The 288,358-nt window shown below is 41.0% G+C and overlaps 1 protein-coding gene across 13 annotated transcripts; it reads left to right on the top strand.

Annotated features, from left to right (window-relative positions):
• Positions 1-96,209: 96,209 nt before the first annotated feature.
• LOC148026632 (Leucine-rich repeat (LRR) family protein) lies at positions 96,210-235,323 on the top strand. Of its 13 annotated transcripts, none has more exons than XR_015692858.1 (10): positions 96,211-96,755; positions 96,868-96,937; positions 112,090-112,136; positions 137,373-137,481; positions 137,736-137,821; positions 137,942-138,032; positions 138,719-138,804; positions 156,810-157,017; positions 179,680-179,766; positions 188,282-188,660. XR_015692858.1 is itself a non-coding variant. In XM_087691086.1 (9 exons), exons 1-9 carry the CDS (start codon positions 96,657-96,659, stop codon positions 177,971-177,973), a joined length of 873 nt encoding a protein of 290 aa, XP_087547212.1. In that variant the 5' UTR covers positions 96,210-96,656; the 3' UTR covers positions 177,974-178,464. The 13 variants fall into 13 exon arrangements, 9 of the variants coding, with proteins under 9 accessions (XP_087547212.1, XP_087547215.1, XP_087547219.1 ...); XR_015692857.1 differs by lacking the exon at positions 188,282-188,660 and adding an exon at positions 184,510-188,271; XR_015692859.1 differs by lacking the exon at positions 188,282-188,660 and adding an exon at positions 181,061-182,085.
• Positions 235,324-288,358: the final 53,035 nt, after the last annotated feature.

Genomic DNA, 288,358 nt, shown 5'->3' with positions numbered 1-288,358 from the left:
GAATTTAGTCTTCACCTTCCAACCTCCATAGCTCTCTTGCTATGCTCTAGATCCAACATTTTCACATGGTATCAGAGCTCAGTTGAACATGGCATTGTCAAGAAATATGGATCTAGAGCTAGTTGGCTATGGTGGACACAAATCATAGAACTGATACATGATGGAGAGAAGAGATTGTAACTCAAGAAGTGAATTAGGTTCCAAGATAGATTAGCTTGGATTCATAAACACAATCTTGAGTGACTCAAACTGAAAGTACAATTGCATTGAAATGAGTGTCAAGTACATGCTTATATAGCTTTTCAGTAGTACCACTATTCCTCAACGTGCTTATGGGATTTTGGACATCTCTTCCTAGAGCTTCTAGAGCATGCATCTTTATCATATCTCTCATACAAAGCCACTTATGGTCAAGCCTTTATATCAAACATCATTTGCTATTCTCAACACCCCCCTCAAATGATGAGTTCCTACACTTGCTGGCATTTGCCCCCCCTACATCCGAACATGGACCAAGAGACTAGCTCTTTGGCAACCTTAGTCATGTCAAGATTGAATCTTTACATTTTCGGTAGGGTTTGTTACATCCACTATGGGAAGAAAGATCCACTAAGGGAAAATTTCTTTGTTTTCAGCAACGGAAATAATTCTTTAACTTTTTCTTGTTTGGCAACTTTGGTAATATCCTCAATCTGCTCGGTGTCTTTGATCTTCTTGGACTCCTTCCTGGTCTTCATGCTCTTTTTCTTTATTGTGATCCTTTTCCCTTTTGTTGATGTGTGGTACTTCTCTTTTGACACAAATTTTGGGATACATGGACTTGGAATACATAGTTTTTGGGATATTGGTTTTGACTTGCTGAAGGAAATGGCATTGAATTTTCTCTTGACATTGAATTTTTGTGTAAGGCGCAAGAAAAAATTTCCAATTTGGGAAGGTCTTACCGCAAGAATACTCGAGCACTGTCTAGTCCCTTTTTATAAGGATATTAAGTAAGGCACACAATACTAATGTCTAAAGGCAAGTTGATGAAGTAGAATGAAAGAGATTAGAAGCAACGTGAAAGGGGATATTTTAGTAGAGGCTTATTTAAACCTTAGTAATAAGGATTTTAAAAATAAATAAATAAATAAATGATGAAAACAACATATCTTAGTTCATGGAGAATGCTTACTCATTACATGCTCATCCTATCAAAGTACTTGGCCTCAATTTCAAATAGACAATTGTGCAAATCCTTGGGTGAAGAAAAGAAGGGGCTGTGGTCAACATCAATGGTGAAGACATCATTGATGCCATGCTCTTTTGCAAGGCTTGCTTGTCGAGAGAGGGATATAGTATCATTGAATTGACATCTAATAAATGATTTCCACACACTCTCAAAACCCTCCTCAGTGTGCTTCCACTTGGGTGCAAGTTGAGAAGGAACTGGATTGGGCTGCATTAGCAAAGAAGCCAAAACAACATCCTCTGAGGGGGATCTACCATGAATCTTGTCTTTGCAAGAAGCTCCAATGAAAATGAAGGATGTGGGCTCTTTGTCTTCTTTGTTGCTATAGAAGAACTCTAGAGTAAAACCAGAAAGGATCTTGGAGAAAGAAAGAGAGACTAGAAGGTAATATTCCAGTGACAACATACATAAGGGCAATTAATTTTCCTAGGAATTGACCAGCGGCAAGGCTGATGGAGATGCCGCCCAACATATGGCCAATCAAGATCACCACGGAAGGGTCCTTCCCCTTGTTCGAGAGGAGAGAATGAAGGAAATCAAGGAGCAGCTAGCTGTATTCATCAAAGGAGGAGACCGTGTTGGGATCCACAGGGTGAATGCCAGAGGTTATGAGGTCGATGGGGGTAGTGTGGTGGCCACTCACGCACAGGAGGTCAACCATGGACAAACACAAAATAAGCTTTCCGAGGGTTGTTGTCTCGGGGTAGTCTTTCCTCAGTTTCTTATTGTGTCTCTTCTTCCTGTCTCGCATCCATGGGATTGGAATGGACCTATGATATGGATATGGCAGAGGGCATTAGGGTAGGTTCAAATCCCACTATCCATTTACATTAGAATATGGCTAACTAATGATGCTAGAACTAGCTTGCCAAACTAGCTTGCCATGACTCTGATACCATGTCAAGAAACATAGATCTAGAGCTAGTTGGCTATGGTGGCCACAAATCATATAACTGATACATGATGGAGAGAAGAGATTGTAACTCAAGTAAATAAGGTTCCAAGATAGATTAGCTTGGACTCATAAACACAATCTTGAGACTCAAACTAAAAGTACAATTTCATTGAAACGAGTGTCAATTACATGCTTATATAGCTTTTGGGTAGTACCACTATTCCTCACTGTGCTTATGGGATTTTGAACATCTCTTCCTAGAGCTTCTAGAGCATGCATCTTTATCATATCTCTCATACAAATCCACTTATGGGCAAGTCTCGATATCAAGCATCATTTGCTATTCTCAACAGGCGTAACTCTCCTCTCTGCTCTCTCAGTCCCTCTTAACCTCATGTCGGCTCAAATCCATCTCATGGTTCCATTTCTCACTTCCATCTCCACTTGACCTTGTGGTAGCCATAGCCAAAATAGCACCTATCTAACCTTGAGCTTCTGGATCTCTCAACCCAAATCATAGCTCTTCAAGCTCTCTTCTGGATATCTCTCCCTTGACTCCCTGGGTAACTTTCTATCACTTCAAACACTAAGATTGCTCTGGCTATAGCTTAGCATTGATGAAATTTGAGCTCGCTGTGCTAAGATTTTTCTTGTTGATGTTTGTACGACCTGATCCTCCTGCACGTAGTGCGATACTCGCCGTTACCATAGGGAAACTAAAGATCAATCTCTAAGTTTTCTCTAGCTCAAAGGGTTTCCTAAATGATCTCCTGTATGAGCTGAAATCTGAGAAAAACCAATCACGTACAGAAACCCTAAATGTGGACTCCATAGCCACTCAAGCTTCAAGCTTATCTTTCCTACATTTTCTCACTCTTGCCACTTGAACCAAGTTCCTACCAGTGAGATCTGTAATTTCTAGCAAAGACTCACACTAAATCAGTAAGAAAGAAGAAGATCAAGCATCAACATCCAACATTGAGCTCCAAGATAGTATCCTTTTAATACTCATGTTGTGGGTGACTTGTCCATGCTTTCCTTGTGAAGTAGATCTGAGATTCCCATGTTCAACTAAGTCCTAGGTTTCCCATGGGGAGACTAGATGGTGATGTGCGTGGATATGAATTTCAGTCGAATACTAAGAGGACTCCTCCAAGTCTATTAGAGGAGGCACTTCACACCGAAAATTGATGGGTTGGTTGAAAATTTGACTCAACAGCCTAGTTTACAAGATCCACATGGAGTAGGATATAAATTTATAGCTGAAATTTTACAAAAGATGAAACTGGTGATACAAGCTTTCTTTTGCCTGTAAAAAGAGCTTGTTTCTTACAGATGTTGGCAAGGCATGGGAAAGCCTTTGCATTTCAGCCAGATGAAATTTGATGTGTTGATCCAACCATAGTTGCATCTATGGTGATCTTTACAATATCTCATGTGCCTTGGAATTTAAAGCCTATTCCAGTGCCTCAGGCATATTTGCCTAAGCTACTGGAGCTTTTGAACGAGAAGATAAGAATGTGGATTTTGGACCCTCTTCAACTCCATATTCGAATCGATGGTTTACTGTTCCAAAGAAGAATGGTTCTTTGAGGTTTATATAGGATTTACAACCAGTTAATAAGGTCACCATAAGGAATGTTGGATCAGGCCCGATAGTGGATGAATTTCTAGAAGCATTTGCATGCAAGGCAATTTACTCTATGGGTGATTTATATTCAGGATATGATTAGTTCCAACTTGCAGTTTGGAAAGCTAAGATATCGCTACCATGAAGACACCACTTGGATTGGTTAGGATGTGTACGCTTCCACAAGGAGCAACAATTCAATGGTGCATATGATGAATGTTATGCATAAAGTTTTGAGGGAGTATATTCCTCAATTAACCTTACCCTTTCTTGATGATGTGCCGATCAAAGGATGTGATATATATGAGAATAATGAAGAGTTGAATGAGAATGGATGTAGAATATTTATTTCTAATTATATCATTGATTATGACATGATTTTGAGCCATCTTGAAGAAGTACATTTGACTCTGTTAGGAGAAAAGTTGGTTTTTGGAGTGGAGAAAGTATTAGTTGATGGGCACATATGTGGACCACATGGAAGAAAGCCCTCACCAGTAAATATTGATGCCATAAGCAGGATGCATAAGACATATTTGAATGTATATGAGGTAAGAAGATTTTTGGGTGTATGTGTCTTTTACTTGATATGGATTCCGCATTTTGCTCATGTAGCTGAAAGTTTATATCAGCTCTTGAGAAAAGGGCAAAAGTTTTGGTGGGGTAAATAGCATACGAAGGCAATTCAAAAGTTAAAGAGCTTATTAATTTCAGCCCCAACACTAAAGAGAGAAAATTATGAGAATGAGTAGCCTATCATTCTCATCGTGGATACAAGCCCAATCGGCATAGGTTGGGCCGTGGGTCAAGATGATGCTGATGGAAATAGGTATGCCATTCAGTTTGGAGCAAAGGTCCTCAATGAGTGGCAATGGCAGTATTCTCAAGTCGAAAGAGAGCTTTGGGGTGTATGACAGCACTTAAGTGTGATAGGGAGTATTTTATGGGAGCTCATGTACTGGTAGAGACTGATTATCTACCTCTATTGGGCATGATAGTAAATTGCTCAACTCCCAATATTGCCATGTTACGGTGGATTGCATATATAAAGTCACTTAACCTTGATTTTTAGCATATTGCAAGTAGAGAAAACCTTGTGTGGCTAATATGCTTTCATAAGAAAGGTTTGAAGATGAAGAGGAGCTGATAGAAGATGAAGAGGACGATGTGACAAGTGCTAAAAATGACTTTATGACTGTAGGGAATGAGTATGCAGCTACAGATACAGATCTAAAAACAGCAAGTACGACTATCATTGATGTAGATACACCTGTCATAACAGCAAATACAGCATGTACAACTATTGTAACAAAGAAAAGAACTTACAGCCATGGAGAAGAGCATCATCAGTGTTATACTTCAGCAAGAACACAATTTTTGGAAGAGTTGTATGAGGATGATTGGCTAAAAATAGCCCAATATCTCAGTCTCATGACAAAGAGGGCTAAGTGGTCTGAATCAAGAATTTTCATGCATGAGTTAATTCACTCCTTTAGACTTTCTCCTTCTCAATTGTAGGAGTCTTTGAAATCATTCTGTTTTTGAAAATTCAGGGAAGGTTGCATGTGTTGTATTGTATATGCATAGATGATTTTGTAAAATATTACACGGCGCAACGAACAGAATCTGAGAAAGAGATAGAGAGTACACAACAGATAAGAGGAGAATCAGTAAATTCTTTAACTCCAAACAACTAATACAAAGATGGCTCTGTCCACCCGTGCGCTTCCACTGTGTGAAGCTTAGATGGCGATCTAGACAGAAGATAGGTGAAGAGTTTAAGGCTAGCTGGAACAACAACTCTAACTGGGTGAAAGATGAGTGTAAGATGGCTGCGAAGAGGTTTAGCTTTTATAGCCCGCGAAGGTCGTTAGGTCGGCGTGCTGACCGACCTACCATATGAGCCTCCACTAGTCGGCCAGGGAATATTCCCTTTACCATCGGGCCGGGGGCGCTGCCCCTAGACCCCCGCTAGGGGGGCCGCTGGCCCCCCTGGGACCCCCCAACCAGGGGCCGCTTCCGCGGCCCCCGGACCCCACAATAGGGGCCCCTTTTAACTCCCTTACACCGCAACTCGATGCAATGCGCCTCGAGTTGCTACCAGCTTAACCACTCTGTCTAACCCAAAGATTAGACCCACAATGGTCACCTTTTTACCACCCGATCACATAGACCTCATCTGATATACAAGTCAGGACTCCACCAATGTCCGGGCTCACACTTGGCTTATCCTCATAATGGGGGCCTTACAACTTTGAGCACCATGGATCATTGGTAGCACCTAATGAGGGTGGGGCATTGATCATATCTAACAGATTTTTCTCAAAGAGTGTGTAAATCACATGTGAACTCAAAGTTTTGATCTTCATGGTTCATGGTGCAGATACAATTGTTTTTTAATGCACTTTTCATAATAGATATGTTAGCAATGGATTTTTTGCATCCAAAAAGACAAATACTAATATCATTTCACTTTAGGAGTCTATCCTCTACTCTATTTCTTCTGATCTTAGATTCCACTGCTACAAACATTTTAATGGGAACATAAAATGGATACAATATAAGTAAATTTCACTTCTATCTAAGAGAAGATCTTGAGAAAAGTAAGTAAGTACCTATTAAGGTCTTTCAAAATGTATTGAGTATTGGTGGATCCAAAAACAAAGCACGAAGATCACTATGAAAACATAATCCAAAAGAGAATGCTACTCGGAGAACTTTTGCGGTGATATCTATTTTAGAATTCATAGAGAACTACTCCTTCAAGGAGCCAAATGAGATCTAATTAATGCATTGGAGCACTAATTGGGTCATTATTTTTGGCATGATTACTTATTTCTACATCGACTCTGGTGCAATAAAAAAGACCATGCACTTTTTCATCAAATGATAAATAAGATGACACCTTATTTGTGCAACATATGTTTCTCTTACATGCTCAATGGTTGAGAGAGCAAGGGTTCAACTTTATGGAACACTCAATTTGGTTAGATGGTGTAGCTACACAATTCAAAGGAAAGTGATCATTTTACTTTTCTACTAGACATTGGGGTCATTGGCATGGGAATGACTCCAATTCTTTGTTTTAATTAGAACATGGAAATGGAAAACATGATGGGGTGCAATTATCAAAAGGGCTCTAATTCGTAACTAGCTAAAGAAAAATAGTGTTTTCTTGACTTATGTTGGTGAAGTTGTGGCTTTCTTGAGAACACACATTTTCTCATGCTTTTGTTTGCAAGAGTAACAAATGGAGAAGGTGCAAGAGAAAATCGTATGTAGAGATGTGGCTACACTACACTTTGGATCCAGTTGTTGCTAAGAATTTTCGAGAAGGTGCAAGATCTAAAGTGCCATGTATGTAGGTCATTATGATTCCTAAAGTAATTCTCTCTCATCTGGCAAAAATTTTGACATCCCTTTTGAAGAGAACAATGAGGAGGTTGCTAACTTCTATATTCTAAAGTGTATTGTAGCTAAGGACATTACCAACTAAGGCAAGAATTTATGCATGGGCAACATGATAAATGCCCATAATTTTATGGTGATAGGTCATTGATATAAATCTCTATAAGCAAACTTGTATGAGCTGTGGGATATTAAGCAGGTAGCTTTCATATATTCCCACTTGATAAGGGTAATAAGGTGGGACCTATAATGGTTAATGGCATAGCCAACATTTGCATTATCCAATGAAGATCATGTGACTATATACAATAGCATGCCCTTTGAATTATAAGTAAACTTTGTGTTTTTAAAATCATAACACAAAATACAATAGCCTAGTATGTGAGTTTTCAAGATTAAGAACGTCATTTGTCTTGTTTATCTTAATCAAAATTCACTATCACGTTTTACTTCAAAGTGATGGAGCACTTTAAAGTGATGCATCACCACATTAAAATGAGACACAACATTTAGTAAACCATATCTTTGTAAAACTCTCTCTCAACTTTAAAGCTTAAAACTTACAAGAGACTTTGCAACATTTTGTTTAATAACTAATGGTGTTGCATTATCTAAGGTTTATGCTAGACCACTAAAAGTGGTTTTGCTCCATCAAAAGTGGTCCTAAATAACCGAAAAATGGTTCTATACCATTCATTGGACCAGATGTTTGTAACACTTGCTCTTAACTTTACTCTATGTAGTTTAACCATTAATGGTGTTGCACCATCCATGATTTGTGTTGGACCATTGAAAATTGGTTCTACCATTACTAAAAATGTGTGTTGAATCACTAAAAAGTAGTTCTACATTGTTCAATTGATCACATCTTTACAAAATTTACCAACTTTAAAGTCTAAAACTAATTCTTAACTTTGCAATATCTAGTTTTATAACTTATGGTGCTGAACCACCTAAGATTTGTATTAGACCATTTAAAAGTTGTTCTTCACCACTAAAAAGTGGTTCTGAGACATTGAAAAGTGGTCCTACATCATTGAAAAGTGCTCAAAAGTGGTATACTAATACAACTTTTCAATGCTACAACACTATTTAGAATTAATGTCACACTACTACAAGGTGGTGTTATATCACTTCAAAGTGGTAGAAAACATTAATTGTTTTTAAAGTGACATCATGCCACTCAAATGTGGTGCATAACCACTCAAAAGAGATTCTATATCTTAATAATTCAAATAATATGGAATAGTATAGAAATGCATAAAGGTTTAAGGGTGTATATATTTACAAAGAAGTATATTACATGCTATCCATAGGTTAATACATTTCAGGCTATCTAGAAGGAGTCTAAGGGTGCATATATTTACAGAGAAGTATATTACATGCTATCCATAAGTCTATACATTTTAGGCTATCTAGAAAGGGTCTAAGGGTGTATATATTTATAGAGAAGTATATTATAGACTATCTATAGGTCAGTATATTTAAAGCTATCTAGATGCCATACTACATTTTAGGCTATCCAAAGGGCATAGTACAATTCATTTAATGTCTTGTGATAGTAGAAAGTGACGGTAAACCAAAGTAGAAAAATGATCATTGGGTTATTGAGGTGGCTATTGTTTCTATATTGCAAGGAGTATGGGGCTATTACTCAACTGCAAAACCTTGGCAAGAGTATGTGGATGAAGTAGAATGGGTCCTACTCCTCGTCCATGGGGATCAAAAGTGGGAGGGGCTATGCAATTGTCCTAGTCATTGTAGAGGTTTTTATAACAATAGTATGCAACTAGTATTGTATTATGGATACTAGCTCTCCAGACCTAAAAATGAGGCTTTAAAAACGCTAGCTTATCTTCAATTTCCTTCAAAGCGTTGGGTATCACCTTAGCATGACTTCATGGGTCAATGTTTTACACTAACTAGGAGCTCCAAATCATCACATCATTGATTTGCCTCAGGTCCCACAAAAATTCTAGAATATCCTACATGTGATAAACCTAAGCCTACTTTATTAGTCTTGCAAATTTAATGCGGTTTGAGATAGGAGGTTTAGGGTGTGCAATTTCCCCTATTTGTTTATATTTTCTTGAAAAATATCTTTTGATTAGGAGCCCATTTAGATCAAGAATGATACTTTTTTTGACCTTGCAAATGATGGAAATCACATATTGCCATCCTAGCTAGCTCGGTGAAACCTCCTTGATAATAGAATGGGCAATATCTGAATCTTCCTTCACTTCATTTGGCCACATTTGGTGACTATCATCAACTAGGTCTTCTACCACGACTTCAAATTCCTTCATCTCTATTGTCTATTCTAGCTCTATCACATACAAATTATGTTTGTACAAGGCCTTTAAAAACATTTAAAAAATCAACTTGTACTATAAACCACTAAATTGCATTATTCATTGAATTGAGCCATATTCAAGATGCAAATGTATTGTAAAAAAATGTTTAGACTTATACCTTTTAGACAATTGTTATCCAAGGTATTTACTTCATGCACTTCAATGTGAATGACTATTCACATACACATACCTCCCCATGTGTCTTCAAAAACTAGAAGAAAGAAAAAAGTAAAGTTAAAATGTATACATTGACCATAAGAATCTCAAGTGAACCTTCACTTTCTAATGTCGTTTATGTAGCCAAACTGTCAACCATTCTATGACTACACAATCATCATCGCAAAGAGGTTTGGGATCTTTTGCAACTTGGCTCAACCCATATTTTGATTCGAAGTCTTCCTTTGTAAAACAAAATGTGACTTGAATTGGTAACATTAATCGTGGTGCTAACTAGCTCTCTTCAAAAAAATGTATATAAATCAAGTAAGTATTTAATTAGGCATAACATGTTCAAAATCTTTTTTAAAAACTTTCTTTTTTGTGTAACATTTCATTTATGCTTGAACGATGAACCATTTCAAATTGGTGTTCAACCACTTTTTACCTTCACCAACACTTGAATGTGGTATGCAGCTACTAAATATAGAGTGCTAGAGAAACACTTTTGAAGTGCTAGAGCACGACTTTTCAAGTAGTCAAGAACTTTACTAAGCTTTGAAGTGCCTCATCACATTGTAACAATGATTATAAACCATTTTGGAATGGTTCTCCACCACTTTTAAGTGGTCAAGCAAAATTATAAAGCATTCAATTGGTGTAGGGCCAATACGAAGTGATATTGCACTACTAGCAAGTGGTATTGGAAGTATAAACTAGAATATCACCACTTTATTATAGTATTGTAGTGGTCATATGTTTATTTTAAATGGATTTACTCCAATTTTATTGATATATCACTACTAAAAAGTGTAATCTATAATTAGAAAGTAATTTGGATAACTGAAGTTGAGTGAAACACCAATTTATTTCGAAATGGTAGTGGTCGTACACCACTTTCGACTATTGAACATCAACTTTTTATTGGTGTTTTACCAAAAAATATGAAAATTCATTGCTTAAAAATGGCCTTGGATGACTTTCAACTAGAGAAGCACAACTTTTTCACATTATAATAGAGGCTACACAATAAATGTAAATGGTTTTACCGCACTTCATATTGGTGATCACCACAAAAAGTTGAATTGCACAACTAGGGAGGAGTATCACTGCTTGAAAGTGGTGTCAAAAGCCATTTCCATTTCACCAATCTCCAATCAAGATTGAAGGGATTCTCTAACCCATCTCAAATTTCTCAATCCTCTAGTATCCCATCATTAGCTAGTCCCTATGCTAGACACACCTTTATCCTTCTCTTTTCTAATCAAAGTTTCCATAGTGGAAGTTTGATATGCAGAGAGAGTGCGTGTGCTCCACCAATGAGGAGAAGGCTTCCATGATGAAATGCTTATTTTGAAAATCATTTTTATACTTTTGGAAAATAAATTTATCATTTTTAATATTTTTATTTTTATTAAAATGAGTAAAGTAATTGTCACTTTCCAACAATAAAGCGAAGTGATTGGAATTTTCCAATAGTAATGTTTTGCCATCATATTTCTACTGTTTCTCTTACCAAGGGGAAAAAAGGTGGCAAAAATTGTTCATTCCCTCTCTCTTTCCTCCACTTTGTATCCTTTGGAGTTTTTGTTTGTTTTCTCTCTAGTCAATCACACCTTTTTGCCCTCCATCTTCCTACTCCACAGAGGCATCTTCTCGATGCAGAAGACCTAGTGTTTTCATCATGTCAATAGTCACTTTCAATATGCTCAATGAGTAGGATAGATGGGTTTCCTTGACCATAACAAAGGGGAGTTGGATAATCATGTAGCAAAGAAAGCGAAAGACATCTTCGATAGCTAAATCATTTTTATTATATTGGAAGGGCAGGGTAAGAGATTTTACGCTTGGTGACTTCAAGAAGATAATCAAAGAAGTTTGTATGCAACATATTTTCATGCATAAGGAGCATCACAACATTGACATTGGAGTACTTGATTGTCCTAATGATGAGGAGTTGACAGACTCCATTCTTCTTGCCCTCCAATAAAAAGTTTTCATTTTTTGTTTTCTAAGCATCTCAATCCTTGATCTCACTAGTATATTAGCTTAAGAATCTTTTTTCATGCCCCTTGCTTTTGATAGCTATGCAATATCAACACTACCATCAAATATCTAGGGATTTGTATATTGTTTTGTGACCTGCTATTATTAGGTCCCCTACAAGATCATGATGTCTCATGGATGTACACTTTGAAGAAGGCAAGTTACATGTTAATCAATGATGTGCGAGTTATTTTTATTTTGTACCATCAATAGTAAGTGATTGATTAAATAGCATTGCTTGTTTGTGCATATCTAGTTCCCTTTATCTTTATTTTGGTGATTTATATTATTTGATGATTGAATAGGTCTCACTAGAGTTTGATATTGTACAACATGCATCAAAACATTTGTTATTTTACAAATACTACTAGTAGGGATACCACAGAAGAGCCCAAAAATAAGTATCCACATCTCTCCTTTGAGATTTAGCTCCTACTATTTGAAAGTATTGTCCCTAAACTAACTTCACCTGTGTCTCTAGGGCTGGATGCAAACTTATGGCCTACATGGAGGGTGCTTTTTTGTAGCAACCCTTTTGTGTAACCTGATTACAAAGATTGTACACATCCTAGAATAGGGCCCTCAAGATGTTAGTGTTGTGGATGGAGGACATGCCTCAATGAGTTTCTCCTTATTATGAAGGTTATATAAAATCTTCCAAATATGAGTGGTTTTTATGATACAAGCTTGTTTGCCAGTTACATTCAATTTTTGCATCTACAATTGTTAAGCAATGTAGGGAGGAGTTGTTATGGAGAGATGAGAGAAAGAGAGAGAATGAAAAGGAGGCACGAGTAGGAACAAGAGTAGATAGGGGCTCTATAAGGGGCAAAAGATGCCATACGAGGTCATGAGTCTTCCATGGAAGACATTTGCCAATGGACTGAATTGAGAGAAACTATAGAGAGTGGGCCAAAATTGGTGGAGAGGGGACTATAGAGATTGGAAGTTCTTTGGCATGATACGAAAGAGTCATGTCAAACCTCCTAGGGCCCCCCAACGACAACCTCACCTCCCATCCCAACAACAACCCAGAGGATAACCTTGCCAACCTTGTGGGTTGAGCCAGTTCTCTAATATTTGGCCCTTACCCTTGAGGAGACCCTTGAACCTCGTCCTTAAGGCTACTACATTGTAATTTTTTTATGCTTGTTCATCACTTTGTAAATTGAATGGAAATGTAAAAAAGAGAAAATAAAAAAGGTGTTCATATATATTGTTAAACTTTTTGTTTAAATTTATTTGATGGTATGGTCTTTCTTGAGTACAAAAGCCTCTTGAAATGTTTTCTTTTCTTTTGTGGGAAATGCATGTGTCTACAATTGTGAAAAAGCTCATTCATTTTGATATAGTTGGGTTGATGGAAGTGGATATCGTATGCAGTGAACCCCATAAGTGTGACCACCAAGCAAAGTAGGCCTCCCCAGACCAAAGGGTCCCCACTTTCCTAGTGTTGACCCTCATATGCACTAAATGCCATATGAATCACCATTAAGTGAGAGAGGCACCTCTTAAGGGTGACGGCCCCCATATTGTTTGTGGTCATGACACTCAAAGTGTGGGCTGCTCAAATTTGGTGCCATTCTCAACAATGATAGCTAGCTCTAATGTGATTTGATCATGGCCCAAAATAGACCAGTATACACTAATATGAGAGATTATTCAAATGAGGCACAAGGAACTTGCATTTATGAACCTATTTATCATGTAGAGAAAGTATTCATATGACACAAAAAGATACTATGGGACTGTCAAATTTGACACTCGAAAGTACCAAGACTACCAATAATGGTACCAAAAACTACTAATTTTGGTATCCTAGGATAGAGAAAACCACCAATAAAGATAGTCCTAGACAGAAGTAAGGAATGATTCTAGAATATAAAATAAGTATTGAGAGTTAGGGAATGTTCTATCCAAATGGTAATTTTGATGCTTAAACTTCAGCCTACTCTACTTTATATCTATACAACTTCTGTTCTATTTTTGTGTTCTCAGTCTCTACCTCTATCTATCTCTGTCACTATTATTGTGGTAGTTGTATCTCTTTATAGGAGTGATGCTAGCTTCATTTTGTGATAGCTACATATAAATGGACTTCTTAGGTGATGATGATATGTATCTTTCTTTCACAACCCAAGCCCTAATTTTATGTGTATCTCCTTGAATCTTGCAAGTAGGCACCTGTTGTCTTGTAACTATGCAATCATCAAAGGTACCTCCATCGAGCTCCTAATGGCAATGTAGATGCACAAAAAATTTTGTTACCTCTTTACACGTGAAGCTATTTTATTTTCTTATTCGGACTTGGTACACATTGAGAGAGTAGTAAGAGATAATGTGATGCAAATAATTCCTTTGATCATGTGAATGTAAAGCAAGATAAACAATGTAAATAGCAATGCACCTTTTTATCATCAACAAAAAAGTTAAACAAAGTAGAAAGTTGGGTGTCTTCATTGTGCAAGTCTGTCCTTAATTGCTGTTAACCCCAAGTCAAGAAGACGAAAAAATGAATGAAAAAGCAAAAAAAGGATGGAAAAAGTGCAAAGACACGCAGGCAGCCTCTAAAGCTAAGCTGTGGCCAAAAGTGTAATTTTAAATGAAAGGCGCCCAAAAAAACTCCAAAAACTCGTGTAAAAGAGCGCCACGCTCCCTCCTGTGCCAATTATAAAATATTAGACAAGCGTACACTAGAGACATAAGGCTAGAAGATGAAATAGAGAAAGGACCTTGCCTCAACGGCCGATCATGTAAAAAAGGGATGGGTGCCCATGGGATTTTGAGGCTTGTATATAAAGTTCAAAAAGTGAATGGAAGCTCATTCTTGGGTGTGTGGCTACAAGAGTTCTCTTCTTCTTCTCTTCTTATCTTCTCCTTGCTTGTGTGTGCTCTTGAGAGAGGGAGTGTGAGAGTGTGACAGAGTGAGTGTGTGGGAGTGAGGGATCAAGAGGGTGAAGCTCTTCACCATCTCCTCTCCTCTTCTTCTCTTCTCTTCTCTTTTATTTTCTCGCACGTGCGGCTATGGTGGATGGAGCTTGGAGATGGAGGACGCTTGAGGATGCTTGAGCTAGCATCTAGGATCGTGGAGCTACCAGTGTGTGTGCAAGAGGCAATTCATATCGGCATCAAGGTAAGCTCACTACACTCATAGGATTGACGACGCGTCGGCTAGGTGAGAGATAGCCATGAGAGCTCGCTTAAAATGCTTGAAACAACAAGTGGTCCGTGGGTCTTGGAGGTTGAGCGTGAGCTCCCTCTACATTTTTGGTTCCGTTGGGCCGAGACCAACAGATTCAAGCTTGAGCACTTGCACGCCTCATATCGAGCATCAAAGGAAGGGATTCATCCCCAAAACCGAGCTTGAGATAGGTAGGAAGTTTGGGTGTTTTGATCTTCAAAACAAGTAAGTATTTTGGGTTAGTTAGTTAGTTTGATGATTGGAAAACATGGAGAAATCATTTCAATTTGCTGCTTTCGATACTTGTTGCATTTAGCGTAGGATAGGATTAGGAAATCGAATCGGGAAAGGGTAGGGTTAACCGTTGCAAAATAGGGCATAAATCATGCAAAAAATGGCAAAAAGCTTGCTTTAGATGCTTAATGTCGGCAAGTGAATGATTGGGAGCATCAAAACCTTACCCGGGAAGGGGTTTAAGAGCCAAGAGGCCAAGGGAGAGCTCATTTGCAACCATTGAGTGAGACACACACAGAGAGAGAGAGAGAGAGAGAGCCCACAAAGATTTGATTCGATCTTGTCATCGGAGAGCCTACCGCTCACCTCAGGTATACCAATCACTTCCCTTGGCACCCTAGTTAGGATCTGAAAGTTTGTGCTTGGAGTGATTGTCTAAATCGTGAGATTTGATCGAAATCATCGTCGCACTGCATTCATCGTGCTGCGTTTGGCCCATCCGAGTGGTCGTTTTTAGCCTGAGTCCGAGAACCGGCCCTTGGCCCTTGCCATTCGAACGACTCGGCCCGAAAACCCTAATCAACCCTCGGCCCATGTGTCTTGGCCCATCCGAGTGATGGCACTTGGCCCCATTGACCAACTCGGCTCTCAGACCACTGCGATTCAACCCTTGTCCCGTCTGAGCAACCCCATCCAAACGATAAGATTCGGCCCTCGGACCAGTGTGATTCGGCCCTCAGCCCATGTGTCTCGATCCGTTCGAATCACCCACTCATCCCCAACAATTCGGACCAGTTGGGCCGAGTGTGAAGTTGTCTCAAATTTTTAGAAATTTACTAGAGCTCAACAGTGCAAACTGTCACAAGTCCTCCTAATGCTCAAAACTTGATTTTGGCGCACGAAATATACAAAATCGTAAGGCGCAGCCGCTTAGCAGCTTGAGTAGGCTGTTGCGAGACCTAGAGACCTAGAGGCAACACACTGATTGGACCAAAAAACGAGCAAGGCAACGTAACAGAAAAACCCTAAACCCCGTCAAGATGGCAAAGAATTGATCGACAAAGCCTATCAGGCCCAAAACGGAGCAAGAGTGCATAAGAAGCCTAGAGATTGTTTGCTGCACTCACCTTGAATTTCCACACTTGAAGTAGACTTAAGGAAAACTGAAAGCTTGATTGAGCACAAGTGCCCTGGAAAGAACACACACACTGAGTGGAGATAAATTGAGGATTGTATTTAATAAGTCAAGGAACTCACTCAGATAAACCACTCAAGGAACCCACCAATAGGAGAGAACCCAAAGATGCAGATAAACCATTAACATGCGAAGTAGGACCAAGCAAGCGGCCCCAACAAAGTGGATTTGACAAACCTACTCAACTTCATCGATAGCTTGGTGGAGCACGAGAAATCGACTATGGCAGAAGAAAGCTTAGACTGCAGGTCTAGCGAGGAACTCGACTTAGGCATCTTCCTAGAGGCTATTCAACAGCTCGTCAGTAGCTACGATGCACACGCCTAGTATGAGCACCGTGGCAAGACAACATTTATGCTATCATTGCAGACTTGGAAGAAGAGAGAAAGCTAGCCCACAAGGCATTGTAAAGCATAGTCAAATACAATAGAGACCAGTAGGCTAGTAGCCAAAGGCAAAGCACAAAGTTGCGTGAGGTGCAAGGGGTACTTAGCCGGTAGAAATCGAATGGATCATGAGAGAGCCCTAGAAGGAGACTTAACGCTGAGTGAACTTCTCATGAAGTGAAAAGGGAAGTGCCAAGGTAGGGGAATACCCACATCCAAAGCGCCAACTAGAGGCCATAGAGAAAGTGAAGGATTGGGTGAAAGAGGCCCAAGAGAACTTAAGGGACGCTGAGCCCATCCTAAAGGACGAGATCGATGATCTCCCCAGCATAAGCACACCAATCTCACCCCCTCAACCAAAGTCAAGAGATGTGATGACACCACAAGCAGCACCGCTTAGGCCAAGCCTTGATGCTGCAAGCTTGCAAATCAGTCACGGCCATTGGCCAAAACAATCCGATTTAGGAGAGAGATGAGCAACCAATGAACTCCTTACCACGCTAGTGACCACCCCTGTGACATTATGCCTGGGAGACCTGCTTAAGCAGCATCCCACCCTATGGCAAGACCTAAAGCAGTGGGTTGAGCGGTTACGAGAACAAGCTACCGATCTACATGACTATGATGCAGAAACACAAATACCAAGTCTAACACTGCACTCTGTGCCCTTGCACATTAATGCTTTCTAGGAAGGCATCGAGATACATGCAGTATTACTGGTCCTAGCCCTAGGTGACATGACGAGAAAGGGGATCGTAGACACGGGAGCTAGGGTTAGTGTACTGAGCCACATAGTACTTCAGACTTGGGGAAACCCACCTGTCGAGACCGCTCGGTTTAATGTCACATTAGCAAATGCCATGAGAGTGAAGCCATTCGGGGTACTTAAAAACTGGCCAGTGAAAATCGCAAGTGTCCAATTCTCTATCGACTTTATAGTCATGAAGGGAGTGGACTAGGATATCCTATTAGGCCAACCCTAGATTTGCAATGCCAGAGTTATCGAAGATTGGGGTAACGACTTGATCTTCCTAGGCAACAGAATGGAAGCTGTGAGGGTAGAGATGGACACTTGAAAGACCTCACTAGTCGACTAGGATGCCATCTGCGCGATGCTCAAAGGTAACGCTCTTATGGGCCGTTGACCAAGTATATACCATGCTCAGATGGTGAGCGAGATTGGATGCATGTCCTTACTACAATCGACCTACCGTTCTCAGATCATGAGGCATATGAGCAAGCCATCAAGATGATGGGCAAGTCTAACGGCACGCCCTTCGTACCAGTTTGCATGATGGCAGGAACCCTTCGTGAGACCTAAGCCCGTCACCTTCCAAGTGCCAAACAACAAAAGAGAACTCCAGGAGATTCTGGAATGCTTAACGGACAAGCTAGCTGAAAATCCAATAGCAAACTTCAAACCACTCCAGGATCTCTTAGACAAATCCAAGTGGTAATGGACCAAGGTGCATGACTTAAACCTCATGTACAACTGGGCTCTAGTCCCTGATCAATGACAAGAGATATACCAAGCCCTAGGAGACAATGAGCAGTCTAATGCAGAGGACTCTAATGACGAATACGAAGACTGTCAATCCTTTAGTGACGAAAGTGAGGGTGAGATAGATACCGTAGAATACGACACTGAGGGACACGAAATAGAACAAATACATGCAGAATCCAAGCCACATAAAAAGAGTGTCTTCAGGATAGAGAAAGGGGTCATGCGCATGGATTGTGATCGTGCCTAGTTAGAACACGTAGGAGCCATAGACTTTGAGCAAGCTGGCCTAGCCCAACGGGAATGACACCAGTGCTTAGGACAAAATCACCATCTGAACTGTGACCACCAGGGGAGATCACCTCTTCTAGCAAAGAAGGGAAGTTCGACTCTAAGTTGGAGGTAAGTTCGAATAGAGAACTAGAAATACCTAGACCGCCCAAGACCCAATGCACCAAGGGTGACCTACCCGTCCACTTAAGGCATAGACGATTGAAGCGGGAAAGGGCGAAACAATACAGGGACACACAAACAGACAAACAACAAAAATCATGGGACCTCCCTAAAAGATTTACAAAATTCAAGAAAGGAGATAGGGTAGTGATCCTGTTGGGTGCTAAACGACAAGTGCAAAAGAGCGAATCAATCAAGGGACCAGCCAAGGTCAAGGAGGTGAACCTAGCCTAGGAAGGGGAGACACCCCGACCAGCCTTCATTCCCAATGACGTGACTGAGGAAGAAGAAATTAGTCTTGTCACTCTCTTGCGAGAGTACGTAGACGTATTTGCTTGGTCTTTGGAAGAGCTCAAAGGGGTAGATTCGAGTGTAGTGACTCATAATATACCCATGACACCAGAGGCAGTGCCGGTGAAGTAGCGACCATACCCTATGAATCCAAAACACGCTCATGCTGTCAAGGAAGAGATTGATAAGCTAATGAGAGCGGGATTCATTTACGAAATTGAGCACACGGACTGGGTATCACCCATAGTCATCGTGATGAAGAAAAACAAAAAAATCAGAGTGTGCATCAATTACAAGAAGGTGAACGCTGCTACTAAGAGGGACAATTACCCATTGCCATACACCGAGCATATGCTTGAAAGAGTGGCGGGCAAGGAGGCCTACAGTTTTTTAGATGGCTTCTCAGGATACAATTAGGTGCAAGTGCATCCTGCCCACACGCATAAGACTGCCTTCGCCACTGAGTGGGGCGTCTTTGCTTATATAGTCATGCCTGTCAAGTTGACTAATGCCCCTACCACTTTCCAATGCCTCATGTGCACCATATTTAAAAACATGCTTCGCAAAGAGTTAGAAGTCTTTGTCGATGATCTCTGCGTTCACTCGACCTGGATGGAGCACTTGGACAAACTCCAAGCAGTCTTTAAGCGGTGTCGCCTATATTGTCTCTCCTTGAACCCCTTAAAATGCCAGTTTTGGATGAAGCATGGATGCATCCTAGGCCATGTGGCATCAAAGAAGGGCATTGCCACTGAGATACCAATGCTTCTTAGGCCATATGGGATACTATCGGCGGTTTGTGTTGAATTACTCATTGATGGGCATACCTTTATACAAGTTGCTGATCTTCTTTGAATGGACTAAAGCATGCCAATGAGCATATGAAGAGTTGAAGAAGGCTCTAACCACAGCACCAATTCTACGAGCCCCAGATTGGACCATTACATTCCATGTGCACATTGCTCCTTCTAACTTTGCTGTGGGGGAAATATCGTGCCAGCCTAGCGAACACAACCTAGACTATCCAGTGAGCTTTGCTAGTAGACAATTCACTAAGATGGAAATGAACTACTCGACAAATAGAAATAGAGGGCTTGGCCATGGTGTTTGTTGTGAAGAAGTTCCGTCATTATCTATTGGCTACACCCTTTACCTTTTTCGTGGACCATCAAGCCTTGCTATATCTAGTAAATAAACCTTGCACTATAGGACACATAGCTTGGTGGCTCCTGCTTTTGAAGTTTGACTTCTCCGTGTGGTTATAAGGAAGGGAAAATAGCACTACATGGCTGGCCATATGTCAGGCATCCCCACAGGAGAAGCCGATGGAGAAGGCATTACCGATGAATTGCGAGACGCCCATCTCTTTAACCTTTCCAGCGAGAGAGATTTATTCAAGGCTGATCTAATGCCATATTGGGCAGATGACATAGTCCAAGTGCTTGAGCATGGACTAGCTAAGTGACCGATAGACAAGGCAAGACTTAGGAAACTCATTCTCCAGATCCAACCCTACCAGTTGATAGCAAGCCAGCTGTATCGCCTAGGGAAAGATGGATTGCTACGCAGATGCATGTGCGAGCATGAGATGCACGACGTGCTCTCAGAGGCACACAACAGAATTGTTGGTGGACACTTTAGCAGAGACACGACGGCCCGCAATGTACTGCAGTCTCAACTATGGAAGCCTTGTGGGCTTACCACACAGCTTATAAAATGGCTTTCAGCCAAACCCCCTTTAGGTTGACCTAAAGAACCGAAGAAATTCTCCCTGTAGAATTCTTTGTGCCTAGCATGAGAATAGCACTTCAGGAACGATGGGAAGGAAAGGAGTCATGGATGCAACGCCTAGTTGAACTCGAACGCCTCTCAGAGACTCGCCGTCTAGCCACTCATGCGCTCATATGTGAGAAGGCACGACGCAAGAGCTGGTTTGACAAGCATGTCAGGCAGCACGACTTCGAACAGGGTGACTTAGTGCTCCTATACTTAATTAAGGGGCATAAGCAAAAAATGAAGTTTAGAGGTCTTGGACCTTTCAAAGTTCGTGCAATCAGCCGAACGGGCAACGTCGAGCTCGAGACTGTAGACAGCAAGGAATAGGCTGCTTCAATGGCAGTCATGTCAAGAAGTACTATCCTCCCATGCATCCTTTGCATGAGTCACCAATGTTGGAACCGCCTGTCAAAGTACGAGTAGCCACAATCATTGAAATCACTATAGCCCACATGGCCAAAGGCACCACTCGTACATTGCCCTCAAGCTTGATCACCCCAAGTCCCATAGAACCTCAAAACCATAAGCCGCAGTGCTTTCCAGACCCACATCCATCAAGCTCATCCACACACATGCCCAAGAGAGTCGAACAAGCCTATCGGCCCAAACGACAAACATCATCACATGAGTCATCACCCGCTAGAGCCAATCCAACTACCCTGATCCATTCTGAAGACAGTAGTCCATCGGACGTTGCTGCTACTTCCCTAGCCCTAATCCAAGAGGTCCAACCACAATCTCAAGAACACCCGCAACCGCAACTATTTATTGTCAAAGGCTCTAATGCTATCAAACCCAAACCACCAACACGTCTTAAACCCTCCTATCAGTGAAAATCATTTTTGACACTAGCCTCAAATCTAGTCGAAGATACGGGAGATGATGTGGTTGATTGCATTAGATGACTAGATGCCACTTTCAGAGAGCTAGCTCTGAGCTATAACCGCTTGGACTTAGGCCTGTTGCCTGAACCCTTTGCAACTGAAGTTCGTACTATGCCTTGTTCTTGGGAGACGTTTGAACTTGCCTTCGCAAAAGCAGCTAACTCCGCTGCTAAATTGCTCAACAACGAGATCTCCAAAGAGCAAGCCCTTAAGCAGTGACTCATCATGTCATATGATCAACGAACCACTTCTGCCATCCCCACTGACCAAGAAATTGCAAAATTATCAAAACTTGCTAATACTGAATCCTCATTCTTGAGGCACTGGTACACTCTTAGGTTGCAATGGGAAGTTAAAGGGTGCCAAGTCATGACAAACACTAAGCAGCGCCATGCAATCAAAACAGTGGAGTACAACCCCACTTAGGTCGCGTCAACCTCGTATAGAGTGTTAACCACTCTTCATGGCCGACCCATGGAAGAGCACATCAAAGGACACCCTTACCTCGATTGCCTATTGATTGAGGAAGAGTTACATATTGCTAGCCACGTCGCTTCAAGTGACTTTCTAATAGATGTTCTCACTTACATCACACAGGTGGGCAGTCGACCTCTTGATCTAGACCGCGAAGCTCAGTTAGAGTACAACCCCGATTTCTAAACTTGGTTCCTATGTCAATAACTCCTAGACCCATTGTAGAATGCCCTTGACCTCCTAACCTTCAATCCTAGGAAGGATTCTTCTCGAGCTGGAAGAGGAGGGGGGTGAGGTGAATCAAATTAAAACCAAGGAAAATCAAGCAAAATGCATAAACACGTAAACAACAAGCGAGGTAGGAAAAATGGCACGAGAACTTTGAAATAAAGGGCAAAAAGTTAAAGTCTGAAGGGAAGATTCAACATTGGATTGGGTTTGAATGCTTTCATTCAATAAACATATAGAGTCTTTCTTTTCCAGTAAATTATGACTTTTTCAACAAATTATTATTTTGAAAGCACTAATGGAAACTTGGGATCATGATAGGAACAAAAGGTGTCGCAACAAGACCGCGCCCACCGACTTCCGTTCACAGAGGAGGAAAGAACTCAATACCACATCACCCTTAAAAACCGTGCCTACAACTAGCTCAAGTTTCGAACCATTCATAACATAGAGGGTGTGGTGGCCAAGGAGGAAGCGACCAAGAGAGTCATCAAGTAGTGCAACCTCACTAAGTACCTTGAGAAATTTGTGCAAGAGCCTGACCACACAAAGTGTGTGGAGTTTCTCAAGACATACGACCCTGATCAGGAGTGCGGCACCATGGATGGTGGGAAGGGGAGAAAATTCTAAACAGGTGTAAGTTCACTTAAACCCAGCCTTGGTGGAGAAGGCATTGGGATTGAAGCCAAAGATAGAGAAAAAGCATTAGAGGGATGTTTATGCCATGTTGAAAATGAAAAGGGAGGATGTGCTAACTAATGACAGCATCAGCATCCAGGACATTCCTGATGCAGAAGCCAAACTACAAGTGAAGCTAGTGCACACACTCTTCTCCAGCCAGTGCTACAACTCCTTAATGCATCGAATCAGCGTGCCTGTGCTAGAGAATGTAGCAGCTCACACCTTGGATGAAGTCGACTGGAATGGATATGTATGCAAAACCATTGACCAGGCGGCTAAAGCACTATCTTTAGGAAGTACACCAGCACATGTGGGGAGTCCCCAGCTTCCAAGGCCATGGAAAGAAAGAAGGCCTCGTCCAAGGCCTCATTCATTGGCTATGGAAGCATTTTGACTGCGCTCATCCAGGAGGCAGTGAAGGAGACACAAGGTGTAGAAGAAGGAGAAGGAGAAACATCTGGCAGGTCACCCCCTCACCAGGACCAAGAGAGGTCCAATGACAGGACCGAGAATGATGAGGAAGGGCAGGAACAAGAAGAATAATCGAGCAAAAAGCAAGCCAAGAAACCCAAGAAGAAGATGGCACAAAAGAAAAAGAAGCAGGATGAAGGCTGCAAGAAGGAGAAAGAGGATTTGGAGATGGCAAAAAGAGAATCCTCAAGGAGGCCGAGGAGAGGGAGAAGAAGAAGAAACAGGAAGAAGAAAAGGCAATGGAAGAATTCAACAAGGCTAAAAAGGTGTTAAAACAGGAGGCCGAGGAGAGGAAAAGGAAAGAAAAGGAAGAAAAAGAGAAATTGGAGGAAGAATGCAGGAAAATTGAAGAAGAAAGGCAAAGAAGAGCTGTTGAGGAAGAAGAGAAACTGAGAAGGAAGGAGGAGGAGAACTTGGCCAAAGCTACACGCTGGTCAATTGAGCAGCAGAGCAGAGCCAATGATCTCGGAGCCTTGAGCCCATTGAGGGAAGAAGGGCCTAGTTCCAGCACGCAGGTACCAGAAATCACACTGCTCACTGTCCTTGAAGGCAAAGGCAAGGCCCTTATCCACCCTATCCCTACCCTCATGGTGCCTTCCACTGAACCAACCACCCTCACCCCTAGCATCCCCACCAGCACAAATGTCTCCAACTTCATGGCATGGATGTAGTATTTTATTAATAAAGAAATGGCCCAAGGAAAGAGCACGAAGACCATGGCCACGGGGCAAAAGAGACCAACCACAGATGCTGAGTAGTTGAGACAAGTTGAGCTCTCCCAACTGGAGAAGGCTAAGGAGGAAAAGAAGATAGATGTGGTTGAGTTGGTGGCATCGGTAGGTACATTCCAACTCAAAAAGACCCGCATAATAGCCATACAGCAAAGAGGGATCTCTGATCTCAAACAGGAATTGAAGGCCAAGGAGGGCATGGAGGAGAGCTATAAGCAGCGGGGCTGGAGGATGAAATTCAGGAATTGGTGCAGATGTAGAGAGAGTATAAGCTCCTCTTGATGCAACATGGGGAATTGGAGGCAAAAACTGTCGACATCGAGCAAATGATGGAGGAATTGAATGCCAAAGAAGAAGAGAGAAAGCAGGAGATGAAGCACCAGCAAAAGGAGATCGGATCGGTCAGCAAAACTTGGGAAAGAAAGAGCAAGAGAACATGAGCAGGGAACTAAAAGACCAAGAGCAGAAGCTCATAACCCTGGTACAGAAGCAAGGAGAGAGCATGGAAGAGATGAACAAGAGAGCAGAGGAATGGACAGTGTAGAACGAAAAAAGAGTGAAGACACTAGCACGACGCCTCGCTTCGGTAGTGAAAGAAAAGATCCTCGCAAAGAGAAAAGTAGAAGCCGCCCAGACAGCCTTCAATGCCCAGCAAAAGGCCTTCATTAACACATTGATGGACACCACCCCCCCAGAAGAAGGAGAGTCATTGGAGGTGGTACCAAAAAAACTCAATATCGCACGTAGAGCTCTGCACGCAGGGTTGCAGATGCCACCCCAACCTACGGATGTTAGGCTGAGCCTAGAAGAGCAACGAAAGTACCTACTACTACTAGCCGACCTAACCCCCCAGGAAATTGACGCAATGGGCTTTGAAGGAGCACAACAAGAGATTGACAGGGGAAGGAGGCTGAGCTTGAATTTGATATGGGGAGATTTAGAGAAGAGGTGATCCCACAACCCCCCTCGCCGCAATCCCAAGAGCAACAACAGGTTGATCCATCTACGGAGAGACAAGCCGCGCTCAGGGAAAGACGGAGAAAGTTAGTCAAAGAAACCATGAAGCAACTAAGGGCCAAGCTAGTTGTGTAGCCGTCCGCACCCCTCCCACCGTGCCCTAATGACATTCCCACTGGATTCCATGCAAAGCTAGTAGTTTGGGAGTGGAAGGAAAGAGAAAAACACCCATTCACCTTCATCTTCCTCATGTCCAACAGCCTGTGGAGGGTCTTACCGCTCAAGGTGATGGAGGAGGTGATTGCGATTGGTAGTAGCCGACTAGGGCAGAAGTGGCTGGAGGAAAGGGAGAAGACCCCCACTCTTTGGGAAAATGAAGAAGCTGAGTTTTGGCAAAACAAAGTGTTTGAAGTACCACATACCATACAAGGATATAACTGCCAACCCCTATGGAGGAGGCAGGTGTGCGACATCCGCATGCTTGCCTGGATGGCGTTTTGCAACACCCTGCCCTACGAGAGGAACAACCCCACATTCATGGCATACCCTCGTAGGGTAGGTGTGGATTTTGATGCCACCCTCCATGGGTGTTATAATTTTCCTATCATCTACAACTCTAATGTTGTCTCCTTCGAACATGCCCTCCTCTTCAACTCGAAAAGCTTGGATGACTCCATGATGCATTTCCTCATGGATTTCTCTTCATGCCTCGATCCAGCTTTCGTAACTACATGTAATTATCTTAGGTTACTTAAATTATTACTTAAACAGGACTCGACGACACAAGAATGTGGCCTGCCTCCCCTCTTCTTTGACCATAATGCCATCGATAGCTGTGCCATGGCGCGTCTGATGATGAGGGCTAGCCTCCTCCCCTCTTTTTGCCTAGCTCTCCTGGAAGACATGAACGAGAGCTAGTTCACTAGATATAATCATCCTTTCCTCTCCACCACCTCCCTCCACATCCACATGAATCTGAAAGGATACATGCAAAGCTATAATTTTTGCGCAAATCCATCTGACCCCCTTCTCCGCCTAATTCAAATAATGAGAATTAGGCACTGGCTATCATTCTACTAGTGTAATACTATTATTTAAAAAAAAAAAGAGAAGAAATAAAGAAAAAGAAAAGCATGAAAGGAAGAAGAACATTACACACGGAATGGACAAAACAACTCACTTGTAGAAGCACTTAGCACCACATAAAGCACGATCACTGCACCTAGGGGTCCTCAAGTTAGGTGTGCCCAGTGGCTTTGGTCGACTGGCTCCGCTCCTAACCCCCTAGCTCTTTTTGCTCCCCCATGTGAGGTGTCCGCTAGTCCCAATCCATGGCACACCTTTTAGTAGTCCATCAGTAGGTTTTCCCATAAATGATGCCGCCCGGTGCTCCCTTGGAACATCACGGGGTTGTCACTTAGGCCCTACCGAGTCTACTTCACAACGGAAGAGTTCTGGCCCAACCCACTAAGATCGACCTGAAGACTTGGGTTCCTAAAATTGGATGGGTCTCCTAGCAGCCAGCTAGCGTCAGTAATTTCAAGTTCCACTTTTTAGAGGATTACTCCATCTAAAGTGGACTTGCCATTGCACTTGGTTCAAAGAGAATGGGAGACGGAGGGGAGTGCGGTACGTCAACCCTCCTGCCCATAAGGCAAAATTCCATTCCGGTCCCCTAAAACAATGCAAGTCGGTTCTACCTAATGACTACTTGGTCAATTTATCGTCTTCCTATTTCTATATCCGATGTAGAAAAGCTCCCAGCTAACCGGGACCACCCTACCATTGGACAGACCCGTCGGGGGTTACGCCCACCCGCTTTCCTCTGATGATGGGTCATCTTTAGTTTTTTAATTACCTACAACACATTTATTGGAACATATACAACTAGTTTCCTTAATTAGTCCATTTAGTCACATGTTCCTTCACATAATTTATCTCACTAACACGCATACAATTCGAACAGTAAAGCAAACTTATTTATTATATTGGAATTTTATTACAATTTCCATCATTCTGTCCCAGCGGAAGATACACAAAATTCCATAAGGACATTCTGTCCACCAAGATTCCACCCTCATAACTAGTATTTAGGGTTCTAGGATCCCATTCTGGGTCACGAAGGGGCTCGTCAGATTCTTGGAACAATGCAAGATTTACAGCCAGGGCCCCCTCTGGCACCCACAATTCCTACTGCCCGAGACTATCCCTACTAACAGACCTTTCGCCTACAGAGCCGGTCCAAGCCTCTCGTAGCGATAATCATGACCTCCTTGGAGTAGGGTCTCACCACTAGCTTGGGGGTAGCCTAGCGTGATCCTTCCTTTTATTCTGTTTGACAATAATTTCAATCAAAAATCTAGATTCTAGCAAACACAAACAGTCCTTTCAAATATGTATCAAATAATGCAATGACAATCATCCCATCATTTAAATCACAGTTTCACATAGCCAAGGTAGACCTTATCCTAAGGTAACCTTTCATTCTAATGAGGATTCTTCTCCCTATAAATAAATGTTGGGTACACCTCTTATAACATGTTAAGCAAGGCATGAGTTTTCCATTTGGATTCACTTATCCAACATAAGCAAAATCCCTTAAGGAAATATATTGTGTCAATAACTCAACGAGATGATTTATAGGATTCCTAAATAGATAATCACTTTCTATAACCTTCACTAATCAATTCTTAACCTCGTCGCATTTGATCATAACTATATTGAATGCGCATAAAGACATATGTACAATAAACTTTGGCAATTAATTCTATCCTGATTCTATGCCTTAGTATCTCAACTATTCTAGCTACAAATCATAGTGATTAATCGTTTTATGCTTGTACTAATATGTCTTTCTAGATGAGTTATCAGTTTAATGTGTAAGTAAAGAATATGGAAGCTAATAATATCTTATGTAATTATCTTATATTAAAAATTGATAATCTAGTAATGAATAACCTGGTTTGGCGGCATGACGACATTAGGAACTTCATCTTTACTCGCACTCGCATTAGCCACACCTGATGTTCCATTTGTAGTGGCAACTCCCGCAACCTCGGGCACTCCCGTATCATTGGCAATACCCGTTGCTTGACCGGTTGCGTTGATCTCCATGGTTTTTCCACTTCATCGCTTTGGAGCCATCGTCCACGAGTGGTTTGAGAGATAGGGAAGGTGGGATAGATTTTAGATGAGAGAGGGTAAGAGAATATGACTTAGTTAAAGATCGAGACAAGGGATTTGAGCTAACTCTCTTCCTCTTTCTCTCTCTCTCTCTCTCTCTCTCTCTCTCTCTCTCTCTCTCTCTCTCTCTCTCTCTCTCTCTCTCTCTCTCTCTCTCTCTCTCTTCTCGCAGCCTCTTGAAGGAGTATTCTTCTTTCTCTCTTCTTTTCTCTCGCAGCCTCTCGGGGTCTCCTTATGTCCCTCTAAGTGCCCCCCATGCCTCTTATTTATAGTGAATTGGAGAAGAGGGCTTGTGGTTGAGAAGTGGAGCTCTTTGTGGAGGGGGATCTTGGAAAGATCAGTGATCTAATGCTCAAATCATAAATCTGATGGTTCCATTGGGTCCAAAAGAGGGGTAAAACTCCAAGACACTTGATTAGAAAGCTCTCAGTTCACTCCTTCTTCTTTTCTCTATTCAGTGCTGTCTACTACCTGTAAACTGCGATCGCGGCGCGCGCGATTTTGCCTATCACTTTTCTTTATTTTTATTTTTATAAAATCTTCAAACTAACTAACATATCACTTGTTTTTTCTTTTAAATGACATCTAGTTCTAGAAATCTCCATATCTCTTTTTTTTTTAAATTAAGATAATCTCTAAAATATCTAAAATATTCTAGTCTTGTCCAAAAATCTAATATTTTTTAGACCATCCAAACTATACACATTATCCTAGTGATTAATATAACTCATAAGTTTCGTTCACGTTGTAATTTACATGAAGGGTGGCCACGGTCCTTGCTAATTCGAAAAAAATATCGAATTTACGACTCTTGATTTTTCAAAATAAAATATTTTAAATTAAATAAAATTTATTAATGTTAGTTAGTTTTTACCTTAGTTAGTCTTTAGTTAGTAATCTTACTAACTTATTAATTAACTAACTAACTTTTCAACTACCCAACTAACTTTTATTGTGTGGAAATATTACATCCTTCTCCCCTTAGAAAAATCGAGATGTCCTCATCTCGAGAGAAACTATGGGTATTGTTGATGAAGAGCATCCTCATTTATCCATAAAGCATCTTCTTCGAGATAATCCTTCCATTGGCCAAGGTATTCTCTAAGGGTTTTACTCCTCAATTTTCTCTCCCTTACATCAATTACTCTGTCAAGTTGTAGCTCAAGGACTCCTTGGCTAGGCATTACAACTTGTTCATAATCAAGGATATGGTTAGGATTAGCTACGTATGCTTTCAATAAGCTGACATGAAATACATTGTGGATTTTTATATTCTCAGGGAGTTGTATCTTGTAAGCGCTTAGTCCTAGGCACTTGAGAATATTATAGGGTCCACAATATCTTGGACTTAGCTTCTTAAACTCTCCTAAAGACAAAGAACTCTTCTTTGGATGGACGAGGATGAAGACCATGTCTCCCTCTTTGAAGATTCATTCTTGCCTTTTTAGATCAGCATACGCCTTTTGTCGATCCTTGGCAGCTTGAATATCCTGTCTAATGATCTTGATTTGATCATCCATTTCTTCTAACATTTTTCTCAAGGCTTCTACCCTTAGAGTAGGATCGGAAAAATTCAGTGGCATACGACAATCTTGACCATATAGTGCCTGAAATGGAGTCATCTGAATACTTCGATGATAGGAGGCATTATAAATTCCACTAAGGATAGATACTAAATCCACCTTTTAGGTTCCTTGCTGCAATATGCACGCAGAATATCCTCAATTACTTGATTAACTCATTATGTCTGCCCATCAGTTTGTGGATGATAAGCAGTACTGAAACAAAGTTGGGTTCCAATGGCTTCAAATCAACTCTTCCAAAAGTGTGATGTGAAAACAGAATCACGATCACTGATGATCCTTTTAGGTAACCCATGTAACCTAAAAATCTCTTTTACAAAAATTCTAGCAATATCTGAAGCTTTGTAATTGGTTTTTGTTGGGAGAAGATGAGCGACTTTTGTTAGCATGCCTACTATTACCATTATTGAGTTATATCCTCCTTGTACAGAAGGTAACCCAACTACAAAGTCCATGCTAATAAATTTCCATTTCATCTGGGGAATGTCAAGTGGCTGGAGTTTTCCTGGTAACTTGACACATTCAGATTTTACCCTTTGGCAATTTAGACATTCAGTGACATACTTAAGTACATCACCCTTGAGTTTTTGCCAGTAATAACTTTTCCTGACAGCATTAAGAGTTTTTGCATATCCTGGGTGTCCTGAAAAAGGAGAATCATGTGTTTCCCAAAGTATCCTTCTCTTGAGAATCTGACTTGAAGGAATGCATAGTCTCATTCTGAAATAAACAAGTCCTTCATCTTCATTTATAGAGAATTCATGATACTTAGTCTTGAGTTTGGGATCTTGTTCCTTATTCTGAACTTCCCAAAACAATTGTTGATAGTCTGGGTCCTTATTTGCTTCATCCTTAGTCAACTCAATGATAGGATTAGTTGGCATCGATACCATTGTAGCCAGAGTTTCTGACCTAGATGGTTCTTCAGTGATAAGAGCATTAAGGAAGGCTTTACGGCTAAGGGCATCTGCTTTTACTACATTTTCTTTACCGGATCTGAACTTAATTTCAAAGTCATATTCCTGTAGAACCTCGATCCAACGTCGTTGCCTCATATTAAGATCAGGCTGAGTAAAAATCCACTTAAGACTTTTATGATCTGTGGCTAAGGAAAACTTATTTCCAAGCAAGTAATGTCTGCATAATTTGAGAGCATGAATCACAGCTAATAACTCCAGGTCATGAGTAGCATATTTCTGCTCATGGATTTTCAATTTTCTTGAAGAGTAAGCTATAGGATGTCCTTCCTGCATTAGTACACATCCCAATGCAAGAGAGCTAGCATCTGTGACAACTTCAAATTCCTTGCTTAAGTCAGGTAGCCTTAAGATAGGAGCAGTTACCAGACTATGCTTTAGTTGCTCAAAGCTAGACTGTTCGATTGGCGTCCAATTAATGGCAACTTGCTTCTTAAGTAAATTTGTAAGAGGTGCTGCAATTTGAGAATAGTTTCTAATGAATACCCTATGCCATCCTGTTAGACCTAGAAAACTTCTCACTTCCTTGATAGTGGTTGGGGGTGGCCAATCTTGAACATCCTTGACCTTGGCAGGATTTACTGATATACCCTCAACAGACACTATGAATCCCAAGTATTCAATCTTTCTTTTGAAGAATCCACGCTTCTTCTTCTTGGCATACAACTTGTGTGTTCTCATTGTCTCTAGGACAATGCGAAGATGTGGTTCATGATCCTCTTCCTCCTTGGAATAAGTTAGGATGTCATCGAAGAATACAAGGACAAAGTCATCAAGATGGGGTCTAAAAATGTCCTGCATTAACATGTTGAAGGTAGCTGGAGCATTTGTCAATCCAAATGACATCACGATGAATTCGAAATGGCCGTATCTTGTGTTGAAGGCGGTCTTTGGAATATCTTCATTCTTGACTCTAATTTGATAATATCCTGATCGAAGATCAATCTTAGAAAAGATCTTTGCTCCTTGTAGATGATCAAGAAGCTCATCAATCCTTGGGATTGGGTACTTATTCTTTACTGTCACCTGGTTTAGCCCTCAGTAGTCGATACAAAGACGGAGAGTTCCATCTTTCTTCTTTTGGAATAATACTGGGGCTCCCCATGGTGAACTACTTGGCCGGATATACCCTTGTTCTAGCAGTTGCTTGAGTTGCTCTTTTAGTTCGATGGCTTCAGGAATAGACATTTTGTAAGGTCTTTTTGCCACTGGAGCGGCTCCTGGAACAAGTTTGATCTCATGATCAACTTCTCTTTCCGGAGGTAACTCAGTTAGCTCTTCAGGAAATATGTCAGCGTACTCTTTAACCAGGATGGTTCTTCTTCTGCATGACCATCTTGATTTGTCTTGTTAAGCTTGATCAAGTAAACATGTAATCCTTTCTTCAAGCCTTTCACAATTCGAGAAGATTTTGCCAATTGAACTTTAGGTTTCCCTGTTTCACCTTGTGTAGTTGCTATTTTCCCATTCAAATCCTGAAATGTGACTTGACCTTTTCCACAATGGATATGAGCATCATTGGGAATCAGCCAATCCATTCCTAGTAAACATTTATAGGCTCCTAGGTTCATTACTCTGAACCTCATACTTGAAAGGTTTTCTCCTAAGTTAAACTTTACCTTGGCAGTTTGCTGTGTAGAAAGTACTTCCTTTCCATTTGCTAATTCCACAAGTAGCTTTGATGCATTTACAGTATCTATACCTATCTTCTTAGCACACTTGGGTGAAATAAATGAGTGTGTACTTCCACAGTCAATCAAAACTTTAAATGATTTACCTTGGTGACTAGCCGGTGTCTGTATTACCGAATATTGACGATTTGGTCCTTTCTTGTGGAATGCAGCATGAACAGTTGCTCTTTCAATATCTTCTTCCATAGTAGGGTCTTCCTCCTTATTAGTCTCTTTTAGGGTAATATTTGATGTTCTCCCTCTTGCCATAGCTACATGACCACGACCTTGGGCAGCTCTGCCTTGACCTTGAAATTGGCCTTGGTGATGGTTTCTACCAAGCTTTGGACAATCTCTCCTGAAATGTCCTGTCTCATTACAGTGGAAGCACCTAAGACCATCCCTGTTTCCCTGGGTAGGAATAAAATTTCCAACTGCGTTGGATTTTGCCTTCTTCTTTTGTCCTTGGGTTCTTTTTGCTTGACCTTTGAATCCTCCTTTGTTCTGGTTATTGTAGCTCCAGAACTTATTGTTATTAGGCTTTGATTGTACTTCCCGCACAATAGGAGCAGCTTGAATCAAAGCATCCTGGAGGTCTATGGGGTGCATTGATTCTAAACGAATGTTCAGAGGATAATTTAGCCCATTGCAAAACTTGGACACTTGTTGAACAGTATCCATGGGGGGTGCATATTTAAGAAGAGAAACAAACTTGGAGTAGTATGCTTCCAAGGTCAGTCCCATTTGCTTCAAATTGAAGAACTCGTTCATCTTTTGGGTGCGATAAGCTGGAGGTAAATACCTTCCTCTTACAGCTTCTTTCAGCAAGTCCCAAGTAATGGTATTTTCAGGGACACCTTGATCTTGGCACCACTGCTTCCACTAAAGTCGAGCTTCGCTAATTAATTTTAGCTTAGCTATCATGGCTTGGTTGGCTGGGATAGTTCCAGCAGCAGTAAAATAATCTTCCATCGATTCGATCCAAATTTTTGCATTAGCTTCCACATTTTTGCATTTCCCATTAAACTCTAGAGGTTTGACTTGCTTCAAAAGATTCCTTTTCTCTTGAGCTTCGTTGGGAATTGTTGTGGGTGCGAGATTCTGGGAAAGTTTTAGCAATTCGTAAGTTAAATTTTACAACTCTATGTAGCGTCAATAATAGAGTTCAGTACTCAAAATATCTCCCTCTTAGTTTACTGAAACAACTCTCAAATCAACTCTCTTCCCATGCTAGAGTTAAATTGCAATTTCAGAGGTTTTAAGACAAAAATAAATCAAATAGGATTGCATTATTTCTTTGATTGATAAAGTATCAATCAATCTTTTATTACAACAGATGTACAAGGTAATCAGATGGAAGGAAATACATTATTCAGATGGCTCGCATGCCCATCTTATTTTCTCTCAAGAAAGGATTCCCTACTACAATCTAAGTATGACACTCTGATACATCCTTTATGAAGTAACTTGGATTCAGAGAGTAAATATCTAGGAATCTATATTTTTTAGGGAGTTCAGGAAATCCATCTTTTTTGTAGTTGCGGCGGCTAGAGCAACCTATGACTTTTATTCTGTCAGCCGGAAGGATCTTCATAACTTCCCCATAGATATATTGGTTTAGTTTGATCTTCTTGCCTCTAGTATACAGGGTTGAGTTTACAGTGGCCTCATGAAATAGATAGATCTTAACAACTTTAAGATCTTCCATCCATTTTACCCTTTTCAGATTATTTTGAAGATAAGCTAGACGGCTTGCATCAATATAGCAATATCCTCCACTAATCATCCACCGTCTTTCACGATATAGAGGCGACGGGTTGTACAACTGATCTAGTACTCGCATCATCTGAATTCTCCAGGAAAAACTGGATGAATGCATAGCTGACATAAACATTACTTGAAAGATCAAGAATCGCTTCCAAGATTCGTTACTCTGCTATAATTCAAAAAATATACGTTAATAAAGAGAAGAAAACATGTCCTAGGCTATGCTTAGAAAAAAATAATATTTTTCTTAAGCTTACGTCGTAATCTATACTAACGTGCGCTCTGATACCAACTATGAGGTGTCTGCTAGTCCCAATCCACGGCACACCTTTTAGTAGTCCATAAATGATGCCGCCCGGTGCTCCCTTGGAACATCACGGGGTTGTCACAGTCCATAATGTAATGTGGACTTCACATATCTCAATATGCGTCTGATTGCATCCAAATGTGGCTTTCTAGGTACTTGCATTATCTTAATCACCTTAAGTGAGATGGAGGCATCGAGGCATCAAGCCTAAATCAAAGAAAAAATGTTGAGAAATATGCAATCACACCCATGTGACAGCCTCTTTGTATAGAGCAATAGGGCAAGACTCAAACAACTTACTAGAGAGGGTGCCTGAAATACAGGCTGTTTGAATCCCATAATGTGGGAGCTTTCGCTCAACCGCCAAGACCCTCGGACCGCTTATTCCTTCAAGTGTTCCAAGCCGAGCACTAATGGCTACCTCTCACATAGCTGACGTACCATCCATATCTACGGGTGTAGTGAGCTTACCTCCGTGTCGTTCAAGTTACCTCCTCTCCTGCGCACTCCAGTAGCTTCACGATCCAAGTGCAAGCTTCAAGCAAGCTCCATCCTCAAGCTCCACGCTCCAAGCTCCATCGCCACGAGCAAGACAAGAGAAGAGAAGAGAAGAGAAGAAGAGAGGAGAAGATGGAGAGCTTCTCCACCCCACGGTCCCTTACCCTCACACACTCACTCCCTCACACTCTCACACTCCCTCTCTCAAGCACAAGCTCAAGCAAGCAAGAACAAGAAGAAGAAGAAGAGGAGGAGAACCACTTTTTGCCACACACAAGAATGAGCTTCTCATTCACTTTTCAACTTTATATACAAAACCATAAATCCCTTTTGGGTGGTCATCCCCTTTTCCCCTTTTTTACATGGCCGTCCATAGCCTAGGCCCTTTTTCCCGTTGTCCTTCTCTCTTCCTAGCTTTCTTTCCACCGCCCGGCACTCTTTTACAAGATTTCAGGGTGCGCCTTTATATTTTAAAATGCGCCTTTCCCCTTTTGCATTTCCCTTGGACTTTTAAGGTTGCCCTTGCACTTTTGGCCTTTTCTCCTCTTCTTTCTTCAGTCGGGCTACCTTTTTTCCACCTTTGACCTACATTTTTTTTTATTTCCTTTTGCTTTCTTCGTGTTGGGGTTAACACATAAGCACAGTGGAGAAAAAGGGAACCATCATGATCCTATAAAGTGATGTACCTTCTTATCATTCAATGATGAACACAACTGTACTTTTTCCTTTCAGTCATAGTCATTGTCATACTCAAGATTGCGTTTATGAGTCCAAGATTCAACCTTGGATCCCAATTCACTTGAGTAACAGTTGGTCTCTTAAATCTATGTCATCATGAACATTACCTTTGTGTTCCATCTGCCATAACCATGCTCTAGATCTGACATTTTCACATGGTATCAGAGCTCAGCTGAGCATGATCAGCTCCTCACTTTGCTTCTCCGGCTCCCTTTCACTTTTTCCCAGCTTATTATCAGCTCAAGACTTCATTTCCTACTCTAGCTTCATCTTCACCTTCATTGGAGCTTTCATGGCTGCCATGGACATGTCAAAAGATGCGAGATCTAGAGCATGGCTATGGCAGATGGAAGATGAAGATTAAGCTCATGATGACATAGACTGAAGAGACCAGCTGTTACTCAAGTGAATTAGGTTCCAAGATGAAAGCTTGGACTCATAAACACTATGAGACTGATAATAACCAAGACACTAACTAAGATGGAAAAGCATCATGATATTGTATTTATCATATGTATTTATCATATGTGAAAAAGTGGTAGTCAAGTCCATCATTCCCTGCAGGTAAGACAAGCACATCTTCTATGTGCTTGAAATGAGCAACAAGAGTAACGTTACTCTTCATTGGAAGTAGCAATATAAAATTCTTCATGCTTGGCACTCTCATTAGTGAGGATCAACTTAAAAAGGCTAAGAGTAACTAGCAATAAGCTTATCTTGAGTGTGTCAAAGGACACAAGACAGTAGTGTGAAGGCACACTTTGTATGTAGTATCAAGAGATACTATGATGATTGTTGCTTGCACTCTTCTTGATCTTGAGTGCTTCTATCCTTCCAAATCCAAATCTTCTCTTGAATTTGAGCTTGCTAAACCTTCAGATCTGAATGTTAAAGATTGAGCTAAGAGAATGTAGTGGAAAATGAGCTTGAGATTGTAGCAATGAAGAACTTGCTGTTAATGTCATCTCCAAATCTTCCAAAGTATTCACAAATTTCCCTCCTTGATGAGAAATCCTTGTTGGAATCTTCAAATCTGAGTAAGAAAATGAAGGAGAGATGAAGCTTTTGAGCTTTAGCTATGGAGTTTGCATTAGGGTTTCTGGGGGCAGCCTAGTTTTTCAGCTTGTGCAGCTTGTGGATGTAACCATTTTGCACAATACTTGATGTAAAGGAAGCTTGGGTGATGAGCTTCCATTGCCTTATGGATGTCGGGTAAATCACAACACGGAGAGGCAACGCGAACTGTACGATCAGCCTATGGCACAAAATGGGCAGTGACCTCCAATTTTTGCAATGCTAGAGCTAGGATTTAGCAGTGTCGGGCTTTGATGTGGCAGAGAGCTACGCTAGGAGTAGAGGAAAGTTTCTCTAGAATGAAGTGTGGGGAAATATGTTAAATGATGTGGATCTAGGACATGACACAAGCTATGGTGGATCAAAGATGTAAACCAAGTTCATAATGACATGGACAAGTAGAGACAAACTATTACACAAGTGAATTGGGTTCCAAGATAGATTAGCTTGGACTCATAAACACAATCTTGTGTAGAATCGACAATAACAGACACTTAACTGAAAGTACAAGGCATCATGATATTGTGTTCATTTCATAGTCAAGTACAATGCTTTATAGGCTTTGAGTTGTTCCACTCTCCTCACTGTGCATATGGGATTCAGGACAGCTCCTCTTGGAGCATACATCATTTGTCTGTTTCTCAACAAAATATGGGCTGTAGGAGTAAATCAAGAAGCTCCAAGTGAGCTAGGTACTGTCTGACTATGGTAGACAAGAGGACACAGTGAGGATGATGGGACCTAAAATGGGCCAGCACTGGCTATGGCACTAGCCGGACCTGATGCACATAGCAGACAACCCAACCACACGGCCTTGTGGGCCAGGAGCATCTAAGCCTCACTCTACACTAATCGATTCTGCGTTTGTATTGAGTCATAATCCAATGTTCACCATCTCTTGTCCTCAAAGGGAGACCCCATAACATATAGGCATCGTGCCTTGTAACACAAACATAAGGAAGCTCCTCTCAGCTGATTGCCGCGGCTCCACTATGACTCTTCTACACCTCAGGGATTGGCCCCAAGATGCATCGCTTCAACATAAAGTACACACAATACAAGCTCCACTCTTTCATCTTGAACGTATTCCAAAAGATACCATGTGTCCTTACCAAATAATTCCCAAAAAACTCTATCGACTAGCCTACGGATTAGGTGGTCCCTCACACTCTCAAGTGTAGGTCATCATAACGGAAAATAGGTGCTATGCATCTAGTTCTTCATATTTTGATATCATGGTTGATATGCACATGCAACAATGGATGACCCTAATGTGCTCAAACATAATTTGCAATCAAAAACATGTCGTGCACAACCAGGCTTTCCAATGCTCATTCACTAACTCATTGTTGCGATGTAAGGATAGCACCGAGACAACGCTTATGCTACTATCCTCTTAATTAAAATACAATGAACCCTATATCATGCTATACATAAGCAAAATCAGCAATAATCAGCAACCAAATCGCATCATTCAAACACCCCACCCCCTACGTTTAGGTAGTGCTTCCGTTGCATAGGTGTAAGGGTTCATTTTGTCATGTTTTGATATAAAAAATCGATAAACCACAAACTTTGATAAAGAGATAGGGAAAACTGAGGCTAAACCTCATGCTCCGCCACCACCATACATTCACAAACACTCATTATATTTTTTCTAATTTTTATGAATCATATTTCTATTTTCCCTTATTTGTTAGCATTTATTTGTCAATAATCATGAATATTTTTTTATTTTTCCATATACCATTCATTTCAGCACACTAAATTTCAATTTTCTTTTCCATTTTCCCCCATAGGAACACATTTCACCCACCCGAAACGACAAAACCATCATTTTACCCTTAAAAACCGCATTTCGGGCTTTGCAGGATTTAAATAATGCATGTAAATCATTATGAAATCAAAATTTTATGATGGAAATCAATTGAACATAATGCAGTCGGCACTCAAACCAATTTTTATCGCATAAGAACATCATTTCCTTCATAAAATGCAAAAAAGAACTCCATTTTCTTCATAAAAAATAGTAATACTGTGTTTCTATGAAACTCGAGGTGCATTAAATGACTGCGTGATTAGTGGACGGAGCCTTCATTTCTCTCAGTTCCATGCTGCACATCAATCTTCAACATCTCCATTAATTTCCATCATCATTTGCTCCAATCTCCTTCTCGATTCCTCCTTCAAGATAGTGCACATGAACAACCAATAGAGGGGAGAGAGAGGGAGGATAGAGAAAGACTAGATCTGGTTCTCTTCATCCAAGTAGCCATTGCTCGCAGGAGAGACAGTGATGGAGAGTGTGTAAAAGATGTAGATTAGGGATGTTATCTATTGGGGGGTTGCTTTGAAGCTCCCATTGTCCCCCTCTCCCTAATCGTCGCCTACATGTCCATGGTGTCTCCATCTTTTTTTTCTGTTCAAAAAAATGTCCCCCCCCCCCCCCCCCCCAGTGAAATTTTCAGGTGCCCCAAGGGGAGCCCTGAAGGGTCACACCCTTTCTTATCTTTTAAGTCCTTTTAGACTTGTCCCTGTTTTGGTCTTTGGCTCCGAGCATCCCCATTCTCGCGTCCTGCATCAGATTTGACTTCTGAAAAATTTTGGGCATCCGTCTTGAGGTCCCCTATTGCATGGCATCTCCCAAGCTCCAATTCGGTAGTCGAAAAAATTATGAAAAATCCGCAACCGCCAGCTGGTGGGTCTTTAAAACCTTTTTGGAACTCGTCAACTGCTTGTTGCTTAAAATCGTCCCAAATGCCTATGCCGCCTTCGATGAAGTTTATTTTTCCCTTGAAATTCAGAAATTTTGGCAAATGTTGTGCACTTCTTAGAGTCAAAAATCAACTCTTAGAGGATGAAGTTGGAAATGGAGTCATACACCAATCCTGAGTTGTCTAGAGATGAAGAGGAGCTGAAAGAGTAGAGAGGAGACCTGAGGCATGCTAAGCCATACTCAGTTGTGCTCTGATACCATGCCAAAAGATGCAAGATCTAGAGCATGGCTATGGTGGATGGAAAATGAAGATTAAGCTCTTGATGACATAGACTAAAGAGACCAACTGTTCAGGTGAATTAGGTTCCAAGATGAAATCTTGGACTCATAAACACAATCTTGAGTATGAGACTGACAATGACCAAGACACTAACTGAGATGGAAAAGCATCATGATATTGTATTCATCATATGTGAAAAAGTGGTAGTCAAGTACAATGCTTTATAGTTGTTGGATGGGTAGCAGTTTCCCTCTTTGTGCTTATGGGATTCCTGCAGCCTGCATGTCTTCAGACTAAACTGCCTCATATAAAGAGGCTACATTAGGTGTGATTGCAAATATCTCAACAGGATAGTAGTACCCTATCTGCTACAACACCTAGATCTCTCTCCACAGTCAATATCTACACATGATTTCTTCTAGAAATATTTCCCTCTACTCAAGGTGCGCCATCATATCACATTACGGATTGACATTATTGATCTCACAAAGCACAGCATTGTGCTTTTTCCTATTCGTTGTTTGTTTTTACACCGCCTGCACTTTGTACATAGATTCTCTCCTTGTGTGGCGCAATTCAGTGTGCAAGATTAGGGATTTGGAAGGCTTGCACATGAGCTTCCTCATGACGAAATTTCAGCCCAAATTCTTTAATGTAGCTGCTGAAATCAAGAAAAAACCAGTCACCTCTTGTAAACCCTAAAGGGCAGCCATGGTTTTTTGAGCTCAAGCTCATCTCTCACTTTAGTTTCTCTCTCCTGCCACTCAAACTAACCTAGTGCTACTCTGATTCATTGATCTACTCAATGCCACACATCAAGGAAAGAAAGATCCTTGGAGATTTTTGGGAGACCCTGAAGACGGAAGTTTTGGAAGACCATCAAGCTCTCTTTCCACTACATCTTTTTCACTCTCCCTAAGCTGAATCCCAGCTTAGTTTCCAGCAAGCATTCAATTTATTTACCAGTAAGGAGGGGACAAAGTTACAAGACTAGCATCAAATGATCATCTTCAAGTTCAACATCAAGTTCAAGCATAGTATCTACATAGTGAGATGTTTTCACACTGCCATTGTTTGTGTCTTTTAACACACTAGATTTCAACTCTATTGCTAAAAAATTTTAGAATTTCAAGATGATTCTCAATGGAAATTATGAAGATCCTAATGTGGAACTCATTCATGAGAAGTAACATGATTATTGTTACTCATTTATACTACACTAGAAAAATGTCTATTCTACTTGCAAGAACACATGAAGCTGCCTAGAGGGGAAAATGGACATGAAGAATAATGCAAGCAAAGTCAATGAAGAAGAAGACAAAAAATACCATAAAAAAGATTACCAAGAAAAAGAAGATCATGAAGACAAAAAGAGCATCAAAGAAAGAAAAGTGAACTACATCAAAAAAGTAAACGAATAAAAGTTCTGCTATGCCTACCATGACATATTTGATGATGAAAACCACATGGACGTGTTGGTCCTTGACTCTACTTTTCACCAAAACTTTTTATTGTATGTGCTTGCCATTAATGCTCCTGTCATATGCCTTGTGAAACTCCTCATGTAGCCTATGCATAAAAAACCTCTATACACTTAGTGAGGCCTTGTAACAACCCATGGATGTTAGCCATGTTTTTTGGTACCCACACTTAGCCTTTTCTGCGACAGCCTCTAGTGTTTACCATGTTTGTGGCATACCCACACTTAGCAAGGTTCTACTCATGATAGCCTCTGTACACTTAGTGATTTATTTCACAGTCGTGATTGAGGAGGGGTGTTGAGAAATATGCAATCACACCCATGTGATAGCCTCTTTGTATGGAGAAATAGGGCAAGACTCAAACAACTTACTAGAGAGGATGCCTGAAATACATCATGTTTGCACATTGGAGAAAAAGGGAACCATCATGAGCCTATAAAGTGATGTACCTTCTTATCATTCAATGTTTGAATCCCGTAAGCATAGTGGAGATAAAAGGGAACCATCATGAGCCTATAAAGTGATGTACCTTTGTTGTTGAGATATTTGCAATCACACCTACTTTAGTCCCTTTGTGAGGAGCAGTGAGGGCTCAGGACCAAAATCCCATATGCACAGTAGGAGAAAGTACCACCACTCAAATCCTATAAAGCATTGTACTTGCACTCTTTGTCTAATGTAATGATAGTACTATTTTCTTTCCAGTAAAGTGTCATGTCACTATCAATACACAAGATTGTGTTTATGAGTCCAAGTCTCAATCTTGGAACCTAATTCACTTGTGTAACAATTTGTCCTAGTCAAGGTCAATGTCTTCATGAGTTTCTTTTTCCTCTTTCAACCTCCATAGCTTCCGCATCTTCCATGCTCTCTAGATCCCGCATATTTCACATGGTATCAGAGCTCAGCTGAGCATGGCCCAACTCTCTTTTCACTCCTCTCAGCTCCTTTCCATCTTTTCTCAGCTCAGTTTGAGTACTGGACCCTATCTCCAACTTCATTTTCATTTCTACCTTCAATGAAGCTTCCATGGCAGCCATAGCCAGCAATACCCTGTCAACTTGAAGCTTTCATATCTCTCTCCACAGGCCAAATATTTCTGAACTTCCTTTTGGAGAAGTGTTTCTCTACTTCTAGAGCTCCTCCTTGGCACCTCAATCATTGATATTGGGCAACTATAGCTTCAGCATTGCCTCTTTTCAGAGTGACTGCTATAACTGTGTCTGTGGGGACAGCACCTACCTACCTCTGTTGGAGCAGCCATATCTCATCAACCAAGCCATATCTCTTCAAGATTTCTTCTAGAGAGTTGTTCTTCAGGTCAAGGCACAAATTGTTGGTAAAAAATCAAGGAGATGGATGCACACCATGCATGGCATTTGCATTTTTCCAAATTTGGGCGCAGTTTTGACAGCGACCACTTTGAAGGCTTAGATCTCTCAACTCGGACAAAACGAGTATAAATTTGGGCACAGTTTTGATAGTGACCACTTTTGAAGGCTTAGATCTCTCAACTCGGACAAAACGAGTACAAACCCTCATACGAGGAGTTAGATCCATTAGTCCGGGTCCTCTATCTCAAAGTGTTTGAGAAGATTCAACTTGTGGAGCTCGTGGGAGCTCATTTACTAGTCTCGCTGGTCCCTGTTTTGACAAGACAGCCATAGCCAAACTTCACCAAGCTAAAAGATCTCATCATTTTCTCTCTTCTACCACCACTGGAACAACCCACTACCACTCAGACCTGAAGGTCCTAGTATCAAATCAAGAAGGGGAAGATCTGGATCTAAAAGGACTTGAAGGATTTTGCAGGTTTGAAAGATTCAGGGAAGAAACATAGTGTCTATTGACACTTATTTTTAGTGATCTAAACACTTATGTCTCTTGACAAATCTCAATCAACTCTTCTGCGGCTTAAATTTGATAAGTCTGAAGCTGATTTACTACTGGTCCCTCAAGTCAAACATGGGCAAAAATTCTCCAACTGCCCGTTTCAAAGAAGTCGGGTTTCATACCTGGCAGACCCGCCGCATTAAACTGATCCTAATGAAGAAGGGCCTCTAGGCCATTACCACTGGAAAAGAAAAGAAGCCTCGTCATGCAGATCTTGCTATCACTTGGCAAAAGAACAATGATAAGGCTCAGGCCATTATCAAACTGGAGCTAGATGATAGTTATATCCACCATGTGGATAACTGTGAGACTTCACAGGATACATAGAAGAGACTTGACACTTTGTCCACTGCATAGTCTAAATCATCAAAGTATGGTCTCCTGATTGAGTTTTTCAAGCTTGAAATGAAGTCCAGCACCACGCAACTAAATTACATGGAAGGACTTCTAACCCAACTTGCAAGAATCAACATTAAAATGAAAGAAGATGTTTGCATCAGTGTTCTACTTAAGAGTTTTCCTCCTGAATATAATAATGTATCAACAACTCTAATTAATATGCCAAACCCTGAACTTGTTGATATCCAAGCATCACTGTTAGAAGAGGAAAAGAAGCTAAAAACTAAGGAAGAACCGAGTACCTCTAGAGCTGAGCATGCATTATATGTTGGCAACAGGTTCAAAGGCAAGAAGGATCAACTCTTTTGTGATTTCTGCAAAAGGATCGGACACACTAAGAAGTTTTCCCACGCTAGGAAGAGGTCCCAAAAGGCAGATCTAGTTGCAGTTAAAGAAGAAGAAGAAAACGGAGAAAAGGAAGAATAAGAAGAAGACCACCATGAGAAGGACAAACCTCATCAGTCCTTCTATTCAAACAGAATTTTTTAGCCTTGTATTGCCTAGCCCAAATGTCTTTATCATAAGCTTGTAAACTCCTCATGTAGCCTTGCACTACAGCCTCTGTAAGGCCCCTGCTACAGTCTCTGGATGACCATCATGTTTGTGGTACCCACACTTAACCTTTTCTGCGACAGCCTCTGGTGTTTTGCCATGCTTATGGTGTTCCCACACTTTGTAGTTGTTGCTTTCACCAAAGCCTCTACACACTTTGTACTTTTGGTTGTGATTAAGGAGGGGTGTTGAGATATTTGCAATCACACCTACTTTAGTCCCTTTGTGAGGACCAGTGAGGGCTCAGGACCAGAATCCCATATGCATAGTAGGAGAAAGTACCACCACTCAAATCCTATAAAGCATTGTACTTGCACTCTTTTTCTAATGCAATGATATTACTCTTTTCTTTCCAATAAAGTGTCATGTCACTGTCAATACACAAGATTGTGTTTATGAGTCCAAGTCTCAATCTTGGAACCTAATTAACTTGTGTAACAATTTGTCCTAGTCAAGGTCAATGTCTTCATGAGTTTCTTTTTCCTCTTTCATGTCAAGAATCGCGTGGTGGGGGGACTTTCTTGAGTTGTTGCGCCAAACACACACTGTATACACAAGAGGAAGCTCACTCAAGAACACAAGAAGAGAGACGGAGGCTAAAACATTTTCTTGCTAGTTTCTTCTTCTTCTTCCACACACTATACAATGTACACAAAGTATAGATAAGATACAACATAAAGGAAAGTGACCTACTAAGTCAAACAGTGCATAACTGACTACACTAATTGACTGGCGCTATGTTTTGCCAGCTGTAGATAGGCGTAACAAACTAAATATAATAAGTGATAAGTCAGTGGTCATGTGAGTATCATAATGACCACCAACATGCTAAGTATAGGTGTGCAAACCCATCTAGCTAGGCGGTCCATCATCAATGTATGCACATGTTGAGCTTGCCATCTCAATACTCCCCCTCAAGCTCAACTCTATCTCTACAACTCCAATCCAATCTCCATCTCCATCTAAGCTTCCAAATGTCCAAGAGGTGGGACATGACGCCATCTGTAACTCTCGACCCAAGGATATCCCTGAGCAACCTAATGTGACTAGATCACTAGATCAACTCATGCTCAATCTACACAGATGATGCTCAAAGGGCAACAAAAGACACACCACTTCCGATCGCCCTAGGGACTTAACACCGCAATCCACCAAGGGTAGCCAGCCCACTAAACTAGCTACTACTACTTCCAATCTGGGATCACAGCAGTCACAGCCCTTGGCCGTGACAATGCCCCTTGTGGAACGTGTCCTTAGTAGTTTACCTTTGGAGGAGGTATCGCAACCAACTTTGTTAATAACTCCAGCACTTCCAAAGAGCCTAAAGCTTGGGCTGGAGGAGTTAAACACATGGGAATTGGCTGAAGAGCTAGACTCCCCCAAAAAGGAGACAGTTGTACCCACCCAACCTGGCAAGGCTATTCCACATGCCACGACTAGGTCCCATGAGGACACACTAGAGAAGGAAAATGCTGAGGCCCAACCAAGCACATCAACGATCGACTTAGCCCAAGGTCCTGAGCTGTTAGATGCACCTGCACTGACCAAGAAATAAAGGAGAAAATAGCAAAAATAACAGCAGTTGCAGGTGGTTGTGGACCCCAAGAACATTAGGACGAAGAGTGCTGAAGAGCTGATGAATAAAGCATCGAGTCCATCCACCAATGAGCCCACTGATGCCTCTCCTAATAGCGGTGAAACCTCAGACACATCCGTGTGCTCCGACAAATCGAAGCAGTCGTCACCATCAATGGCTGCTTGCAACGCTCTATCCACTAACAATAGAACTCGCATTGACAAATCAAAAGTGGATACAACACTGTCACGACGGGGCAACAAATTCACACCAGTCACACCCAAAGAGAACCATGATGTAATAACGAAGCCTCAAGAGAAACATGGAAAACCCAAGAGCAAGAGCAATCCTAGCGTTGACTAATCCTGCCCATATAGGCCTGAACCCCCAGCTATGCTAAAGCCTAGGCAAACTCCTAGAACCTTGCATGAGATGGCAACCGAGCAAGCCCTCGTTGAACATAGAAGTGTCGCAGAATGCTTAATTGAGTTGGATGCTAAGCTCAAGGTGTTCGCACGAGTTTACATCCTTGCGAACATGGGCACAATCCTCAAGAAGCAGCTTGGAGATTACTTGCCCTTCCCTTTATCTTGGGAGGAGCAAGGACACCTTGATGAGCACTATAGCAGGATCCTACACGAACGCTTGTGACTCATCTCGGGCGAGGAAGCTGACGAACTGCGCTTAACCGTCATGTTCAATGAAGTGCTCTATCAATCGAATCTCGTAGACATAGAGCAACTAAAGCGACTGTCAGCAAGCCAAAGTCGATTTAAGCAGTGTTGGTGCGGGCCGCATTGCAATGGCCGAACTAGGAGCTCAGATCATGACAATCTCTGAGGAGCGATTGGCCAAATGGCGATCCCAATGGGACCCAACCTATGTGGCACCAACTTCCCTTCAAGTGCTGACTACCATTCGGGGCAAGGACTTGGCTGGACCAAGCCAAGAAAACCCTCTGTTTGATAAAGTTCTTGCTGACGAGGAGTTACATGTCGCCAGTAGACTCAGACAAGGGTCCATGCTACTCAATGTGGCGAAATATTTATCAGTATTGAGTAAGCTACCATGTGTGCTAGATGCGTGTTTCCACACTTCAGTACAATCCCGAGTTCTACCATTGGTTTCTATCCTAGTGAAGTGACAAGGGTTCGAACAAATGTATGTACACATATATATACAATGATTTTCGTGACACCTTGTATAGACATTATCAACACACACAAGCCATAACAAGTCAAGCACAGACAAATCGAGGTTGCCAAGCTATGCTAGGCCGGTTCCATGTTCACCAAATCATGCCCGCCTTCGGGCAAAGAGCATGTGCTCCGCATTACCACCATGGTAGCTTTGTTCAAAGGACGTAGGCAAGGCACAGTCTCTCTCTCTCTCTCTCTCTCTCTCTCTCTCTCTCTCTCTCTCTCTCTCTCTCTCTCTCTCTCTCTCTCTCTCTCTCTCTCTCTCTCTCTCTCTCTCTCTCTCTCTCTCTGTGTCCATGATCCCCTCCTCGGCCTATCCTTAAAAGAAGGAGCCTTCCAAATGCAAAACCACTAGCCGATGTAACTCAGCGGGAGCCAAGACCTGCTAATGGCGGGAGGCTGAGTCAACATCATCACGAGGGCCACCCCGCTACAATGAGCACAGCACGTCCCACTCCGCCTCTTCTAAGTCATATGCATTTGATAACCCACACAATAATTCCGCCATGCGAACGGTCTTATTCCGTAGCAAGGCCTAACCCTTGGTTTGCATATTGCAAGTCCCCCTACAAGAGAAACATGGAAAGCCTAGGGCAGCTAGCTTGCAAAGACGCTCTCCGCAGGCGACGGGAACATGCGGCACATGCCCCTCCACCGGTGCGCTACGTGCCCACCCTCAAAAGGTATGTGAAGAAGCGAGGCCCTAAGCAACACCGTTCAAGACAAAGGCCGAAGAATCCCCGGGCTAAGAAAGTCAAGACTCAAAGGAACGTGCAGCATGTGGCAACGCCAGTTGCATAGACCCCCAACGCACGCTCGGACACCAAGTGCTCATGAAGTGACAAGGCAGCCTGGAATAGGGAAGAATTTAATGAATTGTTTAAAGACATTGTGGAAACGGTAGCTGCCCAGGACTACACCATTCATGTCCCAGCCGACATGTTCCCTGCCCAGCCTCACGGGATCCCCGCACTAGTACCACCCCGGTCGCCTAGCCAACCAGACTCACCCCGCCTCGTACCTATCGACTAAACCCCTATGATGTACAAGTAGTTCGACAAATCAACGTGCCACAACTTTTTGTTTTTGATGATTAAAGGGGCAAGATCCCCACTTGTACACATTTCTGTTACCTCTCATTAATGTATGCGACCTTAACAAGCAATGAAATAGGCATCCCAATAGACATTATAGAATCCTTAAAAAATGATGTCTTAACATGATTGCATTTGATCGATGTACTTAACGCAAGCGAGCATATACTCTCACGAAGTGACAAGTGGATGCAGGATGACACAGTTCTTCGTGCAAACGTGTCCAACGGCCAGGCCACCGCAAGACCACCAACCGCACACGAACCGCAACACAGCAACGATGCAGAACGCGAAAAATCACCCTTGCGAGTACCCACATCGCATGCACCAAAGCATGGTCATGGGCTACACTCTCTTCTTGGGCCAAGTGCTACAGTGAGCTCATGACGAGTGTCCCCGTAATCGCAGCAGTATCGCAACAATGGCTCCCCTAACAACGAGGCTTGGGCACAATCATAATTGTCATATCCATTTCCTGAGCCTTCTAGGCTTGACATTTTCCAGCCAAAAAGGCTCATACCCTCAGCATATTGCAGTGGTTGTACTTTGGCATTTTTTAAAAAAAACAGAGAAATAAGAAGCACCCACGATCACAGCATCGTGCCTAGGGGTCCTTAAGTTAGGTGTGTGCAATGACCTTGGTCGGCTGGCTCTGTCCCTAGTCCCCTAACCCCCTAGCATCACCCACAATAGTTCAAGGCAAATCAAGGGCAGGACATACCGAAGGAGCTTGTCTCGCCTATGGTTAGACCTGTCACCCTGACCCACTTGCACAGTCCCCTCTGGCACTCTGCTTTAATACCATTACGATCAATGATGGTAAGCACTGCACGATTAGCCATGAAAAGTACACCGTCCTCAACAAGGCAAGTCCAATAGCTTCCAGCTACCGAAAGTGTAGTGTCCCTGTATTCTATTATGCTACATCGTGCAGTCACAAGGCAAAGGATGTCTCATACACCTTCATGAGAACTTCTCGACATGGACAACTTTGCTTCATCCACACATTGTTACAAGAAACTAGCCCGCGGCCTTCTAACTATGTAACATCTAAGTATGCACACACACTCACATAATATCTGCACCAAAGTCTATACAAAGTTTGGGTCCTCAAGTGCGGGACAATAGTCTAGGCTTGCTTAGAGTTCGACCTGTCTCCCAAACTAATCCAAATATGTCTTGTGTACGCTACGAAAACTAGCACTACCCCTTAGGGAGAGACCATCTAAGAGGATTTTCAATTGCAGGTATTAAAGACTCCAATGAAAGCGTCGTCAGCTCTACATCAACACTCAACCCTAAACTCTTGTCCTTTGCTTCATCATGCAAACCACCCGCCCATCATCACAAGCAGGATCCACCATGAGCATCCCACGCTCACCAAACCCCGTGCCAGCCAGGAGGGGCCATTCCCAACAATGAGTAACCCTATTTCCATCTACAACAATCATATCACCAGCCAATTAGAACAGCACAGTGCCACCTACGCCCTTCCTTCGCACCAACATAAGAGCTCCTCCAAGGCAACTCACAACAACCCTTCCACACATGTCTTCGGTGCAAGCTCCGCATGCTACCTTTGACGCAGAGTGCCATGGGACTGGCACTCGTCTAGGAGGGGGGTAATGTTAACCCCAACATGAAGAAAGCAAAAGGGAATAAAAAAGACGCAGGGCAAAGGTGGAAAAAAGGTAGCTCGACTGAAGAAAGAAGAGGAGAAAATGCCAAAAGCACAAGGGCAACCTTAAAAAGTCCAGGGCAACTGCAAAAGGGGAAAGGTGCATTTTAAAATACCAAGGCGCACCTTGAAATTTTGTAGAAGAGTGCCATGTCAAGATTGTGGGAGAGAAGGAAGGAGTCTCACTTGAAGCTTTCTTGCTTGCACAATGGGGGAATACACACAAGGGTGGAGGCTAAAAACAGTTTTCCTCTTCTTAGTTGTGTAAGCCAAAAAAACTCTAGTACAAAGAAATAGAAGAACCCTATATATGGGTCTCAAACCAAACTCAACTAACTAAGGTGGCATACTAACTGAGCCATGAACTAGAGTAGATAAGGATAGCTATCATGTAGCTATTATTCATGGGCGGTGTACCAACCGCGTCTGCAAACTGACAAGTCGGTGACATAAATACACAACGGTCACCCTGGCGTATCACGAGTGGAGCTCGATATCTCAACACTCCCCCTCGAGCTCAATCCCAATTCCTGCACACCAAGCAGGTCTCTGAACTTGCGCATCTTCTCTGCACCCAATGCCTTCGTGAATATGTCAGCTACCTAATCCTCTGTGCTGACATAAACTAGATCAATAAGACCTAGTAAACCCTCTCTCGCACATAGTGATAATGCACCTCAATGTGTTTTGTTCTAGCATGATGGACTGGGTTATTTGCCAAGTGTATACTACTCATGTTGTCACAATAAATGACAACTCGCCCATCTGTAGACTGATGCATATCATAAAGTAGCTTATGCAACTAAGCTACCTCACATGCAGCCATTGCTGCACCCCTGTACTCAGCCTCTATGCTCGACAAGGCAACTGTAGGTTGTTTCTTGCTGCTCCAAGTGATTGCAACACTCCCAAAAGAGAACACATATCCACTGGTAGATCGTCTATCAGAAATACTACCAGCCCAATCAGCATCAGTGTATCCATGCAACTGTATCTGAACCCCAGTCTCATAAAATAGTCCATACTGCAATGTGAACTTCACATACCTGAGTATGCGTCTAGCCGCATCCAAATGTGGTTTCCTTGGAGCCTGCATAAACTGACTTACCAATCCAACAGCATAGCTCAAATCTGGCCTGGTAATAGTCATATAAATCAAACTTCCTAATATGCGTCTGTACATAGTAGGGTCTTCTAGAAGCTCACCTGCATCTGTGCTCAGCTTCACATTCTCCTCCAAAGGAACTGAAATAGGCTTACAGCCTATCATCCCATATTTGGACAGCATGTCCAATCCATACTGCCTCTGCAAGAGCTGTATCCCACTTGGTGATCTAATCACCTCAATACCCAAGAAATAACGCAGCTCTCCCAAATCCTTCATCTCAAACTTCTGCTTCAATAGCATTTTCACATGAAGGATATCTTCATCACTGTCACCTGTCATAATCAAATCATCAACATAAATGACAAGTAGCATAATACCTTTCTCTGTTTTTCTCACATAATGTGAGAAATCTACCTTGGAAATCTGAAAGCCAATAGTGATAAGATACTGTCCTATCTTGTCAGACCATGCTCTAGGTGCTTGCTTCAAGCTATACAAGGCTTTCTTCAACCTACAAACAAACTCAGGATGAACAGCATGCACATAACCTGGTGGCTGCTCCATATAGACCCCTTCTTGCAAATCACCATGCAAGAAGGCATTCTTTACATCCATCTGATGTAAAGACCATCCCTTTGATGCAGCCATAGCAATGACTGCTCTTACGGTTGCCATCCTTGCAACCGGACTGAATGTTTCTTCATAGTCAATGCCATATGTTTGTGCATACCCCTTGACTACTAATCTTGCCTTGTATCTGTTCACAGAACCATCTGCATTGTGCTTAACCTTATAAACCCACTTATAGCCAATTGCATTTTTACCTTTAGGCAAAGGTACCAATTTCCATGTAGCATTTGCTTCCAAGGCATCCATTTCTTCATCCATGGCTTTCTCCCATTTTTCTTTTCCCATGGCTTGCTCAAAAGAAGTGGGTTCTGGTTCTTGTATCACTTTGACCATATATGCATAGTGAATGGCTGTAAATCCATCATATTTCAACCTATCCACAGGATACCTAGCTCTTGTAGACCTGCGCAAAGTAGGTTCACTCCCAGGTGCTCTCGAAACATCCCTGGTCTTCCTTACTCCAGGTGTAACAATAGAAGGAATACCCAACTCATCATCAATGCTCTGTTCTGAGCCACTGGATTCACCATCCACATAAGAGTGACTTGCATTCACATCAAACATGGGCTGATCAACCTTCTCTTTTCCTTTTCGTGATACCTGCATACCACTATCTGCATTGCTTTGAGAAGATTCTCCTGATCTCAATCTGCCTGTCCATGGCGAAGAATGTGAACCACTGCTAGAGGACGCTCCAGGTCCACTAATATTTTGTGACTGCTCATGTGAATTCTGTGCAGCATTACCATTTTGTGCATTTCCATCATCAATCACATTTACTGGTTTATACCAGCTACTCATCTCATCAAAAACAACATCTTTGCTCACTGTAAACTTACGAGTAGAAGGGTTATAGCATCTATATCCTTTTTGCTGCAGAGAGTAACCAATAAAGATGCACTTCTCAGCTTTTGGATCTAACTTGGATCTCAACTCATCTGGCACATGTACATAGGCAATGCAACCAAAAATTTTCAAATGACAAAATATCCGGTTTCCTACCAGTATACCTCTCCTCTAGAGTCATTCCATGTATTGCTGCAGTGGGATCCTGTTCATTATGTAGACTGCTATAGCAACTGCTTCAGCCCAATAAATATCTGGCAAGTCTTTTTCATTGAGCATGGCACGAGATACCTCTCCAATATGCCTGTTTTTCCTTTCTGCAATTCCATTTTGTTGTGGGGTATGACTGCATGAATATTGCTGCTTTATGCCATGCTCCTACAAGAACTTTGCAAACTCATTTGAGAGGTACTCTCCCCCTCCATCTGACCTTAGGCATTTTATCTACAGGCCTGTTTCTTTTTTCAGCCATAGCTTTAAGAGTTTTGAAATGCCCAAAAACTTCACTTTTCTTTTTCATTAAATACACCCAAACTTTTCTGGTATAGTCATCAATAAAAGTGACAAAATAATGACAGCCTCCAAGAGATGCAGCTTTAGTAGTCCACACATTAGAGTGGATTAATTCCAATGGCTTCTCACTCTCTTTAACATGTCTAGGAAATGGTTTCCTTGCCTGTTTTCCAAACTGACAGGATTCACATACCTTATGCATTTCTGCAACCTTGAATTTTGGCAATCCTGCAACAATATTTTGGGCCTGCATTGATTTAAGTCGCTGTACATTAACATGACCAATGCGTTTATGCCATATATCAATATCTGCAACTACACCGGTCCCATGTGCAAACATTGCTGCACTCAATTCAGACATGTCTGCATCCAATGTAAACATTCTGCCCTTCTTCTTTCCTTTTGCTATCAAGCGACCTTTATTTTTCATATCCTCAACAAAGCATCCATGAGGATTAAATCTGACCTGCAAGTCCTGCTCAACCATTTGACTAACAAAAACCAGATTCTTGGTGATATTTGGGACATAAAATACATCGGACAGGTATTTCTTTTTCCCATCCTGCATAGACAAAGGAATTTTTCCAATCTGCACAATAGGATGTGCAGTATCATCACCAGTCTCCACAAATCCTGGTTTTTCCATTTTCCTTGCTTCCTCCATCCATTCTGCATGACCTGTCATGTGGTTTGATGCACCTGAGTCAACATACCATACATCATTGCTTTCTTCTACACTTGTCACAAAATTGTTCATGTGCTGCACCATAAACAAATGCTCATTTCTGTCATCACCCTGTCTACTAGAAGATGCATAATTCCCTTGTTGCAGTTTTCCATTCATGATGTCATTCTGCTTTTTATAGCAGTCTTTAGCCATATGACCCATTTTACCACAGTAGTAGCATTCAACATTACTGTTTGCATTTTGGCCTCTTTGCCATCCACCACGACCTCTTTGGCTCCCCCTGCCTCTAGAGTTACCACGTCCTCCTCCATAAGACTGGTTTTCTTGAGTTTGCTCCATATTCTGATTTCTACCACGGCCTCCAAATCGGCCTCCTCTACCTCTGCCTCTACCTCTTCCAACATTTGAGTAGAAGACAGCTTCTTTTGAAGTTCATCCTGAAGAAGATGCACCACCATTTCTCTGCTCCTCAGAAATTAGAAGAGCAATCAACTCCTCAAAATCAGGAAATCTTTCACGGACAGAAATGGATGTTGGAAGCAAGTGCATCTGCAATCTTCTTCACCTTCATGTGGTAGTCATTGATGCTCATATTTTCTCTTTGCACATTATGCAACTCTTGCTTGAGTTGCATTTTCCTGGCTTGCGAATTTGTGCTATACATTTTTAACAAAGTATACCATGCCTCCTTTGGCGTACTTGCATCTTGAATATGCACAATCATAGAGTCTGAAATGCTGATAGACAGCCAGTACATAACTTTCCTGGCTCTCTCATGCCATGCTTTAAATGCCTGCATTTGCTGTTGATTGGAAACATCAGGAAGAACTGGTTCTTCTTCATTTCCTGCAACAAATTCCCAATATCCTTTTCCCATAAGGAAATTCGTCATTCTAAACTTCCATGCTTGGAAGTTGTTCTTGTCAAGCTTTTCAGTGACAATCTGTGAGAGAGAATCAGACGCCATTACAGAACACTGCAAAAAATTCTGTCACTGCAAAGAACACAGCTTCAGCCTCACAAAGGCAAATCTGCAAAACTGACGAAAGTGGTATTTAACCACACAGTCACTTCCTAGTGACGATTTTGCATCAACAGGCAACAGGGATGATTCTGTAACTCCCAATGTCTCTGCGCACAAGCATACGATGCAATTTCTACAGTAACTTTTCACCGACCTGTAGAACAGTGGCGGCACAGCATAAAACTGGGCCTTTTCCTGAGTGTGTGCAGAAAACTTCCGCCTCCAAAACAGGCCCCGAAATGGCCTCAAATAAAAAAAACAAGGTCGCCAAGGGCTAAAGCCCTTACCCGCAGCATATACTGCCCTCTTGCTTCACCGTGAAGGGCGTCTCAACCTGAGACAATGCACTCCTGCACTTTCCGGCTGTGCTACCTGCAGAGATCTGCTCCCAAAACAGAAAATGAAAGCAACACTGCTCCTCTTACTAGAACACCGCGAGCTTGGCTTGCTTTCTTGAGCTCCTTACCACGAACAAGGCTCTGATACCATATCAAGATTGTGGGAGAGAAGGAAGGAGTCTCACTGAAAGCTTTCTTGCTTGCACAATGGGGGAATACACACAAGGGTGGAGGCTGAAAACAGTTTTCCTCTTCTTAGTTGTGTAAGCCAAAAAAACTCTAGTACAAAGAAATAGAAGAACCCTATATATGGGTCTCAAACCAAACTCAACTAACTAAGGTGGCATACTAACTGAGCCACGAACTAGAGTAGATAAGGATAGCTATCATGTAGCTATTATTCATGGGCGGTGTACCAACCGTGTCTGCAACTGACAAGTCGGTGACATAAATACACAACGGTCACCCTGGTGTATCACGAGTGGAGCTCGATATCTCAACATGCCAGGCAGTGGAAAACCCGGAAAGCTAAAACAGAAGACAAAGACAAAGGCCAAGGCAAAGAGAAACGGAAGACAAAGGTGCACAAGGAAAAGTGCAAGTCAAAACTATTGTAAAATAGTGCAAGCGCATCATGGTTTAATTCAAGGAGCGCCGGCCGTGCAATTTGTAAATATAGACGGGCGGTGGAAAGGAAGCTAGGAAGATAGAAGAACAATAGGAAAAAGGGCCTAGGCTACGGTCGGCCATGTAAAAAAGGGAAAAAGGGGATGACCGCCCAAAAGGGATTTAGGGTTTTGTATATAAAGTTGAAAAGTGAAGGAGAAGCTCATTCTTGTGTGTGGCAAAAAGTGGCTCTCCTCTTCTTCTTCTTCTTCTTTATATTCTTCTTCTTCCTTGATTGAGCTTATGCTTGAGAGAGGGAGTGTGAGAGTGTGAAGGAGTGAGTGTGTGAGGGTGAGGGACCGGGGAGGAGAAGCTCTCCATCTTCTCCTCTCTTCTTCTCTTCTCTTCTCTTCTCTTGCCTTGCTCGCGGCCATGGAGCTTGGAGCGTAGAGCTTGAGGATGGAGCTTGCTTGAGGCTTGCACTTGGATCGTGGAGCTACTGGAGTGCGCGGGAGAGGATGTAACTCGAACGGCATGGAGGTAAGCTCACTATACCCGTAGATATGGATGGCGCGTCGACTATGTGAGAGGTAGCCATTAGTGCTCGGCTTGGAACGCTTGAAGCAATAAGCGGTCCGTGGGTCTTGGCAGTTGAGCGAAAGCTCCCACACTAAGGCATTTGTTAGGGGTTTTAACACTGTACAAGACATAAGTTATATAGGTCACTTACCTTGATCGATAATCCAACCCTGAATTGGATTGGTGGAAGTCATAGTTATCAGACGGAACTCAAAACATTTTAGCTTTAATCCTTATGATTAATTTCTTGTACTAGATCTTAGCCAAGCCATGAAGCAAACAAGAAATTGTTCTCATATATCAAACATGTTATAGGTCAAATGTGTAAATACTTGATAAGATAAGTGCGAGGTGATCCCAAGTAACTATACTTCGACAAGCCTTGCATTGAGCTAGAATCTAGGTTTTTATTAGTATTTGGGATCTTGGGCTAAGTACTCTTAAAGTATCCAAACTTTAAATTAGGACTTTCTATTTGTGATTCTTAATGTTATATTATTTTGGCAATTATGTTATTTGTAAACCTTAACTAAGCCTTAGCCTAGCACTTGTATGCATAATCTTTTGATGTCGTTCTTTTACAACTATGCCATTCATAATCCTTGACTAACTCTTCCTTGTAGTTGCTCTATTAGCAAATAAGTCGTATGCAATTAGGTTAGGTTAAAAAAGAACAAACAAAATGCCAAAAATCATAAAAATAGGAATAAATTCAAGCTACCCTTTACATGAGTTCATGTGCATATCAAAGTGTTATAACCTATGACTCATGAATAGAGAAGATGGCAAATAGTACCTGGATATTTGGATATGAATTATCCATACTCGACATTGTAATTGTATTAGCAATAGCGTCCTGGCCAGTGGTTACATTGTTAGATGCGAGATTACCATTGGTACGTGTCTCCCTCTGTTTTTGGAGGCCATACCTTTGGCTTATGAATCTCTCTCTCCCCCTCTGTCTCTCATCGGAGAGATAGTGTGTCAAGGTGACTCTTGTTTATTGCGATGGGTGTTAAATTTGCAGGAAGATGGGGAGAAGAGCAACATGTGTGGTCACCCTCTAAGGAGGGGAAGAGGAATGGGATCCTTCAAAGACACACACACACACACACACACACTCTCTCTCTCTCTCTCTCTCTCTCTCTCTCTCTCTCTCTCTCTCTCTCTCTCTCTCTCTCTCTCTCTCTCTCTCTCTCTCTCTCTCTCTCTCTCTCTCTCTCTCTCTCTCTCTCTCTCTCTCTCTCTCTCTCTCTCTCTCTCTCTCTCTCTCTCTCTCTCTCTCATTTTGGATAGCTTGACCTCATCAGTTGTATCACAGTATGTCTCATAGGCCAGTTTTGGTCTTTAGAAGACGTTAATATAACTTTCTTTCTTTCTTTCTTTCTCTCTCTCTCTCTCTCTCTTCTTCTTCTCCTCTCTCTCCCTCTTCTTCTTCTTCTTCACTTCTTCTTCTCCTCTCTCTCTCCCTCTTCTTCTTCTCCTCTCTCTCTCCCTCTCTCTTTTTTTCCCTCTCTCTCCCTCTTCTTCTTCTCCTATCTCTCTCCCTCTCTCTTTCTCTCTCTCTCCCTTCCTTTCCCTCTCTCTTCCTGGGCAGCAAAAGGGGGGGGAGAATAAGGCAGCCTCACCCTAGATGCTTAAGGCAGGGGGGGAATGCATGGTGGCAGCGGAGTCTAGGCCTCCCAGCTGCCACGCGACTGTCTGTTATATCCAAAGGAGGGGTGGTATCATTGTCGCCAACATCATCTACCTCTTCATTGTCTTGTTCTTTGTAGACTCCTCTTTCCCCTCGCTGTCATCCTCTCGTCCTTCCCCCCCCCCCCCCCACCTATCGGTGCATCGATAGGGGGAGGGGATTTTTAAAACTTTTATGAAAAAGAGGGGCACTTAATTCAACGGGTAGGGACATTACATCCTCTCCCCCTTAGAGAACTCGAGATGTTCTCATCTCGGAAGAACTGAGGAGGACAAGCATTAATGGGTCTTAAGGTCTGTGGGTTAGGACCCATCATGCGTCCATTGCACTACTCTTAATGATTCAAGTAGTGCAACTCATATTATTGTAGTTAACCGTAGGTACAAGAGTAGGATTTATTCCCAATATAGGTTGTATTACATGTTGATAGAATTTCTAGGATTTTCTAATCATCCTGAAGAGGCATAGTAGGCTCTAGGTCTTCGTCTTCATCTGACTCCTCTATGTATCCATAGACCACACTTATGTAGCCCCGTTTCCTTGGAGGTTCAATGTCTTTGGGACTTAGGTCGCCGCAGTCTGCTTGGACGTGTCCCAGTTCATTGCAATGGAAGCATTGACGGTAGGGACATCTCCTACGCATGTGCCCTTTCTCTCTGCACGTATGGCATCTCTTGCCTTGATCTCAAGAATCCTCTTTGTCACAGTTGTCCGAATTAATTTCTTGGACGATTGGCTTTGCTCAAAGTAACGCATCTTGCAAGTCCATTGGACGCATTGCTTCTAGACAGTGGTTCATAGGAGTGTTTAGGCTATGGCACAACTTGGATACTTGCTACACAATATCCATAGGTGGCACATATCTTAGTAGGGTCACAAACTTTGAGTAGTAAGCCTCTAAGGTTAATTCCAATTGCTTTAGCTTGAATAATTCATTCATCCTCAAAGACTGGTAGGTTAGCGAAAGGTATCATCCATGTACGGCATCTTTCAGCTGAGCCCAAGTGACAGCAGTTCCTAAAATACCTTGATCTTTGCACCATTGCTTCCATCATATTCGGGCTTGGCCAACTAACTTAAGTTTGCCTACCGTTGCTTGATTGGAGAAAGCGGTTCCTGAAGTAGAGAAATAATCATACATCAACTCAATCCATATCTCCACCTCTGCTGCAACGTCTATCCCTTCTCCATCAAACTCGACTACCTTTTTCTTGAGAAGGAATTTCTTCTCTTGCGTGTCAGCATTCGTGGGTGCAAAAGGTGCTTGGCAATCAAGCCATATGACTTAGATTATTTTGTTTAGGATATGCCTACCAACCATACATCAATCAATCACACATCATTATGAAGTGTGGCTCTAATACCAATTGTAACGTGCCGGCCTATCAGCCATCCAGGCACATTTTTAGCGATACATCAAGAGATGAGTCTAAGGGATGCCGCCCAACACTCCCATGGAATGTCACTGGGTTTGTTACCTACAATTTCCCGAGTCCGCCTCGCAACAACAAAACGTTCGCGGCCGAACCCACTAGGATTGACTTGAAATATGGGTTCCCAATGGTCAAAGTCTCTTGATAGCATTCTGACATCGGGTCCTAGACATCCTACTTTACGCAAAGATACCCAAGCCCAAGCTGACCCATGCCGTACTTGGTTCAAAGAGAGTGGGAAATGAGAGGGATGCACCGCTTAACCTCTTTGCCCATAGGGCATAGCCACATACCGGTCCCCTAAAATGGCATGACTCAAGGTTCTGGCCTAACACTTACTAAGGGTCAATAAAACTTTGTGAAAAGCCTCTGAGTACTCTAAGACCACCTTGTCATAGAATGGACCCATTTCTCCCACCTGCTTCCCTTGATAGCTTTAGTTTTCTAACTAGGTCCTATCACATTTATGGATGACATTGAAAATCAATTTCCTTAATTAGTCCTTTGTAGGAAACATGATTCGCTCGCATAATTTATGGCACAAACACGAAAACAAAGCAAGTACTTCTTTTAACAAACAAGTTCCTTAAATTATCTTCCGGTTAATCTTTGTCTCTTGCCCATACAGGAGAAATTATGTATCCCTTCTATCCAATATAAGTACCTGGTCCAAATCACATGACACCATAATTTCCATCCAATATCTAGAATAGGATCTTCCAACGCGGTAGACATTGGGCTCATGGCAGTCTACAACTCCATTCTAGACTAGGCAAAGGGTGTCCAGAGCTCCACTGACCCTAAGCAACCTAGGAGTGAGACACAACTTCCATGATTGGCCTTTTCACCACTCGACCTTTAGCTCGTGAATTGAGCAGTGCCCTCTCAAGTTGAAATGTGGCATGACCTTGGAGATGATCCACCTGCACAAAATATCCTTCCTTAATTAATCCAATTAAGAGTCAAGCACAATCAAGGCAATCAGCCTAATATCATCTTTCAAGAAAACATTCCTTTATTTCCCCATGGCAACTTCTCACTATAGACTCCTACCATGAATTTTCCAACAATCACAAGCACTTGGAATAATCATCCAAATCACATCCCACAATCAGTTTAATGCAAAAGCATTTTAGGACGTTATTCGATCAATCGATAAAAACAATGGTGACCTTTTCCAAACATTGCAGGAATAGTCGCAATAAACTCTCCATCGCATATTCACTCTCAGCTTAAGATAATGAAGTTGCTCTTTGTGTAATCAACCTGAATGGTAAAGCTTTTGTATAGACAATCCAAGTGAATGTTACACTGTGGCTCATCAATACATTATTTATAGGTATTTTCTCACAAGAAAGTTGAGCTTTAATCAATGTGTATTAACTTGATTTACCTTGCTTTAATTGTACTATTTTCTTTGCAATAACACAATCATTGGTTGAATTATATTTCATTCAATGTTTTTTCTACATTATTAATTAAGAAAACTTTACCATCTTGAGTTTAAAAACAACACTTCAAATATTTTATTACTTTATTATTTTCATAAAAAATATTTGCCAATCGAGTATAGGATATCTTTGGTTTAGAGAATAAATCGCCACACTTTCGAATGTCTAAAATACAAGTTTTGCCACATATTCTATAACATGAAAGTATCCATTGGCTCTTAAAATCATCTATGATTGCCAGTGATCACTTTGCTACTAAAGTTACAACCCACAGAATCCAATGAGCTAGTTTGTGGTGGCCGACCATGCATGGTGCAAGTGGGTTCAACACTGTGATTCTTGCCAAAGGTTGAGGTTGGGTCAACTTGAAGCCAAAGACTCCTTGCCATTCTAACCAATCTTACCTCTGGAACTCTTTTAGAAATGGGAATTGGACTTCATTGATCCCATCTCTTTGGCTACTACATACACAAGAAACAAGTATATCTCAATGACAACAATAAATTATTGTACCAAATGGGTAGAGCCATGGGCCCTACTAGACAACACTGCCAAGTTAGTAGGCAGATGTTTATTTAGGGGATACCTTAACCAAATATGACATTCAGATCGAATCGATCAATGATAGAGGTACACGATTTATCAATAAAGTCATCAAAAAGCTCACCTCCTTCTTTTTTATTGTACATAAAAAGTCTTCTTCTTATTATCTGCAAGCTAATGGCTTAGCTAAGTCCACCAACAAGGTCTTGTGTAAAATTTTAACCAAGTTGGAAGAACCAAAAAAAAAGATTGGGATACTAAGCTCCCCACAACACTATGGGCTTTCTAGACTTCCTTCAAGGTTGCTATTGACATGACTTCATACAAATTGGCATTCAGTCTAGAAGCCATTACACGGTTGGATTTTGCAATCCCAAGTTTTCAACTTGCGGTACACGATCACCTCATTCCAAAAAAACCACTTCCATTCTGGATGGCGGCCATCACCCAATTAGAAGAAGATCAGATCCACATCACCTACATTCTATTGGAAGGCCAAGCCCATCAAAAACACCAATTTGACCGACTGTCCAATAAACCATTATTCTAGAAGGGCCAACTCATCTTGGTCTTTAAAACTTAGACCAAGTAGGCTCAAGTTCTAATGGAAGCCTATCAATGGATTTTAGCTTTGTCACTATCATGTTGAAGGCCTTTAGTGCCAATTCCCAATCAAATCGGATCCCCTTACCCCTCCTTCACCCTCGAATTCTAGCATTCATTTTCCACTAATGGCCTTCAACAAATTGAATGGCTGTCAGAGATTACCCCTCTTGCTGACATGGCATTCATTTATGGAATGCACTCATTCATTGATACACCCAATGGTGTCATGGTATCTTGAAAAACCCATTCTAATCATGTCTAGTTATGGTCTATTTTACTAACATGGTAAGCACACATTGGCCACTATCATTTTGTATTAATCACAAGACATCTTTGGTTCCATCCTCAACAAGGAGTATCGACTGAGCAACCTTATCGATGACCACAAATGAAAACTCAATGCCCTAAGGTTCTTTCTCGAGGCCCTCTACATATAGAATAAGGCATTCAGTGTCTCTAAGAAGGTAACATCTCTCTTCTTCTCCCCTTCTCATACGTTGATGACTTGGGCCCAAGTCCTTCTAGACTTGCTCTTCATTGAGGCAAATTGCATGTCACATTGGCCATCCTCCATCAACACCATCAAGGTGATGTGTGGCCAGCACTTCACCTTACTATTTCCCCCATCTACCCTTATCAACCATGCCTACCCCCTTTCCTCACTAATGATGGTGAATGCTCCCCAATCTCATCCTAAGACAAAAAGCATGCAAAAACCCCCCTCCAACCCCACTGAGGATGCCATTATGGAGAGAACCGGAGATTGTCCTAAGAAAGGAGAAGCCCACTAGCACCACTCCCCAACAAGACCTGCCACCTCAAGAGGACCAATCTCCTTAGTCCCCCAAGAAATCCAAGTCTGTCATAGTCTCTCAAGTCAAAGGGCCACAAGAGACAATGGGAGGAGACCACTAATGACAACAAGCCCTCCGCTCTCACTTCTACCCTCACTAGTGTAGATTGCACCTCCTCTGTGGCCATGTCCCTCCCTACCAACTTCTCCTAACAACTCATGTTAATCCCACCCAAGTTTAATTGGGAGATGGCCCATCAGTCATTGAACTTCATCAATGGGTTCATGACTACGTAACATCACTAGCACCAAGACCTCATGGCCCATGTGGATCGCCTCAAGTTGGCCAATACTGCCCTCTCCAAGCAAATGCAACAGAGGGATGCAAGTCTTTGAGAGCATTGGCCAAAGGTTGGAGGCATGCCAGCATGTCTAGATGTCCTTTCTCGATGATATTAGGAGAAGAGCACAATGGTTGGAATAGAGAATGTATTCTTCCAAGCCCACGTGGTTGGAGTAGAGAACATGAACAGCATGACCTCACTCTCCCTAGAGGTCATTGAAGAACTCTAGCATGACTATGAAGCTGAGTGGCTAGATAGATGGGAGAAGCTCTAATGAGAACTTCGAACAAACTAGATGAGACAAACTCCAACTCCTAGACCACTCCCCTTGCTCTACCCCAAACCACCACAACTCTGCCCCACCCATCATAGCATTGTGATAGTGCTCTGCAACAAAATTCAAACTTATCGCTTGTGCATCTTAGACCAGACTACCCACACTTCAGATCCTTATAGATCAATCGTCTAGGAAACAAGCAATGACGACTAAGTGTCCCGTACCCACTAATAAAGGCAAACACGTTACAATGGAGAAACCCGAAAGACCCAAAGTGATGAGGATGCACACCACAACCCCCAACTTTGGACCACCTCAACTTCTTTATCGACACCAATTCTATTGATCCGAAGTGGCAGCTCATGGTGCAACACTGTCATGCATTAGAGCATCGAACTACCAAAGCCAAGAAGCAAATCAAAGTGTTTCAACAAGTAGTACTGGACCTGAACTCGGACTAGAAGGTGGAATACAACCTCCTTGGCATGAAATCCTAGAGGAATAGTGGGTCAAAGTTGCTTGAGAGATGAATAAGGATGGCATTCCTTGTGCAGGCTAAGATTGAGCAAACCCACACCCTGTCCCAAATAGTTGTCTCAGGGCAAAGCATCGACTCTAACCTAAGGCCAAAACCAAGAAGGAACTAAGCTCCGATTAGGGGAAGGGATTCCCAAATCCTGATAATCTAGGCAAGGATAAGGAATGTGGTGATCCTAATCCTGATGATCCACTCTCTGAATACCCCTTTGCTTCCACCTCCAACATACTAAAGTTAGCTAACACGACCCAACTCTAGGCAGACTTGACCCAATCCAAAGGTCTCTTCATAAAGTGTTGGCACCAAATCCATGCTCTCTTAAGTATCGAATCCATGCATAAACTGGAACTTGAAGGAGTCCTCATTTGGATTATGTTCAAATGGGACCACCTACAACAGCAATTCTAGCTTGGAGTAATCTACTTGGAGAAGCCGGTCCCTCTTGACTCACATGAACCTATGGCTATAGCAGCACCACCTCCAATACAACCCCCTCCCACCACTCTAGTGCCCACCATTGCTAGCCACCACCTCCAACACAACCCCCTCCCACCACTCTAGTGCCCACCATTGCTAGCCACCACCAAACCCTAACCCACCCCATGCCTTACTACCTCCCATTCCACCTTTGACCCTTCTCACCCCACCCCTTGCCTTGGACCAAATTCAGGATCACAATGCACTCAACATAAAGAATGTCGATGACATCCATGAGTGAATTTTGTGGATCCAAGTCCATTGTGCATGCCAGTGTTAAAGGCGGTGACAATTAGTGTCATTTACAGCTAAGAGCTGCCAATGGCACATTGATGAGTCGATGGGTGCAAGAGCAGTGGAGACTATCTGGCACAACACATGGAAAGAGGGAATATCATGACTCGCAGCGGGCTATATAAGGAAGGGAGTGAAATTAATCAATGGTTGCGAGCACACACATAGTCTCGGAGTTCAAGAGTCGAGGGCACTCATGCTTTGGTGCGAGTCTCCTCAACCAATCTCTCTTGATCAACATCATAGGTGCTCTCTATAAGCAAAGGCACTCTTGTATTGTCCACAATCCCTATCTCTGGCAGTAGTACTACCATTATCTTACATCTTGCAGTTGTCATGTGTTCATGATTCAACACTAGTCCTTACCACAGACTTGTATAGTTATCATTTTTTGTCTCTAATAGATGTAATGTTATCCAACAACATATTTTGAGTTGGTCTTTGAGTTCAATTGGGATTTGATCTCTTTGTTTTGGTTATGCCTCACTCTACAATCTAGAAGCTAACTATTGAGAGTGATATTAATGTCCACCTATGTCAATTTTGAGTATGTCCCTGTCCTCCATTCTATGGCATTAGTGCTCAAACACCGATTATAGTAGTTGAGAGCATGTAAGTCTAATATTGGTCTAATATTCAATTAAAGCATTATCACATGTACACATGCAACTAAGGATACATGGTATTGTTGAGCTCGCAAAAGACAATTCTCAAAATACTAAGCAAAAATTTAGTAATTTCTTTTCTATTGTATGTCCATATGAATGACTTGATATGATACTTCACTATTTCACTTATTGGTTCAAAAATATATATGACTTTGTCTACAAGAAATCCATGAGCGTATGTGCTTTTTATGCCCCTACACGAGAGAGAGAGAGAGAGAGAGAGAGAGAGAGAGAGAGAGAGAGAGAGAGAGAGAGAGAGAGAGAGAGAGAGAGAGTGTGTGTGTGTGTGTGTGTGTGTGTGTGTGTGTGTGTGTGTGTGTGTGTGTGTGTGTGTGTGTGTGTGTGTGTGTGTGTGTGTGTGTGTGTGTGTGTGTGTGTGTGTGTGTGTGTGTGTGTGTGTGTGTGTGTGTGTGTGTGTGTGTGTGTGTGTGTGTGTGTGTGTGTGTGTGTGTGTGTGTGTGTGTGTGTGTGTGTGTGTGTGTGTGTGTGTGTGTGTGTGTGTGTGTGTGTGTGTGTGTGTGTGTGTGTGTGTTTTCTATGGACATGTCTCACACACACCCACATAAACCCATGCACGTGTACGTGTGTGTGGAGAGAAAGAGTGAGTGAGTGAGAGATGCATGATGCATTTTAGCATTCCTCCCCATGGTTAGACTAGGCCTTTTTGTCATGAATGTGATGATTTATTGAAATGATTAGCTAGTTAGGTTTATTTGATATGGTTGAGGATAAGAGATAGGTGACTAAGAAAGCAAGAAAAGTTTAGTCTTCTTGAGATAACAAAGCCAAGTGGCATGATAAATTGCTTCAAATTTGGAGGTCTAAGCTTCCCTATCAAAGGAAAGTTTTTATATGGAGGCTTCTTATTGGGGGTCTACTATGATTAGCTAGTTAGGTTTATCTTTGAGATGGTTGAGGATAAGAGATAGGTGATTGAGAAATCAAGCAAAGTTTAGTCTTCTTAAGATAACAAAACCAAGTGGCATGATCAATTCCTTCAATTTTGGAGGCCTAAACTTTTCGATTAGAGGAAAGTTTTTATATGGAGGCTTCTTATTGGGGGGCTTAACCAATTCCTTCAATTGTGGAGGTCTAAGCTTCCCTATCAGAGGAAAGTTTTTATATGGAGGCTTCTTATTGCAGGTCTACCATACCACTTGGTTTTGTTATCTCAAGAAGACTAAACTTTGCTTGCTTTCTCAGTCACCTATCTCTTATCCTTAACCATCTCAGATAAACCTAACTAACTAATCATTTCAACAAATTATCGCATTCGTACACAAAAAGGCCTAGTCCAACCATGGGGAGGAATGTTAAAATGCATCATGCATCTCTCTCTCTCTCTCTCTCTCTCTCTCTCTCTCTCTCTCTCTCTCTCTCTCTCTCTCTCTCTCTCTCTCTCTCTTAAAAGTCATGTGTAGCATGCAACTTAATGGGCTACAGTGCTGCATGATACTCCATAGGCTACGACACGAGATGTGGGAGCACAAGCTTCCAAGGGCTTTGGAACAATGTGATTGATCACCTAACTACACTAGTGCATTGACAATCTACCTCTCAATAGTAGAAACTATGGCTCCAAAGAATTGTAGATGGGGATGAATTCAGATCCCAAGGTGGAGTTGTGGATGGGGAGCCCAATAATATCACCATGAGTTCCTCTCATAGTAAAATGATGATGATAATGATGAGAGAATATTAGAGCTAGTTGGATGATGGAGGTTGGGTTGATCTTTTGATTTTAACAATCTATGGAGATAGGATTCACATACCTACTAAACATTCCTCCTACTCTTTGATCTCATGATACCTAGATCAGAATGCAATGTAGAATTTTGTCTCATGATGGTCAAATTATATGGCAATGTCAAGTTTTTTTTTTTTTTTTTTTTGTAAATCTCCTAATTATGATGTCGCATGTCTACACCCCTATTGCAAGTTCAAGCAAGTCATCTAGATCACAAGCTTCATCTAGATCACTGGCTTTTTGAGCTCCTCTCCCCAAGTATCATCCATGTATAGAAAGGATATCCTCACAATCCACATCGGCAAGAGCTTTCTCTCTCTCTCTCTCTCTCTCTCTCTCTCTCTCTCTCTCTCTCTCTCTCTCTCTCTCTCTCTCTCTCTCTCTCTCTCTCTCTCTCTCTCTCTCTCTCTCTGTATCAATAGAACTTTAGTACATCAAAGTGTAAGTCCAATGAAGTAAGCTAGTGGAAGTGGAAACCAATCAACTCAAGGGAGGGGCAAAGGTATTCTTGAGGGGAAAATATTGATGAACAAGCATGGCTAGTGTTGGGGAGGAGACCAACCTAGCATAAGATTACATGAGAGTAGGCTTGGGGGACTGCATCAACCACACTAACCTAGCCAACACACTACATAACTAAGTCATTTTCTGCAAGCTTAAATTGGAATAATCTAATGTGGGGTCAAGGAAGGCGAGCACCATCAACCCCTTGTGCACGGTAAAGTCAAGGACCTTCCACCTCCTCTTGGAGCGGTACACAAGTACGTGTGGTGCTACCATCATGTAGTGCAAGAGCATGGTGCCTACACCATGACCATGTATTACCTCTATTGTGATGCTAGCCCAACCTTATACACCACCTCAACTTACCATGTGGTCAAGAAACTAGACAATCTTATTCAAAGTTGCAATGGATATGAAAGCTATGAGGCAGCCATGGGAGCGAAGTGAGTGAGAGAAATTCCAAAAGGAATTAAAGTGACCATTCGCATGCATGATGAGTAGCTTCTTAATGTACATGAGTATAGTTGTGTGTACTAGATCTAGAAAAGTAATATAAAAGGGATAGAATTGGATGGAGGAGTGATCTTAACCCTCAAGTACTTGCCAAGTAATATTTTTTACTTACTTGACATTTGAAAGGTATGCAAATGTGTTAGCCCCAATGACCTACTACACTTATTACAAATCTATTGAAACCACAACTTTTAGGTTTTGTTAAGTTTATTTAATTCCACCCACAAATGGTAAACCAATTGATTGATTTTGTGGGAGGTCGAATATTCAAAATCCACGATTGGGTAACTTCAAGGGGCCTCATGTGTGTGTGTGTGTGTGTGTGTGTGTGTGTGTGTGTGTGTGTGTGTGTGTGTGTGTGTGTGTGTGTGTGTGTGTGTGTGTGTGTGTGTGTGTGTGTGTGTGTGTGTGTGTGTGTGTGTGTGTGTGTGTGTGTGTGTGTGTGTGTGTGTGTGTGTGTGTGTGTGTGTGTGTGTGTGTGTGTGTGTGTGTGTGTGTGTGTGTGTGTGTGTGTGTGTGTGTGTGTGTGTGTGTGTGTGTGTGTGCGCGCATCTGCATTTGCACATGCATGTAAAAGACATAGTGCAATGGCTTACCTTGTCTTAACTACCTCTCCCACCTCCAAGCCATCCTATACTCTCACTTCATTCTTATAACGACATCTTCCAACTCATGTTGGCTATGTGGATTGTGATTTATAGTTTCTTTTAGTTAGTCTTCTTGCCTTGCTTCATTGATGTATTTGGGGCTAAGTTTTATTTCTTAAAATGAGTAGTTTCAAATATTGAAGTTAGAGATATTGTCCAAAGAAATATGTACCACATGATACCCATATCTTCCTATGAAGTGATGGAGGATCTCCAACCATATTTGGGGTAAGCCTCCTAATAAACTTGGAATTTGAGTGCTTTAACAATGAGTTAAGTGCACAATGCAAATTAAACTATTTTGCCATCTTTTCCTTGGATACATGCACACATACCTTTTAATGTATGTGTCTTTATCACCATATGTGCCATTCAATACATTAGTAGTAGAGGACATAGACATCTCAATAGTGTCTAAAAATTCCACTATCCATTTCTTTTTCTCTATCAATCATTGATGGTAATTATGTAAGCAAGTAGCTTGGTGATTGATGACCCGATTGTAATTTCATCACCTTAGCTCTACCTTGGTTTATGCAAGAGATTCTTCTTCAAGATTATCGAGACCGAAAATGCGGACACTGGCTCTAAGCATTGGTTGGGCCTCTCTATACTCAAAGAACACACACCCCCGGCCTCGTGGCCAAGACCGTCTAGGGGACACACTGCCCTAGCTTCTATCATAAAATTCGTGTTTGTTTTGGATCGCAATCAAACGATTAAACCTTCCCCACACTCCTTAGAGGGAGTCCCTACACATATATCAATGTAAAACACCTAGTAAGCACAAAGAGAAGGAGGCACCCCTCGACTGACTGTTATGGCCCCATTCCAACTCTCTTACACCTCAGGGATTGGCCCCTCGATGTGCCACTAATACAAATAGCATGTACGTCACAAAGTCCACTCTTTTTTTCACATGTTATAGGAGATAAGATATTGTCTCACTAAACAGTCCCCAAGGAAACTGATCGTCTAAACCTACAGCTTAGGTATCTCACATGCTCAATGTAGGTCATATGTATAAGAAAACAATTGCAATGCATCTTGGAGTGACACCCTGAGATATACACAATGCAACTGTGAATGAACCCTAGTACTCAAATATTTTATGATTTAGCAAATAGCATTGTGAAGTGCAAAGTCATCTCTTTTAATAAATTCAGCCTACACGCAATGCTGCATTGCTAAGGGCCAGCACACCGAGCCTTCTCATGCTGCTAGACCCTCTTAAACTTAAATCATAAACATCTTATATCCCAAGTACAAGCAAATAGATCATAACTTCAAATTTTATCATCAACTAATCAACATCAAAACCCCTCTTCCCCCCTATTGTTTAGGTTATGCATCGTTGATAGGTGTAGAAAGCACTTTTTTCATGTGTTTTTCTTGTAAAAGCGGTTAAAAACTATACTTTAACACAAAGGAAAGGCTAAACTAAGGCTTATCCCTCATTTCCAACCATGTCATACATCTACGAACATAAAGCATATTTTTTCTTAATTTTCTAGCGTAAAAACTATTTTTTCCATTTTTTCACTATTTTTCTTCATTTATTTAGATAAAAATTTTGATATATTTTTTTAATGAATTAGGACTAATCACAATCATTGAGAATTGATTTTATATTCATTTCTACTCCATATGAACCCCAAAATCACAACAAAATCCCCAAAATTTATTAGTTCTATGAAAATCACATAACTACAGGTTTTGCATGTTTTTATATCAATTGTTATATGACTAGATTTTCTATTTTTCTTCAAGATTTCTGATATATTTCAACATTATCAAACAAAGGCAACCATTTGCAAACAATTTTATCAAACATTTATCATAAAACAAATGAATCTATTACTTATGCATAGAAACCAATTTTAAAGACGTGTGTTTTGTGGTTGGGAGGCCATTGATGCTCTCTCTTAGTCATTGATTCCCTCTCACAGCCTGATCTACGATCTCCTTCACTCCAGCACCATCACTCCATCAAAAACGTCCATCAAACCCCACCCCCTTCTCTCATTGAATCACGCATGTGAACAGGCAACAAGAGGAGTGGTGAGAATAGCAAACGATGCTTGTATGTATGCCCGTTGAGGCTAGGTGTATACCTAAAATAGGCTGCCCATAAGAGGCTTTGTGGAAGATATGAGAAAATATGTATGCTCTAGAAGCTCTAGGGAGAGATGCCCTGAATCCCATAAGCACAGTGAGGAAGAGTGGTACTATCCAAAAGCTATATAAGCATGTACTTGACACTCATTTCAATGTAATGATACTTTCATTTTGTATCTTTCAAGATTATGTTTATGAGTCCAAGCTAATCTGTCTTGGAACCTAATTCACTTGAGTTACAATCCCTCACTCTAAAAATGTATCGTGTGTTTAACTTGTGTCCACCATAGCCAACTAGCTCGAGATTCGTGTTTCTCAACATGGTATCAGAGACATGGTTGAGCTAGTTAGCTAGTGTGTGTCCTTTCTCAATCTCCTTCTTTATCATCTCCTCTATCCCTCAAAGCCATCTACCATTCCATACGAGGTAAAGGAGCTCAAGAGGTCCAAGGTCATAGAGCTCAAGACATAAAGGCTGATCTGTAGACATTATAACGGGCCTCTATTCAATTGCTCCAGCATAAGTTTTGCTACTTCAGAAGACAGATCAGGCTTGCAGATGACTCATAAGGCCACTAGTAAGAGATAAGGGTTTAATTTAGTGTGCAAAGGGGCAGAGCCCTGGCCATTAACTCAGAAGGTAGGCGCACCTCACCTTCATCTTCATCAGCCCACAATCACAGTCGCAATCACTGCCGCTACCATAGCCATGGACCCTCAAACCTTCCTGCACTAGCTCGACTCCTGGTTGTCGACCATTCTGCATAACAACCTCAGCAAACTCAATGGCCTCCTGAGCCTCAATGGCCTCAACCACCTTGCCACCATCAACAGCATCAACCTTGACCCCCCCCCCCCCCCCCCGACACCCATCGCTATAACAAGCTCGCCCATGAGGAGGCCGCACTTGAGGCCAAGATCGTGCAGATCATCACCTCCAGCCAGGGCGACACCCTCAAGCCCAACTCCCGCAAGTCCATCACAGTTGGTGACATGCACATCTGTGTCGCATATCGTGATGACACCAACATAGGTTACTGCATATTGGATTCGCACAGCCATATCCTGATGTGGGGTGATGAGAAGGGCTACACGCCCTGGAGTACATCTATGGCAACTTCTTCCAGCCGTTGAATGAGAAGAAAGGGGACAAGGATGAAGGTCTTGGGCTCAACGGCATTATCGATGGCAACAACAAGAAGGAAGGGTTAATCGTACATAGTAGGAACACCAAGAAAGATGATTTTGCACCAAAACTCATGAGACTATAAGTCACAATGGGTGTTACAGATACATACTTGTTACCCTGTTCTTTATTATGTTTTGTTAGTTTAGTATTGCACATAGCTCTTGGAGTGACTGGTCTCTTCAATATAGTTGGGCTTTATTGCAAAGCACGGATGTGATGATGCATTGTGCTTGTGTGAATCGGTGGCAATCTATGCCAAATAAGACTAGAGTACAAGATAATGAAGAACAAGTCAAAGATGAAAAGCATAATACCAAGACCAACAAAGATCGAAGATTGGAATAGGAGACCAAGAAGATCGAGGACATCACCAAAAGAAGCAAAAGGAGCATGAAGAAAATACTTTCCTCTGCTACAACCAAACAAAATGTTTTTCCCATAGTGGATGTAAAAACCCATACCAAGTTGTAAAGTTTCAAGCCTTAAGTTGACTAGGCTGCCAAAGAGCTAGTCTCGTGGTCCATGTTTACATGCAAGGGTGGCAAAAGCCAACAAGGGTAGAGACTCATCATGAAGCTCTAGGGAGAGATGCCTTGAATCCCATATGCACAATGAGGAAGAGTAGCACTATTCAAAAGCTATATATGCATGTACTTGACACTCATTTCAATGTAATGGTACTTTCATTTTGCGTCACTCAAGATTGTGTTTATGAGTCTAAGCTAATCTATCTTGGAACCCAATTCACTTGAGTTACAATCCCTCACTCTGAAAATGTATCGTGTGTTTAACTTACGTCCACCATAGTCAACTAGCTTTAGATCCGTGTTTCTCAACAGAGAGGAGAGAGGAGAGAGAAATACTAAAAATCAAAATTTTCATTTCCTTCATGAAAATCAACATGCTTACACCCAAAACAAAGCCCTCAGAGAGTAGATTAAGAATGTGCAATCCATCCTTGATGAGAGCCATCATCATAGAGGCACAAAATCCCCAAAAAATGGGGCACAAAAAAAACTTTGCGCCCCCTCCCTCCTCACTACTGAATTTTTAGGTTTTCTTTCTTTAATCAAGCTTAAGGTTTTAAATTTAAAATATCTAGTTCATCTTCTCATGTTTACACTACAAACTGAAGTGGATTTTTGATTTCGAAGGGACAAACAAGCTTGGATTCAAGATCCATCTAGCCAAATGGCTTCGTGACATTAAAACCTATAAATCTAGAACCTATGGCACACTTTTGGACTCTCAAATCATGTAGTTGCTTCATAACACAAAACCGTACAGGGATTAAATAGGGGGTCAAACGAACTTCGATCGATTAACCGAGCCTTGTATTGGGTTCCTAGCATTGAACTCCAACTCATCAATCTGCAACCATTTCATTCTGCATGAAAATTTGGTCGTTCATGGCCTCTCGTGCTCTTTTCTGCTTCAAAATCTGTATTTAAAATCCTCTCTCATTGGCGACCACATGATAGGTTGACTCAGCCCACCGAATCCCATGATCTACACAAACAACGACCAAAAAAAGCATCAAGCTGCCACAAAATATACTCAATAAAGCACAAGAATAGCTCTCGCTCTTCCCCCTAACAAAATCAAGGCATGAGAATCCACAAGGGATAGGCCCACCATAATCTGACAGAAATCCAGAGCGAGTTTCTAACCAACTACTCTAACACGAACTGGCTAAAAAACATATCAAAGAGATCATCCTAGTGGTGGACTAAACTATCTACCTAACTTAGGACAACGGGACCAAGACCTCCTAGTAGAGGTGAGGACTCCTATAGCCTGGTCATCATATTTTTCTTGTAACACATTTGCCTCCCAAGGTTTCCATACAAGGTCACAATGACTACCCTCTATCATAGGTCTTTAATGTTTGACAATGTCCTAATAGGAAGTAGATGACTACTCAAATCTCCTCCAAATATACCTAACCAAACGCTAGGACTTCATGCCTTGATTGTTGGTCCCCACAAACAAAAAGAAAATAACCCCCACATACACATATAACACTATTAGCTTAAGAGGAAAACTCGGAAAGGCAACGACACCACTTGGAATGGCCACAAGAAGCTCCTCACAGCAAAGGCTCCCTCAATGCACTTCATCCAACCTATGTGATGCAATCACTAAAACAAAAAACCATTAAACATACCTGCACCAAACAGACGTATGGCCCTCGTGGCCTTACGAAATAAAACATTTGAACTTGACAGAGATGGCCCTCTTGGCTTTATGAAATAAAACATTTTACTACCATTCAGCATAGCGTATTGCTGAAACAATCCGACTAAGGATAAGGCCTCTTAGGCCCTACACTAAATGCATCAAGCTATTAGCTAACCCCCCTACATAAATATCAAGGGGTATCTGACAAATATGACAATATACAATCCTATGCATCCATGACAACATAGGAAGGTGCTCACGTGCTACCTAACTCATAACCTAAACTAACCATTGGCGATCGAAATATGACATGTTAGCAACAAGAAGACCCCAAAGTAGTCCAGGGCTAATGTTGGGAGGTAATTGTAAGGGCTTCCCTAGACCACAATTGAAAAAGACATATTCCACAAAAGCATAGTTAGCCAGGGAATCCACAAAGCAATTCCATTGTCGATGAACTAACTGGTAAGTCACTATCTCAAAGATATGCAACATATCCAAGGTTGCATGATGGTACATTCGTAAGATGGGATCTCACACACTATAGGTCCCATTTAGCTCATTGATTACTAATTGCGAGTCACCTTTAACTAATAATCGACGGATATCACCACATCCGGCTACAGCCACAGCCCCATGATCAAGGCCTTGTATTCTGCCATATTATTAGTAAAAGAGGGTCCTAAATAGACTCCCATCTTCATGACAACCCTATGCCGAGAATCTTTAATGACCACACCAACGCTCTCGTGTTTAGCGGGCCCTTTGGAAGATCCATCAAAATACAAAGTATAAACCCAGGCTTCATTGATAGGCCACACCATAATAATCAACTCACTCATGTGTATGATAATCAAAATCAAGCCGAGAGAGAGGATGTATAATAGACACAATCCCTCCTTTCTTGCTAAACTTGATAGGAATCCTAATCAAAAGTCATCGACAATGGTGGCAATAGACCTTAATTTTCCACATAAAGGATCCATCTTGCCACTCAATAACCTAATACCCTTTGCTTCACCAGATCACTCAACCTTGGTGGTAATGTTGCTCAAGATACAGATGCTCCAAATAGGGAATAATGTGTCCCATCTGCTTGTCTTAGTACCTACTGCACGTTAAAGCTAAATTCTGAAGGACTTGCATAAGCACCAAGCCCAACGTTAGCCCTTACACATAGTAAGGCTTCATCTTATTAAAGTAAACTTTAGTCTTAAACCCCCTACAAATCTGCTAGAAGGGCCATAGAGCCATTCTCTTCTAAATGTACAATCTTTTATGGTCCATCCCATTTAGGTTTTAATTTTCCTTGAAAGAGCTCCTAACGAGCATCATAGTACAACACTAACTGACCTTTCATAAATTTGTACTTCTTAGCCCAAAGATTATGAAGGGCTTTCATTCTCCTCTTTCCTACTTCTTGATATAATAAAGCCTCCAATCGAATCTCATCAAGATGTGCAAGAGAAGTATACCATTCTTGTAACTATTCCTCTCCCAACGAATGATGAAGGGCAAAATGCATAGTGGGGAGCTCTATTTCTAATGGCAAAACCCACTCCTCCCCATACACTAACTTGAACTAGGTGTGGCATGTGGCTCTCTTGAATGTCGTGTTGTAAGCCCATGCTACCACATACAATTTCTTGTCCTAGTTGTGCTTGCTTTCCGATACTACCTTGGATAAGATTCCAACAAGTTGTTTGTTTGTCCTCTTAACTTGACCATTTTCTTAAGGATTATACGGGGTAGTCTTGTTGTGCTTAAACTTCAAGGCTTCAGTCAGGGCCACTATAATCTTGTTCAAGAAGTGTGTCCCTCAATCACACATAATCTCCTTCTGTGGACCAAAATGACAAACAATTTCCTCCATAATGAAACTGGCCATCTCCTTAGCATTGCCCTTCACCATTGCTCGAGCTTTAAACCACTTTGTAAAGTAGTGTGTTGCTACAATAATATACCGCTTTCACGTAGTTGATGAAGGGTATATTGGTCCCACAAAATCAATACCCCATTTTTCAAAGGGTAATGTAACCAAAATGGGATTTGGAGGTTGCCTACGATTTTCCCTCGCATTGTGTCTTTGATAGATATCACAGTGCTTAACATAACTAAAATCATCTTGGAAAATCGATGGCCACCAATATCCAACATGGAGAGCTTTTTGGGTGCTAAGCTGACCAACAAAATGTCCCCCACATGCTGAATCATGGCACTCCTCAAGAATAAAAGGTCCCTCATTGGGTACTACACAATGACGATAGATATCATCTACTCCCCTCTGATACAAGACACCCGCTATAATCGAAAAGCATAATGCTTATTGCTTAATCTCTCTCTTTTCATACTTCAATAAAGTAGCCCCAAATCCTCTTGTAGATAAATAATGTGTTATAGCTGCATACTAGGAAGGGATGGAAGCTATATCAATTTTAAATAGACCTTCAATATCATTTCCCTCAGCCAAAATTTCCTTTGGCTCCTTAAAATCCACAAGACATTCCACAATACCCTATAACTTCGGTGGCTTGCTCCTAATCTAATAATCAAACTCCTACAAAGTGATTAACCACTTTGCAAATGATCAGACAGCGCTGCCTCAAATTGTTTAGCAACAATCTGAGTCCTTCCACCTTCGTAAAGAATACTACCTTCTCATACAGAATATAATGCCTAAATTTGTGTCGCAAAGACCATTCCAAGGCATAATTTCTCCATGTATATAAAGTTAACTTTAGATATCCCCAATTTCCTACTAGCAAAGGCAATTGGATGATACCATTTCTCCTTCCAAATTTGAGCTAAACAGTAGTTGATACTATGCATTGTGGCTACTAAAAATATATAGAAGACTTCACCTCTTCTCAGTGCTTTTAGGATTGGTGCTTTTGCTAATTTCTGCTTCACATCCTTAAAGGATACTTAATAGGCATCATTCCACTCAAACAAATAGTTAAAAGATAGAAGGTTCGCCAATGGCAACGCTCTTTCCAGTAGTGCATTGATGAATCTTCAATAACATTCTACTGATGACAGAAAGTTGTGCACCTCTTTTAGATGTATGCAATGGGCTCATAGAGACTATATATAACCTTTATCTTTTCAAGGTCTCGCAATACCAGCTATATTAACCACATGGCCAAGTAACAACCCATAGGGTACTCCAAACACGTACTTTCTAGGGTTAAGAGCAATGCACTTCTATCTACAACACTCAAAACATTTCCCCATAATAATCAGTTAATCGCTCCCTTACGGTGGCTACCCCCAGATCATCGATAAAGACTTTTAACTCCTCTAGGGAGATATCACCAAAGGTCTTATTAGTTTTTTGTTGCCAAGACCCAGGCGCATTGCATAGACCAAAGGCCATCACATGATATACAAAGGTACCAAAGATAGTCATAACTGTCATTTTCAATTTGTCTTCCTCCACAAGAGCCATCTAATTATATCCAATACAACAATCCATAAATGAATAGATTTCCATACCCACTAATTGATCTAAAATTTGATCAATGAATGGCAACTGACAGTAATCCTTAACCGTCTACTTATTAAGCTCTCTAAAATCTAGGCAAACCCGAATCTAATTATTCTTCTTCTTCTTGATAACAACTAGTGAACACCATTCTGTGTGTTGAATCGAAAATATTAGACCAGCCTTTCGTAGCTTTGCCAATTCTTCGAATATCATGTCCCTTAAGGCATATGCCTTACTTTCTATCGCATGGGGCGGCTATCTTGCTTCAAAGGAATCGTATGAATAGGCCAGGCTAGGAGGAATGCCTCTCAGCCTGCAGAATTCTTAAATCAAGGATACATAGTCTTTCCTTTCTTCCAAACTGAGCATGGCCCCTAATTTAATTGGCCATGAATCATTCATCGTACCAAAGTCAAGCTCAATTACATTCGCATCCCTTATCCTCTCTTGAGCATCCATTGGCTCATTCAAAGTCACTTGGTAGATATCTTCTATAGTGGACCCCTCATTGGATTCGTCACTTGATGACGTCTCACTAGCAGATGGAGCATCTAGCGTATCAAACTTTGACAAAGATAAAGAAACCTTCTCACTCTAAAGAGATTCAAGATAAGCATCTACTACTACACGTCTAGCACCTTGACCAAAGATCAATCACCCAGCATGTATATCAACCTAACAGTCTGCTTATAAGATCCATGGCCTAGCAATACTTGATAGCTAGGTCGCCCTACAAACCTAATGACCCTAAAGTCCAAAATGCATTCTACGTTGGCAACAGTCACATGGACTTTAGTAATGCAACCTTCGAGTTATCTCAAACTGTCACCAGTCATTCGAAGGATTCTGGAGATATCTTTTTTTATTTCTAATCCCAGTCGCTCCATCAATTTCGAACTCATAATTTTGATAGAGGATCCTGTGTCCACAATGGCATGGTCCACTAATATTCCATCAACATATGTTGCTACCCTCGTATAATGCCTTTCAGCATGCTTAAATCAATCATCTCCTACTCTCACTATTTCCAAGGGCTTAACGATATACCCAGTGCATAGAATCTTCTTAAATTCCTTGCACACTCCTAGAGACAACTTAATCAACTATAGAAGATTTACATCTAGCTCAACTTTGCAAAGAGAACTCACTAAATCAAATTCATGATAGCTAGCAAGAGCTCACTTTTCTCGCTAGACCATTCTCTCCTTTGGTCTTTAAACCAGTCTTGGTGTTTCTTTCTTGGCTTTTGCCTTCTTCTTTTGTGACTCTTTATCCTTCTTGGGGTCAGCTTTACCATCTATGTCCTTGAGAGGTCTGCCTTCCATATTGGGATTAAGGACTTGCATCCCCTTATCATCTCGCTTGGGGTTTCCCTCGACACGTTTTGCCTTGGCTTTAACCTCTTTACCCTTTTGACCTCTTGTATGTAATAACCCATACATTAGAAGCTTTAGTGCCATTGACACAAACAACTTCTATAAGGCTAACTTCACTGCCACTAAGTAGCTCCTCTACCATAGCTTTCCCTCTTTGTAATAATTTTTTCAATCCTTCATCTTGCTAGAGATTATTCCCTTGCACTCGATGATTAACTGGACTTCGCTGTTTACTTCCTTGCTGGAGAGAGCTAATCTTACTCCAACATGTACTAGCTAAATGGCCAGACTTCCCACATATGTCACATTTAACATTTGGACATTTCTTAGGGAAATATTGACCACCACACCACTTACAAATGAACCTTGAGAGGCGGTCCTCTTCAGGGCATCAGCTCCCTATCAAATTCTGCTGCTTCTTAAAGAAATTGACATCAATGGCTGTTTGTCTATATTGTTCACTAATCATATCAGTATAGTGCTTCATCATATCCTTAACTTTGCCAAGGACATTCGAGGCACTTGACTCATAGTTGCAATCATCTGCATGTCTTTTCATTGGCCTAACCACTTGATTAGGGATTGGTTGTTGATTCCCTAGAACACTGGTAGAATTTATCATTGGGCTTCCAATAGTTGGTGGAGCCATCTGACTAGTCATAGGCACACTCACACTAAGAGAAGCTGGCAATATGGGAACATTTGGAATTATGCTTCTTCTCCCATTAGGAGGGCTCATGGGCATCCCTTGGCCTCCATTCGTCAGCACTAAAGTATTTCCAAACCCTAAAATCAAATTCCATTTTGCCCTAGAGGTATTAGCTACTTGTAATCGTGATTCTACCTCTTCTTGTCGTGTAATAACCATATCAATGTCGGCAAGAGCAACTTGCTCAACTGCACTTGAATGTTAAAGTCGAGCCCATTCAAAAAATATGGAAACTGAGCAGTAGTTGGAATAAGAATATAGGTTTACAACTTACGGAATACCTCCTTCAGTTTCTTGGCATACCCACGGACATTCTTGTGATGTTCTTCACATGTAACATTGAGGACACATAGCCAATACTGATCTCCCCTTCAGGGGCAAACTCTCTTCGAAAGGCTGCAAAGAATAAGTCAATCATAGTTATGGTTCCAGCCTCTAGGCTGTGATACTCCTACACCTCAAGGATTGGCCCCTCAATGCATCGCTAACACAAATAATACGTACATCACAAACTCCACTCTTGTTTTCACACATTCCAAGAGATAAGATATTTCCTCACTAAACAATCCCCAACGAGACTGATCATCTAAATCTACAGCTTAGGTATCTCACATACTCAACGTAGGTCATATGTATAAGAAAACAATTGCAATACATCCAGGAATGACACCATGAGATATGCACAATGCAACTTTGAATGAACCCTAGTGCTCAAACATTTTATGATTTAACAAACAGCATTGTGAAGTACAAAGATATTTCTTTTAATGATCTTAGCCTACACGTAATGTTGCATTGCTAAGGGTCAGTACCGAGCCTTCTCGTGCTGCTAGACCCTCTTAAACTTAAATTATAAACGTCTTATATGCCATGCACAAGCAAATAGATCAGAATTGCAAATGTTCTCAGAAACTAATCAATATCAAAACCCCTCTTTCCCCCTACCGTTTAGGTTATGCATCGTTGATAGGTGTAGAGAGAGATTTTTTCATGTGTTTTTCTTGTAAAAACAGTAAAAAACTATACTTTAACACAAAGAAAAGGCTGAACTAAGGCTTATCCCTCATGCTCCAACCATCTCATATATCCACGAACATAAAGCATATTTTTCCTTAATTTTCTAACGTAAAAAACTAAAATTTTTCATTTTTCCACTATTTTTATCATTTATTTAGATAAAAATTCTAATATATTTTCGATTTATGGATTGCAATTGATCACAATAATTCAGAATTGATTTTATATTCATTTCTGCTCCATATGAATCCCAAAATCACAACAGAACCCCCAAAATTTATAATTTCTATGAAAATCGCATAATTGTGGATTTTGCATGTTTTGATATAAATTATTATACGACTAATTTTTTTGGTTTTCTTCAAGATTCCTGATAGAGTTCAACATTATCAAACAAAGGCAACTATTTTCAAAACAATTCCATCAAACATCTATCATGAAACAAATGAATCTATTACGTACATATAAAAACCTGGTTTTGGAGATGTGTGTTTCGTGGTTGGGAGGCCGCTGACGCTCTCTCACAGCCCGATCTACAATCTCCTTCACTCCAGCACCATCATTCCATAAAAAACGTCCATCAAACCCCACCCCCTTGTCTCATAGAATCACTCGTGTGAATAGGCAACAAGAGGAGAGAGGAGAGAGGAGAGAGGAGAGAGAATTACTAAATATCAAAATTTTCATTCCCTCCATGAAAATCAGCATGGTTACCCCAAAATGAAGCCCTCAAGGAGTAGATTAGGAATGTGCAGCTTGATGAGAGCCAGCATCAGAGAGGCACAAAATCCCAAAAAAATGGGGCGCAAAAAAATTTTGCACCCCCTCTCTCCTCACAACTGAATTTTTGGGTTTTCTTTCCTTTAATCAAGCTTAAGGCTTTAAATTTAAAATATCTAGTTCATCTTCTCATGTTCACACTACAAGCGAAGTGGAATTTTCACTTTTTGAGGGGCAAACGAGCTCGGATTCAAGATCCGTCTAGCCAGATGGCTTTGTGATGTTGAAATCTATAAACCTGGAATCCATGACACACTTTCCGGCTCTCAGATTATGTAGCTACTTCATAATGCGAAACCTTGTGGGGATTAAATGAGGGTTAAACAAACGTTGATCGACAAACCGAGACTTGCATTAGGTTCCTAGCATCGAACTCCATCTGGGAGAACTCAAGCTCATCAATCCACAATGAAAATTTGGTCTTATACAGTCTCCCGATCTCTTTTCCACTTTAAAACCTGTCTTTAAAATCCGCTCTCAAAGATTTGTATTGAAACATTTATTAAGACCTCGACCACTTGGTACTTATGATTTTGGCGCATATGAGTAAGTTATTCACCATACTACCCTCTTCCACTAAACAAATTAAAAAAGTAAAACTAACCCAAATGGTTATGCCCAAGTTTACTATTATAATTGATAGAAATAGTAGGCCTATTCCCTAGCCTATGTGGTAGCCCTACACTCATCCCAAACCTGCATCTCTCTCTCTCTCTCTCTCTCTCTCTCTCTCTCTCTCTCTCTCTCTCTCTCTCTCTCTCTCTCTCTCTCTCTCAATACACCATATGCCGAAGTGTGACAAAGGGTTTATAGTGTACCATAATTATACATAACACAAGCCATTGTTGAAAAATGCGAGTATTAAGGTGTGTAGTAGACCAACAGACTTAGATGGACTACACACCTAGCAACTTCCAGGAATGGGCTAATTCTATCATTAGTATGTTCAATAATGAAGCAATTCTAAATTGGAAGTATCAATGTTGTAGATAACAAGATAAGCAGTGCTCTACAATGTCAAAAAAGACTAGTAAGTCATCAATGTAGATAAGGACAAAAGGTAAGTCAGCAAAAGTAGAATTAGTCCATTCCTAGAAGTTGCTAGGGGCAATTTTGATTTTGAATGATAAGACTATCCATTGATAATGACCATATAGAGCACAAAAGGTGGTCTTCTATTGGTCCTATGGGGCTATAGGCAATCGCGAAAAGCCTCATTTTAGGTCCAAATTATTGAAAATATGGGCACCTTCAAGTCTCTTAAGAAGGATGCCTTTCAAGGGTAGTGGATGGCCATGTCCAAGCAGATACTTATTAACTTGTAATTGATCACAAACCACTTTTGTCCCATTTTTAATCACTGTGCTTATTAACATAAAAATCATGACAAGCCCACAGAGAGGATGTTGGTTCAATAAGGCCTTTGCATAGTAGCTCCTAGATTTCTTCTTTGGCATAATGCTAGGTATTTAGCCTTCATACCTAGATGGCATGCTTTGGTGGGAATAATGTCATCCTTCGTAGGGAGTGTGATAGAGAATTGGACACGTTTTTCTTTAAACAAGGTAAATAAGGTTGGATCATCATAATAGAATTGAGCTACCTTTTCTTTAAGTTGGGAGATATGTGTGCTGTATTTGGCCAATTCTCTTCTAACTTAGATTTGGAGATGATTAGGCACTTCTTCTTTTGCTTGTATCATGAAAACAAAGCAAACGATCTGTGGAAGGAGAGGAAGAGTGATTCCCTTGTTAGCATAGGTTAGATGGAGAACATCTATATAGAAAGTGAAGGGTGTCACGAAACACAGATCTAACACACGATACATTATCAGAGTAAGGAATTATAACTCAAGTGAATTAGGTTCCAAGATAGATTAGCTTGGACTCATAAACACAATCTTGAGTGACTCAAATTGATAGTGCCATTACACATTGAAATAAGTGTCAAGTACATGCCTTTATAGCTTGATGGATAGTACCACTTTTCTTATATGTGCTTATGGGATTTTTGACAACTCTTCCTAGAGATTCTAGAGCATGCATCTTGTCTATCTTCCATACAAAGCCACTTATGAGCAAGCCCCTTTTGGGCACACATTCAACCTTTATGGGCATACATCATTTGATTTCTCAACAAAGGGTACCACATGTCTAAGTATATCAGTGCCAATGATAATACCATGGTGTAGGTTGAGCATTAGTTGTATCTCAATAGGGAGTTTTATATCTAGAAGGTGAAGCCAATCCTTGACTTTGGTGGTGATAGTGATTTTGAAATGATTCAAGAGCTCTACTAGGAGAGAATCTCTTTTCTACCAACTTGCATGAGGGAATAATTCTCATGGGGCAACAATCATTGTAGAGCATGTATTAATAAGTGCATTGCAAATATCTTAAAGTATCTAGAATCTTTGAGCATCACATGCACAATTGGTATCAAACCATTGCTATTCAACCCATTAATTTTGAGAGAGAGAGAGAGAGAGAGAAGGGATTATTTGCCCTTTTCATTGATTTTTTGGCAGTTGCTAGTATTGACTCCTTTATGTGGGTTGTCTCTTGCAAAATTGAAGTATGTAGGGTATAAATATATTATTTTTACCACTTCAAATTTTGGTGTAATACAGTCACTAAGGATTGGAGAGTAATAATGACTTGCATGATTTCCAAGGTGATTTGATGGAGATCAATTTCGATAATCTAGAGTTGTCTATGACTTAGCATTATTGCAAAAGATTGTGGTTTAGTCATCTCATTTAGAACTAGGGAGAGGAATTGATTTCCTCTTCTAAGAGTATTCATTCTCAATGTTCCAAGACTACTTTGTGGTTTTGGCACATCATAGGGTGTTTGTAATAATTCTTCTTATATTCTTTCCCTTTTTTGCCTTCTATTTTGCACATGTTCGAAGAGGGATGAAGTATGGTCACTAGATGGTGTGTCTTATTCTTTTGATGATTGTGGGGGAAAACTAGAAGGTTTAGCATATCGGGGGTCAAATCTCTTCTTAGAGAATGGGGTTGATGCACCTCAATTAGTGAAGGAAGAGGAGAAACCATGACCTTGTACACCGAGGCAAGAGAAACAATGAGTATTGAGATTGTATTTATCAAGAGAAGAAGAAGAAGACTTGAGTTTCTAATTCAGAATCTAAATCATAAGAAGGATCCTTAGAGTGGCTGGCCTCTATTTTAGAAGAGTGAGAAAGAGACCTTTTAGATTTGTGAAGTGGATGAGCATTGAGTTTCTTTCAACCATGATGAGGGCATGAGTTGGCTAGATGGTGAGAGCTTCTACAAGTATACCATTTCAGTTACCCCTTTTTCTTGGGTCGAGTCTTTTTGTTGATTGGCTTCTTCTTATGGTGAGAATAATTGCATTTTTTATGGGCATAAGATTGTGGACAAGGGCAATGGATATATTTGTGGGAACCAAATTCTTATTGAAATTTTGGTTCATAATAACAAATGAAATTGAGGATTTGGTGATACCTTCTTTTGTTTATTGCAAACATCCACTTTTTCCATAATCTAACTAAGCTACCCAAAACTTTGTAACAAGTCATAACCTTCTTCACTCATCTTGTTTTGACCAATGTAGGTAGAGGATTAGAGAATGAATTCACAAAATGCTCTTTAAGTGTGGCATCGTGTGCTGCCTGGCATTCATACAATAGGTCTCTCATATAAAGTAGGTATTATTTGTATCTTTCTAAGATAAAAGAGTTAAGCCCTTTGGAATGCTTCTTTAGCTTAAGTTTTATAATCATATATGTTAACAATGAATTCCGTAAGGAGAAGTTCAAAGAAGGGGAAAATAGGAATAGCACTATTGGCAATTTTTTCTTTGAGATACAAGGAAATGCTTTCCTGCCAAAGTCAGAGCGTACCCCCAAACCCATGAGTGAGAGCATTAATGAGGCCAATTTTGCTCATATTAGGCTTATCAAGAAGCTTTTAAGAGGGATAGGCATACATCATGTGCATGATAGTTTTAATCTCTTTCTATAATTTGCTATTAAATTTCCAAATGGAAATATTTTCAACTTTGAAAAGATTGGGCAAGCTAGTTTCTTTGATACTAGAGGTTGAAGCTTCCTCTTTTACCCCATGTGCATTAAGGTACTTGGCTTCAATAGCCTCAACCTCAGTGAAGAAACTAGAATCGTATTCTTCTTGATCAAAGACATCAGTAATAGAGTGAGCATTTATATAAATAAATCTAGAAATTACTTGAGACTCATTACTATCCTATGAGGAGTCATCATCATATTCATCATTGAGAGGAGTAGTGTTAGCAGTATCATCTAGCTCAAATTCTTCATTTGAAGAGTCTAGATACCTTCCATAGATTCCCTTATAGTCATTAGTGAGTTCACAACAATTTTCTTCAATACCATCTAAATGCCATAGATTCTCCTCCATAAGGCAAAATTCAATGGCATGTTGGTGAAATCTATATCTTTCTAATAACGTGTCTTCATCACGGGCACTGCACATGGGAAATTTTTTATCATTTCATTGAAAGTCCTCCATTGACCAAGGATAGGTGGTAGTGTAGCAAGGGTATATTCATGGATGTCTAGTGGCTAAGTAGAATTGGAGGCAACATGTTCATTGATGGTTGTAGATACATTAATAGTGGATATAGCTTGGAGGTTGTCTTCCTCTTCTTCCTTATCCTCATCATCTTCCTTAGATTCCATTTCAAATTCCCAATACATGAGATCACTCATGGTAGGGGAAGAAGGAGTTAGAGGGTCTTCAATTGAAAGGGCATTGACTTTGTGGAGGTTAGGTAGGTGGAATTCCAACCCCTTATTAGTCTTAGTAGGGTCGGCTTTCTTACAAGAGGGAGTAGTGGTAGTGGAAAGTTGGGTGGACGACTTTGGAGCTTAGAGGATTCCATAGGTTTGAGAGAGGCTTCAATAGTGCGAAGACGAGTATTGAGAGAATGCATACTCCAATGAATTTGATCAACTTGTTCCCCAAGTTGGTGAAGGGGGAGATGTGTCCAATTTAATGCCTATTGCTTTGTAGTTTAATCACCATTGAGTGGGCAAAGGAATGGAGCAGATTTGTAGTGAGAGTCATTATGAGAGAAATCTTGAGGCTGGAAATCTTGAGCATTGACATTTCTAGTATTGCTACTTGTGGAAGTGATGAGTCTCTTGCCATGTATGTACATATCATTTTCATCCACGAACTCACAAGAACATACAAGCTTGAGAAAATTATGTTGGATAGGCAAAGCCGATTGTACTTGGAAGGTTTTTTGCTCCTTGCTGATGGGTTTAGGTAGTTTGACATTTGCCCAATTGATTTTGGTGGGGAGATATATTTGGGTATTCTCATCACTTTTCATAATAATTGTCCCTGGCCCTGGTCCTTCTTAGAGTTGATCCCTTCAATAATACAAGGAATGGCCATTGGAACCGGTATTGGATAGCAATATGTATAGATGATTGCTTCATCTCTAGCCCATTAGTCCAAACATTGAGGGTCAGAATATTTGCAAGATAAGGATCATTCTCATAAACGAGAAATTTTAGGCAAAGCTCAAAGAAAATGGGACCATTAGAAAGAGGAGACACATCAGCCCCAACAATCACATCTTGGAGTTCTTTGTGCCTTATATCTAGAACTGCTATAATAAAAGACATAAGGAAGCTTCGACACAAAAGAGGGACTATTCCAATTGCAAGGTATCCCAAATGGATGTAAGAGAAATCTTCATCTCATGAAGAGTGTTCAATGGAGATACACCCTATGATCTTCAATAAAATATGGTAGAAGCTTGAAATTTAAAAAGAGAGTGTTCCCCATAAAGTTCTGCACGCTTAACAAATGGTAATGCCCATTTGCATGAGTTTCATCTACTATCATGGTAGAATTAGTTAAAGATTGATATTTTTGGAATAAGTTCATAACCAGAGAAGATAATTTGATCTAGAATGATAGTGCCATAGCTATCAGTAGTAGATAGAAATTAAGGACTTACCGGGGATTTACGGGGGCTCACCACAAATGGCTTATCACCCTTTTCCTTGCTTCCCCTTATTACTGTGAGAGAGAGAGAGAGAGAGAGAGAGAGAGAGAGAGAGAGAGAGAGAGAGAGAGAGAGAGAGAGAGAGAGAGAGAGAGAGAGAGAGAGAGAGAGAGAGAGAGAGAGAGAGAGAGAGAGAGAGAGAGAGAGAGAGAGAGAGAGAGATTGAAGATCCTTGCTATATTAGGTACTTGACATCGACATTGCATATCCTTACTATATGAGGCATTGGATTATTGGCTCTAAAATACTTGGCAAATATTTGCATGAGGTGGATTGGCAAGATCTAGTTATCTGTTCTCACTTGTGGATCATGATACCTTAATCAAACTTTATGCAGTCTATGGTCAATAATTGGAATAAAGTTATTGCAAACTCCATGTGAAACTCTAGGAGTCCTATGTCTTCTTTGTTGATCAAGGTCAGATGGATGAGAGTAGTTAGAAGTTGGTCAACCTAGTGGCAATGGTCACCTTGAAATTCATATGGTCAAAGAGGAAACTTTGCTATTTTGGCCAAGGAACCAAAGAGAAACATGATGAATGTATAAGGCTCCTTAAGAAAGAGCTTCTAGTTGTCCTAGGACCCCTTCAATCTGAATTTTGGCTTTATAAATTTTTTTGTAGGAAATTTTGTACTTAGGCCCAAGACCTCATTACATCTTCAAATGCTATAATTATCATTTTTTACCAATACTAGCATTTTGTGTGCACACGGAAAACTAGGCCGCTTTGTGGCAACTTCTCTATCTCGAAGTGGCAACCGAAGTTATCGTGCTATCGCACGATAACTTCTCTCAATAGTCCATTTCTCATCTTTTTCTCTCCTCTTTTTTCTCTATGTTTCTACTTTTTTATTCACTCACTCTCACTCTCTCACTCTCTCTCTCTCACTCTCTCTCTCTCTCTCTCTCTCTCTCCAATTCCCTATGTCTAATTCTCTCTCTCTCTCTTTTATTCTCCCCCTCTCTCCTCTCTCTTTCCCTTCTCTCTCTCCTCTAATTTTCATTATCTCTCTCTTTAAATATTATATTTTCTCTCTCTATAATTCTCTCTCCATGTTCCCTCCCCTCTCTCTCTCTCTCTCTCTCTCTCTCTCTCTCTCTCTCCTTGTTCTTTATTCACTTTCTTTCCCTTCCTCAATCTCTCTTAAAGTATGTAAATTTATCTTTTCCCTATATATAATTATCTCTCTTTATGTTCATATTCACTCTCTCATTCCTCTCTCTGTCTCCTCTTTTATTCTCTCTTTGCCCCCTTTTCTTCTCCTTCCCTTTCTCCTTTTTTTGTAAAATTATCTCCCTCCCTCACTTTTAGATTTCATCCTCTCTCTCTCTCTCTCTCTCTCAAAATATTTCATTTTAAAAATACTTTTCTCTTTTCCCCCATCTCACTTCCTCTTTTTCTCTTTCTTATTTTTCATCATCATCTTCTTCTTCTTCTTCTCTCTCTCTCTCTCTCTCTCTCTCTCTCTCTCTCTCTCTCTCTCTCTCTCTCCCCCGCTTTTCTTCTCTCTCTTCCCTCTCTCTCCTTTCTTTTCCTTCTCTCCCTCTTTTCTTTTTTCATTTTTTCTCCTCATTCTCTCTTTATTTTTTTCTTTTCTCTTTTTTAAAAGTTTAAAATTTCTCTCTATAACTCTCTCTCTCTCTCTCTCTCTCTCTTAAAATTTCTCTTCTTTTCTTCTCCCCGCTTTTCTTCTCTCTATCTCTCACTCCCTTTTCTTCTCCCCCCTCTTTTCCTTTTTTCTTTTCCTCTCTCTTTCTCTCTTAGATTTTATATTTTTTCTCTCTATAATTGTCTTTCTCTATGTTCCCCCTCTCTCCCCTTCTTTTTGTATTGCTCTCTCTCTCTCTCTCTCTCTCTCTCTCTCTCTCTCTCTCTCTCTCTCTCTCTCTCTCTCTCTCTCTCTCTCTCTATCAAAAACTATAAAAACAATGTTTCATTAAAAAAAACTATTCTCTTTTCTCTTTCCTTCCCTCTCTCCGTCTTTTTCTCTTTCTTCTTCTTTTTATCCTCTCTCCTTCTCCTTCTTCTCCTTCTTCTTTTATCTCCCTCTGAAAGTGTGTAAAAAACCATGTCCAAAAAGTATTTATTTTAAAAAAAGTTTAATCTAACACGAGAGAGAGAGAGAGAGAGAGAGAGATTTCTTTAATTTAATCAAAGGAGAGGGAGGGAGAGAGAGAACCTAGGCCCTACACATGAGAGAGAGAGAGGAGGAAAGGGAGAGGAAGAAAAATGTTTAATTTAAAAAAGACTATTCTCTTTCCTCTTCCCCTCCCCCCTCTCTGTATTATTCTCTTTCTTATTCTTTTCTCTCTCTCTCTCTCTTAAATTAAATTTTTAATCATTTAATTAAAATAAAAGATTAAATTAAAGAGTTTAACCTCACACACACACACACACACACACAGAACCTAGGCCCTACACATGAGAGAGAGAGAGGGAGGGAGGAATCATATGTGAGAGAGAGGAGGGTGTTTTAATTTGAGAGAGAGAGAGAGAGGGGGGGGGGGGGGGGAAGGGAGGGGCTTTTAATTAAAAAGGGGAGGGGGAAGAGAAAATTAGAGATTACACGTGAGAGAAAGAGGAGGGAAGGGGGTTTTACTTAAAAGAGGGAAGTTTGGAAAAGATTGTGGGTTCGAGAAGCCCTTTGGAGGTTCAACCTACAACAAAAATAATATAGTAGTAAGATTTTTAAAAATATTTAATTAAAAAGAAAATTTAACTCACACACACACACATACATGCTTTCTCTCTCTCTCTCTCTCTCTCTCTTTATTTTTCTTTTCCTCTCTCTTGCTCTTTCAAGTTTTTCTCTCTCACTCTCTATTTCTCTCCCCCTATTTTCTCTCTCATTCAAATTATATATTTTCTCTCTCTCTCTAAGTAAAAAACTATATTAAAAATGTTTAATTTTAAAAAGGCTATTCTCTTTTCTCTTTCCCTTCCTCTCTCCATTTTTTTTCTCTTTCTTCTTCTTTTTTTAAATCATTCTTCTTCTTCTATCTCCCTCTCGAAGTGTGTGAAAAACTATCCAAAAAATGTTTAATTAAAAGAAAAGTTTAATCTAACAAAGAGAGAGAGAGAGAGAGAGAGAGAGAAGAGAATAGTCTTTTTTAAATTAAACCTTTTTTAATATAGTTTTTGACTTAGAGAGAGAGATAGAGAGAAAGCACATAAATTGAAAGAGAGAGAAAATGGGGGGGAGAAAGGGAAAGAGAGAAAATAAAAAAGTAGAGAGAGAGAGAGAGAGAGAGAGAGAGAGAGAGAGAGAGAGAGAAAGAGAGAGGGAATAGAGAGAAAGAGATTCATAGAAAGAGAAACTATAAAATTTAAGAGAGAGAAAGAGAGGAAAAGTAAAGAGGAAAGGAGGGGGGAGAAGAAAAGGGAGAGAGAGATAGAGAGAAGAAAAGCGGGGAGAGAAGAAAAGAAAAAGAGAGAATGAAGAGAGAGAATAAGAGAAAAAATGAAAAAAGAGGAGAGAGAGAAGAAAAAGAGAGGAGAGAGAGGGAAGAGAAGAAAAGCGGGACAGAAACAAAGAAGAAGAAGAAGAAGAAAGAGGAAAAGAGAAACTGAGATGGAAGAAAAGAGGAAAGAGAAAAGTCTTCTTTAAGTTTAAATATTTTTAGAGAGAGAGAGAGAGAGGATATGAAATTTAAAAGAGGGAAAGGGAGAGAAGAAAAAAATGAAAATTAGGAGAAGACGAGGAGAAGAAAAGGGGGTAAAGATAGAGAATAAAAGGAGAGAGAGAGAAGAAAAGAAGAGAGAGAATTATATATAGGAAAAAGATAAAATTTACATACTTTAAGAGAGATCAAATGGTGCACAGATCGGATGTTGTACGCTCGCGTAGTGAATGCTGGAAGGTCCCCAAGAACAATAGAACTCTACTTTTTTGCACAAATTACAAGGTAAAAAGCATGAACGACAAGAGTAAGAGACCAATTGGGTGCAATCTCCCCCCATGCCTTGTGTGAACGCTCCACAAAACATGTATTTTATGTATTATTCATCTTCAAGCTCAAATAATAGCCTAAATTACAAAATAGCAAGCTTTTAGCTTTTGAGTTTGCTTTAACACAAAATAGGAATAAAGCTAATGGACGGTGCCCAAAGAGTCTGGCACGCCCAATATAATGTCCAAATAGAAATAACATAGTCGTACGCCCATGCGCATACAAAATAATAATAAATATCCAACACCTCAATAAATAAGCGTGACAAAATATAGACGTGGCACCTATCAAAATATAATCCATAAATCGAATTCTCACTATCCTCCAATGCTTTCCTCCGCCACTGCTGCCATCTCTATACATCAACTGAAACATTCACAATCGTTAGTAAAATAATACAATTAAACCGACAAAAGTGAATACCTAGCAGTCTTCAGCTACAAAAATAAATCAACTGGTTAGAAATAAATCCTAACCTTAATTTATTACGAGTGCGCACTCTAAACTCATAAACATTTATTAATTTAATATGCATTTTGCGAAATCACCCGCTATGGAATCACCCATGTACACACTAAATTAATGAAACGCCCGAAAAGGACAGGCGTTCCCATCAACTTCTCGCACAAAGAATCCACTTTGTGTATGAGCCCCGGTTATCAAAGTTTACAGAATCCACCGTAAAGCCTCATAGAATCCACCGTGAAATATGCCTCCTGGCATCATCGAAGGGAGAGAGAGAGAGAGAGAGAGAGAGAGAGAGAGAGAGAGAGAGAGAGAGAGAGAATTATAGAGAGGAAATATAAAATTTAAAAAGAGAGAGAGAGTGAGAGAGAGAGAGAGAGAATATAAAAAAGAAGAGAGAATATAAACAGAGAGAGAATAATAGAGAGGAAAAAAAAAATTAAAAGAGAGAGAGAGAACGAAAAATTTTAAAAAGAGAATGAAGAGAGAGGGAAGAAGAAAAAAAATGAAAAAAGAGGAGACGGAGAGAGAAGGAAAAGAGAGGAGAGAGGATGTAGAATAAAAGTGGAGAAGAGAAAGAGAGAGAAAAAGAGAAAGAGAGGGAGAGAGAAGAAGAAAAGTAGGGAGAGATAAAAAGGAGAGAGAGTGAGAAATAGAGAAAGAACTAAGAGAGGAGAAAAAATAAACTAAAATAAAAGGCTCAAGAGAGAGAGAGAGAGAGAGAGAGAGAGAGAGAGAGAGAGAGAGAGAGAGAGCCCCTCTCTCTCTCTCTCACTCAAACTAAAACCCCCTTCCCTGTCTCACATATAATCTCTCTCTTTCTTTACCCCCTTCCCTTTTTAATTAAATTCCTTCCCCCTCCCCCCTCTCATGTGTAGAGCCTAGGTTCTCTCTTTGTCTCTCTCTCATAACTAGATTAAACTTTTTTTAAATTAAATATTTTTTGGATATAGTTTTTCACACACTTTGAGAGGGGGATAGAATAAGAAGAAGGAGGAGGAGGAGAACGATTAAAAAAAGGAAGAAGAAAGAGAAAAAGACAGAGAGGGAGGGAAAGAGAAAAGAAAATAGTCTTTTTTAAATTAAACATTTTTTGATACAGTTTTTGACAAAGAGAGAGAGAGAGAGAGAGATAAGAAATATATAATTTGAAATAGAGAGAAAATAGGGAGAGAGAAAGGAAAAGAGAAGAAAGAGAAAAAAATAGAAAGAGAAAATATAGAGAGTAAAAGAAAAAAACTTGAAAGAGCAAGAGAGAGAAAAAGAAAAATAGAGAGAGAGAGAGAGAGAGAGAGAGAGAGAGAGAGAGAGAGAGAGAGAAGTTTTAATTTAAACTTTCTTTTTAATTAAATATTTTTAAAATTTTGCTATTATATTATTTTGGTTGTAGGTTCAGAAAGCCTTGAACCTCTAAAGGGCTTCCTAAACCTACAACCTTTTCCAAACCTCCATCTTTTAAGTAAAACCCCCTCCACTCCTCTTTCTCTCATGTGTAATCTCTCATTTTCTCTTCTCCCTCCCCTTTTTAATTAAATTAAGCCCCTCCCTCTCTCATTATAGAGCCTAAGCTCTCTCTCTCTCTCTCTCTCTCTTTCTCTCTCTCCTCTATTTTTCATTTTCTCTCTTTAAATTTTATATTTCATGTCTATAATTCTCTCTCCATGTTCTCTCTCTCTCTCTCTCTCTCTCTCTGTGTGTGTCTCTCTCCCCCCTTCTTTTATTCTTTCACTTCCTTTTCTCCCCTCAATCGCTCTTAAAATATGTAAATTTTATATTTTTTTCTATATATAATTCTCTCTCTTTATATTTATATTCTCTCTCTTCTTCTCCTTTCTCTCTCTCTCTCTATCTCTTTCCCTCTCTCTCAAAAATGTTTAAATTTAAAAAAAATCTATTTCCTCATTTCTTCCATCTCACTTCCTCTTTTCCTCTTTCTTCTTCTTCTTGTCTCTCTCTCCCCACTTTTCTTCTCTCCCCCTCCTCTTTTTTCATTTTTTTCTTATTCTCTCTCTCTTTATTCTCTTTTTAAAAATTTTATTCTCTCTCTCTCTCTCTCTCTCTCTTGCTCTCTTTTAAATTTTATCTTTTCTCTCTACTATTCTCTCTCTCTCTATTTATATTCTCTCTTCTTCTTCTTCTTCTTCCTCTTCTTTTTCTTCTTTTTCTCTTTAAATTTTATATTTCATCTCTCTATAATTATCTCTCCATGTTCCCTGTCTATTTGTCTCTCTCTCCCCTTCTTATTCTTTCATTTTCTTTCCCCCCCTCAATCTCTCTTAAAGTATGTAAATTTTATATTTTCTCTATATATAATTCTCTCATTTCTTATCCTCTCTCTCTGTCTGCTCCCTTTTCTTCTCCTCCTAATTTTCCTTTTTTTTTCTCTCCCTCTTTTAAATTTCATATTCTCTCTCTCTCTCTCTTCTCCCCTCTCCCCTCTCTCCCTTGCCCTCTCTCTAAAAAAATATTTAAATAAAAAAACTTCTCTTTTCTCTTTTCTCCCATCTTACTTCCTCTTTTCCTCTTTCTTCTTCTTCTCTCTCTCTCTCTCTCTCTCTCTTTACCTTCTCTATGCCTCTCCTCTTTTTTCCTTTTTTCTCTTCTTTCTCTTTAATTTTTTTCTATTTCTTTTAAATTTTATATTTCCTCTCTACAATTCTCTCTCTTTTTAAATTCTCTCTTCTTTTCTTCTCTCCCCGCTTTTTCTCTCTCTATCTCTCTCTTGCTTTTCTTCTTCCTCCTCTTTTCTTTATATATATATATATATATATATATATATATATATATATCTCTCTCTCTCTCTCTATCTTAAATTTTATATTTTCTCTCTTTGTTCCCCCTCTCTCTTTCTCTCCCCTTCTTTCTGTTTTGCTGTCTTAGTATCTTTCTCTCGGTTTCTCTCTCTCTCTCTCTCTCGTTATTTTTTTTTTCTCTCGCTCTATTTTTCTATTTCCTCTCTTTCCCTTTATTTCCTCTCTCTTTCAAATTATATGTTTTCTCTTTGTCTCTCTCTCTCTCTTTAAGTAAAAAAATATATCACAAAAGGTTTAATTTAAAAAAACTATTATCTTTTCTCTTTTCCTCCCTCTGCTCGTCTTTTTCTATTTCTTTAAAAAAATATTTATTGTTCTTTTTCTTCTTTTATCTCCCTCTCAAAGTGTGTGAAAAACTATATCAAAAAATGTTTAATTAAAAGAAAAGTTTAATGTGAGAGAGAGAGAGAGAGAGAGAGAGAGAGAGAGAGAGAGAGAGCCTAAGCCCTACATATAAGAGAGAGATGGGGGAGGGGGAATGAATTTAATTAAAAAAGGAGTGAGGGAAAAGAAATAGAGAGATTATATGTGAGAGAGGGGAGGTAGTTTTAATGGGAGAGAGGGAGCCTAGGCTCTACAATGAGAGAGAGAGAGAGAGAGAGAGAGAGAGAGAGAGAAGGGGGGAGGGAAGAGCTTTTAATGAAAAAAAGGAGGGGGAAGAGAAAATGAGAGATTACATGTGAGAGAAAGGAGGAGGTGAGAGGGTTTCAATTAAAAAAAAGAGGTTTGAAAAAGATTGTAGGTTTGGGGCTTTTCCAACTTACAACCAAAATAATATAGTAGTAGTAAGATGTTATTTGCATTAAAAAAAAGATTCATCTTTTTATTTTAAAAACTTATCTTACTATTCGAACCTACAACCAAAATAATATAATAGTAATAAGATGTTACTATCATTAAGAAAAAGATTCATCTTTTATTTTAGAAAGTCATCTCACTATTGGTGTGGACTTCTAGAAAAAATAATGACACAAGGTATTGCCAATTTAGACGTGAACAGAGAGTTGTGCCGTACTAAAACCACAATCCAAGGTTTTGGACTCAAGTACTTGGAATACTCAACCCACGTTCAAACCCACTAGGCCAAATGGTCCATTTGAAAATTTACGGAGGATGGGGTGACAATAATTAGGATAGGGAAATGGAGACGATGTCTCAAAAGTGTGGGCTTACATCACGCATGGAGGGAGGGCCCATGGGGCAATGAAATTCTCTCAAATCTGGGGCCTGGGCTTTTGGTCTCTTACGGGATCCAAATTCCAATATCATCATTGCCTCTCGAGCAAATTTGGAAAATTGAACGTCGCACCGTCACATTAGTTTCGTTTTTCCCGTTTTTAAGGAATTCCACTTTCCACTTTCCACTTTCCACTTTCCCAGCAGGAAAGAGAGAGATTCAGACGAGAGAGAGAGAGAGAGAGACCGACAGCTCTGAGTCCTTATACATGAGCGAGAGAGAGACCGAGGGAGAGAGCGTGCGCGCGCTCTGGAAAAGCTCTCCCTTTCTCTCCCTTTTGCAGGCTGCAGCAGTTCGGACATTTTTGTGCTACGGCTCAGGTCTTTTTCGTGCTCGCGAGGAACAAAGATAGAGAGACGCAGACAGCAGCTCCCCCTTCGTGGAAGGGATCACCCACAGCAGAGAATTAAGGGAGCACGCAGAGCAGAGAATTTTTTGATACCGCGTCTCTCCCGCCTTCCATCAATGGCACGGCAAAGCCGTTGGCTCCCATGGTGAGCCAGCAAGTTATCCATCCGTCGCTCTGGGCGAAGTTAGATTATTCGCATCTCATCGACCGTTTGAAGACGCTGCAGCCCTGTCGCCATCGCCATGGGCTGCTGCATGAGCAAGCAGCAAATCGCACGTGCGAACAGAGCTTCCAAGTGGAAGACCACAGGCATTGTAGGCTTGCGGGACTCCAATCTCAAGGTGACGCTGAGAAAACAATTTCTCATCGCTCTATTAGTGTTATGGTTTGCACCACCATGGTCGGAGCTGATGATTTCAACATTCATCCTTCCATTTCTCTTGGATGTTGCAGTCTTTACCAAGTGAAGTGCTTGACCTGGGAAGAAGTGTACGGACTTTGGATGTGACGCATAATAAACTTGGTTAGTTTGCTGCATGATCAAATGCTCATCTGATTGGCATGCTGCTGCTCAAGGAGTCTATAAACTAAAAGAGGACTAGATGGTCAAAATATTGGTCATGGGGTGCTGCTTGGTCCACTGAATGCACCTGTTGCAATATCTAATGTAGGGATTTTTCTTTCTGTTGGTTATAGGAGGAATGCTCATTTTAGTAATGCCAATGCAGCAGCATTCTTTGGTAATGTGTATGGTCGTTTTACCTTTTCTTTTTGGGTAATGGCTCTTGAATCTTTAAGCTGAATTAGAAAAGACCTATAATCCTGAGAACAGGTCACAATGGATGTGAGCTGTCAGGGAAGTGCAATCAGAGTCCTCATGGAAAGGACAGGAACTGCATTCTCTCTGAAGAACGTCTGTGGAAACATAGGTATTCCAACTCAACATGTGTCAAAATCAGGTTTTTAGAACACAGTTTAGACAGTCAAACTCTATACGGGCCAAAGCAGGGCACAACATAAATGCAAAAGACAAAGTATGGCTATACATAAAAAGGATGGGGAAGATGCAATGCATAAGGCTGGGATGTTTTTATACACATCGGCATCTGTAATTGTTATAGCAGTTGTGCAACTTTGTGGGTGTATGAGCCAAACATGCAATGGCATAGAAGAGGAGAGTTGGGTTTTGTATTGTTGCTTGTGTATCTTGTACATTGCTGCTACTTGTGTGTTTCCCCACAATCAAGTCTTTGTTGAATGCTGGCTGCATTCTCATCACTAGGAATTTAGAAAACTATTGTCCCTATTTGCATAGCCTCTTAGGAGAGTAGTTTTGGCGTTGAGCCACAAATCCTAGCTTAGTATTTCATTAGAATTGGCATTCCCTTTTGTTTGGACCTCACTGCCCCTTCCTTCCTTCTTATTTACTGAGCCGTGGATCCTAGCTTAGTGGGTACCCTTTGAACTCCATTAGAATGAGCATTCCCTTTTGTCTGGACAGTTGGACCTTACGTTTAATATGAGAGAGAGAGAGAGAGAGAGAGAGAGAGAGAGAGAGAGAGAGAGAGAGAGAGCTCAAAACTAAACAAATGCCGTGGATCCTAGCTTAGTGGGTACCCTTTGAACTCCATTAGAATGAGCATTCCCTTTTGTCTGGACAGTTGGACCTTACGTTTAATATGAGAGAGAGAGAGAGAGAGAGAGAGAGAGAGAGAGAGAGAGAGAGAGAGAGAGCTCAAAACTAAACAAATGCAAAATGAAAGCTGGTATAACAACTGCATGTGTGATCTAGCCACTTCAGTGAGGGCATTGGAACTACAGAAGGACAAGAGAGTAACAATCTAAATGAGAAAGGATGAGAGAGAAGATGCTGGGTCAAATGATGATTGTGACAATTGAACGAATAGAAGGGGTAGAGATCTAGCCACTTCAGTGAGGGTAGGAGAAGAAAAATCTAAATGAGGAGATGAGAGAGAAGATGACGGTGGTTCAAATGATGATTGTGACAATGGAATTAGCAGAAGGGATAGAAAGATGATTGGATGGAATGATGATGTGAAAGATGTCTAGCCCTATGAATTGGGAGTGCATGTTGGAATTGGCCCACTTCTTACATATATTGTTGAGTGGGTCATAAAGTGGTTGGTTGGCTGTTGGAAATGTTAACAGTCATGTTTGTCATGCCTTGTCATCTCCTGTCTGTGAGCCTCAATTTGAGTTAGACGAGGATTTTAGGAGCTCTAATCTGTCTATCACTTGTTTTGACGGAGAAGGTAGCTTATTCTAGATCACTTAGTTTATTGGATATCAGTGCATTTTCTTCTCCAGTCGGGATTTTATATGCATTTCTTGGGGTAGTTTCTGCATGCTTCCGCTTGCCTCACCTGTCGAACATTGTGCACCCTTTTTAGGATTTTTTAAAGGCATTTTTAACAGCTCCTTCCTCTCTGTTGCAGGCTGAATAAACTAAGATATGTCTCGCCAGCATGTAAAGACGTTTTTCAGTCTTGCATGGGCATTTTTTACAAGCAGTAGCCTTTTCTAATGGTTTTTTCAGCATTATCTATAATTAAATATTAATTTTGTCTTTAAATACTAAAAATTAATCTAATAATTATTTTGGTGCTTTGAAAAATAGTTTAACTAGTCAATAATTGAAGTGACTAGGCAACTTCCATTCTTGAGTGTCTCTGCGCTATCTTTGACCATAAGATTAGTGTTAAGTATCATTAAACGCCACTTCTCTAGTGTCACCAATTGAGACTTATGGCCAAATGAATGACCTTGGCCAACAACTAGTACCAAATACCATGAAGTACCTGTGTGGCATAACTTATAGCAACTTTTGCCTTTGATATCTCATGATTTCCTTGGGTCTCAAGCTTGTAAATTTACTCTAATCCTAGTTACACGTCACATGTGAAACATTTACTTAACCATGTGATTAAAAATTAATCGACATGTTAAGTGCGGTTTCAATTATACATATCCTCATGACAACTACTTTTTGCAATCAAATGCAACCTTTTAGGAGCAAGCGACAACATTCATATCAACATTTTGGTCTTTCTGCATCCTTCATGAGGAGTCAATAGTATTTTCTCCCTTAGGCGGACCTTCTATATCGAGCTCTTTGTATCTTGTAGCTGATTCCTCTTGTCTTGGGGCTATCCATAGCCAAACACAACTTTTTGTGGATGTTTTGCAGATATATACGAAGATGTTTTATCCCCAGTTCTTGCTGACTCAAGGGATGAGGTCTCCATTCCTTCCTTTGAGAGATGGAGAGATTTTCATGCTAGTTCATGCGACAATCGGAGGTCACCTAGCCCGTTTGTACGAGATCTCTCTCGTTCTCTTTATGTTTCACAGAAGGCTTGTTCTGTTGGCCTTCATATGCCTTTTATGGCACCCTCTATATATGTGCATGTACTCTCTTCTTTGCCCAAAGAAGAATGGCTTGATGGTTTCAACTACTCGTTTTGGTCATGTAAGGTGGAGTGTATCCTTGATACTTTCGATTTTTGGGAGTTTGTTACCTACCCTATTCCCCATCCAATGGAGGATCCCACCATTGGATCATCGACGGATCGTGCGGTCTTATGTGATCAGCTCAACTTGAGATCTCGATCTTTCCTCTTTAGGAGCTTACAGGATTTGGTCCTAGTGGATGTGTATAGGTTGTGGAAGGAGCGGAAGTGTAGACAAAGCTTGCTTCTTTGTACCGTCAGAAGATATTTGCCCATTGGATTACTCTTTAGAAGAAATTTTGGATGCTTGCTATTGATGATTCTTCTTTCATAAAGGATTATATCAACAGGTTGGAGGATACGAGGGATGAGCTTGTGTCCCTTGGTAGGAGGATCTCTTCAAAGGATATGGCCATGATTCTTTTGACTCAGTTGCTATCTCCCCGGTTTGATGTTTTCTATACCAACCTTTTTACATTGAGGATCCGTAAGAAGCATCTATGGGAGGAGCTTGCCCCGCTTGTTTTGGAGCATGACGAGTGTGCCAAAGAGGTAGCTAGTGGATCCACCTCCACCAAAGCTTTTGTTCCAAGTTCGGGAGGGGGGACACTAAAGAAAGGGAGGTCAAAGGCTAAAAGCCAAGAGAGTTCTTTAGGTTTTGACTATGACTCGGAGAAACCTAAATGCCCATACTATGGGAAGGAGACACATCTAGAGGAGGAATGTTTGAAGAAGTACCCTCACCTTCGTTCGGGAGCAAAGGATGGAGCTAACGAATATGAGCCTTTTACCTCTATTCTAGTAGTTACCCATGAGTCAACGTTCCTTCATATTGTTGACTTGGAGGAGTCTTTTTCCATGGTTGCCTCATGTTCCGAGAGGCCTTAGCTGGTTGATAGTGGAGCTTTTAGTCATATGATTCTACGAGGTGATTTGTTGCAGGATCTATGACCTTTTAAGGGTTCAGTCATTGTTGGTGATTGTTTCGGTGCCTGTTTGTGGTGTTGGCTCTTTGTTTTTATTTCTTGATCGCGCATTGAGCTCCCATTCACAAGCTCTTTATGTTTTGGACTTGGCTTTCCACTTCTCTTAGTTTATGGCCTTACAAGGCTTGGTATCTGAGTTGTCTTCACCGAGTAGGCCGTTTGTATTGAGGATTCTTCTATAGGGGCTCTTATCGCAAGAGGTTGGCAGGAGAGCGGGCTTTACAGGCTCCATTCCCCTTCTCTTATGCAGGGTCCTCCGAGGCAGTTGTCTATTGCTACACCCGTTTCCACTTGTGCATCCTCTTTTCCACAGGCTCCTTCCCATCCCCCACCCTCTCCTTCGGTGGTTCCCTCGTACTCCCCGTCCCTTTTAGAGGGAACGATCTTGGTGATGCAACTGTGGATTTCGTGGTCCCTATTGTTTTAGAGGGGGCTTCCCAAGATTATGAGGAGCTTCTTCATTAGTAGTCTTCATCGACAGACTTTATGGACATTTGCATTTCTCTTGCCACTCCATGATCCGTTTCTCCCTTGGTCTTTTGCCACATCCAGCATCTGAGAGGGGGTGTTAGCAGTCATGTTTGCCATGCCTTGTCATCTCCTAGTTGTGAGCTTTAGTCTGAGTCAGACGAGAACTTTAGGAGCTCTGACTTGTCTATCACTTGTTTTGACGGAGAAGGTAGCTCATTCTAGATCACTCAATTTATTGCATTTGAGTGCATTTTCTCCTCCAGTCAGGATTTTATTTGCATTTCCCAGGGTAGTTTTTGCATTCTCAGCTTGTCTCACCTGCCGCCGGACATTGTGCACTCTTTTTGTATTTTTCTAAGCATTTTTGGCACTTTTACTAGCATTAAATGCTGGTTAGATATATTTTTGGCCCCAAATTTCAGATCGGCTAGTTTTTGGGATTTTTGGCTGTTTATAGCCATTTCCCACTTGGCAATCAGTTAGATTATTATCTTCCCTCCTTTCTTGGCAGGTGCACACTCCGACTCCGTCATTTTCCTCCGTCTTTGGTGGTGTTGTCATCATCAGCTTGATCTGTTGCCCTCATTGACACTGTGGACTACGTGCAAGGACTGATTAGTCCTTGTGTATTCAGCATTTGTTCCTTGTTCAGTACAGGTTTCTTTTCTTCTTCTCTTGCAGATTGTCTCTCTCTTCTTGTGTGTTCGAGTTTCTTCTTCCGTTGCACTCTCTCACAGGAAATGCACCGACCTGTCTGTTTGATCTGCTGAAATTTTTTTGCTATGTCTAGAAATGTGCCACCCAAGATTGCAGATCTCCACCTTGCCTAGATGGGCATAGAATGCCAAAGGTAAAGGGATGATTGATGCTTGGCAAGTTCAAAATGTCCATGGACAAGACCATTGTGTCAAAATAACATGTATGCTTTGATACCATGTCAAAATAAGTGACAGAGCAGAGAGACAACAAGGTTTGTGTGGAGTAACACAGTGTGTATCGCAAACATTCAGAGAGAAGAGAAACTCAAAAATACAAAAAAAATACGGTGATGATGCATTGAATTATGCTATGAGAAAAAAAGGTGATACAAAGTCTAGATGAATGGTGCCTAGCTCAACTTGCTCTTTGGTAAAGTAGAATTGAACCGCCACATGTTGTGTCTGAGAGGTGATAATAAGATTGCTTGCAAGGGCAATGGCACTTTGGTTGTCACAGTAGACAACTATAGGCGACCCACAAGGAAATTGTAGTGTGGCCAACAAGTTTCTCATATAGATGGCCCTTGTAGTAACATCGAAGAGAGCTCGATACTCTACCTTAGCCCTGGAAGCCACCATCGTCTCTTGCTTATGGCTAGCCGAAGAGATGGTTGCTATGCTAAAGGTGTAGAGAGAGGCGACATAGGATTATTAGGTGTCATGATCTCTTGCTTAGTCAGAATTAGTGTATCCTTGCAGGCATAAACCATGACCATAAGTTAGTCCATAATTATAGGTACATCTCGAATATCTTGACACACGAAGACAAGCAATCCAATGAGACATTCTAGATGCATTAAAATACTTTCTCTTTATGAGTTTGTAGGATTCCGTCCTTGCGCATGTTTGTAGGTTGAAGATTGCAATGGAAGTGTGGAAGAAGCTTGCGTCTTTGTATTAGCACAAGATGTTTGCCCATAAGATTTCCCTTGTCAAGAAGTTGTAGATGCTCAATCTTGATGACTCCTTTTCTATGGGGGAGCATATCACGAAGATAGAGGACATGAGGGGTGAGCTTGTCTCTCTTGGTCGGATGATATCCTTTGAAGATATGGCTATGATCCCTTTGACTCATTTGCCATCTTCTCGATTGGATGTCTTCTACACTAGCCTTATCACATGGAGGACCTGCGAGACACTCTTATGGGAGGAGCTTTCACCGCTTGTCTTGGAGCTTGAGGAGTGACTTAGAGAGGTTGGAGCCAATGGTTTCAGCTCCAGTAAGGCATTTATTGCAGGTACAAGTTGAGGGAAGAAAAAGAAGGCATGGGCCAAGGACAAGAAGTAGGAGACAAAAAGGATGAGAAGAAGAGGCAACTTGAGTGTCCACACTGCGGAAAGGGCACTCATCTTAAAGAGAAGTGTTGGCAAAAAGTATCCCCATTAAAGCCAAAGGAGAAGGATTTGAAGGATACAAAGGCCACCCTTGCTACGGTATAGTTTGTTATTGTGCATGTGTTTGTCGAGGAGGATACAAATCTTGCTACTTTTGCTGAGGAGAAGCCTTGGCTTGTGGATAGTGGTTCCTCTTTTCACATGACCTATAGACAAGATTGGCTTGAGGACATGAGTTCCAGAGGGGGTATTGTCACCATTGTGACAATTCTATTGTTTTGGTTTAGAGGGGTGGGGACTATTCTTTTACTACCAAACAAGCAATCTTCTTCGGCCAAAGTTCTCTATGTATTGGATTTAGGTTTTGACCTTTAGTTTGTTCATGGTCTTACACGGCTTGGTACTTGCGTGGGATAGAGACTAGGAACACCCGTTTCGGCACTTAGGAATGGATTAACGTGTTCTGGGAGGACTAAACCCATGTTGGTGGAACGTTCTAGCACGTTCCTTTCCCCGTTCCTTGGTTGTTCCTTGCTTGGAATGGCCGATTGAGCGCGGCATATATATATTTTAAATAAAAAAGTTAAAACGAACATTTTCCCTGTTGTTGCGCATTCTTCCTTTGATGCTTCTCTCACAATGCCCATGCAATGACAACTTGAATCAAGCCTTCCAATGCTCAAGAGTGATCAAGAATGAAGAAGAAGAAGAAGAAGAAGAGAAGGGCTGTTGCCCACAAATACCCTGTTCTTGCCTTGTTTGGACAGCCACAAATGCTGCTCTTTCTCCGCCATTGCATGAACACAAGTGCTACTTACTTGGCAAGAGATGAAGGTTCCTCCGCTCCTTTACTCCCAAGCTTGAGTTGCATGGTAAAAACTCCACTTTGTGTAGCACATACATGATGCAAATGCTTTAGATCTTCTTCTCCTAGCTTGCGCCCTTGTTTTGCGCCGAAAATTGCGTTGGTGCTCTTCATTTAAGTCTTCACTATCTCTTGACTAAGTCATGCATCACATAAGTCACATAAAGCATGCCTAAAGCATATACAATATTACATGGGCATAGACATAGTCAACTTCTTTAACTAAGTGGTTTCTCATCATAATGAACTTGTTACATATATGCTTTTGGATCAACCCCTTCACAGTCTCATGTAGTCAGGACATGAGGTTTACATCCAAGCTATGCTATTATCCAATAACATATATACCATGTCATATGAAGCAACCTTATGAAACTTAAGCTTTCCAAGCCTAGAAAACACCTTGTAACTTACTCTTGTGATTAGCCATCAAGAGCCTCATGAATGCAAATGATCAATTTATTTTACATCCTATACACAGAATTCCAAGACAATGTGAAGATCTTCGCCATCGGCCTTTTCCACGTGGCTGTCTAGCCTTTGTGACTGTTGCTACCACTCCATTTGCTACTCCAGCCCCTAGTGATTGCCCTTCTAGCTGTTACTTGGTGCTTGGCGCTTCTTCCATTGTTGTGTTTGGCCCTAGATAGCCATTGCAAGCCCTTGTAGACACCTCTTTTGCTGCATTTGTCAATTTCAGCAATCATCAGCATCCTCCTACATCTCCATTGTTGTCGCTAGGCATCCTACGGCTTCCGATGATGAGCTAGCATCCACTATGTGCCTTGCTGATGTGGTAGGATATTACTCACTGGCATGTTAGGTGACTGATATGAGGATATATCAGTGATTCTACAGTTGGACTACGCCCACATAGTCCATCCTTGGTTATAGCACATTCATTGTGCCACGTCTTCTTTCCTTAGTGGGTTCATACTTAGTGACTGTTAGTGGATATGTCAGTTCATGTATGACGTTGTGCATGCCAGAGAGGGTTGGGCACATTCTAGATATGTTAAGCATTTTATATTCGTCATTTTCATGGTGTTTAGGGCATCCATTGCTGGCTGACCTGACATCATTTATGGCATTGATTTGGCCTAAATATTGGGAACTTCTCCACCACAGTCTTTTGTATCATTTGTCATTCACCTCCCTAGGTTCTGATGGAGAGAGGGAGCCGGTGCTAGTGCCTTGACAGCCAGTGATTCACATTGGATTTATATTGTCTCATATCCTTGGTATATGGATTCCATTTTCCAAGTATCTTTTTGCTTCTGAGTTCTTTGTGTAGTGTTCTTTTCTTTTGTAGTGTTTCTCTTTCCTCTCTCTCTCTCTCTCTCTCTCTCATAGGCCAACTTGGCCTTTTGTAGACGTTAATATAACTTTTGTGTAGACGTTACTATATGCACCCATAAGCATGCTCGAACACTCTTCAGACGGTTGGTACGCAAAAAGAAGTAGGAATACCTGAGTAGACTAGAAACAGAAATGTATTCCATGTTCTTGGGGCAGGACAGCAAGAGAGCATGGAAAAAGATGCATGAGAGCCAGCCACCCCTACAAATTACTAGACCGGATGATTGGCATGGATATGCTTGCACACTCTATGATATCCCTGGCCAAGAGCCTATGCCACTCCCCTCAACCTCAAGACCAGCAAATTGCAGATTTTTCACAGAAAAAAAAGTGAGGAATGCCATATGGAAGCTGAAAAATGGAAGAGCCCAAGACCATGAGGGTTTAGTGGCTGAACACTTCACGCATGCCTGTGATATTCTGGCACCAACGCTGGCTCACATCTTTAATAGGGCAGTTTGTGAGGGATTTCCAACCTGTTGGTCGGACCATATTATTGTGCCGCTCTTTAAGAGTGGAGACCCCGCGCTACCTAGTAACTACCGAACTATCATGATTGGACACATGCTGGCCAAGACATATGGCTCTATCGTGGAACAAGCGTTGAGTGAATGGGCCGAGATGCATGGCCTGAGGTCAAAAGGCCAAGCTGGCTTCAGGAGGGGATATACAACTCTAGACCATATCTTTACGTTGAGGGCAATCATTGAAGAAGGCAAGGCATTCAAGAAAAAGATCTATTGCTGTTTTGTGGACTTTCGCAAGGCCTTTGACACAGTGCCACGTGCTAGACTCATGAAAAGAATGCAAAACATTGATGTGCCCGTAGAGATACAGTGGAGTATCTATGCCCTATATGAGACAGTGACAGGCAGAGTACGAACACTTGAGGGCATCTCAAATACAGTCAATAGCACCATTGGGGTGAAACAAGGCTGTCCACTTTCACCGACACTTTTTGGGCTGTATATAGATGAAATTTCAGAATATGTGGATAGGACGGGTGGGGCCGGAGCCAGCCTAGCTGGAGTGCTGATACCATTACTGCTTTATGCCGATGATATTGTACTTATATCTGACTCACCTGAGGGACTAAATAGACACTTGGATGCATTATCAGCTTTTTGCAGAGATAGAGATCTTAAGGTGAACCTTGGGAAAACTAAAGTTATGGTATTTAACACTTCAGCTGCTTGGGTGACAAGAGTTGAGCACCAGTTTACTTTTGACGGAGAGCCAGTGGAGATGGTTAGGCAGTATGTTTATTTGGGGGTCACATTGAAGGGACCACAGTTCTCTTGGAGAGAGACATCAGAGGCTCGTTTGGCAAAGGCATATGCAGCCTTAGGGGCATTGGAGAGGCAATGTGCTCACATACAATTTCATGAGCCGCGCACCAAACTGTGGCTTTTTGACACCTTGGTTACACCCACACTCCTATATGGGGCAGCTATTTGGGGTCCGAGTCTGTTTCACACGAGGAGACAGCCTTTGGGAGACCGGGATGGACCAGAGAAGGAATACTATGATGGATGGGAGCATATGGAAAGACCACTGGTCATGATGATCTCACGCATGATACGAGCGAAGAGCTCGACCCCACATGAGATTATCAGAGCTGAGTTGGGGGCATCACCCATGGTGGCTGAGGCCTTGGTTCAGGCAGTGAATTTCATACATAGACTATGGGAGCTCCCCCAAGATAGATACCCACGGCTAGCCCTGGCCTCTTCTAGACAACTAGCAGCAGACGGTGACAGACACTGTTGGTATGCTTAGATGAGTACATGGATGCGTCTACATGGTTTGCAGATTGACAGACTACCCCCCTTTGACTATAGCCTGGATTGCCCTACACTTGACCTAAGCCGATCAGAGCTAAACCATGTGATCAGAGCAGACATACTGAAGTTAGATACGGAGAAGACCTGGATCCGACCCCCCTCGCCCCATGGCTCGAGGATGGCACACTACCAGACCCACTTCCTCCAGGTATCTGAGGATGGTTTCATCACCCGACCCAATTACATGGACACACAGCTGCCTCATGGACTACGCACAGTTATTGGTCAGATCCGCACCTCATCCCACCACCTGAGGATTGAGACAGGCAGATGGGAGGGTATACAGACAGAAGAACGCATATGCCCACTATGCGACAGAGAGCCAGAGACAGAGGAACACTACATTTGCCGATGCACTGTATATTACGACATACGAGGTAGATACCATTGTCTGTTTCGAGAGGGTTTTGGACCCCTGAGACGGATCATGCAGTATGAGGATCAGAGATGCTTGGGATTTTTCCTCTTGGAGCTCCAGAGGCGCAGAGCAACAATTCTACGGAGTAGGAGGCCCCCACAGCTCGGCTCACATAGACAGAGAGCAGTCACTGACTTTTTCATGGATACACGACAGAGTATGGCAGATACCACTACTACTGCCACACAGCCTACAGGAGTACATCATCATTGGACCTCATCTTCTGTAGGTGTCCCTTTGGATAGAGCAGTGGCACTTAGCCGGTCTAGGCGCCCATGTCCACCCGGACGAAGGCCTAGACATCCACACCACAGACAAATTAAAGCCATCATTGAGCGCCACAGGAGACAGATGCCAAGACGCCTCAGCTATGCAGAGATACACCTCCCTAGAGAACAGACATATCATTGATGGAGAGTTTTCCTTTCTGTACTCTCACTTTTAGATCACTGACATGTTTCCCTTTTATGGGACACTATTTCATTTCCTTTTCAGTCTTATAGGCATGTTTTTCATCTTTTTTCTCGTTCTAGATGAGAAACACACCATCATTGTATGTACTGCTTTGGTCTCATAGGCCACATTGGCCTTTTAGAGACGTTAATATACTCTCTCTCTCTCTCTCTCTCTCGTGTTTAACAGCCTATTATACTAGTTTTCCATGCTTCCATCACTGCATCTACTTTTGAAATGGTATTAGATTTTAGGATCCTTGTTCTTGTTGCTGTTTTATGCCAATGTAGGTCTGCGTTTTTGACTTTTCGTCTACCACTTGGACCTGTTCTTGCTGCTGTGACTGATTTACAGCTTGGGTGACCATTCTTTACTCATTTTCAGCCTGTTTTTTACTGTTTCTTAGCATTTTGCAGTTTGCTGTGTGTGTCTACAGTTTTTTGGGGCTGTTCGAGGGCTGGGGAGTTGTTATTGACCCTTCCATATCAGCGTTTTGGTGTCTGCTGGCTGAGACAACCTGTTCTTTTGCACATTGATTGCATTTACTGCAGCTACTGTCTGCATTTTTCTGATCAGCCTTTGTGTTTTGTTTTTTTGCTTTTGTACAGGGCTGGGCGACAAGTTCCAGGCTGCTTTTTGGCAGTTTTGGTTTGTCTTTTCACTTTGTGATACACTACTCAACTTTAGAGGGGGTTCATGTGCATCTAGTTGTCATATTCTCATCACTACATTCCGGTTACTATTGGTCTTTTCTCTATGTGCTTTCTTTACTGCTTTGAACTCATGCAATCTTGTGAGTCTATATTTTTGGCATACTTTTCCCTCTAAAGATCCCTTGCCTTTCTTCCTCTTCTCTCTGTCTCCCTCATCATGGCTTTGGCATCTCCTTCTAATGGTCAGCATGTAGATATTCGTTACTCATCCACAAGTTTTATGTTGAAGACTAGTTGTGTTTAGATTTAGTTTTTTGTGAGGATGCTATCTCTTGGTGCTTCAGATGTTCTAGTTTCAAAGAGGGTTGACATATGGAAGAAGAAGAAGAAGTCTCAATGCTATTATTGTGGCAAGAAGAGACACTTGCAAAAGAAATGCGGGACATGGTTAGCTTTACAGAAGAAGGAGGCGCAGACGGTGACGAAGGGTGACGCCTCTCTCAATGAGTCTTCCTCATCTCTAGGTCTAGGTTTAGACTCTAGCTATGTGGCCTCGAGAATGGCTGCAAGGGCCTTCCTTCGAGGTTGCTAATGTAGGTGATGCAGTCATCCCTCATGACTATTTGTTGCTAGAGAGGGAGTGTGAGAGGTGTGAGATGGGGTAGGTGAACCTCATATATACAGGTATACAGGTGCACAGGTTCCAGAGATGGATTTCCGTGACGCATCAAATGAAGTTTGGCAAGTTCAAATCTTGGAGTTGGGATTGACATCTAGGTTCATGATGAGCTGGTTCTTTGATAGAGAGCTAGATTGGCTCCTAGTCTGAGCTCACATGAGGGGACACTTTAGTAGGTGGGGAATCCATGGTCACATGTGTTCAGAGGCATTTTGACAGGATAGTTTTGTATGGTACTGTGAGACATTGTTGATAGATATTGAGAGCTGCTTTGATTCTTCTCTCTTTTTAGGAGCTGGTAAGATCGACATTGACATCAAATTCTCTTTGAGGCATCTTGATATTGGGCTGGCCACTCCCTACATGGATATCCATGGTTCTCTGCTGGTGGTTATTGTTGTATGGACTTTGATGAGTTCTTATCATTGTATCATTATTATATTATACTAGATCACCCATGATTTGAGAGAGGGCCTTAGTGGATAAGTAAGTTCATGTGTAAGTTTGTGCATGCTAGAGAGGGTTGGACACAATTCTAAATATTTTAGGCATTTTATATTTGTCATTTTCATGGTGTTTAGGGCATTTATTGTTGGCCGACTTGACATAATTTTTGGCATTGATTTGGCCTATATACTGGGCACTCCTCCTCTACAATCTTTTGTATCATTTGTCATTCACCTCCTCAACGGGAAGATTTGGCACCTCGATGTTGTCTCTTCGCCACCTGGAGCAGTAGTACGTCCCAAGGGTTGGGTGATTTGTACACAAATTTCTTGATCCACATTGGATACTTAGCAAGATTTTTGTTTTCGAGGAAATTGGTGCTGGTGCCTTGATAACAAGTGACTCACGTTGGATTTGTACAGTCTCATCTCTTGGTATATAGATTCCATTTCCCAAGCTTCTCTTTGCTTTGGAGTTCTTCGTGCAGTGTTCTTTTCTTTTGCAGTGTTTCTCTTTCCTTTGTCTCTAATGTTAGCAGTCTACTATAGTGGTTTTCCATGCTTCCATCATTGCATTCACTTTTTGATAGTGACTATGTGTACCATAGAAACAGGGAACGGCCATTCCGGCCTGTAGGAACGGCCTAATGCGTTCCAAACCCTCCAAGGAGGTGAAACGGCCAGGGAACATGCCATTCCCAAGGCCGTTCCCTACCGTTCCTTGCCGTTCCCTGCCGTTTCTTGTTTGGAACGGCCGTTCCAGGCTTGTTGACTGAAAATTGACGTTTTTTCCCATTTTTTCTTTTTGATTGGGTCACAGTCCTCCTACCACATATTCACCCATCTTCATTGCCAAATGTGCACACACTAATCTCTCTCTCTCTCTCTTTTCCGTAAATAATCTCTCTCTCTCTCTCTCTCTCGTTGAAGATTCAAAGTGTCAAGACAACCCACAAGCTAATTAGGAGTCCATGCAAAGTTCAAATTTGATGCTTTATCAACTCTTGCAAATCAGAATCAAATTTCAGCCTATCCTCAATTCCAAGGTATTCATGCATTTATATTGTCTAATTTCAAGGGAAATTGGGATAATTGGGGCAATTCAAGGCAATTTGGAGCTATGGGGGTAATCGAGTCAATTTTGGGACATTTGGGTCAATTTCAAGCATTGAGGGGTATTGGGGCAACTAGAGGGACATTCTTTGGGGCAATTTGGGTCATGCAGGGCATATTTGGGGCACTTAAGACATGTGCCGTTCCCCCCGTTCCCGTTCCCCAACCTTGGACGTTCCCCCCGTTCCAGGGGGTCCCATTCCTGTTCCCGTTCCCCGTTCCAGGTAACTATGATGTGTACATACGTTGTGGTACTTTCATATTAGTCATTTATTATGTTGTAGACTTAGTTCTTTTGTGTGGAAGAAAGAAGAGGAGGAAGACAGTTTTCTTTCGCACATGACCATAACAGTCAAGTTGAATGCAGATTTGCTCTGCTTCATGTTTTCTCCTTTTCGATAAATCATATTTACATCATGCAACCCAGATGCTAAAGTTGAATATATATATTTGAGCCAGCTAAATAGATGTTTAACCATGGGTTTCAAGATAATATAATGTGCAATTTTAGTAAAGGTTTAACAGGAGTGGCTGCACATTATGATGGGCCTATGTTGTAGAATGACTCCCACCTTTATGTCTAGAAGAGATGCTTTTGTCTAAAGCACAAGTCTTACCTAGCCGTCCTACTGCTATTCATGAAACGGGACTCATTGTTGCATAAATATGCAGAGATTCTTGGATCATTTGAGCAATGTTACAATGTCTGCTGTTTTCTAGTATCAATCTGTTTGTAGATTGCAGTATAGATCTTATGGCTTCTTTTGCTTTGGCTACTAAATACATGCAATGATGAATGATTATACTTGTTTTCTTTTTGTGTAGTTGATCTTCCTGTGGATATTGGTGGGCTAGTTAATCTTCAACGACTAGTAAGTTTTCTACCCAATTTTGTTTTGAAGTCAAATACTTTGTTGGTTTTGGTAATTTTCTGGGGATTTTTAAATTTTCATTGAAATTCTACTTAATTGTCTTGTTGAGCATTCTAATACTATAACGTCCCTGGCTGCACCTTCACACAATTGTATCAGCCAAAAATGCGAATTACAACAAAGTTGTGGTAGAATTCTGTAGAAGCTAGACTGCACCATAAAAGCACTTAACCTACTCAAAGAACGAGTCTTCTAATTTTCACAAGAACTGCTGCTTTAATAGCAGAGTTGTATTATTGAAAAGTGAAGTCTGGTAAAACTACTTCAGGATTACATCATTATTGATATACATTTATCCAATATTTTGGTGTCCATACCGTTTGTTGGATTGAAGTTTTTTCCACCTTTGTTGTCTCTTTGCCCTATCCAATAAATGGTTATGATGGTTTGTTTGTAATGTCATGCGGGAGTACAATGAACATAGGATGGATTGGGGTGGGCAAATGAGAATTAGACTCAAAAGGCTTGGAAGCTTGGAACTAGGCTGGCAGATTGACAAGCTGGGCTGTGGTCACACTGGCAAAGTAGGCACCCACTTTAGAGCAAGGCACTGAATTTACTGGATATTCACTCAAGTCAGTAGGTGTCAGGCACTCAAGTCACCTTATATAAAGGTGAATGAATTGGTGGTTCTAGCTGCAGCCATCTTCGATTATAGATAGACAGCTCTAGGTTCAAGAGCCCAAGATGCAGTTTGCAATTGCTCAAGCCAAAACCATGCCAGTGTTAGGTTCCCTAGAGAGCAACTTCTAATGGTATGCGGCACTAGGAGGCTATAGCTATACATGATAGTCAAGGTGCTACAGAGTTTTCCCATGACTCTTAGAGTCTTATGGTTTGGTGCTTTGGTTTGTTGATTTTGTTGTTTGCAAGTTAAAGTTTGGTTCCCGTAAGGATGGGTTCTAATTACTATGTCCCTCATAGGTAGACCAATAGGGATAAAAAGTTTTGGCTAGAGGCATACTTTCTCCTCCTTATGGTTGGTTTGTTGATTTTGTTGTTTGCAAGTTAAAGTTTGGTTCCCTTAAGTATGGGTTCTTATTACTATCTCCCTCATAGGTACACCAATAGGGATAAAAGGTTTTGGCGAGATGCATGTTTGCCATTTTTTATGCACCTATAGGTTTTTCTAACGGAGCAAAGTGTTTTGCTGAAGCAATCAATGATACTCCAAACTTCATGTTGCGTCGTTCTCTTTGGGTGTCTAGAGTGGCCTAGTTCTAGAATCAACAGCCATGCTTTTCTACCACCTCTCTTGAATGGACAGAAATTGCAATAAGCTTTGAGGCTACCAATGGGCTACATTTCACTTTTTGAAAGTGAGACACACTTGTTCGTAGGTGTCAATCGGGGTTGTCTCCGTACATAGTATGGACTGATTCGTACGGTACGATCCATGTGGTACCATACCGTACGTATTTATACGATTTAGTACAAAAATATTAGCACTTTTTGGCCACTCTTCCCCAAGGCTATAACTTTCTTTCTTTCTTTCTTCTTTCTCTCTTCCCCAAGCCTTTCTCAAGCCTCTCACACCCTCTTTTTCTCTCAAAGCCTCTCTCTCTCTCTCTCTCTCTCTCTCAATCTTTTATCTCTCTTGTATGATCCTTCATGTATGATATATCCACTCCCATCTATGTATTGTACCGTATGTTCTCGTATGATTTAATATGAAAGAATTGGCCCTTTTTGGCCACTCTTCCCCAAGCCTACATATTTCTTTATTTCTTCTCTCTCTCTCTCTCTCTCTCTCAAGTCTCTGACACCCTCTTTTTCTCTCAAGCCTCTCTCTCTCTCTCTAGCCTCTCTCTTTCTCAACCTTCTCTCTCAAGGCTACTCCTATTTGTATGATCCTTCGTGTATGATGTATGCACGCTCATCTATGTACTTGTAACTTGTAGGTAATAGTAGTGCACGTTGAGCATGCGGCATGAGGTTTTGGCATGCTACCCTTAAATATTCATCTTATATACTCTCATAGTATTGCTATTTAGACTTTAAACATCTATTCTATTATCTTTAGTCCAAAATAATCAAGTTATTTTTTTTTTTGCATACTAATATCGTACCGTACCTTATAAAATCTTAAGGTACCATTTAGTACCGTATTTTATCGTAACGTACCTTTCGTACCTGACAACTCTGTTGTCAATGTTGTAAGCCTACATCTCTTTATGGTTTGCTTGTGGATTTGTTGTTTTTTGTTCAGGCATGGGTTCATGATACTATCTTTCTCAATGCTTTTAGGTGGGCCTAGAATTGGGCATAGATAGATTGTTGCCATCTATTGGGCTCCAGAAGTTTTTCTTAAAGAATTATAATGTTTTCTTGGAGCAACCAATGATAGTCCATGTTGCATCATTACTTTGGGTGTTTAGAGTAGCCTAGTTCCAAAATCAATGGGTATGCTTTCCCATTGCCTCAAGGAAGTTCAACATGGTTGTGAAGGAGCCTTGTAAAACAACATTGGCTACCAAGTTGTTAGTTATTTTTTTGTGTGATGTGGATGAGATGGCATTAGCTTCTTCAAAGTCAAAGTTGTGTCTTGTGGATAGTAGAGCGGCTAGTGACATGACTTATCACAAGAATTGGTGATTGACATTGCATGAGATGGGGAAGTCGTGCCATTGAAGGAAGTCTATAGTGTTGATTCATGTTGTGGACACCATTCCTTTCCTTCTATATCAAGGAGGTCATGCATTTGTTTTGGTTGAGGTTCTATATGTTTCAGCTTTGGGTTTAAACATTAAGTTTGTCCATGGTATTGCTCCCATACACACTAGGAGAGATGATACAGTTAGGATTAGACTACTAGAGATTGTCTTTGGACAAGTTTATAAGGCGATGGGCTATATCAGCTCACTGTCATTTATGGACTGATATCATAACTATGCAATCCTTGCTTCAACATTCTTTGCCATATATTGTTCCAACATTAGGAAAATAAAGCCTTGTGGTAGGTTAGATGCACTTGCATTTAGTTGAGGGTTTTTGGATTTTGGGGTGCAAGCACACCTCCTAGCACCTTATGCTAGTTGATTTTGATGCAAGTAGCTGAGCAAGTAATAGAGAGACCCTTGAAAAACACTACTCACAAAGCTATCATCTCCATTGAGCTTGTTTTGATTTGTGTGGCACCATGGCAGTTCAGGCTCTTTATCCCCTCATGAAGAAACACACGCACACCATATTGAGTTCCTATCATGGTCTAAGAGCTTTGAGTCTAGAAGGTGTGTGAGTATGCGAAGGAGGATATTCTGATGGGTATCAAGCAAGAGTGTGTTGTGAGTGGTGACTTGTTTGTAGAGAGCAAGAAACAACTTTGTATTCTTGTATCTTGTAAGCATTAAGTGGCTTATTCAAAATATATGAGGAGTGCCACCATAGTCCAAAGATCTATCATGCCAAATTGCTACACTAAGCGCTATCTTACAATAAGTAGCTTAATGCTTGTAATTGATAGGGTTAGATAATCTACATATGTGAATACCAAATCGTCTCATCTCATACATGAACACATGAACATGAATGAATATTGCTTCTCATACATGGGCATATGAAGGTTTGATTGATTTGGGAGTGGAGAAATCCACTTCTAACTAAGAAAATGTTGTGAGAATACAGTAAGGTTTACCGAGGAAACAGTGTATGAACATGACTAACATAATGAACTTAGACACCAACACAAATGAAGAATGAATGCTCAAATGCTAAATGCATACTGAACAAGTGAGGAAGAAACACAACTGTAGGATCAAGGGGTGGAGTCTGTTGAACAGTCACTCTTGTGGGAGTGGGCTGAGAAGAGGGTCCTTTGTGAATGGATCCCCAGTGCAGTAAACAACCAATCTTGCTACTGTTGCCGAGGGAGAAGACCAGGTAGCTGCAGAGGGCTCACAATGCAGTTGAAGGCAGTGGTCCAGGGATGCACTTTCTTTTTCTCTCTTCACTTTTCCCTCCAACATGGAGCTTCAGCCACCTTAGCTCCTCCAAATCATCCTGCATTGGTATCAGAGCCACTATTGCCACCTCATCCACCATGCAACACATCAGCTGCTTCCAGAGTTTTCTGAGCCCGTCGCATCATGCAGCTTATCCATCTGCTATGTCAGTTCTGCCCAGGTTAGCCAAAACTGCTGTAAGGTGTTGCCACAGTCTACCTGGTGCACCATTGAATGTACTGCTAGGTCAGCCCTCTGCACTGCCTATTTCTATGCATTGCCACTAGCTGCTCTTGCACGTTGCCTGTTCTTGTGCGCTAGCGCTGCTGCTGTCTTTGCTTTGTGTGCCCATTGTCCACTCTGCCTGCTTTGCCTCTCTTGCCATAGTCTGCACTGCCACTTGCTGAGCGTCTCCTATTTCTTTCAGCCGGTCCTGCTATCTGTCCAGTGCCACCAATCTGTCCTGAAGCCATTAATTGCATTGCACCACTTCTCAGACTGCTGCATTGCTGCCTGCCATGCTAGCCACTTTACAAATGTCAGCTGCCTAGTCCATTTGAGCTCCAACTTTGGTTGTGATGATGCTGTGGGCAGCTGTCAGATTTGATAGACCTCATGGCTGTAAGTTGTCCCCATGTGACTGTTAGAGATCATAGCCTGCACAGTCGGACCAGCAGGGCAGCTGCACAGTCGGACTGCCACGTGGCAGTCCGACTGTCTGCAGCCCAGTCGGCCGACTTACTTCCAGGCTGCGCCCTATTTCTGGCGCCCCAGTTCGTGGCAGTTTTCGACTATTTATAGTCGACACTTTCAGCAGACTGTACACACTTCTCTGACGCAGATTACAGACCGGTGACGCGCAGTTTCTGTCTCTGTTCACAGATTTCAGACAGCAGACAGTGCAGACTGCAGCAGACTTCGAGGTGGACAGGAGGTTGCATCGTCGAGGTGGAGACACGCAGTCCAGTGCACTGCGCCCGTGTATATCTTTGTATTCAGCATTCTTTATACAGCAGATCTTCATTGTCCACTGTCTCTTTCTCTCCCTTCTCTCTCTGCGTTCTCTCTCTCTTAGTCCTACGCTTCCGCACCGCTGCACTCTGACATGGTATCAGAGCAGTGTTTGAGGGCTGATTGAGCGCAGAATCAACCTGAAGAGGAGTTTCCATCGCGACACAAATTTGCGTTTTTTTTGCGTTTAAGGGCAAACAGGAGGGCTGCGCCTTGGAACAAGGCTGAAACGAGTGTGGGCGCACAGGAAAGGAGTACAGGTGGTGGATTTGCTGCTGTTTACTGCTGTTTGTCGCGGAGAAAGTTTGAGTTTTCAACCTAAAAGTGCAGGTTTTGCTTTTTCATCGCCTCCGGTGGGTGAAGAAGTTTTGGGACGCTGAAGAGCCTTAGCAGGCTGAGTCTACTCAGTCAGAGGGGGCTGCTTTTGCGTTTGAGAAGGCATTGCAGGTGAAGATGTCTACAGAGATGGACCTGGAGTTCCAGGCGATTATGGACCGGAAGGTGCCTGTCCTACCGGCTCTTCCTACAGATCAGAAGCTCGACGGCGACAACTACCGCATTTGGCGCATTATGATGTTGGCCATTCTGGAGTCCTATGATTTGGCGGAGTTGGTACAGGAAGATATTGACCGGCCTTCGGTAAGAGATGAGTCCAAACTCTCTTCCGATGCTCGTGCGGAGTTGGCCAGGGCCCAGTCTCATTGGGACAAACTGAATGCCAGGATTCGATCCTTTCTCTTTCTATCATGCACTACAGCCGTGATCGCTCACATCGAGCACTTGATGGTGGCTCGTGAGATATGGCTGGAGCTTGATCAAATGTACAATCGGATGACCCTGATGAAGAGGGTTTCTTTGGAGGTACAGATGCGGACCTTGTCCGTCAATAAGTCTTCTTCGCTAAGGGAACACATTAACAAGCTAAGGCAGCTACAGATGCAGGTTCAGAATGCGGGGAAGCCGATCTCCTCCGAAGACATGGCGATCACACTATTGTCCCAGTTGCCGCCACGATTCGGTACATTTTACTCTGCCCTTATTGCTTCGGGGCGAGAGTCTACTCTTCGGTGGGAGGAGTTGGTTCCTATGGTCTTGGACCAAGAGGAACAGTTAAAGGGACAGAATGCTTCCAAGACCGAGGCGTTGACAGGTCAAGCCTCTCAGAAGAAGGGGAAGGACCAAAAGAAGAAGAAGGGGGATAACAAGTCCAAGAAGGACAAGGAGAAGGACAAGGACAAAGACTCCACATGCCATATTTGTGGAAAGACTGGCCATTGGAAGAAGGATTGCCCTGACAAAGACTCGAAGGACACCAAGAAGAAGGAAACCAAGGATTCTGGAGCGGTGGCTGCACCCTCATCAGCTGCATTTCTACACTTAGTTGTCATTGAGGACGCTTCACCGAATGCTTCTGATGCTGCGATGGCAGCTTCCCAATCTCGAGAGTGGATTATTGATAGTGGTGCCTCACGGCACATGACTCCTTCATCGGATGGTGTTGCCCAGCTGCGACCTTCGCGTGGGCAGGTTCTCATTGGAGACAGCTCTTCAGTTTCTATTGCAGGTCGGGGTAAGATGCAGCTTATTCCGGATGGACGAGGTGGCACCCATACCTCAGAGGTTTTGCATGTACTAGGATTGGGGTACCATCTCCTTTCAGTCCATAAGATTTGCTCCCTTGGTCTTCTGGTGGAGTTTGACAGTTCTACAGTGCGAGTCCTTGATCGTGAATCGAGGAAGGTTCTATCATCGGGATATGAGGAGAACGGCATTTACAAACTGAAGTCTTCCACTGCCCTCTCTACTCTTCTTCTTACCTCACAGTCACAGTCTGAATTATGGCATGCTAGGTATGGTCACCTGAACTATGACTATCTTCGGAAGGCGTCACGGGGACAGCTTGTTCGAGGGTTGCCGGATATAGTGGTGAGCCAGCAGCCATGTGTCTCCTGCATTCGGGGGAAACAGCATAGAGATGCCATTCCCCACACAGCTTCGCGGCGGTCTACTTCACCGATGGAGCTAGTATCTACGGATCTTTGTGGCCCTATGAGGAATGAGTCCCTGCGTGGGAGCTCGTACTTCATGCTGATCGTGGATGACTATAGCAGGATGACATGGGCCTATTTTTTGGCACTAAAGTCAAACGCTTTCTCGCACTTCAAGGATTGGCTTCTCTTTGAGGAGAACCGATCAGGTCGGAAGTTGAAGACCTTGCGATTCGACAAGGGAGGTGAATTTGTGTCTAATGAGTTTACTCGGTTTTGTGCAGATAGAGGAATTCACCAGGAGTTTGCCAATACCAATACTCCTCAAGAAAATGGTATTTTTGAACGGAAGAACCGCAGTGTGATCGAGATGGCGCGCACCATGATGGAGCACCGACAGACCTCTTAGGTTCTGTGGGCCGAGGCTGTGGCTACTGCAGTCCACATCTTAATCGATCCCCTACTTCGGCCGTGGAAGGGATGACTCCATTTGAGGCTTATTTTGGGGCGAAGCCAGATGTTTCTTACTTTCGAATCTTTGGGTGTGATGCCTATGTTCACATTCCCAAGGCTCACCGTGATAAATTTGAAGCAGCTTCCCGAAAACAGGTATTTGTTGGCTACAGCTCCCAGTCCCAAGGCTACCGACTGTATGATCCCGTCAAGCGGGATGTGTACACTAGCCGTGATGTGCGGTTTGTGGAGGTTCCGGCTACTTCAACGGGTGAGGAGCATCCCGTTCTTGGAGATCCAGGGCTACTTCAACGGGTGAGGAGCATCCCGTTCTTGGAGATCCAGGGGAGAGCTGGGCTCCTTCTACAGTTCCACAAGAGCCCGTGCCTTTTGATTATGATTCTGTTTCTGAGACAGAGTCTACTGTTCCACCAGACGCCTCTGAGGAGTTACCACCGGTGGATATTCCAGAGTCTTCTGCTGATGGAGAACGTCGAGGGGAGGTTCGGCCTCCTCCTCGCTGGGCCCGTGACACACTCCGTGATTCAGGGATCGAGGGGGTTCCTGAGGAGTGGGGACCGTAGGATGGTCCGCGGCGGTCACGGAGGCACCAGGCACATTCTACGGAGCTGGTTTGCTCCAACTATTGTTTGATGACCCGTGTTATGCAGGATCGAGAGCCCACCTCCGTGAAGGAGGCTTTACAGTCCGCACCATGGAAGAAAGCTATGGAAGCTGAGTTGGAGGCTATTGAGAGGAATGGCACTTGGTTACTCGTGCCCCGCCCCCCGAAGAAGAAGGTGATTGGAGTCAAGTGGGTCTTCAAGACCAAATATCTCAGTGATGGTACTTTGGATAAGCACAAGGCTCGCCTTGTTGCTAAAGGTTTTGCACAGCGCCCAGGGATTGACTGTCATGACACCTTTGCCCCCACAGCTCGTATGGCAACCATTAGAGTTGTTCTTGCTTTGGCTGGCCATAGGAGATGGCCTGTTTATCAGTTGGATGTGAAGTTGGCCTTTCTGAATGAGGAGATCTACGTTGAGCAGCCTCCTGGCTTTGGTTCTTCAGATGGGAAAGTCTACAGGTTGAAGAAGGCCTTGTATGGTCTCAAGCAGGCCCCACGAGCTTGGAACGAGAAGATTGATTCGTTCCTCCAGTCTCAGTTGGGATATCGGCGGTCCAAGGCCGATCCGCAGCTGTATGTACACACTTCCGAGGATGGTTGTGTGTTGTTTGTATTATATGTTGATGATTTGATTGTCACAGGTGATGCTGCACAGCAGGTCCAGGAGACAAAGTCAGCTTTACATCGGACGTTCGAGATGAGGGATTTGGGTCTACTCCATTTCTTTTTAGGCCATGAGATTTATCAGTCTCAGAGGGGGATCTTTATCTCCCAACAGAGATGTACAGGAGCTCTTGGTGTCTTTTGAGATGGAAGATTGTCGGGCCCTCTCTACTCCTATGGATCCGAACTGGAAGGCCACTTCCCATTCAGCTTCTCCTTTGGCAGATGCGTCCCGCTATCGCCAGTTGATTGGGTCTTTGATTTGGCTTCTCAACACCAGGGTTGATCTATGTTTTGCTGTTGGGCTCTTGGCAGGGTTCATGAGTGAACCTAAGACGGTGCATTGGCAGGCTGCTCAGAGGATACTTCGGTATCTGAGGGGGATGTCTGATCTAGGGATTCATTACCCTGTAGGGACAGATGGGTCAGATCTTGTACTTGCAGGTTGGAGCGACTCGGATTGGGCCGGTGACGTGGACCACAGGCGGTCTACAACAGGTTACTGCTTTACCTTGGGTGCAGGTGTTATTTCATGGAGTAGCAAGAAGGAGCCGACGGTAGCCCTTTCGTCTATTGAGGCGGAGTATCGGGCCGCGTCTTCCACCACATGCGAGGTTGTGTGGCTTCGAAGATTGTTGGAGGAGCTTGGGTGCCCCCAGACTCGTCCTACATTACTGCGATGTGACAATGAAAGTTGGATTGCCTTGGCAAGGAACCCTGTTTTTCATGCCCGGACGAAGCACATTGAGATTCAGTACCACTTCATCCGCGAAAAGCTTCTGGATGAGACCATCACTGTGGAGTATTGCAAGACGGAGGACAATCTTGCGGATTTGTTTACGAAGGCGCTTCCTCAGGCTCTACTTCGGCAACATTCCAGATCCCTCAGGCTTCTGCCCTGTCCAGGCTCTGAGAGGGGGTGTTAGAGATCATAGCCTGCACAGTCGGACCAGCAGGGCAGCTGCACAGTCGGACTGTGCAGTCGGACTACCACGTGGCAGTCTGACTGTCTGCAGCCCAGTCGGCTGCATTTAATGCAGCCGACTTACTTCCAGGCTGCGCCCTAGTTCGTGGCAGTTTTCGACTATTTATAGTCGACACTTTCAGCAGTCTGTACACACTTCTCTGATGCAGATTACAGACCGTGACGCGCAGTTTCTGTCTCTGCTCACAGATTTCAGACAGCAGACAGTGCAGACTGCAGCAGACTTCGAGGTGGACAGCAGGTTGCATCGTCGAGGTGGAGACACGCAGTCCAGCGCACTGTGCCCGTGTATATCTTTGTATTCAGCATTCTTTATACAGCAGATCTTCATTGTCCACTGTCTCTTTCTCTCCCTTCTCTCTCTGCGTTCTCTCTCTCTCAGTCCTACTCTTCCGCACCGCTGCACTCTGACAGTGACATGACATCAGCCTTGCTCATCTTGCTGTTTATAAGTGCTGATTAATAGCAGCAGCAACAACAGAAGAAAGCGAAGCAGCATTTTTGTCTTGAAAGGCCAAGGCCATAGACATTGACCCCGAAGACAAAAAGCTAATACCACTTGTATTTCTTAGGGTCAAGCTTATTGCAACAAGAGAGCACATCATTGATGCTCTTGTTGATGAAGGAGCGGGCTTTGATATCCTAATCTACAATGCATTGATTGAAATTGGACAACCTAAGCTTGTGTTGACAAACAAAAATATCAATCTCTATGGAGGATCTTCATATTGTTAGAGAGATCATAGCCAGGGCTGCACCAGGGCTGCACAGTCGGACTGTGCAGTCGGACTGCCTGCAGCCCAGTCGGCTGCATTTAATGCAGCCGACCTGTCCTATTCTTTGGGCAGATTTCGGCTATTTATACCTGAGGTCTCCAGCAGTCTTCCCATGCATTCTCTGTCGCAGATTACAGACCGGTGCCGTGCAGATCTCTGTCTCTGTTCGCAGATTTCTGACAGCAGACAGTGCAGACTGCAGGAGACTTTGAGGTGGACAGCAGGTCGCATCGTCGAGGTGGAGACACGCAGTCCAGCGCACTGCGCCCGTGTATATCTTTGTATTCAGCATTCTTTATACAGCAGATCTTCAGTGTACACTGTCTCTTTCTCTCCCTTCTCTCTCTGCGTTCTCTCTCTCTCAGTCCTACGCTTCCGCACCGCTGCACTCTGACATGGTATCAGAGCAGTGTATGAGGGCTGACTGAGCGCAGAATCAACCTGAAGAGGAGTTTCCATCGCGACACAAATTTGCGTTTTTTTGCGTTTAAGGGCAGACAGGAGGGCTGCGCCTTGGAACAAGGCTGAAACGAGTGTGGGCGCACAGGAAAGGAGTACAGGTGGTGGATTTGCTGCTGTTTACTGCTGTTTGTCGCGGAGAAAGTTTGAGTTTTCAACCTAAAAGTGCAGGTTTTGCTTTTTCATCGCCTCCGGTGGGTGAAGAAGTTTTGGGACGCTGAAGAGCCTTAGCAGGCTGAGTCTACTCAGTCAGAGGGGGCTGCTTTTGCGTTTGAGAAGGCATTGCAGGTGAAGATGTCTACAGAGATGGACCTGGAGTTCCAGGCGATTATGGACCGGAAGGTGCCTGTCCTACCGGCTCTTCCTACAGATCAGAAGCTCGACGGCGACAACTACCGCATTTGGCGCATTATGATGTTGGCCATTCTGGAGTCCTATGATTTGGCGGAGTTGGTACAGGAAGATATTGACCGGCCTTCGGTAAGAGATGAGTCCAAACTCTCTTCCGATGCTCGTGCGGAGTTGGCCAGGGCCCAGTCTCATTGGGACAAACTGAATGCCAGGATTCGATCCTTTCTCTTTCTATCATGCACTACAGCCGTGATCGCTCACATCGAGCACTTGATGGTGGCTCGTGAGATATGGCTGGAGCTTGATCAAATGTACAATCGGATGACCCTGATGAAGAGGGTTTCTTTGGAGGTACAGATGCGGACCTTGTCCGTCAATAAGTCTTCTTCGCTAAGGGAACACATTAACAAGCTAAGGCAGCTACAGATGCAGGTTCAGAATGCGGGGAAGCCGATCTCCTCCGAAGACATGGCGATCACACTATTGTCCCAGTTGCCGCCACGATTCGGTACATTTTACTCTGCCCTTATTGCTTCGGGGCGAGAGTCTACTCTTCGGTGGGAGGAGTTGGTTCCTATGGTCTTGGACCAAGAGGAACAGTTAAAGGGACAGAATGCTTCCAAGACCGAGGCGTTGACAGGTCAAGCCTCTCAGAAGAAGGGGAAGGACCAAAAGAAGAAGAAGGGGGATAACAAGTCCAAGAAGGACAAGGAGAAGGACAAGGACAAAGACTCCACATGCCATATTTGTGGAAAGACTGGCCATTGGAAGAAGGATTGCCCTGACAAAGACTCGAAGGACACCAAGAAGAAGGAAACCAAGGATTCTGGAGCGGTGGCTGCACCCTCATCAGCTGCATTTCTACACTTAGTTGTCATTGAGGACGCTTCACCGAATGCTTCTGATGCTGCGATGGCAGCTTCCCAATCTCGAGAGTGGATTATTGATAGTGGTGCCTCACGGCACATGACTCCTTCATCGGATGGTGTTGCCCAGCTGCGACCTTCGCGTGGGCAGGTTCTCATTGGAGACAGCTCTTCAGTTTCTATTGCAGGTCGGGGTAAGATGCAGCTTATTCCGGATGGACGAGGTGGCACCCATACCTCAGAGGTTTTGCATGTACCAGGATTGGGGTACCATCTCCTTTCAGTCCATAAGATTTGCTCCCTTGGTCTTCTGGTGGAGTTTGACAGTTCTACAGTGCGAGTCCTTGATCGTGAATCGAGGAAGGTTCTATCATCGGGATATGAGGAGAACGGCATTTACAAACTGAAGTCTTCCACTGCCCTCTCTACTCTTCTTCTTACCTCACAGTCACAGTCTGAATTATGGCATGCTAGGTATGGTCACCTGAACTATGACTATCTTCGGAAGGCGTCACGGGGACAGCTTGTTCGAGGGTTGCCGGATATAGTGGTGAGCCAGCAGCCATGTGTCTCCTGCATAAGGGGGAAGCAGCATAGGGATGCCATTCCCCATACCGCTTCGCGGCGGTCTACTTCACCGATGGAGTTAGTATCTACGGATCTATGTGGCCCTATGAGGAATGAGTCCCTGCGTGGGAGCTCGTACTTCATGCTGATCGTGGATGACTATAGCAGGATGACATGGGCCTACTTTTTGGCACTAAAATCAGAAGCTTTCTCGCACTTTAAGGATTGGCTTCTCTTTGAGGAGAACCGATCAGGCCGGAAGTTGAAGACCTTGCGATCCGACAAGGGAGGTGAATTTGTCTCTAATGAATTTGCTCGGTTTTGTGCAGATAGAGGAATTCACCAGGAGTTTGCCAATACGAATACTCCACAAGAAAATGGTATTCTCGAACGGAAGAACCGTAGTGTGATCGAGATGGCGCGCACCATGATGGAGCACCGACAGACCCCCCAGGTTCTGTGGGCCGAGGCTGTGGCTGCTGCAGTCCACATTCTTAACCGATCTCCTACTTCGGCCGTGGAAGGGATGACTCCATTTGAGGCGTATTTTGGGTCGAAGCCAGATGTTTCTTACTTTCGGGTCTTTGGGTGTGATGCCTATGTTCACATCTCCAAAGCTCACCGTGACAAATTCGAAGCGGCTTCCCGCAAACAGGTATTTGTTGGCTACAGCTCCCAGTCCCAAGGCTACCGACTCTATGATCCCGTCAAGCGGGATGTATATACTAGCCGTGATGTGCGGTTTGTGGAGATTCCGGCTTCTTCAACGGGTGAGGAGCATCCCGTTCTTGGAGATCCAGGGGAGAGTTTGGCTCCTTCTACAGTTCCACTGGAGCCTGTGCCGTTTGATTATGATTCTGTTTCTGACACAGAGTCTACAGTTCCACCGGATCCTTCTGAGGAGTTACCACCGGTGGACATTCCAGAGTCTTCTACTGATGGAGAACGACGAGGGGAGGTTCGGCCTCCTCCTCGCTGGGCCCGTGACACACTCCGTGATTCAGGGATCGAGGGGGTTCCTGAGGAGTGGGGACCGCAGGATGGTCCGCGGCGGTCACGGAGGCACCAGGCGCATTCTTCGGAGCTTGTGTGCTCCAATTATTGTTTGATGTCCTGAGTTATGCAGGATCGAGAGCCCACCTCCGTGAAGGAGGCTTTACAGTCCGCCCCATGGAAGAAAGCTATGGAAGCTGAGTTGGAGGCTATTGAGAGGAATGGCACTTGGTCACTTGTGCCACGCCCCCCGAGGAAGAAGGTGATTGGAGTCAAGTGGGTCTTCAAGACCAAATATCTCAGTGATGGTACTTTGGATAAGCACAAGGCTCGCCTTGTTGCTAAGGGTTTTGCCCAGCGCCCAGGGATTGACTGTCATGACACCTTTGCCCCTACAGCTCGTATGGCAACCATTAGAGCTGTTCTTGCTTTGGCTGGCCATAGGAGATGGCCTGTTTATCAGCTGGATGTGAAGTCGGCCTTCCTGAATGGTGATTTGAAGGAGGAGATCTACGTTGAGCAGCCTCCTGGCTTTGGTTCTTCAGATGGGAAAGTCTACAGGTTGAAGAAGGCCCTGTATGGTCTCAAGCAGGTCCCGCGAGCTTGGAACGAGAAGATTGATTCGTTCCTTCAATCTCAGTTGGGATATCGGCGGTCCAAGGCCGATCCGCAGCTGTATGTTCACACTTCCGAGGATGGTTGTGTGCTGTTTGTATTATATGTTGATGATTTGATTGTCACAGGTGATGATGCACAGCAGGTCCAGGAGACAAAGTCAGCTTTACATCGGACGTTCGAGATGACGGATTTGGGGCTACTCCATTTCTTTTTAGGACATGAGATTTTTCAGTCTCAGAGGAGGATCTTTCTCTCCCAACAGAGATATGTTCAGGAGCTCTTGGTGTCTTTTGAGATGGAAGATTGTCGGGCCCTCTCTACTCCTATGGATCCGAACTGGAAGGCCACTTCCCACTCAGCTTCTCCTTTGGCGGATGCTTCCCGCTATCGACAGTTGATAGGGTCTTTGATTTGGCTTCTCAACACCAGGGTTGATCTATGTTTTGCTGTTGGGCTCTTGGCAGGGTTCATGAGTGAACCTAAGACGGTGCATTGGCAGGTTGCTCAGAGGATACTTCGGTATCTGAGGGGGACGTCTGATTTGGGGATTCATTACCCCGCAGGGACAGATGGGTCAGATCTTGTACTTGCAGGTTGGAGCGACTCGGATTGGGCCGGTGACGTGGACCACAGGCGGTCTACAACAGGTTACTGCTTTACTTTGGGTGCAGGAGTTATTTCATGGAGTAGCAAGAAGCAGCCCACGGTAGCCCTTTCGTCTACTGAGGCGGAATATCGGGCCGCATCTTCCACCACATGCGAGGTTGTGTGGCTTCGGAGATTGTTGGAGGAGCTTGGGTGCCCCCAGACTCGTCCTACATTGCTGCGATGTGACAATGAGAGTTGCATTGCCTTGGCAAGGAACCCTGTTTTTCATGCCCGGACGAAGCACATTGAGATCCAGTACCACTTCATCCGAGAAAAGCTTCTGGATGAGACCATCACTGTGGAGTATTGCAAGACGGAGGATAATCTTGCGGATTTGTTTACGAAGGCTCTTCCTCAGGCTCTATTTCGGCAACATTCCAGATCCCTCAGGCTTCTGCCCTGCCCAAGCTCTGAGAGGGGGTGTTAGAGAGATCATAGCCAGGGCTGCACCAGGGCTGCACAGTCGGACTGTGCAGTCGGACTGCCACGTGGCAGTCCGACTGCCTGCAGCCCAGTCGGCTGCATTTAATGCAGCCGACCTGTCCTATTCTTTGGGCAGATTTCGGCTATTTATACCTGAGGTCTCCAGCAGTCTTCCCATGCATTCTCTGTCGCAGATTACAGACCGGTGCCGTGCAGATCTCTGTCTCTGTTCGCAGATTTCTGACAGCAGACAGTGCAGACTGCAGCAGACTTCGAGGTGGACAGCAGGTCGCATCGTCGAGGTGGAGACACGCAGTCCAGCGCACTGCGCCCGTGTATATCTTTGTATTCAGCATTCTTTATACAGCAGATCTTCAGTGTACACTGTCTCTTTCTCTCCCTTCTCTCTCTGCGTTCTCTCTCTCTCAGTCCTACGCTTCCGCACCGCTGCACTCTGACACATATTTCCTCTTAGGTAAATTCAAGATTCCCATGACTATCAAATATGTGACTAAATGCAATGTTGATTAGAGGTCACAATAGATAAACTTGAGCTTACTCAGTGGCAAGATAATTATAACTGTTAGGAAGGCCAATTTTTCTTATTTCCAAGTAAAGGTCAGAGACCACCAACCTGTGAGTCAAACACGAAATCTTGTGAGGATAATGTGAAAATGCTAAAGAAGCTACTTAAAGTGCAAGATGAAAAATTAAAAATACTCAACCTGACTTCTCTTGGAGCAAACACAGAAACCAACACTATGAAGAGTACTACAACAACCTCCCAAGTTATCAAGACCAAGCATCAAAATGCTCTAGCCAAATGGAAGAGAAGACCAAAGGGATAAAATTGCAAGCATCAAAAGAGAGTTAGCACAAAGCAATAATAGGTTTCCAAAGGCCTACTAGGTGCTCAAGGATTCTATATGGAAAATCAATGGATATGGTTGCCAAAACCACCGCACAACCACCTTTGTTAATGTTGACCAAAATCCAATCCAAGAAAGAGGAGAACTAGACTTAAACACAGTCCCAAGCCAAAAGCCAAGATGAGCTAGGAGTCAAAAGCAATCAAGACTATCACTAAGAAGCAAGTGCTTATCTGGGAAAAGAAGCACTAGAGTCTACGCTATCTAAAATGTGATGACGTGAAGCATTTGCCAACTCACAAGAGAAACCCAAGGTTATTAAGAAACTATCTACTTAAAAGAATGACATCCAATAGTAGCATTTGCATGATGTTGCTTATTTTTGAAGAGAAATCCAAAAAGAAGTCAATAGAACTACTAAGTGTTGGTAAACAACAATCGGATTCTTTTGTAAAACACAACATATTGGGGGCAACAGACATCCTGTAGGAGATGGAACGGATGTTGGAACAATGCAAGATTGCAAAATGTAAATCATGCTAATGAAAATGATATTGCCTCAACAATCATGATGATGCCTTAGCTAGGAAATAGCATCTAGTGAGTAAATGCAGCTTGCAATGGATGGAACGAGCTTCCAAACATTAGATATTTGCAAAGAATCGTCCATGAATTGAGTTGTCCTCTTGGTCGGGGTGTAAACAATAGTGGAGAGGTTGAGGAAGAGAGAAGACTGATGCAAGAGAGTGATTTGATGGAGAGAGTTAGCAAATGAATGTGGGTGAATGTGTCAAATAAAGGGAGTCAATGCCCTATTTATAGGCAGAGACAATCTACGATGGTGCCCTAGAATGTGGGCTGCTGGCCTTTTTTGGTGCTGTAAGTGTGAAATTGGGATGAATTAATGAAAAGAAATGTAGTTGATGAATGGGTTTCTCAACAATTCCTCTTAGGCCCAAAAGGAGCTAGGAGAGAGGTGTGAGAGAAGAAGATTTACCATGTAATCCTAGTGTTGCTCGTGTAAGGTAACTTGTAGTGAAGAATAGTAGATGTGATGAGCTGATAGTACGTGAAACTCAACCTTGGGAGAGAAGCCATAGGCTCCATAATTCCATGTTGGAAGGAATACGAAGGTCTAGTCACCTAGTCATGGTTGAAACATCCAAGGCCCTGAACTAGGAAGAACTTGTAGATCTTGGGTATCAATGGGTGAGATAATATGGAGATGTCAACCACCCCAAGATGGTAAAGGGTGTGTGAAAGACTGCACGTTGAGGAGGGACCCCCTTTGAAGCTAAAGGAAGAGTCTCCCACACAAGTTGAATCAAGAAACTCATGGATCATGACCGTCGGAGTGTCGGATGACAAAGGAAATGCTGTTGGTTGTGCTAAAGAAGGTATTTGGGGCTGCAAGGGAATAGAAGCTAGATAACATGTAGAGGTGGCCTCTCAAATGTGAATGGAAGAGGGAGTGGAGGGAGGGGTATCACACAAAAACTCCTTGATGCTCGCATTGGAGTTGGTATCTGTGGAGCCATAAAAGGGGGGAGGGAAAATGGGTAGTTCTTGTGGAGCCGTAGGTGGGCAATAGCCTCCTCTTGTTAGAGCCGATTGTGGAGCCGAAGGAGTGGAAGGAGTTAAATAGCCATTGTCTCTCGAAAAGGAGCAGACTGTCAAGGAGATTTTACCCGACAGACATTGTCTCTTGGTAAAGTAGATTGTAGAATTGTGGACCATGGAAGCCATTGGACCTAAAAATGGGTGAGGAAAACCTTTGCAGTGAATTGTGGTGGTCTCCAAGAGGGCTTATCACCTCATGGGGTCTTAGAGCCTCCTTTTGCTTACAAGGGTTTAGTGCACATCATGTGCACCTTATTGTCTTGAGCATAAAGATTTGATAGCTGGTGCAAAACGATCTTTGTGGCCCAGAAGGGTGAGGTGGCACAAGGAGTGTTGGATGGAAGACATATACTTGGGTGGGGTAGGGTGCAAAGGTCAATGATGACAACTTTTGGGGGGTATGATTGTTCTTGCCATAAGAGGAGCACCCAGTGGTCTATCCTTCTGTATATGGAGAGGCCATAACATTGGTGTAGCAAACCTATAAAGGGAGGATGGGAGGGAGAAGAAGATAACAGTGTATCCCAATGGTGTGTGGAAATAGGAAAATCTGAAGGTGATGTTGAACTTCAATCTTTCTTTGCCGTCTCCTATGAAAGAGAATCTTTAGTTCTCTAGGCATCTTTGCTGTGATACTATGTCAAGAAAAGCGATGGGATGATATGCACTCATACCATATCAGAGAGAGTAGGGTTTGTGGGGAGAAACGTAGAGTGTATGGCAGACATTGAGAGAAGAAAAACTCGAAAGAACAAGAAGTTGAATGATGAGCACTGAATTATGTAGATACAATTGAGCTGGCTGCACTATCTTCACAGATTAGGTTGGCTGATGGCTGATCATGTGGCAACACCTCAAGGGAATTCGTAGAGTGGAAGGAGCGAACTGCACTCTTGGGAGCATTAGGGTATCAAAGGTAAATGCTGAATGGTGAAGGATAGTTGTAGAGGGAGTGGAACATAGTCCTTGGATGTCGTCAAAGAGGAGAGAGAAGATCACCAGCAACCACTGCACTGTAGAGATAGTAGGGCAACAAGGTGGCTTGTGGCTGAGTCGTGGCAAAATGCAACATATTGGGACAGTAGACAACTTGTAGGAGATGGAATGGATACCAGAATGATGCAAGACTGCAAAACACAAATCTTGCTGATGTAAATGATATTTCTTGTACCAATCTTGATGATGCCTCGGTTGGGTGGCAACATTTGGCTAGTTAATGCAGCTTGCAATGGATGAAACAAGTCTCCAAGCACAGATCAGATAGCTGCAAAGGATCATCCATGAATTGAGTTGTCCTCCTAGTTGGGGTGTGAACAATAGTGGCGAGGCCGAGGACTAGAGAGAAGATTGATGGAGAGAGCCAGTGAATGAATGTGTTGAATGAAGGGAGCAACAAAACGTAGCATATTGGGGCAGTAGACAACTTGTAGGAGATAGAATGGATGTCAGAATGATGCAAGATTGCAAAACACAAATCTTGCTGATGTAAATGATATTGCTTGCAATAATCTTGATGATGCCTCGATTGGGTGGCAACATTTGGCTAGTTAATGTAGCTTGCAATGGATGGAACAGGTCTCCAAGCACGCATCAGATAGGTGCAAAGGATTGAATTGAGTTGTCCTCCTGGTTGGGGTGTAAACAATAGCGGCGAGGTTGAGGACTAGAGAGAAGATTGATGGAGAGAGCCAGCGAATGAATGTGGGTGAATGTGTCGAATGAAGGGAGGAGTGTCCTATTTATAGGCACAAAGAGTCTAGGATGGCACTCGAGAATGTGGGCATCCAGCCCTTTTTGGGCTTGTAAGTGCGAAACTAAAATGATTCAATGAAAAGAAACGTAGTTATGAATGGGTTTCTCAATAGCGCCAATGTTGGTGATGACGTGGTAGTAATCACGATGGGCTGGACAGCCACAGGAGGGAGAGTTGATGGTTGAAACTTGCAAGGCAAGGGGATGGGTTTAATGGGGGTAGCCTATCTATTTATAGATGGAAAAAGATCCTTCCAAATGAGAGTTTTGCTTATGGGACACAAACTCTCTAGGACCATGTAATGTTTAATGAAACTTTTCTTAATTTACATGTTTTGAGGCTGTTTCAAAGAGAGAGTCAGTTTGTAGTGCATTTTTAGCTCAATAGAAGAGCCCTCCCAAAGAATGATGAATAAGAAGAGGAAGAAGCAGCATTGTTCTCTACGATGATTCAAGTGTCGAAGCCAACTAGACATGAGTTAAGGTGGCGAAGCCATCTTTAGTCAATACATGTCGCTCTTGCATTGGCTAAAGATAAAACATAAAACACATAGTGCAAGTAGCAAAATACACACTATCCCTTGCAAATTCCAGCACTCACTATATAGGTTAGGGTGCTCTATACAAGAGCACAATGAACTTAAACAAGCACACAAATGAAGAAGAAGATGAATGAATGTTGAATGCTCCAATGAAAAATGAATGAGTGAGAAAGGGATATTGATGGTGCAGAACATGATTGACACAATGAACTTAGACAAGAATGCAATGAAGAAAAAGATGAATGAATGATGAATGAGTGAGGAAGTAATGCAACTGTAGGCTCAAGGAGCAGAGGCTGTCCAACGGCCATTCCCTCTTGTGGGAACGGATTGAGGGATAGCATCATCCTCTCTGTACGTAACTTGAGTGTAACAAACGACCAATCTCGATGCCGATGCTGAGGAAGAAGACCAGATAACTGCAGAAGGAGCAAGTGGAACACAGTCCAAGGAATAGTTCTAGGATGTAGAAGAGTATGGAGAGGATTAGAAAACAGACTTTCATGACTGAAATGATGACTTTGTTGTGCAAGAATCTAGAAAGGTGTCATGAGGACATGCATTTTTGAAACCTCACTTAACATGTGGATTAATTTTTAATCACATGATTAAGTAAATGTTGCACATGTGAGGTGCAACTGGGGTTAAAGTAAATTTACAAGCCGGGGACCTAAAGAAATCTTGGGATGTCAAAGGCAAAAGTTGCTATAAGTTATGCCGCACAGGTGCTTGGTGGTATTTGGTGCCAATTGTTGATCTAGGTCATCCATTTGGCCATAAGGGTCAGCTGGTGACACTAGAGAAGTGGTGTTTAATGGTATCTAACACCAATTTGATTGTTAAAGATGGCGTAGAGACACTTGGGAATGGAAGTTGCCTAGCCAATTTAATTATTGGCCAGTCAGATTATTTTTCAGGGCATCGAAATAATTATTAGATTAATTTTCAGTATTTAAAGACTGAAAATTAATATTTAATTTTGAAAAATGCTGGAAAAACCATTTGGGAAGGCTGTCACTTGTTAAAAATGCCAATGCAAGATTGAAAAACGTCTTTAGAGGCTGGAGAGAGGTATTTCTATAAATTAAGCTTGGAAGAGAGAGGGAGGGGAGGTTGCTGGTTTGATTTGCAGCCATTGGAGGACCTTCTAAGGTTGCCAAGGGCAGGAGAAGACCAATCAACAGTAGGAGACAACATCTACAGGCTGTTGAGATAGGGCAACAGCAGTAAATGACTGATTTTCTTTAGTTCTTTGCATCTACAAGTTGTTGTGGCAGGGCAACAGCTGCATTTGATTGATTTTCAGTCATTCTTCACGACAAAACTCTGATTTTTATCTCTCTACAGCTTTCCCTCTCATCTCCTAGCCATTTTACAGCTTTGCTCCGAAGATCTCAGCATTTGGACCCTTGGAGGCTGAGAAATTTCAGATTTCTTTGCTGTAAACCCTAATCTGCATAGAAATCAGGGTTTAGCAACAACCTTGGGAAGCGTGCCAGAAATTGGAAGCTCTAAGACTTGGATTCAACAAGACAAAAGCTGCTATTCAAGTGGAGGGACTAGCAAATAATTGAATTTGGGGCATTTTCCATCTCCATCAAAGTGGGTGAAGGCCAATTGATTGCCCGAATCAAGGGGCAAATTAGGTTAAAGACTTGCTGGTGATTCATCACAGCAAGGGGAGTTGGAATGCCGAAAGAGATTGGGAGAATCCCATTGTAAATCAACTTCTTCTTCAATAAAGCTAAAGAAATACCGAAAGGGGTGCCAATTTTGGGGCCAATCAGATGTGTGTTGTCCAAGATTAGTAGGTAAATTTGTATTTTCAGATTTGCATTAACTGTTTGTTGCTGTAATTAAGTTGTAATCGGGGATTTACCACCCATCCAGGGCATAAGGAAGGCTGGTTACAAAAAGACACAACAGCAAGATACTCCCATACTGTTGCTGATGTTTTGGAGGTTGGCAGGGCTGTCTGGAGGCTTACCGCTGCTGTTTGCAGGTGTGGCAGACCTAGCGTTGCTGTCTGGAGTGAGCAGCAGGCTGAAGATAAAGGACAGAAAACTCTGGGGCTGTTATGGCCGCAATAGAGGCTGCTGGACTGGGAAACACTTGCAGCAGATGATGATGTGAATGAGGTTGTGCATTTGCAGACAAGCAAGCTGATGCAGGGGACAGGGAGAAAATGGCAGTTGGGGCTTGAATCTTAAGGTATGGAGACAGTGGTAGCTGTAGAGAGGTGAGAGATGATGGGAAAGAGTGGAAAGCTTGGGCAAAAAGGGTTGAAGGGGTGATCCCACACTAAATCCATTTTATAGAGCTTGATGAGCCTTTTGTCCTACCAAAAAAACTTGTCTAATCCCTTCCAAATAAATGATTGAAATGTTTTAAGGCTGTACAAGAGCCAAGAAAATTAACCACTAATAAGAGACTAACTTGAGGCCTAATTACACAGCTTAACAAATGCATCTTTTGGTTCATATGCCAAGCATGGGTTGCTTGATATTATTGACATTATGGCCATCTCTTGCTCACGAGTCCCATCATTGAGTCAATGGGGGACACAAGGAGATCAGCCTTTAGTGAAGTCAGCTGGTTTCACCAAAAACACCACTTATATCTCTACAGGGAAGCATGTGCCTGATTGAGATAGCAAGCAAGATCCATCTTTTGTCATTGAAGATATACTTGGTGTAGAAATCAGGAGGTTCTCCTTTGTTTCTTGGCTCTCTCCACCATCATCTCCCACCTCTTTGTTGCAAATCATATTGTGGATTGTGAGAGGATTTTGACACGTCTAGAAGAGGTGCATTTAACTCTTTCTAGACAAAAGTCTGTCTTTGGAGTTGAGGAGGTTTTGATTGTTGGGCATATGTGTGGGCCTTATGGGCGAAGGCCATCACTAGTAAAAATAGATGAGATTGATAGAATGCGAGATGTATGCACAAATGTATCAGAGGTGTGTAGATTCTTGGGTGCATGTGTGTTCTATTTGATATGGATTCCTCACTTTACACATGTAGTTGATGTTCTTTATCAGCTTCTGCGGAAAGGTTAAAAATTTCATTGGGAAAGGAAGCATCAGAAAGCAATGAAGAAATTGAAGCAACTCTTAAAATTTGCTCCTATATTGAGAAAGGCTGACTATTCATATGGGAAGCTCCTCTCACTACTGGTTTTCATAATAGTAGTCTTATCAACTTGTTTCTAGTCCCTCCTTTGAGGCATTTCTACTTCTCTTCTGCACCTTATTGTGAAAGAGCCTGTGTTGGTGAAATCATGAAAGACTAAATTTTCCTCTCTTTTACTTTTCAAATTGTAAAGACTTAGTTGGTTCATTGCATAGTGACTATGTGTGAGAGTAAATAGTACTTTCTTCATTCCCAAACTGATTATATTGAACCTCAAACCCAAGGGATTTTGGGTTAAGCATAACAATATTTCCGTTGGGACCTTTTTTTTTTGTTTGAATTTGGGGGGTGGGGGCATGGGGAGTGAGATTTGAATTGCCGATTTTCAACACCTGATTTTCCTTGAATTCACTCTTTCATGGGTTTATGGTTGTATACTTTCTTGATACTTGAACTATTTCATGTGTCTACCACATATCTCATATTTTCTAGGATTTTGTTATTGTTCCTAGAATAGTCCGCCCATTTCATGGAGGGGGTATTTGCAGGCCATCTCGTGGGGTACGCATTGATGCCCTTTGATCCATGATGTAGGCTCCCTAGGCTTTTAAACTGTCATTAAATGCACTAGTTGCCCCTAGTGTCCCAGGCACTAAGTAACACTAGGGTTTCCTATGGCGGTTAAACTGTTAGGGTTTCATTTTTATTATTTGAGGACACTTCGTGCCTCATTAGCAAAAAAAGTGTGGCATTATTTAGTGTGATTGCCTTGAGTGTTGTACTCTCTTTCACTGTTAATACATTGCTTCTCATTCGTGATTGAGTATTGTTGTGCATTGTTTAGTTCTTTCATTCTCATTCATTTTTCTGTTAAACTAATCGCACAATCGCTCCATGCTTGGGTCAACATGGTTGTGTAATTTCTTAATACTTCTACTTAAGCACGAGTGTTTGTTCCTTCAATTTCCCGGAGTCATTGAATTAAGTGAACATTGTAATTGCCAAGATATTATGTTGTATGAAACTTGTATATGTAGTTTTTGTGATCTCTTGCCAAATCTTGTGCTCTACTTTCATCTACCAAGGTAAGATTAGGATTTCTCATTTAGGTGGGGGCAATCTGTATAGTGTGGGGCCTAAGTCCCTTTTGTATGTTGGACATAAGAAAAACTAAATCAAGAGGTCCGCACTTTCAGAAATCTAGGGCGAATCTGAGAGTTTATATTTTGATTGGGGAGAACAGGGTAACTAGCATCTGTAGTCTAGTTTACATAAAGGCAGTAGGAGGCAACCTCTTGGTCACCACCTGCACATTCCATCATCTCTACTGCTCTCTTAGTTGATTAGCCCACTTGGGTGATTTCATGGCTGATATTAAGAACTGGGATCTATCCAAGTTAAACATGCAGTAAACTAACCATAATTGCTCTGCCAATGTCTGTCCTGGTGGGCATCATGCTGGATCCACGTTGCCAGGCTCATCAAAATGGTACACCATGAAGCACTACAGCATGCAGTGAATTATGGTTTCTGAAAGCACCATTTGATGGTAGCTTGCATTACTGTCCTTGTAACAAAGAAAGAGAGTCTGATATGTTAGCATGGTTTCACATGATTAATATTTGGTGAATTAACATGTTTCCAAATGTAAGGTCAATCTTCAACCTGAGAAGCTATATTTAAGCTTTTTTAATATATACCATTCTTGCATTTATCAGGTAAGCTTCATTAGTGGGGAATGGAATAGCGTTTGGGGGCTAGAAAGGCCTTATTATCACTAGCCAATGACAAAGCTTGAATATTGTTTTGGGTGTTTCGTTGTTCGTTTTTTTGTTTCTTTTTGTTTCGATACAGGGCCTAAGTTTACTCATGCTTGCCTTGGTGAATTTTAGATGCTCTCAGAGAATCTGTTGCATCGATTGCCATCCACTCTTGGAAAGCTACAATCTCTGAAGGTGCTTGCACTCGATGATAACAAATTAACAACCTTACCAGATGAGTGTATGTTGCGTATGCTTCTTCTGAATCGGCTCTAGTGTAGGTCTTTGAATGATATGGTTTTTTATTCCCAATAAATTAATTGACATTGTTGCAGATCTTATTTGTTTTCAATAAATGCTGACAGATGTCTTGGAGGTTTTCACCTTCTTGGATAATTACTGATGTGTGTCTCATGGTCATATTTGTCTGAAGATATTAAGAGAGGGGTAATCTGTAATATACTGACTCTCACTATTTGTGGAGCTTGTGTGCAGTGGGCCTCCTTGTCCGGATTGAAAGGCTCTCTCTTTCAAACAATTCATTGTCATCTCTTCCAAATGCAGTAGGAAGTTTGCGAAATGTAAGTGCATTCTAGCATGTTGTGCTCCTGGAGCAGAATGTTTGGAACCTTAATGCTTGCAGGCTGCGCATTACTACTACTAATTTCTCATGCCAATGGATTCCCTTATGTTGCATACAGCTAACCTTGTTGAATGTAAGCCACAATCGACTCAGACTTCTTCCTGAATCTTTGGGCAATTGTTTTTCCTTGGAGGAGCTGCTTGCCAATGGTTTGTGATCTTCACTATTTCCAAGGTCAAAGTAATAACAGTTGATTTGCACTTGGAGGTTTCAAAATGATTGTTTGTAGTAGGCTCACAGTCACATTTGTGTTATTTGTAGTAGGCTTACAGTCACATTTATGTCCAACTGCAAATTTTGTGAGCCTACTACAAATAACACAAATGTGACTCAAAGTAATAACAGAAATTTAAAGTCACATTGCTGTCCAACTGCAAATTTTGTAGTAGTCTTACAGTCACATTTACGTCCAACATTGGACGCAGCATCTGCCTTATTGAGGATAGAGGGGATGCTACCAACATTGGACATAACACAAATTTAAAGTCACATTTACGTCCAACTGCAAATTTTGTAGTAGGCTTACAGTCACATTTTACGTCCAACATTTAAAGTTATACACTCACATTTGTGTTATTTGTAGTAATACATCCAATGATGCAGTTGGTGTGTTGTTTGTAGTAGGCTCACAGTCACATTTGTGTTTTAAGTAATGTCAAATGCTTGTAGAGGCACAGTTTTGCACAGTCAGGAAGTAAAAGCATCACATACCGTACGATATCCATTTGAACCTATCGTATGGTGACAAATGGATTTGCATATTGATGTCACTGAATTTGTCCATTTTTGTCATATTCTTGGACAAACTTTTGCTTGACCTTATTGTGGACTGCAGATAATTTGATTGAGGAGCTCCCACTCTCTACCTGCAGTTTGAGTCATTTAAAATCTCTTGGCCTTGACAACAACAGACTGAAGCAGGTAAACAAAGTGTCAGCCTTTATTGTGCAAGTTGATGTGTATATAGAAAGTGGCTCTTGTAAAAGCTAATGGTAGGCCCTTCACTCCCAGTTCCTAGTATGGAATAGAGCGGTATTTCTATGCTAGGTTAAGCTTTGCTTTTAAAATATTGCTTTTTGACATCCTTCATACAGGCATATGTGTGGGGAGTTATGGATGAAACCACAGTGCATTGAACAGACCCTAGTTGTGCACGTCCGATGGACGGGTCAACTCATCGGATCCATCTTGTCCAGTACGACACGTCTGATGGCGTCTGATGGAAACTATCCGACTGTTTCAAGTGCCTGTTTGTGACTGTTTGGGGTCACTTTTGGGGTAATTTGTAGGTGTTGTTTAGTCTTCGTCTCCACAACACACTTCTATATACCCCAAATCTCTCTCTTCCCTCGCCCCCCCCCCCCCCCCCCCCCCCCCTCATTTCAAGCTCTCTATTCTCAAACTCTCTCTCCTCAAGCTCTCTAATCCCACTCTCCCTCAAGCTCTCCTTTGCCATATCTCCACCTTGCCTCCAAGCTCTCCATCGGCCATCCTCTCTATCCTCAAGCATCGGATGTAGGTCCAAGATTTATTAGTCCGATTAGTACCGTACTAGTATCAGATGGTACTAATCGGACGCCATCGGACATGACAACCCTAGAATGGACTGATGCATGAGCTGCCTTTGTGATGCTGCCATTGCCACCAGTCTAACCAGTAACCCAGTTGCCTTCTAGCCATCCATCCACCTTGCTCCCTGCACACCAGTCAGTCCCCGTGCTGATCCAGAAGGTGCTTTGCGCTGCACTGAACTGCTCGCATTCTGCTCCATCCCACACTGCCACTCAGGCATGCCCCCCCTCCCCCTGCCCCTAATGCTATGTCCACTTGTTCACAGGCAGCTGCCTGCTACATGCAGTCTGCCCTCCAAGCCTGTCATCAACCACCTTCTTCCCCACCTCCCCCCACTGCGCTCTCCGGTTAGCTGAAACAAGTTTCTACAAGCTGCTTCCTCCCTCTGCAGCAGCATTTACCTCGGTTCATTGCAGCGTAGACTTGCAATGGAAATCTCTAGTCTGATGATGTAGGAGCACTCTACGGGTGCCCCCCAATCAAATGCCTTGTGCATCATTCTCATTGAGGAACAACTCTTGTCTGTCCATGCAACGGAGAAGGAATCGGAGGAGTTTGCGATCTTTGGATAGGCTGTAGGGCACACTTTGTCTAAGGCACGACTTTGTGATGGGCTTCACTCCACCTTGAACATTGGCACCTTGTGGATAGTCTAGGTGGTGTTAATGGGGCAAGGCCTCTTCATGACATGGCTCACCTTTGTGGATGTTGCATGGGAGCTGGTTGATAGCTCCCCAATTGTCTCTGCCGAAGGGTGTCACCTATCTACTAGTCCCATGGTAAAGTAGCTTCATAGTTGAGAGCTTCACACTCTATAATGGATCCCTTTGATGTCCAATTACCCTTCTCTTCGGACTGGTAGTTGATTATTGCCAATTGGTGGAGGATTTTGGGTGCGTTTTTGGGACAATTCTCCCTTCCTCATTTGCCTTTGCATTTAGATAGCAGATCATTGCGACTAGGTAGCCCGGTCAATGCCTTCATTGCCATGGCTTTGGGCATTAGGCCTCTAAATGCACATGTTAAGAAATGATTGAATAACCAAAGAGACAATAGGGTTTGCAGGGAGGAACATAGAGTGTGTACAACAAGTTTGAGAAGAGAAGAGAAATTCAAATTCAAATGAATGAATGAAATAATGAAGTGAATCTCATACAAGGGTGTTGTAGCATGAAGGATTCCTTGGAGCAAGGAGATTGCCGAAGAAGCCTTTGAGTCTACAAACACAGGGATGATGAGGTGTCGCTTAGAGTAGGGAGACTATTGTTGAAGAGGAGCCTTTGAATCCACAATGCAGGGATGAAGATTGACACCAACTGGTGGAGAATGATGCGGAAGAAGACGGAAGAGTCAGAAATTGAAAATGCAAATGTAGGAGCCTCTAATGATGGAAGTGCTAATTGTGATGTGACACTAGATGGAGGAGGATGAGCTAGGCTGCCTAAATGCAAGCTACAGTGGTGTTTGGGGCCGTTGCCAACTAGACAGGGAGATCGCATACTATAGAGAAATCACTAGGAAGTCAAAATGCAAGTAGAGCATGGAGATGATGTCACTCGAAAGAGGTGGAGCTGATGCCAGGTGGAAGATGCTAATGCCAGGAGGTGGAGTGCTATCTCCAAGGTGTGAATAGTCGCAAGTTGGAGAGGGGAAGCCACTGCCACCATAAACGCGGCCCAAAGAAGCTGGAGATTGACACCTGGCAATAGGGATGGAGATGGTGAAAGGAGAGGAGAGAGAGATGACGGTCTCATGAAGTGCGTGAAAGAAGTGAGCGTGGTGAAGTGAAGATTGATCTGGGGATGTGCTGTACATATAGGCACGAACTGTCTCGAGTCTCGTCCACTAAAGTCTCTTGTACGGTGCTTCAACTCTCTTGGGTGGCCTTAGAAAGCCTTTTTGGGGTTGGGAACTGAAACCAAAAATGGGAATGAAGAAGGGAAATTTGGCCAGGCCACATAGCAGGCACCCATGCAAGCGGAGGGTGATGGTTGTATGAGGGTCTAGCAATGTGGGGGTAGGAGGCAAGTTAGGCCTTAATAGGCAATAGCACCCTCAGCCAAGGGCAGGTGGTTGTGTTGATGTTCCCCCCTTTCTTGGTGGCTTGTTTCCCCATCTCACCCTTAGCCTCCACCCACAAGGAGTGACGAGTCTTATAGTCCAATATCTTCTCCCCATTGTTAGCAACAACCTAGTGGCTCTTGTGACGAGATGCTCTAAATACAAAAACACGATACCAATCATATGACAAAGCACAAACTGATAACATAGAACACAGTTAGGGTTAGGGTAACCCAGAGACGATGAACATAGAGAATAATAAAGTGCAAACACACTATGCAGTGAGTGAGTATTGTACCACAAACTCTTGTATCTCGAGGATTAGGGCAGTGGTAATGAGTTAGAGAGTGTGTCGTACTCCGAATAGATCCTAAAACACAGCAAGGCAGCCTTTGGATGTTGAACACCAGCAAACGCAGGAGTGTAAGTGCTAGATTTGATGCAAACGGCAAAGAGGAGAGAGAATATGCACTAAATGCAAAGTGAGGAGAGAGAAAATAGAAAAACGCAGTCCGTAGAGGATTGGTTGACAATTGGAGGAGAGAGAAAATTGCTGAACGTAGCCAGTAGAGGCTGGCAGCAGCATGCAGAGAGTGGCGACAGCTAGGGACAGCAAAATGCAGGCAAGATGGTGATGTGGCAGGTTGGTGACAGCAGGGAAACACTTCAGCAGTAGTCACTAGGCTGAGATTAGGTTTGAACAGCGTGTAGAAGGCTGGAAACATGCATTAGACTGTTGTAGAAAGCAATGGTCATCTTGGATTGTGATGTTCTCCACGTCCGGGGTGTGGGCAGCAAGCTGAAAGACTTGAAATCTACATAAACAAGATAGGAAGATTGCCTATTTATAGAAAGTTTGGGAGCCCCCACTCAACTCTCTCAAACTGCGCCCCATTTTAGGGTTTTAAGTAAAATAAGCCTAAAATAGACGTAAAATAAGCTGTTTTGGGGCTGTTTAAGTGGCGAATGACATTTCTTAGCTCAACAGCCCTTGCACCTCTTTCAACTGCTCAGTCCCAATGATGTGCTGCACTTTCCTCTGACGTGTACTTCTTCCGCAGGAGTTCTTTCGCAGCGACCCTTGGTCTTACATGGGAGTTGCGGGTCAAGTGGAGTTCCTGCTTTCTCTAGACGTCGGAGTTTTCATTATTTGCAAATCAAGGGGTAGTAAGGCATATTTGTTGGCTTTGCCAGATGGCTGAACTACACCTTCTTTGATTAGACTTCTCACTTTGGCAGTTGGACAAAGACACACATGGAGGTCTTGCAAAACTAGGTGTTTGAGCATGTCTCTCAATGGCTTGGAGATATTAGGCTAAAGTTATTACTATATTTGTGGTTGAGATGCATGATGGACATTAGTTGATGGTATGAGGTAGAGATTTTGTTCTTAGTGTCCTCAATCGAGCCTCGTCACAATAGATATTTTTGATGGATGTGATTCAGTGATCATTTGCACAAGTTGCTTGATACAAGAGGCTTCAACATGACAACTTTTGCTGAACCATGGAACGATTATGGCTAGGAGAGTTCTATAGGTCAGGCTAGACGTTGGGGACTCTTATCTCCTAGGGTCCTCAATGTCTATGCATACATGGAGGCCCGTGCATGCATGGGCTTCTGGTTGGAGATTATAGTAGGTTTGCTTGATGTGAATGCTTGGATTGTTGGAGGCAACTTCAACAAATTGGAGATATTAGAGGACTAGCAAGGCCAAGGCATGGACTTTTAGGGCATGGAAAATGAGAAGTAGGAGGTTTGGGAGGCCTTTATCTTTGCGATAGGAGCTCGATTGCTTGGAGGGGTGCAACTTTCCACAAACATGATGGCTCCTTAGACTTATCTTGGGAATACAAGGGGCTTGGGGGTGTTCTTTCAAAGGGGATGGACATGTTCTATGTAGGAAGGTGGGATGCACTCGAGAGGGTAGATGGGGCAGTTGGTAGGTACCACCTTATCAAATCACGCCCCAGTGTTCCTCACACTTGATGCTCTTGCTTTAATCTTGGATCCTTAATCTTGTTGTATCCCGAACTCAACCTATGGGCATGAGGAGGCAATGAGATAGATTGAGTAGCTTTGGACTAGGGAGTTGGCACAGGATAAGTAGAGTACTGAGGAGGTTACATAGGCACCAAGGGAGTTTAGTAGGATTTGTCAAGAGGTGGCCCTCTAGACTCGTCAGCAATGTTGGGAGGAGGAGAGGTCCCTTTAGAAGGATGTAGCAACTATTCAAAGGTTACTATAGGAGTCCGTGGGGGATCTGGCCCTCCATACCCACCCAGGAGTTGCGTGCATGGTCAGCTCTTGGGAGCTTAGAGGATAGGAGGTTAGAGTTCTCCTTTCGCACCTCAATTGCTTTTGGGTCATGGGAGGGGGACATGATGTGTTGAGAGTTCTCCTAGGTACACCAATCACACACTTTGGAGGACCAGATCCATAGCCTTTGTGACTAGTATAGGAGGGTCCGCGAATACGGTGATGGAGCTAAGCATTGACTTTTATATATATAGCACCAAAAAGTATCATGGCAGCCATGATGAAGAATATCTTTTAAGAATTCTCCAAAATCTAACTTTAGTATCATTAAAAAAGATACATTATTAGATGCAAATGTAAATATGATAGATATAAGGATAGATAAAAACTTGAGAGAGTGTATACCTTGCAATGTGCTTTAATAGAATTGAGTTTGATTCCAAGAGTTCTTCAGAGCTTACTCTCTAGGAACCAAGCAATTCCCTTAAAATATGATATATTCTCTAGACCAACCATGATCACAAATATAGTCATAAAACACCTAAGCAACATCGATCAATATTAATCCCAAGTCATAGAAGACCTTTGGAATGGCTTCAACCTCACACAATGTATATGGCAAGCACCTTTGTATCCATTTTTAATTTTCTTTAGCTTTCATAGTTTTTACTAGGATACCTTGGCTAATGACCATATCGTCTAGAGTATGGTGCCACTTTCCTAGTCCGATGTGTTGTCTCATCGATTTTTTTTCAAACTCTATCATCCATAGATATTATTAGAGTATATTTATATGTTGAGAATAAATTTAGAGCCGGAGTATGCATGTAATTACATACAAGATCCAAGGATAGATCAAAGCTCATATAATCTCCACAAGCATGATCTAGCAAAAAGTCCTCTCTCTCTCAATCAATATTTTTTCTCTATCTACTTGAGTAAGAGTCCATTCTGCTATAATCAAAGAGCCATGCATTTCATGACTAGATTTTTTAGTTGGTCTATATTTCAAATGAAATTTGTTTTAATCATATGAGTAATGTCACGATTCCTTGCTTTCCAAAGTGGCTATTGCTTTGTCTCTACGATGAAAAGATTGTCTACCACCTTTAAAAGATCCAATCTTGCACTGGGTTGGACTGTCTCCAGTTACCATCATGAGCATAGCACGTGCAAGGAAACCTTTTGGTAATAGAATTTTTCTGTTTAACAATGTGTGTGATTAGATAATTGAACTCCACTTCAAAGCCATCAGTGAATAGTCTTTCTAGTTTATCAATTAGTGGTTGCATGAAAACATGAAATAGCTTGCTAGAGCTCCCAAGCATCGTTTTATAGCTAAATGGAATAATACATTGATATAACTCCAATAAAAGAGTTTTTTCTAACATTGAGAATCTTGACCTCAACAACTCCACAATTCTTTTGGGTTGTCTTTCGAGCTTGAAATCCATCCCAGTGTAATAATAAAGCAAAATTGCATGGATCACCCTATTCATCAAAATAAAAATGACTAATTATTTTCATAATCTATATCAAAATCTATTAATGTATCTTTCAAAAAAGCATGGTAATAGGTAAAACTTACATAGCCTTTTTTTCATATGTATGTGATTTCGACATGATTTTCAAATAAACTTGTAAGTTTTCTCTGTCTCGTGGGAAGGAGGTTAAGCTTTCTATACTTGCTTACAGTGCATATTATCATATACCACTGGAAGCTTAAAGTATGATTTTGGATCCAAAAAATAATTGACACTTACATTTTGTGCCATTCCAAAACTCATTTATTTTTGAAGTACCAATTTCATTCTCTTGAGTCTTGTGTTAACCATTTTTTTTTATTTCTCCACATTTCCAACAACTCATGACATAGCGTTCTACTTCTAGTTAGTAGTTGTAATTGTTTTGTAATGGATATATAATCAAAAGAGAGCATATGTTTCTTGGGTAGTGAACAATTGGAACACTTCTCACAATATTATGAGCAGTCTAGCTTTATCTTCTTCCTTTCCATAGAATTGATATATCATTAACATTCAATAGTTATTTTTCATGTGTGGTTGATAAAGCAATGGTGCATGAGAATAACTCTTACTTCCTTGGCATATTCCATATCATTGAGAGTTAGCGATACCAAGCTGTGCTAACATGACATTGAGTTGCTTCCAACAAGTAGGAATACTTATACTGCCTAAGTTTCCATCCCATGTGTTGGATAGTTGCACTAGTATGTTGGCTATGCTTGGCATACACATATTCTTTGTATGAGTTTGAGAAGGCTTGCTTCCAACAATATCACCCAACAAAATATGAAGTATCTTGTCTTGAAACTCAATTGAAGCGTGATGTTCATTCCAAAGTGCTTGCAATTGAATTAGTCTTTGAATGATTCTGCTAGATAAAGATGGATCATGGCTCAATATCATCCACCTCAAACCTATCATGATATGGATCTACACCATTATTCTCACTCTCATTCGAGCTATTAATCTCATACGACGACACATTATGTGCCTCGTCATCCAATTCATTATTCTGTCTTTCTGCCCTTGTAGAATGTTATCTTCTTGGAAATGCGGAGAGTCATGTCAACCAAGATGGGTGGTAAGACTCTCAAATCTCTCCTCATTTTCTTGGTGTCTCATATACATTGTAGGAGGAACCGAATCTCCATCACCACAATATGTTCAATGAACAAATGAGTAGCAAGAGAGCAGAGTGTTAAAAGGTTACATCCATTATGTGAGAATGATGTTGAAAGTACAATCCCCAAGGTGCTTAGTTTAAAGTACCACACTCATTGATGAGTGTTCATATGGGGAAAAAAGCATTTTTCAACTAGAAGGTAAAAAATGCACATGGGTAAGGGAGTGTTTACACCAGAACTTTGGAGGAACATGATAAGTGATAAGTGTAACAGTCCTCAATGAACGGGGTGTGGGCAACAAAACTTTGTCACCTGTAACTTGCAAAAACAAGATTACATTGAGTGGGAGAGTAGCCTGTCTATTTATAGAAAGTTTGTGGCCTCCCAAATTAGGTGTAATGAAGCTAACCTAGCTTAGCCTAAACTGTCCTAAATCCATGACCAACCATGGATGATCAACAAGAAACTAACAAGACAAATTGAAAGGGAAGGAACCAATCTACATTAATCATAGCTGTCAGCCATAGCTAAACTAGGAAAGAAGTATAAGAAAGTTAGCAAAACATGAATTTTCCAAATGATCCAAAGATGATGCTATAGTTAGCTGGCCTCACCTTTTATAGCTAACCCTAGCCAAACCTAGCTAACCCTAATCCTCTAATTATAGGGTATATTTACATATGTCAGCCCATTTTATGGTTGTAATGGTATCCTAGATACATGGAAAATTTTTCTACATTACAAACTATCCCCTCTTGGAAAAGCTTTGTTCTCAAAGTTGAAATTACAATGAATACAAGGATGGATACATGTAATAGGAGAGAATATAGGACACAAAACACATGACAAACTCCAAAAGTGGATCTTCAATGAATGGTCTTCATAGGATAGGAGATCTGCCATGAAACAATGAATTTGGGCTGAATAGGGTAGCTGTAGAAAAATGATCATAACTTTCAGCAAGAGTATCCATATGAGACGTATGAACATTAGAAACGAAGTTCATAACATAAGCTATCAGGCCATAACAAAATTTACCCTGTTTGATGAAGTTATATTGATTAATTTTCTCATAGAAAATTAATATAGCAAACTGTCCCCTGTCTCCAGCCACATGAAATTCTCCCAAAATCAACCTGGATTGTACGGGAATTCAAAGTAATAGTCATCTACAGCCCAATGAACCCAATCCTCACTCGGATCAAAGGGTATCCCATCATAATAGCCGTCTAGGGTAGAAAAATCAGCATCAAAATTGTCAACACAATATTGACCACCACCTGAGTCAAAAGGATAAGAAGAGTCCTGCCCATGATCTGCATAATCATCCCTATATACCTGAAAGTCATCAATATCACCATCATTCTCATCAAACATGTGTGTACTGTGATAGTAGAGATCATCATCATCAATAGGCTGATAAGCATCATGATGCACATGAGGCACCACAAGATCTACAAGACTGTCACTGTCATATACTTCTTGAAAGACAAAAGGATCTTGAGTGTCTTCAATGTCATCTTTTTCTCCTTGATATCCTTCTTGATCATAATCTTGTTCCTCATTTACTGCATTGTCCTCTTCTTCATCATCTTCTTCATTTTGTAAGCTGTCATGTACTTCATATTCTTCATTTTCTTCAATGCTGCCCACTCCTTCAACTTTCAACTCCTCCATATGAATGATCAACATCAATTAGTATGGGACACATCCCCGCATTAAATGATGATGTATGGTGCTGTCCATTCTCTACTGCATATGGCCGAGAGAGAGCAACATGATTCCCATTAGGATGCTGTCCATTGGAGAAATCATAACCAGTGCATACATATGTATAATGCTGATCACAGCTATAGGCATTTTGGTAATCACTATCATAAGTATGTTGTCCAGGAGCATTTGAGTATGGCCTTGAAGAAGAAACATAGTCATTAGGTAAATATGGCTGACCAAAAGAACCTTGTTGTTGTTCAAAACCATGAGAGTATTGTCCAACTTCATGGCAGGAAGAAGAATACGTATGTGATTGTTTAACACAGCCATCATAGATATGGCCACCATGATCATTCTCAAAAGAAGATGATACATAAGAAAATCTGTCATAAGAATGCTTGTTTTCCAAGTATGTTGGATTGCATATATATCCCCCTTGATCATAATCATTATGTTGCTGACCAACATCATGTGAATACTGCCTTTTTTCAATGCATAAAGCATAATCACCATATGGATAAGATCCACCATAATGACTTTGCCGCTGCTCTAAAACATCATGCCTTTACTCATAGACATTGCTTTGATAAGGGATGCTACAAACACAACTCTCATGATAGTGATTATCATGAGTAACACCATCTTGCTATTGGCAAGAACCGTTTGAGAAGGGCTCATTTTGGCACGCATTATCATGACCATAGTATCCCCCAGTTTTGCTAAAATATTGCCCACTAGTGAAGGAAGAAGTAGGAGATCCAAAACTATTATGACAATGAGCTGGAGCATCATAGGAAGCATAACCATACCTTTAACTTCATTTCCATGACATCCTTCACTAAACTGTCCCATGCAGGAAAGCTGTCCTGGTGTCGTTTCACTAAACTGTCCCATGCAGGAAAGCTATCCCGATGTCATGCTGCTATGCGCACACCGTGTAAAAAAAATCTAGAGTGTGGCTTTCTTATTGATTTAGAGAGCCAATGCCATTTTAGACTTTAGTATTAATGTCCATGGTTCAAAATATTAGATTTTTGGACAAGTTTAGCCAATTTATGATATTTTAGATATTATCTCTTGTAAAAATCCATAAAACTATAGACAGCTTCTAGATTAGGATGACATGTAAAAGAAAGCATATAGCTTTCAGCCAATTTGAGAGGATTTTATGTAAAAAGAGAGATTGACGAAATCGTACGACGCGTGATCGTTGTTTTTAGGCAGTGTACAATACTCGAAAGTAGGAGATGGAGTGATGTGACAGAGTTCCGGCCAGGTGTGCTGATATTTTACCCCCTTTTTGGAGCCAATGGAAGCATCAGATTGGCGATTTGAGCAGCATAGAGGAAGGTATTATTTCATACACGTTTTTGTCTATTAGAGTTATATCTTCTCATAATGTTGAAAAAAATTGACAGACTTCATCTCTGTTAGTATTCTTCTGCATTTTCTAATTCTTTTTTGGAGTATTTTTCTACGTCTTCAATTTCTTCAAACCCCTTCTCTTTCGTCTACTTCTCTCCTTGAATCTACCTTCATCCTGGTGTCTCCTACCCCCGTGGTAGACTCTCGACACCAAACGTATCGACATCGTGTTAATGAAAGTTTATGCTATCATCAAATGTGAATTCCAAAAGATATTTGGGCTGATTTGGGATTGATATCTTCAGCCATACTCAGAGAATTAGCTACAACATTGTTCTTTTAATTCATTTCTTAGTCTACAGAAGACATCTTGTCAAAATATGCAAGTATTATGTGTCCCTATGGCAGGGCAATGTTTGTAGATCATTCATAGATGCTTTGAGTTAAATTAAGAGGATCTTTTTCTATTATTTTTTGGATGTGGTAACTTATTCTTATCAGGAACTCAATTTGAAGCTCTCTTGCAACAAGTCTCTTTGCTCTACAAGCCTTTTAATTGAATCATAAGCTTTTGTCCCTAACAGACTACATTGAATGTAATCATGCAAAGTTGATTCATGCTATGGCATCATGTATGAATGATGGGATGCAGAGTTGTTTATGATACATGACAACATACTGTACTTGATTTTATAATTTGTGATTGCTCTTACAGTCAAGAAAACAAGCTTGATTTGAGATAATACTCTTGTGATCTTTACTAAGAAAATGCAGTTGGAAGCTCTATCAACATTTTTAAGAACTTGGCTTGAAACCTTCAACCCTTCTCTTATCTCTACCCTCTCCAGAGTCTAAGCTCTTGAATCCCCATACATTCTTCTCTTGCCAAATCCTTGTGGTGATCTTCAACCCTACGCGCTGTAACATTGGTAAACCCGATGTGAAGGTCGGTGTAAGAAAACTCCAAGATAGGGGATTCTTCAGGAGATACTCTACAACAATTGGTGCGCATACTGCAGCAGACTCATCAACAACAAATCCAAATGTTACAACAACAACAAAGGCAAGATGAAGAGAAGATTGATTCCACAGCTATCAAGGCCTTGGAGGAAGTTGGGCAGGAATTAAAACAATTTAATGGTCAAAACGTCTCTGTTTTCATTCACTTGTATGTTGAGAAAATGCTATTCTTTGGTGTACTGCAACATGCATGGAGTCGCTATTTTGCCACTAGCCAAGTATGGTCTTCAAGAAAGAATCCATAGTCTTTTTCAGTGAGATGCAGATTGAGATGTATTCAAAAAAGGCCTACGCGAAGAATTCTTCTTAGAAGACTCTGGCCTAATGACGAAGAAAAGTTTCATTGATTGGGTTGAGAAACCCAACAAGGTTTACGTGCAACAGCTTTATACCATGAGTTTGAAAGTAAATTTGGGCAACTTGATGCTAAAGACCAACAAAGGATGGAAGGTCAAAAGATAGAATTATTCCTTAAGGCTGCAGATCCCATTCTGCAAGAGAAGCTTATTGATCGCCTAGAAGATGCTACCTCGGAATCAGGAGTCAAGATTGCATGGACAGATGTTACTGATGCAGTTAACATGATTGCTCGAAGAGAGCGGATGCGACTAAGATTGGGCTCTACTTCAACTTCAACAACTCCATTGATGGAGCTTGTTTCACCTTCAAAATCCCCTATTCCTTTGACTGATCAACCAACTCTTTCTTCTTCTGTTCCTTCTAAAAATGATGTCATGGATGAACTCATTAAAAGTATGCGTGACCTTCATCTGAATCTTACAAAAATTAGTTCCAAGGTGGAGAAGCTGGATGTCAAAGTTGAAGAACAAGGATGTTCATAAACTCAAAGACCCATGAGAGAAGGTTTTAAGAGGCGCTGTATTTGGTGTGACAGCCAACAACATGACAAGAGGGAGTGTTCTGCCTTCCGTGAGGTTGAAGCACAGAAGCTCGTCTTTTGAAAAGACAGAAAAATGCATGCAGCTGAAACTAGTCTTCCACTGGAGCCAAATTTTGGCAATGGTGGAATGAAGAAAAGATTAGAAGATTTAGTTGTAAAGAACCTATGCAGCAATTGATGCAGCTACCTATGGGCTGCAAATTGAGCCAACTAAATCAAGTTTGAAAGCATGTAAAGTTAATGTGCAATCTAAAGTATGGATGCAGACACTAGATTAAATGAAACGTGGTAAAGCAGCCAAAGAAGATTTGGCTAATGCCAGTTAGTGCATTCGAGGAATAACTGGTTGGAAAGAACTGGTAGATTCTTTTTCCGCCTTTGCACATCTGGCTGACGTCAATCATAAAGAAGTCTTGAATGAAGAAAAGAGAAAAAGAGAAGATGAACCAGGGCCTTTCTCTTCTGGCCCTCTGAAATGGGTAACTAGAAGAATGCCTGAACAACCAAAGCTTGCTGAAAATATAACCCCAGATCAAGAGATGGAAGATGCGCCACAAACAAAGAAGACCGAAGGAAAGAAGAAAGGCAAGCAGCCAGGCTACAAATTGCAGTCTGACATAGAATCTGTAACCGATTTCAAAGGAGTCCTAGAAGAACGAATTTTAGGAAGCATAATTGAATTCACCTTAGGTGAAATTCTTGGAATTGCCAAACGCGAATTCCATGATGTAATTATTAATGTAATCAAAAGGAAGAGATAATATGTTGGTGATGAAGTTGAAGAAATAGTGCATGCTTTTTTGTAAGTTCTTCGAGTTTTTGTGCAAGATGAAGAGAAGCCGACTTCACAAAAAATTCATCTTGAAGCAGTTAAAGAATTAATTGTAGCAATCGAAGCTGAAGATAAAGAAAGCATGAATGCAAAAATTAAAGAAGTGAAAGCTGAAAATGTAATGGTTGGTTGGTCCAAACCAGTTGGGCAGGCCATCTCTCAAAAAGAAAGCCATCTATAGCACATGCATGAGGAGGAAGAGGCTCGGTTCATTCCAAGCAGTCACTACTTCTGTACGCATTGGGCAAGAGCAACAACGGAGACAGTTGTCCAAATTGGAGAAAAAGAAACACTATGTATTGCACTCTTAAGACCATGGCTCGGAGATAAATGTCATGGCAAGGAGTCGCTATGAAAGTGGCGGATGGTCCATAGATGTTGATCCAGATTGGCGAATGAGATTGTAAACAACTCTTCTGAAGAGTTATATGTTGCATGTCCTAATATACAAGTAACTATTAGAGACATAAAAGACAATTTTCACTTTTTTGTTCAAGACTCTTGTAGTTACTCTGTCATTCTTGGACAACCTTACATTTTTTAAGCCTGTTTGGAAACAAAAGCTCTTGATGATGGTTCTTCCTATGCTTGAATCCGAAGCAAGGATAATGAATGAGCAGTCTAATTTTTTACTGTGTATATTAATCATAATCAAAACAGAGATCGACTACGTGATTATCTTGTGCCTCCTAATGCCTGAGAATTCAAGGGTTTTCGGATTGCACTGCCATAAAAGGAGGCTATGATAGTGTGTCATGTAAAAAGGTTGAATCTCCTTATGCTACAGGAACTGTCTCTAGCAAATCTGTATGTATGTACAACAAATAGCATTGTGATAGGAAACAGTCGGAACGGCCCCTCGGTACGTGGAATTGCCGTTCCCTGCACGAAGCCGTCGTGGGACGCATTCTGAATTGGTGGAATGTTTCTTGTCTCGTTTCAGACAAGGAACGCAGCAGGTAACGTGTTCCCTGTCTGAAATGGGATAGGGAACGCCATGTGGCATTGCTTACCTTTGGTCGGCCACTGCTCCCGCCCAGATCATCTGCGATTGCGTGCTGCTCTCGCTCAAGATGGTCTGCTGCGTGCGACTCTGCCAGTTGTTCCTGCCCCTGTGACCAGTTCGCAGCACCCCCGTTCCTTGCTGTGCTGCGCCAGTACCAGCCGTCAGCGCGGCCAGTCCCTCATCTTCTCCCACCTCCAACCTCTAGGCTCTCTTCTTTCTTCTTCTTTCTCTTCCTTCTCTTTCTTCTCTTCCTTCTTCTTCCTTCTCTTCACTTCTCCCTTCTCTTCTTTCTTCTTCCTTGGACCTTTTTCCTTCTCTTCCTTCTTCTCCAAGTTCCAAGTTCTCCATTCTTCTTCTCTCCTCTTCTTCTTCTTCTCCCTTCTCTTGAGCCTTCAATTTTCAGCCTTCAAAATTTCCTTCTGTCGACTCTTGAGTTTTCAATTTCAGCCTGAAATGGCTTCATCTTTCCGCCTCGCTCGTCGGGTTGGTGGTCGAGGAAGAAGGTCCGATGATTGGTCATGGTGGGAAAAGTAAATACTGACCGCCCATTGAGTGGTGGAGGATCTCAACCATAGACTTGCAAGCTTTGCCCATACAAGCGAACTAGTGGAGTAAACAAGGTAATCCATTGAGCCGAGCATTTGTATTTTGAATTTTTATTGATTTTAAATTTTCAAAGTTACTTAAATATTAGAATATGGAATGCCAATTGCCACTTGTTCCATTTTAATATTTATGCATAATCAGGTCCGAGCTCATCTCCTACATGAGCCAAATTCAGAGGTACTGTTTTGTCTAAATGTGACCTTGGAGAAGCAAAGGGAGCTTCGTGACCGTGTAGCATGTCAACAAGCTTATCTTGCATCTAGACCACGACATGTTGCAGTGGACCCTGCAACTTTTGTGACACCATCCCCATTAGATGTATCTAGAGCAGGGTGAGTATCAGGAAGTACTACCTCCACACCTATTGCAAGCATTACATTGGCCATGGCATCAACAATGCCACATGTTGCTCGTAGACAGAGTACACTTGATGCAAGTTGGGATTCCAAGAAAAAGGAAGAGGTGGATATATCAATGGCACACTTTTTTTATCATGACCACATTCAATTTCGTGCAGCTAGGTCAGAGTATTTTAAATTGATGTGCAAGAAGATTGGTGAGTATGGCCCTTCGTATGTACCTTCATCATTAGAGACCCTACGCACCACTTTGCTCGACAAGGAAAAGCGCCTTGTTGAGTAAGAAACAGTGATTAGAAAGAGCATGTGGGCTGAAAATGGAGTTTCCTTGATTGTTGATGGTTGAAGTGATATACGCAAGCGATCCATTCATGATATGATTGCTTATTCTCGTGGGGAAATGTACTTGATATCTTCACATGATACATCGGGGACATGAAAGTCATCAGATATACTTGTAGCAGAGTGGGTTACATGTGTTGAGCTTATTGGCCCAGAGCATGTTGTGGGATTTGTTGCAGATGGAGAGCCCGCAAATAGGGCAGTAGATGCTATTATCCAGGGATATTATCCGCACATCACAATTCCATATTGTATGGCTCATTGCTTGAAGAACCTACTAAAGGATATTGGTAATCTATCATGGATTGCACCTGTCATAGAGCAAGGAGCTCAAATGGTTAGCTTTGTTTTGAATCACTAGTTTCTTCGCCATCACTTCTCTTTGTGGTCGAAGAAGACACTTTTAAAATACTCTAATACTGGATTTGCCTTTAACTTCTTGATGCTAGGCAGGCTAAGAGAATGCAGTGGTGCCTTGAGGCAGTTATTTCTTAGTGATGAGTTTACCTCATCAACATTGGCAGATACTCCAACAGGTATCTTATGCTTGGAGAAAGCAAATAACTTTACTTTTTGGGATAATGCAAAGCGGATAGATGCTATGGTATCACCTATTGTACATTTATTGAGGGTTATGGGTGCTATGTAACCTTGCATTGGCAAGGTATATGAGGCTATGGATAGGCTGAATGAAAATTTGTAGGAGTTGGCACCAAATGATGAGGCGTATGAGGAGATACGTCATTTAGTTGTGGCGAGGTGGAACTCCTATAGCTCACCCATGCATGTAGTTGCATTTGTTGTGGATCTTGAGTTTTAGGGCAAGGGTCAGGAGAATGACATTGAGGTTATGGATGTATGGAGACTTATGTTGTCTCCCTGATCAAGGCACTAGACGAAAGATCAGAGATCAACTTTCATTGGTTGTGGGGATGCATAGGAGGATTACTGTAAGATTGTGGCAGCTTTGTGGTGGGAGGACTATGGTTCGGATGGTCATGAGTTGCAGCAACTAGCCATCCGTATTTTGAGTCAGTTAGTTAGCTCCTCTTGTTTGAAGCAATTGTGGAGTACATACGCTCACATTGCTTCAAAGAAGAAGAACCGTCTTGGTGTGGAGAGGGCAAACAATCCATTCACAGAGTGGAAGATGCAGCAAGAAGAGGAGACATATGTTGATGTTGAGGGAGATGCAGCAATTCATGGTACACATGATGATGAGGCCCCAGCACTTCAGGAGTAGCTAAAGCAGCCTCAAATCATGATCATGATCTTTGATTTAGTTTACTTATCATGAGTTTCATGATACAAGACACATGTACATTGTATATGATATTATGATCATTGATGACAGTGTGACACTTGGACTGTTGACAGTTGTGCCATGCCGATATTATATTTATACTTGAGTCTTGTAGTCTTGTAGTTGCCCTTTGGGCTATTTTGGCATGTCGGATTTTGTTTCAGTCTAGAGATTAGACTTTTTATTTGTAGTCTTTTTTGGGGCAATGAGCATGTTCTTTCAAAGATTAGACTTCAATTTCATATTTGTAACCTTTTAAGTTTTTTGGCAATGGGACCGTAGGCATGTTTTTTTAGCTTAGACTTTAAAGTTTAGTTCATTGTTCATTGTTTTATCATTTATGGCATATGTATTATGCATTTTATTATTTATAATTGAATAGCTTACCTCTTGAGCCTTGTAAGTTGCAATTCAATTTCTAATGAGTAGTTTTAGAATGATGCATGATATCTTAAAGTTAAAACTTAAAATGATTTTTCCTTGTGGATTATATATCTTGGTTTTAAGTTTTAACACTCGAGAGTCCACATGGATTATGAGTGAAATATTACTTTTTTTTCATGAATTTTAATTTTTTAAATGCCATTCCCGTTTTCATGTCCCCGTTTCCTAGGTTTGGTATTCCTGTCCCGGTCCCCATTCCTCGTTCCCGTTCCCCGTTTCATGTTTCTATGGCCAATAGTATGGGCTGTTATAAGTCTCTTCCAGCTATGACTAAAGTTGAAAGAAAATATTTTTGTCATGTAAAAAGGGAGCTGAAAACTTATGACATGATGGCTGAAAATGAAGATATTTCGAGCATTTTTTTGGACTGATTACTACTGACACATTGGTTGAAATATATGTAGTTGCTCATATAGAAAATCAGGCTGAAAATCAAACCATAGAAGTATGTACATTGGATTTTTATCAAACAATTCAAGAATTTGTTGAGCAGGAAGACATTGGTTTACTCAACAACAAGGCTGAAGCGCAAGTGGAAACAAAATACAAGACGGTGGATAAGAAAGTCAAGCCTGTGGCAATCCCACTGCCTCCTGAAAGTGAAGGGCTGGCTGATAGGGCAATAAATCAACCAAGTCTTTGTGATCCTTCCAACATTGGCCACAAGTTCACATCTGAAAGTATAAAAGAGCTCAAAATAGGTGAAAATTCTTTCCTTTCACCGGTTGAAAAACACTCTTTTATGCAAATGCTAATGAAACATGGAAATTTTTTTACATTTTAACCAAGTGAAATAGGCTGTGTGGATTCAAATATTGTGGCTTCTATGGTCATTTTTACGGTCCCACATGTGCCTTGGAACCTTAAGCCCATTTCCGTTCCAAGGGTGTATTTGTCCAAATTATTGGAACTTCTAAATGAAAAGATCAGAATGAAGATTTTAGAATCTTTTTCAAACCTTACTCAAACCGATGCTTTACCGTGCCCAAGAAAAATGAATCTTTATAATTCATTCAAGATTTGTAGCTTGTTAATCGTGTCACAATCCGAAATATTGGTTCGGGTCCATTGTTGACGAATTTGCTAAAGCTTTTGTAGGTATAGCAATTTATTCTATGGGCAACCTATATTCAGGATATTGTCCAATTTCAGCTTTCGTTAGAAAGCTGAGACATTACCACAATGAAGACACCTCTTGGAGTGGTCCGCATGTGCATTCTACCACAAGGTGCAACAAACTCCGTACAATTTCAGCTTTCGTTAGAAAGCTGAGACATTACCACAATGAAGACACCTCTTGGATTGGTCCGCATGTGCATTCTACCACAAGGTGTAACAAACTCCGTAGCTCATATGATGAATGCCATGCACAAAGTCTTAAGGGACTTTATTTTACAACTTACTCTTCCATTTCTTGATGATGTACCTATCAAGGGATGTAAAGTCAATGAAAAGAATGAGGAGCTTGATGAAGATGGGTGCATGACATTTATAGTTAACCATATTGATGATTGCGACAGGATTTTGACAAGGCTAGAAGAAGTACATCTTACCCTTTCTAGAGCTAAGTCAATTTTTGGAGTAGAAGAAGTCCTAGTGGTCGGGACATCTATGTGGCCCGTACGGACGTAAACCTTCACCAATCAAGACAGATGTCATCAGTAGAATGCAAGGAAAATGCACAAATATTTTAGAGGTAAGAAGATTTCTTGGCGCATGTGTATTCTATCTCATATGGATACCACATTTTTCTCATGTAGCTGAAAATCTTTATCAATCATTAAGAAAAGGCCAAAGATTCTTTTGGGGGGAAGAACATACTCTCACTGTACGCAAACTAAAGAAGTTGTTAATTTCAGCCTCTACTCTCAAAAGGGCTGATTATTCAAATGGTCAACTCATCATCCTTACTGTGGATACAAGTCCCATTGGGATAGGTTGGGCTGTTGGCCAAGAAAACCTTGAAGGTAACATGTATGCAATTCGTTTTGGAGCAAAGGTTCTCAATAAATGTCAAAGAAGGTATGCACAAGTAAAAAGGGAATTGTGGGAAGTTGTAACAGTATTAAAGTGTGATTGTGAATACTTTATGGGTGCTTTCGTAGTGGTAGAAATTGATTGTCTTCCACTCTTGGGCATGATTGCCAACTGCTCTACACCCGACATTGCTATGCTAAGATGAATTGCATATATTAAATCTCTCAATCCCGAATTAAAGCATATTATAAGAAATGGAAATCCAGTTGCTGACATGCTATCACGCGCAAGATATGACAATGAAGAAGAGCTGATAAAAGAAGATGAAGGTGAAGAATCTATACTTGCTGAATTTCATTCCATGGCTGCTAAAAGTACATTTTCAGTTGCGCATATACAAACCCTAAGCTGAATCTTGTAGGTGAAGCTAATTTTTTTAATGGTATAGCATTAAGTACAGTAAGAAGAGGAAAAGGTACTGCTGTAAATTAGCATACAACAACAAAAATCAAAGATTTATCTATGGAAGAAGGGTGGTCAACTAGAAGCCAATATGCTCATTGTATTGCTCAAGTTCTAGTTTATTTCCTTGAAGAAGATTATGAAGAAGATTGGCCAATATTTGAGCACAATGAAGAAGGAGGATTCTTGGACTGATGAAGAGTTCAAGCATATTAAGAGGAAAGCTTATGGCTTTTTTCTTAAAGAAGGGAATCTATGGAAGCATGCAAAGAAGAAGAAATGAGCGCCTGTCCAAGTTTTAGGTAACAAAAGATTGCAACAACAGGTAATGAAAGAATTTCATGAAAGCCTGTGGGTTGGCCATAGAGGCATATGGGAAACCTTTAGTAAAGTCAAATAAAAATATTGGTGGCAAAACATATATCGAGATATAGCACATTTTGTTGAAACCTGTTATGTGTGTTAGATGTATTCTATGGTCAAGCATCGAGATGGGTTAACAACCAAGACCACTCAAGCTGTTTATCGTTTTTTGCTTGAAGAAGTGTTTTGTAGATATGGTTGTGTGGGTAAAGTAATTGTAGATAGAGGAGAGTTGGATGCTGATGAGGCACACAACTTGATGAAGCACGCAACTTCTTTGCTCAATTGGGTATTAAGTTGGCTTTAATATCAACCTACAACCCTGAAGGCAATGGGAAAAGTGAGAGAGGGCTCTAGTCTATTCAGGGTTGTAGGTTGATATTAAAGCCAGTCAATGTACTAGACTAGAGCCCTCTCTAGCAAAGTCTTGTAGAGGAAAGATCGCTGTTTTCAGGCAGTGTACAACACTCGAAAGTGGGAGCTGGAGTGATGTGGCAGAGTTTTGGCTAGGTGTGATGGTATTTTATCCCCCTATGGGAGCCAATGGAAGCATCAGATTGGCGATCTGAGCAGCATAGAGGAAGGTATTATTTTACACACGTTTTTGTCTATTAGAGTTATATCTTCTCATAATGCTGAAAGAAACTGGCAGGCTTCATCTTTGTTAGTATTCTTCTACATTTTCTAATTTTTTTTTGGAGTATTTTTTTGCGTCTTCAATTTTCTTCAAACCCCTTCTCTTCTGTCTACTTCTCTCCCTGAATCTACCTTCACCCTGTTGTCTCCTACCCTCCTGGTGGACTCTCGACACCAAACGCACCAACACCATGTTAAGGGAAGTTTATGCTATCATCAAAGGTGAATTCTGGAATATATTTGGGCTGATTTGGGGTTGATATCTTCAGCCATATTCAGAGAATTAGCTATAGCATTGTTCTTTTAATTCATTTCTTAGTCTACAAAAGACATCTTGTCAAAATATGCAAGTATTATGTGCCCCTATGGTAGGGCAATGTTTGTAGATCATTCATAGATGCTTTGAGTTGAATTAAGAGGATATTTTTCTCTTATTTCTTGGCTGTGGTAACTTATCCTTATTAGGAACTCAATTTGAAACTCTCTTGAAGCAAGTCTCTTTGCCCGACAAGCCTTGTAATCGACTCATAAGCTTTTGTCCCTAATAGACTACATTGAATGTAATTATGCAAAGTTGATTCATGCTATGGCATCGTGTATGAATGATGGGATGCAGAGTTGCTTATGATACATGACAGCATACTGTACTTGATTTTATAATTTGTGATTGCTCTTACAGTCAAGAAAGCAAGCTTGATTTGAGATAATACTCTTGTGATCTTTGGTAAGAACATGCAGTTGGAAGCTCTATCAACATCTTTAAGAACTTGGCTTGAAACCTTCAACCCTTCTTTTATCTCTACCATCTCCGGAGTCTAAGCTCTTGAACCCCCATACATTCTTCTCTTGGCAAACCCCTGTGGTGACCTTCAACCTTACGTGCTGTGACAGCGGGTACCTGGTTGCATAGTTTGGGTCATATCTTGAGAAATTTTGATCCAAATGAGGTGCTTGATGGCTCTGCTTGAAGCCCATGATGTCTAGTACCAATTAAAAGTCTTGGTTCACATTAAAATATTCCAATACCCCACTATGGAAATGATTTACTGTCTGTCCACAGTAGACAGCACCCTGTCCCAAGTACCTAGTAGCATTATTTTGGCCATAACTTGAGAAATACTGATCGGAATGAGGTGTTTGATGGCTTCACTCGAAGCCCACAATGTCTACCTTCAATTAGGAGTTCTGGTTTGCATTATTTTGTAACTACACCCCATTCTGGAAATGATTCTCTAGGTCTGTCTACAGTAGACAGCACCCTGTTTTGCCCTGTTTGAGTGTTTTTGGTACTTCTCATCCAAATTCGAGCCAATATCCAATACCAAAGCACTCAAGAGAATAGGAGAGTTGTAGGTTGCTATGGTAAGTGAAAATAACATTTGCAAATCCAAAACTGAAGCAAATCTTGCTTGTAGGTGATCATAAGAATGCCAATGGACATGCATGTACTGCTAATACCATTGCATACTTCGAAGTACAAACCTTCTAAGTGTAGGGCTGAAATAGGTTGCATCATACATTCATTGCATTTTCACCCACTATAGTTTGCTGGTCGTTACACTAACACAAATGAGGATGAGCTACTTCAAGAAAAGGCTCATGCGGTTGTTATCACAAATCCTGATGAAGTTGCTTGACCATACAATTCTGAGAGGCCAGATTATTTTCGTACAATCCAGTAGTGCACTCGTATGCTATTGTGGCATGAGCTCACCCATTCGCTACAACACTTTTGCATTTTAGGGCTGCAATACCGAGCAAAGGTTGAAACCATAGATCATGTTACATCACCAAGAACGTGATGAACAGATTTAACTGTCTTCCAATCACTGGTATGGTACCAACACAAGTCTGAGCGGAGAGGAAAATTCAGTTCCTGATTCTCCCCTTTCGCAGAGAAGGCTGAAGGAGGACATTATGATACATGTCCATGATTGTTTGTGAGAATGCCCTGAAGTGCCAGCATGATTCTGACTGATTCTCTCTAGAACAAGAACATAGTATTCAAAAACTTATAATGGAAACCCTATCCTTACTACGATGGTTGTTAGACCTTTTCTTGTCATCGTTCTTACCGAGAAGGGGTAGGTGATGGCACCCCCATTTCTCCTTCATGAAGCCCCAAGTGTTGATGAACTTGCCGTGAAGTATGCCCACCATCGCTAGTGATAATCTTCACTGCATAGCTAGAAGTATAGCTCGGTGGAGTCAGCAACCATGATGAAGAGGAGGAGGTTGAATATATATCTCTCTCTAGTATCATCACTTTCAGGAAGACATTGAGGTTGAATACATAGCTCTCTCTAGTATCATCACTTTCAGGACCTATACCTCCTTTGAAAAGAACATTTCTCTAATACCAGAGATCTGGCAAGGGTGATGGCAGTGTGAAACCTTAGTAGTCAATCGAGATAGGTGAGGATGATTCTGACATTTGGAATGAGGGATCATTGTTTGAGTGAACATCTATTTATCCAGTTGAAATGCTTCATATATTTACCCCTGGATTAGATTTGTCACACTGGAGTTATTGCAATAAGGTCAAGTGATGGTTGCAAGGCCTTAATCTTCACACAGAATCTTTTGCACTTTGGGGTTCCATACTCAGAGCTTGTGTATGTCTGATGGACAAATCTGGCGAATGTTCTCCTTCTGTTTGACAATCTGATGCTGTGTTGCTTCGATGTAGAGAGAAATCTCTTCAGCTAGTTGCTCAAGGGAAAAGGCTCATCAGTGATATTGGTAAAAACTAGGCTTCCGTGAATTTGGAAAGAACCATCTTCGATGTGAAATGGTTGATTGGAAGAAATTTCGAGAATAAGGAAGTGCACAGGGACATGAAACTCGTGCCCTACAACATCGTCAACGACAATGATAGCAAGCCCTCTTCTACGAACTAGGCTTGTCTTTGCCACCGCAGGTGTGTCAAGTCGATGGTAATTTTTTTGCAGCAGGTGGTGTTGCAACTCATGCAGATGTTGCTACGATGATGTAGCTAGGTTGATGATGGCTTCGACCTCATCACATAACCCTTTGGGTGCATCTGCAGTCACTGGCTCCATAGGTGAGCTTCTTCTGTCTGCGGATCAAATGATCAGATGATTCTACTTATACATCATCTTGAATGACGATTCTATTGATGCATCATCTTGGATTCTTTCGTTTGTTGGAGCATTTACTGCACAATGCTGGTGCTTCGTGTGATGATCCTCTAGATGTGTTGTACTCTTCAAAGTTATGGTTAGGGCAACCAAATCGATATGCGGATGAATGCTTAGGTTTTGCAAAGGGGTTGAAGAAATTTCTAGAAGAAATGATGGTGAAGAAAGTAAATTGATCAACAGGAGATTGAGAGATATGTATTGTGCACTCCTCCCTAGATCTAGTGCTTCTGACACACAAATGGAAGTGGAGGCTGATAGCTACAATCCTGCATTTGAGAGTGATCATTCCCAGTCCCAGCCATCCCTAGACAGCTGCGAAGAAGCATGGAAACTGCGCTATTTGAAATCTAAAATGCAGTAGCAAGATATCACTCTGGAAGACAGCTTTGATGATGTAGTTGCAGGTTTTGAAAGGTCTGAACAATAGGTAGAAAGAAGTGAAGCCATGGTAACGTGGCCCCCTTGTAGGAATGACGTCAGGTTTTTGCAGAGATCTGATGGCCTTCCTTCTCCAAGGCCTTTTATGTTTATCTCATAGAGCTTCACAACCAGTGCATTTTGATATGATCTTGCTGATCATGTTTTGCATTAAGCCCTTCAAGAATGGTTATGAACATACTTCATGTGTCAAGTAGAGTGAGGCTTTGAAAAGCATTCAGGTTATTGATGTAAAAGAAAAAAGATATGCAAGGAAATCCACCATTGAAACTCATAGAAAATCTTGAGAGAGATGAGAAAGAAGAAGATGAACCCTATTTTCAAAAAGTAGAGGTAACTTTAGTCCCCTCTAGTCTCCCATAGCTCTTCTTTTAACAAATGTCCTTTAAAATAAGCCAAAATCTGATGACGACTTGCTAAAAAATAGCTGGAGCTCGCCATTATCCACTGGTTCATGCCAAGAACCTCCATCTTGGTCACAGTTTGTGACAGATCTCCATGTCTGACCACGGTTATGGAAGAACTAACTCCTGTGACTAATTTTTAACTGCGGTTTTCGCTCCCTAGTCACTGCATTTAGATCTAATGTATGAAAATGACTTTGATAGAATCTAAACTAATGCTTTGATACCGATGTAATGAAGCTAACCTAGCTTAGCCTAAACTAGCCTAAATCCATGACCAACCATGGATAATCAACAAGAAACTAACAAGACAAATTGAAAGGGAATGAACCAATTTGCATTAATCATGCCTGGTAGCCATAGCTAAACTAGGAAAGTAGTACAAGAAAGTTACCAAAACATGAATTCTCCAAATGATCCAAAGATGATGCTACATTTGGTTGGCCTCACCTTTTATAGCTAACCCTAGCCAAACCTAGCTAACCTTAATCCTCTAATTATAGGGTATATTTACATATGTCATTCAATTTTATGGTTGTAATGGTATCCTAGATACATAGAAAATTTTTCTACATTACATTAGGGTTTGCATGTGGAACATTGAAACTCTCTAGAAACATATCCGTTATAAGGAAACTATTTAAATTCATTAATTAACTTGAGTTTTGGGACTGTTTAATAAAAGCTTATTAATTTTATCTAACATCTTCTCTAAGGTTCAAAATTAGAACCAGAAAGGGATTGCAAAGAAGCCCAAGCTCATTTTCTTTTCTTGTTGCCAAGGCATCCCACTCCAAATTAGCTAGATTATTGGGCAAAGTGTGCATGTTGGCTAACCAATGAGCTACTAAGACTATAGAGGCAATGATAGTCTTACCAAGGGAGCTTAAGTGTTCACCCTAGAGAGGCCAGAGTATCGAACAAAGGTTGTGTGTTGGATGCCTAGTGGCCTTCCAAGTCTCTCAAAGGTGGATGGAAGCATAATGTCTACTAAGTCTCTCAAAGGTGGATGGAAACATAATGGACTTTTTGTTTTGTTCCCTTGGAGGGGTTTTGATTGGGTTTTCAAAAGATTTATCGGGGGGTATGTGGTAGAGGCAAAAAAGAGGGGTGGGACCAAGCTAGGCTAGTCAAGCAAGCAAAGGAAGTATGGGACATTGCCCTTGGAGACTACCATGTGATGTGCGATGTTGTGATCATGGTGGATCTAAAGCTAGCTACTCCAAAGAGTGAAAATTGATAAATGCGCATAAATGCATATTTACAAGAATAGAATATTGATGCACTGAAGTTATGCAAGAGGCAATGCAAGGAGTCGTTCTCATGCAAAATGCTATGCACTAGTGTTACTTGGACAATGCCCTCACAAGGAAATTGCTCACTTGTCTAAGTGTTCTTTTACAATTATAGTCGTCTTGATGATGTAGATAAGGATACAAAGTACAAAGTAGATAGATAATGTCTGAAGAAATGTGTAAGTAATATATTGTCACAATCAAGAGAAAAGCGCGCGCCCCTCTTCCCCCTTTCTTAAAAAAAAAAATAAAAATGGAAGGGAGAGCAAGCTCAACTCAAACGCGCTCAGGGAGCTTTGTTGCCATCAATATAGAGTATGCTATATTTACGACTGTCCGATTCCTACACTTTACGACTCCATTTTAAAAAGGGACATTGATAGAGATGAGTTGACAAGAGATGCCATGCTTTTGTAAGAACTCAGTGAACTTGTGGGAGATAAGGTCACGACCACTATCACTCCTCATGCAACCTACATGATGATCAGCCTGGTTATGGATCAATGATACTCATGTAGAAAAGTACATGAATGCATTAGATTTATGTATTAAGAAATACACCCATATATATCTAGAAAAGTCATCCACTATCAAAAAGAAGTATAACACGTCGTTCAAGGCAATAGTGGATGTTGGCTCACAAAGATCAATATGGATCAATCTAAGGGGCATGAGCTATGTATGTAGATTGTTCAGGGAATGGGATATAGTACTAGTTTCCTAGTTGACATGCTTTACAGACATCTCTAGATAATTTCAAGTGGGGAAGGCCCTCAGCCATCCGTAGGTGAGATAGCTCATAAATGGAGTCATACCCAAGATGCCCCAAGTGATAATTCCAAAGATACTCATTGCTCGTAGCCTCTCGTGTGGTGGCCAAAGCATGGAATTAGTGGAATGTACACCCCTCAACTGTCGGCGTGGAAAGAAATTGAGTCATGTGGTACAAGCCACTGCGCTGTGCCTTGTCGTTGGAAATAACTAAACCAGTCTAAGAGTCAAGGACCTTGATTGTCGTCACTGTAAAGAAGACTGCTCGCTCCAATTGGCAAAGTTGCTAAGTAGATAGCAAGTTTACCCCAAGAGCTAGGGGACATGGTAGACATCATCTAGTGTAGCGAGATTCAAACCTTGGTCAATAGCAAAATTGATGCAATCTTGAGCTTGAATCTTGACCGAGAAGTTATTCTCAATCCCAACATATTTGGTTGTAGGGGCTCAGGTGAGAAAATTTTCATGGATAGGGGTTATGTGATGTGTAGCTTCATTGTCCACAGTCCAAATAGGAGTAGAAGTACTCGGTTGCGGAGAGTGGGTCTCTACAGTCACCTCATTGGGAGATAACTTGTAGACATGAATGAAACTTGAATCCTCAAATGTTTGTAAAGGGATGAGGTGACCCTCAACAAACCAATTAGACAAGCCCTCAGAAGTCGACTGTGATGGGGCTGATTGGTGGGAGTGTAGGTTTAACCATGCCACTACCCTTGATTTTGGTTGCCACCACTCAACTTCCCTTGCAGGGGGTTGCCCGATTGAGGGATGGGGTTTTGAGCCTTTGATTTTGGTTGTGTGCATCTTGCCTTTGATCGACACTTGTCGTCAAAATGACGATGTTGACAATACCTATTCTTTTTAGGTACATTTTACCACCCGGCTTTTAGAGATGATTGGTAATTTACTAGCTTGGTTTTAATTTTGTTTTTGGTTTTGCTTTTGATTTGAAGTTTGATTTTAGTTTTTGCTTTTCCTTCGCTTGCTGCCCCTTTTAAGAAGTGTTAGTGAAGTCCCCCTTTAAAGATGAAGAACTATGAAGTTGATTGAACAGCCAAGCGTATCACAGTAAGACGACACTCAAATTCAGAGAAGGTGGGCATGGTAGGCTGCGAGATCACATGTTGCGTAGAGTGGAAGTGTTTCCTCAGTAGTTTGTTTAGAAACAACATGACTTGATCATTAGAGGACTTAGGAGTCCCCGTGGTAGAGAACTCAGCAAAAAGTCGCCGATAGCCAGCCAACTTGACCTTAAGGTCAGACCCGTCATTGATTTTGAAAATTTGAAGTTCATGGTCAAGTGTGATATGTTGAGCCCTATCTCAAGTTGCATAGCAGCCAATCAAGTGTGCACATCGCTCTGATGCTAGGTCAAAGTGTTGTAGTTAGGAGTGAAACTCAGAAAGTGGACCTTGCATCAACTCAACTACGGTGGAGGCATTCCTAGCCTTCCAAGGGTAGACAACCTCATATGGGACTAGTGTAAGATCAGGCTAGGGTTCCAACCATAGTCTTATAGAGGGGGTAATGGGAATGGGAAACGAGAATGAGGATGGCCAAGAATTGGCATTCCATGTCACTATATAAACACATCCAATAGGCATGAAACGAGAAATGGGAATGGGAAACTTGAAGCTCCAAAATGGCCATTCCATGTGACTATGGTTTCAACCCCTGCACAAGGTTCCATAGGTTTTGAGAGTAAAAGTACACATCTCATTAGATGTAACCAAGTGGTGTAATTGGATAGGTTGGAACAAGTCTTGTTAGGGATAGTGTGCTTGGCCGAAGAAGATGAACCATGAGATGTCGAATAAGAAGTCTAAGAAGGATAAGGGTAAGAAGGAGGGGAATAAGTAGGAAGAGGTGGTGGGTAGGCAAAAATAGGTCGTGGATATCCATACATGCTGATGGTGGAGGCATTGGAACATGAATGTTTTGATAAGGTGCTGATGGAAGTGGAGGCATTGGAGCACCCAAGCCTTGTCCAAATGTTGGCTGGGACACGCATAGTGTCTAGTAGGTCCACTAGGTAAATCCATGGAGGCAAATTAAGCTTTCCCCAAAGGTGCATGAACATTACCTGGAATGGAAGGTGTAGAGGTCCCAAAGATTGTGCCTATGTTTGATGGACCTCTCGGTGTGGTGTGTGGAAAACCATGTGAGGATTGATATGCAAAAGTGAATGGTGTGAAAGGTAATTGTGATGCAACGGAAGAAGTGGGTGGGATGGGTGGGTTTGCAAATTCTTGTGATACATTGTATTAAAGTGAATTTGAACATGCAAAGGAAATTTAAATGATGGTGAAGAAATGCAAAGAAGACGATGCACCAAACTCGTTCTAATTATTAGAAGCATAATTAAAAGAAGGAAGGGAAGAAGAAGAGATACTCGACTTTTTCTTATAATCACCCCTTCTTTATTGACATACATGAGTGCTGTTCCATGGGGAATTTTCCATGTTTCGCATATGGCATTTTTGCTTCAACTTGGTCTTTACTAGCATATTGTAAAGGCGGTGAAGAAAGATAAATAGAAGAAGGAACTAAAGTAGAGCCTTGTGTACCTTGCATTGAAGTAGAAGAAATAGGCTGAAAGTAGGGTACATACTTTGGATCTTGCTCTCCAAGAGGGGGGCCCAACCCTAACTAAGGTCCCAATGGCCTTGCAACATCATCAAACTTGTGCACTACATTTGATGAGAAAGAACCAAATATATCTTCTTCATACAGCTTTTGTTTGAAGGCTGGTCGATGTAACTCTTCAAATTTCTTGGCTCTGTGAGCCAAGATCGATTGTAGCTCTCGATTAGTGATGTCTCTACCTCTAAATTCAAAAGTTTTTTCGACCATGTCGGAACTTGCAGAGTTGGCAATGGATGCCACTCCTACTTAGTTTTGAGCATATGTTCTTTTGGGGATTGAGTTGGTATAGACATGTTCAAAGTCATATGACCTATTGTGGTTCTTGGCTTCTGAGAAGAGCTTTCAGATCAAGGTCCAAGTTTCTTTAAAGAGAACCTAGCTTTGATACTATATGGAGAAATACCCTAACACAGAAACTCAAACACAATCGTACGACAAAGAACAAACTAATAATAGAATACAATTAAGGTTAGGGTAACTCAGGGACAATGAACATAGTGAATAAGAAATTAAATGAATCTAATAGAATACAATGCTCATGCAACAAACACACTACACAATGAAGGGATATTGACCCCCGAACTCTTGTTTCTCTAGGACTTGAGTAGAGTATGAGCTGGAGAGTGTGTTGTACTTTGATGAATCCGAAAACGCAGCAAGGCAGCCTTTGTAGGTGTTTGGTAGCAAACATAGCTGCGGGCAGCTTGATCAATGATAGGCAGGTAGAGAAGAGGGAAAATAGCAAATGCATCCAAGGAAGGTGTCAAACAGTTAGGGCTGCAGCAATTTGGATCAAAATGCAACCTTCAGGTGATTGGAAGATGACGTTAGTTATAGGCGATGGCTCCTAGATAGTAAGCGCAGCCTTATGTGAGTTGCCAAGCAGTAAATGCAAGGTCTTGGCAACGATGGACAGATGGCAATGGCTGGATGAAGAGAAAATTGCATGTAGATGGCTTGTAATAGGTGCTAGAAGGGGCCAGTGTTGGCTGAGATGTCCTTCGTAAATAGGGTGTGGGCAGCAAAGGTGTGGCACTTGTAATATGCAAAAACAAGATTAGATTGAGTGGAAGGGTAGCATGTCTATTCATAGAAAAACTGGGGCCTCCCAAATTAGGGTTTGCTTGTGGGACAATGAAACTCTCTAGGACCATGTTTGTTTTAAAGAAAAGATTTAAATTCATTAATTAACTTTAGTTTTGGGACCACTTAATGGAGACTAATGAATTTTTAGCTCAACAAGGAGGTTTTTGATGGATGGGAGTAGATGAAGAGGCCCTTGTGCCCTAGTGATGATGATCTTCTAGGTGATTCAGAGTAAGTCCTTAAGTAGAGATGAGAGCACTACCTTTTGTGCGGCTGAGGCCCTTTTTTAGGCTGTGAGTTTTATGCATAGGCTTTGGAGCATCCTACGGCAGAGATTGTAACCAACCTTCCTTCCGTGGATGGGTGGTAAATCCTTGATTACAACTTAATTACAGCAGCAAACAATTAGTGCAAATCTGAAAATACAAATTTACCTACTGATATTGGACAATGCACACTCGATTGGCCCCAAAATTGACGCCCCTCTTGGTATTTCTTTAGCTTTATTGAAGAAGAAGTTGATTTACAATGGGATTCTCCCAATCCCTTTCGGTATTCCAACTCCCCTTGCTGTGATGAATCACCAGCAAGTCCTTAATCTGATTTGCCCCTTGATTCAGGCAATCAATTGGCCTTCACCCGCTTTGATGGAGATGGAAAATGCCCCAAATTCAATTATTTGCTGGTCCCTCCACTTGAATAGGCCAAAAATAGTTTCAGTCCTGTTGAATCCAAGTCTTGGAGCTTTCAATTTTTGGCACGCTTCCTGAGGCTATTGCTAAACTCTAATTTCTGCTGCAGATTAAGATTTATAGTAGAGAATTTTGAAATTTCTCAGCCTCCAGGGGTCCAAATGCTTGTTGGGATGTAAAGGTCCTTTATTCACCTCCGTGTATTTTACACGTGTATTGTTATGTTGTACATGTGAATGCACCTTTACGCGCCCTAAGTATAAATACATTTTATTCTTCACATTGTTGGTACACCCAAATCTGTTCGTCACTCTTACTCTCACTCTCACTCTCACTCACTTGTTCACTTCCTCTGCTGCAAATCTTCACGCTTCCGCTACCCGCGCGCTCCAACAACTGGTATCAGAGCTGAGGTTAAGGTGCTCGCGCTCCTCGAAGTCTGTGTGAGACAACACCAGCTCTTCATTCGCGAGAAATCCGTAAGTCGTCACTCATAGAGGTCAGGTCGTCATTGTTTCCAGGCACGTGTATGTGCTGGACAGTCAGGCGACAGTGTTGCAGGTCACGTTTTGTGCAAGCGACAGCCTGATAGACAGGCGACAGGTCGTTTTTGACCTGGCAGGCAGGGACAGGTCGTTTTTGACCTGGCAGGCAGGACATGTCGTTTTTTGATCAGGCGACAGTCAAACAGGTCACGAGCAGCCAGGACAGGTCGTTTTTTGATTAGGCGCAGGCTGGACAGGCTGCGTGGCATCAGGCGCAGGTCAGCGACTGCAGGTGACAGCTCACGCAGGCTGCGTGGCATCTGATGGGTAGCGCAATAGTCAACGGCTGGTGATGGGGTGATTCGACACATTATTTCTTCCAGAAATTTTTTAAATTTCTCTAAGGTTTATTGCAAGCAACCCTTTTGCCACTGACGGGAGTTCGCGCGCGCAAGCATAGTTCTCAGATTTGGTCAAATTTGAACCTGGAAATTTGGGGCTTTTCCCAGATTTAATGCTGTTTATGCTTGACAGTGACATCTGTGTCAGAAATTGCAGACTGTGCGCATTGACCTCAATTAATTTGGGGATTTTTCAAAATTTGTTGGAATTTTGCTCATCCGAGTAAAATTTCTTGTCATTGGACCAAGGAAAATTGGGGCTTTTCATGTATTGATGCAATTTTGCTCAGCTGAGTCAGTTTGGGTGACATTTGCGCACATTTGGACCTGGAAATTTGGGATTTTGTGCAGAATTTGATAAATTTCTGCATTATTTGCCTGTGCAGTGGCTGGTTTATGTCAAAACAGCAGAGGATTATTGCTGTTTATGCAAGAACAGCAGTGTATTTGCTGATTTAGCTTGTGCTCTTGCAGTTCAGTGTTTTTTACACTTGTACTTGTGAAAAATGGCTGCAACTTCTTCCAGTTCTGACATTAAAATTTTGATGGAAATCAAGCGATTTGATGGTCAGGGCTTTGATCTTTGGAAAGATCGTATGCAAGGCATACTGTTCTTAAAGGATTGTGAGGATGCCTTGCAAATGGATAAACCCGCACAAATGTCTGAGGCGGATTGGGCCAAAGTCAATAAAAGGACCGTGGCTTATATAAAGATGGGTGTCATTGATGACATTTTGACAGACATTAAGGGTTTAGACACTGGTCATGCAATATGGGAGAAGTTGAAGACTACCTATGAGATCACCACACCTGTTAATCAAGTGCATTTAATGCGCAAGTTGGTGAATATGCGGCTGGATGAGTCCAAGCCTGCAGCTGAGCACTTGAGTGCATTTACTGGCATTTTAAATCAGCTCAAGGATGCAAGTTTGGATTTTGATGATAAGTTGAGGGCGATCTTTTTGATCATGACATTGCCTGACTCTTGGGAGACTTTGGTTGTTTCTCTTAGCAATAACCCCAATCTCACATATGATGGTGTGAGGGGTTCCATCTTGAATGAAGAAATTAGACGTAAGTCTAGTGGAGAAGGCAGCAACTCAGCTTATAATGTTAGAGGCAGGGTTGAAAAGAAAAATGCAAATGCTGGACAGAGAAGCAGGAGCAAGAGCAAAGGAAAAGAAAAGAGTGATGCTACATGCTATCAATGTGGTCGGAAGGGCCACAAGAAGCTTGATTGCAGGTATTACAAGAAGGAACAAGAGAGAAAGAAGAATGCAAGAGACAAAAAGAAGAAAGAGGAAAAGACAGATGCATCTGAGGCAGGTAAAGGCAAGGAAAAGGCTAATGTGGCCTCCAGTGTTGTCATAGAGGAGCTCTCAGATGCAGAGGCTGATGTATTATGTGTAGTGGATTATGATGTGTATGTCACATGCAGGATATGCAGATCACCAAGGCTGATGTGATTGATGCACTTTTGTCAGTTGATGATTGTGTCACTCAGACTTGGATTGTAGACTCTGGTGTCTCTTTCCATGTGACTCCATGCTTGGAGTGTTTTGCTACTTTTGATGCAGGCTGTTATGGCAAGGTTTACCTTGGAAATAATCATGCTTGCAGCATTGATGGGATTGGCACCATACACTTGTCTTTGGATAATGGGCAAGAACTTGTGTTGAAAGATGTCAGATATGTGCCTGGCATCAAGAAGAGTTTACTATCTGTTGGACAGCTTGACTTGCATGGTTACACCACATTGTTTGGTGGTGGTTTATGGAAATTAAAAAGGGGTTCCATGTTGATTGCTAAAGGAACCAAGAAGGGCACTTTGTATTGTCTGCACTGTAAAGCTTTGAATGGCAAGTTTCTTGCAATTGCTGAAATTGGCTGTCATTTGGAGTTATGGCATAAGAGATTAGGCCATATGAGCCAGAAAGGACTTGATGTTCTTGCCTCTTTGAAGAGGGTTGATGGAAAAGGCTCTAAACTTGATTTTTGTAACGACTGTCAGTTTGGAAAGCAAATGAAAAATTCCTTTTACTCTGGTGTCTCCCGTAAGTCAAATGTATTAGACTTGGTGCATTCTGATGTATGTAGCATGCCTTTGAAATCATTGGGTGGTGCTGCATACTTTGCCTCTTTTATTGATGATTGTTCCAGGAAGATTTGGGTTTATTTGTTGAAAAAGAAAAGTGAAGTGTTTGCTGTTTTTAAAACATTTCATGCATTCGTGACCACTCGGACAGGTAGAAAGTTGAAATGCTTGAGAATTGATAATGGGGGTGAGTTCACGTCTAATGAATTTAAGTCCTTTTGTGACTTGCATGGGATCAAGAGGGAGCTTACAGCCCCTTACAGCCCTTCTTCAAATGGTGTGGCTGAAAGATACAATAGGACTCTATGTGAGAGAGTGCGGTGCATGCTGTCCATTGCTAATCTCCCTCATGAATTTTGGGGAGAGGCACTTAAAACCGTGGTTCACATTTGCAACCGCTCTCCAAACAGGTCCCTAAATAATGGCATTCCTGAGGAGGTTTGGTTTGGCAAACCGGCCTTATATGACCATTTACGAATATTTGGCTGTGATGCTTTTGTGCATGTTAGAAATGAACTGAGGAATAAACTTGACCCGAAATCCACCAAAGGCATTTTCATGGGCTATGGTGATGAGGGTGAATTTGGCTATAGAGTGTGGCTACCTCAGTCCAAGAAAATTGTTCGCAGCCGTAATGTTGTGTTTAATGAGGCAAAGTTGCTGAAAGGTACTTTAGCCGCTGATGAAGACATGAAAAAGGTCAAATTTCAGAATTTGCAGCCACCTATTACTTCAAATGATGAGCCTCATGGTGCTGTACCACAGGCTGAAATTGATGATCAGCCGGTTATCTTTGAGCCAGATGATGATGGACAGCAAATAGAAACACAGGGAGGTCATGGACAGCAAGATAGACTTGCTGATTATGAAAATGCAGGTGCTGGAAATGAAAATGAAGGTGCTGTACAGCATGAACAGCATGCTGAAAATGGCTTACAGCAGCCAATAAATGCTGAAAATAACATGCCTCCAGATGTAGATCTGATTCTTGAGAATGTAGATCATTGGGTACGCAGGTCTACACGCCTAAGAAGGCAGCCACATAGGTATGACCCCTCTTTGCATTATGTGATGCTTATTGATGAGGGTGAGCCTCTGACATATAAAGAGGCTAAGTCATGCAAATTCAGCAATAAGTGGGAGCTAGCTATGCAAGAAGAGATTAAATCTCTGTATGCTAATGATACTTGGGGTCTTGTGTCGTTGCCCAAAGGAAGAAAGCCTCTTCCAAACAAATGGGTTTACAAAGTAAAGACAGTTGATGGGAAACCCAAGTACAAGGCAAGATTGGTTGCCAAAGGGTATGCACAGAAAGAAGGGATTGACTTCCAGGAGGTCTTCTCACCTGTCGTGAAGATGACCACACTACGTGTGCTTTTTGCTCTCACTGCTGTATTGGATTTAGAGCTGTACCAAATGGATGTGAAAACAACTTTTCTGCATGGTGACATTGATGAGGTGATCTACATGAAACAGCCCGAGGGTTTTGTAGTTCCTGGAAAAGAGTAGTTGGTGTGTAAACTAAAACGCAGCTTATATGGGCTGAAACAAGCACCACAGTAGTGGTACAAAAAGTTTGACACTTTTATGCTCTCTCATGGGTTTACGCGTAGCCATGCAGATCATTGTTTGTATATGAAAAAGGATACAGATGGCAGCCCTATCATACTTGTTTTGTATGTGGATGATATGTTGTTAGCTGGGAAGAGAAAGACTAGCTTGGATGCTCTCAAAGATCAGCTGAAATCAGCTTTTTCCATGAAAGATTTGGGGAATGCAGAGCATATATTGGGCATGAGGATTTGTAGGGATAGAACGCAGAAATTGCTGTTCTTATCTCAAGAAAAGTACATTGAAAAGGTACTGGACAGATTTAACATGGCTGAAGCTAAGCCTCTCGGAGTACCCTCCATACCTTAAGCTTAGTAAAGCCAACAGCCCAAAAGATGACATGGAAGCCAATGCTATGAAGGGAGTCCCTTATGCATCAGCTTGTGGCTCTCTTATGTATGCTATGGTTGCTACTCGTCCAGACATTGCTCATGCAGTGGGAGTTGTTAGCAGGTTTATGTCAAATCCTGGCAAACCACATTGGGAGGCTGTCAAGAGTATTCTTAGATATTTGAAGGGTACACAAAGAAAGTGAATTTGCTATGGGCAGGGTGCACTTAATTTGTAGGGTTATTGTGATGCAGACATGGCAGGTGACTTAGACACTCGTAGGTCCACTAGCGGGTATGTCTTTACAGTTGCTGGAGGGCCCATCTCTTGGTGCTCTAGGTTGCAGAACATCGTCGCACTGAGTACTACTGAAGTTGAATATATATCAGCTACTGAAGCTTTCAAGGAAGCTATATGGTTGAGCAGACTCGCAGAGGATCTCGGCATGTCTATGAGTACTCCAGTGTTGGGATGTGATAGCTAGAGTGCTGTGTATTTGGCTAAAAATGCCATGTATCATTCACGCACAAAGCATATTGATGTGCGATATCACTTTATTAGACAGATTCTGGAGGATGGTCTAATCACATTGACCAAGATCAAAACACAGGACAACCCTGCAGATGTTCTCACTAAAAGTCTAGGCAAGGCTCAGCATGAGTATTGCATACGACTAGTGGGAGTTGGTTAAAGGTTCACTCCGGACCTTTAAGTGGGACACGTGTATTGTTATGTTGTACATGTGAATGCACCCTTACGGGCCCTAAATATAAATACATTTTATTCTTTGTGTACCAACACATTGTTGGTACACCCAAATCAGTTCGTCACTCTTACTCTCACTCTCACTCACCTGTTCACTTCCTCTGCTGCAAATCTTCACGCTTCCGCTACCCGCGCGCTCCAACAATGCTGAGATCTTCGAAGCAAGGTTGTGAAATGACTGGGAGATGAGAGGGAAAGCTGTTAGAGTTTTATCGTGAAGAATGACTGATAATCAGTCAAATGCATCTGCTGCCTTGCTACAATAACTTGTAGATGCAAAGAACTGAAGAAATCAGTCATTTAGCATTGCTGCTTTGTCTCAACAACCTGTAGATGCTATCTCTTGCTGTTGATTGGTCTTCTCTTGCCCTTGGCAATCTTAGAAGGTTCTCGAATGGTTGCAAATCAAATCGGCAACCTCTCCTTCCTCTCTCTTGTAGGCTGCATTTATAGAAATGCCTCTCTCCAGCCTCTAAAGACGTTTTTCAATCTTGTATGGACGTCTTTGAGAAAAGGCAGCCTTCCCAAATGGTTTTTCTTGCATTTTCGGTAATTAAATATTAATTTTCAGCCTTTAAATACTGAAAATTAATCTAATAATTATTTCGATGCCCTGAAAAATAATTTGACTGGCCAGTGATTAAATTGGCTAGGCAACTTCCATTCCTGAGTGTCTTTGCGTAATCTTTGACCATCAAATTGGTGTTAGGTATCATTAAACGCCACTTCTCTAGTGTCACCAATTGACACTTATGGCCAAATGGATGATCCAGGCCAACAACTGGCACCAGATACAACCGAGTACCTGTGCGGCATAACTTATAGCAACTTTTGCCTTTGACATCTTATGATTTTTTCGTGTCTCGAACTCGTAAATTTACTTTAATCCAAGTTGCACCTCGCATGTGCAACATTTACTTAAATCATGTGATTAAAAATTAATCCACATGTTGAGTGAGGTTTCAAAAATATATGTCCTCATGACAACCCTCCCCTTGAAATCCTTGCAATTGTCCTTGATTGCATTGCCAAATGGATCAAAAGCAAAGTACTACACAGTAATTTCCATAGGGCATTATAGTCAACGCAACATTGCCCACTGTTGCTCAACCATTCCTATGCCCAACATATGCTGAAATTACCTCCACATTGGCGAAAACATGATGCCTTTCATGTCAGTTTGTTGAGGCCTTTTCATGGTGATGTGCGAGAGGATGTCTGTTGAAATTCAACCTGAGGTTGAGGAGCTAGATGAGATTTTGGTACCTGAGTAGATTTTGGCACATAAGGAAACAAAGGTCAAAGGTAAAGTTTCCAGGAGATACTTGGTGAATATCAGAATTTTCCACCAACGGATGCCAAATGGATGGAAGAGGATGACTTGGCAGACCATCCTCCGTTGTTGCAGCTTTACCTTGATACTTTCCAGTTAGAGCCGACTTTAGTTCAGGCTCAATCAGGTTTAGTAGAGCAGAGATCCAGAGTATTACCTGATGCTTGTGAGGGAGCTAGCACCTCCGCTCCTCCAGTTATGGACAACTCTCGTATGTAGTGGATCTCGGATGTATTCAGCATGCATCCAAGGTACTACGCTGATAGCATGCTTGCCATGAGATCACTACTTAGTGTACTAGTCACTGTGAGATGTGTGCATATGAGTATGAGTTTCACCTGGGCACTGGAACTATACTTTTGCATCAGCTTATGATTAATTTAGCATGAATTTTGCTCTCAATTTAGAGACAAAAATTCTGATTAGTTTCAGCTCAGTTTTTGATAAGCTTGAGGACCGTTTATGGTTACTTTTTGAATTAGTTGTGCATCAGTTTTTGCACTGATTGCTGGTCAGTTTTTGCAATGAGTTTGTGATCAGTTTGGGGTCACATTTGGAGTAGTTTGTGATTGCTGGGATGGGTGGTAAATCTCTAATTACAACTTCATTACAACAAAAATCAGGGTTTAGCAGCAGCCTCGGGAAGTGTGCCAAAAATTGGAAGCTCCAAAACTTGGATTCAACAAGGTTGAGGTTGTAGCCTATTCAAATGGAGGGACCAGCAAATAATTGAATTTGGGGCATTTCCCATCTCCATCAAAGCGGGTGAAGGCTAATTGATTGCCCGAATCAAGGGGCAAATCAGATTAAGGACTTGCTGGTGATTCATCACAACAAGGGGAGTTGGAATATTGAAAGGGATTGGGAGAATCCCATTGGAAATCAACTTCTTCTTCAATAAAGCTAAAGAAATACCGAGAGGGGCGCCAATTTTGGGGCCAATCGGGTGTGCATTGTCCAAGATCAGTAGGTAAATTTGTATTTTCAGATTTGGACTAATTGTTTGCTGCTGTAATTAAGTTGTAATCAGGGATTTACCACCCATCCACGGAAGGAAGGTTACAATCTCTGCCTCAGGATGCTCCAAAGCCTATGCATAAAACTCTACCATACAACTTGGACTCCGCTTTCTTAGAGGTGAGTCTAGAGTTGCTCAACAAGATCATCAAGTTGGACATTCTTTAAGTACACACGACTAGGACACCTACCCAAAACTTGGGGACAATGATGGCTTTCTACTGAATGCATCTTCTGCATGCATCCCTTGATGGTTTTGTGAGCTGGCTAAGATACATGGAGACACCCTTATCCCATGGAGTATGGTGGGCCATTGGTTAGCTTTGCACATCCTCACACCAGTCATGGATAGAGACTAGTCGCTACGAAGTAGATTCCCTTCCCCCAAAGAGTCAGAGCCAGCTTTACTAGGTTGAGCCAAAGATTGGGGAGCATCACATATGTAGGTGCCTAGTGTACTATGAGATCAATGGGCACTTCCATGGTATGTTTCACAAGGGTTTCAGATGACTATCCATGACGATGGATTTCCAAGATTAGCATTGCTTTGGACTCTTCCTGTTGGAGTTGCACCGACATAGAGATCATCTCTATAGTCTCGATGGAGATACCTTGGGGATTGATAGTAGCACACCCTTATTGACCTTTTCAGAGCTGTAGTATATTCAGGGTCAGGCTTTTGAAGGGCCCTTGCAATTGTATTGCTTGTTCTCCATCTTCAAGTGTGCTGGTACCATTGCCTCATTTGTGATAGTTTCTTTTTTCTTGGAGTCTCTTCACCACTTCTCTAAGTCCTATTCAACTGGTTCTGGATGAATCTCTATATGTTCACTTCTAATGCAAGTTCACATGGTGCCATTGTCCTCTTTGCACAGAGCTCAGCAACTTGGCCCTCTAGTTGCATAGGAAGGAGAGTATGCTGGGTGCCAGGGTGGTGTTTGCTTCAAAGATGCTGATCATGCCTTCTTCCATGTTGCTCAACTAAGATGTTATTATGCTTGCATCTGGTCATTGCAATTCCTTCTCCATAGAAACATACAAGGCAACACATCAAATTTTCTTGCACTACCCTGAAATTTTTGGGTAGGTTTGAAACATCCTGTTCATGCACTTTTAAGATGTCTCTCAGGAATCCCAATTAAGCAAAGGCCTTTCATGGCTTCGGGATAATTTTGTAGGTTCAAATTATTACTATTTTGTGCATTATTGAAGGCGATTGAATTTGGGTGCGCCAGAGCTTCAGCACTGAATAAGATAATGAATCTGAATAAAAGAGAGAGAGAAGGGGTGAATTGGGATGTGGGGGGGGGGGGGGGGGGGGGCGGCGCAGGGGGAAGGGAAAGGGAGAGGGAGGTGGAGGTAGAAATTTTAACAATATATACTCTACAGCTGCCACCAACACTTCTTAAAGAATGCACTTCTTTACAAAGCTTGTCGGTGCATGGAAACTCTATCACTCTGGAGCAACTGCAACAGGTATTTGATCCCACTCTATGACAAGTAAACTATATGTAGCAACCTCTCTAGACTAGAGATGTTAATCTGAAAATAGGTAGTAGCTTCAGCTACTGGCTAAAAATGGGACTAATACTTAGGTATATTAAATGATAAAATTTGTGTAATGCTGGTTTTATCATATAGTTTTGACATTGGCAAGTAGTGACAGATCGATGTTTAGTAAGTACAGGTTATGGCAACTAAATTAGGCTTGATTTACTAGGATTCAGGCATCTTGAATTGGATCCACAGAGATTTGGTAGATGGCAGATGTTTAGCCCTTCCAACTTCTATTTCAGCATAAGTCCACTGCATTGTAGTTCTCCCTCGTGCAATTATCATGTGTTCACCATTTGACAACTATTTCCTACATTTTCATGTTTATGCCATCATTTGTGCTCCTCTTTGCTTGAGTGTCCTTGTTGAGTGGGGGAGCGAATAGGGATAAAATGAACTTAGTACTTCGCCATTGCAAGTCATTGTTATTGTTTAAGGTTCTATGAAATTCAATGCAAGTGGAGTGTTAGGAGATTTAAACTTGCTTTGCAATGCATTGAAGAAAATGATCTCACATCCAATTCTTGAGTGAGGCTAGGACACATCAAGCTCACAAGCAGAAGTAGCCTGGATATCACACCCCCCATAGGTTAACGGTGGCAAATGATGAAGCCAAAAGATATCCACTCGCTTTGGAAGCTTGCACCTCTTGACATAATGAGCTATCATTTCTTATCACTCACTGTAAAGGTCTAGAGCACAGAGCTAGGGGTGGATCACTTGTGATGCATCTCTAGAAGACCAATCATTGTGGGTGCTACCCACTTTTAGTCTATTCACTTGCTTTAGCAGCTCGGGCTTCCTCGCATGATGAGCCATCTTTTCTTATTATTGGCAAGGTCTACCATACAAAGCTAGGGATGGTTCGCTTGCGATGCATTTGCAGGTGAGTAGCCATCATGGGAGCTACCCACTTTTAGTCCAAAGTCCAAGTTCTTAGATTTGCTTAGCTTAGGTACAATCAAACTTGTTGATGAAGGCCTTACCCAAAATTGAGCTTAAAACCCTCATCCCATTGGAGAATGCCATGATTATGACTACAAGGTTGACTAATTACTAATGATGTGTAAAACACCCTTTAATGCCTTTGTGGTCACTCTTGCCTTTTTGCTAAGCCATTTCTTTTTCTTCAGCTTAGACTTGTTCATAGCCTTAGCCTTCTTATCACCATATTAGCACCTAATCATTGTTGATATATGCGATGTGCTCGTTGCAGAGTCTTGTACCTATAACGCAATGAGCAGCGGCACACTCTTATTGAAGTCAGAGCTTTCATACTTTGTGTTGAGTAAGTTGTCTCTTTTCCATTGAGATTTTACAACTCCACTTAGAGTTAGACACCATGATTTGCCCCTTCTAGTTTTAGGAGCTTATTGTATTTCTTGAGAGGGCGAGGAATAGAACTAGAGGTATATTGCCTCCCGGTTGGGCACATTACTGCCTCTCTAGTTGGGCACCATGTGGTTTGGAAATTAAGTTCTCTAGATTGTCTCTCAATGATGACTCTCATTGAGCTTCTTCGTTCGCTTGCGATGTATCTCAAGGTGATTGGTTGAAATTGGCCTTCCTTCTTGGAAAGGGTGGTAATTTATCGATTAAGTACTTTATTACAATAATTAGCAAATAGTCATAAATTAATATGCACAATCTACTTTAAGAACCTTGAACAATAGACACCATGTTGGCTCCAAAACTAGCGCCCCTTTCGGTATTCCTTTAACTTCAATTGCCAATAAATGTATTACAAGCTGAGATTTCACGATCTCCTTGGTTGATCCAAGAGCCCCTTGTTGATCCAATAGTCCTTAAATAAATTGGGTAATTTGCACCTTGATTTTCACTAAAACTTGCTCTAATTGGATCCCAGTTGGCCAAATGCTTCCCTAAATTTACAGTGGATGGTTGGGCATCTAAAATCCTTGATAACACAACAAATTGTAGGTGTTGATTTCAATGTTCAATGTGTTATCTTGTTGGTACAGGTCTCAAGGTGTTTTTCATTTTTCAACATTATCCAACCATTTAATTAAGTTTCATAATTAAGTAATATTGAAAATTAATTTTAGCCCTTCTAACCCACCCAAAATAAAATGTGCCAATCCATAATTAAATTGGCTAGGCCATTTGCAAATTGGAGTGGTCCTCAACCTTTGTTGCCTCTTAGATTAGCATTAATCAATTTATTAATGCTAGTTTCTAGGATCACGACTTACACTTATTGGCCAAAACAACTGTCCTAAGGTCAAAATTGACACAAAGTGATCACCAAAACCTGGTTGCATAAGTTATTATAACTTTTTCCTTTGATGCCCAGTGCATCCTTGGGGTCCTTGGCTTATTATCATGAAATAACTTCCATGTGTATCACATGTGCTAAACAACGTTGCATATTTGATTAATATCTTAATCAAATGTTATCTGTAAGATTAGACAATGTCAAAATTTTACGTCCTCGTGACCAAAGTCCAAGCCCTTGGATTTGCTTAGGTTCAAGTATAGTCAAACTTGTTGATGAAGATTTTATCCAAAATTGAGTTTCATGATCATCCTTGCTAACACAATGACGACAACAATGTCCTTAATGAGGGGTAAAGGCGACTGAGCTTGCAATGGTAATAGATCAGGCAAAGTTAAATGCTCAAAAATTTGCGTTGATCACAACAAATTCTCTCATTCTAAATTATCCAAAAGAAAAGGACCTCACATAGTTGAACCGAGTTGTTAGAATTAACCAATTGTATGGAGAGTGTCCAATGTTTTAGCTAGTTGGTTTGTAGTGTGAACACAACTACATGAATAAGTTGTATCACCACTTCTAGAGTTAGTTTTAGAGTTGAATTAACTCTAGTTGAGTTAGGATACGTCCAAGTATTTTCATTCTATCATTCTAGCACTCCATCTTTTGAGTGTATAGAAATGTTGTTCACTCTTGCTCATTGTTCTATGTTCTCTTTTTCTCTCCATTTCCAATATTTGGTATCAAAGCAAGACACATGGATTCTATCTCTCCATCGCTCAACCAGTGCAACCCACACAAAGTCCACTCAATCGATAAAGGGAGAGAAGCTGCTGTTTTGGAGGAGGGAGCTGTTGTTTTGGGAGAGAAGTTATTGTTTTGAAGGAGACGTTGGTACTTCTTTTAGCTTGCATGTGGTCCTGTATGCAATCTTGTACACAACTCAATACACAACCTCTCGTAGCCTTGCTCATAGAATCCTCAACCCTGCCCACCATCTTCTCAACCTTGCTCGCCATGCTCGCTATTTTCTACATATTTGAGAAAAAGTGCAAAACCATAATTTTTCAAATTTGAGGATTTTAAAAAAATTCTGCAATTTCTCATTCGACTTTCTTATCTGATACTTAATTTGGAAGAAATTTTCAATCTCACACTCCGTGCCAAGAAATTCAAGAAATTAATTGACTTTTTTAAATTTTTAAAATTTCTTGAGGAAAATTTAAACTTTTGCTTGATTCAAGTCCTTATATATGAATCTCCAACAAAATTGCCAACATTACGCAATTTCTTTGGCACTAATGGAAGAAATTCAAGGCATTTCAATTTGCTAGCTCTGGCACACACCATGCGACGAATTCCAGCTCTTGGTGGTTGTTGCTACGTATTTCGATGCAACATTTCTATAGAAATTCAAACTGTAAGGTATAAATTTCTTTCAAAATTTGCAAAGAAATTCGGGGCTTTTGCTGCTCGATAAGCATTTCAAGGCAAGAAATCAACAGTATAGCAACATTAATTTACAAGCAGTCAAATTTAGCACTAAATTTTAAGAAATTACACTAACATTTGGTAAGACTCAATACTAAATTTCTGTAAACTAATTTCTTTTGCGTACACATTTCAAGGCAAGTCTAGTACATCAATGCATTGCTATAATATCTAGGCTGAGTGCTAATTTTTAGCACATTTTGCACATTTGGTAAGATTTGCGAAATTTTGATACTTGCATTCTAATTCCATAAGGAACTTTAATACTCAACATAGTACATACTTCAGCACTGAAGTATTTGGTTGCAAATTTTCATCCATTATCGACAATATGGCACATTAGGGAAATAATAATCAGAGTAACATTCTTGGTGTTCTCACTTAGGAGGACAAACTTGATGGCACGAACTACCCGCTATGGAGTTTTATGGTTCGCAACCTTCTTGTCGCAAAGGACTTGTGGGACTATGTTACAATGATTTGCATCGACCAATAGGTATTGCACCTTAGACACTTTAGAGTAATGCTCAAGGACAAGTTAGTGTTGCTATTATCTCTCCTTCGCCTTCTATGAAGGATGAAAGAAAATGGGGCTCCAAGGATGCACAACCGCTTTCTTTGATTGCCTTGTCAATGAAAAGGGCAATTATTCCGCACGTTCGATGTTGTAAGATCTCAAAATCAGCATGGAAAATCCTTGAGCATACGTTTACAACCTGCAATGAGGGTAGAATATATTTTCTCTGTAAAAAGTTGGCCAATGTGAACATGGATGAGAGTGATAGCATGACAAATCACCTTACTCATACAATATTTGTGTAAAGTAGATGCTCAATGTTGATGACTTTATTCATGATGCTCAATTGGTAAAAATCACATTGAACTCTCTTTTAAAGTCATATCTTGATTTTCACACCCCTTTGATATTGTCTTTGAAGGGGGAGTAGCAGCCCCTTACAATGGAGTTGGAAAGCCCCTTGCTACAAGAGATACGGACTTGCAAAAATATTGCAGTGCATTCAGGTAATGTGGCTATGCTCTCAAAGTACAATGGCAAAGGAAAAGTCCAGCAAAATGTGAAAAATAAATAAAAGGCTGATGTTGGACAGCCATTAAGTAAGGTTGCCCAAGACTTGAAAAAATGTCGCATTGCATTCAAGTGGTGCGGCTATGCACCCAAAGTACAATGGTAAAGGAAAAGTCAAGCAAAATGTGAAAAATCAACAAAATGTTGATGATAGACATGCATCAAATAAGGTTGCCCTAGACTCAAAAAAGTCTAAATAGAAGGAAACATGTCATTATTGCAAGAAGCCCAGTCACTATATTGATGAATGTTGAAAGAGATTGGCCAAGGAGAAAAAGAATGACTCCAGCTTGGCTATCCAAGAGGCATTAGCACCAGTAAATCAGCACATGGTGATGCTTTAATCAACTTGATAGAGAAGGATTATGCATTTCTCACATGCAATTATGATTTTTCTATGGCTCATTTAGCTTTTAATGTTGTTGAAACACAACAAACATGGTATTTTGACAGTGCAATATTAAAGCATATCACTTCTACGAAGTCTTTGTTTACCTCTATGCATTCAGCCCTGGTTGGAAAGTGTTACATCACCAATTATGATATATGTGGTTTAAGGACAATCACTATTGCTATTGTAGATGGTTTTGACTTCATGATTCAAGATGTCTTGTTTATGTCTGGCATTACAAAGAACTTTTGTCTATTTCTATCTTCGATAGGCATGGCTTTCAGATCATATTTGAGGATGACAAATGCATTATCAAAGATAAAGAGATAGATTATGCACTCGAATTGTTCGACACCCTGTACAGGGTTTATTCTTGTTAGATACTTACAATAGACAATCTCATGATGCTCTAGCAACCGCTAATCTTACGTCCGCTATACAAAATGCAAAGCTTTGGCGTGTCTGCTACAAACATATGAGTTTTGGGAGTTTGATGACCCTTCAGAGGTGTCACATGGTAGATGCATTGCCTCCAGTGGAGACTCCACCTCCTCATGCATGCAACGGATGTATTTTGGGCAAGATGCATAGCTTTACCTTCAGAAAGGATAGTGCAATGCATGCTCTCTGAAAAATACAACTTATTCACTCTAATGTTTGTGCTCCCATGAGGGCATGTGCACTTAGGGGTCATCTTGAGTCGAGCTTATATTCCTAATCATAGTGCTTTCAAGTATGATAAGGGTTTTGAGCTAGGTTGCATCTTCTAGGTATCACCAAGCTTTCACCTCCTACAAGGAAGCAATTGGTTCTCATCCCAAACTTATGCAAGAAAGAGCTAGCCACTAGAAGAGTGCGAGCTGTCAATAGTCCATGTGTATGTGAAGTAAGCATCTTCACATTGCTTATATGTAGGTGTTGAAAAGCTAGCCTACCTCAAGACTAATTTGAAGTGGATTTAATGGATAGAAAAACTATAGCTTGTCAAAAGATTCTTGTTTGAGAAACCTAGGGTGAATGCCATAATAAATGTAAATGATTGGAATATCTATCATGATCGGTATATCTATTATTGAGTAATTTTCCGTTATCTCTTTGGATAGGATAACCCATTTGGGTAGATTGAAGCAAAACAATGATGCCATTAAAGGATTCATCGAGCAGCCTAGATAGTACCATGTACTCAAAGTCCATAAGAAGTCTGTAGTGTATAAAAGAATAATCGTCGCTAGTTACATGAGTAAGTTTTCAACTAGTGTTTTATAAAGCTCTTTTCAAGCTATGAGCAATGTAAATATTTCATGCAATAAACTTAAGCTTTTTGTGGTGTGAACAATGACATGTGATTCTATAAACCATTTTTAGGTACCCCCCATCTCTAATCAGTTTGTCCAACCAATAAGAAAAGAAATTTATGCTTAAGGCCGCCTAAGTTCAGTGGCAAGGATTCTAGAATCAAAACCAATTTTGAGGCTTGGATTGAACAAATGATGGAGGATTACCTTTTTGTTGTAGGGATGAATATAACAAATCTGGCTATGATTGGATGACTTCGTCTTCTTGGAGAAGCTCGTCTTCGGTGGAAACAATGGTGCCATGATAGGGTTGTCGTTGAGATCTTCCAAATGTGGGAATAGATCAAGGTAGTAGCCCGAGGAAGATACCTATCCTTGTCTTATGAAAACCAGAACATGGATGAGTTCTTTAGGTAGGGCAATAAGGGTTAACGGTGGTTGAAGGTTGCTACTCTTGCTTTGTCATCCTCTTAAAATATGTCTCGAAGATGATTATGACACAACAAGTAGCTCCATTTGCCAATGCCTGAATCCACCTCTAAATGGGCAGCTTATCCTTCGATCTTGAGGATGCCCTATTTTGAGCTAAGCCCTTGATAGACTTGCTTCCCAGACTATGCCATAGTAAAGGATATTCAAGACTGGCTACCATCTCAGAGTGTTTGAGAGATTAGAGGTTTTTTATAACTCATAGTATGATACCACATCTTTATCGAGGATTATTTTCTCATGGCCGTTCCCTTGACTAAGCTCCTTAAGAAGCAGTCCAAGATAGTATGGACTCCTAAGGAGGAAGAAAGCTTTGGTAAGCTCAAGATGTGTCTCACTAAAGCTCTAATATCAAAGCTTCTTGACTTTTCCCATGAATTTGACTTCTCCTAGGAATTCGAGGTGGTCACAAATGTGAGCATTGTAGCATTGGGTTGTGGACTTTCACAAGAAGATTGACCCATAGCCTACTCTTCTTGGAAACTCAAACCATATGAGAATAATTATGCTATACATGATTTGGAGCTACTAGTGATTATTCACACACTCAAACTTTGGTGCAATTATCTACCTAGTGAAAGTTTCACTCTCATCACTGATCAAGAGAGCCTCAACTGGATTTTCACTCAACCAGATTTCAATGTGAGGCAAAGAATATAGATCAAAGTTATGCAAGATTCTGGCCTAGAGATCAACTATCACCTTGGCAAGGAAAATGTTATGGTTGATGCTCTCAATCGTAGAGCCTTTCTAAATGGCCTAATAATTGAAGATTCTTCAAGGTAAGGAAGCCTCCCGAGACTTTTTTCTTTTCCCAATAACTCCTTTCTTGATGATGTGGCATTGAAGCTCCTAATAACTTGGAATATTTTGTTACCTTGATATTAGAAAGATTGTTTGATTAGGGAAGATCTCGAAGGATGAAGCAAAGTTCAAGAATTATCTTCTTCAAGATGAACTTTGTAACTATCAAGAAAGGCTTTTGTTGGGAGCTGAAAAAGAAGATTATATGAGAAACATGGCACCTTGAATGCGCTAAGAAGGAGCTCCTTGTGGCCAATAATGAAAATTGTCACTCTTAGGTATGTGACCTAATGCTTAAACTACCAAGGGGTCGAGGCCAAAAGGGTTGAACTACATGGAAAATTACACCCTTTTGATATTCCCCAAATGAAACGAAAATATATGAGCATGGATTTTATAGTGGTTCTACCCACTATGCAAGGAGGGTATGATTCCATCCTTGTGACAGTGAATATGCTAACCAAAGTAGCTTATGCTGTCCCTATCAGAACAACTAATAAAGTTTTAGATATCGTTAAGATATTCATCATGGAGATATTTTGATTACATGGGCTCTTGAAAAAAAATTGTGATCGTGATACGTTTTTTACCTTCGAATTTTGGACTAGTTGCTTTCAAGCCATCTAATCTTAATTATGTTTCAGTTTGGCATGTCATCCACAAACCAATGGGCAAATTGAAAGAAGCCTATTGAAGCAGGGATCCAAGGTGGATTGAATACCTTCCATTGGTGGAATACGCCTATAATGCTTTATTCCAACAAAGTATTGGGATGACACGATTTCAAGCAATATGTGGACAAGAGTGATTGTCTTCTCTCAATTTCTTTGACCCTACTGTTAAGGTTCAATTCTTACCATGCCCTTAAAGACACACACAATCATGTCTTATTTTCACCTCCTAGCATGCGAGCCATTGAATTTTTTTGCTTATCATATGTTCGAACATTGATGCACAAGCTTAAACTAAATTGTTTAATCCCATTCTCTATTTATTTGATTTAAAATATTTGAATATGATTTGAATTTGATTTTTTTCCAATTAATTCAAATCGATCTTATTTATCATAATTTTATTTAGTTTTATTCTAATTTAATTAGATTTTATCTAAATTATAATAAATCAGCTTAGTTTTTGCTCAATTTATTTTGATATTTTATCAATTTTCTTAATTCATTTAAATTATTTCGAAAATGTTTAATTTATTCGATTTTATCATTAGTTTTCATAGGTTATTTTGAATTGCTATTAATTCTTTTGATTGATCACAAATTATTGTCATTTTTGAATATGATTAAATTATTATTATATTTTTATATTTTCTTATGAATTGACTTATTTATGAGAATTTTACTAATTTTTTATAGATAGGAAAATTTTCTTGGGTATTCTAGTATTTAATTTGATTTTTAGTAGAATTATTGAATTGATTTTTCAAAAAGTTAAACAAAAATTTGAAACATGTTTTAATGTTTATTTGTTATTCTTCCTAATTAGAACTTTTTGAAAAATAAATTATTATGTTCCTACATACACAAGATGAAAAAAGAAAAAGAAAAAGAAAACAAGGATTAATTAGCTTGAGTTAATGTTTTTGTTTTTGTTTTTCTTTTTGGGAGGGGGGAGGGAAATCACCCAATGGGGGTCGTGGATTGTGCCCCCTCCTTGGGCCCAAAACCCATGCAGTGTGCGGGTTGAAAAAGACAAAGTCAAAGCCCCCTTAGAACTTCCATTGACCCTCACCCCTCTCTCGATAGAATATGAATCATAAAATGGATTAGACACTAGACTCATTTCTCATCCATAGAGTTAATGTCCTCATGACAACTTTGTTGAGTTATTTAGGGTTGTAGAACTTTCAAGACAACTAGCTTGAACCTACTCGATTTTTCTATTGTGTAGTTGTGTATGCTTATATATAGGCAATCTTATTGCCACGTGGTTTGGCCACTTAGCCCTCATTCCACTAGCACAAGGGACCACTCCATTGCTTTGTGGACCATACTGAGGGATGGTTTTGCACAAGCACTCACCATAGTTGCGAATCCTAGACATGCATGGTCTTTGTTCCTCATGGTTGACATCCTTTTCCATTGTTTTCACTCGTATTTCTAACATGGTTTGAAGTCACCAAAATGTAGTAGATTGTTCATCTCGAAAAAATGGAGGCCCCTCAGATTTTTTTTGGCTCAATGCGAACAAATGAACAAAGTTTATTCGAAGATTAAATATTGGAGATCATCAATCTAATTGCTATGTGATAATCAATGTGTGTGTGTGAGAGAGAGAGAGAGAGAGAGAGAGAGAGAGAGAGAGAGAGAGAGAGAGAGAGAGAGAGAGAGAGAGAGAGAGAGAGAGAGAGAGAGAGAGAGAGAGAGAGAGAGAGAGAGAGAGAGAGAGAGAGAGAGAGAGAGAGAGAGAGATTGTGTTTTGGTATTATGAAGATGGAGGGATTTGAGGAGTATGAAGTACGACGAAAAAGAAAGTTTGACAAGCAGATAGATTCAAATGTGCTACTTGGCTCAAAAGGATTGGATGAGGGAGCAGACTTGCGTTAAGATAATGCATATTATGGTGCTCAAACCATTACCAATGCATTTTTGTTGTATTGTAAAACCATAGAAACATGAGAATAATAAAATTTTCCTTTTTTGTGGTTTCATAGAATTCCAATAAATGCAATGTGATTCACTTCCAAAATCAAAATTTTAAGTAATCCTTTTACAAATGGGTCTCTCATTAGAAATCAAATAAACAAAATGTCTACAAATTGATTTTAGTGAAGACTAGTCCTTTGTAATCATTCTGTAACATGTTTTGATATCATAATATAAAAACTTGATTCTTTTATGGTATCTAGTCACATGAGTTCTCGTTTTGTTTTTGCAATTGGATTTTGTATGTGCTTGATTCATATCTTTTGGTCACAACTACAACCAAATATTCTTGCTATACCCTTGCATGGTAATTATCAACATTGATGCTCTCATAAGTATGAGATTAAGTGAAGTAGATAGTGAAAATACATTCATAGTAGTATTCTATTTTTGCTAGTGATTTTCAACAAAACATGAGGTAAGATGTCTTTCTTTAGTACCACATTGTCGTTCACAGTTCATGGATACTTGGGTCCAAAGTAGAACCTCAATGGGTGGTGTGGGCCTCATTTGGAGAAGATTGGATTTTTCTAGTGTGAAGTTGAAATATTTGCTAAAGTTGCAATATGCAAGTGTTGAATGCTAGAGATGAGCCTCATTTCGCCATTGTAGTCATATAGAAAGTTTGAACATTAGTGGAAGTTGGGTCAATGATATACATGCCCCTATCGAACCATGGTAGACATCTAGACAAGTTTAAAGCATGGCTCAAATGATTAATGGGCAAATAGACTTTCTAGACACATACATGTGGAGGATGACATAGCTAGCACATGTTTAGAGCACATCAAATAGGGGTGGGATTGATTGAGATAGACATGGGGATGATAGAGCTATTACATAAGTAGTAGAGACGAAGATATGTCTTTAAGTTGGGTTAAGATGAAGTTTTGGGTGGTTGAAGTTGGGTATGAATATAATCCTAGCGCTTTGCCAAATCGATGCATTTAGTAGTCATACTTAGCCATGCAAAATGAATTTTGAAGTACCACCATGGTGTTTTCCTTCGCAATGAAAGTCAATTCAATAGCTACCTTCCTAAAATCATAATTTTGTTAATATATTCAACTTGTTGCTCATTTGATAATTCTTAAATAAACTTAGACTACTCAGTTATACTAATGGATTCATGTAGTCTATAGTAGACACTTCTTTAATTGTAAGATTTTCATGAAGGAATGATAAATGTATTGGTGCCAACTCATCTCAAGGGTGATAATAAAGTTGTAAACCATTAACAATCTTGGGAGTATGCTATTATACATAACCACCTTATGACTAAAGCTAACATATATGAGACTTATTCATGCTCTCCATTTAGAAAGGCCTTAAAGCTTATTGTTATCACATCAACACTCATTTCAAGAGGAGCATCTTATTATAATAAAATTTCACTATGCACTAATTTATTAATATATAGCTTACAATACATGTTTACACACGACTATAGGAATTTAAATCCTTGTACAATCTTAGGTGAGCTTGAAGCAAAGGGTTGCGTACTTAACATGTGTAAGTAACTCGACTTCTTAGGCAATAGTGTCTTAAAATTAGATGGAAGCTATGTTTTTCTTATTATTAGCTTAATGAGTTATTTGCTATGTTCAAATCTATGCAAGTGTAGGTGTTCCTATGAATAATGTAATACCCTTTTCATATGCATATATACATGTGTTTCTATGCAATACACATAGAACAAATGCATGTGTATGTATGAACACTTGCATAGATATAGACACACTACACATGCCCATTGCTTTGCATAAACAAAGTGGTCACAATGATCTTTTGCATATGAACATTCACATAGACACACAAAATATGTGTGCCCATTGGTTTACATAATCAAACCGGTTATTATGACCTTTTGCATTTGTGATAGAAGCATGTATTGTTGAACGGTTTCCTTCACAATACTCCATCATGGCTTACATGGGTGTGTTAAAATCTTCTAAAAGAGTTGATATCTTTCCTTTGACATACCTTTTATACATGACACTTGATGAAGGTTTAAACATTTGAACTTGAATCTCGTTTGTTCTCAAATGTAGCATTCTTTGCCTACACTCATTTAGACCATTGCAAAAGTCAAATTGATTATCTCTAAATGACAAGTAACTATCAGTTGCCACAAGGATCATTTCATATCTTCATCAACTCAAACTAGGTACTATTTTACATGGTTTGAAGGGCATAACAACCACAATGGTCCCCTAATACCTATGATCCATTAATAGCTCTTAGTTGCCAATAATGTGTTATGGATTGGTTTGCAAGTGAAGAGACTACCTCTTCATATTGTGTTTTGCAAACTAGAGTTTAAGTTTACATTCTCATAGAATCTCAGACGCTAAATTTAGGAATATTTGTTGATTTTAGGTGATTCGGTTTAACTTGCATAGTTGTCCTCAATTTAAACAAACTTTGTATAAGCGTGGACTCGGATGTCATTCGCAATATTGACACAATTTTGGATTAACAGTTCCCAATATAATAATGCCATGATAATTTCACATTTAGCTTATCTTTTTTCTTTTTTATAGCACATTCATATTCATAGTGTGAAAGTACAACTAATGTCTTCTTTGTTATATGTAATTTACTTATAATTTGTTAAATGCTAATGTTTCAAAATACATGGCACACTCACTTGTTGGCTATGGGGTGTGGAGATCTTCTCCATGTTTCCCTTACATTTGTGGAAGGCTTATTTACTATATTTAAGAGTGTTGAAATCCACCATACCCTAGTCATTTCTAGCTCATACTCTTTCCAGTGATCACCACTTTGAAGCTGTTTAAGTTTTGTAAATTGACATAGCTAGTCGGTTAAAAGTCTACTAAACCCACATTTTGGCTAAAATGTATACATCACGAAGCTTAAGTCTCTTGCAAAGGACCTTCCATATGGTGAGGACATGCAAACGTGTAGCGAGGATGAGTAAATGCACTCTTAAAGGAAGGTGCTAAAACATGTGTTTACTATTGAAAGTATTTCTTTCACTTCCAAATGTTCTACATGGTTAGAAAATTTTGAAATTCTACCCCCATCACCTAGCCCAAAATGCGGAGTACTCCTTTTTGAAACGTTGAACATCCTTTTGAGTTTTTTAGCCACAACATGGCATGCTCCATCTTGGTTGACAAATAAGCAGAATGTTTGTATGTCGATGCGTTCATCCCGCCAAAAACACTTGGAGGTCCTTGTGTAGAACAAAAAACACAATGTTTTTGGAACAAACCCTAAAACCTTCATACATATACTGCCATTGCTCCAAAACCCAAGTGAGATCAAAGATTATCTTCTATTTCTAGAATCACACATATTGCAAGCCGATGAATGCAAATTGTGATACGAAATGTTGCTCATCCCCATATGGCCTATGTATAACTATTAAGGCCCACAAGAAACCTAAAGGTCGTAAAGATGGAAAGTTTCTCTATGGATGCATGAATTAATTGTGGCTCTTCATTAAATGTGTTTGTGAGGCCATTGTGCACAAATCAAAATGGAAAACTAACTTCATTTGATGGTTTGAAAATATTTTGTGATTCATCATCCAACATATCAAGCAAATCTTCACTAGATGTTCACTAAGAGAGTCTATGGATTCTTTATTGTGAAATGGATTGATGATTGCCATTACTTATGTAATCTACCTTGCTATTTACTTATCTTAGAGAATTGGTATTATTTTCCATAACTAAAACAATGGTGCAAAGAAATGGAAGCCTTCCTACACATTTAAGAGGTGATGGTATCGAACTTATTCATATATGTCTACTCTCCCTTTAGGTTAGCAATTTGAGTGCAATGCCACAAGTCAAAAGGAGAAGTAATTCTTCTTGGCAACACATACAATCCTTTGGTAGTAAAAGAGGAATCTTCTTTCCAAAATAATTTTTTTTGGTAATTTAAAATTATTTTCTCATGAATAATTAGCCAACAACTCTATGTTTACCAACTTGAAATACAAACACATAACAACACCACTAAGAAATTATGTTATGATTAATGATGGTTTCTTTGATAAAGCAACAATGTGGAAGCTACCCTCTAGTTTGAAAAAGATGTCACAATAGTCTCCATATTCTATTTACAATTGCATTCTTGGAAGACATGCAATTCAAATCACTAATACAAGGATCCTTTGCTCAAGGTGCGTAACTCTCTTATTCTTGTTTGTAGTCCCTCTCCTTTGGATGGATCTTTCTCTCTTCTCTCGAAGAGTCATTAATCCATCCCAAGGAATACTACTAACCTTTTGGATTTTTTTTCTTAATTTGTACAAAACAACTTGATCCTCTAGTTCTTTCTATCTTGCAAAACATTGTTCCTCTAAGCTCGCTTTGTTAAAGAACCAAATAATCCCTTGTTCATTTGCAAAAAGTGTTTATTATGACTAGCCTTGTGAAGGATAATTGAGCCAAACTTTGCTACAACATCCTGGCTTAAAGCTCATTAAGTGCACGAACCTTTTAAATGATATCAAATCACACTTACATCTTGATTTCCCATGTATCTCCTCTTCCCCTACATTTGTTACAGCCAATTATAAGTTTCACAAGGTTAAATACAGATGGCTAACAAATGCCATGTTCTACATTTATTCTGAGATTATTGTGCTATGTATATCAACACCAACTATTCAAAAGGTAGGGAGTCAAGCCACGTGTGGTACAATCAATCACATAATTTCATCATAGGCTTATGCATTGTATTTAATTCGATTCTTGACTCCAATATAAAATTGGACATCCACCTTCACAATAGCACTTTATGTGTGCTCTCTTAATATTAAAGAAACGTTATGAATACATCCCACACGAGGGCTTTGAATGAATTAGAAAAACACGTGAGCAAAGGCTGTCTCTAAGGGTTTCAATTTGACAAGTCCTCTTTCATCTCATTCCCAAAAGTACATATTGAATGCATCCTAGGATGTTGGCCTAGGAGTAGCAAACTGGTCTTTTTAAATCTACAAGAACTTATTTTTACCAATAACTTGCTCATAGACAAAACCTACATTGGACTAATTAGGGAAATTGGCACACAAAATTTGTGGTTTTCCCATGGGATTTTCATGCTTACCCTAGAGGTGTAACATTTACCTCGTCTTCTTCAAACTCACATCTTGTTGAAGGCTAGCAAATCAACAATAAAGGGGTTGTAATGTGTTTGTCTTTCTACTCTACACATTTTGTTATAGTTAATACTTATCTTAATAAAGGCTATCAAGCATGCTACAAGTTTCATTGCACATGTGCGAGTTTTGCCAGGTTTAAGAGTAAAACATGAGAATGCACTTGCACCTTAGAAGACATAAAAATAGTAAAAATTGATGTATATGTAGAGATATAGCATTAAGAGGCTAGTACAAGCTGCATTACAAGCCATAATCAACTTTGTGCACATAAAGTATAGGCTACCAACGAAGAGAAATGCATTAGTGGAGCATGGCTACTCAAATGTATGTGAGTGATATTTTGTGTCATTGGTGGTGCAAATAGGTCTAGTAGGTTTCTACAGTGATGATGGTTAGGAAATTTTGAAAGCTTTATAATTATCTTGATTTTTGACATATTTAAAAAATTCCTACTAGCAAAAGATTATAGAGATTACATGCTTAGTTTTTTGTTAAAATACCCTAGCACTTAAGGAGATATAATCATAAATCTAGTTGCTATAATTCCACCACTTTGATCGACTCTAAATTTTGAGTTCTAGATCAAAAGTTATGGCCATTTGAAGTTCTTCTTGAAGTGTAGTAATTTTTGATTGCAAGACATGCATGAATATGAATGAGTGCATTTAGAACTTTTTTGGGTATTTTTCTTCCAAAAATGTGCAAATTTTGAGTTCTAGATCAAAAGTTATGGCCATTTGAAGTTCTTCCTGAAGTGTAGTAATTTTTGATTGCAAGACATGCATGAATATGAATGAGTGCATTTAGAACTTTTTTGGGTATTTTTCTTCCAAAAATGTGCAACTTTGGGGGGTCTAAGAGACCCACAACTCTTCCATGAGGAGTCACAATTTTGCATGAGAGAAGCTATAGGAAGTCTTTCTTTCTTAGTTCTCTCCTCTTTTTAGTTTATCACCTAAAATCCTTACACAATTCTTCTTAGTTACTCTCCTTCTTTTGGTTATTGCATGGAATCTTTTCAAAACCTTCTAAATTTTTACAATCTTTTTAGTTATTGTGTAAGAGTTGTGTTGTATTCTTCCCAACTCTTCCTCCTTTTTTCATGATCTTGTAGAAGCTTTGCTAAAATCTTTAGAGTTGTTCCTCTCGTTTTGGTCATTTTGGAGAAGCCCCTTGCCCAAATCATTTCAGATATTTCTCTCTTCTCCATATTCTTGTGGAAGGTGTACTGTCAAGATTGTGGGAGAGAAGGAAGGAGTCTCACTTGTAGCTTTCTTGCTTGCACAATGGGGGAATACACACAAAGGTGGAGGCTGAAAACAATTTTCCTCTTCTTAGTTGTGTAAGCCAAAAGAACTCTTGTACATAGAAATAGAAGAATTCTATATATGGGTCTCAAACCAAACTCAACTAACTAAGGTGGCATACTAACTGAGCCACGAACTGGAGTAGATAAGGATAGCTATCATCTAGCTATTATTCATGGGTGGTGTACCAACTGCATCTGCAACTGACAAGTCGGTGACATAAATGCACAACGGTCACCCTGACATATCACGAGTGGAGCTCGATATCTCAACACTCCCCCTCGAGCTCAATCCCAATCCGTGCACACCAAGCAGGTCTCTGAACTTGCGCAGCTTCTCTGCGCCCAATGCCTTCGTAAATATGTCAGCTACCTGATCCTCTGTGCTGACATAAACTAGATCAATAAGACCTAGTAAAACCCTCTCCCGCACATAGTGATAATGCACCTCAATGTGCTTTGTTCTAGCATGATAGACTGGGTTATTTGCCAAGTGTATACTACTCATGTTATCACAATAAATGACAACTGGCCCATCTATAGGCTGATGTATATCATAAAGTAGCTTATGCAACCAAGCTACCTCACATGCAGCCATTGCTGCACCCCTGTACTCAGCCTCTGTGCTCGAGAAGGCAACTGTAGGGCTGTTTCTTGCTGCTCCAAGTGACTGCAGCACTCCCAAAAGAGAACGCATATCCACTGCTAGATCGTCTATCAGAAATGCTACCATCCCAATCAGCATCACTGTATCCATGCAACTGTATCTAAATCCCAGTCACATAAAATAGTCCATATTGCAATGTGGACTTCACATACCTGAGTATGTGTCTAGCCGTATCCAAATGCGGTTTCCGTGGAGCCTGCATAAACTGACTTACCAATCCAACTGCATAGCTCAAATCTAGCCTAGTAATAGTCATATAAATCAAATTTCCTACTATGCGTCTGTACATAGTAGGATCTTCTAGAAGCTCACCTGCATCTGCGCTCAACTTCACATTCTGCTCCAAAGGAACTGAAATAGGCTTACAGCCCGTCATCCCATATTTGGACAGCATGTCCAATCCACACTGCCTATGCAAGAGCTGTATTCCACTTGGTGATCTAATCACCTCAATGCCCAAGAAATAACGCAGCTCTCCCAAATCCTTCATCTCAAACTTCTGCTTCAATAGCATTTGCACATGAAGAATATCTTCATCACTGCCACCTGTCGTAATCAAATCATCAACATAAATGACAAGTAACATAATACATTTCTTTGTTTTTCTCACATAAAGTGAGAAACCTGCCTTGGAAATCTGAAAGCCAATAGTGACAAGATACTGTCCTATCTTGTTAGACCATGCTCTAGGTGCTTGCTTCAAGCCATACAATGCTTTCTTCAACCTGCAAACAAACTCAGGATGAACAACATGCACATAACCTGGTGGCTGCTCCATATATACCTCTTCTTGCAAATCACTATGCAAGAAGACATTCTTTACATCCATCTGATGTAAAGACCATTCCTTTGATGCAGCCATAGCAATGACTGCTCTTACGGTTGCCATCCTTCCAACCGGACTGAATGTTTCTTCATAATCAATGCCATATGTTTGTGCATACCCCTTGACTACTAATCTTGCCTTGTATCTGTTCACAGAACCATCTGCATTGTGCTTCACCTTAACCCACTTACAACCAATTGCATTCTTACCAATTCCCATGTAGCATTTGCTTCCAAGGCATCCATTTCTTCATCCATGGCTTTTTTCCATTTTTCTTTTCCCATGGCTTGCTCAAAAGAAGTGGGTTCTGGTTCCTGTATCACTTTGACGTGTTAGCCTGCTCTTTATCATTCTCAGTCTGTCATCTCCTGGTTGTGAGCTCCTATCAGAGTCTGACAGGAGACAGAGGAGCTCTGTCAGTTCATTTTGTGGCTGTCCTTGTCAGTCGGCAGCCTGTGGGTGTCATACAGCTCAACTGGGCGGTTTTTCTGCAGTCGGCCCATTTTCTGGGCAGGTTGACCAGATCTGGCCAAAGTCGGCCAGATGTGGCTGGTCGTCCAAATCTGGCCAAGTCGGCCAGATTTGGCAGGTCGGACAGTTTTCTGGCCTGGGGGCTATATATAGCAGTCCCCCAGTCATTCCAGCATTGTGCTCTGCAGGTTCAGCACTGCCTCCGACATCTCGGTCTCCGGCATTGGTGTTGCCATTGCTTCCAGTCTGTCCTGGTGCCCTCACTGACACTCCGGGCTGCGTGCAGGGACTGCTCTGTCCATTTCAGTGTATTCAGCATTCATCTCAGTCAGTGCAGACTTTCTTCCTTCGTTCTCTGCTTTCTCTCTCCTCTCCTCTGTGTTCGTGTTCTTCTTTCGCTGTGCACTCTCACATGGTATCATTGCCTGATTGAGAGCAGGGAGGACATACCCTCAGGAGTGAGATACCCTACTGCTGCTGCCAATTGATCAACCACTGCCAGGCGACTTCTACAGGAGGCCTTTCAGCCTGCGTTTTGTTGCCCATGCTGGCTGGAGAGGCTGCCACGTCATCCACCGACGCAAAAACCCTGCGTTTTCCACCAGTTTGTCCCTCCTTCTGCTGGGCGACCTCCCTAGAGACTGCATTTTGTTGTTCTACTGGTCACTTTCACTCCAGGAGGCACATTCCTTGCTGGCCACTTCTTTCCGGGCCGTCTCCTGGTGCTGGTGGTCTCTCTTCTGGTGATCGACATCAGTTATCTTTGTGTTTTGCAGATCCAGGTGTTTGTAGACATTCTCTGCCTGCGTCTTGGTGGTTGGTGACCACATTGCTGGTCATATTTCGACATCGGTACAACTTTCTTTGGTATTTTGCAGATTGGAAGATGTCTTACCAGTTTTTAGGCTTTGAAGACTCAGAGGATGAACTTCTTTGTCATCATTCCTCTGAGCGGAGGTGGGATTATCATGAGGTTCGACGTCGGGAAGAACCTCCTCGCACTCGTCCTTCTTCTGTCCATGCATCTCAGAGGGTTCCATCTACCGCAAAGGTTTCTTGAGTGAAGACTGCTTCAAATGTGTGGATGCCTTCCTTGATTCCCTCTATTCAGGTGCCGATTCTCCCTTCCTTTTCGAAGGAAGATAAGTTGGATGGTTCCAACTACTCCCTCTGGTCAGGCAAGGTGGCCTACATCCTCGATACCTTTGACCTTTGGGAGCTTATTTCTTCACCCATCGACCGTCCCCCCGTGGATTCGTCCGATGGCACCTCTATGGACCGTGCAGCCTTATGGGATAGGCTCAACTCTCGAGCCTGTTCCTTTCTTTTTATGAGTCTCCATGATTCTGTTCTTGTACATGTTCACAGGTTACAGACCGCGGCAGAAGTGTGGAAGAAGCTTGCGTCTTTGTATCAGCACAATACATTTGCCCACAAGATTTCATTGGAGAAGAAGTTGTGGATGCTCAGTCTTGATGGTTCTCCTTCCATGAAGGAGCACATCACGAAGATGGAGGATATGGGAGGCGAGCTAGCCTCTCTTGGTCGTCTGATATCGTCTGAGGATATGGTGATGATTCTGTTGACTCAGCTGCCATCACCCCGTTATGATGTCTTCTACACCAGCCTCATCACTTCGAGGACCCGTGAGACACTCCTATGGGAGGAACTTTCCCCGCTTGTCTTGGAGCATGACGAGCAACTCAAAGAGGTGGGAGCCAATGGCTCCACCAAGGCATTTACGATCGGCACAGGTGGTGGCAAGAAGAATAAACAAAAGAAGGAGAAGGCCAAGGACAAGAAGGAGGAGGACAAGAAGGATGCAAAGGAGAAGAAGCCCAAGTGTCCCCATTGTGGGAAGGGCACTCATCCCGAGGAGAAGTGTTGGCAGAAGTATCCCCATTTGAAGCCTAAGGAGAAGGACTCAAAGGCGGCCCCAGCCACAACAGAATCTGCATTTGTGCATGTCTTTGTTGAGGAGGATACAGCCCTAGCTTCTACCACACAGGAGAAGCCGTGGCTCGTCGACAGTGGAGCATCTTCACATATGACCTTCCGACAAGATTGGCTTTAGGATCTACGTTCCAGAGGGGGTACCGTCACCATTGGTGACAATTCTACAGTCCCTGCTCGAGGCGTGGGGACTTTACCTATGTTTTCTGACAGGCGGTCTTCCTTCGCCCAAGTTCTCTATGTTCCTGATTTGGGTTTTAACCTATTATCTGTGCATGGCCTTACTCAGCTTGGTACTTGAGTCATTTTTATGCGGGATGCAGTCACAGTGGTGGATGCTTCTACAGGTGATGCTCTTTGGACAGGTACACAGGAGGGTGGGCTTTATACACTCATAGCCTTGGCTGCGCGGACTTCCCATGAGCTTGGGCTGCTTTGGCATGCTCGGTATGGTCATTTGAACCTCGATTCTCTTCGGCGGGCTTCTAGGAGGAAGATGGTGGAGGGACTTCCTGATTTCCCTCCTCTTTACACTTTGTGCCCCAGCTGCTTGAGGGGCAAGCAGCATAGGCAGCCACACCCTCTGGTTGCTTCTAGGAGGGCTACTTCTCCGCTTGAGTTGGTTCACACCGACCTTTGCGGACCTATGGGCACGGCCTCCCTCGGGAAGGCCAGGTATTTGATGGTGATTGTGGACGACTTTAGTCGTTATGTGTGGCCTTATTTCTTGGAGTACAAGAGCGAGGCGTACTCCCATTTCTGTGAGTGGCAGGTGTTTGTGGAGACCCAAACAACTTCCAAGGTTCGTGGCGTTCGAGCTGATCACAGTGGCGAGTTCACTTCTCACCTTTTCTCGCAGTTTTGCAGGGATCATGGTATTCGGGTGGAGTATTCCCATCCGAACACACCATCAGAGAATGGTGTGGTGGAGCGTGTGAATCGGACCATGTTGGAGATGGCCCGATCTATGTTGGAGCATAGGAGTCTTCCTCATTTCCTCTGGGGTGAGGCGGTGGCTACAGCGGTGCATATATGCAACCGCTCTTCGACTTCGGCGTTACAGGACATGACTCCTTATGAGGCTTTCTTTGGCAAGAAGCCTACCATGTCCCATTTTCGCATCTTTGGGTGCGATGCTTTTGTTCATGTGGACAAGAAGAAGAGGAAGACGAAGTTCGACTCTAAGTTGAGGAAGCTTATCTTCATTGGTTATAGCACGACCATGAAGGGATATCGGCTCTACGACCCGATGATGCGGAAGGTTGAGGTGAGCATGGATGTGATCTTTGATGAGGCTTCGGCCTCTGAGGATCCAATTGATGGTTCCATTACAGATGTTTCTTCGTCATCGACGGACCCCCCCCCCCCCCCCCCCCCCCCAACCTTCTCTCCCTTCACTTCCTTCCAGGATATCTCCCTTAGCACCCCCCCTATTCCTCCTCCTTCGGCTTCCCTTTCCCCTTTGGTGGATGTGACTCCGTCTTCTATGAGCTCTTCCACCACCACTTCGGGATCTTCACGGGATACACAGCCTTCTTCTGATGCGGAGGATCTACCTTCACTCGGTGAGGGGAAGTCCCTCTCCGATTTGGGTGCTTTGCAGGTTCCGGAGACCCCCTGGTCTCCCTCATAGCAGCAGGAGTCTCTCATGATTCCTTTATGGTATCGCCGGCTCATGCAAGATTCAGGTGTTACTCACTTTCCTGCCTCTTTTACAGGTCCACGTCGATCAGCACGTTTACAGGCCCAGCAGGATAGTTCACTATGTGTGAACTATGCTTTTATGTCACAGATTCTTCAGGATTCTGAGCCTTCCACTGTGGAGGAGGCTCTTGCATAGGATATTTGGAGACATGCTATGCAGGCCGAGCTCAATTCCATCGAGCGAAACCATACGTGGGAGCTTGTTTCGCGTCCCGCGAAACGGAAGGTGATAGGTGTGAAATGGGTCTTTAAGACCAAGTATCTTGCAGATGGCTCCTTGGACAAGCATAAGGCTAGGCTTGTTGCCAAGGGTTTTGCACAGGATGCAGGCTTGGACTACTTCGAGACTTTTGCTCCTATAGCCAGGATGTCCACCATTCGAGTTCTTTTGGCTCTTGCTGCTCACCACCGTTGGCCTGTTTATCAGATGGACGTCAAGTCTGCTTTCCTGAATGGCGTTCTTGAGGAGGAGATTTATGTTTCACAGCCTCCTGGTTTTCTTGTGCAGGGGAAGGAGGATCATGTCTACAGGCTGCGGAAGGCTCTTTATGGCTTGAAGCAGGCTCCTGGTGCTTGGTACCAGTGGATTGACCGCTTCTTTCTACAGAGTGGCTTTGCGCGCTCTGCTTATGATCCCAACCTCTACTTACGGGTTATGGATTCGCTTTCAGTGTTCCTTATCTTGTATGTGGATGATCTTATCATTACAGGGAGTGACACTCAGCAGGTGGAGCATACACGGTCCATTCTTCAGCAGGAGTTTGACATGACGGATCTAGGGATCCTTCACTTCTTTCTAGGCCCGGAGATCTATCAGATGGCACAGGGCATTTTTATCTCACAGCACAGGTACATCTCCGAGCTTCTTTTAGAGTTTGATATGGCTGAGTGTCGGCCTATCTCATGCCCCATGGACCCCGAGTCCAAGCTTTTAACAGTTGGAGTTCCCCTTCCAGATCCCACCCATTACAGGTGCCTTGTCGGCTCTCTTATCTGGCTGCTTCACACTTGGCCGGATATCTCTTTTGTGGTGGCTTTATTGTCTTCTTTTATGCAGACTCCTACCCAGGATCACTGGCAGATGGCTTTGCGGGTTTTTTGCTATTTACAGGGGACTCAATCCTTCGGGATCATGTATGGAGATGGGATTACCCTTTCTGGATGGAGTGATTCTGATTGGGCAGGTGATGTGGATACGAGACGATCCACTATAGGTTATGCTTTCACCCTTGGATTCGGTGCTGTCTCTTGGAGCAGCAAGAAGCAGCCTATTGTGGCACTTTCTTCTACAGAGGCTGAGTATCGGGCCCTATGTTCGACCGCTATGGAGGCAGTTTGGCTCCGTCGCTTACTGGCAGAGATTGGCTTTTCCCAGACCGGACCTACGGAGCTATGCGTGGATAGCCAGAGTGCTCTTGCTCTGGCCAAGAACCCGGTGTTTCATGCTCGCACGAAGCACAGTGAGGTTCAGTATCACTATGTTCGAGAGTGGATCGTGGATTTGGAGCTGGTGGTGGTCTATTGTCCTACGGCGGCCAATGTAGCTGATCTCTTTATGAAGCCTTTGCCACAGGCTTCTTTGCTTCATCACATGCGGTTCTTGGGTCCTCAGACTCTCCCAGGATCTGAGAGGGGGTGTTAGCCTGCTCTTTATCATTCTCAGTCTATCATCTCCTGGTTGTGAGCTCCTGTCAGAGTTTGATAGGAGACAGAGGAGCTCTGTCAGTTCATTTTGTGGCTGTCCTTGTCAGTCGGCAGCTTGTGGGTGTCATACATCCCAAACTGGGCTGTTTTTCTGCAGTCAGCCCATTTTCTGGGCAGGTCCGTCAGATCTGGCTATCGGCCAGATCTGGCTGGTCGGCCAAATCTGGCTAGGTTGGCCAGTTTTCTGGCCTGGGGGCTATATATAGCAGCCCCCCAGTCATTCCAGCATTGTGCTCTGCAGGTTCAGCACTGCCTCCGACATCTCCGTCTCCGGTATTGGTGGTGCCATTGCTTCCAGTCTGTCCTGGTGCCCTCACTAACGCTACGGGCTACGTGCAGGGACTGCTCTGTCCATTTCAGTGTATTCAGCATTCATCTCAGTCAGTGCAGACTTTCTTCCTTCGTTCTCTGGTTTCTCTCTCCTCTCCTCCGTGTTCGTGTTCTTCTTTCGCTGCGCAGTCTCACAACCATATATGCATAGTAAATGGTTGTAAATCCATCATATTTCGGCCTATCCACAGGATACCTAGCTCTGGTAGACTTGCGCAAAGTAGGTTCACTCCCAGGTGCTCTCAAAACATCCCTGGTCTTCCTTACTCCAGGTGTAACGATAGAAGGAATATCCAACTCATCATCAATTCTCTGTTGTGAGCCACTCGATTCACTATCCATATAAGAGTGACCTGCATTCACATCAAACATGGGCTGATCTTCCTTCTCTTTTCCTTTTCGTGATACCTGCATACCACTATCTGCATTGCTTTGAGAAGATTCTCCTGATCTCAATCTGCCTGTCCATGGCGAAGAGTGTGAACCACTGCTAGAAGACGTTCCAGGTCCACTAATATTTTGTGACTGCTGCTGTGAATTCTGTGCAGCATTACCATTTTGTGCATCTACATCATCAATCACATTTACTGGTTTATACCAGCTACTCATCTCATCAAAAACAACATCTCTGCTCACTGTAAACTTACGAGTAGAAGGGTTATAGCATCTATACCCTTTCTGCTGCAAAGAGTAACCAATAAAGATGCACTTCTCAGCTTTAGGATCCAACTTGGATCTCAACTCATTTGGCACATGAACATAGGCAATGCAGCCAAAAATCTTCAAATGAGAAATATCTGGTTTCCTACCAGTATACCTCTCCTCTGGAGTCATCCCATGTATTGCTGCAGTGGGAGTCCTGTTCATTATATAGACTGCTGTAGCAACTGCTTCAGCCCAATAAAAATCTGGCAGGTCTTTTTCATTGAGCATGGCACGAGATACCCCTCTCCAATATGCCTGTTTTTCCTTTCTGCAATTCCATTTTGTTGTGGGGTATGACTGCATGAATATTGCTGCTTTATGCCATGCTCCTACAGGAACCTTGCAAACTCATTTGAGAGGTACTCTCCCCCTCCATCTGACCTTAGGTATTTTATTTGCAGGCCTGTTTCTTTTTTAACCATAGCTTTAAGAGTTTTGGAATGCCCAAAAACTTCACTTTTCTTTTTCATAAAATACACCCAAACTTTTCTGCTATAGTCATCAATAAAAGTGACAAAATAATGACAGCCTCCAAGAGATGCAACTTTAGTAGTCCACACATTAGAGTGGATTAATTCCAATGGCTTCTTACTCTCTTGAACATGTCTAGGAAATGGCTTCCTTGCCTGTTTTCCAAACTGACAGGCTTCACATACCTTATGCATTTCTACAACCTTGAATTTAGGCAATCCTGCAACAGTATTTTGGGCCTGCATTGATTTAATTCGCTGTACATTAACATGACCAATGCGTTTATGCCAGATATCAATATCTACAACTACACCTGTCCCATGTGCAAACATTGCTGCACTCAATTCAGGCATGTTTGCATCCAATGTAAACATTCTACCCTTCTTCTTTCCTTTTGCTATCAAGTGACCTTTATTTTTCATATACTCAACAAAGCATCCATGAGGATTAAATCTAACCTGCAAGCCCTGCTCAACCATTTGACCAACAGAAACCAGATTCTTGGTGATATTCGGGACATGAAATACATCGGAGAGGTATTTCTTTTTCCCATCCTGCATAGACAAAGGAATTTTTCCAATCTGCACAATAGGATGTGCAGTATCATCACCAGTCTCCACAAATCCTGGTTTTTCCATTTTCCTTGCATCCTCCATCCATTCTGCATGACCTGTCATGTGGTTTGATGCACTTGAGTCAACATACCACACATCGTTGCTTTTTTCTACACTTGTCACAGAATTGTTCATGTGCTGCACCATAAACAAATGCTCATTTCTGTCATTACCTTGTCTACTAGAGGATGCATAATTCCCTTGTTGCAATTTTCCATTCATGATGTCATTCTGCTTTTTATAGCAATCTTTAGCCATATGATCCATTTTACCATAGTAGTAGCATTCAACATGGCTGTTTACATTTTGGCCTCTTTGCCATCCACCACGACCTCTTTGGCTCCCCCTGCCTCTAGAGTTACCACGTTCTCCTCCATAGGACTGGTTTTCTTGAGTTTGCTGCATAGTCTGATTTCTACCACGGCCTCTAAATCGGCCTCCTCATCCTCTGCCTCTACCTCTTCCAGCATTTGAGTAGAAGACAGCTTCTTTTGAAGTTCCTCCTGAAGAAGATGCACCACCATTTCTCTGCTTCTCAGAAATTAGAAGAGCAATCAACTCCTCAAAATCAAGAAATCTTTCACGGACGGAAATGGATGTTCGGAACTGTGCATAATCCTTTCCTAGACCATTCAAGGTCACAGAAACTAAATCATCATCTTCCACTGGCGACCCAATGGAAGTAAGTGCATCTGCAATTTTCTTCACCTTCATGTGGTAGTCATTGATGCTCATATTTTCTCTTTGCACATTATGCAACTGTTGCTTGAGCTGCATTTTCCTGGCTTGCATATTTGTGCTATACATTTTTGACAAAGTATCCCATGCCTCCTTTGGCATACTTGCATCCTGAATATGCACAATCATAGAGTCTGAAATATTGATAGACAGCCAGTACATGACTTTCCTGGCTCTCTCATGCCATGCTTTGAATGCCTACATTTGCTGTTGATTGGGAACATCAGGAAGAACTGGTTCTTCTTCATTTCCTGCAACAATTCCCAATATCCTTTTCCCATAAGGAAATTCATCATTCTAAACTTTCATGCTTGGAAGTTGTTCTTGTCAAGCTTTTCAGTTACAATTTGTGAAAGAGAATCAGAAGCCATTACAGAATACTGCAAAAAATTATGTCACTGCAGAGAACACAGCTTCAGCCTCACAAGGGCAAATATGCAAAATTGACGAAAGTGGTATTTAACCACACAGTCACTTCCTAGTGACGATTTTGCATCAACAAGCAACAAGGATGATTCTGTAACTCCCAATGTCTCTGCGCACAAGCATACGATGCAATTTCTACAGTAACTTTTCACCGACCTATAGAACAGTGGTCGCACAGCATAAAACTGGGCCTTTTCGTGAGTGCGTATAGAAAACTTTCGCCTCCAAAACAGGCCCCGAAATGGCCTCAAATCAAAAAAATAGGGTCGCCAAAAAGCTTAAGCCCTCTCCCGCAACATATACTGCCCTCTTGCTTCACCGGGAAGGGCGTCTCAACTTGAGACAATGCACTCTTGCAATTTCCGGCTATGCTACCTGTAGATATCTGCTCCCAAAACAGAAAATGAAAGCAACACTGCTCCTCTTACCAGAACACCGCGAGCTTGGCTTGCTTTCTTGAGCTCCTTACCACGAATAAGGCTCTGATACCATGCCAAGATTGTGGGAGAGAAGGAAGGAGTCTCACTTGTAGCTTTCTTGCTTGCACAATGGGGGAATACACACAAAGGTGGAGGTTTAAAACAGTTTTCCTCTTCTTAGTTGTGTAAGCCAAAAGAACTCTTGTACATAGAAATAGAAGAACCCTATATATGGGTCTCAAACCAAACTCAACTAACTAAGGTGGCATACTAACTGAGCCACGAACTGGAGTAGATAAGGATAGCTATCATCTAGCTATTATTCATGGGCGGTGTACCAACTGCATCTGCAACTGACAAGTCGGTGACATAAATGCACAATGGTCACCCTGGCATATCACGAGTGGAGCTCGATATCTTAACATGTACTTCATTCACTTTAGAACCATGGCCCCTAAAAGATGTTATGGAGTAAAGGAGCCCATGGGAGAAGGAACCTCTAGATGTTTTGAGGATAATGCTCCAATGATGGACATTGACGACATAATTAAGGATGCAAACCTTAACATAGCTAGTTGTGATAATCTAGTTTATAGATATAATTATTATTGAAATATCCTATTCAAGTTAGAAGTCTTTTTTAAGTTATAGTTCTATTTATCTTTGCTTGAAAAGAATTGAATTCATTATTTTTGGCGGGAAGACTATGAGTGATTTATAAGAATATTGTTGGAAATATATGATAGTTAGATTCATGGGATCTAGGGTACAATAATATGCAATTGGATTGGCTCCAAGTTCCATTGGTATAGTCAGAGAGAATGAGAAAAAGCTACTTGCTATTCATGGCCAAGAACCAAATAAGCCAAGCATGTTAATGCTTGATTACCTTAGTGGAGGAGCTTAGATGGGCTCTTACTAAGAGCACCCCTTGATGCCCTATGATAGGGATACAAGTACTTTGTGATTCCCATTACCTAATGTAGAAATAAGATCTCAAATTCTAGATGAGAGGTGGATTGCCTTGGTGGGAGTGGAAGATCATATAGGGTTTGCAATAAAGGAATTGAATCGAAACAACCTAACCTTTTGTCGTCAATATTGATCGGTTGATTGATATGTTGTGCCAAAAGGATTGTATAACAAACCTTGTGTAACTGGATGATTAAGGAAGATGGTTGTGTATGTCTAAAAAATATGGTAGCATAGGCTACATAGATGACTATAGATAGCCATGTGCAAGAAAGAAGGTGTTGGATCTAAGGTTACAAGAAGGCACACATACAAGTTGGAGAATAAGAAACTTGAGAGCACACAACACAAAGTCTATTGAGGGTATCAAAGTAGAGATTTTACAAGGCTAAGTATGCCCTAGAGTGAATAGTTATACATACAAGGTCTGGGGAAAATTAGCCCTCCTATTGAGGGAAAAATTGTCATGTTGGGTCTAAGTGTGTGCACACGACTATCAAAATATAATAAGAAATCCCCTTAGGAGCGATGCGGTGAAAAAAAGTTGGCATTCATGTATAGGGAAGTGCCAAGCTGGGAGAATTATGATAAATCCACAAATGGAAGTAATCCTGACGATTTTCAAAAAGTCTCAAACTCATCACTAGGTAAAGTGTTTATGAAAATATTTGCAAGGTTGTCATATGTTGGCACATAGGCTAAGCTAATATCTAATAGAGAGTGTCTCTCCTTAAATAATGATAATGTACCAAAATATAGTTAGTATGAACATGGAACATTGGGTTCCCTACAATTGCTAATGCACTTTGACTATCAATGAAGATGGTGGTGGGATAGGACTATCCAACACTTAAATCATCCAAAAGGTGTATACGCCAAACATACGCAACCATAGCCATGAAAGTTGCAATGTACTCAGCTTTAGAACTAGAAGTGGCCACAATGGATTGCTTCTTGCTCAACTTAGATATGCATGAGTTGCCAAGTATGAAGCAAAAACTACTTGTGGATACATGAGTGTGATAAATAATGAGCCCAATAAAAATATGAAAAAGCATATATCAAAGTCTAAAAAAGCATGTATATAGATGGTGGTAATATGTTTTTCTTGGGATAAACTAGCCCAAGGTGTTGAGTAATACTCAAATAGAAAAACATACACCAATGCCGGCTAATGCTTGGTTCTTGGGTTGTGCATAGACCTTCTCATTTGTGAGACTACAAATTGAAGGTTAGTCCCATTACAAGCGTTCAATAGATTGTTGATAGGGACACATATCGAAGAAGAATTTGGCATCATGAAGGCTCAACTTCAATCATTTCTCCACTAGAGTTGCAATAGGCTTGTAATCCTCAAGATCAAATATTTGAAATAATGTCTCAACATACTTTGTTTGGCAAAAGAAATACCCCCATCATATGGGTTGAGATGAATACCCAAATAGCGATGCAATAGGACTCCCCAATCAGACATGTCAAAAGATGAATTCAACTTGCCTTAAAATCAACAATGTGTGTCTCATTAGGACCAATGAGCATAGCATGTCATGGATAGAGACCACAATGATTATAGGCACATCATATTCATGTTTAATATATAAGGTGTTGTTAGTTGAACTATTCCAAAATGACACATAGTCAAGTATGCATGCATTTTCTCATATCAAGCCATAAATGCTTGCTTCAAACCATGCAATGATTTTTAAAATTAGAATGCTTCGTTTTCTTTCCCCTTTTTGAACCAACCACGAGGTTGAGAGACATATATTTCTTCATGTATATTTCCATTTAGAAAAGTGACTTTAATATTCAATTAATGTACCTTTGAACCATTATGAGTTTCTAATACGCAAATGCTTTGAATTCTTGTTATAACCATTTGCTAAAAGTCTAAATCAACACTACCATTTGGGTTATTTTTCAACGTTTAAACCCATTTAGTATGTAAAAAGGAGGCTCTTTATATATAGCTACTTACTGTTAGGGCATACTTGGTCTTATAAATCTTCTCCATTGATCCCTTTCAATATGCTTTGAGTTTTGCTATCTCAAGTTTCTTTTTATCCAAGTTGTGTACTTGCATTCTTGAAACCTTGAATTCAAAAATTGGTATAAGAGTGGACTTCGATCTCTTAAGTAAAGTCATCAATATCCTCAACTTGGTTTTCTCAGATTGCCACTAGATTTGAAAAGTGTTTGGAGGTCGAAAAAATACTGCATGTGAGCCCTTTAGAATTAATGTTGGTAGATTTTTGATTGTGGTTCATTTTTACCTTAGTTTGCACTATTCGTAGTGCTACATATGTTTATTTATCCTTTTGTATAGAATTTTTGACATTAGTTATAGGTGAAAGCCCTTACAATATCCTTTATGCTATGCTTCATATCATGGGTTGGTTTTATGCATATTTTTCTCTATACATGTAACTTTTGCATCAAGTACAATTAATGGCCATGGCTTACAACAATGTGTATTCCATATATTCATTATTAAGGACAAGTTGGATGGAACCAACTACCCATTTGTGGGCTTATATGATGCATCGTATATTGGTTGTTAAGGGAATTTGGAATGTTTGTTAGATTTCATGGATGCAGGAAAGAGAGCAACACGGAGTGAAGCAACATGCTTCCTCTCTCTATTCTTCTCATTATTCATTCAGCACACACTTAGTGCATATACAACCTAAGGTCATAAAGACCATTCACACTAGAAGTAGAACCGACTTATTTAATGTACCTAACTGATCTAGCTAGACTAGCTATGTCCGGGTCAAACACACATGAACGAGCTTGATATTCTAACACTCCCCCTCAAGCTCAAGACATCATATGTACTCCAAGCAGCTGTCTAAAACCACAGAACTTATCTTTACCCAAGGACTTGGTAAAGATATCCGCTACCTGTTCATCAGTCTTCACATGCATAAGATCAACTCGTCCTACAAGAACCATCTCTCTGATGAAATGGTAGTGTACCTCTATGTGTTTCGTCTTGGCATGATAGACTGGATTCATAGCCAGGAGTAAACTACTCAGATTATCACATAGTAACTTCACTGGAGCATCTACTTGTATGTCCAAATCAGCCATAAGCTTGAGCAGCAATGAAATCTCGCATGCTGCCAATGTAGCACCCCTGTACTCTGTCTCAGTACTCGACAAAGCAACCGTATGTTGCTTCTTGCTGCTCCAACTAATCATGCCGCTACCAAATCCAAATGCATATCCACTCGTAGATCTATGATCATATGAGCAACCTGCCCAATCTGCATCCGTGTATCCAGTCAGTATCAAGGGCTTATCTTTGACATAGAACATCCCATACTCTACAGTGGACTTAACATATCTCATAATGCGTCTAACTGCATCCAAGTGCGGCTTTCTAGGCTTCTGCATAAACTGGCTTATGAGCCCTACAGCATAGCTCAAGTCAGGCCTAGTGATGGTCAAGAAAATCAAGCTGCCAACCATCTACCTGTACATAGTCACATCCTCTACTTCAGCCCCAGTGTTCATGTCTAGCTTGACATTCTGATCAAGAGGTGTATCCAGCGGTTTGCATTCAGCCATGCCATACTTCTTCAACATCTCTATGGCATAGTGCTTCTGCATCAGCCATAACCCATTGTCAGCTGGAATTACCTCAATGCCCAAGAAATACTTCAGTTCTCCCAGGTTTTTCATGTCAAATTCAGATTTCAGCATCTTCATTACATGCTGTATACCCAAGTCATCATCACCAGTGATTATCAAATCATCAACATATATGACCAGCACTACTAAACCACTATCAGTCTTCTTTGTAAATAGGCTGTGATCAGCCCTGCCAATAACAAAACCCAATCTTTGCACGTAGTTTACTGATCTTAGCATGCCAAGCTCTTGGAGCCTGCTTCAGCCCGTACAATGCCTTTTTCAACCTGCATACATAATGCTAAAAATCAGGGTGAACATACCCTTTCGGCTGAACCATATAGACATCCTCTGCTAGGTCACCGTTAAGAAATGCATTCTTAACATCCATCTGCTGCAATTTCCAGCCTTTAGCAGCAGCCAAGGCAATCACAATGCATATGGTTGCCATCTTGGCAATAGGGCTGAATGTTTCCTCATAATCAAGTCCATACTGTTGGGCTTACCCCTTTGCGACCAGCCTGGCTTTGTATCTCTCCACACTACCATCTGACTTGCATTTGATTTTGTAGACCCATTTGCAGCCAATGGTCTTTTTCCCTTCAGGCAGTGGTACTAAATCCCATGTTTTATTTTCAGCCAAGGCATTCATTTCTTCATCCATGGCTACACACCAATTCTTATCTTTCACTGCTTCAGCATATATACTTGGTTCTTTGACCTCCATCACTTTTGTCATGTACGCATAATGCTTTGCAGAGTAGCCACTATATGTCAACTTATCAACAGGGTATCTGACCCTCTGTGAGCGTCTAAGCTGTGGTGCACTACTCGATTCCCCTCTCTCATGAGGCGGAATATACCTGCTCTGCCTTGTGCTAGGCGTATAGACAGTCGAAATACCAAGTTCGCTGTCTCACCAGACTCATAGCCAGAAGTCATTCTGCCAGGTGTCATCATACCAGATGCATCCTCAATAAGTTTCTCTTTTCCTTTGCTGTCCAAGACATCATGTCTCCCCCTCACTGACATACTGGTGTCAGTGGATGACGAGCTCCTCAATCTCCCTGTCCATGGGGATAATGTCTAACTACGAGGTCCTGTCATAACAGTGCTATGTTGTATATCAATTGTAGAGGCATGAGTGGAAGGCATATCCGCTGGCACTGCAACTGGTGATACATACCAAGAACCCATCTCATCAAAGATAACATCCCTGCTTACCAAAGTCTCCCTGGTAGAGGGATCATAGCATTTATATGCCTTCTTCTCCTGCGAATATCCAATGAAAACACACTTATGTGCTTTGAGATCCAACTTCTTCCTTTTCTCATTTGGAATATGCACATAAGCAAGACAGCCAAATACTTTCATGTGACTTACATCCGGCTTATAGCCATACAACTTCTCAAATGGTGTCATCTCATGAATACCTGTAGTGGGAGTCCTGTTCAAAATGTATACGGCTATCATAACAGCCTCTGCCCAATAGTAAAGTGGCATATGCTTTTCATTCATCATAGCCCTAGCAGCTTCCATCAGAACCCTATTCTTCCTTTCAGCTACTTCGTTTTGCTGCGGAGTGTAGCTGCAGAGGTGAGCTGCCTACGAATGCCATTTTCAGCCAAGAAATCATCAAATTCATTTGATACATACTCCCCACCACTATCAGATCTTAAGCAAGAGATGTAGAATTCAAACTTCTTCTCAACCTGTGCTTTAAATTGCCGAAAGACAGCAAAAACCTCATCTTTTGTTTTCAATATGTAAAGCTAGGTATAGCGACTGTAGTTGTCAATGAAGGATACATAATATCTGGAACCTCCCATAGATACATTATGAGCTGGCCCCCAAACATCAGAGTGCACTAAGTGCAATGGACGTGTACTCTATCGTACATGCCTGACAAATGGCAATCGTGACTGCTTACCAAACTGGCAAGCCTCGCATACATGACCAATATTTGAATATTGGAACTTCGGTAAACTTGTAACCAACTATTTCTTTTGCATAATTTGCAGCCTTTGCACATTGACATGCCCTACTCTCTTGTGCCATATTTTCAAATCCCTAACAGTGCCAGAACCATGGGCAAACATAGCTGAATTCAGCTCTGGCAAAGAAGCATCAAGAGTAAACATTCTGCCATTCATGTGACCACGAGCTATCAACTTGCAGCCATTGCCAAACTCTTCAATAAAGCAGCCATGCTTATTGAATCTAACCTGTAAGTTCTACTTCGTCATCTGACCTACAAATAACAAGTTCTTCGTAATTGAAGGGGCATGCAATACATCATGAAAATTTTTCTTTCTGCCATTATGGACCACAAGAGGCTCTTTTCCTTTATGCTCAATGCTATGCTGCGTATCATCACCTATGCATACATAGCCATGCTTTTCAGCCACCATATTCGTGAACCAATCACCGTGAGGGGTCATGAGATTCGACGCCCCCGAGTCAATGTACCACACTGCATCATCAGATGATTTTTCAGCAGCCTTATCTTTGAGATACTGCATGGCAAATAGTCTATCACCAGACTCATCTGCCTGACTGGACGTAGCATAATGTCCATGCTGCTTGCCCTTCTGGTTTCCCTGCTTCTTCCAACAGTTCTTTGCAATATGCCCATACTTTCCGCAGTAGTGACAATCCTTATCTTTATTTGGATTGTCTGACTGACGCTGCTGCTGCCATGAGCCTCTGCCACGGGAGTTAGATCTCCCCCTGCCTCGAAAGTTTCCACCACCTCTTGTATTTGATGACTGCTGATTATTATTACTATAGGATGCATTCTGCTGGCCTCCTCTACCACGGCTACCACGACCACGCTGATTCGAGTAAAAAACTGCATCCTTATTCTTTGAACTGCTTGACCCTATAGCTAAGCCAAGTTTCACCTCTTCATGAATCAATAATGCAACCAACTCATTAAAGTCAGGCATCTCAGCCCGAACAGACACTGAAGTGTCAAAAGACTTTACTCAGGACCCAAGCCATTTAAGGTCACTGCAACCATATCCTCATCTTCAACCTGTGAGCCAACAGATGCCAGCTGATCTGCTATGGTCTTAACCTTTGTGACATAATCTTTGTATGGATTTGTTCTTCCTCTCCATGTTATTGAATTTCTGCTTTAATTGTATCTTCCTTGCACTTGTGGTTGTGCCATAGTATTTGACCAATATATTCCATGCATCTGCTGCTGGGGATTTACAGTTCATAATCTGCATCACCATAACATCTGAGATACATAATGACAACCAATGTAAAACCGTGCGAGCTCTTTCTGTCCAGGCTCGATGCGCTCTTCTTTGATCAGCTGTAGGATTCCTTTCTGGAACTTCAAGTTCAGCCTCAACACCTGTCACTAAGTCCCAGTATCCTTTGCCTATCAGAAAGTTCTCCATGCGGAACTTCCATATTGCATAATTGTTGCTATCAAGCTTTTCTCCCACAATCTGGGTTACATTATCAGTTCTATCACTATTTGCCATATTGTAGACCTTGCCTGACTACCTGCAAACCAAGATCTTCTTAACAGTTCAACTTCATCCTGGAACTATTTATGATGGTTTATGCAATTAATTGCAGTAAAAAACCAAGGTATTTCAGCCCACTGACAGTCCAAAGCAGTTCACACCAAGTGGCTTAACCTGTGAGTAAAGAAATCAGTGCAAATACTATGTATTCGGTTCGGTTTGAACTCCTGCAACCTCGCTGCCAGGGTACATATATGCAGTTTGAAAACTGTAATTCTGTGAGTGATGCAGCAGTGATTTCAAGCCCAAAACTGAGTGATATACATGTCATACATGTCCCAAACCTTCATAGACATCTGCTAGTACATGTAGCAATCCGAGCATAACCAATGGGGCACAAATCAGTGCATAGATAGCAGGTATAAGTATCAAGCCTTCTGCTTACAAATTGCAATTAGCAACTTTTCAGTAAACCAAAGTCAATCCAGCTCCAAAACAGCCTCAAATCATGTCAGACATTCACTTTGAAGTGTTAGGTTCAATACATGAGCATTGGGGTAACTATAGGCATCATGTCTTCATGAATCCAATTCATAGATTGCATTTACTGCTTGCAACCACTGAGACAATGTCATTGCAGTAATCACCGGCCTTAGACTTCAACTTCCATGATCCCTTGATGCTCAACCCAATCCATAAACTTCCAGCATACATATCCCATGTCATACATATGATAAATCCCAGCCAAGTGTTATGTAATGCTTCAATGGAAGCTAATGCTTACTGTTCACTGTTTTAAGACAAGTTTCCAGCCTGTTTACACTTCCAGTAAGTCCACTGTTTTAAGACAGGTTTCTAGCCTGTTTACACTTCCAGATTTGAGTACTTCCTTCAAGAAATTTCAGCTCAAAGGCATGAGAACTGATACATATGTCTTCCAGAGTGCTCCTTGGCTCCAATGAGGTCCATAAATCATATCAGAGAGCTTCAAGCTCCAATCAAGTTCAGATACAAGCTGCCCTATCACTGTTTACAGCTGAACTGCTGTTATTTTAGATCTGTAGATCAAATCTGTAGCTCATAACTGAGCATACATCCAAGTGATAGAATGCCAAGACCTTCAACCACCTTCCAAGGTGTATAGGCAAGCTGTAGATTATCTGAGGACCCGCAAATGCCTTGTGTTGCAGGTGAATATGCCTTCAGCCACAGCAGGCGCAAACACGCAGACTGGCCAGATCTCTGCTGCTGCACATTTTTCTTATTATTATAATGATAATGCACTCACTGGTGCTCAATTAGTCCTTGGAAGACTCCTCAGCAAGCCACAGCTCCTGTTTCAAGCAATGAGACTCCAATGCTCCACAATACATACCTCTGTGAGACCATTGATGAAAAATGACTGTCAGTCCTCTTCCTTTCCAGCTCTTCAGGTCAATCTTCAAGCCTTCTTCTTGAGTGCATTCCACCAGTGAGCCCATTCATGGCTCTGATACCATGTTAGATTTCATGGATGTAGGAAAGAGAGCAACACGGAGTGAAGCAACATGTTTCCTCTCTCTATTCTTCTCATTATTCATTCAGCACACACTTAGTGCATATACAACCTAAGGTCATAAAGACCATTCACACTAGAAGTAGAATCGACTTATTTAATGTACCTAACTGATCTAGCCAGACTAGCTGTGTCCAGCTCATGTCGGTCAAACACACATGAACGAGCTTGATATTCTAACAATGTTGTACTTGGAATTTAGAGATGCCATGATGGTTTTCTAGAAGCTACAAGAAGCAATAAAAGCAGGTATTGTTGAGGATGCTACATGTTTCAATTTTACTTCACTTAATGCTGCAACGCCACCACCACCTACTCTTGAGTAGATTTGTTGGGAGGAGATATAGAGTCTCATACTTTGATTGCATTGCCTATCAAACGTAACAGGATCCCATATATTCGCTCATGTAAGATAGCTAAGAATACTTAGGATACTCTTGTATGGTTGTATAAAGAAAGAAATAAGGCATGTGTTGCTTACTTGAATAAGTAGTTAGTTAGTAAATATATGGATGAAGGTGCCTCTCTGGAAAGTGTTTTAATAAAGATCAAAGATCTTAAGGAGTTGTTGATTGTTGTAGATGTGCTTTTGTTAGAAAAATGACTTGTACAAATTGCTTTTGATGGTCTTCCTAATTCTTATTAGACATCAGGGGGAATATGGACTCAAAAAGGGCTTCGTAAGAAATTAATTAGGATTCCTTAATCTTGGATTAGTTCGTCTTCAATGTTCATCATTACATGCCTTTTTGTTTCCTGGCTCCACCCACTTTTTGTGGTGGATCACCTACTTGAAAAGGAGGGGGGGGGGGGGGGTATATCCCTTTCTTTTCACCCTAATAACTAGTCTTCTCCAAGATGATAGGACCATCACTCTTTCAAAAATGCCACATCACCAACTTGGATTTACTTTTTTTCCAAAAAGTGAAATTTTGAAAATTTTCATAAAAAATGGATTTCTTTTTCTTAAAAGGCATCCAATCACATTATAAGTGAAATACTCATTTTACGTATACTTTTTTGCATTAAAGGCCCTCCAAATCAATTCATCCTCCAAGATGATACCACAACTCTTTCAAAAGTGCCATATTAGCACCTCAAAAATTTGTCCCAAAAAATGAATTTTTAAAAGATTTAAAAAAAATGGATTTGTTTTTCTCAAAAGGCATCCAATCATATTGAAGGTGAAATACTCATTTTCTATATACTTTTGTGAATTATAGACCCTTCAAATCAATTAATGTTTTTTAATATCCACAAATGTGATACCTGGGACCTTGCAGCGGTAATTATATACCTACATTATGCTCTATCACTCCTAACTGCCATAGTAGTAGGGCTAACTAATTTTGACCCCAGAAAGCGACTTTTTTCTCCCTTCTCTCTTTTACATCTCTAGTGGTGGTTAACTATATTATATATGCACCTAGTAGGCATTTTCATGCTCTCTTTTGCCCTCTAGTCCTTCCAAATCAATATTATAGCATGAAAACTTAATCTAGTCAATTTCTTATCCTGCCTTACATTTCCTAATGGAATCACTTAAGGACATAAGCAATCGTAAGAGGAAGGTGGATTTGCATATTCATATAGAGGAAAAGTATGCTATTGCAAAGTCCCCTTATATAGCAAGCATGGTCTAGATGCAACAAGTGCTTTCTAATATCATTTAGAGAAAAAATAAAAATATTCATCTTTGGGTTGATTGTTCCTTCGACCCTAATGATCTTAGCACTAGGCTAAATCTACCTTTCAATTTCACTTCTTCATTGCTTACTTTTTCCAGGGATGGTGAAAATGGTCTACTATTGCAAATACTTGTTGGTAATATTCATATGCATCAACATTATCAATCAATGTTATATATCACTCATCAATCTTTGTTACAATCCTAGGGTTCTTTGAATGTGTTGCAAAAAGCATTCCAAGATCAACAAATCAAAGTGTAAAAGCTTGAATAAGAATTGAAGTAATCTAAAGATAAGGGACAAGAGATGGCAAAGGACACACGAAGAAATTCAACCTTGGAGGAATAGAATGCTTCATTTAAATCACTTTGAAAGAAATGGAAAATGATAAGAACATTGCAGAAGCAAAGTTGCAAAGATCAAGTAAACTCCCATAGGTTATAAGGAAAGGAAACATCAATTACTACCAATACTATCATTATCCTTGAATGGTGGTGTGTAGAAACACATGTGTAAGCATTAAGGTTTGTCATTTTCTATTGAAAGACAATCCAAATCTAATATATTTTCAAAAAATATATATTTTTTCTCAATTTTTTTTTCGATGATGCCAGAGACCAAGATAAGGGTTAGCAAATGGAGCTTCTATATGCATTCTTAAAATGTAAGCATTTGATTGGAATTTGATAGACCCTCAACATTTAGCCCTCTAGCTTGCTATTTAAGTGAGGTTCTTATAGATATTCTTAATAGTTTATTAGTGGAAGAATCTCAAATCACATGTGATATAGCCGAGTTAGTCAACAAGGCTATTAGGCCATATACAACAATATATGATAGCAAATGCATTATCTCATAGCAAAATAAAGCACATGATTTTTCCTCATTCATTTCAATTGAGAGTTGTGAGACGGGCACAAAATATATCAATTGCTGATTTACTATGAGAAATTTTTGAATAATCACTAAAAAAATGGAACTGGAGAAAACTACGGGTAGAAAGATTTCTTATGAATATGGTAACTTCAACAATAATTTTGTTGACCTCGTTAAGTTGCAATATGCCATGTCTCATTTCTATGAGGTGCAATGCTAGGAAGGTATTGTTTTTTTCTAATATAACACTACAGATTCAATATAGTACACTTGTTTCTACTAAGTTTATGCCAACTATAATTGCAATGTTTTGTTTCAACCTTGGAGTTTGTTATCAAGCTTGATGAATACCAAATCATACATGGATGTAAGTTGGAGAGGGTGTGCCTTACATTGATGAATTACACCACGGCCAATGCAAAAGATAGTATGCTTGTACGACCATTTAGTATGTAGTCGAAAAAGAAAATTTGGTGGTTAGTAGTAGTCGAAGTGCCCAAGGAGACCTAATGTTCTCTCTTAAGATATTTCAATATACTCCATATTTGGATATAAATTTCAAAAAAACAAGTGGTGAGAAGTTCTATGTGAAAGGAGTTAGAGAATTCAACGTTATGGCACTTGGCTAGTAATCTCAAGACTCTAAGATTTATGTTCAATTGTGACATGAAGGCATCAATATCATTGCCTTTTTGTTCATTTTGCATGAAACCAAGCAATTCTTTTGAGTTTGTAGATAATCTTACGTGGAAGGAGAAGGACTAGTCTACAATAGAAAGGCATCACTAAATGGGTCACGTCTTGATGAGAATTGGAAAGCTATTTCCAATTAACATTGAGAATGTCCATTTTTGTAGTTTGTGTTGTCCCATGTACATGTTTGACAAGTTGTTAAATTTGCATAGTATCAATGATGTATACACAATGAATCCTCCCTCTAGATGTAAAGTAGCTATTGAGAAAGCCGAGGAGTTGTTAAATTCATTAGGTGTACATGGAGGCAAGTTAAAGATTAAAAAGGACCCGAAAATGGCAAGCCCTAACTTATGATATAGCACAAAGAAAATCAATGAGTGGAACAAAGAGGATGAGATCCTTGAGCAATATGATTGGCAATCCATGAAATTTAAAGTGGGAGCTTTGGAAAGATTTATGCAAATGCAATACAAATTTGAAAAGAAACCCTAGTCTTAAGAATTCCTGTGAAAAAATTTGGCATTCTTTTGGATAAAGCTAGTGTGCAAAACCATCAATAGATAGTTCCACTCAAGTCAAATTTCATATAGTAGTCAATGATTTTACAAAGCTAACTAGTTGTCAATGGATGGGGAGAAACCAACATCACCCACTACATGGTTTGCCTTCAACTTTACTACTTGCATGTATTTTAATATTTGCATCGTTTGATGTTCAAAATCTAATGTCAATGCTCCATACCTTTGCAACACATATTATGCCCACACCAAGAAAACAATATGATGACATCCACTACCAAGCCAAGGCCAAGGGCAACTATTCACTTCTCCACCATGGCAAGGCAAAGAGATCCCTAATTTCAGCTAGTGCCTAGCGGAATGACTCCAATAGTAGCACAACCTCATCGTCTCCATGTCCTTTTCCTTCTCCTCCACATCCAAAGGCTTGAAGACCCTCCTTAAATTGGCCTTGGAGACTTTGAATAGACCTCACAAACAAGAAAACTATTCAAAATAGGAAGAAGCAAGAAAGGATGTGAAAGTTGACAACAACCAGTTGGAGAATGCTGAGGGTAACCTTCTACAAATAAGAAAGGTGGAAACAATGATGAGGAGGGCAACATTGATAACAATATCAATAGGCCTCATGATGGGATAGAATGGCTTGAGGGTAGTGTGGATGCAATAGACGGGCACTCAATAGGTGGTAAGGGCCCATGTGATGCTCCAAGCCACAAATGAAGCAAGCTAGAAAACTTTCTCTTCCTCCAATGCCCCTTTTCATTGCTCTAGAACTAGCCCCTATCGAGAAAACTACACTGGACCCCCAACCTCAAGCCCCAACAAGTGCAAGGATGAAAACCACAGTGAGCTCCACTTAGAGGCAAAGAAGGCTAAATAAAGGAAAAGCCATCACCTAGCAACTCTCATGCACCATAGTGTTGAGGGCATCCTACATATCTTAGATGGCCATTTTGTGCCATTCCTAGGTATTCGAGGAAAAACTAAACTCTCTAGCTTGTCAAAACTCAAATTTTTTATAACATTATTTTAATTATTATTTTCATATATATCATACTCTGAAAATATAAATACATGCATCTTGTAATGTTGGTTTGTAAAAGACTTAAATCTTATGAAAATTGAATACAAAAAAATAGAAAATATTATACTCAAGAGATAGTCTACAAGAAAGATATTTTTGTATTATATTGCAGAGTACAAGGGGATTTTCATTTACTAGGCTATTCTTGAAATTATTGGGATTAAAGACACGTGTCCAGCTGCACGTGTATTAGTTACAATAGTATCCACATACCCACACACATGTATCTTGCAGGTGGTGGGCGCCCATCACTGTCACTTCATTCTTTATTCTTTTAGTGACATTTTGTCAGTGCTCTCGCGAGCACATCGCCAAGACCCATATACCACTTATTGCTTCAAGTGTTTCAACCTAATAGATATGACTGCCTCTCACATAGTGTACATACTCTCTCACACACAAGTGTAGTGAGCTTATCTTTGAATCCAATCAAGTTGCCTTCTCACACAAATTCACCCGTAGCTCCACAATCCAACATGTGCTTTCAAGCAAGCTCCATCTTTAAGCTCCAAGATTTAAGCTTCATAGCGAAGCACGTGAGAGAAAGGAGAAGAAAAGAAGAAGAAGATAAAGAAAAGAGATGAAGGGCTTCTCCATGGTCCTTCTCCATGGTCCATCACTCTCTCTCACACACTCTCCCTCTCTCATACTCCCTGTCTCCCTCTCCCATACATAAGAATGAAGCAAGATGCAAGAAGAGAGAAAGCTTGGCCTCTCATTCCTTACAACTTGCATTGGAGAGAGTCCGGTGCTATTTTATAAAAGAAATTATAAGGCACTTGGTGCTCTTTTTGCAAAAATATTAAGGTGCACTTATGCTCGTGCATCTCCCTCTTACATTTAGAATTTTTCGTGTGCTTTGCGTCTTCAAGTTTTTCTTAGTACACCTTTGTCATGCGTCTTCCTCTTGCCTTGTAATTGTCTTTCGCTTTTGATTTTTTGGATTTTCCATCTTGGTCTTCCGAGGGTTAACATTACCCCCCTCTTAGCTGAGTGCCAGTTCCATGGCACTTGATGGTATGGGTTGAAGATGTTGAGGGTTGGTGTGGAATGGTTCTTGGAGCCTTTGCGGAGGTTGGTTATGTTGGAGATGCTATGCAAAGCAAGTTTTAAGGTTGCTGATGTCGAAGATAGATTGGTGGTTGAAGAAGGCCTTCGTAGTTGTTGTTGGCTTGCCACATTGTTGCACAATGTACTTGAAAAGAAGAACGAGTACACTTCCTAGGGGGGTGTGTCTACCTTATTGTGTAGTGCACTGTGTAGTGATGGTGGAATTGGGAGGTGGGTCAAACCATAAGCAAGCCTAAGGTGTTGTCCCATACTTGAGGACCTAGTTCGTATAAAAAGGGAGATGCTGTGTGTGGCTTAGAGAGACAAGTCTATCAAAATGTCCTACCCTTGATGTGTCCTATGTTGTGAAGTGGGGTAGGGGCTAGGGTGGTCCCTAAGTGCAATGGTTATGACACCATATAGTACGAATGGAGGAAAATCATTTTTCTTTGTGTGTATGAGGGTAGTACTCCTCCTTCACCCACATGACGGCGTCGTGGTATGCACGTTGATAGCGTCCACCCTCTATCTGTGATTTCTTGTCCCTCAAGCCTTTTTGGCTTCTTGTAATTATTCTCGTGCCTCTGTTGCACTTCATAATATACATATCGAGTTACCTCATTTCCGTGTCATGTTACCTTGTCCGTTACGTGCTACCTTCCGCTTTCCGTGACGCGTTGCGTGTCACGTTCCGTGTTACCTTCAAAAACGCTTCCGCACTGTTGTGGGGCTACCGATTAAAGGGTGATCCCTCATGAGGCGGGCTCCACGGGGTGGGTGTTGCCTACCCTAGGACGGCACCAGGGGAGTGTCGTCACACTTGGTATCATTTTTTTATTTCTTTTCACTTCATTTCATTTCTTTTTTTCTTTTTATTTGATTACAAGGGAGTACGTTCAGTGGCATCCCATTCATGGACATGGGCCAAGCCTGCGGGGGAGGCTTGAGGGATTTGCTTAGGAAAGCTCTGCTTTGCATATAGCTCTTCAAGTTGATTCTTACATTGAGGGGTGTGGTGGACAAAAATGGGTGGTTGCACCTAGTAAACCTACTATCGCTCATATCTTCTAATAAGCTCATACAAAATGATAGTAAAAGAGTGGCTCTCATCATAAGGTGGATCATTGTGTAGATCTATCCTTGCATTAATGTCCAAAAAGAGGGGTGGTAACCACTCTTCCTTTGCAGTAGGATTTTTTAAAAAGTAAGATCCTTAAGAGGTGGAGATAATTACAAGTGGTAATGAAAGCATGATCTGGGTAAGAAGAGAAGTCCTTGAGGAAGCTTGCTATGGATGGGCGGAGGTTCCTCTATGTGAAGGTTAAGCATTCCTTCGAAGATGTGGCATTCACATTATAGATCTTAGAAAAATCATACCTACCATGCAGCTCTTGGTTGAAGTCAACTTCAATTCTCCACGAGTAGGGAATGTAGGTAGGATTATCCCTCTCGTATGGTAGTGTGTTAAAGAATGCCATCCAAGCGTCTAAGTTAGAGTCTTAGATGTTTCTTCACCACTTTGGTTGTGCTTCATACCCCTCCACTTTCTTGGGTATCTCCATCACCTTATTCTCCCAATACTTTGTAGGCTCCCATCGCCACCTTGTGGGGCATTGAATTCTCTTCTTTGACCATCGCTTCCCCAGCCTTACTAAGAGCTTTATTACTTCCTCCACTACCCTTGGAGATAATGCTCTATCTAGTGTTTGAGAGAAGGTGAAGGTGAATTCAAAGGGTTGGTTGTGATTTTCCTATTGCTCCCATACTACAAGTTCTTGCTAACTCTAGGTCTTAGAATCACACTCCTCTCCTTGAGGAATGGACACATTAAGGACTTATTATGGCTTGTTGGCTTGGAGTTATCTTCATGCTAGCTCTGCCTGTTCTCTCTGCTTGTGCCACATTTCCATCATTCTCTCCGAGGGTATGGCTTTCTCACCTTGCTCTTATATTTGTGCTTGTGTTTGCAATGAGGGGACTTGGTTCATACAGCTACTCTTTCTCAACATGGTCATGCTCAAAGTTTGGCCCCTCTTCATGTATTGGATCTCTCGACTCTTTAGGGGGAGGTTGTGCTTGTTGCTTTGGCTCCCAAAGCCCTAGCCATTCAAGTTTTTACATGGTTAATCCAGTTGCAATCAAATGAGCTCTTTATTCTTCCATACCTAAGTGCCTTGGCATGGAGTCCATGTTTAAGTGCTCTCCTTGATTTTCTTTTGAGTTCATCAATTGTCTCTTCATCCCTTGTTTGGGTGACATTTAGTACCATGTTTAAGAAGGATTTTTGTTGCTCAAGAATCCCTATCTCCAGAGCTTCAGCTTTGCACATGCCATAATGCGTTCACTCTCTGAATGTGCCAGGTGGTAAGCTTAGTCTTTAATCCTACCCTCATTTTTAGCTGCCCATTCTTCTACCTTTCCTTTCATTTGCTCCAATCCTTGGTTCTAGTATTGGGCTACAGTAGTGATTACTTGTTCTTGCTCTCGCCATAGTGTATTCATCTATTTCTTCTCGATCCCGGTGCTCTACCTATTCCCTTAGGATGGTCTGCTCGTGGAGTGTTGTGTGAAGTTGGTTATGCAGTTCCACTATCTTTCTCCTTTTTTCTAGCTCACCTTGTGCCTTTGCCTCTTATAGTCCTTTGGATAGCTGTTCTCTTTGTTGCTTCAAGCTACTCACTTCTTCCTCAAGGCATTTCTTGTTCCTGAGATGTGAGAGTGCATTATGCCTCTAGAGCAATGCAGCTCTCCCTGTCTTCATCATACATGTATTTTAGACTTTCTTTGCCTTTCCTTGCCTTTAAGGCATCTTTTAAGGCCATCATTTCCCTGGTTATTATGGTCATTTGCCTTTTTTTTTCTAGGCGGTAGGTGAAAGACGTTCCTTTCTTCATCTAGCCGGACAAGTGTGGCCTTTCTTTCTAGATTCATCTTGTCATGTTGGCTTTGAATTTCTTTCACCAGCTCATCGTACTCTTCTATGTTGTGCATGGCAAAGGGCACCAAAGTAGTAGACACTTCAAGACGCGGTATCTTTGGCCCCTAGTGTGATTCTGCATTAGCTAGCTGCTGCGCTAGCCTTTTGGTTCCTACGAGTGGAGCTCCTTCGCTTGGTGTAGGTGCAAGGTATTACACTTAGCTAATGAGATACTGCTTCTTAGCCATGACATTACTCTCATTTACTGCCCCTTTTATGGTTCCTTGCATTGAAGTAGTTGTGGGGACCATGATTGATGACGCTGGGTGTAGGGGAGCCTTTACTTTGCCTTCACCACTATGGTCTTTGTCTGGCCTCTTTTGTAGGTAGCACTTATGCTTAGCACATCCTCACGTATAGGGCTCATCATAGCTAGATCTTGAGATCAAGAGTTAGGGTTGCTCCACTAATCTTCTAATGGCAAGAGTCCTTTGCACATCCTCCTCTTGTCTTAATCTTTCTTCCTCTTCCTATTGTCTCTTTTTGTGCTCCTCTTCGAGTTTCCTGGATTCTTCTTCAACCCTTTGCAATTCTTGATTTTCTTCAGTGGTGGACCTAGTTTTCTTGATAGGAATTGTTAGCATGATTCTTCTTCTTTCTCCTTGGCTTGATGGTGCTGAGCCCCCCTATTCATTAACCAGCCTTTCACTTGAGGTTTCTTGCTGCTACTGAGTGGGGCAGTTGACTTCTCTCTTCTTAGCATATTGTTTTGACTCCTGGCTACAGATGCTGCTAAACTCTATTGAATTCTTTCTCTCCCGAATTCGTTGTTGAGAATGAACTAGGAGGGTTCATTGAAGTGGAAGAGTGATTTTGTTCTTGGGTCGATGATCGCTCAAGGGTCTCCTCAACTACTTCTTCACTTTCTATCTCCCCCAAGGCTTCTTGGATTATGGCTATCAGCACCCCTTCGAACCCTACGGTTGACGCCTTGGATAGTGGTGTTTTTCTCTCTGACTTTGCTGTTGTAGCTGGAGGCTTTCCTTTTGTTTCCCTTGAAGTTGTAATTAGTATCTTTGCCGATGCGTGGATTGTTTTTTGGACATGAGAATTCCAATTTACCTCATCCAATGGATTTGCTGCAAGGCTTTCAAGTAATGACACTCCTATTCTATTCATAAGGGCATTATATCTTTGACTCGAGAAAAGGATGTGGACCATCTTTGCTTGCAGTCTCATGGTAGGCTTAGGAACATCAACCAAGCCAATTCCATCATTTGTGTAAACTTTTTTCTTATCCATTCCTAACATCCTATAGGCATCTCTCTTCGGCCTCTTTTTCGGCTTGTTCACTAACTCGAAGGCCTTCTCCACGATCTTCAGGCTAAGTTCAACTTCCACCCTCCTTGTGGCATCTCCATGTTTGATTGTCATTGTGCCATTTTTTTCCTAGACATCAAAAGTTTTTAGAAACTCGATACATTTGGTATTATCTATGTCCTGGCCTACCTTTTCCAAGTACTTAGCAAGATTGCACTATTCTATTATCTGGTTGACTATCTCCTCCGATGGCACCAGCTCCTCCAGGTTATGGATGGTATAGTATTTCAGTTGGTTGAAGGTGCGTGTCTCCATGGCTAAGTCATATTTTCTATGTTTTTCCTCCAAGAATGGAAGCTTGTTGGTTCTATCCTACTACCCTGTCATTTGGGTTCTTGTCACTGCACAATAGCCCACAATGAATTCTCCTTGAAGGACATTTCTTGCATAAAAAGTAAAGTGATTAGAAAAGAAATGCTATCAAATGGTGAAATGTATAAACCGTGAAATGAGAATTTCCACATCAATCAATCCATACATTCCACGCAAGAACTTCATGGATAAATTTACCAAAAGAAGAAAAAAATTCACTTCATCCTTTTCTTTTGAAGTTCAACTCCTATTTTTATTTTTCATTCACCTTCCACATTACCACCTCCCCCTCGAGAATGATGAAAATTCTTCTAGAATTGTGGAAGTAAAGGTGTAAGGGCATTTAGTGAATCCTTGGTTTGCCTCACTATTTTAAGAGCTAGTCGTAAAAGGCTGGGTTATACTCTAATGTTGCATGATGACAATCCATATCTTGTGGACGAATACCCACATGTGTGATGTAAGTTAATACATCAATCAAGAGGTCACCTGAGTTGATTTGGCTTGCAATATGGAGTTCCTCCTTTGTTAGGATCCTACCTAAGTATAGATGTAGCATGATATTGTCTTCTAATGGTTGATTTATTGTCATTGCTAATACCTTAAATGAAGTTGGGGCCATATATGTTTGGCCATAATCAGAAGTCTTGATGGCATGTTGTTGCTCTGCATTGGTCATGATTTGATAACCCTCTTGTGCCCATTGGATGCATAGAGTATACCACTTGCACAAGAAATTAGACTCAGATTCAACTAATCATTGGAGGAGCTCAAGGAGTTCCTGTGGTAGCATGAAAATTCTGCTCTTCTTAAAAGATGTGATTAAGTGTTGGCTTAAGGCATGTTTTTGTGATATTTCATTGGCAATCAACTCTTCTACAATGGTGGAGGCCCTTTTGAAGATTAATTCATATTCTTTCCAAGAACACGACAAGGAACGTGCCTCATTTGCTATGTGCTCGTCAAGTAAGCCTAGGTCCAAGTGTTTGTAACTTCTAGCAAACAATGTGAAAGTTGAGTCCAATTGTCAAATGCACGTTCCTAAGTCATATCCTATGTCCATGGCCATGTTAGAAGCAAATTCAAGAATGGATCGTCATTGTTGCGACGACTTAAGGCCTATTGGTGGTTTTGATTTAATTGGATTGGATAGGTTGATACGTGGTGTTTCTACTTTGGGATTCTTATAGAGTTTGGTGAGCATGGTTTGAGACGTTGATTGGGTTTGAATTTTTGTTGATGATTTGTCATCGGATTGTATGGTGGTGATTACATCAGAGTTATTAGATGGGAGTTCCTTGATGATGGGTTGCTCATTGATGAGGTTGGTTAAGCTTTTGGTTGATAGACGATTGGAGCACTCATGCTTTGTCATCAGATTGTGTGGTGGTGATTACATCAGAGTTAATTGATGGGAGCTCCTTGATGATGGGTTTCTCATTGATGAGATTGGTTAAGCGTTTGGTTGATAGATGATTGGAGCACTCATGGATTGAGCACCCTTCCTCCTCACTATTCTCTTACCCTATTTTGATTTACATTTTTGGGCATTATTTTTTGGAGAGTGGGTTTGAGGGTCATACATACCACTTGTGAGTTTGGGTAGCCACACCAAGGTGTTACCTTCATAGTAACCTTGGGCATGCAACGAACTTTTGGGAACCAATGTGGCCTAGTCACTTGTGTACCATAGGAGCACTAACTCCTCTGTTTAGGTCTAAAATGTGAGGTGTGAAAACTATGAGTTCCTAATGATTGCCTTTTGTGAGGCTATGGTCTATGCTTGGGGATCCACTTGATTGTTTGATCCATAGCTTTGGGTGTGCTTTCTCGATACTGGTGGGACTTCACAATGGGTGTATGTTGTGATGCACTACCCCCTCCTTAGGGTTGACACTAGGGCTAACTATTGGTGGTACTACATCCTTTAGGTGACTGTAGAGCCCTTGCTAAAATTCATTACTATTCTAACATTGCCTATGGTAAGGTGGATGTGCTGCAAGTCATAGTCAACATTATAGTGAGCTTATTTTTTTGAACACACGATCCAATAGTGATTCCTTGTCAACACTTTGTTTGTTAGGTAGTACATAAAAGATGATGGGTAGGCTCTTAGTTTGATAGAAACCATTAGTTTGCATTTCCCTGAGAGTGGATAGGACTTCCCTCCAAATGGGTTGAGTTTTGCATTGATAGGTTGCAATTGGGGTTGACCAATAGCAATCCAGTGATCATATATTAAGATATTATAGTCAGCTCCCTCATCAATTAGCACATAAAAGGTGTATATCTTTTGAGCAGACACTCTAATTCTTAGAAAGGCTGTTGATATTGCTTCCTCATCCTCATCCTCTATTTCAACGATAGTTGCAACTCTCACATTCATTGGCGGTTCTATCATTGGAGATTCATAGAGAGGATGTGATGGTGGACAATACTTTTTGATGCAACTTCCATTGAAAAATCCTATGCCCTCTCCCTCCTCTAGGGTTTTGAGTTCTATAGTGCCCATTTTATTGATGTTGAGAACCTTGAAAGGTCCCAATCCCCTGAATTTCATCTTCTACTTGTGTCTTTTATAGAGTATAGCAAGACTAGGTCTCCTTGCTCAAATCTTGTTGTTTGACATGCTTATCAAACAAACTCATGCATTGTGCCTTCTCATAGATTAGGGCATGGGTTGTAATGAGATGAGTCTCGAATAAGTATTTTAGCTCTACCAAACAATTTGTCCGTGCTTCTTTGCCCTCTCATCTCTCCTGGACTACTATTCTCAAGCTTGGAGTAAAGAATTTCACTGGTAGAATCACTTCAGTTCCGTAGGTCAATTTGACATGGTAGCTTTATGGACATATAAGACAACCTACATAATGTGCCCGCATACAGTTCCAGGAACCCCGGACAAAGCTCTGGCTTTTTGACACCTTGGTCACACCAGCCCTCCTATACGGGGCTCCCATATGGGGGTCCAGTCTCTACCACATGCGGAGGGCCCCACAGGATCAGCCACTGCATAAGGAGGAGGCCATCTATGAGGGATGGGAGCAAATGGAGAGACCCTTAATACTTATGATCTCACGGACGATCCGAAGCAAGCCCTCTGTACCACACGAGATCATCCGCGCAGACTTGGGGGCAACGCCCCTCGTGGCTGAGGTCCTCTTCCAGACCGTGACCTTCTTGCGCCGAATATGGGACTTGCCCCGGCACCGGTACCCCAGACTCGCCTTGAAGTCATCCAAATAGCTAGCAACACAAGGGGACACCGAGTGTTGGTATGCCCGAACAAAGACCTAGCTACGGCTCCATGGCCTGCACATGGACCACCTCCCCCCACTACAATACAACCTAGACTGCCCACACATGGAGCTCAGCCGAGAGGAGGTGAATCGCATCATTAGAATGGATATCATCTAGACAAATACAGCCATGACATGGGTGACCCCCACATCGGAACTAGGAACCAAGAAGGCTTTCTACCGAGAGCACTTCCTGCACACCTCCCCGAATGGCTTCATCACCCGCCCAAGCTACATGGACACACACATGTCTCACAAGGTCAGAAGTGCCATCGGACAGATCCGCACGTCCTCACACCAACTACGGGTCGAAACGGGCAGATACGGGGCCAACCCCCTCCCCCCAGAAAACCGAATCTGTCAGCTTTGCCATCTCGAGCCAGAGACAGAGGAACACTATATCTGTAGATGCCCAGGGTACTACGAAATCCGGGGACGCTTCCACCACCTATTCAGCGAAGGATTCGGACCACTCTCCAAGGTGATGGAATTCAAAGACCAGACATGCCTGGGGCTCTTTCTATTGGAAATACGACGCCAAAGAGACCACCTCCTACGAACCACGGAGCAAAGACAAGGAGCCACCAACCAACGCACACTCAACGAATTCTACCAAATACGAGCTACCCTCCCCACCACCGAGCCCCCACTAGCCCAACCAGCCTCTCGACCCCGGGGGACCACCTTAGAAATAGCCACAGCGAGAGGCAAAGCCCGGCGCCCACGCTTCGCCGGCCCCCATCCCCGCAGAAGACACATGTTGAAGATACAAGGGATACTACACCACCATTGGAGGGCCCTACCCCTCCGCTTTAGTCTCTCCATGCTAGACCGACCAAAGTGGGACATCCTAGGATGAACACCCTAGGAGCAGTTCCACACCGCACTGGGAGTACCTCTAGATTGTATCTAGTCTAGATATCATTTTGTACCTACTCAATTTAGTTCAACATAGCATAAATGTTAGCTTCACTGGGACTTTTGAAACGTCCCAGACATTTTGTATGCAACATTTTGGTCTCATAGGCCAACTTGGCATGTTGTAGACGTTAAGATAACTTTATTTATTTATTTCTTTCTCTTCCTCTCCCTTCCTTCACATCTTGTTTCTCTTTTCCTCTCTCTCTCTCTCTCTCTCTTTGTCACCTTTCCTCTTTTTCTCTCTCTCATTCTCTCTTCCTCTTCCTTCATTCTTCTCCCTCCCTCCTTTCCTCTCTTCCTCTCTCTCTTTCAATGCATCTCACTCTCCTTGGCCTTTGGTAGTAACCCAACCTTGATGCTTTCTTGCATGGCGGCCTGGTTGGCTCCTATGGCTTTTCTAATGCCCATGGTTTGAAATACCCTTTTTTCTTAGGTGGTGTGTACCAAAAATATGCTTCACCAACTCCCTTTTAATAAGAATAATCTTGTGTACATTTAGGGTACTGGTGGATATACACAACACTTTTGATAAGGCCTTCAAGATAGAGAGTTAAACCCACTCATCTAGGGTGAATGTGGCATACACAATCCTTCAAGATAGAGAGTTAAATGCACTCATCTAGGAAGAATGTGGCATGCACAATGGCTATGTTGCCAGTGGGGATTGGGCCAATGTGCTTCTCTATTGAGGCATCCTTCCCAAACACTCCTTGGCCCTTCTAGCAACTTCAAAGCCATCAATGTCAAGCATGGCCTACATTGACACGAAGTTGGCTCTAAATAGTATGCATAGTAAAGCAAAGTGTCTAGATGGACTATTGATATATTTACTTCCTACTTGACATCAATGGCCATAGCATCTCGAAGAGCTACGAGTATACCCTCTACGTCTTCTAGCATTGGGTTATTGTACTCTATAGGTAGATCATTAGACATGAGGAGAAGTCATTGGTGATTGCCAACATTGACAACACCTCATCCTCCCTCATTCAAAAAAAAATCTCTATATCATGGAGAAACACGAAGGAGAGGGGGTGTAAGAGGCAAGCATAGGTGTGGTTAGGAGAGGAGAAGTGGTTGGAGAGTTGGAAAATGAAAATGAGGCCAACTAAATGGTTTTTATAGGCTATGGACTTAAAGTTTAGTTTAAAAAACTCAATTAAATTTTTTGAAATAGAGTTTTAAAAAGTAAAAAAGTCACAAAATAATAAAAAATATAAAATGTTAGAGAGTCTAAAATACATATAAAGAATAAAAAAAAACTCCCAATCTATTGATCATAAATTTTTGATACATGATTTTCTACACAAATTCTAACTTGTTGTAAAGTACTTGATAACATATAATTCTTCTCCATTCTTTTTCCCATGAAGGGAAGAAAAATCAAATCAAATTCAAAATATTGTGTCCCAACCAAAACAAACCAATTGTAATATTAAACAAGCTCACCTTTCTCCCATCAATACAGAAGTAAAAGCTCTCCGTACAAATGCTTTCCATCAACACAATATGCTCCTGTAGATTTATGAGACTTCACATTCACTGTGATTGACTTGATCATTCCACTTGTTATATTAATTTGAATGTCAAATGCTTGTCCCATGTCTTTAATGGACTCTAATGAAATCCATTGGCTTTCTTTCTTCATTCAACCATTGACAATAGAAGTGCATGTACAATTATACATGTGCAATCAAGTAACAAAAGACATCATTAGTAGAGACTACCACTCTACATAAAAAGATGTCACCTTTGTGTACCCCACCCACCTCATTCCATCCTTATTCAAAATTGGAATAAAGAAAGTCCTAAGTTATGTTCCTACAAATGAACATGGAGGGATATTGATGTGCATTAGTGGTTTTGAAGATATAAGCAAAAACATGAATTGGTACAAATAGTGAAAGACCCATTGATCTTGAAGCTCTCTTGAATCTCAGTGAGCTATGAATGCCAATATGATCTTCAATTTTAATGTCTAAAGCATCCACTCATCTAAAATGGGCCATTCCAAAGAATTGAGAGGTGGACAAGAAGTAATTCAAGAAAATCGTTTGAATCCTTCATGACCAATGATCCCTTTTATTTTCCATGCTCATCCTTTGTATTCTTTACATAAACAATAAATGTGGAATCACACGGTCACCTTTCTTGATATGTAGATGCCATTTGAATGGATTTGAGAAGAATAGTACTTAGAAGGAGAGGAATGGAAGTAAGGAGGGTTGTGTGGATATGACTGTGTGAGCACAAAAAAGATAAGAAGATTTATGGAATGGAAGAAAGAGAATGACCATGGAAGAAAGAGAGAAGTTGAGTGCTAGGTGGCTTTAGATGTTGGGAGAAGATGGGGACTATGTGACTATGTTTATGCTTAGAAGAAAGAGAGAAGTTGGATGATGTGTGGCTATGGCTGGGAGAAGTTGAGACTATATGGAAAAATCTAGGTGATATATGAGTATGGTTGAGAGAAGCTGGGGGTTGTTTGGCTTTGGCTAAGAGAAGTTGGGGGTTATGTGGCTATGGCTGAGAGAAGATAGAAGCATAGAAAGTTGAGAAGATTTTTCGAATGGAGATAAGAGAGATTGACAAAATTGGAAGCATGTGTTATAGAAAGACACCAAAAAATGTTTTTTTTGACTATACATGTGATATGAAGAGGTTTGGGGAAGGGAGGAAGCCATTTTTGAAGGGGAAGTAAGGGGGAAGGTAAAAGGGGACATAGAGGGACAAGCCTACAAGTGGTAGGGACAATGAAAAAAAGAGAGTAGATAAAATGTGCACATCACCCTACTGCCCATTGGTCCATTTCGAATCTCTTATCAACTCTTAAGCTAAAGGACCCTTTTTGAGTCATATTCCCCCTAATGGTTTTACATTTGCTCTTCATTTGATGATAAAGAAAAATTTAAATGGTTTGTTATTTGATGATTGGTTTTTGTTTTGCTATAACTAGAATAATCTAGGCAAAATATGTCCATTATATGTTTGTTGCAAATCAAGCTTTTGTAGCTAGTCAGAAAGGTAAAGGTAAAGCTTCCTCTTTTGCTAGTAAGAAAAAATATACAAACACTATTGAGACAAAGCAAGTTGATAAGGATGATAATAAACAAGAGAGTATGATTTTTTGTAGGCATTTTAAGGCAAAATATCATGTCATTAAGGGGACCATTTGAAGTTGGCTATGAAAGAGGCTAGTATAATTGTTCAGTTGCTACTCCTTCTTCTTAGTCACAACTTGCAAATGTTTCGTAGGATACAAAATAGCATTTAGTGTGCGATACAAGTATGACCCTTTTTTACATGGTTCTTGTATGTGTATTATGGATTCCGATATTTAGTACTTTGATAGTAGTGCCATGAAGCATGCTACTTCTCTATACAATTTGTTCACTTCTCTTGAGCTTGCCTCCAAGGGAAGTACTGTGATTTGCCAATAACTCCTCTTATCATATCATACAGGAGTTAGAAAACTATAATGGCAATACTTTCATACTTATGGATGCTTTGCATATACTAGAGAGAAAAAAGAATTTGCTATTAGTATTTGCACTTGTTAAGATTGGCTTGATTGTGAAGTTTGTTAATGATAGATACACAATTCAAGATATCTCTTGTGGCGGTGATACAACCATTGTATCTAGTTCACTATGTTGTGGGGTATATAAGCTTAATAAATATGAAAAATGTGAAAGATATGACATGTGCCATTGTAGATGCACAATTAGTTTTAGATATTAAACTTTGGCATGCACATTTTGGTCACAAATTTTGCTACTTTGTTGCATCTGCATAACTATGATATGGTGTCTTCATTATCTACTCTTGAGGCATTTGTAATATACATTTGTGAAGGGTGTATATTTGGTAAAATGTATCATGCTTCATTTCTAAAAGATGGTTAAGTGAGAGTTATTCACAAATTATACCCCCGTGTACATAGTGATGTTTGTGGTCCCATATAAATACCCTCTTTTGGGAACTGCTTGCACTTTGTGACTTTCATTGATGATGACTACTCTATCCATGCATGGATATATGGTTTGAAAGAAAGTTTCAAATTATTTTCATGCTTCAAGTGGTTTGTTAGTATGGTTGAATTTTTGTCAAGATGTAAAGTGGGCTCCCTTCGTTTTGATTGAAGGAGCGAAGTATATGTTTAAGGAATTCATTGCATATCTAGTTGGACTAAGCACCAATGTATAGTTCTATATATACTAGAATAGAATGGTGCAACTAAGATAAAAAATAGATCACTTATGGAGATGGCATGATCCATGATTAAGAGTCAAGCTTTACCATAGTTTCTCACTTGAAGCTATTTAATGCAAACTATATACTTAAGAAGTATCCCACAATAGAGGGGTTGAGATTATTGCTAAACAAGTTGCAACTGCCTAATCGCCTAGCAAAGTGGTTAATCACTTGTGCAAGAATTCAATTATGAGATAAAGAGTAAGCCACTGAGATTGCAAGGAATCATGGAGTGTCTTGTAGACTTTAGAGAGCCGAAGTAAGTATTGGTTGAAGTTAGTGCCCTTGAGGGTCTATTGAAAATAGACATGACCTCCATTCCTAGTATGCTGCAATAATGCACTATCTATCTACATGAGAGACTGGATCTACTTTCTAAGTTTGAGAAAAGGAAGATTAAACAAAAAACCTTAAAGTTTGCTTTAATTGCAAAAACTCTATATTACCAAGGGGTAGATGATGTTTATTGTCATTGTGTTATGCTTGATGAGGTTCCATTTACCTTAGAAGAGTGTCATGACTCCACTTGTGGAGGACACTTTACTAGGTGGTTGACTACATGAAAATACTTAGGAGCCATCCATCTTTCAAGATGCATTTGCATATGTAAAGAGGTGTGATATATACAAAAGACATGTTAGTCGAGAGAATCGAAAGCACTCACTTACTCCTATAATGGCTTTATTACCATTTCAGAAAAGTGGGGCATTGTCTTTGAAGGTCCAATTACCTTGTCCTCTACACAAAAGAGGTTGCAACAATTGACTATTTTACGAAATGGTCAAAATCACGAGTGACAAAGAAGGATGATGTAAAGGAGATTGCTTCCTTCTTGAACAAATAATCTATTGGTTTGGGCTGCCAAAAGAGCTGGTGTTGGGAACCGTAGAACTCATTTCTTGAATAAGGTGATCAAAGGCTCTAGTAGATAAAGCATAACCAAACAACACCTTATAATCCACAAGTGAATGTGTAAGTTGAGAGTACCAACAAGCAGCTTGTGGGAATTTTGTCAAATATTGTTTTAGAGAAGAAACAACATTGGGACATGAAACTATATGTGGTAGTATGGGTGTATTTCACGACCTTTAAATGAGCTACAAGCCACACCTTGTTTAAGGTTTATGGAGAGAAGTGCATTTTACCCCTTGAGATTGAGTTGCCCACAATACAATTCACAATTAAGCATTCTCTAGGGGATGAAGATGCACTTCTCAAATGCTTTACAAACTTAACACCTTGTTTAAGGTTTATGGAGAGAAGTGCATTTTACCCCTTGAGATTGAGTTGCCCACAATACAATTCACAATTAAGCATTCTCTAGGGGATGAAGATGCACTTCTCAAATGCTTTACAAACTTAACACACTATTAGTAAAATTGGAAAATTTTCACAAGTTTAGGATTGATAGTCAAAACTTTCTCTTTGATATAACTCCCACATTGTTGCTCCAAATTTATTGTTTAATAGCTTAATAGATTCCATTTTTCATAAGGTTTCAATTGATGTGTCACATGATAGCTTTGGGAAACTTAAATATGTCTTTTTGAAGTTTCGAATGATGCAAAGTGGAACACACGGCAAATCTAGCAAATCAAATCTCAATCATAAACAACTTTATGATACACATAATAGAACTTAGTGGAAAAATCTAACAAATCAAGTATATCAACTATTAAATACAAACAACGTTATAATACATAAGAGGATTTAAATAACTCAATAGATTAAGAAAGACAATAGAAAAACACACGATTGGGCCCAGCCTCCCCCATGGCAAAAGCCATGGTTTGCCAATCTTAATTATAGATTATAGTTTTACATTGATATTTACATTCATATCTTACAAAGAAAGTATAAATATCAATTGAAATACAGAGTTTTAAGAGTTAAGAGGTATCATGTAACATGTTGCAGTTGCTGCAGAAAATTATGTACTTTGAATCTTGATATTTTGACATCACCATCGCATTCGAAGCATGCCAAAATCCCCAAAACGACTCTTGAAGCTCTAAATTTTGATTTCGAATGAGGGAGAAATGAAAAAAAAAATCACCATTTTTTCCTATTTTGTACACGATCGTGTTGCTTTTATAAAGAAAGCTAGAAAAGCCTTCTAAACTTAAAAACATTAAGAAAATAGCAAGATATTCCATAAAGAAAGCTTATTTCAATAAAAGCATATATTAAATCTCATATTTTAAAATAATTTATATAAAAAATAAATAAATTAATAGTACTAAGAACAATGATCTAATTATTACTAAAGAAGTTTAAACTTATAACTTACAAATAAAGTAATAATTTTAATAATACAATATCATATAAATACATAATATTATATATTATACTCAAGATAACTAATCATAATTATGAAATTTATGCTTGGACTTACGCTAATACCTAGTGCTATCCAAAGCTACCGTTGCCTGCTCTATACATCAACTGAAGCATTCACAATTGTTTTTAAATGAAATAAACAAACAATAGTGAATACCTAGTAGTCTTCAGCTACAAATCAACTTTTCACACAAGGAATCCACCTTGTGTACGAGCCCGGCAAATACATATAGTTTTATGGAATCCACCGAAAAACCTCACAGAATCCACCATGGAATATGCCCCTAGTTTTACGGAATCCACCGAAAAACCTCATGAAATCCAACGTGGAATATGCCTCTTGGTATCATACCCCCGAGGTGGGATAGTAATTGTCCACAATTGCTATTACATGCTCAATGTGGAGCTAGCAGTGTAGGGTAAGCACTAAGGGCGTGGGCGGTTATCAATTGCACGTCTTCAACTGAATGAGGTTTTTTTGTTTTTTGAATTTTACCAAGTATGTAGTATAAGATAATGAATCAATCAGAGTCTAATTATTAGCAAAAAAATGATTCTAATAAGATTAAAATTTAGTGTTAGTGCTATAGATGTCTTTCATGGGAGTAAGAGAGTCGAAAGATAATACATAAATATTATAAATGCTAGATCTCCTACTCAAAGCATCGACAATAACAAATAAAATTGTTATTCTAGTTTATTAGTAAGTAAAAATTTAACTAAGAATTCTAGAAAAAAAAAAGTAAAAGACTTACATATCTTACCTTGATTGGAGATCTATATCTTTACTAGAGAGCATGAATTCACAATAGAATTAGAAAGTTCAAGAATTTTTCAAAGTACTTTTAAGAAAAAATTATTAGTCTCAATGTTTATTAAATCAAAAGACAACAACATTAAAAGCATACTATAATCGTAAAAAATTAGAGTGAGAATCATATTGAAGGCCTACTTTGAATAAAAACATATTATATCTTACTGTGAATCAAGTTAGTCTATAACTAGAGAGTTGGAACTTATAAGAAATTTTACAAAATATTTACTTATGAATAAGACTAAAATTTAAAAAGAAACATATTAAAGATAAGGCTAAAGTTGGATAAAATACTAGTCTCTTGGTAAAAGATAGTAATATTCAAGTTATATGGCATATTTGAATATGATTAACTTTTAATATATTCATATTTAGACAAAACCATATCTAATATAAGTTTTAGATATTTTTTCAAACTAAAAAAATTTCTTTTGAAAGTATACTCAAATTCCAAATGGATTAAGAGCTATCCTACTAGGAAATTAGATGTCTGTATAGGTTGAAATTTACAAATTTCACGAAGTCTGGGTTAATAGTGAGACTTACTTTTAAGATAAATAACTTTCTTTGTAGATAGAATCAGGTCATGATGATAATTAGAGAGTTGTAAACAACAAAAAGGTCTACAATTCATGTCCTTATGATGGATTACGAAATTTGAAGGTAAGGTCATAAAAAATAGGGCTCAAAGTTGGCTACTACATAGTTTTCTGCATACTGCTGTGAAATTTGCATTCAAGGTCACTTTAGGACTATATAACTTGTTAAATAGTTAGAATTTGTAAAATATGCGTGTAATAAAAATTGTACATCTTTCTAAGGGCTAAAACTTTTATTTTTATACCATCCTCAAAATATAAACCACTAAAAAGTTACATTACCTGAAAAATAGTTGTTTGAGGATGTTTATGGTGAAGCACATGCAATAGCTAGACTATTTCCAAGTGTCTCTTCTATATAGCCTGTCACATAAACAAAGAATTAATATGCTTAAACTTGAAACTTTTATAAAATAAAACAAAGCTATGATTTACTATGAAATAAACTTCAAAAGCTTTTTGACTATAACATCCTGTTTGCATAGCCAAGTCCATGCTATAATCCAAATTTAGAGAAGAACAAATTGGATCAATTCGAGTTAATCAACTGTGGATATAAGGTTGTCCAAAACACAAAAAATGAAGGTGAAATATTCATCTGTAATGATTTGTCTTGTAGATTGCGATTGTTCCACGGTGTTCGCCTTTATATGCTAATATCATACAATTGAAAACTCGGAGCGTAGCCAAGCTCTGATACCAATGGTGCGAAACAGAACACGTAGCAAATCTAGCAAATCAAATCTCAATCATAAACAACTTTATGATATACATAATAGAACTTAGTGGAAAAATCTAACAAATCAAGCATCTCAAGTATTAAATACAAACAATGTTATAATACACAAGAGGATTTGAATAACTCAATAGATTGAGAAAGACAATAGAAAAACACATGATTGGGCCCAACATTTCCCATGGCAAAATCCATGGTTTGCCATCCTTAATTATGTATTATAGTTTTGCATGGATATTTACATTCATATCTTACAAAGAAAGCATAAATATTAATTGAAATACAGAGTTTTAAGAGTCAAGAGGTATCTTGTAACATGCTGCAGTTGTTGTAAAAAATTTTATACTCTGAATCTTAATATTTTGACATCACCATTGCATCCGGAGTGTGCCAAAACTCCCAAAACGACTCTTGAAGCTCTGAATTTTGATTTCGAATGAGGGAGAAATGAAAAAACTTAGCTTTCACCCTCTTTTCCTATTTTGCACGCAAGCGTGTTGCTTTTATAAAGAAAGCTAGAAAAGCCTTCTAAACTTAACCACATTAAGAAAATAGCAAGGTATTCCATAAAGAAAGCTTATTTCAATAAAAGCATATCTTAAATCTCATATTTTAAAATAATCTATATGAAAAATAAATAAATTAATAGTACTAAGGACAATGATCTAATTATTACTAAAGAAGTTTAACCTTATAGCTTACAAATAGAGTAATAATTTTAATAATACAATATCATATAAATACATAATATTATATATTATACTTAAGATAACTAATCATAATTATGAAATTTACTCTTGGACTTATGCTAACACCTAGTGCTACCCAAAGCTACTGCTACATGCTCTACAGATCAACTGAAGCATTCACAATTGTTTATAAATAAAATAAACAAATAATAGTGAATACTTAGTAGTCTTTAACTATAAATCAACTTCTCGCATAAGGAATCCACCTTGTGTATGAGCCCCGGAAAATACATATAGTTTTATGGAATCCACCGAAAAACCTCACAGAATCCACCATGGAATATGCATCTAGTTTTACGGAATCCATAAAAAAATCTCATAGAATCCACCATGGAATATGCCTCCTGGCATCATCGATATTCTAAATAACGAAGAATGGGACTTGAAAGATTCTCGATTCACTAAAATTTTATTCTTAGCACATCTCGGAGATGAGGTGAAACTTTAGAGTTTATTACATCAGGAGATGGCTAAGCTTTGCACGAAATAACTTCATGACATAAAAGCGAAGTACACTTTTAAAACATGGCAACTGGTCTTGTAGTATGATATGCATAGAGAGTTCTTGGGAAATGAGAGTCAAAGTGGAATGCTCCCTACACAAGATTAAAACCTTATTATCTATAATTATACTAATGGGACAAATACTTTGTAGGTCTATGCCATGTTGATCTGAAACTTGCAAGAGAAGTTACAATTGGTTGATGGGGTAGCTAATTCCCTATTTGGAGCACCCATACCTAGAACAAAGATACTATTAGGGAAGGATGGTTTGGTGGAGCAAAGGATATAATGTGATTGAGTAAGAAGACATGACATTTGTTTAGGAGATTAAGGTCTTTTGCTATCACCGTATAAGTTTCCTAACAAGTATTCCTATAGGTTTCAATGAACAAGGTGGGATGGAGCCTTTTGTTTACACTCTACATGGCTCTTTTAGCTCCTTCATTTTTTGAATGTGAGGATAACAAAGTGCTAAGTGTTGCTAAACCAGTAAAGATGACAAAGACACCATCAAAGAGTCCCAAAAACTAGAAGCTGATATGTAGAAATGCAATTACATACAACTATTAATGTGAAGATGACATGTTTAACGTCAATATGATAATTTTGAGCTGAAAAAAGAGGCCATAACTCTAGGGCACTTTGTATAAAATCAGTTGCTACTAGTGGACTTGCAACTCTTCATGCTTTCATTGTTGGTGGCCACTCTTGCTTATGGCCATTGTACTCCAAAAGAAGACTCTGCCTCTCAGTGGTGGCTACTACCTACCAAAGTTCATAGGTGGATATTAAGCATAGGCCTCCTTGAATTTTGGACTTCTAAAGTTGATCATGGGTGAGGATAAATATCCACTTTGGAGGGGAGACTTATCATGATCCCATACATAATGAGGCTTATGCAACCATTGTTTTGTAGCCATAGCAGCCAACTATGAGGGAAAAGGCCTTGTCAATAAGGTGCAACAACTAAGGGGCTTGAGCAACTACCAAGACTAATCATTTGGTATTAGGGGACTTGAAATAACTATTTCTATCATCTTTAGAAGTGTGGTTCAATGGGAGAGAGGAGAGAAGGCAGGGTGCCTTTCACCTACCAAGAGCACAACGACATCATTCCTTTTATAGCTAGTTTGCCATTTTATTTGAAGAGCAAGGTTGAAGAGCAAGCTGATGACGAAATTGTTTCCTCAATGTGCAAGTTGTGAGATCTTCATTGGTTTTCAATGCCTCCACATAGAAGGTGCTGTCTACCAGCTCTTATCATCTAGTTTTGAATATGATCACTAAGATTAGTTGACAAAGTTAACTTTGTGTGATTGTGTAGTAGTTTTTAGAGTTCCAATGTGTCTTTGTGGAGGGGAGGGTGTATAATGAGGAGAAGGGGTGGGAAGAGCACTCTTGATATAATAATGGAGGATGGCGATGAGATAAACATGATGGGTAGCTAAGTGGAGCATGAGGAAGAGCATGTTGGCCTAGACCTTGTTGTTGATGACCTAGAATCCCAATTGCAGATTGTGCCTTATGTTGTGTGCCCTAAGATGGTGAATGAGGACAACACAAAAATGATGAGGGAATGAGTATGTTTGAGGGTGAGGACATCTCAAAGAAGATAAGAATTGTTAGTTGTTATGAGTGCTCCCCCATACCTTGTGTTAGATTCTACCCTATGCCAAGGTCCGCAATTTAAGAGATGATTTTCCAAGCTTCAAGATAGCCTTTGGGAAGGAGGGTTATGTCCACGAGAAGGAGGTTTTCATCGTCACCATTTTCACCCATGCTAATGGGGAGACATTGGTTTGATTAATGAGATTGTGGAGGGGTGGAATTTGATTTGGAGTGAAGTGAATGGGAAATTTGAGCAAGAGCTTTTGAGTCCCCCACATTTGAAATGGATGTCTCGTCACATGTTCTATGTGTGGGAAGGAAATCATCACATAGTTGCTTGGAGACAAGAAACCTTTGAGTGATTTATTCTACAAAGAGAGAAACATGTGTGTACGTGTTGTCCACAGTGATAGATCCATAGAATGTTAGCAAGATCACCCTTCTTTCATGCTTCCGAAGGATGAATCTGTAAATGTTTTGTAAAAGTTATTTGCCTAAGTATTTGAAACTTTCTCTTTCTAACAAAATATTGTCTTATGCAGCCAAGGATAGGGATGGCTTACCCTAATGGGAGAGGGAACGTGGTGCCAAATGTGCCTTTATTGCCAGCTTTGCCTAGTTTGACTATGCCTATGGCTAGTCAAATGCCTCAAATGTGGGAGGCCAAGCAGCGAACCCTAATGTCGTTCTTGTGGGTCAGCAACCAATGCAACCAATGCCTAATCAAATTGTGCAGCCAAGGGACCCCGACGAGTAGATGATTAGGGCTATGAGTTGAGTTTGTCAAATGTCCTTAGCGAAGTCAAGGACATGATGAAGCACTACATGGATATGATCTCTGAACAATATCGGAAAATAGCCATTGATGTTAATTTCTTAAAGAAACAACAGAATTTGATAGGGAGTCGATGCCCCGAAGAGGGTGCACCCTCTAGATTCAGCTACAAATGGTGTGGTGGGCAATATTATCCACGTAATTGCCCAAATGTCAAGTGCGACATTTGCGGGAAGTTCGGCCATTTAGCAACCACTTGTTGGAGCAAGATCGGGGTTCCCTCCAGCAAGGTAGTTGGCAACCAAGGCATGTTAATCATCGTGCGCAAGGAAACAATTTTTAGCAGGACGATGGGCTGGAAAAAATACTCCAAAGGGGTAAGGCTACTATTGAGGAACTGCCAGGCGGCAGTGGGGTGAGCCTCATCGAGGCTGTGTAGGTTAATGGCACCAAAGCTTCTAGCCTACATGCCATAATAAGAGGCCAAAAACATAGATAAGGTGACAAAGATAATGTAAAACTTGTCGATGGAAACCCTAGATAGGGTGATAAAGGAATGCAAGTTCTAAATCTTGACAAGGAAGGGGGACCTTTGAAGCCCGTAGAGAGTAAGGCTGATACCAAGAGAGATAAAGAGGTATCGAGAAAGAAGGTGAGAGTTAAAAAAGAGGCAATAAAGCTAGTGCAGCATTCTAAAGAGCAGATGGTTTGGCACGAGAAGCGAGCTTTAGCGAATTATCACAAATTTTATTTAGCTAGCTCCCTTTGTGATGTTAAACCAAACGTGAATCTCTTGTAGCTAATCAAGCTATTGCTAGAAGTATGCAAAGAATTTAAAAAGATATTGCATACGTGTTATATCGTAGAACCCTTGGGAATAGCGTGGGTAGGGGATGATTGGTTTGAACATGCCAAAAAGCACTGCCCAAGGGTTGCAGCCTATGCTGATGGTTTCTACTGGATAATGCTATTGTCAACATAGGATCCTCGATTAATATTATGAGTTCTGAATTGATGGAGAGGTTGGGTCTTGTGATTCAGAAAGATGCCTCCACAATCCTTTGAATGGTTGAGGATAGTCTGAGACAACCGGAGGGCTGCATTTCTAAAGTCCACGTGATAGTTGCCAACGTAGAATGCCTATTGGACTTTAGGGTAATCCGATTTGCAGGTCGTTCGAGTTACCAAGTGTTGCTTGGTCGACCTTGGATTTTACAAGCAGATTGTCAAGTAGATATACCCGCTAGTAGATTGATATTTGGCAGAGGTGCTAGACGGGTGGTAGTCGATGCATATCATGAATCACCTCAAAGTGAGTGAGCTCCCCTATCTTCTATAAAGTTAGAGACAATGGAAGATGTGTCTGCAAGTGAGACGTTGTCAACTGATGAATCCAAAGAGGGATCGACCATAGAAGACATTAGGGATCGACCACATAAGACATCTATCAAGTAACTAGATGGGTGGTAGAGGTGTTAGACGGGTGGTAGTTGATGTATATCATGAATCACCTCAAAGTGAGTGAGCTCCCCTGTCTTCTATAAAGTTAGAGACAATGGAAGATGTGTCTGCAAGTGAGACGTCGTCGATTGATGAATCCAAAGAGGGATCGACCACAGAAGACATCTATCAAGTAACGCTGAACGAGCCATTAGAAGCTCAAGATAGAATAAGGGATGTAGATGTTATTGAGCTAGACCTTGGTACGCCAGACGAGGAGCGGCCAATAAAGCTAGGGTCTATACGTAGTGCGGAGGAACGGGAGGATTATGTCACATTGATTCAAGAGTTCTGTAATATTTTTGCTTGGAGTTACGATGAACTTAGGGGAATTCCTCCCAGCCTCGTTGTCCATACAATTCCGTTGAAGGAAAGAAGCCATCCTATGCGACAGAAAGTCAGGCGTATGCCATTTGAGTTGCGGGATGGGCTATTCGAGGAGTTACAAAAAATTATGGAAAGCAGGTTTGATCTTCTATGTGTAGCACACTGAATGGTGTTCACCAGTTGTGATTAGTAAGAAGAAAAATAATCAAATCCGATTGTGTGTGGACTTTCGAGAGTTGAACAAGCAAATAGTTAAGGATTACTACCCACTGCCCTTTATCGATCAATTGACGGGTAGGGAGTTATATTCATTCATGGTCTATTTTGCAAGCTATAATTAGATGTTGATCGTAGAAGAGGATAGGCTCAAAACGACGTTCATAACAATCTTTGGGACCTTTCCATATCATGTGATGGCATTTGGTCTATGCAATGCGCCAGGTTCTTAGCAACGAACTGCCGATAAGACCTTTGGTGACATTTTCCCTCAGGAGTTAAAGGTATTTATTGACGATTTAGGGGCGGACACTATGAGAGAAAGGCAATTGATTATTGTACAAAAATGTTTTGAGCGATGCAGACAATTTTGCATAACTCTCAATCCGAGGAAGTGCATTTTTGGCGTACCTCATGGGCTCTTGCTGGGCCATGTAGTTAGCTTGGTAGGGATTGTGACGGATCCTGAAAATATCAAAGCTATAGTTTCCATGAGTCCGCCATGCACCCCTAAAAAAGTCCATAGCTTTCTATCATCAGTTGGATATTATCAACGGTTCATAAATGCTTTGGTAGAAAGAATGTTGCCATTGACAAATCTGTTATCCTTCAATTGTTTGTTTATGTGGACCGACCCTTGTAAGGTGGCTTTCGAGGATGTAAAGCAGGAACTCACAAGAGCACCTATGCTGAAAGCACCAAAGAGGGGCGGAATTTTTTATTTTCAATAGCTACCATGCATAGCATTAGTTGCTGTTTAGCGCAGATGTGGGAAGAGAAGTGGTATCACCCGATTGTTTTCGCTAGTCGGAAGTTGGGTGTATTCGAAATTGATTATACTTATATGGAAAAGTTGTTCCTTGCGATGGTCTTTGCGACTAAAAAGTTTAGGCATTACATCCTTTATGAGAAGGTTGTTCTTTATACAAATGCAGAAGGGCTACGACTAATGATGAATAAGCTACAACCGCCTGACCATTTGGCAAGGTGGTTAATCACTTTGCATGAGTTTGATTATGAGGTTAAGAGCAAGCCACCCAGGTTGCAGGTTATCGTGGAGTGCCTTGTGGACTTTGGGGAGCCAAAGGAAGCTTTGGCTGAAGGTAGTGATTGGGACTCATTGTTCAAGATTGACACGACATCTATTCCCTCCTGGTATGCGGCCATAACACATTATTTGTCGACATGAGAGATTGGAGCCTGTCTATTGAAGTCAGAAAAGTGAAAGATCAAGTAGCAGGCTTTAAAATTTACAATAATCGCAGGCACGTTGTATCGACAAGGGGTAGACGATATCTATCGCCGATGCGTAATGCTTGACGAGGTCCCTTTCATATTAGAAGAGTTCCATGACTCTGCTTGTGGAGGTCATTTTGTTGGGTCGCTAACTGTGCAAAAAGCCTTGAGGGTGGGATATTGGTGGCCGCCCATCTTCCAAGATGCATTTGAGTACATTAAAAGATGCGACATCTGCCAATGACATGATAGCTGAGAGAATAGGAATCGACCACTCACTCTTATTATGGCGATCCTTCCATTTGTGAAGTGGGGGATCAACTTTATGGGCCCTATTACTCCATCATCCACTGCATAGAAAAGATATATTATTGTAGCGACTGATTATTTTACTAAGTGGTCGGAAGCATGTGCAACACAAGTTTCCTATTGGAGAAAATATTATGTCGATTTGGTCCACCAAAAGAAATAGTATCGGACAGAGTGACGCATTTTCTGAACAAAGTGATAAAAAGCTTGACTGAGGCTTGGCACATCAAGCATAATAAAACAACCCCCTATAACCCACAAGCCAATGGACAGGTCGAGAGTATTAACAAGTAGCTTGTGGGGATTCTGTCTAAGGTAGTATCGGAAAAGAAATGAGATTAGGACAAAAAATTGTACGTGGCAGTGTGGGCATACAATACGACGTTCAAACGAGCTACTGATCACACCCCATTCAAGTTAGTATATGGAGAGGAGTGCATCCTAGCTTTAGGGATCAAGTTGCCGACGATAAGATTCACAATTAATCATTCCTTTGGTGATGGGGATGTCCTCTTAGAGCGCTTTACAACTATGGCACACCTCGATGAGATTTAATTGCAGAGCTTGCTACATCAAGAGGTGATCAAGTGTTGGATGAAGCAGCTCCATGACCTAAAATCAAAGAAATACACTTTTAAGAAAGGAAAGCTAGTGTTGTACTATGAAGTGTGTCGAGAATTATTTCCAAGAAGGCTCGAGCACAAATGGGATGGTCCTTATAGGATTGTCAAGGTCGGGAAGAATAAATCCACAGCATTATTGGCAGATCTTGAGGGTGTGGAGTTTAAGAATAAGGTTAATCTTAATAAGATTAAACCTTGTTATTTTTGACTGCGCTAATGACATAAGTGCCTTGCACATCTATGGGCGATTGATCAGACATATTTAAGGAAACAACGATAGAGGTTGATGGGTCGATTGATCCCTTATTTGGAGCACCCATACTTAGAGTAGCGATATCATTAGGAAAAGCTCATTTGGTGGAGTAAAGGCTATAAAATGACTGAGCAAGATGATGTGACATTTGTTTGGGAGATTAAGGTCTTCTATCATGACTGTTTGCAGATTTTGATGAGTGTCCTTGTAGTCTTTAATGATGAAGGTGGGATAGAGCCGTCAGTTCATCCTCTCAGTATGTTGAATTTTGACTATCATAATTATGAATAGGGGAGTTCTGGATGGTTTGCTATGTAAAACCATTGTGGACGTACATATTATACTTTGATGGGGTATCCAAGGGTCCTAATAAAAAAAGGAGTATTGGAGTAGTTATCCAAGATCCCTGACGTAGAGTTACAATGAAATTAACTGCTTATCTCGGGGTAGGATTCACTAACAACATGAGGGAGTATAAAGCCTTGATGATGAGATTGAATATTTCTAAGAGAGGAGGTATTCAAAAGTTGTTAGTAAAAGGGGATTCCAAACAACTCAATGAGATATATACAGTCCGAAATCCTATCCTTTGTATGTATCATTGAACTGCTATAACCCTAATTGATGAATTTGAGAGCGTATCTATTCAGCTGATTCCATGTTCTTGAAATCAGTTTGCGGATTTACTAGCCAATTTTTCTTATGAAGAGGACCTCTTCTTCAACTGTGGTCCTAGTCTGGATGTTGCTCTTGATAATGAGACATGACTTGGTTGCTTGTGGGGAATGTTATCAAACCACGCATTGTATGGCAGGCGATGGTTGATATGGGTAATGTAAAGAGTAGCTGAGACCCATCTACCACTATCCTGGACCCATAGATTGGTCAGACGACAAGTTATGTGTACGCCTCTTGCTGTATATGTAGGAGGTATGGGTCACAACTTGATGCATTTAGGTTAGGGCTGAGAGCCCTAGTTTTCCCCTTGGAATAGAGCGTATTTTTGTATATCTGCTTTCTTCCAAGGAGGGATCTATATGAGCTAGTATGTTTGATTTCTTTAGGCCAAGAGGGCCAGTTGTCTTAAGGTTGTAATGTTTGATCTCTTTAGGCCAAGAGTGCTAGTTAGTTTGCAGTGCAAATGTACTATTTCTTTAGGCCAAGAGGGTCCTATGTCTATTTGGTGTAGGTACATTTAATGGTTTGTTAGTTTAGTGAGTGTATCATACAGGTTGATGAAGTCGCTGGAGGGAGCCTTTGCTATGAAGGAGCTTCTTGTGGCCATTCCAGGTGGTTTCGTCCCCTTTTCGAGTTTTTTCCCTTAAGCAAATAACGATACATGTATAAGGGGGTACTTTCTTTTTGCTTGTTGGGGATCCGCAATCAAGGCATGAAGTCTCAGGGTTAGGTTATGTATGTCTGTGGGAGGTCTGAGTAGTCGCTGCTTCCTACAAAGGCATTGGGAGGCCCTGAAAGACCTATTTTCGAAGGAAGTTCTGGTGATCCTGTTTTGTTGACCTGCTAGGTGGCCATTCTAGGAGTTTCTGTTAGTGCGAGGCAATTAGAGAAGCCTACTAAAATGATGTTATAAAGAAGCAAAACCCTGAATATCTGACAGAAAATATATGAATATATGGAGGTGTGTAAAAAGGGGTTCTAACCCTTAAAACAATAAAATAGAAAAGAAAGAAAAATCCTTGAGCAGTTGTTTATTGCCTTGCAAAGGCTTGGTAGGTTCCTAGGGATGAGTCAAACCCAGGGCTGATGCCTTGTCTTCCTAGGGGTGGTATCTAGTTGGAAAAATAAAAATAAAAGAAGGTTGGAGCCAAAATAAAAGTGAGCATTAGAAAAGGATTAAGTGTCGCCTTGCGAGGGCTTGGTAGGTTCTTGGGTACCGAGAAAGGACCTGAGGTGGATGCCTTGTTCTCCTTGGGTCACTACGATCAGCTCCCTCCTTTTTACACGCTCGAGTATGGAAGATAAGAGGCTAAAGGACCAATGTGCTAAAAGATAATATTTGTTGATCAGGCTATAGTTTTAGGCCACCACTTAGAATGCCCTCTTTGATGGTTCTTTTTAGCTTGGTTGTGTTGGAACAGTTAGTTAGTGACTAGCTTTAGGCTTTTTATCGGATTTTGCTAGGACTACTCCTCGTGGATTTCGTGCCTTGGTTTTGTCAGGGGGTAGGGTGAGAGTTGTGATGTGTTTTGATGTGTATCTCTTTTGTAGCAGCTTGATGATTCCTTTGGTTGCGTATGTGCAAATTTGTTTGTGGGATTCGACGGGCTGTCGCCCTATCCCGTGGTGGTCGCCAATGATAGATGATTTTTGACATCGAGAAGTGCTTAAAAATAGCCAAAAAATTCGAATTTGAGGGAAAAAATAGACTTCATCAAAGGTGGCAGCTACAATCAGTACAGTTTTAAGTGGCAATGTCCAAAAGTGCTTTAAAGACCCATGGGACGGCGGTTGGTGAATTTTCATAATTTTTTGGCATATCAAACGAGGCTTTTGGAGATGCTCGATAGTGGGGATTTTGAGACGGACGCCCAAGAATTTTCAGATTGTAATTCGGACACTAGACGCAGAAGAGGGGGTGCTTGGAGGCCAAGGGCCAAAGTGGCTAAGTGAAAATGGAATTTAGGAACTCCAAAGGGTGTGCCTTTTGGGGGCTCCCTTTGGGCCCCCTAACTTCTTGATTTTTTTTTTGGGGGAGGGGGGGGGGGGGGGGCGTTTTTTTCGGCCGTGCTGATCAACAAGGTGCCATCTTAACACCGTTTTTTGAGAGATGGGGGGGGGGGGGGGGGGGACTATGGTGGCTGCAAACACTCCCCCCAATTGATTAGATGCCCGATCTACATCTTGTCTACGCTTCCTATCGCCGCCTTCAGCCTCTGAAATGGCTGCCAGGTTGTTGAGATACAAATTCAGTCTTTCTCTCTCCCCTTAAGAGGCAGTTCATGCCCATAAGAAGATTGAAGATCGATTGAAGAACGCTTGTCCGGCATGGTACCGGGGATCGGTGCAAAGAAGGAAAAACCCGGCAATTCTATTTTACAAAGGAAAATTGCTTATTTTTTACATTTGATTGAGCCAATGTTGTTCTTATGGAGTGAAAATTTATAGACATGCTTTTTATTGTCTGTTCTATGCTTGCATGATGAAAAAATCATAAAACAAAAAGTCAAAATATTGAAAATAATTTTTAGAAACCCGTAAAATACGATTTTTATGAGAAAAATAGGGTTTTTGGTATTTTCAGGTGGGATAAACCAATATACATGGGATAAAATGCTAATACAATCTATATTTTTGCTGTTCTAAGAATCAAGATCCACAGCTATGAAAATATATCAAATTTTTATTGGAAAAATAGAGAAAATTTGGGGAAAATAAGAGAAAAAAAGGAATATGCCTTAGAAAAATACAGAAAAATATAATAAGTGGTTATGGATGTATGGTAGAGAAAAGCATGAGGTTCTTAGATTGCCCTATCTTTTTGTTATAGTGTGTGATTCATTGCTCTTTATATACTAAATCATGACAAAATAATCTCTATACACCTATGCAACGAAGCAAAGCTTAAATGGTGAGGGGGAGTAGAATTTTGTGCAACCGTTTGAGGGCTGAAATAATATAAATTATAATTGGTTTTTTTCTATGCATATCATTTAGAAAACGGTCTATTTGAAAATAAGTGATCTAGTAGCACAAGGTTCGCCTTGGTGCTAGATTCTTGCAATGAAGTATATATGTATTAGTTTGAATTCATGGAAAGACTGTTTGCGTACTAGCACATAGGCTGATTTCGAAACATAACTGTTTGTGCACAATGAGACATCCACTATTGCATTGATCATACATGTGGTATCAACTCCTAGAAATGCATAGCAATTGTTTGAATTATAATTGACCCACATTTGAGAGGGTGAGATTCCCCTTGCCGTAGGATAGCCGTTTGTTTCGTGGGGAAAATTATTGGTGAGAAACATGGTATCTCTTGGATCTCATTGAAAAGAGAGGAGTTTTGTGCAAATGTATCTATATGTAAAAGTAGCGCATCAAGGGGCCAATCCCCAAGATGTAGGAGAGTTGTAGTGGGGCCATGGCAATTAGCCGATGGGGAACCTTCTATGTCTCGATACATGGCACTTATTGCCAATATGTGTGGGATACCCTCTTTTAGGGTTTTTTGGGAAGGTGCAGTTGGACTCTTATCCAGCTATAAACACAATATTAGATGTATCTAGTGTGCATTTAGTTATTGGAGGTGTCTGTTATATGCACGAGGGTCCGACTAGTGCCATAGCTAGTGCCGGCCCATTTTTGGGCCCATTTATGGTTCCATCATCATCCAAATAAGAGTGAATGATACTTTCAAGTGTAGGACCTCATACATTTGTTAGGTGGTGACAAGAGTTGAATCGACTTTCCTTATGGCTTTCAAAAAGTATTGCAATGGTATCTTCTTTAGCAATTGGAGATAAGTCAATCATCATACCCTTCATGTGGGAAATGAACTTTCCTAGGTCTTCCTTACTTGTATTCCAAGTTAAAGAACTTTATTTTGAGGAAGATTTTGGAATTCTTTTCTCTTGCACCATAGAATTTATCAAGCTCATCCTGTTTCAACATCTTCTTGACCATATACACCATATAGTAATGTTTAATATATCAAGCTGGTCAATATACATTACTATGGCTAGGGCTCTTTCATCGTCTTCAACATCCATAGGATTGGATGGATCAGTGGACTTTGTCTCTTTGGTGAATGACCTATAGCCTCTTTCCATCATTTTATATTTTACCAACACTTGCCATGGGTAAAAGTCTCTCCCATCAAACTTGTGGGTTTGATGTTTCACATCAATATAGGCCATCATAGGAAGGTCTTACCAATTGCACAAAGGAAATGGCAGTGTCTATTCCTTTACAAGTTTTGCATTATAAGCAAATGCAATCAAGTTGAAAAACAATTATTGTGAACTCGTATACATAGATTAGATGAATAGAAGAAAATGGTCTATATGTTTATACTAGACACATAGCCTCACAATAATCAATAGTGAGAGTTAAGCTTTTAAGATGGTGCATTTAATCTCTTGAAGACATAAAATACCTTCCACAACTAAGTTAAACCAATATTATGGCTCAGAAGTGGAGCATTAGTGCCTACAAGTATTAATCTCAAGTTCATACCTTACTTGAGATATGATATGTTGGTCTTTTGGTGGACTTATTGATGCCCATTAAGCGTGTTTAGTTAAGGGAGTGAGCCCTAAAGTGGAATTTGTCAAGATTGTGGGAGAGAAGGAAGTAGTCTCACTTGTAGCTTTCTTGCTTGCACAATGGGGGAATACACACAAGGGTGGAGGCTGAAAACAGTTTTCCTCTTCTTAGTTGTGTAAGCCAAAAGAACTCATATACAAAGAAATAGAAGAACCCTATATATGGGTCTCAAACCAAACTCAACTAACTAAGGTGGCATACTAACTGAGCCATGAACTAGAGTAGATAAGGATAGCTGTCATCTAGCTATTATTCATGGGTGGTGTACCAACCGCATCTGCAAAAACTGACACGTCAGTGACATAAATGCACAACGGTCACCCTGGCATATCATGAGTGGAGCTCGATATCTCAACACTCCCCCTCGAGCTCAATTCCAATTCCTGCACACCAAGTAGGTCTCTAAACTTGCGGAGCTTCTCTGCGCCCAATGCCTTCGTAAATATGTCAGCTACCTGATCCTCTGTGCTGACATAAACTAGATCAATAAGACCTAGTAAAACCCTCTCCCGCACATAGTGATAATGCACCTCAATGTGCTTTGTTCTAGCATGATAGACTGGGTTATTTGCCAAGTGTATACTACTCATGTTGTCACAATAAATGACAACTGGCCCATCTATAGGCTGATGTATATCATAAAGTAGCTTATGCAACCAAGCTACCTCACATGCAGCCATTGCTGCACCCCTGTACTCAGCCTCTATGCTCGACAAGGCAACTGTAGGGCTGTTTCTTGCTGCTCCAAGTGACTGCAGCACTCCCAAAAGAGAACGCATATCCACTGCTAGATCGTCTATCAGAAATGCTACCATCCCAATCAGCATCACTGTATCCATGCAACTGTATCTAAATCCCAGTCACATAAAATAGTCCATATTGCAATGTGGACTTCACATACCTGAGTATGTGTCTAGCCGTATCCAAATGCGGTTTCCGTGGAGCCTGCATAAACTGACTTACCAATCCAACTGCATAGCTCAAATCTAGCCTGGTAATAGTCATATAAATCAAACTTCCTACTATGCGTCTGTACGTAGTAGGATCTTCTAGAAGCTCACCTACATCTGCGCTCAACTTCACATTCTGCTCCAAAGGAACTGAAATAGGCTTACAGCCTGTCATCCCATATTTGGATAGCATGTCCAATCCATACTGCCTCTGTAAGAGCTGTATCCCACTTGGTGATCTAATCACCTCAATGCCCAAGAAATAACGCAGCTCTCCCAAATCCTTCATCTCAAACTTTTGCTTCAATAGCATTTTGACATGAAGGATATCTTCATCACTATCACATGTGATAATCAAATCATCAACATAAATGACAAGTAGCATAATACCTTTCTCTGTTTTTCTCACATAAAGTGAGAAATCTGCCTTGAAAATCTGAAAGCCAATAGTGACAAGATATTGTCCTATCTTGTCAGACCATGCTCTAGGTGCTTGCTTCAAGCCATACAATGCTTTCTTCAACCTACAAACAAACTCAAGATGAACATCATGCACATAACTTGGTGGCTGCTCCATATATACCTCTTCTTGCAAATCACCATGCAAGAAGGCATTCTTTACATCCATCTGATGTAAAGACCATTCCTTTGATGCTGTCATAGCAATGACTGCTCTTACAGTTGCGATCCTTGCAACCGGACTGAATGTTTCTTCATAATCAATGCCATATGTTTGTGCATACCCCTTGACTACTAATCTTGCCTTGTATCTGTTCATAGAACCATTTGCATTGTGCTTCACCTTATAAACCCACTTACAACCAATTGTATTCTTACCTTTAGGCAAAGGTACCAATTCCCATATAGCATTTGCTTCCAAGGCATCCATTTCTTCATCCATGGCTTTCTTCCATTTTTCTTTTTCCATGGCTTGCTCAAAAGAAGTGGGTTCTGGTTCCTGTATCACTTTGACCATATATGCATAGTGAATGGCTGTAAATCCATCATATTTCAGCCTATCCACAGGATACCTAGCTCTGGTAGACCTGCGCAAAGTAGGTTCACTCCCAGGTGCTCTCAAAACATCCATGGTCTTCCTTACTCCAGGTGTAACAATAGAAGGAATACCCAACTCATCATCAATGCTCTGTTCTGAGCCACTGGATTCACCATCCACATAAGAGTGACTTGCATTCACATCAAACATGGGCTGATCTGCCTTCTCTTTTCCTTTTCATGATACCTGCATACCACTATCTGCATTGCTTTGAGAAGATTCGCCTGATCTCAATTTGCATGTCCATGGAGAAGAATGTGAACCACTGCTAGAGGACGCTCCAGGTCCACTGATATCTTGTGACTGCTACTGTGAATTCTGTGCAGCATTACCATTTTGTGCATCTATATCATCAATTACATTTACTAGTTTATACCAGCTACTCATCTCATAAAAAACAACATCTCTGCTCACTATAAACTTACGAGTAGAAGGGTTATAGCATCTATACCCTTTCTGCTGCAAAGAGTAACCAATAAAGATGCACTTCTCAGCTTTTGGATCCAACTTGGATCTCAACTCATCTGGCACATGAACATAGGCAATGCAACAAAAAATCTTCAAATGAGAAATATCTGGTTTCCTACCAGTATACCTCTCCTCTGGAGTCATCCCATGTATTGTTGCAGTGGGAGTCATGTTCATTATGTAGACTACTGTAGCAACTGCCTCAGCCCAATAAAAATCTGGCAAGTCTTTTTCGTTGAGCATGGCACGAGATACCTCTCCAATATGCCTGTTTTTTCTTTCTGTAATTCCATTTTGTTGTGGGGTATGACTGCATGAATATTGCTGCTTTATGCCATGCTCCTGCAAGAACCTTGCAAACTCATTTGAGAGGTACTCTCCCTCTCCATCTGACCTTAGCCATTTTATCTGTAGGCATGTTTCTTTTTCAACCATAGCTTTAAGAGTTTTGAAATGCCCAAAAACTTTACTTTTCTTTTTCATAAAATACACCCAAACTGTTCTGCTATAGGCTATAATCATCAATAAAAGTGAGAGAATAATGACAGCCTCCAAGAGATGCAGCTTTAGTAGTCTACACATTAGAGTGGATTAATTCCAATGGCTTATTACTCTCTTGAATATGTCTAGGAAATGGTTTCCTTGCCTGTTTTCCAAACTGACAGGCCTCACATATCTTATGCATTTCTACAACCTTGAATTTAGGCAATCATGCAATAATATTTTGGGCTTGCATTGATTTAAGTCGCTGTACATTAACATGACCAATGCGTTTATGCCAAATATCAATATCTGCAACTACATCGGTCCCATGTGTAAACATTGCTGCACTCAATTCAGGCATGTCTGCATCCAACGTAAACATTCTGCCCTTCTTCTTTCCTTTTGCTATCAAGCGACCTTTATTTTTCATATCCTCAACAAAGTATCCATGAGGATTAAATCTGAGCTGCAAGCCCTGCTCAACCATTTGACTAACAGAAACCAGATTCTTGGTGATATTTAGGACATGAAATACATCTGACAGGTATTTATTTTTCCCATCCTGCATAGACAAAGGAATTTTTCCAATTTGCACAATAGGATGTGTAGTATCATCACCAGTCTCCACAAATCCTGTTTTTTCCATTTTCCTTGCATCCTCCATCCATTCTACATGACCTGTCATGTGGTTTGATGCACCTGAGTCAACATACCATACATCGTTGCTTTCTTCTGCACTTGTCACAGAATTGTTCATGTGCTGCACTATAAACAAATGCTCATTTCTATCATCACCCTGTCTACTAGAAGATGCATATTTCCCTTGTTGCAATTTTCCATTCATGATGTCATTCTGCTTTTTATAGCAGTCTTTAGCCATATGACCCATTTTACCACATTAGTAGCATTCAACATTACTGCTTGCATTTTGGCCTCTTTGCCATCCACCACGACCTCTTTGGCTCTCCCTGCCTCTAGAGTTACCACGTCCTCCTCCATAGGACTGGTTTTCTTGAGTTTGCTGCATATTCTGATTTCTACCACGGCCTTCAGATCGGCCTCCTCTACCTCTGCCTCTACCTCTTCCAGCATTTGAGTAGAAGATAGCTTCTTTTGAAGTTCCTCCTGAAGAAGATGCACCACCATTTCTCTACTCCTCAGAAATTAGAAGAGAAATCAACTCCTCAAAATCAGGAAATCTTTCACGGATGGAAATGGATGTTCGAAACTGTGCATAATCCTTTCCTAGACCATTCAAGGTCACAGAAACTAAATCATCATCTTCCACTAGCGACCTAATGGAAGCAAGTGCATCTGCAATCTTCTTCACCTTCGTGTGGTAGTCATTGATGCTCATATTTTCTCTTTGCACATTATGCAACTCTTGCTTGAGCTACATTTTCCTGGCTTGCGTATTTGTGCTATACATTTTTGACAAAGTATCCCATGCCTCCTTTGGCGTACTTGCATCCTGAATATGCACAATCATAGAGTTTGAAATGCTGATAGACAACTAGTACATAACTTTTCTGGCTCTCTCATGCCATGCTTTAAATGCCTACATTTGCTGTTGATTGGGAACATAAGAAAGAATTGGTTCTTCTTCATCTCCTGCAACGAATTCCCAATATCCTTTTCCCATAAGAAAATTCGTCATTCTAAACTTCCATGCTTGAAAGTTGTTCTTGTCAAGCTTTTCAGTTACAATCTGTGAAAGAGAATCAGACGCCATTACAGAACACTGCAAGAAATTCTGTCACTGCAAAGAACACAACTTCAGCCTCACAAGGGCAAATCTGCAAAACTGACGAAAGTGGTATTTGACCACACAGTCACTTCCTAGTGACGATTTTGCATCAGCAGGCAACAAGGATGATTCTGTAACTCCCAATGCCTCTGCGCACAGCATACGATGCAATTTCTACAGTAACTTTTCACCAACTTGTAGAACAGTGCTTGCACAGCATAAAACTGGGCCTTTTCCTGAGTGCGTGCAGAAAACTTCCGCCTCCAAAACAGGCCTCGAAATGGCCTCAAATAAAAAAAATAGGATTGCCAAGGGCTAAAGCCCTTACCCGCAGCATATGCTGCCCTCTTGCTTCACCGCAAAGGGCTTCTCAACTTGAGACAATGCACTCTTGCAATTTCTAGGTGTGCTACCTGCAGAGATCTGCTCCCAAAATAGAAAATGAAAGCAACGCTGCTCCTCTTACCAGAACACCGCGAGCTTGGCTTGCTTTCTTGAGCTCCTTACCACGAACAAGGCTCTAATACCATGTCAAGATTGTGGGAGAGAAGGAAGGAGTCTCACTTGTAGCTTTCTTGCTTGCACAATGGGGGAATACACACAAGGGTGGAGGCTGAAAACAGTTTTCCTCTTCTTAGTTGTGTAAGCCAAAAGAACTCATACACAAAGAAATAGAAGAACCCTATATATGGGTCTTAAACCAAACTCAACTAACTAAGGTGGCATACTAACTGAGCCACGAACTAGAGTAGATAAGAATAGCTGTCATCTAGCTATTATTCATGGACAGTGTACCAATCGCATCTGCAACTGACACGTTGGTGACATAAATGCACAACGGTCACCCTGGCATATCACGAGTGGAGCTCGATATATCAACAGAATCATAGAGTGAAAGCAAGAGCTATGATGAAAGGAGCAAGAGCAAAAGAGAGAGAGAGACATACAATGTGGGAACGCCAATAGCCACAATGTGTGACAAATGTCACTAAAAGAATAAAGTGATAGTGATGGGTGCTCGCCACCTGCAATACATTGATATGCAAGAATACGGGTGCTATCAATGTAACTAATACATGGGTGGCTAGGTACATGCACATTTATCCCCAATAACCTCCCATTTAAAGATGAATGTGCCCTTAGTGAGGAGAGAAAAATGAAAAAGTGACAAAGTGCAAATATACATAAGTACAATAGGATGAGGAAAGACATCAGCTCATCCATCCACTTCCTAAGGAAGGTAAAACGCTGTGCTAAGAGACTTTTGGTGAGAAAATCTACAGGATTTTGGTTAGTTGAGATATTGACAAGCTCAATGGACTTGTCCTCAATGACCTCTCAAATAAAGTGGTAACACACCACAATGTGCTTCGTCTTCGCATATGGAAGATCGAATTCTTAGCCAATTGAATAGCACTCATAGAATCTGAACATAGTATAGGGAATACAAACAAAGAGCCTTCTTACAAGCTTCAGTGGCTACAACATATCTTGCTTTTGTAGTAGACTAGGCCATGCATTTCTACACCCTAGACATCCAAGAAACAACACCTCCAACAAAGATGAAGACATAGCTAGAGGTGGACTTCCAACTATTTACATGTCCTACACAATCAAAATCAATGTTTCCCATGACTCATGTATCCTAGCCACCATAACAAATACAAGTAGCTACTCTGCCCTTTAGGTATCTCATGATACCCTTGATGGCATACTTATGCGTGTAGCCATATAATGTGCCACAACTTCCATTGCAAATTCTATATCAAGACGAGTGGATATCATGGTATATATCAAGCTCCCCATTGTGGATGTATAAAAGATCTTGACCATCTTGGCCTTCTGCTCATCAAACTATAGAAAATTGGCTTGACTAACCTTCATACGAGAAGGTAAAGGACAACCAATAGGCTTAACATCTTGCAAATGAAACCACTCAAGGAACTTCTGGATGTACTCCTTTTGGGATAAGTAGCGGTGCCCCTTAGAGAGATCCTTTATGATGCGCATCCCAAGGATATGTGAGACATGTCCCATGTCATTCATCTCAAACATCTTCTCTTGAGCTAACCTTTCAAGGCATCCAACTCATCACGAGCACTCCTAGCAATCAACACATCATCCACATAGAGGATGAAAATCATAAGGCTACCATCACTAGCCTTCTTCATGTATAAATATGGATCCATATCACTACGGGAATATCCATGTGAATGCATAAAGGCATCAAACTTGTGATAACATTCCCTAGGTGCCTTCTTAAGGCCATAAAGGCTCTTCCTCAATTTGCACACTAGGTGTTTCTTGCCATGTTCTGTGAAGCCCATATGCTGCTCCATGTAAATATCATCATGCAAATTTCCATAAAGAAAAGATGTCTCAATACCCATTTGATAAAGATCCAAGTCAAGGTGAGCAACCAAAGCCAGTACCAATGATAGGGTAGTTATCTTTACAACAAGAGAAAAGACTTCATCAAATTCCATACCATGTTCATGCTTGAATCCCTTTGCAAAGAAATCTGGCCTTGTATCATGGACTTGGGACGTTCAAGTGTACTTTTCAACTTGTACACCCACTTGCATGGCAAAGCATGCTTGCCACTAGGCAAAGGAAATAAATCCCATGTATGATTTTTCTACAGTGAGTCATACTTTGACTACATAGCCCTATCCAAAGAGTGATTATCACCTTTGTGCATGGTCTCATCATAAGCAAGAGGCTCACCAGTATCTGTCACCATAATATACTCTATAGAGGGCTCAAACTGTGTAGACTGTCATCTATCTCTAGTAGACTACCTCAAAGCTGGCTATCAGGCATGTACATCCTATGGAGTATTAGGGACCTAGGCAACTATGCATCAGTTGTTGCTACTACAAGCTATCTAGTGGACTACATAGTAATATGAGTCTCCTCCTAAAATATCATGTCGGGGAGAAGGTGGAGCTCAGTGCATACCTTGGGGTGAAGAATCTATATTTTCCATTGCAACTGTCAGCATAGTTGAAGCTTTTCTCCACAAGTTGAAGAAATTTTATGTTAAGCTCCTCCATGCTAGTGCATGGCTCTAATACCAATTGAAGGGAGTGAGCCCTGAAGTGGAAGCATGGAGCAGAAGCGAGAGCTATGGTGGAAGAAGCAAGAGCAAGAGAGAGAGACACACATATAATGTGGGAACTTGAATAGCCACAATGTGTCACTAGCCTTCCCTTTATTCAAATGCCACTAAAGAATAAAGAATGAAGTGACCAAGATGGGCACCCACCACCTGCAATGTACAAGTGTGTAGGTGTGTGAATACTATCATTGTAACTAATACACAAGAGCAGCTAGACACATGCATCTTTACCTTCAACATCCAGCTTGTGGAGGGAGCTTGCAAGTCTAAAATAAACTCCAAAGAAGATTAATCAGTGATTAGAATCACTATTAGTGTCTTCTAGGGTGATTAAAGTTGAAGTGAAAAATCTTAAAGCTTTCTTGCCATCGCTATTAACAGGATACATAGTTAGGGTTTTTCTCCATGTGAGCAGCACAGAAGGAATTTCAAGAAACCCTCTTAGGCTAAGATAGTCCACTTGAGAGGCTACAAATGCCCCATGAAGGCTTAAGGGATTCCACTCTATGCTACCTCTGCATTGTAGCTTGAAGTGTGTCACCATCCAGGTTGCACCATTTTGGGAAAAATCACAATGTCAAACAAGCTACTGTGACCCCAATGTTGATTTGTGAGTTGATAAGATGCTGTGTGTCTAGACCTCATAAATAAGTTTTAAGAAGAGATCAGGAGCAAATATGGCATCCTTTTCTCACACCAACTCCTCTAATGGAGGCATGTCTAATTTGGCTATGGTGGAAAGAAGGATAGGCTGAAGAAATGGAAGTCTCTTGTGCACTTAAGCCAAGTTGTGATTGTAGGAAGCTCAACAAATTAGAGATGGTTCTCATATCATGTTGAAATATGAGAGTGAAAGCATGAGAATGTGTGCACAAGGGGGAGAGAGAGCTCAAATACAAAAAGTAGATATTGCTTAATGAGTTGTTCACAAGTACAACTGGTAGACTCTCTCTACCTTTGAGAGTGATCTGTACCCTATTTATATAGCCTCAATGTGGGCTAGGGTTATATTTTTCCTTGCCCTAAAGCTCATTCACACCTTACCTTTCCTCATATATCCTTGCTTACTCTAGGTTCCTATGCTACACTTCTAACACAAGATGCATGCCGTCCTACCTGAGATAGGGTTGGGAGACATGACACAAAAGGACATTGTAAAAACTAGGGCAAGGATGAGTATCCTTAGCCATACAATGCTACAAGCATGGGAAAGTTCACCTATTGAAACTACTAGATTCAATGTGACCTTGGCCAATGGTACAAAGGTTCACCCATTTAGAGTACTAAAGGATTAGCCAATCAAGATAATTGAAGTATAGTTTTTACTAAATTTCATTGTGATGATGGGAGTGGACTATGATGTCCTATTTAGGAAGACCATGGATACCTCTATCTTGAGGGCATGAGAAAGCAGTTCAAGTAGAGATGGGGACACTTGGAAGACCTCACCAGTTGACCTAGATGCCATCTCAACATGCTCAAGGGAGAATCACAGAGTAGCCCTAACTACAGTCCATTAACCAAATACATTTCCTATGTAGAGGATGATTACAAGAGGGATGTGGAAAAGGCCAGCAACTTCAATAAGGGGACTAAAGTCCATGCACCAAGGGATGCCTTGCCCATGGTACCTCTATCTTGAGGGCATGAAGCTCAAACACAAAACTATTGTCTATGACCTATCATGTTCCAACAAAAAAATTAAAGCTACACAAGGTCCTTGAGTATTTGACAAGAAAACTAGCCTGCAACCCTACAGCCAAACCTAAAACCTCTCATAGATCTCATGGAAGAGTCAAGGTGGAAATGGACTAGACTACATGATCTGGACCTATTATACAATTGGGCTCTACTGAAGGACAATGGAAACTTGAAGGACAAATGAACTAGGTCTTTTAAATGAGAGGATTCTAATGATAAATACATGGGTTCTGACTTTAGGAATGAGGATAGTGAGGAAGAAGTGGAAACCATAGACCTTTCCTTTTTAGTACAATTATAGTGGGTGATACCCAATCTATGTGTTCGATTTCATAAATGAATCATGTGCCCAATCTCTTAGTTGTCTCTCTACTACTAAAAAAGTCAACACAACTACTAAGAGAGACAACTATCCATTACCATACATTGAATAGATGCTTGAGACAATGGCAGGGAAGGAGGAATTTAGCTTCCTAGAGTTTTTCAGGCTATAATAAAGTCAAGTCCACCCAGATGATAGGCACAACATAGCATTCACCATTGAATAGGGGGTATTTTCTTATATAGTCATGGAATTTGGGCTAACTAATGCCCCTACCACCTTCCAATATCTCATGTGTGCGATCTCCAAAGATATGGTCAAAAATTGCTAGAAGTATTTGTTGATGACCTATATGTTCATACCAATTTGGAACAACACTTGGAGAAACTTTGCATAGTCTTTGAATGGTGTAGACAGTATAGTCTCTCATTGAACCACTTGAAGTGCCAATTTTGGGTAAATCACGATTGTATCTTGGGGCATGTGATATCGAGGAATGGAATTTCTACAAACTTCTCAAAACTGAAGGTGATTGTTGATATTCCATAGAGTCCAAAAAACTACAAGGGAGTTTAGTGCTTCCTAGGTCATATTGGATACTATCGACAATTTGTGTTGAATTGTGTACTTATTGCTATACCCCCTATATTAGTTGATGATCATGTTTGAATGGATAGAGGAGTTTCTACAAGTCTATGTATAGACCAAATAGGTTCTAACATTAGCTCCTATCTTAAGAGCCCTAGATTGGTTGAGCACTCTCCATGTGCACATTGATGCTTCAAAATTTGTCGTGGGGGTGGGTAGTGTTATGCCAACTTGTGAACATAACATGGATTTTTGAATGAGCTTCACCAACAAGAAACTCATTGATGTAGAGACAAACTAGTTCACAAAAGAGTGAAAGGGTTGGCAATGATTTTTATAGTTAAAAAGTTTAGACATTATCTTTTGGCTACACTGTTCACCTTCTTTGTTGATCATGAGGCATTGCTTTATCTGGTTAACAAGCCTTGTGCAACAAGACACATTACTAATGGTTGTTGCTCTTTTGGAATTTTTATTTCTCAATGATGGTGTAAAAGGGAAAACAATGTCATATGGCATATCAATGTCCTGCATAACCACTAGAGAACCTACTGGGAAAGGCATCATGGATGATTTGCCTAATGCTCACCTTTTCAAGGTATCTAACGAAAAGAAGACATTACACCTTAATGGGCTGATGATATAGTGTAGATTTTAGAAAATGGGATCCCCAATCACTTGATTGAAAAATCAGACTAAGGCATCTCATATTGAAGGTTCAATCTTACCAAAGGATTGCAAGATATCTTTTGAAAAACCTCCCACATATGCGCATCTTAGAGTCTTTGGATGTGAGGCCTTCTTCTATGTACTCAAGGGAAAATTCAATAAGCTCGATAAGTCGATGAAATGTATCTTTCTTAGTTATGGGGATGCATATGAGATGGGCTATTAGCTATGGGATCCATAGGCTCGAAAGGTCATCTGTAGCCATGATGTTGTCTTCCATGAGAAGAAGATGCATAAGTAGTTTGAGTATCTAGTTGAGGTATGCATGGTGATTTTTCAAGAGGAGCCTCCTATTACCATACAACCAACTAGACAACCTATAGTTGATGCTCCAATGGACCATGACCATGATATTAGATAGGATATAGAAGCCCCACAACATGTTTTAAGATGATGTACTAGAGATAGATGCCAACTTGATCGGTTTGCACCCTCCATGGACTATGTTCTAGTGACAAATTCTGGTGAGCTTCTTACTTATGAGAAGGTCATGCATAGAGATAATAGTCACTCTTGGGAGAGGGCCATGGAGTCAAAGCTTGATTCATCATAGAAAAATCATATGTGGGATTTGGTTCCTTTGCCCAATGAAAAATATGCATTGCCATGCAAGTGGGTGTATAAGTTGAAGAGTGTCCTTGGACACCCCAAGCTAGCATAGAAGGCTAGATTGGTTGCTAAGGGTTGTAAGCAAGAGTATGGTGTTGACTTTAATAAAGTCTTTTCTCCTATTAAAATAACTATCCTACAATTAGTTTTAGCCTTGGTCACACAATTAGATCTATACCTTTATTAGATGGATGTGAAAATGGCTTTTTTTGCATGGAGACTTATATGAGGATATCTATAGTAAGCAATTAAGGACTATATGGAAAAGGGAAGCAAGGAATACCTAGTTTGCAAGTTGAGAAAGAGCCTTTATAGCCTTAAGGAGGCACCTAGGGAATGACACTATAAGTTTGATGCTTTCATGAATTCATAAGGATATACTCGTAGTGATATGGATATGTGTCTTTACATGAAAACAATATTGTGATGGCACCCTTCTTATTATCTCAGTACTTTATGCCAATGATATGTTGATTGCTAGTAGAGCTTGTGATGAGCTAGATACTTTGAAGATTCAGCTCAAGAAAGGTTGTGAGATGAAGGACATGGAGTAAGACCTCACGTATTCTTGGTAGATGCATCACACGCAATCACTCTAAAGGGCTCCTTTACATGTCAAAGTGTATATATAGAAGGTGCTTGAGTGATTTCATTATGCAAGATATTAAGCCTATTGCTATACTTTATCTTCCATGTGAAGATCACTCAAGATGATTGTTCCCAACTAGATGAGTAGAAAGTTGAGATGGCCAAGAGTCCTTATCCATCCATAGTGGGTAGAACTTTGATGTTTGTCATCATAGCCACTCACCATTACATAGCATTTGCAATGAGAGTTGTGGCATACTATATACCTACACCTAGATGATGATATTGGGATGCCATGAAGGATATCATGAGATATGTGAAAGACACTACAAATGTGAGAATTTGCTATTGTAGCTAGGATACTACAATCATGGGTTACATTGACTTTGACTATGTAAAACATGCAGATAGTAGGAACCCTATCTTGGGAAATGTCTTCACTTTTACTAGAGATGCTATTCTCTAGATGTTCATGATACAAAAATACACATGCTTATCTAATACTAGGGTAGAGTATATTACAACCCTGAGGCTTACAAGGAGGCCCTATGGTTAGGATGTTTGGTAGCAAACCTTAGTATTACTATTGCTCTTACACAACATTTAGATTCTAGAGTCCTATTCAATTGGCCAAGAATCTATTCTTTCATGCAAAGGTAAAGCACATTGAGGTGTGTTATCACTTTATTAGGTAGGTGGTAGAGGACAAGTCTATTGAGCTTGTCAAGAACTTAACTGACGAGAATCTTGTAGATCTACTCACTAAAAGTCTCTCAATAGAACATTTTTCCTTTAGGAAGATAATGAGCATAGGATGAGATGATGTCTTTTCCTCATCATATTCTACTTTATGCACATTTGTACTTTGTCACTTTTTTCTTGTTCTCTCTTGAGTAGAGGCACATTTGCCTTTAAGTGGGAGGTTATTGGGGGTAAAGGTGCATGTGCCTATGCTGCCCTCTATTTACTTCACACACCATGATTGCATACCTATACACTACAAGTGGGGGCACCCATTACTACCACTTTATTCTTTATTCTTTTAGTAACTATTGAATAAGGACACATTGTGACTATTGGAGTTTTCACATCTTGATTATCTCTCTCTTGCTCTTTTTCTTCATCCTCCATAGCTCTCATCTCTCTTGCTTTTGCTTGCTTTTCCCTTCAAGGAGAACTAAAAAATTACTACCTTAATCTTATATTATTAACTTCAAATTTTGCATTATTTGATTAAATATGATGTTGAATTCATTAAGATGGGAGGAAATAGTAGAGCCCTCCTTCATCTATAACTCTAACAATATTTTTATGAGATATAGCTTATTAGATGCAATTTCTTTCCTATAAGTATCGCATAGCTTCTTCCATAGGTCATATATAGTAGTCTCATTCATAACTATAAAATACACATAGTCTCCCAAGTGTAACCTAATAACGGATTTGGCTAATGCATCAAGCTCTGACCAACCATTTTTAGACAAGCCTATTGATTTTCTATCTACACTTCTTATGATCTTAATTGCTTCTTTTGAATAAGAAGATCTTGGATCTACTCCTTTGACAAACTCAAGTTGGTACCATCAAACTTTCTAATGTTACGAAATTCCTTGTCTATTGTAGCAGCTGATAAGCCATTTGGGCAAAACAATAACCACTGTAATACATCAAGGAATAATGTTATTAATCATTCACAAGCAAATATGTATGGACAATATGACAATATATGTAGCTTCAGAATTATCATATCACATACATCATACTCTCTACTCTAGTAACATTTGCTACATATAGTAATAGCCAATATCAAACTCCAAAATGATGAAATCTATAATTTGTAACATGTGTCAAACTACCTACAACTTGAAGTTGCTTATTTCTAGTAGTCTATCATCATTAATTATCAATGCCCAATTACGAGTATACAACATCTCAAAAGTGGAAACTATAATCCTTGATCTATTTTATAAAAAATTTGTCTAAAATTGCAAAATAAGTCAAAAAAGCACGGACAACACTTATTATAGGTCTAATATGGATCCTGAACAAGGCTTAGATTTAAAAATGGAGTAAATTGAGCCCTAATGGATAAACTCCAAGAATTTATCACCCTCTTCACCTATGTTGAATCTTGTCCAAAATGGAGACTATGAAGATTTCTATTGGTGGCACTGGTTGGGGACTCCCTCCCACTTTAATGTCAATTTTTGGAATTGCAAAGAGAATGGAGATTACATAAAGATGGAGAGAGAGAGAGAGACAAAGATAGAGAGTGAGAGAGACAAAGATAGAGACAGAGAGACAATGGAAATTTTACAAAGTTAGAGAGAGAGAGAGAGAGAGAGAGAGAGAAGACTTTATATTTGTGGAGCTTCCAATAGCTCTCTTGTGAGCAACATCTTATTATCTTATTTCTCAAAGAATATAGAACAATTGTGTGTATACATAGTTAGGGTTGGTGAATAAGATGAGCAGTTGACCACATTGGCCTTTACCTCAAGAGAAGATTTGAGACTACTAAGTTACATTTGTTCCATATGGCCTTCTATGCCTTTTGAAATGGAATTTATTGTCGTTGTATGGTTCTTTTAATTTGGATTAATCCACAACTCGAGGCTCTCTTTATAAGAAAAACTACACTCTTAACTTATCAAGTTTACTCATTACCATAAATTGACTATTATCCTCAACACTACCCTGCCAACCAAGTAATGCTATGTTCAATAATAATTCCCTTATATGTTAGGTTGATTCAAGTATTCATGTCAATTTCGTGTCAACTCAGATGTAATCAAATTCAAGTACAATAATACTTTCTCATATAGGATATAGTGCCTGAATTTTTTCATAGCAAAGACCATTCCTAGCCACAATGTTTCCATATACGTATAATAAAGTCCAAATACAACTAATTTGTGAGACTAGAAAATGCAATCAGATGGTACCATTTTTCCTCCCATATCTAAGCTAAGCAACAACTGATACTATACATTGTAGCTGCCAAATCACATAGAACACCTCATCTCTTTTAGGTGCTTTCAAGACTAGTGCTTTAGCCAATTCCTATTTCACATCCTTGAAGAATATTTTGCACATCTCACTCCAAAAAAATGAATAGTTGGTGGATAATAAATTTGTCAATGGCAACATGCTTTCATCAAGTGTATTAATAAATCATTGGTAATATTTGACTGATGAAAGAAAACTATGCATTTGCTTGAGGTTTCTCGACGACCTCATAGCGACAATGATTGATCTTTTTCAAATCAATTTTATTTCCAACCGAGCTAACCACATGGCCCAATAATAATTTGTAGGATACTCTAAAGACACATTTCCTTGGATTTAGAGCAATACAAAATATCTTGCAGTACTAATTTTTTTTCACAAAATCATCAACAATCTTTTCCTAGTGGTGGCTATCCCCAAATCATCAATGGAAGCTGTTAGCTCTTCTTGGAAAATGTCATTGCAGGTTTTGTTGATCATACACATTGCCAAATGCGTTACATAATCCGAAGGCCATGACATGATACACAAAGGTTCCAAACATAGTTAAGAATGCTATCTTTAGCTTATCTTCCTCTGAGATGGCCATTTGGTTGTAGCCGATGAAATAGCCCATAAAGGAGTATATATCTCTACTTTCTAATTGATCTAAGGTTTGATCAATGAATGAAAATAGATAATATTTCTTAACTATTTGTTTTTTGAGCTCTCTAAAATCAACACAAAGTCAAATTTGATTAGTATTCTTCTTCCTGTGATGACCATCGACGATGAACACCGCTTTGTGCATTGCACGGGAAATATTGAGAGTAGATTTTAAAGGCATTTTTTGAAGCAAAAAAGAGCCTGAGAGGCTGTCAAAGACCAAATTTTCATGCAAAATGAAAAACTTGTAGATCGATGAGCCAGATTTTTCCTAGATGGAGTTTGATGCCAGGAAGCCAACACAAGTCTCGGTTTGTCGATCGGACCCCCCATTTAATCCCTACAAGGTTTCACATTATGAAGTAGCTACATGATTTGGGAGTCGAAAAGTGTATCATGGTTGGCCAACTTTATAGATTTTCATGTCACCAAGCCAACCATCTAGAAGAGTCTCAAATTCGAGCACATTTTTCCCCTCAAAATCGAAAAAACCACTTCGGCGGAAGTGTAAACTCAAATATGTGAACCAGTTTTTTGTAACATGAAATTAAAAACTTAAACAAGCTTTAGATGTGAAAAAACATGCATCATAATGAGCAGTTTTATGAGAAAAATGTAGATGTTATCGTTTTATGATGAATTCTTGTTTGAAATGATTAGTAATGCTTGGATTTTATTGGCAATCCTCTGTTTGATGAGTCATGTTGAAAGAATCATAAAACATCAGTATATAATAATTGTATGTAAAATATGCAAAACCTGAGACTAGGCGATTTTAAGAAAAATATGAAGTTTTTGGATTTTTGTGTGCATTTGCCGTTCCCATGGAAAGAAATATTCTAGGAGAAAATAAAAAATAGAGAAAATTAGCTTTTTCACCTCATAAAAAGAAGAAAATAAAAGATTAATATATGTGGACATATGATGGAGATGAAGCATGAGGGTTAGTTTCAGTTCACCCACATTTCTTTGTTAGAGTGAGTTTTAACCACTTTCAATAAAGAAAAACACATAAAATACCATGCCTACACCTATCAACGCAAGAAAAATTTTAAACAATAGGGGGTAGGGGGTTGTTGAGGGTTGAAGTACATTGAATTCTGATGTTTGATGCTGCATATCATATAGGGTTCATGGTTGTTTAAAAATTAAAGGGACTAGTAGCATGAGGAAACTCGGTGCTAGCCCTAAGCAATGAAGCACTTGCAAAGAAAATGAAATCATGAAAAGAATTGCCTTTATACTTTCACGTTTTTGCTGATTTTCAATGCATATTTGTTTGAGAACGATGGCCATATCCACCTTTCATTGATGCACCTCATGGTATCGTATCTTGGATGCATAGCAAATGTTTGTATGAGTTATGACCCAACGTTGAGAGTGCAAGTATCCCAAGCCGTAGGCTAGATATTTGGGTCATTGGAGTTTATTTGGCGAGGTTTATATATAATCTCTTGGATCGTTTATCAAAAGAGTAGACTTTGTTTCATGTGTATTTTATGTTCACGACGCATCTCAGGGCCAATCCTCGAGGTGTAGGAGAGCTATAGTGGAGCCACGGTGATCAACCAAGGGGCGCTCCCTGTGTGTGCATTACGTGGTGTAAAACATTAGCATGTTTAGGGACTCCTTTTGAGGAGTGAGAAAAGAATTTTTTGTTGGACTACAAAAGACGTATAAGCGCAAAGTCTTAGACGCTTTTGGTTGTGAGGCCATGTGGGGTGGTTTTAGGTGAGTAGTGATGCTTGGCTAGTGCCTTAGAGCCAGTGTCAGGTCTATTTTAGGTCCTGATAGGTGGTGCATTTTCTAGGAGCCTTTAATAAGTGGCAGTTTTTGAATCTTGGTCAATAGGGACTGGTTTATTAGTCTATGCCAAAAGACAGTGAAATAGATTCAAAAGACCATCAAGCCAAACTTCAAAAGCAAGAAAGAGTTGAAAGGGCTAGATGGCAAACTGAAATTCTTAGAAGATATTCCCTGCAAAGGAGTAGTCTGATATCTCTATGAGGATTTCTTCCGTTTTGGGTTGGGAAATGGAATTCATATGGGATTAAAAATGGATCAAAATCAATGTTCAATAAACATGATCACTCAAGACACATAAATCATAAAAATACCACATTTTTATGAACAAATAACGAAAATTTTAGTTTTTGTGCCTAAAATTTTAGAAAAAAATACATTTTATATTCATGAACCTTGTTACTATGTTAGAGTATGTTTTTATCAATTTTATATGAAAATTTTCATTAAAAATAAAAGTTACACTTACCCAACGAATGCAAAACATAAACGGTAGGAAGATAAGGGTTTTAGGTTCTGAAAATGTTTTAAATTCTGATTTATTTGAGTATGCATAGCATATAGGATGGACTATCATTTGAGTTAAGGAGACTAGCAGCGTGAAGAAATTCAATGCTAGTCTCTAGCAACGTCGCAATTACGAGTATTTTGAAAAATCATTGAAGGGGTTATTTTTGCACTTCACCTAGCTGGTTTCTAATGATAAAATTCTTGAGCACAATGGTCATCCACACTTGCATTGAGCATAACATGGTATCAAACCTGGACACATTGCAATTGTTTTCCAAACATGGACCTATGTGGAGTATGTGGTAAGGAAACCCGAGATGTAGGGTAGATGAACGGTTTCTTGGGGCAAGCTTGGTAAGGAAGTATCAAATCTCTTGGATTGTTCAAAATATATAAGAGTGGAGACTTTTCATATGTGCTTTATGTTAAAGCAACACATCGAGGGGCCAGTCCCCAAGATGTAGGAGAGCTATAGTGGGGCCACAACATTTTAGCCGAAGTGGTGCCTCCTTTATGTTTGTATTATATGGGTGTACTACACCAAGATGTGTGGGATTTCCCTTTGAGGAGTAAGGAAGGGCAATTTTTGGACTATGTTTCACTACAAACACAATATCTACATTAGTAGTTAGGGCAGTGTGTCCCTTAGACACTTTTGACAGTGAGGCCTTGTGGGGTTGTCTTATGAGTGTTAGAGAGGCCCGGCTAGTGTCTATTGCCAGTGTCGGGGGCCCATTTTAGATCTTGATAAGTGGTGCATTTGCTGGGAGCTGCCTACAAGTGCTGGTTTCCGTACCTTGGTCGATTGTAACCTATTCTTTAGTGTATGCCAAAAATTAGTGAGCTAGACTCACAAGACCATCAAGTGGAGCTCCAAAAGCAAGAAAGGGTTGAACGAGCTAGACGACGGGCTGAGATAAATAGAAGATATTCTCCGCAAAGGAGTGGCCTGATATCCTTACAAGTGCAAGGTCTTGGTAACCCTAGCTCAATGCACAATCCGTTAGGGGGAGGAAGCTCTAATACTTCCCCCCCCTTTCAGTGAGTCCCTCCACTTCGAGTGGAGCTATAGTTCCAATTGCTCGAACCCTTTTAGCGAATCCAGTTGTTACCATGGTGGCACAATCTATTGCTATACTTGCTGGAATGACATATTTGCTAGCTTTGGGGTTCTCTCTACCCATCTTTAATGAAAGAAGACGTGGAATTGCACATTAACAAATTTCAGAAGTTGATGTTTAACTATCGGATTTAAGATGAAGGACACTTAATGATGTTTTTCAATATGACTTTGAAAGGACGCACGATAGTGTGGTATCATAGCCTAGAGGCTGGAACCATAACCACAATCAGTTTATTCTTTGCAACCTTTTGAAGGGAGTTTGCCCTTGAAAGGGGTGGTCAATATTGGTTGCGTGTACTAAATGTGACACGTCAAGAGCCACATGAGAATATCCGAGTATATTATGCCAAGAAGTTAAAAGAGGTCTTTCAAAAATTGCAAGCCTCTATCCCTATCCTAGCAGCTACCCAACTACAATATTTTTTGCATGGTTTGGATTTCAACATTTAGGTGCAGTTGAGTAGTGTCACTTTGTCGGATGTAGACACTGCCATTAGACGAGCACAAGAAGTAGAATCCCAACTACAAGTGGCCTATGCCTCTTAAACCAATTTTAATATGGGTCTAGTTTTGGGAAATAATTTGGCATTGACCAATGGCAATGGAAGTCAAGGGATAGCTATGACTAACCAGAATGTGAGAGGAAGTATGGTCCAAAATGTGCCTTTATTGCCAGCTCCTCCAAGTGTGACTATGCCTATAGCTAGTCAGATGGCTCCACAAAATATTGGAGGCCAAGCATTGAACCCTAATGTTGTTCCTATGAGTCAGCAGCCAATGTCCAATCAAATTAGTAGGCTAATGGAACGACCAATAGATGATCATGGCTATGAGTCAAGTGCCTTGAATGTCCTTGGTGAAGTTAAGGATATGATGAAGCACTATACTGATATGATTAGCAAAAAAATAGACAAATAGCTATTGATGTTAATTTCCTTAAAAAACAACAAAATCTGATAGGAAGCAGACACCCTGAAGAGGGTGCATCCTCAAGAAAGAGTTGTAAGTGGTGGTGTGGTGGACAACACTACCCCAAAAATTGTCCAAATGTTAAATGTGATATTTGTGGGAAGTCCAGCCATTTGGTTGCCACTTGTTGGAGTAAGATTAGCTCTCTCCAACAAGGTAGTAGATAGCTAGGTCTTGTTAACAATCGTGTGCAACATGATGGACTGAGACAAATGCTTCAAAGAGGTAAGGCTACTATAGAGGAGCTTCCTAGTGGCAATGGAGTTAGCCTCATTGAGGCTATATGGGTTAATTGCACTGAAGCTTGCAGCCTGCGGGCCATTATGAGAGGTCAAAAGGGTAGAGAAGACAACAAATATAATGTAAAACCTATTGATGAAAACCCTAAGCAAAATGACAAAGGGACGCAAGTACTTAACCTCGACATAGAAGGGGACCTTTAAAACCCGTAGAGAGTAAAACTGATGCCAAGAAGGATAAAGAATTACCAAGGAGAAAGGCAAAAGCTAAGAAGGAAGCACCAAATCCAGTTAAACAACCAAAAGAGAGAATGGTCTGGCGAGAGAAGAGAGCTCTAGAAAATTATCACGAATTCGATTTGGCAATGAAAGGGAAGTGGAACCCAGGTGGAAGAAGCTTGGTGGTGAGAGACACTCAAAAGTGGAAACTCCAACAACCACAATGTGTGGCCGGGCCTTCCTTCATTCAAACTGTCACTAAAAGAATAAAGAATAAGTGACTATGACGCGCGCCCACCTCCTGCAGTGTGCAATGGCAGGTATTGTCAGTGTGGTAATACACGGGGGGCTAGGCAGAGGTGCCTTTACCCCCAACAACCTCCCCAAAAAGGCGAATCTTCCCCAGTTAGAGAGAAAAAAAAAAGACAGTACAACATGTACACATGTACAATAGGATGAGAAAAAAGACGACTTCTCATCCAATGCCCATCAATCTCCTAAGGAAGGCAAAGTGCTTGGTAGTAAGGCTCTTCGTGAGTAAGTCTGTAGGATTTTGCTCAATTCGAATCTTGACAAGGTCAACAGAACTGTCCTCAATGACCTCGTGAATGAAGTGATACCTCACCTCAATATGTTGCATCTTCGTATGGAAGACCAGATTCTTGGCCAACTGAATGGCACTCATAGAATCCGAATGCAGTGTAGGCATAGTAGCTATCATACCAAGGTTTGCAATCAAAGGGCCTAACCAGATAGCCTCCTTGCAAGCCTCTGTGGTTGCAATATACTAGGCCTTTGTAGTAGAAAGGGCTGTACATTTCTGCGCCATGGACATCCAAGAGATTGTCCCTCCAACATAAGTGAACACATAGCCAAAAGTGGACTTCCTACTATCTGCATATCTTGCATAATCTGAGAGTTAGTGTACCCCACAACTCCTATATCCTGGCTTCCATAACAAAGACACATATTTGTTGTGCCCTTCAGGTACCTCATGATACCCTTCACAGCATCCCAATGTTTCTTGCTAGGTGTAGCCATATAACATGCCACAATCCCAAGTGCAAAAGCTATATCTGGATGGGTGGCTATCATGGCATACATAAGACTACCCACGGCTGAGGCATAGGGAATCTTGGCCATCTCGGCCCTGTGCTCATCTGTCTGAGGACAATCGGCCTGTAAAACCTTCATATGAGAAGGTAGTGGACAACCAATAGGCTTAACATCCTGCATACGGAAGCACTCAAGGACTTTATGAATGTACTTCTTCTGTGACAAATAGAGTAGTCCTTGAGATCTGTAACATGTGATGCACATACCAAGTATATGAGAGGCCTGTCCCAAATCTTTCATCTCAAAGCTCTTCTTGACCTGAGCCTTAAGAGAATCTAGCTCCTCATGAGCTATCCCTGCTAAAAGCATGTCATCCACATAGAGTACCAAAATCAGTAAAGAACCATCACGAGCTTTCTTTGTGTACAAGCACGGATCCATAGCACTACGGCTGTAGCCCTATGACTGCATGAATGCATCAAAATTATGGTGCCATTCCCTAGGTGCTTGCCTCAAGCCATATAGACTCTTCTTTAGCTTGCACACTAGGTGTTTCCTGCTAGGGTCTGTAAAACCCTTAGGCTACTCCATGTAAATCTCATCATGCAAGTCCCCATGTAAAAAATCCGTCTTGACATCCATCTGGTACAAGTCCAAGTCAAGCTGTGCAACCAAGGCCAAGACTAAGCGTAGGGTGGTCATCTTGACCACTGGACAAAATACTTTATCAAAGTCAATACCATGCTCCTGCTTAAAACCCTTAGCAAACAATTGAGCCTTGTATGCTGGCTTGGTGCGTCCAGGGGTACTTTTCAGCTTGTACACCCACTTGCATGGCAAAGCCTTTTTACCCTGAGGCAAGGAAACCAAATCCTAAGTCTGATTCTTATGCAATGAGTCAAGCTCAGACTGCATAGCCCTCTCCCAAGAGTGACAATCACCCCTGTGCATAGCCTCATCATAAGTGAGAGGCTCTCCTGCATTTGTAACTAGTACGTAATCCATAGAGGGCGCAAAATGTTCAGGAGGTTGTCTATTTCTTGTAGAGCACCTTAACCTAGGCTCTTCTACCTGATTGACATCCTATCTAACATCAACATGTCTAGCATTTGGGCCATGAGCATCAGGTGATGTTGTACATTGTCTAGCTGGCCATGGAGCGAGTTGAACGGGAGTAGGTGGCTCCTCCTGAAAGATAACTTTGCATACCTCTCAGGCTACATATGCATTTTTTCCTCATGAAAGATGACATCATGGCTGCGGATCACTTTTCACGCTTGTGGATCCCATAGATAGTAACCCATCTCTCTTATATCTCCATAGCCAATGAAAATGCATTTGACACTTTTAGGATCCAGCTTATTGCGTTTGTCCTTGGGCACATGGTAGAATGCCTCACATCCAAAGACACACAAATGATCATAAGAGGGGGGCTTGCCCATACCTCCTTTACAACTTGAAAGTCAATGCCATTGTTAGGTGACCTGTTAATGAGATGCATTGCAGTAGTAACTACCTCAGCCCAAAAGTGTTACGGTAAGACAACTTGGCTAAGCATGCTATGGACCCTTTCCTGAATGGTCCTATTCATGCGTTTAGCCATACCATTATGGAGAGGGGTGTAAGGGGCGGTCAACTGATGTTTAACACCCCGCTCATCACAAAACTACTCAAAAGCATGTGATACATACTCACCCCCATTATTTGACCTTAGGCATTTTAGCCTTTTCCTAGACTGGTTCTCTGCCAATGCAAGCCAACGCTGTATCTAAGACATCGGATTTTCTCTTTATGGGATAAGCCCAAACCTTACATGAGTAATCATCTATGAAAGTAACAAAGTGCTTTGCCCCACTAAGTGACTGACAGGGCATGAACCCACATACATCTCTAAGTGCACAAGAGCCAAGGGCTCACTCATGCATTTCTTACTAGACTTTTTATGCGTATTTCTAATCTGCCTGCCATACAAACAATGATCACAAGAATCAAAATGCGAAGAGTCAAAAGGCGGAAGATACTGCAAAGCACAGAGCATTTTCATTCCTTTAAGAGACATATGCCCCAAACGAGCATGCCAAAGGGATACATGGGGAATAGAACCCACAGACAAAACATGATCCAATGTAGCTCCAGATACAAGTAAGGGATAGAGGCTGCCAGACTTGGCACCTCTTGCAAGCACAAGCCTGCCACCCACGAGTAATTTTCCATGCAGAGTCTCCAAAAGACACAAAATACCCTGCATCATCAAACTGTTCAGCTGACATAAGGCTGTGAGTCAACACAGGTTCATGGCGTACATCATGCAAAACAAAAGAACTCCTAGAAGGAAACTGCAGCCTAACATCTCCAATGCCCACAATGTCAAGAGACCTTTTATCACCAAGACGCACAGAACCAAACATGGTATGATAGGTATGAAACCAATCTCTATAGGGTATCACATGAAAGGACGCACTGGAATGCAAGAGCCATCACTGCGCATACATAGAATCTATATCAGAAACATGTAAGGCATCGTATGAAGAAGCTGCAAGTATGTAATCATCATCTGAATCAGTGGCATGCATGGCATTAACCTCTTCTATCTTCACACTGGACCTTGCAGGTACACTACTACGCTCAAAAGACTTTTCTTGCACCTTTTCTTTTCCCTTTTCCTTGTGCTTATCATCGCGCATTTTATGGCACTACGACCTAATATGTCTTGCTTTTCCACAATAATGGTAAGATCAAAATTCCATCCACGGGACTTAGTGCAACCACGTGACTTGGACTTGGACTTCTGAGAGTCCCTGCCCTTATGATCATTATCATGCCTGCCATGTCTGGCACCTCTAACAGTCAATGCATGTGAAGAGCGGGAAGCATAATTGTTTCTCTTGTTGATTTTCTCAGTCAATAAAGCATTCTCAAAATCTTTGATTTTCAGCCCATCAAGCTTGTTCATGCATATGGCAGTACGGAAGAAATCCCATGAGTCAGGCAAGGTGAAAAGCAGAAACAATGGGTGCAAGTTGTCTTTGAACTCAATACCCTGTGACAACAGACTCTTCATGATAGCATGAAACTAACTGAAATGAGATGAAAGGGAGGTGCCCTCCTTCATGCAAAGGTCCATTAACTGCTTCAGCCAATGCGTCTGTGACATAGGACTTTGCTGCACATAGAGCTCCTGAATCTTCTCCCATAAATCCCATGCACTCTGATTTTCATCTTCAACAACATTATGATGAATTTATTCTGAGAGTGACAAAATAATGGTAGACTTGCATAGCTCATCAACTTCAATCCAAACATCATAATTCATATCCTCAGGTTTAACACCCTTGAAATGCAAGGGTTTAATCTGCAACTTCTGCACCAAAACCTACCATATTTGGAACTTTCAATACCCATAGTTGGTACCATCCAGCTTGGCAATGTTAAAGAGAGTTGTATCTTTCAAATGACCAGCCATATTGTCCCAAATCAAACCAAAAAAGAATAATTGCAAGTTGCTATAATTAGCAAAAAGTGCACTAAAACCACTACTAAAACTAGCTTAAAGGGTGGATTTCACCAAGAGAAGCACCTATCCACCAAATATGACCAAGATAACATCAAATAGTAAGCATTACCCTCATAGAAGTCCTCAAAATTTACAGATTTCAGCTTGGTGTAATAAATGACAACAGTATGTAAAACTATCCCAAAATGAAGCAATCACTGATACATATGTCACTACAACTGCCAAGTAGCAAGATATATCCAACAGTGAGTGTCCAGGAGCAAGAAGGTACGAAGAACTATCAAACCAACAATGTGTCAAGAAGAGACATCTCATAGGTCTAGAAGTCATGCATGTAATGGGTCTCGGGGTAAGAGAAGAGACCAAGCACAAGCACAATTGATAGAGCAAGAAGCTCAATATATAACCATCCCAGATGCATAAAAAACTGACAAACCTATGACATAGATAGGTGCTTGCCCCAATAGGCATATCAAATCATCCCACTACAGACTAACTGCAGACATAAAGCTCTCAAGAGAGCAAATGCATGTAACTGTCCCACAAGCTCAAGCGCAAGTCTAAATAAGACTCTGTGTACATCTGAATATACCAAGAGGCTCCCACTGGAAGTAAAGTCAGATGCAAAGAGAGCAAGCAATGCTCTAATACATTGAACATAGAGCATCAGACATGCCAAATCCACGTAGGGTACATCCGGAGCATAAATCCCAAGCTATCGCAGACCCGTAAAGCATAAGCCTGAAAGCATTTAAAGAGCATGTAACTGACAACCAAATGTAATGACCAGTAGATCCAAAATGCTCAAGTACATTTGAAGATGAAGCTCCAAGTAACTATCAAGCATGGGCAAATCAAGTGGCATCCATATCTGACCAAAGCATAAATCCAAGAAGCCTAAATGTCAACCAGTGACAATAGGCATAGACCGGTCCAAAGCATGCCAACTGAAGCCAAATGCCAGTGAAGAATGGCCAAGTCGGAGCCTAATCCAAGCTCAAAAGCATTCCGAAACCAAGAAGAAGCATTTGACAACCTCCAAATACATCAGTATGATCATTCAAACCTCCAATAAGCACCCCGGATGTAAGAACCAATGCATACACCAAGTAAATGAGCTTCAGCCCACTGTATTATAGCAAGCAATCTACTATTAAATGAAGCTCAAATAATGCTCAAATATGCTCCAAATCAATCCCAAAGTATAGACATAACATCCCATAACATTCAGGCATCACTGGGCATCAATAGGCATCAAACGAGCAATGCCAAGAAGCATCAAACATTAAATGTCAAGTGCTGCCATGTTTTGACAGTCATGGGACTGTGTATACAACAAGGGCTGAAGGGGGAAGCACTCAAATTGATCATTGAGAGCCAAGCACTAATGCTAGGGAGCCCAACAATGATCGAGAAGGTTGCCAAGAGTGCCAGGAAGCCGAGGAAGAGTAGGGAAATGCCAGGAGCAGGTCAGCCCAACCCCCTAAAAATACACTAAAATTTGTGCTGGTTGTTCCTGGGGATTGGGGGGTCTTCAACAGTCCTTGGGGGCACTTGACAATGTCGAGGGGGCTCCAATGCAGCCCGGGAAGAAGCCAATGAAGGTTTGGAAGCTCGAGGAGGAGGCTGGAGATCAAAATATACCTACAAATGAAGGTGCCATGGCTGCCATTGAAGCTCGGGTTGAAGCACTTTAAATCCGAGCTGAAGAGAATGCCAGGCAAGCTCCAATGCCTTTGATCTAATATTAGTTGACAGGGAAGTGGAACCTAGGAGGAAGAAGCTTGGCAGTGAGAGCTATGGCGGATGGAGAGCAAGAGCTGAGAGAGAGAGAGAAAGAAAGAAAGAAAGAAAGAAAGTTATATTAACGTCTTCTAAAGACCAAAACTGGCCTATGAGACAAACTGTGATACAACTGATGAGGTCCAGCTATCCAAAATAAAAGTGCTGAATGAAAAGCTAAAAACTGGAAACTGAAAATACGGTGCTGTGAGTGTGATAAGTGTCGTATATGTGTATGTGCGTATGTAGCTCTGGTACTCCAGATAATGGCTACAAAAGGGGAACAAATGTCGGCTGTGATAGGGGAACAATTACCGGCTGTGATAAAGTGGTGCGATGTGTAAATGTAATAGATGCATGGAGATATACTATCCTGGGATGTAGTAGCAGTCGTCGAAGTCGCTAATCGCAGGTGATCCCTCTTGGATGCAGGATGTGGTACATCGGCGGTGGAGAAAGAGAAAACTGGAGATCTGAGATCCAATGTGTCGAGTGTCGTCGGATCTCAGTCAACTGTCGATGTAGATCAAGAATCCTCCGGATCTCCTGTCGGTGTGGCTGTGGGGTTCAAAACCCCCGGATCCTCGTGCGGCGTTGGGTACGCTGGTCCTCAGCCTGCTGTAGTGTGAGCCCGGAGGTCTAGTTGGAGGCTGGTATAGTAGCTCTCACTCTGTCTATCTGAAAGAACTGTGTAATAGATTGTATTACCAAAGTCCTTGTGATCGTTGCTTGTGTGGAATGCACTGTGGACTTTGGGGTCATTAGGTTCGCAGGGCGGCCAAGCTATCAAGTATTGTTAGGAAGGCCATGGATCCTGGGATTTGACTGTCAAGTTGATATACATGCTGGTCATTTGATTTTTGGTAGAGGTGCCAATCGTGTGGTAGTAGATGCATACCCTGAGTCTCCTCAAAGTGAGAGATCTCCTCTATCCTCATCAAAGTTAGATGCATTAGAGGAACCACCTAGCAGTGAGACTTTGTCAAGAGATGAATCAAAAGAAGGTTCCATTACATCGAACATCTATCAAATAACTCTGAATGAGCCAATAGAAGCTCAAGATAGGATAAGAGACGTGGATGTGACTGAGCTGGATCTTGGTACGCCAAATGATCAGGAGCCAATTAAATTAGGGTCCATGCTTAGTCCATAAGAAAGGGAGGACTATGTGTTCCTTATCCAAGAGTTCTGTGACATCTTTTCCTGGAGTTATGATGAGCTGAGAGGTATTCCTCCAACCTGCTGTTCATACCATTCCTCTAAAGGAAGGTAGTCGTCCTATGAGTCAAAAAGTAAGGCATATGCCTTTTGAACTAAGGGACAAGTTGTTCAAGGAGTTACAAAAATTGCGACAAGCTAGTTTGATTTTCCTTGTTCAACACTCTGAATGGTGTTCACATGTTGTTATCAAGAAGAAGAAAAATAATCTAATCCGGCTTTGCATAGACTTTAGAGAGCTGAATAAGCAGACGGTTAAGGACTACTACCCGTTTCCCTTTATTGACCAAATTTTGGACTAGTTAGCGGGTAGGGAAATATATTTGTTTATGGATTTCTTTGTAGAATACAACCAGATGGAAATTGCAGAAGAAGATAAGCTGAAAACAACTTTCATTACTGTCTTTGAAACCTTTGCATACCATGTGATAGGCTTTGGTTTATGCAATGCACCTGGTTCATGGCAATGAACAACAGACATGACCATCGATGACATCTCCCCAGAGGAGTTGAAAGTATTTATTGATGATCTAGGGGTAGCCACCATAAAAAAAAGGAAGATTATTATTTTAATAAAGTGTTTTGAGCTGTAGATAATTTTGCATAGCTCTTAACCCACGAAAGTGCATCTTTAGGGTGCCTTATGGGCTATTGCTAGGCCATGTGGTCACTTCAGTAGGGATTACGACTAACCCTGAAAAGATCAAGGTCATAGTTTCCATGAGTCCGCCACACACTCTAAAAGAAGTACACAACTTTCTATCATCTGTAGGGTACTATTGGAGGTTCATAAATGCCCTGGCAGAAAGAACGTTGCCACGAACAAATCTATTATCATTTAGCTGTCTATTTGTATGGAGTGACCATTGTAAGGTAGATTTCGATTATTTGAAACAGGAACTCATAAAAGCACTAGTTTTAAAAGTAGCCAAAAGGGGCAAAGTATTCTACATATTTTCAATAGCCACCATGCATAGTATCAGCTGCTATTTATCCCAAATCTAGGAGGAATATGGTATCATTCGATCACCTTTGCTAGTTGGAAGTTGGGCATATCAGAAATCAACTGGACCTACATGGTGAAGGTGTGCCTTGCAATGATATTTGTGACCGAAAAATTTAGGCACTACATTCTCTACGAGAAGGTAGTTTTCTATATGAAGGAGGAGGGGCTTAGATTGCTTATGAACAAGCTACAACTACATGATCATTTAGCAAAGTGGTTAATCACTTTACAAGAGTTCGATTATGAGATTGGGAGTAAGCCACCAAAGCTATAGGGTATTGTGGAATGCCTTGTGGATTTCGGGGAGCCGAAAGAGACTTTGGTTGAAGAAAGTGATATTGAGAAAATGTTTAAAATTGATATGGCCTCCATTCCATCTTGGTATGCTACTATCATGCATTACCTATCAACAGGAGAGATGGGAGCCAGTTTATCAAAATCAGAAAAGAGAAAAATTAGATAGTAGGCTTTTGAAAATTTCCTTGATCGCAAGAACATTATATCGGCAGGGGTTGATGATATTTATTGCCGATGTGTGATGCATGACGAGGTTCCATTCATTTTGGAAGAGTGCCATGACTCCGCTTGTGGATGGCATTTTGTTGGACAACTAAAGATTTAAGAGCCGGATATTGGTGGCCGTCCATTTTACAAGATGCATTTGAGTATGTTAAGAGACGATACTTGTCAACGACATGACAGTAGGGAGAATAGGAAGCGACCACTCACTCCAATTATGGCTATAATTCCATTCGAGAAGTGGGGTATCAACTTTGTGGGTCCTATTACCCTATCATCTTCTACACATAAGATATATATTATAGTGGCAACTTACTATTTTACAAAGTGGTCAGAAGCATGAGCAAGAGGAAGGACGATGCAAAGGAGACTACTAGCTTCGTACTAGAGAAGATTATATGACGATTTGGTCCGTCAAAAGAATTAGTATTGGACCATGGAACCCATTTCCTAAATAGGGTAAATGCATGGCAAATTAAGCATAATAAGACAACTCCTTATAGCCCGTAGGCAAATGGGCAAGTAGAAAGCACAAATAAACAGCTTGTGGGTATTCTATAAAAAATAGTGTCAGACAAGAAGCGAGATTGGGATAAGAAACTATATGTGGCAAGGTGGACGTATAACACGACATTTAAACGAGCCACTTGGCCACACCCTATTCAAGTTAGTCTATGGGAAGGAGTGTGTTTTTCCCTTAGAGATTGAGTTGTCGACTATAAGATTTGCAATCAATCATTCTTTGGGCGACGAGGATGCACTCTTTGTGTGCTTTACGACTCTAGCCCACTTGGATGAGCTCAAATTGTCGAGTCTATTTCACCAAGAAGTGGCTAAGCATTGGATGAAGCAGTTGCATGATTTAAAAGTGAAGAAATATACCTATAAGAAGGGATAGTTAGTTCTATATTATGATGCACATAGAGAGTTGTTTCTAGAAAAATTGAGCCCAAATAGGATGGTCCCTACAAGATTCTAAGAATAGGAAAAAATAAGTCCACAATATTACTGGCTAATCTTGAGGGAATGGAGTTTAAAAATAAGGTTAATCTTAATAAGATTAAACCTTATTATATCTAAATGCACTAACAAAATAAATACATTGCAGGTCAATGCAGAACTGATTAAAAACTTGTGAGAGAAAATATTGGTTGATGGAGCGGCTTATTCCTTACTTGGAACACCCATACTTAGAGCAATGATATCATCACGGAAATCTTATCTGATAGAGTAAAGAATATAAAGATTGAGCAAGAGGACGGATCATTTGTTTGGGAAATCAAAGTTTTCTGTCATCACTGCTTACGAACTCTGACAAGCATCCCTATTATATTCAATGAAGAAGGTGGGATGGAGCCTTTAATACATCCTCTGAATATACTAAATTTTGGCTATCATAATTACGAGTAGAGGTGACAATGGTTGGCTATGTGAACCCCTTGTGGATGTACACATTGTACTTTGATGGAGCATCCAAAGGTCCCAACACAAGAAAGGGAGTATAGGGGTAGTTATTAGAGATCCTTGATGTAGAGTCATGATAAAATTAGCTGTTTATCTCAAGGTTGGATTTACTAATAACATGTGGAATACAAAGCTTTAATCATGGGCTTGAATATTGCTAAGAAGGGCGGTATCCATAAGTTGTTAGTAAATGGGGATTCCCAATTGGTATTAAGCCAACTAAATGGGACTTACACAGTACAAAATTCCATTCTTTCTATGTATTATTGCACTGCTATGACCATGCTTGATGGGTTTGAGAGAGTGTCTCTTTAGCTAGCTCCACGTTATTGGAATCAATTTCCGGACTCATTAGCAAACTTTGCTCATGAAGAATACCTTTTTTTCAATTGTGGTCCTAGTTTGGATATCTCTATTAATGATGAGATAGGATCTGTGGGGTCTTTTATTAGACCATGTCCTATATGGCAGGTAATGGTTAGTATGGGTGACGCAAAGAGTGGCCGAGACCCATTTTCCTTTGTTATCTTGTGTTTTGTTTTATTCCATTAGGCCATGAGGGCTGGTTCTTTTTAGGGTTTTAATGCTTGATTTCCTTCAGCCTAGAGGCCTAGTTTTTGTCTAGTTTAAATGCCTTATTTCTTTCAGTCAAGAGGGCCAGTTTTGTTGGGTGTGAAATGGGATATTTCCTTAGCCCAATTACGCCATATGTCTGGTTGGTGCAAGTACATTAAATGGTTTCATATTTTAGTGATTACATCACACGGGTTGACAAAGTCACTGCAGGGAGTCTTTGTTGTAGAGGAGCTTCTTGTGGCCATTCCAGGTGGTATCGTCCCCTTTTTGAGTTTTTTCGTTAAGCAGATAATGTTATATGTGTATGTAGGGGTTAATTTCTTTTCATTTGTTAGGGACCAACAATCAATGCATGAAGTCCTAGGGTTAGTTAGGTATATCTAGGGGAGATTTGAGTCATTTTCTACCTCCTGTTAGGTGATACAAGCCTATGATAAAGGGTGGTCCTTGTGCCCCTATCCTACCTGCTTGCTAGGCAGTTGTCCTAAGATTCCCTACTAGTGTGAGGTTGTTAGAGAAGCCTACCAAATTATTAAAGAGAAGAGCAAGTTCTGAATCTATTAACCTCAGCAGAAGAAGAAAGAGGAAAAAAGTGGAAAAGAGCAAGTGAAAAAAGTGAAAAAGTCCAAGTCAGGACCTAAAAGAGGTGGCCTATGAGGAAATCAAACACAACAAAAGAGGTAGAAAGGAGAATGACTAAAAGCGCAAGGGCAGCCTCAAAAATCAAGTCAAAATCAAAAGTGAATTTTTAAATACAAGATGCCCCTAAAACTGTTGTAAAAAGAGAGCAGGATACCTCCAGTGCAAATTGTAAAGGTAGATGGGTAGTAGGAAGATAGGAGGACAATGGACAAAAGGACCTACACCGACCATGTAAAAAGGGCATGCATATAAGCTTTTTCTTCTTCTCTTCTTCTTGACTTCTTGTCTATGCTTGAGTGAGGGAGTGAGGGAGTGAGTGTGTGAGAGTGAGGGATCGAGGAGAAGAAGCTCCCCATCTCCTCTCTTCATTTTCTTCTCTCCTCTTCTCTTCTCTTGTCTCGCACGGCTATGGAAGATGGAGCTTGACAAAGAGGGATTGAGGTTGCTCAAGCTTGCATTGAGGATCATGGAGCTACTGATGTGCACGGGAGAGGAGGGTGCTCAATTAGGTGTCAAGGTAAGCTCACTACACCCCATGGGTAGGGAGAGCATATTGGCTATGTGAGAGGTAGCCATTGCTGCTAGGCTTGAAATGCTTGACCAATAAGCGGTCTATAGATCTCGGGGGTTGAGCGAGAGAGCTCCCTTTATTTTGGCTCCATTGCTGGGACCAATGGATTTGAGCCTTGAGCGTTGCGTGCTTCAAATCAAGCATGAAAGTAGGGTTTCATCCCCGAACTGATGCTTGAGGTAGATAGGAGATTTAGGAGTATTAATCTTTGAAACAAGTAATTAGTTTGGGTTTCTAATATGTAGATGAGTAGGTTGATTTAGCCCAAGCAATGTCTTGTGATTTTTATTTGCACTAAGGTAGAATAGGACCAAAAGGTTATCAGAAAATAGTAGGGTTTTGTTGTTGTAAACATGACACAACTAGAAAAAGAGCTGGAAAAAGATGGGTTTCCAGGCCTAATGAACTAAGGAGGGTGAGTTGGGAGTTAAGGACTAAGTAAGGCAGGACCCTAAAACCCCAATGATAGGGGGAAAGAGCTCATTTATGCACACTGAGAGTGAAAGAGAGAGTTTGAGAAAGAGAGAGAGTTGCATGTCAAAGAAGAAATCATGCCCATTGATTCAAAATTTTTTAGCCACCCCAATTAGATACAAACTTTCCTTGCTGTGTATTTGCTCTATTTGGAAATTCTTGTAGGTAGTTGCAACTACTATGTGGAGAAATTAGTCAAAATGCATCGTGATGCGCCGTCAAGCAAGGACCACTATGTCCTGGTCTGACTCCCAGAATTAGAGAGTTGGACCATCTGATTATTGGAGTTGGACCATCCAACTATTGAATTCAAACCATCCGACTAGTCCAGTCAGACCACCCATTAGCCAGGTGGTCC

Source organism: Lygodium microphyllum, chromosome 13, assembly GCF_053477565.2.
Source record: "Lygodium microphyllum isolate KBCC chromosome 13, Lygodium_microphyllum_v1.1.10, whole genome shotgun sequence".
Lineage (NCBI taxonomy): Eukaryota > Viridiplantae > Streptophyta > Polypodiopsida > Schizaeales > Lygodiaceae > Lygodium > Lygodium microphyllum.
The sequence above is the reverse complement of the archived record's forward strand: the minus strand, read 5'-3'. Positions and strand labels throughout refer to the sequence as shown.

What these genes read in the sequence shown, in the direction of transcription:
- LOC148026632 (XM_087691086.1), top strand. Translation starts at nt 96,657, where the DNA reads ATGGGCTGCTGCATGAGCAAGCAGCAAATCGCACGTGCGAACAGAGCT. An exon ending in AACAACCTTACCAGATGAGT is followed by an intron (nt 137,482 to 137,735) that starts GTATGTTGCGTA and finishes GCTTGTGTGCAG; the next exon opens with TGGGCCTCCTTGTCCGGATT. An exon ending in ACAACAACAGACTGAAGCAG is followed by an intron (nt 138,805 to 156,809) that starts GTAAACAAAGTG and finishes TTTGTTGAGCAG; the next exon opens with GAAGACATTGGTTTACTCAA.